This window comes from Podarcis vaucheri (genome assembly GCF_965113315.1).
Source record: "Podarcis vaucheri genome assembly, chromosome: 4".
Taxonomy (NCBI): Eukaryota; Metazoa; Chordata; class Lepidosauria; order Squamata; family Lacertidae; genus Podarcis; species Podarcis vaucheri.
This window is the reverse complement of record NC_138762.1, coordinates 87,483,023-87,771,380: the sequence shown is the minus strand read 5'-3', so window position 1 is coordinate 87,771,380 and position 288,358 is coordinate 87,483,023. Positions and strand designations below refer to the sequence as shown.

The 288,358-nt window shown below is 42.5% G+C and overlaps 4 protein-coding genes and 2 long non-coding RNA genes across 13 annotated transcripts in view; 3 read left to right on the top strand and 3 right to left on the bottom strand.

Annotated features, from left to right (window-relative positions):
* The window catches only part of LOC309530157 (single-stranded DNA cytosine deaminase-like), a 9,773-nt gene extending 953 nt beyond the window's left edge, over nt 1-8,820 (top strand). Inside the window, exons 2-5 of the mRNA XM_082218836.1 lie at nt 1-794; nt 3,960-4,538; nt 6,800-6,842; nt 7,352-8,820. The exon at nt 1-794 is cut by the window's left edge and continues 141 nt beyond it. Coding sequence (XP_082074962.1) covers nt 735-794; nt 3,960-4,538; nt 6,800-6,842; nt 7,352-7,542 — 873 coding nt within the window. The 5' untranslated portion in view covers nt 1-734 and the 3' untranslated portion in view covers nt 7,543-8,820. The remainder of the gene's footprint in view (nt 795-3,959; nt 4,539-6,799; nt 6,843-7,351) is intronic.
* Nucleotides 8,821-13,601: 4,781 nt separating this feature from the next.
* On the top strand, nt 13,602-47,880 carry IPO5 (importin 5). 2 transcript variants are annotated; one of them, XM_082218572.1, is made up of 26 exons: nt 13,602-13,843; nt 17,469-17,549; nt 19,298-19,490; nt 20,049-20,151; nt 20,534-20,630; nt 22,081-22,185; nt 22,852-22,974; nt 23,067-23,187; nt 24,028-24,115; nt 29,462-29,568; nt 30,566-30,690; nt 30,771-30,860; nt 30,941-31,114; nt 31,221-31,439; nt 33,501-33,584; nt 34,892-35,024; nt 35,105-35,226; nt 35,739-35,835; nt 37,452-37,624; nt 38,729-38,840; nt 39,421-39,476; nt 42,617-42,739; nt 43,326-43,545; nt 43,724-43,952; nt 45,285-45,426; nt 47,151-47,880. In XM_082218572.1, exons 1-26 carry the CDS (start codon nt 13,748-13,750, stop codon nt 47,235-47,237), a joined length of 3,300 nt encoding a protein of 1,099 aa, XP_082074698.1. In that variant the 5' UTR covers nt 13,602-13,747; the 3' UTR covers nt 47,238-47,880. The 2 variants fall into 2 exon arrangements, with proteins under 2 accessions (XP_082074698.1, XP_082074699.1); XM_082218573.1 differs by lacking the exon at nt 13,602-13,843 and adding an exon at nt 14,680-14,900.
* A 9,353-nt stretch (nt 47,881-57,233) lies between these two features.
* FARP1 (FERM, ARH/RhoGEF and pleckstrin domain protein 1) lies at nt 57,234-242,107 on the top strand. 7 transcript variants are annotated; one of them, XM_082218578.1, is made up of 27 exons: nt 57,234-57,331; nt 94,388-94,582; nt 165,158-165,262; nt 168,704-168,746; nt 171,355-171,433; nt 175,389-175,486; nt 176,814-176,928; nt 177,666-177,813; nt 178,319-178,414; nt 180,431-180,594; nt 186,243-186,311; nt 187,259-187,334; nt 189,818-190,061; nt 203,432-203,622; nt 206,741-206,830; nt 207,870-208,003; nt 222,782-222,863; nt 225,260-225,497; nt 228,455-228,585; nt 229,925-229,993; nt 231,123-231,212; nt 232,191-232,273; nt 232,668-232,780; nt 234,018-234,181; nt 236,960-237,067; nt 238,758-238,909; nt 240,281-242,107. In XM_082218578.1, exons 2-27 carry the CDS (start codon nt 94,412-94,414, stop codon nt 240,360-240,362), a joined length of 3,135 nt encoding a protein of 1,044 aa, XP_082074704.1. In that variant the 5' UTR covers nt 57,234-57,331; nt 94,388-94,411; the 3' UTR covers nt 240,363-242,107. The 7 variants fall into 7 exon arrangements, with proteins under 7 accessions (XP_082074704.1, XP_082074707.1, XP_082074706.1 ...); XM_082218581.1 differs by lacking the exon at nt 57,234-57,331 and adding an exon at nt 57,439-57,843 and having other exon boundaries at nt 187,259-187,322; nt 203,435-203,622; XM_082218580.1 differs by lacking the exon at nt 57,234-57,331 and adding an exon at nt 57,440-57,843 and having other exon boundaries at nt 187,259-187,322.
* LOC309530199 lies at nt 165,461-170,003 on the bottom strand. The gene is made up of 3 exons (XR_014218663.1): nt 169,184-170,003; nt 168,483-168,725; nt 165,461-166,236 (listed from the first exon to the last, which is right to left on the bottom strand). It is a non-coding gene; the product is annotated as an uncharacterized lncRNA (long non-coding RNA).
* On the bottom strand, nt 228,628-229,917 carry LOC309530252. The gene is made up of 2 exons (XR_014218729.1): nt 228,946-229,917; nt 228,628-228,910 (listed from the first exon to the last, which is right to left on the bottom strand). It is a non-coding gene; the product is annotated as an uncharacterized lncRNA (long non-coding RNA).
* On the bottom strand, nt 242,108-286,529 carry STK24 (serine/threonine kinase 24). The gene is made up of 11 exons (XM_082218757.1): nt 286,234-286,529; nt 279,277-279,507; nt 259,934-259,990; nt 258,257-258,365; nt 257,912-258,069; nt 256,255-256,440; nt 254,807-254,952; nt 252,903-253,026; nt 251,144-251,212; nt 248,804-248,940; nt 242,108-247,921 (listed from the first exon to the last, which is right to left on the bottom strand). The coding sequence occupies exons 1-11, from the start codon at nt 286,276-286,278 to the stop codon at nt 247,882-247,884; spliced, it is 1,302 nt and encodes a 433-aa protein (XP_082074883.1). The 5' UTR covers nt 286,279-286,529; the 3' UTR covers nt 242,108-247,881.
* Nucleotides 286,530-288,358: the final 1,829 nt, after the last annotated feature.

Sequence of the window (288,358 nt, the reverse complement as noted above, 5' to 3'; positions counted from 1 at the left end):
GTTTCCCAGTTGTTGGTGTTTATACTACTTTTAGATTTGTCTTGAGAGAGTCTTTAAACCTCTTTCCATTTTTAAGTTCAGAATAGAGCAGTTGCTTTGGAAGACACTAATCAGGCATCCGCACAACATGACCGGTCCAACAAAGTTGATGTTGAAGAATCATTGCTTTGACGCTGGTGATCTTTGCTTCTTCCAGTACACTGGCATTAGTTTGCATGTCTTCCCAAGTGATGTGTAAAAATTTCCAGAAATATCCTTGACAGAATATTTTGAGGAGTTGGAGGTGGTTTTTATAAGTGGTATCCACAGTGCACACACTGAACTGAATACACATTAATAGCAAGCAGTTACTCTACCGTGATCATTCTCTCCTCTCTCCATTTATTCTCTCTTCCCAAACACTATATATTGTGAGAATACATGTATATTCATGACATGTCCCTGGCAGCTGCTTAAGATCCTCCCTCTGTGAGAAGGTATCCAGATAGGGAGAGACCAACAGCCTTCATGAGAAAGCAGCAAGATCTTGACTTGAAATCTCTAGAAGGGGAAAGAGTTAGTTGCTTAACATTACCAGGGCACATGAAGCCCAAGGCTTAGCTAAGTCTGCCCTTGTAGCAAATAATCTACCAAGCCAGTGAAAAAAACCTTTAACAATTTTTAAAAATGCCACCAGGTGGCATTGTGGATAAAGTTCTACTTCTTTATCTCCTGGAAAACCGAAACTGAAAAACATGGCTATTTCTCAAGAGCTGCTTCTAAAAATGTCATCAAAACCTGGCTTAAATAATAACGTAAGTGCACATATTTTCGTAAGTTTACATGTGGTGGAATATGTAACGTGTAAATAGTATGGCTGGGGATTCGAGTCTGGAATGTGATTTGACTGTCTTCTCAACTTGTTTGCTTGTTTTCTTTTCAGAAGAGCTGACAGAACTTTTATTGTATCTGCTGTCCTCACTCCCGACCAAGCTATTTATAACGTATTTGTGCATTGTTGTTCTGGAAACACAGCTGATGTATTCTAAAATCCATATGAGGGCAATTATTTTATTAAGTCAACAAAAATGTCACAGAATAGATGGCAGGCTTTAGAGTTCTCCAGAACTCTTAATCAGGCTAGACAGTAATAAACTTGAGTCAAAAAATGGAACGTGGGAGAGAGGAGAGGCAGCCATCATTCAAAACAGATTTCAGTAGGGGGTGTGTGCAGGTTTCAGATTGCACATAAGACTGATGGACTGAAGAAATATAATAATAATAATAATAATAATAGTAATAGTAGTAGTAGTAGTTCATTTATACCTTGCCCACTCTGGGCGGCTTCCAACAAAGAATCAGTCATTAAAAACTTCCCTATACAGGGCTGCCTTCAGATGTCTTCTAAACGTCAGATAGAAATACACAATGGTCCATCCCTCCTTTAAAAAAAGGTAAAATCCACATTTGTCTCCAGCCTTAGGCAAAATAAGCAGGTTCCAAAATAGCACAAATAGCATGGAAGCATTTTGGAAGTGATTGTGTGGCTCTGGTGGGAGTGAGCGCTCAATTAACAACAACAACAAAACAACAACAACATGGTCTGCACAGACTAAACTAGCCCCACAGATGGCCATAAAAAAGGGTTGTCCTCTCTGCCAGCCAAGCCAATCACATTGCTGCCATTTATATCCCCCCAACTCCCACTTTCTAATGAGCAAGACACAATTTATATGAATATATTGAAGTTAACACATCTAGCATGTCGCGTGGCAGTGTTTCTTCTGGTACTCTATAAATTCATTTTGGCTTAATTAAACATTAAGAATTGTGGTTCGAGCAGTACCATTTGAGTCACAAAGAGATACTTTTTAGGGTGGGGCTGCCTCTGTGCTGCTCTCACTTCCCCAAAAGTCTTCTTCTGTTTGGAAAGATAGCCAACAGAGAGGATAGAAGCAATAGCCGGGACAGCTGGATAACCAAAACCGGCTAGGAAAGGATGTGGTTAGTTGAGATCAATTTTACATATACATTTTAATTTTATTTATTATTTAACAAGATGCATATGCAGCTTAATCAACAAAACCTCCAAGCTGTTTACAGAAAACAATATAGAATCTTCATTTTAAAATGCCCATCAAATCAAACATTAAAAACAAGTACAGTGGTATCTTGGTTCTCAAACGCCTTGGTACTCAAATGACTTGGAACCCATACACTGCAAACCTGGAAGTAAGTGTTCCGGTTTGTGAACCTTTTTTGGAAGCCGAACATGCTCCGTTTTAAGTGTTATGCTTTCCATTTGAGTTTTACGCTGAGGTCTGTCTGTTTTTGCTATTTATTTTGCATTTTTGTTTTTGCAGCTCTTTTTGTTTTGTTTTTGTGACTGTGTGGAACCCAGTTCAGCTACTGATTGTTTGTGTGAATGCAGTACATTGTTTATTGCTATCATTTTATGGATCAATGGTCTCGTTAGTAAAATTCATGTTAAATTGCTGTTTAAGGCATTGTTTTTAAAAGTCTGGAATGGATTAATCCATTTTGCATTTCTTTCTATGGGAAAGTGCGCCTTGGTTTTGGAATGCTTTGGTTTTGGAATGGACTTCTGGAACGGACTAAGTTTGAGAACCAAGGTACCACTGTAGACATAAAGGTTAGGTAAAGGTAAAGGGACCTCTGACCATTAGGTCCAGTTATGGACAACTCTGGGATTGCGGCGCTCATCTCGCTTTATTGGCTGAGGGAACTGGCGTACAGCTTCCGGGTCATGTGGCCAGCATGACTAAGCCACTTCTGTTGAAGCAGAGCAGTGCACAGAAACGCCGTTTACCTTCCCACCGAAGTGGTACCTATTTATCTACTTGCACTTTGACATGCTTTCGAACTGCTAGGTTGGCAGCAGCAGGGACTGAGCAACGGGAGCTCACCCCGTCACGGGGATTCGAACCGCCGACCTTCTGATTAGCAAGCCCTAGGCTCTGTGGTTTAACCCACAACGCCACCCACCCACGTCCCAGACATAAAGGTTATCAAGATATAAATAAAATTGATCTTTAAGACAAATACACAAAACAAAATTACATGTCCGAGCAGGCTTGCCTAACAAAACATTTTTAGCTGGCATCCAAAACGATACAGTGAAGGCACCTGTCCAGCACTTTATTAGAAAGTACCTCTTACAATGCAGCCGTAATCATGTTTACTCAGTAGTAAGTCACTCTTAGTTCAATGGGACTCTCAGGTTAGAATGGACACTTTGAGTGCAGTCCCAACTTCTGCCACCTACCAGGGGGGATTTGTGGAGCAACAGAAACACAGTCGCATTGACAGCTCTGCCACTCATTGCAGTTATGGTGGAAGGCGGTTGGGTGGGCCAAGTGGACCTCAATTGGAGTCTAATGCAGTCATGCCACAGCTGTGAGACTGGCTCAGCCCTGCCCCTTCCCTGACTTTTGGGGTCCTCCCCTGGCCCCTGTAAATGGGGGTACTGTCAGTTGGCCTCTCAACTACCCATACATTTTGAAGGTCAGTAAGGGATGCGGGTGGCGCTCTAGGTTAAACCACAGAGCATAGGACTTGCCGATCAGAAGGTTGGCGGTTTGAATCCCCGTGACAGGGTGAGCTCCTGTTGTTTGGTCCCAGCTCCTGCCAATCTAGCAGTTCGAAAGCACGTCAAAGTGCAAGTAAATAAATAGGTACCACTCCGGCAGGAAGGTAAACAGTGTTTTCGTGCGCTGCTCTGGTTCGCCAGAAGCGGCTTAGTCATGCTGTACGCCGGCTCCCTAGGCCAATAAAGAGAGATGAGCGCCACAACCCCAGAGTCGGCCACGACTGGACCTAATGGTCAGGGGTCCCTTTACCTTTACCAATGAAGAACTAATCCCCCCCTACCTAGCCATGTGTTGAGGGTGGTGCTTGTAGTTCTGATGGACAAAAGCAGTGATACATTTCAATTTTAAATGCCCTTTTTATCTTTACAGTCTTTGAAAGTTTCTGGCTTAGGACTGTCAGAGGAAATGGACTTCTTCCTCAAAGAACTATTGCCCAAAAAAGACTTCCAAGAAAATTTTGACAACACAAAAAGACTCAAAAAAACATTACTATTATTTAGTTTTAAAAGGGAAGAAAACCTGATTTGGGAAATATGGGGCTATGCGTACAATGATCCTGGCGGCAAGCATGCTGAAGTTTTAGTTTTAGATTATATTGACGACCAAATCGCAGAAAACATAACCAAAGAAAATTATGAACTGAACCTTTATATGTCATACACCCCTTGCCATGAATGCAGTGTCAGGATAAAGTCTTTTATGGAAAAAAACAGTGGAATATGCATGGAAATAAAAGCTTCGAGGCCATATTATTTTAACAGAGAAGGAGAACAAAAAGGTCTACACCTTCTGAAGAGCTCTGGGGTTTCGATTAAAATGATGAACAAATCTGATTATGAAGAATGCTTTGCTCTATTTGTACACCCATCAGAAAACTTTACGCCATGGTCAGATCTGGATGAACAAAGCAAGAAGAATGCAGATGATCTGGACACACTTTTGAAACAGGTAAAAGGGAGGTGGAGGCATTGCAAAACTTTGACCCAGATCATAAATGATAAAATGATACACAAATTTTGCTGGGTTGTAGAAGGACAGAGGGCCTTCCAAATGCTTCTTCTAAGGGAAATCCACCAAGTGGACTTCCAGTCAGTTCTAAGAATGATAAAAAAAACCCTTCTCCATCTTTTGATTCTGCATTGTCCCAATACAGTCCAGTCGTACCTTGGTTTTCGAACAGCTTAATTCTTGAACGTTTTGGCTCCTGAACGCCACAAACCCGGAAGTGACTGTTCCAGTTTGCCAACTATTTTTGGAAGCTGGACGTCCGACAGGGCTTCCACGGCTTCCGATTCGCTGCAGGAGCTTCCTGCAACCAATCAGAAGCCGCATTTTGTTTTCCGAACGTTCCGGAAGTCGAAAAGACTTCCGGAACAGATTCTGTTCGACTTCCAAGGTACGACTGTACAATATTTCCTATAGGTGCAGATCTACCATTTGCTTTGCAACACAACTGGAAGCTTACTAAGTTTATTATTAGTTTGCCTTAAATTTCAACCAGGTTTATATGAAACACACACAAACAGAAAATCTATTTCACTTTGAATGTAAATTATTATGTTATCAGTGTTAAATACTGATAAAGTACCATATTTTTCGCCCTATAGGACGCACCGGCCCATAGGACACACCTAGTTTTTTGGGGGGGAAATAAAGGGGGGAATTATTTTCCCCCCAGCCGCGGGGCTGGGGAAGCCCAAGCTTTTAAAAACGCACCTACCATAGTTTTTAGAGGAGATGCTTCAGCGCGCCCTGCGCTCCGGGCATCAGGCTGCTATCCGCAGCCTAGGGAGCCCTGTGGGAACTCCCGCGGGCTCCCCAGGCTTGCTGATAGCTTCCTGAAGCCTGGAGAGTGAGAGGGGTCAGTGCGCACCGACCCCTCTCGCTCTCCAAGCTTCAGCGAAAGCCTGCATTCGCCCCATAGGACGCACACAGATTTCCCCTTCATTTTTGGAGGGGGGAAAGTGTGTCCTATAGGGCGAAAAATACGGTACCTAAAGTTTTCTAAGCACTGGAGAGTGCCATTTATTTATAAATTAAATTCAAGCAGTTCATATAAAGTACAGCAAACCTTTTGAGAGTGGCACTTTTCCTTGTATACAGTGTTGCTAAAATGATGCCAAATAGGGTTCCTGGGATTAGACTGGAAAGGAAGGGTTCAAATCTGCTAGTTTTACTTTTTCATTTTTCTAAATCTTCTCTCAGTTCACCCCATATGTAAATCAGCTTGCTTTTAAAGAATTAAAGTCCACACAACATCCATACATTTCCATGTGTGTTTGTTCTATTTTGCTTAATATAAGCATTTTTGCAAGCCATTTCCCCTAATATAATGCATTTTTGTACTTTATTTCTACTAATATACTCATTTGTGTGTATTCCCCCCCCCCCAAAATGTATGCATTTTTTTGTTGGAGAATTGCACTGCAGATTTCAATATGTGGGAATGTTGAAGGAAGGAAATCTACATTTAGGTTTGTGTATCAGTTTGGGATGAGCAAAGTGAACCAGATTAATTTCTCCCCCACAATCTGTTTTTCATATGCATGAACAAAACCGGCCAACCCTAAACTGCATGCATGTTCAGAATTGCATGGACAAATGTTAACATGAACCAGGTCCTACAACATGGATTTTGCCACAGCAAATTTAATGACAGCTGGAAACAGAGCTACCACAATTACAGAAATAGCTGCTGTCTATTATCATGTTTCAGGAAGTGAGAATTTGATAGATTGGCCTTTAAATGCAAACTGAATAGAATTTCTCTCCCATCCCTAGTCAAGGATGATGGGATTTGTAGTTCAAAACATCTGGAGGGCTTCATGTCAGCTAGCCCTGTGCTACAGTCTTGGCTTATTTATGCTTTTATGTGTATACTGTATCAATCTGTTTAATGTTCAGCAACAAGTCAATTTTATACTGTAAAATTCAGTTGTGTGTATGGTAACATACAGAGGAGATTATGGACTCAAAATACAGCATTATAAATGTGTTATAACGCAGTGACACCAGATGAAATTGCAACTCAGTGATATTTTGAATTGTAAGCTTTACAATGGTTTTTTGCAGAGCATTTAAAGAGTGTTTTTTATAGCTGTGTAGATCTAGCCTATGCTAGCCATATATCTTCACGAATGCTTCAACTTAACCAGTGATCTCTTATATAGTCCTCTGCCCCAACTTGTGTTATTGTTTTTTTACCCCAGGAGGAAGAAAATGACAAAATGATTGATTCAGACAGCATTTCAGGTAATGTCAATAGTATATTAAATTTAATAGAAACTCAGTGTGGTGTATCCAGTGGTGTCCGACAACAGTTCTTAGATCCAGTGATGGCTTTGCTCGGAACAATGGAGAGGGTGAGAATTTTTGCCAGTTTCCCCTCTCTCCCAGACAGCTCCCCCTGACCCTCTTGAGCTCATGTTAGGGGAACATTGGGTGTTGCAGGGAGTTACACTGAGAGAACACTCTACTACAGGCATGGCCAAACTTGGCCCTCCAGTTGTTTTGGGACTACAACTCCCATCATTCCTAGCTCACAGGGCCAGTGGTCAGGGATGATGGGAATTGTAGTCCCAAAACATCTGGAGGGCCATGTTTGGCCATTCCTGCTCTACTGGATCAAAGAGCTGTTGGCATGGAGGACACCACTGGACACTGGGGTCTGATGAAACTTAAAGAAGCAAACATACAAAGTTCAAAAAATTTCCCAAAGTTCAAAATGTGATTGTAACATGTTGTTTTAAAAATAATTTTAGCTCGTACAATACAACTTGGTGCCCAAGAAAATTCCAAACCAGATCTTCCTTTGGATGGTCACTGTCAATCACCAGCAATGAAAAGAAATCAGCTATCAGAACCAGAGACTCCTCAGAAATTGAACCGTTCTCCTGGAACAAGAGAAGCGGTCTCAGGAATTAAAAGAAAACTTGATTTCCCAGAAGACTAGAGACGTGGATGTAAGATTTCCCTTTCGATATTAGAACCTTTGCGCCTTGTTCTAAGAAAAAAAAGGTATAGGAATCTATGTTGGGCATTGCCATCATTTTCCCGAATGTACCAATAATGGATGCATGACAAAGGGGTTTAGATTTTCTAGTATTACTGGGCTGAGTGTTGTTTGAATGTTGCCACTGGCAATTGCTATCAATGTTTTTTGTTGTTATTTACCATAGTTTTCCGTATATAGGATGCCCCCATGTATAAGATGCCTCCTATTTTTGGGGACTCCGATTTAAGAAAATGGCGGTAGATAGCACAGAGTAGTTGTTGAGCTTTTTTTGCGGACGGTTGCCCAGAGTTATTGAGCTTTTGGGGGGTGGAATTGCCAAAAATCACTCACCCACCGCTGACAATCAAACCCGCTATTGACACAGAGGCAGCCAATCGCTAGCAGCCCTTCACACTGCCACCAATCACCTGCCCTGTCGCCGCAGAAAATCTCCTGCTCGCGGCTGCTACCATTTGCCCAACCGCCCTCTGCACTACCCATGTATAAGACGAGGGCAAATTTTAAAGCTCTTTTTTAAAAAAGAAAAAAACACGAGTCTTATAGATGGAAAAATACGGTATGTTGTCCGGTTTTAAATTATTATTCTTTATGCACTTATAAGAACAGAAGAGATCTGCTGGATCAGATCAAAGGCCCATCCAAGCCCAGCCTTCTGTTCTCACAGTAGCCAACAAAATGCCTATGGGAAGACCACAAGCAAGACCTAAACGCAACAGCACTTGTGATTCCCAGCAATCGGTAAGGTATTTAGAGGTACATGGCATCTATCACTGCAGACAATACATAGCCATTCTTGTGTACTATGTAGGGAAGAACCTCCTTTTGTCTGCTGAATCTTCCAGAGTCAGCATCATTGGATATCCCCAGGTACTAGTGTTACTGCAGGGGGGACTTCTATCATCTTTCTGGACACTATGCACAATTCTATATGCCTCTAACACGCCCGTCCTCTCCAAATATTATAACCTATTCTCATAGGGGAGGTGCTTCAGCCCTTTAATAATAACTTTGGTTACCCTCTTCTGAACCTTTTCCAGCTCTACAATCCATATATCAAATTTTAAATACATGAATAGAAAGTGATGGTTATACTTTATATTTGGCTTTGATGTAGAAAAAATAGGGGTGGTTGGCTTTTGCTGCCCAACTCCCCAAGTCCCCTAAGGTGTCCAAACTTTTTTCAAAGTGGGCCAGATTTGATGAAGTGAGGGCCAACCAAAGGTAAAGGGACCCATGACCGACTCTGAGGTTGCAGCGCCCATCTCACTTTATTGGCCAAGGGAGCCAGCGTACAGCTTCCAGGTCATGTGGCCAGCATGACAAAGCCGCTTCTGGCAAACCTTCCCGCCGGAGCGGTACCTATTTATCTACTTGCACTTTGATGTGCTTTCGAACTGCTAGGTGGGCGGAAGCAGGGACCGAGCAACAGAAGCTCACCCCGTCACGGGGATTCGAACCGCCGACCTTCTGATCAGCAAGCCCTAGGCTCTGTGGTTTAACCCACCCCAGGACATATACTGCATACTGCCACAGGGGCTGGATTAAATCGACTGGCAGGTCGGATTAGGCCCCCAAAACGGACTTTGGACATGCCTGCCCTAAGTCCATGATCAGTCAGAAATGAATGGATGGAGGCAGGATGCAGTGAAAGCAAGGCAGATCTTTATTTTCCTGTTGCAACAGAGTTCCCTCCCCTCCTTGCAAGGAGGCAAGAGAGACCCCGAACCAAGAAGAAACATCTCTTTTTAAGGATTTGCATTTTGGCTTGCAGAAGGACACCCCCCCCCCAAACAGCAAGAAATTACATCACACATAAGGTGGGGTTACTGTGCCTCAGGCAGGCCAAGGATTGATTCTCCTGAGGATTTAGCAAGTTTTACATAGTTCCAGACACAGTTTACAAAAAACATTAACATTTGATAAGATAACCAGGACGCCCATCAGGCATCCCTCAATGCAGAGCATCTGGGCAGGCAATGACAATTAATACAAAGAAGGTTCATAGATATAGGAAAGGAATCCCTTCAGGAACTTCCCCTGATTGTTATCTGCCTACCTGGTCTCAGGCAAGGGTGATTAAGGAGGCAGAGGAAATATTTAGAATCTTTAGGAGAGCCTTTTGGATTGCTTTTGGATTGCTCCCCTGTACGGCATGTGGTTTATATACTTAGGTGTGTGTGTGTACCTTGTGCAATTATCAACATTTGTTCTATATTTAAGACCTTAGAATTCCTATAACAGCTTTATAATAACCTCATATTTTTCTTTGTATGCCTGTATTTTGATATATATTGTAATTTTTTAAAACTTGGGTTTGGGGGAATAAAGCAATTCTGATGGATTTCTTTGTTTTGTAGCAAGACCCAGCTCCTCACCATGTTATCAGTGCTTGTGCATTCATCATAGATTTCTCTGAATTATTTTTTATAAAATATTTATCATGAGCTTGATATTTGAAATTAACAAATGAGACCTGCAACTAATTGGTACTGTCTGGAGTGATGCCGCTCAGGAATAATGCCAACCAGCCATGCACTTTTCCATGGCTGGTGGGCATTATTCCCCTGCCCTGTTTTTTTCCAGCACTCCATCAGCATTCTATATCCACTCAGTCCTCAATTTGGTTTTTTTTTGGGGGGGGGGAGTCCCTCCTTAGGACTTTCCCCCTAAATATATATTTGAACTTCTGCAAACCTTGGGGTTCTCTCAAGCTTGCTAACCCAAATAATATTGAAGGTGCCAAAACATTCTTCCACTACTTCTTCTTGCCAATTTTCATGAAATTATGAAGCCGGTATCATTCCATTTCGAACAAGTGTGCAGGTTTTATCTTTGACTTCCCCCCCTTTAACCTGATACCTGAGTAGCAGCTATCATGGTAGAAAAAACTTTTTTAAAAAATAATACAAAGAAGCCAAAGGTAGAGTTGGAGCAGAATATCGCTTGGGCTAGTTACAAATCTCCTCACAAGGCTTTTTTTCAGCGAGAACTTGGGCAGCATTGCCATTATAATAGAACAAGGGAGGCGTTCATGGCAAGTTCCGGCACCTCTTTTTCTAGAATAATAGCACTGGAGGTCTTTCAGATACGTCACTCTCACTAGCAACAGCAACATGATCAAACTTTACTGCATTTCCAATCATAGGGGTTAACAGGACTGAAAAACTTGTCACCATTGTGACAAGGTGGTGATGCAATAATTATGATGTTGCACCTCGTGTTTAACCCTTAATAAGACAGCCATGGAATAACCTTGATTTTTGAAAACAAAATTTGAATGGAGTTTAGAATAGCTGGGAGGGGATAGGGAATTACATGGAGACAGCAACTCTAGATTCAGTGTAACTGACTAAAGGCTGCAAGCCTACACACACACATACATCCCTGTGAGTAGGTTCCATATAATTCTATGGCTCTTGTAGACAAGCAAAGGACAGTAATGAAAGGCTTGCTATCTTACACATGGGAACAAGTTGTTTTGATGGCTCAAAAGAAAGTAAAAACTACTTTTGCCATGGAAGTGCTCTAAGATTACTTGCACTAGGCTAGGACACAACCATACCGTCATCATATGGAATCATGTACTGTGATTTAATTGACCATGAAATACTAAGACTGGATCACATAATTTCCATAAGTCTCAGAACTCTATATTCAATAATGGTCTGGGACTCTACAAAGTTTTGTGGGATACCAATCTTTCTGTGTTCACCACAATTATAAAAATACGGATATTTGTGCAATCATACCAAGTATGTTCTCTTATTGTGGTGTATAATTTTCATCCTACACACACAAATACTCAATTGCAGGTTTTCTTCAACCATTATATGCAGCATTCATTAGCCCTATCTTTCATGGGTGAGATGTGTTAACAAAGCTGACTGCAATGACTTCCTTGGAGCAAAAACCTTAAACATGCTTAACCTCACAAGAGGACTACTTAACACACATTCGGCCACATTCACTATCTGGCAAGATGGTTATGGGCAATAAGGAATACAGTTTTGACAGCTATGTGATCATTTAGAGCGAGAGCACAAGATGACATGCAACAACCTAAAATCAAAAAAATCACAGTGCAGTCCTACAGATGTCTACTCAGAAGTCCCATTATGTTCAATGGGAGTTACTCTCAGGCACAAAGAGGTGCCAACCAGAATAAAATATTGGAGGGCCCAGGTAAGCCCCGCCCTACATAATCAATCACAAGACACGGCACACACACATCTTGTGAATGGCAATGCCCATCAACAGGGGGGAGGGCTGGCCCCCTCACATATTTTATTGGGGGGTCCAAGGGGACATTGGTGCCTAGGAGCTGGCTCCTATGCAAGCAAGTATGATATGTCAAAAAGTCAAAATGTGGAATTTGCCACCTTCCAGACATCCCCCATTATTCCTGACTACCGGCTATTCTAGCTGGCACTGACAGGAGTCCCACAAAATCACAGGGTCCACAAATCAAGATGGTGGGGAAACATATCCATTAATCTTAATAACATTAATGCCATTTATATATACAGTATATGATGGCCTATAAATAGGCAAAACGGGCGCTTTACCAGCGCAGGGTACCCCAAAATGGGGCAAGTTGGAGTGTGTCCAGTAGTATCTCCCCACATTTCAATTCTCTTTCTCACCCCCAGTCAGGGGCTGCTTCCATACCCTGCAACATTTCTCTGATAAAAATAGGTAAAGGTAAAGGAACCCCTGGTCATTAGGTCCAGTCGTGTCCGACTCTGGGGTTGTGGCACTCATCTCGCTTTACTAGCCTAGGGAGCCAGCGTTTGTCCGCAGACAGCTTCCGGGTCATGTGGCCAGCATGACTAAGCTGCTTCTGGCGAACCAGAGCAGCGCATGGAAACACCGTTTACCTTCCCGCCAGAGCGGTACCTGTTTATCTACTAGCACTTTGACGTGCTTTCAAACTGCTAGGTTGGCAGCAGGGACCAAGCGACGGGAGCTCACCCTGTTGCGGGGATTCAAACCGCCGACCCTCTGATTGGCAAGTCCTAGGCTCTGTGGTTTAACCCACAGCGCCACCCGTGTCCCTACAGTGGTTCTGGGCAGTGGCATGCTATTATTAATACTAGGAAATATTTAAAGCACTTCTTTTTAAAAACAATAAACACCTTATCCACATGTCAATGTGTAAGCCATACCTACACAATCAATCACTTCAACAGACGTTGATAGGACTGATAATAATTTTTACTATTTATACCCCACCCATCTGACTGGGTGGTCCCAGACATTCTTCGCGGCTTCCAACGTATATAAAACCGTAATATTAGTAAACTACAGGTGTCTTCTAAAGGCTGTACGGTTACTCGTCTTCTTGGCTAGGGGAGGCCGCATAACTCGCATACATTTCTCCGATGAAAATAGGGAAAATAGGGACGTCCTACCATAACCTCCAGCATCTCTCCGATGAAAACAGGGACGCCCTAAGGAAAAGCGGGACAAATCAGAAAGCGGGGCGGTTTCTGGAAAAATAGGGGCAATTGGAGAGTCTGTGCTTATAGGACACAGTATTTCCTACTCGGGGCGGTAAGGTCACAACACAAAGCCGACGCGCTCGCTTCGCACAACGAAGATGAGGAGTAACGCGCCGGCCTTTTCCCCTCACACTCTCCCGCCTTTTTCCTACTCTGTCCCCCGCCCCCCACTCCCTCCTTATTGACCGCCCGACTGTTTTCCCGCCCAGTCAGAGAACCTCTGTCAGGGCCTCCCGCCAATGGGCGCCCAGCTCGATGAAGCAAACCGCTTTCCCTCCTCCCGCCCCCTGCAAGGGAGGGGGGAGAGAGAGGGAGGCGGACTAAGGGAGGCGAGAGGGAAGTGACTTCACAATGGCGCTCTCCCGCCCAATCACAAAGGCGGCTGGGCCGCGGGCCAATGGGAGCAAGGCCGCGTTTCGCCCTGCACCCAATGGGAGCGCCGCAGCAGCAGCCCGGCGCCGGCAGGAGGCGGGCGGTAGGGAGGGGGCGTCTGTGTTGCCGGCAGGGGCGGGGAGAAGTTCACCAGAAGCGCGGCGGCGGCGGCGGCTCCGCCTCCCTGTGGTCGGTGCGCGGCCTGGAGACCCCGCCTCCTGCCTCCCTCCTCCCTGCCCGGCTGGCCTCTCTCTCTCTCTCAGGCAGCCATGGCGGCGGCGGCGGCGGAGCAGGAGCAGCAGCAGTTCTACCTTCTCCTAGGCAACCTGCTCAGCCCGGACAATGTCGTCCGGAAACAGGCCGAGGTGACTGGCGGCTTCGCGTTGTTTCGCGCACCCCCCCCCGTTCCCCGCTCTCCCTTTCCCGCCGGCTCCAGCCTCGGCCGACCGCGCTCTCCGGACCCGGCCTTGCCCTGTCAGCCTCTCAGCGCCGTGTGTGTGTGTCTCGGCGTGCGCGCGCGCGGGGCGGCCCTGGCGGGGCCCACGTGCTCCGGCCGGAATCTCCACAGACGGGGCCGGCGGCCGTTAGAGCCGTTGGCCGGGGGGCGTTTCGGCCACCAACCGCCTTCCCCCCCCCCACACACACAAAGCCCCCCCCCGGGCGGCACCTCCGCCTCGCACCTGCTCTTACCTCTTTTCTCCTCTTTCAGCTTGGGAAATCCGGCCCCCGTGTTCCCTCTCTCTAAACGTGGGCCTTTCAGAGGATCCTCCCCACCCTGACCTTTTCCCCTTCCACGTCCCCTGATTTTTATTTCCTTTTTAATGCGAGATCCTACGTTTCTAGTGCTGGCCCCGATTTCTCAGTATTCTCTTTCTCTCTCTCTCTCTCTCTCCCCCCCCCCCAAATTCTGTCTTCTATTTCCTTTTCCTCGTTCTCCACCTCAAAGCTGACCCTGGTCGTGGAGATAAGCGCCCAAGGCTGGAGCCACCATGGCCTCCTCGATCAAGCCCGTAGATTAATAGGATGGAACTGTTGGGAAGGGACCACGAGGATCATCCATTCCGACCCCCTGCAACGCAGGAGTCTTTTCACACACCGAGGGGGGGGGAGGGTTCGAACCCACAACCCTGAGATGAAGAGTCTCATGCTTTCCTGGCTGAACTACCCCCGGGACAAATGTAGAATGGAATAGAGCTGTAGCATTGTAGGGTTGGAAAGGGATTCCCAAGGGCCATCTAGTTCCACCCCCTGCAGTGCACGAATCCTGCCCACAGTCGTCCCTGGGTGGAAAAGGGGTGGGGGTCGCAGTTCCCTTTTCTATAGAGATGGGCTCAGGGGTGCAACCCTCCCATTAGATTTACGGGGGAGGGTCAGATGAGGGATAGAGGGGTACTGTAGTTTGCTGTACCTGAGTAGTTTGTGGTAAGTTGGGCAACATTATATAGCAAACTTATTGGTAGACACAGTAGCTGCAAATACTGTTTATGCTGGCAGCGAAAATGACCTCAGCTGCAATGCTCCTGTGTTGATCTAAGTTTTATCATTCGTTTGTTTGTTTACATAGGCATGCGCCATTCTGGGCTGTGCTGGAGCACCTAGGGGAGATGGGTCTGTTCTGATTGCCATCCCTTTCCAAGACACTGGGCAGGGATGGGGCCACCCTTGAAGAATGAGTCTTATGTCCACAGTTCAGCTGATTTGCTGTGTGGTAATCAGGGAGGGATTCTTAAAATAAGTGCCATGCGTGCTTTCCCTTCCCCCAATTTACTGTGGCCGGAGGGATGTAGATCTCTTGAAAACTTAGCAGAGCTTGTTGCACGAACCGTGAGATAATGAATCTGTCTCTTAAGCTTTGTGTTTTCTAATCTGTGAAGTGGCTTCAGTGTTCAATAGGGTACTGAATGAAGCTTTCCCCCCTTTTCTGTTGTATGTGTCTTATTATTAGAGAAAACTCTGAACTACAGGATTTCTCTGTAATTAGTAAATCAGGATAGTGCTTTATTTCCACCCACAGGAGTGCTTTACATCCTTTATTGTAAAGCCTAGTGGGGAATCTCTGTTCCATTGAAATAAATACCAGCGTCTGGCTTAGCATTTTCTCATTGGATGGCTGTGCTGGGGCTTTTATCATTTACATCACTGGAGTGGTCAGTAGAGTTCAGCACATTCTTTCATTGGGAACAATGGGGTAAAAAAAAATCTGTTCTTAGTACCCTAATGTACAACAGATCAGTCTGATTATTTTTCAACATTGTACATACTAACACAAGCAATTTAAATATTATGAAGCCGCTTGGCATACATGTATATTTTCTGAAACATAGATGAAAGAAGAGGCAAATGGTGTATTTGAGCAAAAATAAATTCTCTTGTGCTGCTCATAATGTGACCAGGTTGTAAGGACCATGTGAGAGGGAAACCTTTTGCCTCTGGACATAGACAGTGGTGGTGTGTGGTCCCTGGAAGGTTACCCAGGATGAAATGCTGAAAAAAGTTAACCCAACCCCTGCTGGAGAGCCAACCAGTTGAGGAGAACTCTTTAAGTGGAAGTCCACATGGGTTAGGGTCCTAAAAGTAGTCTGAATAGCAACAGCCAGTGTGTCAGGTGGGTGAAGCTGCTGGTAGACAGTGTATGGGAGCCGAAAAGGGAACTCCTGCTCTTCTTGGCACTGGGAGATGGGAGTAGGGTGCCACATTCATCACCAGGTATTTGCATATTGAAGGATGTGTCACTGTCTACCAGCACAAAAAGTGTAAGGAAAGGAAATCACTCTCGGCCCTCTGTCAGAGTGCAGTGGCAATTTTTCATGGCGAGTCATCTTACCAGCCATTGCTGAGTATGAATGAGAATGATGTCACTAAATTAGAAGAGAGCATTGAGATCACTAATTTTTGGAGTAGGTTTGCATATGGAAATAGGCAGTCCTTGGTCTTGATTTCTTTTGACTTCTCCACTTAGATTACTTTGGAGAGTTAGCGGGATCTAGGCTGAAGAGTTCAGTTTTTCTTTGAAAATGTGCACAACGCTACATTGAACCTTTTTTGTGTTTGTTTTCTGGAATCTATGCAAGAGGGATGTCATGTCAACTTGAAGCTCTTTGCACTTTGAATATGCAGTGTGAATACACACAATTGGTGGAGCAGTCGCAGGGGGGGTTGTGCCTAAAGTTGAAAGCATGCATAGTCAGAACAGCCCTGGAACCACCCCTGCATGACCATCGCTATCTTTTTGAAGCCAGTGTGAGAAGTGGGCTTTGTCCGCTTTCTTTACTTGGCTCTGGGAGGGTCTTGCATAGGCTCTGGGAAGTTCCAGCGAGATCCAGAGCCCATCTGAGACCTTCCCTGAGGCCGGTAAACAAGCCTGAGAGCTTAAAAGCTCTTTCCACACCAAAAGAACTTTTAAGCTTTCCACTTTGTGTGCATTTAATTAATGCTATGTCGGTTGACCTGCCATCAAGTTTGTAAAACTGCAATAATGCAGATTGGAAGTCAACTGTATACTTAAATACCTGAAGCAAAGAATATTGGGAATTGTTCATTCCAGCCAATTCCACAAAATCCTATTTCTCAGTCATTCTAATGTTAAGAACGGAAAGCACTGACTGTCTCACAGGGCAAATCAAAGTAAAAAGTAAAGAGCTAGATAGAATAATAAGCAGTACTTCATAGGCTAAAGTAACTAGCGCTATTTGGCAGAACAGAGTTAAGAACACAGCAAGCACTAATCTCTTTAGAGATGTTGATAGATATGTTAGTCTTGCTTTCTAAAGGAAATGATAAAGTTAATTTTCAAGGTTTTAGTTGAAAATTATACTTTTGTTCAATAGAACTGGTGGATCAAACTTATTCAAATTGAAAGTTAATCTCAACATAGGTGCTTCTGTGATGTGCTTTCTAGTAAATTTAAAAATTGAACTTATTGGAGCATATTTGAGGGTTAAACTAATGCCTCATGGTTTTTGTTTTTAATTATTCTCTTTTCTTTCATAGGAAACATATGAGAACATACCAGGCCAATCTAAAATTACATTCCTTCTACAAGCTGTCAGAAATACTACGGTTGCTGAAGAGGTATTTTCTAAGAAGTAGTCCCTACAAAACATTTATAATAGCATAATTGAATCATTGTTTCATGTTGTGGTAAAATGAAGTAGCATTGTATTGAATGTTACCAGCTGTAATAGGCACCTGAAAAGAAGTACATTGCTAGCAATGTCAGTAAGTTGAAGAATTATTGGAAATTTGTCTGAGTAGCAAACACTACTGCAGTAATGCTAAACCACAGTTCGGTTTTATGGGAAGAAGCAAGCATGATCATACAGTTCCTTCCTGTCTTTGCACCATAGATTGGAAGCTTCAGTTCCCATTTTAGTGGCAAACCATTGGTTTTTTCAATGGTTTGATAGACCCATTGGTTTGGATCCTAAATTCTCTTCTGTACATGAGTTAAGGCGTTCTCCCTTTCCCTTTGACTCCTGGTGCCGTCTGAAATTCTGTTTTCTGAAAGCAGCCTATCTAATATACACCTCTGGGCTCATAATGTCTTGGAATCTACTCCTTATTGCATTGCTCCTTAACATATTTGCTGCCCAAACCTATTATTGCTTGTGCATTAGATTTTAATTTCACTTATTGACTTAACAACTGTTGTAGCAGAAGCATTTGCAATCAGTAAGCAATGGCAGCTGAAAATGCTATGTATATAAGATGCACGTGCGTTGCTATACTATGCAAAATTAAGACCAAATATATCAATATTGCAATAAATCACAGTGAGTATTCTGGCATGTACGCTGGTGGAACCATCGCATCTGACATACATCAAGAAATCTGTACAGTGCCTGTGTTGCCTGACACTGCCATAGATGGTCCCACACAACAGAAATGGAAGTGGTTCAGTCTTTCACACATTCTATTTCTGTTGTCCTTAGCATACTTGTCCACTACAATGTGGCTCCTCATTTGGTAGGACTGCATGTTCGCTGTCTCCCTATTCCCTACAGAAAGGCTGTAGCTCAATAGTAGAACATCAGCTTTGCATGTAGAAGTTCCCATGTTCAATCCCCAACATTTCCAGGTTGGGCTGTGAATATCCTGCCTGAAACCTGGGAGGGGAGCTGCTAACTAGATGAAGCAGTGGTCTGTCTTTATATAAGGCAAATTGCTGTGGTCCTTTGTCATCACAGTATTTCAAGTAGAACATGCCACCAGTGTTGATTCAAATGCCTTGTACTAATTAACTGTCAATATCTGAGCTGAAATAACAGATAATTCATATTACTGTGGTTAGTGTATACCCATTGAGGAATTCATTCTGCATTTTTTCTGATTTGGAGTTTGCAGTTATGACTTGCTTGAAAGAATGAATACTTAAGTATTCAAAGTAACATTTGAATTAATATGTTTCAACAGAGTCTTTAATATATGCCTAATCTGTACACAATTCACTTTATTTGTTCGTGTTAACACAAAGTTAACTGTTCACACATGATGTTTCCGTATAAATGTTTATATATGGTAGAAAACATTTGATTTAATTTGCTGAAACTATTTGCTAAATGCCTCTTAAGTTCAAAGTTCTTCTAACATAGAGTCAGTCACCTAGTTTAGTTCTTATACCAACTGTGACATGAAATAGTTGAGTAAAAAATAGCTATGTGACTAAAGATGCCAAAAATAGGTGTGGCAGAGTCAGCACTTTGGCTGAACTTCTAGGTGTTTTGTTTATGCTTTGTAGGAAAACAACAGCAAAGAACAGAAGTGGAATATATTGTGTTGAAATTAATTCTCCATCATATAATATATATCTGTCTTAATAGGCTAGACAAATGGCTGCTGTGCTTCTCCGAAGACTTTTGTCAGCTTCTTTTGAGGAAGTTTATCCAACGTTACCCCCTGAAGTTCAAACTGCTATCAAAAGTGAATTGCTGTTGATTATTCAGCTGGAAACACAATCCAGTATGAGGAGAAAAATTTGTGATATCGTAGCTGAGCTGGCCAGGAATCTAATAGGTATATTATATTATTATTATTATTTATTTGTATTTCTGTGATGCTGGCTGTGTCTGAAAACATTTAAAGGCAATGTAAACTTAAATGAAAAATACACAAATCAAACAGGCACTTATAATAATTTCAAAGGGTGAACAGCTAGCAGAATCATCATAGGCTAGAAACGTGACCATGTTTGACCAGACAGCATCATCCTTTCATAAACGTTTTCCTAAATAGAAATGTTGTCACTTTCTAGAAAAAATCAAGTGAAGGAAGTAGGCAAGTGCGTTATTCTAGATTGTGGGTGCAATTACAGTGTCAGCCTGTTTAGCATCTTCTCTAATCTTCCACTGTGCCTGAGCTTTCCCATCTCTCCTCCAAGTGCTGTGGGGCTTTAGAAAATACTCCTGGCAACCATGCAAGAATATAATGTCCTCACAGTTCACAGCCTATAAGGAAATGCTATGCAATATTGACAGTTTTTCCATTTAAGAGAATGAAACAAATTATTATTTCTGGTTGGCTATTGTGGTTTCAAAAATTCCTGTCTTTATGTTTGTATTCTATCTCTTTTAGATGAAGATGGCAACAACCAATGGCCTGAAGGGCTGAAGTTTTTGTTTGACTCTGTCAGCTCTCAAAATGTGGGACTGCGTGAAGCTGCACTTCACATCTTCTGGTATACTATTATTTGCAGACAAGTGCATGGTCATGCAAGATTGTCAGGTTGTTTAACATTTCTGTTAGGAACCACATCTTCAAACATGACTTTCTGACTGGGTTGCAAGGTTCCTAGAAGCAATTGGATAATGGTGGGTGATCATCCGCAGGGAAGTTATTGAGTGTGTTCTGGTGCATGTTCCAATTCACATGGGGCAACAGTGAGACTTAACTGGCCTTACCATTGCTCTGTGTGAGCTGAGTATGAACTTTAGATCTTGCATCAGAGCTCTGACTTAACTCAGAAGAACTTTGTGGCAGACAGTTTGATGTGTGGTGCTCTGCATAAAGTTTTTAAGGCCTGTGGGATGCTTAAATGCACCTTTGTATTGTCCCTTTAGGAACTTTCCTGGTATTTTTGGAAATCAACAGCAGCATTATTTGGATGTCATCAAACGGATGTTGGTGCAGTGTATGCAAGATCAGGAGAATCCCACGGTAATTCAAAACTCATTTCCTCTTTTGTCTGAAAAACGTTGTTAATCTTGGAATGTTTTCTACTCTGAAAAAGCAAACGCCCGAAATGAAAACATGCCGGCTTTGTTGAACAGTTGAAATCATTGCAGAAGGATAGACTACCTGGTTGGGATAAACTTGGAAGCATTGTTTTACAGTAGTTTTTGTTCTCCTTGGGATTGTGGTTCTGGCATTTTCTTGTAGTTGTCTTGGTTGTTGGCCTGTGGAGCCCTTTGGGGTCCCATCTTATGTATCATGCTCACATGAAACCATTGGATTTGGACACCTGAGTTTTTGGGGAGTCACAATGTGCTGATGATGCCCAGCTGTGTCTCTTCTTTGCATCTAAATTCAAGGATTGTGTTCAAAGTCTGAATTAGTGTCCAACACTGGTAATGGGTGAGATGAGAGAGAACAAATGGAAGCTTAATTTCAGCAAAACAGAAGTGTTCCTGATCAAATTAGAGAGATTTTGCCTGCTTTTGATAGAGATGCACTTAGCTTTAAAAGTTGGATTTGTGACTTGGATATTTTCCCCAACTCAGCCCTGAACCTGAATGCTCAGGTTTTTGCAATGGCCAAGAATTATTTTGCACAGCTAATGCTTGTGTGCCAACCTCAGCAAAGTATCAGATCTGGCCAAGGTGATACATGCTTAGGTTTCATCTTAATTATATCTTCTAGTACTGCAACATTATTTTTATGTGGCTGCCTTTGGAGAGCATTAGGAAACTGGTTCAGAATGCTGTAGCCAGACTGACTTGGGACACTTATAAGGAGCATGTGACTCCTATCTTCATAACACCTTCATTGGTTACCATTGTTTCTGCACACAATTCAGAGTACTGGTTGTGACCTACAAACCCTTACACAACTAGAGACCAAACTACCTTAATCACCATATTTTCCTATATGAGATGTTTCTGAGAGACCCTTCTTTTTATCCTGCCAACATCTGAAGCCTGTTTGGCAAGAACTAAAGAGAGAACCTTTCTAACTAGCTACTCAGTCTCTGAGGGATCTGTTCAGCCCCTTCGCCTTTCACCACAGGCAAGTACATTTTTATTCAGGCAGGCCTTTGACCTAAAAAGCTGGTGTATTATAACCACTAAATAAGTTGTGTTTGTCCAACATAATTGGACTTAACTGCATCATCTCAACCTGATATAAGAAGAAGGAAGCTCAGGATGAGCATATCCTTTCTTCTGAGGATGTTTTCTAGTTTACTGCTTTAGGAGGACACGGTGTCTTGCTTTTTGAGCATAAAGTTTTAGTACTGATACTATGTATTGGATCTCTGTACATAAATATCTGGTGAGGAGGGAGTGGGTGTGAGTGCAAAAGTTATGAGTACCTTTGACATACAAGTATGAATTTAAAAGTTTGAGGAACACTGTATGTTACTGATGTTGCTATTTTATATTCCTTCTAGATCAGGACACTGTCGGCTAGGGCTGCGGCTGCATTTGTTCTTGCTAATGAGCAAAATCTTCCTCTTCTAAAACATTTTGCAGACTTACTTCCAGGAATCCTGCAGGTAAAAACTCATCCATCAAGTTGACCGAAGTGTGTTACCTCCTATAGGCTCTGGCTTGTATTTTAAGAGTGTTGCTGTTTCCATGTCAATAATACATGAATTCTAGTGTGAGCATCAAGTACACTAGGTGTCAGTAGCAAAAGTTTAAATACAAGGCATAGCCTAATAAATAATACACTGTAAATGCCTAAAATACAGATTACGTGCTTCCTGAATTTGAGCTTTACCGTAATGTGTGCAAGGGCAGCTACTGTATCCACTGTGAAGACTACTTCACAGCATAGAGCCATTGACGTGGTGTACTCAATAAAAACATTATTCACAGGAGGTGGGAGGTGAGAGAGCTAAAGAGCACCCTGTAGGCTTTTAGTCTCCTAATCATAGTTAAGAGGTCAGGTGGTGTTGCATCTTCACCAGGCAGGAGATTGAGAGGGAAAAGAGCAATGTGAGCAAATAAAATATGTCTTAGTAGATGAAATTATTTGAAATAACTCGATGAGACAAGATACATTTCCCACTTTTTGAGTTCTCCAGTATGTCCTCTAGTCTTTGGTTCTGTGTTTTGGTTGCAGTGTCTTGAAGCACTGAATAGTGTTTTCCTAACACAGTGCTTGGATTTGAATGTGAATTACAGGTGAAAAGGGTATTAACTGAATTCTCTTTTAGGCGGTAAATGACTCCTGTTACCAAAATGATGATTCGGTACTGAAGTCCCTTGTAGAGATTGCAGATACGGTTCCAAAGTATCTACGGCCACACTTAGAACCTACATTGCAACTAAGTTTGAAGGTAAGTTGACTGTCCCATCCCAATTCATGTTTTGGTTGATTAGATAGGTGGCCTGATTTTTAGTACTATACTTAAATATCTTTCTTTTTCAGTTGTGTGCAGATACTAATCTCAGCAACATGCAACGCCAACTGGCTCTTGAAGTAATAGTTACACTATCTGAGACCGCAGCTGCTATGCTTAGAAGGCATATCAATATTGTTGCACAAGCTAGTAAGTAAATTTAATGTCTTTTATTATATTTTTTCTCAGTTAGAATTAAAACAGTTAATGTGACATAGGTTTGTAGATTAGGTAAAAGATACATGCGCTGGTCTTATACAGTAGTCACAGAGCTGTTTTTTAGAAGCCAAAATCCTACTGATCTACTCTAGTCTGCTCCCCAAACAACCAGAAGGACGGTGTTTTGCCTTTTTTATAAGACTCTGTCAAGTATGCAGCCCTGGCTGTTGAATCTAAAATGGGGCCAGCATGAAGCAAAAATAAAACACTCATTAACTTTATTAATATGGGCACCACATGCTTATTAAGAAGCTATTCTCAGTGCTGCCTGTGAGCTGATTTTTTGTGACCCAAGAGCGGCTTAATAGGCTGTTCTTGATTTTGTTTTTATTATGTGTTTTGTATTTTTGTATTGTGGTTTTATGTTGTGAATTTCCCTGAGATCTGCTGGTATAGGGTGGTATACAAATTTAAATAATAATAATAATATATTAAGCTAGTTTATATTGAGTCAGTTCAACGGTACATCTAGCCCACTTCCTACCTTGCAACCATTTTTAGGTAGAAATGCCAGGGATTTGGCTTGTCGCCTTCTGCACGCAAAGCATGTGCTATAATAATCCTTCCCTGTGGGGCAATTGCACAGATATAATTCGGAACTGGTGCCTCACAATCCAAAATTACTCTGTTGGTACGTATTGTGGCAGAGTGAAATATGGACAAGTGCCACATTGCTTCATGAATTCTACTGGGATGTGAGGTGGCTGTTCATGAGCAGTCAGATCTCTGTTAGACCTTTTTCTGTAGATTGAGCAATGTTAATTTCCTTAGTTCCTCAGATGTTAACAATGATGGTTGACCTAGAAGAAGATGAAGACTGGGCAAATTCTGATGAGTTAGAAGACGATGACTTTGACAGGTAAACAAGTTGTTTTTAAAAAAGAAAAATATCATATGGTTTGCCATTCTCAAGGGCTTCCTTTCATTGTAAGCTTTTCTTTGGTACCTACTGTGACGTTAACATATGAGAGTGCTGGAGGTGAAATAGTTAAACAAGTTACCCAATCAGAACCCGGGGGGTGGAGTCAGAGGGACTATAAGACCAGCTCTGGGAGGGGCGAAGGGGGAGTTTGTTGGGACTTGGGTGGTTGGTTGGAGTGGGAGTGAATTGGGATAGAGTCTGGGGGTAGGTTGAGTTAGTGTAGCGAAATCAGCTGAGTCAGGAACAGGAGCTAGGAAGACAAATATCTGAGAGGTGGTTTAGTGAGTGAGAGCAGGTAGCGGAAGTTATAGGTCTGGATAGGCACCCTATGATTGTAATTGACTGATACTGTTTATGAAACCACACGCTTGTTAAACTGCAATAAATAAACAGAAGTTTATGTTTCAATTTAAACCTGACTGGACTCAGTATTGTACCAGGTAGGGCCTGGGTGGTGGCAGAGAGAAATAAAGTGGTAGCACAGGGATCAATAGACGGTGAAACGTCCAGGGACCCTGTGTGATCGCCACACCTCCTGCCGGCTTGCATACCATTACCTGTGTATGCAACATCCCCGCGTTGAGCTGCCAGGTTTTAAATGTCACCTTCATGCAAAGGTGTTCAAATGGGAGCTAAAGTGATGCATAATTAGTCCTTAGGTTGATGCTGGTAAGAAAATAATGGTGCTTAACTTTTCTCACCTTAAAAACCCCAGATTTTTGCACAGAATTTAGTTGTAAAGGGATAACTCAGAATACAATAAGGTAGATTGGTGTGTTGATGCATATCAGTAATTTGTTTCATGTTTCCGATTTGTACATCAGCTTTTTATTTAAGTGATTTATTCGCATTTATTGATATAGCCATTAAAGTATAGTTTACAATGTGCCAGGAGCACACTGCTATATTTAGAACATATCTTTTGCTTTCTTGGCAACTACTTAGTAAATTATGTGTATGCCAGAAACCAAAAATAAATGGCATATTTACTAGAGCAGTTTGTTCACATGCTGGAGTGTACTCAAGCTTACTTAAAGACTGTAACTGTAAATTTATGTTGAGATTTCAACCATTTAGAATTTGTATAGGAGCAGGAAACTAAATAAACTAAATAAAAGATACTTCGTAGGACTGGCCACTTCATGACTACAACAGTCTTTGCGAACAGTAAGACATGGACTGTGTTTGATCTCCTATTACCTTTAATAGGAGCTCAGCGTTTGTTTAAGTATCATGTGTAACAAAGAAAAATATTTTTTGAAGGGCAGAAAAATAATGCAGTAACAATATACTGTCAGTATTCAAAGGCCATTAGTATTTCCCTCTAAAATGAAACATAACTCAATATAAACCCTCCAGATGTTCAAATAGCTATCTGCATGAAATTGGCATTGATGTAAAATACGTTCAAATGTAGCAAGGGCCTTGTAAGTTCTCAGACCGTTGCACAATGGACAGTGAGCATTTATCCTTCCAGGACCAAGCTGTATGTCTCTTGACAACCATAAGTGCTCACAATATCCACTTATTGTCTTGCTATTAACGTGCATACCATAGGAATACAGTTTAAAAATACAGCACCTGCAGTAAAAAATAGTAAAAAAAACCACCTGCAGATTGATTTTGCCAGTACAAAATTTATATGAAATTTAGCTTTAGACTAAAAAGAACATATCACTGAGGTCTATCAGCATTGCACCTCCAGCATCTAGCTGTATTAGACAGTGCCTTCCTCTACAAATGTTGTGGAATCTAATATTCCTGAAACAACATTTTTGCTGCATCCACCTCGGTTATAAATCTAAAGAAACATTCTGTATAGATTCTGAAGCAATTTCCATTGTTTGGAATCTATTTATATCATTACATTTTATATCCCACTTTTCCTCCAAGGAGGTTAAAATGGCACATATCCTCTCCCCCTCCCCATATTATCCCAGCAACGACCCTGTGGTGTAGGTTAGACTGAGACTCCAAAGTATCTGAGCATCTACTTTACAAAGGTCCAATAAGCAACTATAAATAGTAGTTGTGGATTTAACTTTCTGGGAAGATCCAGTAATTCCTTCCAACAATTCAGGAGGTGCCAAAGCACTCAAAGCAGTTGGTTTATAAATAGACACCAACAGGTGTTGTAATTGAAGATATTGTTGTTCAGCACTCTCCAATAAATGATATATAAACCAAAGTATTGAAAATGACAAAAATTCTCCCATTTGAACCTTTCAGCTGTATAAATTTCTCAGTCAACCTATTTCTTCCACACAAAAACTGCCACTATCTTAAAATTAGAATTTCCCCATAATTTGTCACGTGCATATGGGTCAAATTGTAACTGACAAGACAATGTATGTTATGTCTCTTTAGTTGCTAAATTTTTAGGTGCTATAGGTCTTTTTCTTCTTTAATCATTAGATCCCAAAATTAGCCACATCCTGAGAATTCTTAAAATGGCCACTAGCACACAGTCCCCTAAACCACAAGATAAGCTTTAAGTTTTTTGAGTTTAGAGGGCACCTGTTCTCTTTTTTTAGGATATGCTTCACATTCTATGTGCAAAATTTAAAGTCATATGATGGTTACATTACTAGTATTATATTTGTCACCAATATGTTTGGAACACTTATTACTCTTTCCCACCACAACATGTATAAAATCTCCTAACGCTCAGGCATGGAACACTATTAAAAATCCATATAAATCACAAAGACAGTGTATTTGTTGATAATCTAGGAGGACACTTTCCAGGCATCTATATTACAGTGTAGAAACCACAATATCCTTATAACGTAAATATCTATAGTATGTATCCATGCTGAGCAAACAGATTAAACAGGCAATTTGTGTAAACGTTGACATAACACCATCTGTAAAAACTGGGAAGGCCAATCAAAAAAAGAGAGGGCAGGGGGAGTAGAAAAATGCATATCCAAAAACCAAGAAAAGGGAGGACAACCCCCCCTCCCAACTTTCATATTTGATAACAGCATACCTCATTCACCAATCCCATTGTCTCCTTAGATTTTTCACACACAAAAATAGAACACACTGGAATCCAATACTGCAATAAAAGTATGGGTTGACTACAGACGTAATATGCAAACCACTTACAATTTTTCTATTAGTCAGTGCTTGTTTGACCATATCGCAGGGCTGCTGATGGAAGGAGTCCTTAGGTTTTTCTTTAAATATTGGTTCAATAAAGTAATGTTCTCATTTTTGAGAAACTGACTCCTAAATTAAGGGTATCTCGGGGTGCAGCTATACATTTGCTGCTCATATGACAGGCCAATCAGAATGATGGAAGCCCTGAGGAGACATGGCTTTATTTGGTATTCATAACATCTGTATTTTTTCTGTATCAGGTCGGTTTTTGTTGTAGCATCTAATTCATTCTGTAGTCCCTTGAGAATATACTTTGTTTTGAGATAATGGCAGTGAACCTTTTCTTTGTTTACCCAATTTTTTCTCTTATTTATTTTATTTCATAATAAAGTATCATTTTTTAAAAAGGAATACAAACATTAATAATATGTAACAATCTGTAAGAGCATAATAAAAAGGCCACAGTTATAAGTTGGAGGAACGTCCTCAGTCACATCACGATTTAATGCCACGTACGCCTTCGCAATGAAGATAAGCCTTAATCACTTCAAATTAGTATCTCCAGTCCAGCAGCGATAGCAGAAGAGAAGGCCTTAAAGCACTGGAACATTTCACTCTGCATCCAGTGTTGGCTTTATTCCAATGATGTGTTGTTCCTCTGCTTTGTACTGGGATGAAAAATGAATGTTACAAAAGCAAAAAGTATCAGGGAAACTTACCAAGTAAATAATTTCCTGTTGCCATGCTTCATTAAAAATCTCTGTTGATTAGAGTCTCTTTTGTGCAATGTGCAAATAGCATAATATTATGCTGTTTCATTCCTCACCGAAGTTCCCCCTTTCTGGCACATTGCAGCAGAAACTCTCTAACTTAAAATGTAAAAAAAATTAATAATTAAAAAAATCAATAAATTGGCAAAGTTTATCAGTAACCTGTAAAGAGAGGGCTGATATCTGGTGAGCCAAGTTGATAATAATATCTCTACCAAGTTGATGATAGTCAGTTAGTGACAATATCTTTCATAAAACATTTTCAATGAACTTAACGGGCTGATCTTACTTTTGGCCAGATTGTGAAGAATCCATATTGCATTTTTGTGTGCCGCTTTCAAGTTGAAGCATTCTAGCCATCATCACATAAGTAGATTTTTGTAGTGTCGCCATTGATGTGTCATATGCAGCTGCACTGTCGTCCAATTTAGACATTCTGGATTCTGCTTGATCAAGCTTAGCTGCAGTGCTCTGTACAGAATCATGAAGCTGAGCAACAGATTCTTTAATAGGCGTTTATAGCTTTTATTGTCCAGCCATCTTTTTGAGAATTGACATTACTGGAATAGGTCAGTCATTAGATCATGAGATGCTTGAACTCAGGGTTGTGGGTCCAAGCCCCATGTTGGGCAAAAGATTCCTGCATTGCAGGGGGTTGAACTAGATGACCCTTGTGGTCCCCTCCAGCTCTACAATTCTATGATTCTAGAATCTTCAATTCCCACTGTCATTGCAGCCTGGTGAGAGGCTGATGGGGCCTTCAGGTTCGTGGCAGATGCACTTGAGTTTTAGATGCCATCATCTCACAGAAAATCACTCTTTGAAAAATAATCACCTGCTTTCAGCCCACTGGTTCAGTTTGTGTAATTATCAGGCTATGTTTAAGCCCACAATTGCAGGAGTAACTGAAGAGTATGTGACTATGCCATCATCTGAAACCAGAAGCCAATTTTTATTATTTATATGCTGACTTTGGGGGCGTAGCCCATCTCCCAGTATGAAATATAAAATTCAGCATATTAAATGTCTTGATGAATTTATATTAAAAACAAAAGTGGGTTTAATGCAAAATCAATTTGAATTTTAAAATGTGTCATGAAAGCTGTGCCTCTTAATTACTTTGCATCTAATGGATAAAGTACACATTGTTTTCCTGAGAAACCAAAAATACTAGGAAGCATGTCTGAAGGAATTCAACTGAGTACTTAATTTATTGGGTTGGAACCAGTTAAGTCATTCTTGGAGGAGATTGCATTGAAATTGGCAGATTAAAGTCAGTCAAGGCTAAATTGCAAGCCCATTGATTTCATAGGTTCTGCTTTGAGTATGACTTAGTTGGATGCAATGCATTGGCTATTATCCTAAATTTTGACTTACAGGTTTTTATTTTTTTACAAACTTACTTTAGCAATGCTGTTGCTGGTGAGAGTGCGTTGGACAGAATGGCTTGTGGCCTTGGTGGAAAACTTGTCCTGCCTATGATAAAAGAACATATTATGCAAATGCTTCAGAATCGTAAGTAATTTAGTTTTGGACTCAAGGCAGATGTTACAACATGCTAATCAGTGGTAATGCTTCTGGTGCTGAGCTGTTAAAACAAGTGAAAAATGCTATCAAAGACAGGCTTAAGTAACTTTGAAGCCAGTGGCAAGGTGCAATTTGTTCTTTCAGCAACAGTTCTGAGTGATCTTTAGTAGGAGCTTCTTGTGCAGTTATTGCTTGTAGGAGGAGAGAGTTATTAATTTTTCCTAATATTTAAAGGTTCTGGGAACAGATTCATCAGGATTGATTCTGTTCTGCAATCCAGGATTGTTCTTCATTGTGACTGTAAACCCTTCCTCCAATTCAAGGAGTGTCCCAAGTGTGTGAACAGGAGTATCAATGTGTCATTCTCCTTATTTGTCCAAACAAATAAATGGGTAGTAGGATTTCATCTGCCTGCCTTGCTTTCTAACCTTTGCTGTAATGCAGGTGTGGAGAAGTAGACCGAGTCAAATCCGTACTTTTCCCGGCTCCTGTGAGCTAACTTTCAGCTTGTGGGCAAGACCACCAATCTGTTACCTGATGTCATAATTATGACATGTGATTGACAGCTTTCAAAGTCCATCGGAAGTTGCTATAACAGCTGATCTTCATTTACAAGAATATACTTTGAAATCTGTGGAGGGGGAAATACTGCTAAAAGCAGAGCACCTGACCTCTGGAAAGGAAAAAAAAAATCTGTTTTTAAACCACTGGAAGAAGCATGTGCTCCCCTTTCCCAATTCACATTGCTTGTGGCTTTTGATATGGCAGACCTTGGTTCCTTAATATCAGCTTACGAACCAGGATCTCAAACCACAATGTGCAGCTTGAGAGAGAAAGGATGAAGGTTGTATTCACAGCTTAGAATAAGAGAGAGAGCCACTGAAATTGGCTTGAAGAGACTCGTGTTATGTGTAAAAATCTATTCCTAGTTTCTGTATGCTTTTTACTAAACAATATTGCTTCTATTCAATATCTTTCAATGCAGCTGACTGGAAGTGTAGACATGCTGGCTTGATGGCTCTCTCAGCTATTGGCGAAGGCTGTCACCAACAGATGGAGGGGATTCTGAATGAAATAGTTAACCTGGTTTTGCTTTTTCTTCAGGACCCTGTAAGTTGAAAGCACTTGCCTTCTTCAAAGTTTGCATTTGATTCTTTTATGAATTTATTAATCAAAGCTAAATATTTCAGCACCCAAGAGTAAGATATGCAGCTTGCAATGCAATTGGCCAGATGGCTACAGACTTTGCACCAGGCTTCCAGAAAAAATTCCATGAGAAGGCAAGTAGAAAGCTATGTAATTCAGTATCAGCCAAATTCATTCTGAGACAGTTCACTCACAGTAGCAATCTGTGTTGTAGGTAATTGCAGCTCTTCTGCAGACCATGGAAGACCAAGGCAATCAGCGAGTTCAGGCTCATGCAGCCGCTGCTCTGATCAACTTCACTGAAGACTGTCCCAAATCACTGCTTATTCCTTACTTAGATAACTTAGTGAAGCATCTTCATTCCACTATGGTATTAAAATTGCAGGAGGTAAGACAATCAACTGGAGGATGGTTTGAAAGCAGAATTGGTTTGACTAAAATCCTGCTTTGAGATTTCATGACCTTTTTTAAAAAAATGTTTTTTCTCCCAACAGCTGATTGAAAAAGGCACTAAGTTGGTTCTGGAACAGGTCGTTACATCCATTGCATCAGTTGCTGATACAGCAGAAGAAAAGTTTGTTCCATACTATGATTTATTTATGCCTTCTCTTAAACACATTGTTGAGAATGCTGTGCAGAAGGAACTTAGACTCTTGAGAGGGAAAACCATAGAATGCATCAGCTTAATTGGCCTTGCAGTAGGTAAAGAAAAGGTAAGTTGATAAGAATTAAATAAGCACCTGTGTTTTCATGGGAAATGGCTTTGTGTGCTCAAATATCCCAGAATACCAGCAGCTGGGAATCACAAGGGGGTAGAGTGCTGTTGCGGTCAGATACTGCTTTTGGGCTTCCCATAGGCATCGGGTTTGTTATTATGAGAGCAGGATACTGTACTCTATGGGCCATTGACCTGATGTAGCAAGCGCTTGTGTTATTAATGTATGCTGACTATTAATACTACTGCTAGTGGTTACAGGGAGCCAGGCAGAGAGCGTTCTCAATAGTGGCGCCCTCCCAGTTTTTCAGTTGTGTATTGTGACCTCCAGCCCTCAAAAAGTTTTGTACCCCTGTCTTAGTGCAACATGATCAGCCCGAAGATCACATGCTCCCCTCTTTTCCTCCCACATAGCTAGGAGAAGGTTCGTGAAGCTTTTGATCTATTTTTTATGTAACCACAGTTTCCTATGTACTGTAAACCACTGCATGCGCTTAAAACAATGTTATTTCAGAAAGCCAGCTTCAGAAACTATGGTTTGAAGTTGTCTTGTTTCAAACTGCGCATAGTTGGTGTTAGCAGCTGATAGCTGATGGAACAAACCATGGTTAACTGAAAAGATGTAAAAGCTCCCAAATTCGTCCTCAGTCACACAGCAGGAGTGGGGAGGGAGTGATTCCATGAGCCCAAGTCATCCTCTGGCTCTTTCATTGTGTAGTGAACAGTATTGTATTCAAGCCAGGAGCAGCTGGCATGGTGAGGCGGTGCTGTGAAGCCACACTCCCGAAACTGGCATCGCTGTCACGCATCAGAGTAAGGGTTGTGTGGAGGCACTGACAGCTCTCTCTGTGTGCCTTTTCAGCCCAAAATCTCACCCCTGTCCTAGCGAGCAGCAGCAACACTGGTGTCAGGAGGCAGCCCTGCCCAAGACATCTGAATGACCAGTTCTAATTCTTTATTTAGCTATAGGTCTGTAACTTTCTTATCAGCCTGCCAGTTCTCCTAGCCTTTGCAGACATGGGATGGAGTCCACAGCTAGGAGATGACTTGTCTGCACCTAAGCAAAAGTGCCCACATTCTTTATAAACAAAAGAACATGCATCATGCTGCCCAGGATCTCCCATTGCTCCCCCTTCCCAGATGAGGGCATAGGTGGCAAATACCCAACTATTACAGATAGTTCCCCTTTCTGGGCTTAGAGCCCAGGATCCAAAGCCCACCGATAAGGATAACATCAAAGCAAGCCAATTAGTTTATATCAAAGCAAGTGAATATAGCATCTATGAGCTCATTGCTACAACAACTACCAATTAATTGTAGAGTTATCTTGACTACCAAGATGGCATTAGCAGAGCTTCTGTAACAGTTCATCTTTGGTTCAACACACAAACTGAAAATAAATTTGGTTGTTTTATGTGTTTGACTATTGTTCTCTGCTGTATTTCAGTATGTAGTAGACTCTCTCTGTAATAACTCATGAACTCACATTTTCTCCTGGGATTTCCAGGGTTTTTAAGATAGCCTAAATGACTAATCTAAAGCTAGCATTCTAAATGAAGTAGGTTCTTAGAGGCCAAATAGATAGATCCTGTTTCTTCCCTGTGGTGTCAGATTTCTGTAGCTGATCTGGACTCTCCAGTTTAATATGGATGGTGAACCCATGTTTATTTGCAACACTACTGTGGTGCTCTCATATCCTTTCTGGTCTCTTATAAGAAACTATTGTCTTGAAGTGTAATCCATTCAAGCTGCTTTGGTGTGGCGACTGTTGCATTTGTGCAGGTGTTTGGATTACATAACTGTTTCCATCTGGCGCTACAATTCTTTTCTGAAATTTTGAATGAATATACAAGTTAGCAGCAAGCAGCATCTGAATGCACTTGGTTTCACTGCTTTCGATGTCACTTCAAATGTTCATAACTTCATTGCAGTGTTCTTACGTTCTTTGATTGAAACCAGTTTAAAACCACGAGTATCTTTTCAAAAGTATTAAGCTTTTTACTTAGAAAATAACTATTTAGCCGCCCTGACATGATTTCTTGGTTCTTCCTATTTATAGTTCATGCAGGATGCATCAGATGTGATGCAGCTCTTGCTGAAAACACAGACTGACTTCAATGACCTGGAAGATGACGACCCTCAGGTATGTCAAAGCATTACTTTTACCTTTGAAAGCACCTTATTACAGTGGTGCCCCGCAAGACGAATGCCTCGCAAGACGAAAAACTCGCTAGATGAAAGGGTTTTTTGGTTTTGCGTTGCTTCGCTAGACGAATTTCCCTATGGGCTTGCTTCGCAAGACGAAAACGTCTTGCGCTTTTTTCTTAAAGCCGCTTGAAGAGGCGCAGTTGTGACGGACCGTGCTTCGCAAGACGAAAAACATCGCAAGACGAAAAGACTCGCGGAACGAATTATTTTCGTCTTGCGAGGCACCACTGTACTAGAGTATCTCATGCCTGTGGTCAGGGCGGTGGCTGTTTAGAAAGCTGATCCATACTTTGGCCAAGATTTCCGTTGCCACATGCATTTTTAGTAGGATCTGTAGATTAAAAGGTTTCTGTGGCAATGTGACTTGGTTTTAGTTTTAGCTTGGTTCGAGATTTCACTGTACGTAAGTGGCCCAAATCTGCCTTTTTCCAGTTGGTTGTATTTGGAGAAGGGAAAAGCTGCGGAACTAATGCTAGCTTTATACCAAACTAGCTAAAGGGTCATTGTGTGATAGAGCGGAGATGAGATGGAAAAAAATCTGAGACCTTTCTCCAACCCCATTCATCATTTTACTGGGTGATTTGTGAGTTCCAATCTGCAGTAGCTTCTGCATTCTGCACTTGTCCCACTGCTCTCTGGAGTCACTTTTTCCTATAGTCACATTCCTTGCCTATAGGGACAGTTCGTATACAGAAAATAGGATTCACTGGGGAAGCCAGATAAGGAATGTGCTTTGTTTATAACACTGGTGTGGTGCAGTTCTGTGGTACTTTTCTACATCTTTATCAATGCAGTATTCAGAAACCACTTTTGACTGGAGTCAAAAGTTTTGACTTTTTAATTTCCTGCTGAGTGTTGTGGCTCCAGCTGATTGCAGTTTTTGTTATGTAATGGGAGAGTGGCTTTTGGCTACCGAGATGAAATGTTCCCTTCTCATCGTACCTCTGCCCATGAGCTTACTAGATGGCCTTGGGCAAGCTATTCTTTTTCAGCCTCACCCCTATCTGCAGTATGGGGACTTAGAAAGCTCCCCCTAGAAATCTTCAAAACTACAGTTTTGAAATGCTAAGGATTACTGCTCAGCTGTTGCCTGTAGAAAATAATTCCTAACGTCAATGTGATGCATCTGAACGACTTAATTTTTAAGATGGGTTTGATTTTTGCTCAGCACAGGCAGTAATGCAACCTTTAAGAAAGTATTCTTGCAGAAAAGAGAAGTAAACTAAGGCTATTAATTTTCAGATATCGTATATGATTTCTGCATGGGCTAGAATGTGCAAGATCCTTGGAAAGGAATTCCAGCAGTACCTCCCTGTTGTGATGGGTCCTTTAATGAAAACTGCATCAATTAAGCCCGAAGTGGCTCTCCTTGACAGTAAGTTCTGAGACTTATTCCATTCTTAAATTAGCTGTAAGGAAGGGCACAGCTCTCCTAATCGTTTTCTCTCTTGATAGCACAAGATATGGAGAACATGAGTGACGATGATGGCTGGGAATTTGTAAATCTGGGTGACCAGCAGAGTTTTGGTATCAAGACTGCAGGCCTTGAAGAAAAAGCAACTGCATGCCAGATGTTGGTGGGTACTATTTTGACCACACGGTTTGAACTGAAATCAGTATTCAGCAGTATGGAGGCCCAGAAGCTGGAGTAGACTGCAGCTCAGGAGCTGAATTTGGCTCATGGGCAATTAAAATTTAGGAGGGTGTAGCAAGAAGGGTGGAATAGCCTGGTGACTCAGTGGGCTCTTTCACGCTATTAATAATAGGGAGCATTTGCCCTTGGGAATAGAGAAGAGAAAGTGGGACCAACTTTAGTGAAGGAAGGGTATGGACAGACTAGATAACACTTGTGGAATGTTATTGTTGTTAAAAGATTTAATTGTTCTGTAAAGTCAAAGACGTGTAGGAATGCATTAATCAGACAAAGTGCACCAACTTATCACAAGCGACACAAGAGCGTCCCATTTTCCTTTATCTTTGTAGGTGTAATTTTCCTGTTTGCGTAATTGTTTCGCAATATACCTGATGGTCATTTAATAATTGCACAGCAGTATTCCTTTTCTAAATTGCTTACATTTTTTTGTTTTAGGTTTGCTATGCCAAAGAGCTGAAAGAAGGATTTGTGGAGTACACAGAGCAAGTTGTAAAACTGATGGTTCCTTTGTTAAAATTCTATTTCCATGATGATATCCTTTTACAAGAATGTGTCTGTAAATGCCTTGTGAAGTTTTAATATTATAACCTGCAAAATGTTCACAAGTACTTTGATGTCATCCCGTAAGCCAGAGGTTCCCAGTTTGCTAAGTACTAGAACCCCCTGCTTTTCAAAAGCCATGTCATAGACCCCCCATTTTCAAAAAATTGATATCTCTGTGGTAGGTTTTGTAGCGTGAATGGTGCTATGGACCACCACCACCTCCAGCATTCATGGACCACCAGTTGGGAACCACTGCTGTAAGCTATTTGGAAGAGCTGCAAGATCTTGTCATTGAGGCAGGATAGAACTCCTACAGAATCAGCATATTAAGACTCTTAAAAGGGCTGATAGAATGGTACCCCTCTTCTTTAAGGCTTTTCCGTGGCAAATGTGCATAATTCTGCCTTGCTTTCCATATTTAGGGATGGGGAATCTCCAGCTTACAAGCTGAATGTGACCTATGATCTCCCCACCCAGCCTACAGCCTCCAAAATAACTACTTCCATTAATGCCACCAGTGGGAACTTTTGTAAGCCTGATTGCCACATGGGAATGATTTTAAGGAGGAGCATCACAGCTGAGAAAGGAAGAGTTAAATCTCCTTTCTCCCTGCACTGTAACATACATGCGTGCGCGCACACACACACACACACAAAATTCCTCTCCACATATACTAGTTGGGCTCAATAACAGCTTGTGCTGGTGGAAACTAATTTTTAATCCTAATTGTTTAGGCTGGGAAGAGGGGGTTGTATGTAAGAGGGAGGGAGTTTCTGAGTGAGTGGTTCTGAGTCTCGCCCAGTGTTGACATGCAGCCTAAACAAATTTCACCAAAGGGGTTGTGGTCCTCAAGGGGGGGGGGGTATCCACACCCTGGTGTATAGGATTCTGATTTAGCTTCAGTGATGCAAAGGCCTATATTCAGTTAAGGCAACACTGAAGGATCACACCACCAGTTTTGAACATTATGTGGAGGTGTATTACTAATTTACCTTCATTTTGAAAGGATAGGCAATATTTAAACACCTTTTCAAATGTAAAATTGCTAAGCACTATACCATTTATCCTTCCATGTGGTCCAAAATGTAATCCAGGAATCAATATTGTTTACCCAGATTTTTAAAAATGTGCTATACTTCGTTTGTTTTTTACTTTGTTGAGTGGAATCAAATTGTAACAGATATATAATGTTTTATGCTTAATTGTAATTTAAAATCACGTCCTAGGATTTTGAACTGGGGAAAGTGGGATTCGATCATAGCCTCAAGAAGGAAACTACCGTATTTTTTGCTCTATAAGACTCACTTTTCCCCCCTAAAAAGTAAGGGAAATGTGTGTGCGTCTTATGGAGCGTATACAGGCTGCGCAGCTATCCCAGAAGCCAGAACAGCAAGAGGGATCACTGCTTTCACTGCGCAGCGATCCCTCTTGCTGTTCTGGCTTCTGGGATTCAGAATATTTTTTTTCTTGTTTTCCTCCTCCAAAAACTAAGTGCATCTTGTGGTCTGGTGTGTCTTATAGAGCGAAAAATATGATATATGGTTGGTGGTTGTCTGACACTGGTAAAAAAAATGTTTGGCAGTCATTTACCTTAATGAATTCAACGTGTTCGTGTGGCAGCTGCAGAATCTATGCCTTTGCTCCTGGAATGCGCAAGAGTTCGTGGCCCAGAATACCTCACCCAGATGTGGCATTTTATGTGTGATGCCCTTATCAAGGCCATAGGGACAGAACCTGACTCAGATGTACTGTCAGAAATCATGCATTCTTTTGCCAAGGTAATATTTTAATTTGCATGAGCTACCTTTCCTGTCTCTGAATAGAAAATGTTATATTTTCAGTAAGGAGAAATAAAAGAGAATTTAAATTAATAATTTTCATATTGTCCTAGTGCTCAGGTTTTATCTGAATTTGGACAAGCAGGTGCAAGTAACTATAAGCCTTAGGCCCACACTCCCCCTCCTTGCAAAAAGCAATTAGAAATATTCACCTTTTGTAGCAAAGCACTAAGCACTAACTAAAAGTAAAAAGTTCTATTTGTCTCTAACGGAGACGAAGGGAAGAGGGAAGGATGAACCTGGAGATCCTTATATATTCCCAATCTTTCAAACCAAGAATACAGTTATTGTCTGAGAATTTTTGTGCAAAGGCAGAGCAGTATTAGCATTGTGAAGCAGAGTATATTTAGCAATCGACTTTAGGTGCCTTGCGATTGAGATTATTTTGTTTGTGAATTTCTTTTGAAAGACATCAAATTGTCAAACAAACTTGCTAGTTTTCTTACAAAACTGATGCTACAGCGAAAGGTTGTTAAAGTTTAAATGGTTAGTGAACAAAAACCGTATGTTTTCTTACTGTACAAGAATATACCGGTAAACCTATCTAGCCTTGCATTAAAAACTGGTAATCCAAATTAGGTAGATTTAGATATTTATTTAGTTTGCAATTTAAGTGATTAGATTAGCGCATGGAAAGTCCCTGTTGGGGATTGATTGATTGATTTAAAATTTATTTTTATGCAAGTACTTTAAAAAGACCACAATCATAGCGGGTAATCTTTGAGAAGACAATTCTTTCACAAGAAGGAATGACTTTTCTAAGATTGTGCCTGTGGCAATGTTTGTTCATAATCTAAAAGCAATAAAAGGGAAATTTAATTTATTTAAAGCTCATACTATTAATATTTTACACAAAGTTTGTAATATAGCCAATAAAATGAAGTAGGCAGAAGCAAGTACACTAGCTTGAGTTCTTTGGAGGAAAGGTGGGATGTAAAGAATATGATTAGTTATTTATATTATTATATAGAGAGTGTTTTGGAAAGTGTTACTTGAAATTGTTTGAACATCATTTTTCAAGCTGATGAACTTTTATTTCATTAGTGTATTGAAGTAATGGGAGATGGCTGCCTTAACAATGAACACTTTGAAGAACTTGGGGGAATATTGAAAGGAAAGCTAGAAGAGCACTTTAAAAATCAAGAATTAAGGCAAGGTAAGCTTAATTAAGGTGCTTAATGTCATCCAAATATTTCTCAAGGCACAGCTTCTAAATTTAACTAACTGGTTCACAAAAAAGAGGTAAATAAGTAATATTTATGGTGAACCACCCCCTGTACTATTGATAAACACTGTTGTCAAGTGCCAGCCCACGAAAGCACTAAATTCCTTAAACAATATGATAATTCTATATCTATCTCAGTAGCTACAGCAATATTTTTTAGTAAAGCTTGATACAGCTTTTTTCTTATTTTAGTATGATTATATACTTCATATATAAACATATATTTAATATGCTGCTGAATATTCAGAATTTCCAAGCTGAATAAGAACAATTAAAATTAATTCTAGAAACATGAAACTACCTTAACTTGTCTCGGGATAGGTTGCCATTTATTCCTGCACGTCATCATCCAAGGGTCCTTCTATCCCTTTTAGAGCAAATCTCCTGCCCCTTGGGTTGATCTACCAAATAATTGCCCTCTGCTCCTTTTCTACAGCTTTCTTCTTGCAGCAAGCCTGAACATTTCTGAAAGCAGCCATGCTAATACATTAACAATTTGCTTTTTAATTAGTGAAAAGGCAAGATGAAGATTACGATGAGCAAGTTGAAGAGTCACTGCAAGATGAAGTAAGTCTTCTCTTGGTTGTCTTCACAAACAGAATATTCTTAGAAGCCATTTCATATTATGTAACAGTGTGAAATGGTGCTATCGCCTTTCCTCATGCCCGATTTGCAGATAATTTTCATGTTCTTTGGGAAGCTTCTATCAAGTAAATACCTAATAGTCTTGGGTAGGCAGTGCAAAGGAGACAAACTTTCTAGATTCTCTCAGGTGCCACTCCACAACATGCTGGAAGAAAGTAGATTGTGGAGTAACTATTGATGGGAGACTGTTTTGGGGAACATACCGTCCTTCTGGCCTGCTTCCAAACATCTTCTATAGCAGTAGATCACAGGCTGTTTCTTTCAGTAGGACTCTAGACCTAGCAATGACCTTGAATCTACAGAAACATCCAGATCATGTTGGGAACAGTGTAGGACTGGCCCGGACTTGATGGAGCCAGTGCTTACTGATCTTAGGACAGGAAATTGACGGTACACAACCACACACATGAACATGGCCACCTCTTCCTGATACTGTTCCATGGGGCCCTGTCCTGGAGAACTGGTGCCCAGGGTTCCACAATCCCACTTGTCATGGCAAGTATTGTACTGTCATCTGGCAAGGGTGATAGGCACCAGGCTTCCTCCCAGTTTCAAGAGCTGGAGAATAGGGATGGGGAATCATCCCCACTGTTGGCGCCGCACCCTGGAAGCACTCAGAGCACCTCCAAAGTGCTGCACAATTCCAGTGACTTCAAGGTTGGAAGAAGCATAGCTTGTTTTTGCCTCAGAGACTCAGAAGCAAATTAATGAAGCCCAGCCTTCCTGCGGAGTCGCTGTGTTTCTGATGCACTTTGGAACGCCTCTGCACCAAAGCACAGCCCAAGACTCCTCTCTAGCTTTGAACAGATGAATGTCCCTGTAATTGGGTTAGGCTATCAGGGTGCGTTGCCTCTCCATCTTGAAATGTAACCCTGAAGGAGAGGGGTAATATCCCTTGCCTTGGGATGTATGTTAAGGATGAGATTCTGGATCTGGCAACCACAAATTTGCTTGAAATCTGCCAGCGGTCGCAGCATCCCCATCTTTGTGGCAACTATCTGGTATCCATTAAAATATTACATTTAGTTTTTATTATACATTGCTGTAAGCAGTCTTAGGAACCAAGTTTCAGACAAATACTGCCCCTGCAGCCCTGCCAACAGCAACTATTTTAGGGGACTTCTTAGTAGGATGTAGGGTTTACTTCTGAGTAAGCATGCATAAGGAAGTCCATGACAAGTTGTTTCAGATCAGATATTGAATTACTTTCTGGTTGTGGATTAATATGACAGAAACGTTGATATCTTCATCATGGTGGAGTAAGGCATGCCTAGGACCATGATACTTATTTCCAAGTTTAATTCTGTGCACAATATCTGCAGGGCTCTCCTTCATAGTGCTTGCCTTGGTTTTGTCAAGGTACATTTATTCCCTTCCAAAAAGCACTTGTTGGGTCTTTGTTTTCCGTGGCCCAGGGAGTTGTCGTGAAAGGGTACAGTAATGGCACTGCTTTTGGGTGACGGGGCAGCTTGGGCTGTTCTGCCTCAATCGGTGGTTCTGCAGATTTCTTAGCTGAACTGGGATTGGGGTTATGTAATGGGGGGGGCAGAGTTAACCCAGTGTTTTCCAGGTGAGTTCTTCCAAAGCAGGTGTTAGATGCAGTCTTGATCAGTTTTTTAGTATTTCAAAATGTTAGCACACTAGTGTGTAAATGCAAAATAATAAACAACTTTGATAGGAGTATAACCCATCTTGCAGAGTGGTCTCTGAAAGAAATTCCCAAGTGAATATTCATTTGGCTGTTTTCTTTTTCTTCATTTCATTGGTTTCCAATGTAAAGCTGCTGGTAGGAGCTGTCCTGGCCTTTTCTTTCTAAGGGCTGTTCCCTTTCCCCCCATTTTCTTCTGATGGATGAGGGACTGTCTGTGCTGGAAGGGCTAGGGTTCGAGTCACAAACCTTAAAAAACCAGGACAAGTACCATCAGCCTTCCTTTACATTGGTCAAGCCTTCGCTGAGGTCCGGAAGGTTCATTGGATAGACATTCAGCTAATTTCAAAGAAGGATACTTAGTCACATTTTGGGCAAGCATTCTGCAAGATTAATATTCAGCTGTAGTTTAAATTCTTCTCATGTTTGGACAAACTGATGCAGATACTTTTATTTGCTCATGGAAAGCCTAACTGGTTTTATTAAGCAGTAGGTATCGAAATCAAGGCAGTCAGTTCTAAAGTATTAGTATTACTATATAAGCAGTCACTGAATTTCAGGTCCTGGCTGGTTCATGAGTATGCATATTGTTTGTTACAGTAGATGCATTCTTCGCCTCCCAGCCGTGCCCTGGGATTGAAAAGAATTGGTGAGATCACCTAGGAAATGGCAGTTATTTTAATGTGAGGGGAGGATGTGAGGGTGAATACAGATGACACTTTTTCACAATTGCACCTGATGTGTAGCAAGATCTTCCTTCCCATTTGGCAAGATTATACCAATTACCATTCTTCTTTGGAGGGCAGCTTACTATATTGCAGTTTAAGCATTTGTAGAAGCTCAGCGACCCCTTGTGGAAGCAAGGAAATCAAACATCTTGGGCTTGGGCTTCAGTGTAGGAAAATGCAGATGGCTGGCTATAGGAAGTAGCTGTGTGAGTGGGGAAAAGGGCTATAGCAAACAGTGTTAACTGTGAGAAACAGGGTCTGTTGAGGGTGGGAGAGAAGAAGAAAAAACTAATGCTGACCTAGATAAAATGAGTGATATAATACCTTTCAGCCTAGAATATTCTCTTCTCCCTGCCATTTCCATAAGATGGCACTGCTAGGAAAATGCCAAGTTAGTTCTAGTCTGATGGTGAGAGCCCAACATAGCATGAGCAGGCATGTGGCCATGCAACAGGGCTGCTTCCTCACCTCCCCCTACAGCCCCCTAATCTGCTCCATCAAGTAGATAAACCTTCAAGCAGATATTTGGGGGAAGGGGTACCCTGTGGAGCTGCAGAAGTCCCATTGTGTAAGTGGGCAGACAGCATTGCATACCACCCTGAAATTGTAAAAAATGTTAAGATCCATCATTCAACATCATCCAAATGGTAGGTACTGATTCCCTTGCTTTTTCCCCCCTTTATCAGCACGACAGCGATGTCTACATTCTGACTAAAGTGTCAGATATTTTGCACTCAATATTCAGCAGTTACAAGTCAAAGGTGTTACCATGGTTTGAACAGCTACTACCACAAATTGTCAACTTAATTGTAAGTATCCTGGAGCTCCTCAAGGCTTATTTAGAATGGTGCAGAGGACCCTCAAATTAATATTGTCAGCTATGGGAGGATGGGTCAGGGAAGTCTCCTTGTACAATGATGCTTAGGTACAAGAAATTATTTGCTTATTGGATATAATTCTGTGCAGCTGTTCCCTTGACGCTAAATGCAATGCTGGTATATGCATTTGCACAGAGACATAAACACTGCAACAAGAGGAATATTGGAGGAATAGCAAAATATTAAGGGTAAAGAGTAACTTGGAGCAGTGAAGATAGGTTTTTGTTTTGTAAATAGTGCTGGCATATTTACAGTGAGATTGTACTTTAGTTTTTCTCAAGAAGCAATTAATTATCTAACTGATGTAGGGTGATGGACCCCGTAATATGGATATGTAATATGGATATGAAACCTCTTCAAGTCTTTAGGGCTGGGCATACCATATTGGTAGATTAGGAATCTAGGGCAATCTGGGTTTCTAAAGAAGTTCTAGATGTATTGAGGTGGGAAGACAAGGGACAACCTTCAAATAGGTGGAAGGAACGCTGATTATGTTTTTTTTTTTCCCCCTTTACAGTGCCCACATAGGCCATGGCCAGACAGGCAGTGGGGTTTATGCATTTTTGATGATGTTATAGAACACTGCAGCCCATCATCATTCAAATATGCGGAATACTTCTTGAGACCAATGCTACAGTCAATATGTGACAACAGCCCAGAGGTTAGACAAGCAGCTGCATATGGTATTGGCGTCATGGCACAATTTGGCGGGGACAATTATCGGCCTTTCTGCACAGGTATCTTACATGCTATTTATCTGGCACATATTTTATCTTTTGCATATGTAACCTTCTGTTCAGGCCTGCAGGCTGCCAATTTGACAGCTCTACTTGAAAGTGTAATTTTGCCAAAAAAATTCAAGTATTATAATGCAGTGTGTTTTTTTTCCTCCACCAAAAATATTGGCATTACCAGAGGCCCTTCCATTGCTGGTGAGAGTTATTCAATCAGCAGATGCCAAAACCAAAGAAAATATCAACGCAACAGAAAACTGCATTTCAGCAGTTGGGAAGATCATGAAGTTTAAGCCTGACTGTATAAATGTTGAAGAAGTGCTGCCTCATTGGTTATCATGGCTGCCACTGCATGAAGACAAAGAAGAAGCTGTTCATACTTTCAATTATTTGTGTGACCTAATAGAGAGGTAAGAAGAAAATTTCTACATTTGCTATCGCTCTGGGAGCTTGCCAGGCTGGGGGGATAGCTTCCTGAAGCCTGGAGAGCGAGAGGGGTCAGTGCGCACCGACCCCTCTTGCTCTCCAAGCTTCAGCAAAAGCCTGCATTCGCCCCATAGGACGCACACACATTTCCCCTTCATTTTTGGAGGGGGAAAAGTGCGTCCTATAGGGCGAAAAATACGGCACTTCCAGGTTTGTGGCATTCGGGAGCCGATTTGTTCGGCAACTAAGCCGTTTGAGAACCAAGGTACGACTGTCCTCCTCAAATGTGAAAATGAAACAACCCTTGATATAGTGTCTGCAGTTTTAACCCTCATGTATTATCTCAAACTTTTTTTTAAAAAAAGTGAACACACTTTTAATCAAACAAGTCGAGGCAATGGAGATTAATAATTATACTGCCCACCTCTCTTTCTATTTGGCAAATAGCTGCCATGGTGTACCAATAAGGAAAAGGATTAACTTCCTCAGTGCCACAGTTGCAAAATAAAGAGATGAGAGTTCCACTCATGTCTTTGGCCCATGATAACACAATAATTGTATGTTAACGTTGACACCTTTTTAAAGTTTAAAAATGTACAGCAGAAAAGAGTTTCCTAGAGGGGCTTCACATAAAGTTACTATTAAAAAAATAAGCTGCCAATTAACATATTTGACCCTGTTACCAGGTTAATAATTCCACACACAGCATATTACATATATTTGTTATCTTGAGTTTATGTTGTATGCGTATGTAGCATAATAAATATTAGTACAACATGGTAGATCCTTATGGAACATCTGTAAAGAGTGATAGTTTAATGTGTTGCTGGGTATCAACGGGAACAAACCTGCCTCAAATGTTTATTGCACATTTATTACACTGTTTTGGTAGTCCTAATAAGGTAGATGAAATTTAGAGTAGTTAACCCAGTTTAGATTAGTTCGTTTCCTTCATCCAGAGATCAAAATCCTGAATATGTTTAGAAAATAACACCCACTTTCACTTACTGTGTTGCAGCATCTGCAGAAAATAACTCCTAGGGAGTACCTGATCTCAGATGAGCCCACCACAGAAAAGATGCTTTCTGGTTGCTAGGAAAAAAGGAAGGGCAAACTAGGGAGATTCCAGGGTGTGCTAGAAAATAAGACAGAATCAGAAAAAGGAGGGGGGAAGAACAGAAAATGTTTAGGACACCAATCATGGCAACCTGGAATTTTAATATAATACTCTCCATTAAAGCTGTTGTGTTGTGTACCTAGAAACCTTTATAGTGTTGATGCTAGCTAATTTTAATTTTCTTTTGCCTTCCCAACAGTAATCATCCCATTGTTTTGGGCCCCAACAATTCTAATCTGCCCAAAATATTCAGTATAATTGCGGATGGTGAAATGAACGAAGCTATGAAGCGTGGAGATCCATGCACCAAACGACTGGCTAACGTAGTTCGGCAAGTGCAGGTAAATGCAAATTTATATTTTCATGTCTGCATTTTCACATCTCGCCCATCCAAACCCTGGCTTAGCACAAATGTGTGAGCTCTCAAGGAGATCACAGGTGCTTTCCAGTACAGCAGGTATGTCAGGGTTTCTCCTGTGGTTATAGGTCATGGTTTAAGAGAAGAGATCTTAGCAAAGAGCTCTTATGTTTCCAAGCACAATTCAAAGTGTTGGTGCTGACCTTTAAAGCCCTAAACAGCCTTGGCCCAGTATACCTAAAGGAGTGTCTCCACCCCCATCGTCCAGCCCGGACACTGAGGTCCAGCTCCAAGGGCCTTCTGGCGGTTTTCTCACTGCGAGAAGCGAAGTTACAGGGAACCAGACAGAGGGCCTTCTTGGTAGTGGCACCCTCCCTGTCAAAGAAATAAACAACTATCTGACTTTTAGAAGACATCTGAAGGCAGCCCTGTTTAGGGAAGTTTTTAATGTTTGATCTTTTATCGTGTTTTAATATTCTGTTGGGAGCTGCCCAGAGTGGCTGGGGAAACCCAATCAGATGGGCGGGGTATATTATTATTATTATTATTATTATTATTATTATTATTATTATTATTATTTATTGACACACTTCTTTACCTTGGCATTCGACACTTGGGGTGAAATTTTAAAACCCACCTTATTTTTGTGACTAAGTTGTTTTAAACTCTTTTGAATATTGTGTTTTAATGTTGTGACTTTGCCAAGGGACCCTAAGAGTGAAAGGTGGATAATTAATAATAATAATAACCACAATTGTAAACTGGGATGATATGCTGAGCCAAACCTTGACTTAGCTGCTGTTCTGCACTAACCTAAAAAGTTCAGAGAGGAGCAAAGCAGATGGCAAGCTGTCACGGTAAGCCATATGCTGGCTTACCATGACATGCAAACCAGGCTGATGTGTGACGTTATTTTGTCACTTGTCAGAATTGTAACATTTCCCTCAAAGTGGCAGTATCTCTGACTGGAAGACATTTCATTTTGAATGATAGCCACCGTCCAGTGGCCCAGAGCTTGCTCAGATTTGTGTGGCATATAAACACAATTTACAGGCAGCAAATAGTAGAAGGAATGCACACGTCTTAGTAGAGTTATAAAGCATAATCTACTCTCCTGGGAGAAGATAAGACGAATAAAATTTCAGATCTTGCGATTCAGCAAAAACCAAAGGAAAGAGAGGTTCTGGAAAGCAGCTTGCCACATTTTTGCTGTGGTTTTGTCCTTCTTACTCTGGTTAATTTATTCCTTGTCTTCCCAGTCTTGTGTCTAAGAATCACCATATACTTTCTCTAGAACAGAGATGGGGAATCTGTGGCCCTCCAGATGTTGTTGAATTCCAACTCACAGGCTCCTTAATTACTGGGCATGCTGGCTGGGATTAATGGAATCTGAAATCCAGTAACATCTTCTAGAGAGCCTCTGATTCTGTTCCTGTTCCAGAAGAAAGTGAATCTCTAAAAGAATGTTAGCAATGCTTATTATTTTAGCTGTATTGAGTACTTTTTACCTGTTGTGTTCCAGTCCACTCATTTTAAACTTTTTAATGTTGTCTTACCTCCACACACCTGAGCACACTTAGCAAAATGAAGTTGAAGGTTTTTAAGAGTGGGAAAGATTTTGTGTGCAGGGGTGTCTTCTAAAGCTCCTACTGGGTACCTATTAATATACATGTTTAACTTACCCACTATTTTTCCTTCATTCTGTAGACTTCTGGAGGTTTGTGGACAGAATGCATATCTCAGCTCAATGCAGAACAGCAGGCAGCCATACAGGAGCTCCTGAACTCTGCGTAAAGGGCCTTAATTATCATCCACAAGAAAACTCCAAATAAACATTTACCCTTCGGTTTAGGTTTCTTTGTTTTGTTTTTAAGAGAGAAAACTGTAGTGCATGTAGGCCATTCTGCAACCTACAAGCAGTGGCAGCAGGAAGAAACGGTTTCAAATGGTGTTGCAATGAATTTCTACCCATCAGCACTGAAGGAGCTCCCTGTAAAACCTGCAGTAGCACTGAAGAGTATTTTTCTAATGGTATGAACCAACCACATGATGGTGAAAGGGAAACAAGTTGAATTTCCATTAAGCATAAACTTAATTAAGACAGCTTTTAAGACCAGGTATTCAGTAGACACCCATTATAACAGATTACAGGCATTTTTACCCTCTAGTGTTAACATGTATTGGAGTGTGAGTATTTTTGTAGGGTAGGAAACACCCTTCTGCCCACCAAACCAAGTAGATTAAAAGACTATAAACTGACGGCAACATCGAGCATGAAGACTTCATCGATATCGCATTCAGTTCTCTGAAACAGGCTTGTGTAGCGACTCAATGAAGAAAGCCATTGAGCTCTCAGCCCTTGAATGTGAAGTGTCTTTGGCATGTCTGACAGTATCTCATCCACTCCTTCAATAAATGACATTGAAATACAATCAAAGCTTGTGTAAAAGTCCAATGCTGTGTGGTCTCTTGTTTGCCTTCAGTGGAAATAATTGTTTACTTTTCCAAGTACAACATGTCGCGCTCAGAATGCTTGGTCTGTAATCATGTTTTTTCAGTCTTCGTATTTCCGTGTGTAGAGATTTAAGAATCCACTTCTTAGGGTACTTTCATGTTCTCCATATGTCTTTGTTTGCTTGTTTTGACCTGATTCCATATTTTCTGAGATGTGCATTTTAGCAACAGAATGATCGCTGAATAGAATTTCCCGGTCTTTGTAAATCAGCACACATACAAAGCTTCATTTCAAAATGGAATTGGTGACATGTTTTGATAGGGGGGATGTGACTTAAGCACTGTTCTGCAAAGTGCTTCATTATGGGCCTTTTTAATATAAGATCTTCAGTGTTTAAGTATTTGATTTTGTTCTATGGTGTCCCAAGGAACAGGAAAGAGCTATGCTTGACTCAAAACCACTGGGACTTACATCTAAGTAAGCACACATATGATTGCACTGTAAATGAATTCAATCTGACTTTGACAACTGAAACTGAAAAGTTGAAACACTACATAAAGGGACTACAGTAACATAGAATCTAGAAGGTGTGTCTAACCTACAAAAACTCATGCCACAATATATTTTAAGTTAAAAATTCACAGTACTTGTTTTTGTCAAGGCCTGAAGAATGGACTTTTCTAGTTCATGGTTAATCATCTGGTACCATGATGAAAGAGAAATGTTTCTATTTAATCCCTGTGCTTTTGAGGAAGGAAAAGGCTTATTTCTAACAAAAGAAACATGTTCCACCTCCATCTTCTGTTTTGGACTATATTTTAAAATAATTGTTCATTTTGAGCATCTCTCCTGCATAGTTTCTTCAGGCTGTTGCCACTTGGTATATATATATGCAATAGCTACTTTTTGCCTTCATGCCAACTCCTTCATGGAGCCATGCAGATTGCATTGTAATGTCACTAAAAGTTCCAGAATTGAGCTACTTCCCATCTGTGTAAACACTGAGCTTTGGGTGGTTCAGCCCACCTCTTATTCATTCCTCTCTGGAATAGACAGTGCTGCTAGGCTTTGGCTACAACAGTGGATTTTTTGTTTTAACTGTCTGTATTTTACACCATACAGAAATCTTTATATCCATACTTCTGCTCAAATGCTGCTGCAGATTAAGATTAAGTTATGGAGAGGAAAATGGATTGATTCTTTATGGCACAAAGTACCAACGTGATCAGCACTGCCTGTCATCTTAAATGTTGGGACTACACAGGAAGCAAGAATATCATAGCTATGGCTTGCTTCAGCATTATGATTTTCACTAAAAATGAATTCCCAAACTTATATGGGGAAAGGTTGCAGAAATTGCCATATTATATTTGAACCCTGTTCTTTAATATTGCACTTAAATCTCACTGCAAAAATATTGGTGCACAACAAAGCATTTAAATATTCTATGCTGTCTACTTGGAGCATAATCTGGAGTCTTGAAAATCTGTCTGCTATAGGTTCATAAGGAAGTGTCATGGTGCTGTCCTCCTGCTTTTTGTGTGTTTTATAACTTATAGTTTCTTCAAAAATTCTCAAAGTGGTCCTCAAGTTCCTGTACTTTCATGCAACTCCCATGTTCTGGTACATGCATCTGGCTTACAATACAAATTCACGGTGAAGCACCTTTCCCCAATTTTGACTTGTATGGAACACTTGAGTGAAACACCTTGAATTGCTCAAAACATGACACAAATAAGCCTGACCCAGTATATACAGGGATTGAATAATGTGAGGAGACTATTTCAATGGAGCATTCTCTGATCCAAATATCCGTTCATAATGCTGTATGTTCCATATAATGGTAATCATTTCTGATTTTGAAGCTCTTTTTTTTTCTTCCAAAGGCTATTCTGATCAATAAAAAAGGCCATCCTAGCACATGTTTTCAAAACAGTCTGTGTGATAAATGGATGGTTAATGAGCAATACCTGAAAAATATCCAGCTGTGAAATTGCTTGTGAAATTGTACTAGTCTTAAAAACTGTTGAAATTAAAAGACGTTTCCGTTGTATCTTTTCTTGCCACTAGAGGGAGGCAATTTTAGAAAGGTACACCTTAAATAGGAGCATGCATATGCAATACTGTGATCAGATAGGGAAAACAGGAATTTTGTAAAGGAATAATTATCTTGTTTGAGAATATTTCTTCCACAGAGGATTTCCACCGACATGTATTCACCCTGTAGCAATAGGGGAGTGAAAATGGGGCACGGCTATATCAATATTTGCAGTCAGCAGGAATGGGAACTGGCCTAGTTGATTCCAGTTTTGTCAGCAAGTATACCTTGTTTCTATACCTTTGCCTATAAGCACGAATAACAGACACTGCATTTTGGGGTTGAAGTACAGCAGCTGGGCCCTGTCTTGTTGGAAAAACACATGTCCATCATCCCTGAGAATAGAAAGCCCATTCGCTACACTCTGTTGGGAGGAGGAAGAAAGCACTTATCACCTTACCAGTGCTATTTTTCTAGAAAAAGGGGTGCCAGAACTCACCCTGAACGCCTCCTTTGTTCTCTTATAATGGCAGTGGTGCCCACCTGAGAGGGGCCGGAACTGAGTTACAATGAGTTCTGGCTGGGGGGAAAGTTCTGCACTTTACCATTTCGAAAGCAACTTTCTCTGGCTCTGAAAGGGGAAACTTTTTTCAGAAAGTGGAAGCTAAAGTTTATTTCACTTATTTACTATATTTATATACCGCCATTCATCAGAAGATCTCAGGGCGGTTCACAGAATAAAATAGAAGATAAAAACATCCAAATAAGTACAGCAAAACAGCATGGTTCAGCCAACGTTCAGACTCCAGAATTCCAAAGCTCTGCAAAACAGGGATTTCTGGACCTTACTTTGAGTGTGTGTGGGGGGGGGGTGTCTGTTTGGCTTCAGAGAAATGCTGCCTCTCATTCCTTAAGCATTAATATGTTTTCACCCTAATCCATTGACAGATTAGCTGATTAGCGCTATTAGTGGCTTTTAGCGGCTTATCTGCTGATTGGATCAGCTGTACGGTGGTGCCCCGCAAGACTAATGCCTCGCAAGACTGAAAACTCACTAGATGAAAGAGTTTTCCGTTTTGGAGGTGCTTCACAAAACGAATTTCCTATGGGCTTGCTTTGCAAGACGACAATGTCTTGCGAGTTCCTGCTGGGGTTTTTTCCTCCCCCCCCCCTTTTCCTAAGCCGCTTATCAGCTGATCCGATCAGATAAGCTGCTAATAGTGCTAATCCGCTAATCTGTCAATGGGCTTGCTTTGCAAGACAAAAAAACCACTAGACAAAGAGAATCACAGAACGGATTCTTTTCGTCTTGCAAGGCACCACTGGACTGTGTGGGATGCAATCCTGAAACACTATTAATGAAGGAGTAAGCCCCATTGAAGGGGGACTTACTCATGAGTAAACATACTTATGATTCCATTCTTGTGTGAGTGGGTGGGTTAACCCTCTGTCTCCTTAAGTGGGAAAGTTAAAAGATTAGTCTTTCTACAGTTATGTCTGTCTTTGGAGGAGTATACTGGGTTCTTCTTTCCTCATGGGACACAAGCCCCAGTTGAAGGCTGGAGCTTTTAAAATTAGAGAGAAGGAAAACAGATTAAATTATATGGGTGCATCAGAGGGACACATACCATTCATTTGTTTCAGTGAAGTTGAAGAAACAGCAAAGATTGCACACCTTATAACAATCTGATCCAACACAAAAATGTCATCATAAAAACGTAACTTTATAATAAACTTATATCAAATAAATAAATATTCAATAATCCATTTGAATATAATGGTACACAATAAAATTTAATGTCAGCAAATAATTGCACAGAAATTGGCTCTTAACAATTACAATAAATGGTTTCTAAACTATAAAACAAAAAACAAGTCGCAGTGCATAAAATAATGCAAATAATGGGAGGCAGGAGACAGCATACCAATGTTGTTTACCTAATTTGGCTTTTACAGGCATACTATTCTCTCTGCTAGGCAAGCAACTGATCTCTGAGGCACAACTGCTCTTCCACAGCCACTTTTATGAAACTTGGGCCTCCTGAATTCCTTAAAGTAGGGGCGAAACCAGGCTTTATTTCACTTGGCTCAAAAACCCAGTTTGGCAACCCCCTCCAAACACATTTGCATACACACACATAGGCTGGGAGTCTCAATGGGGCCCCTCTGGAAGTTTCACCCAGGGCCAAAAAACCCTGGCTAGTCCCACCGTAGCTACAGGTCTGCCTAACAGCTACCCACTTTAAGAATTGCCTAGTACTTTTCTCTTTTTTTGCATCAGTCCTCCTTGTTTACAGACTGAAATCCACTGCATTTTCTTCTAACAGCACTCATGACTATGGGCCATGGTTCCTTTCAGTTACTGGGTGTGTATAACATGTACATTTTAACTTGCAAGAGGCACATTCTTTAAATCGTTGATGTCATTGCAAGGATGCTGTGGCCATGCAGCTTTTGGATTCCCTTCCTAACCATCCTTGCAATGTGCATTACAGCTATTTTGATACACTTCCCCACTCTGTGGGTTGTAGTAGGGAGAACATAATGAGGGGCAGAAATAGGTTACCAGCCAACAGCAGAAATAATGAGACCATTAACCTCCCCATCCATCCTTTTCCGCTCCTTTGGAACCTCTGTAATTCAGACAGATGCTTAAGGGATGATTGAGTGGACATACACCCCTCCTGGCAAATCTAGTCATCTGCTCATGCTCAAAGCAGTGCATGACCATGTTCTGCTGTTCAGCAGTCAAGCTTATGAAGAAAAGCATAGACTACTAGAGGAGCAAAATATATTGTAAGGAGAGGAAGGGGGTTGCAGCCCTGTTACCTATCTCTATATAAGGTGGTTTTGCTAAAGCATTTGATGGTGGGGGTGGTGACACTAGCACTGATTGGATGAGCTGCTCTGATGTCACAGAAGAGCCTTTAGCTTTCATACTCTGGACTACGGTGGTATAATTAGAGGGACTGAGTAGAAAGATGGACAAATGCAGGAAGTTGAAAGAATTTAGGAAGAGGCATGTGTTTTAGAGGTCCGCAGGGTAGAATGAGAAAACTCAAGAGCAGAACCAAAGAGAATGAGCAGAGGAGACGCTCACAATTTCTAACCACCTTTTAAACATAAAATGTGCATTTTTAATGTCATGCAATTTTTTTTAATGTGTCTTAATACAGAATGCAGATAATAAGATCACAATAGTCAGTATTACTTTATTCACATTTGTTGAAATTGTTATCCTGTATCATCATCCATCTTTGCTGACATGAAACGGCAGTTTCTTTATCTGCATACACGGGTCTGGATTGAGTTGCATTCATTTCCCATTTAAGTCAATGGGACTAGTAAATGATAACTTAAATGTATTTCAGTTCAGATTAAGTTCTACTAACAGGCTGAGCAGCCCTGTGCTCATATACCAGGTCTGGAGATTTGCTGATGAATCTGATACATGCTTAACCAAGAGGGGAGGAGAATGCAAAGGAAGAAAACACAAAAGTAGGGTGGGTTTGGGAAGAGGCACACAACCACAGTGAACACTACCACAGCCCACCAGCTGGGATTACATATCAAAGGTTAATTTATTGCAACTGGGCGTCAGACTCCAGAAAACAAATTTGTTGGCAGTTTTCTACTAAGTGACAGACTTACATGGAGGAATAGTTCATTTTCTGGATTTTGTACTGGGGAAATCCATATTTTAGTCATCCATGAATTTGCAGAAACTACTCAGCGATGATGCCAACACAAAAGTCTGGAGGGTATGAGACGATACCTGCAGGCAAATTTGGTGGTGGTATCATAATTGTGCAAATATCATAACAACAACAACCATCATCAGGTTAATCATTTATGGTCTATATTTTGTAATACAACATCTTTCCACCGAAAATTTGCTGGTCTCTACATCGAAACATTGTTATAGGTTCTGAACTTCAAGGTGAAGCAGACTAGACATCAAAACACCTTTATTTAATTTTTAAAGCATCCCACTTGTCTCCTGATTAGAAATGGAGTCAGGAGCATCAGCCTCTAGCTTAGAAGAATAATGGTGTAATGGCTAATTAAATAACTACAGTAGCTCTATTCAGCAGTTTTGAAGCTTTTAATTAAAATAGAAAAAGGTGCGGGGTTAGTAGCAAAAACAAAACAAAAACCACCATGAAGCATTTTTCTTTTTCTACTTACAGTGTATAGGGACGCGGGTGGCGCTGTGGGTAAAAGCCTCAGCGCCTAGGGCTTGCCGATCGAAAGGTCGGCGTTTCGAATCCCCGCGGCGGGGTGCGCTCCCGCTGCTCGGTCCCAGCGCCTGCCAACCTAGCAGTTCGAAAGCACCCCCGGGTGCAAGTAGATAAATAGGTACCGCTTACCAGCGGGAAGGTAAACGGCGTTCCGTGTGCTGCGCTGGCTCGCCAGATGCAGCTTTGTCACGCTGGCCACGTGACCCGGAAGTGTCTCCGGACAGCGCTGGCCCCCGGCCTCTTGAGTGAGATGGGCGCACAAACCCCAGAGTCTGTCAAGACTGGCCCGTTCGGGCAGGGGTACCTTTACCTTTACCTTTACTTACAGTGTAATCCAGGTTTTTTTCCCCCTTTTTATTGTCTTTGTTTCATACAAGCTTCTGATCCATTTGTTTTCCCTTGGGGAAAATCCAGGGGCCCTCGGATTTTGTTGATCTTCCTCTCTGAGGCATTCCTGCAGCTACAGAAATGCCCACATCTCTCTCTCCTTCCCACCAGTGCTCTGATGGAGGAGATTGCCTCCCGGCAAATTAAGATGGCAGGTGACCATGGTCTCCATGGTACAGTGCTCTGGGAGGAGGTGTGTGATTCCTCAGCTGGAGTAGGCTTGGAACAGGTGAGGGTCGCCTGGCTCATCAAGCCCAGATGCTGCAATCAGCAGGCCAAGTACAAAGAGGAAGCAGAGCTGAGATGCTGTTTTTGCCCAACTGCCCATGTTGATGGACCCTGGCTTGGCTAGGTAGGTCTGGGGTCCAGGACACCATGTAAGCAAAGTGTGGGGGGAGGGTAAAAGAAAAATGGGGAGGTGATTGAGGTTTCCAGACCTCCTGGGACCACACCCTGCCTAACTTACCAATAATATTATTTCTCCTTGGCTCTTGAGACACACATTTGACCATAGAGAAAATATAAATCAAAAGTGAAAGAAACAGGCCGTTTCCTCCCATCCAACAGGAAGAAAAACATGGGGACAGTGGTACTTTGGGTTAAGAACTTCATTTGTTCTGGAGGTCCGTTCTTAACCTGAAACTGTTCTTAACCTGAAGCACCACTTTAGCTAATGGGGCCTCCCGCTGCTGCCGTGCCGCCAGAGTACGATTTCTGTTCTCATCCTGAAGCAAAGTTCTTAACCCGAGGTACTATTTCTGGGTTAGTGGAGTCTGCAACCTGAAGCGTACGTAACCCGAAGTACCACTGTACAAAATTTTACATCCATTTCCGGAAAATATGAATGCTCCCATGAAGCTGGCCATTCACTTCAGCCATATAAAGACTGCAACCCTGTGCACGCTTACCTGGGAGTAAGCCCCATCAAACACAGTGGGACATATATATGGGGAGAGGGGGAGATGTCTAGGATTGCCCCACACATAAAGTACAAGCACAGGCTTGCAATCTTACACGGTCCCATTGTGTAAATTCAATAACCAGCCTAGGCAAACATAATGTAAAACCAAGGAAAAATGCTTGTGCACCAGGTCAAAAAGTTGGTTCCCAACAGTGGCTGGTGAGATGAATTCAGGAAGACCACAAACAAGGCATGGAGGCAATAGACCACCCCTGCTGTTGGTTGGCGTATCTAGATATGGAGATTCTGTTTAGTTCACATGGGTCTTAGCTACTGATAGAACTATCCTCCATGGTTTGTTTTTTTGTCTATCCTCTCTTAAAGGTATCCTAGTGGCCATCCATATACCTTTCTAGGGTTTTGGGTTGCACATCTCTTTGCTGATTTCTCTACAAAGGAGGAGTACGTTGTTATAGATTTCTTATCAGATTTCTGTTAATGGGACTGCCAACCAGCATGGGACTGACCCAGTCAACATCTCAGACAACAGAATGTTGGTAACTGGTGATATTCAAGTAGCATTCCTCCTGGTTGGCTCAAGGAAACATCGGGCTTTAGTCAACAAAGTGGACCAATTGAAATTAAAGACCACATCTGTATTAGCTCAATGGGTCTAATCTGAGTAAAGCTTAGTTGAATGAATACCATCACAGTCTGAATAATCATGCTCAACCTGCATATTTGTAAATAAATTACAAAATCCAGCAGCCTCCTTCCCATAGATACCGGCCCCAAGTAACACTATCATCAGCTTGCATTAGCAGTAGTACATATTGAACATGTATTAAGTAGTACATAGTGAAGAAAAAGACAAAGCCATAGGTGACATGCCAGCTGTTGCAAGTACTGTAGCATCATTTTTGTGAGTCATTAGAGCCGGGGAAATGGCAAACACAACGACCATGTGCAAAGTACAAATCCAGGTCTACCAGGAATTTTTTTATGACACTAAGAGGTGTTTGACTGTGGAACTGTCTCCCTCAGGAGGTTGTGGGCTCTCCTTCTTGGGAGGTTTTTGGATGGTCATCTGTCATGGATGCTTTAACGGAGATTCCTACATTACAGGGGTGGACTAGATGACTATGGAGTCCCTTCCAATTCTATGATTCTATGCTGCACACATTCTATGCGTTGCCATCGTTAGATGTAAGTAACCGAGAACTGTGGGGAAGGGACGATAGTTCAGGTCTCCGGATAGTGGTGAATCTGATTTCCCTGGAGTAGGAGTGCCAACTTAGCCCTGTGACTGTGGGTGCCATAGTGTGCATGGCCCTGGCACCAAAATTTGTGGGAAGTGGGCCCCTTCATGGGGAATTTTGTGGGTGCTGGGGCCCCCAGGGAGTTGGCACCTATGACCTGGAGACAAGAATAATTTGAAAGGAACCTGGATTTTTTTTATTTTTTGCAAGGCAGGTACTATAGGAGCCAACTCCTAGGGGCTGACGTCCTTTCTGGCTCCCCTCACCCCCCCAAAAATCAAATATTTATGGGACCCCCCCCAAAAAAAGTTGATGGGCGTTTCCATTCGAATAGCGTGTTTGTATGCCACGTCATGTGATCGACTGTGTGGGGCGGGGCTTACCTGGCCGCCCCCCACCCAATATTTTATTGCAGTTGGCGGTACCCCTCGCAGGTACTGAGCCGTTGCCTGGTGACTCGGCTTGAACCCGGCGCCGCCGCCGCCTCGAGACCTTCGGACGCTTGTGGCCTCCGCCGCGCCTCGTCCGAAACGAGAGACTTGCATGAGTTGACCCTTGGCGAGAAGGCGGGAAAAAGGCTCCTCCCGCCCCGCGTTCTGTGCGGAGGGTGAGTCTTGGGTGGGGGGCGCTTTGCGCGCGCGGGTTGCGCTTATTCCGCGTGAGGAGGAGAAGAAGAAAGGCGGCCGGGGCGGGGGCCGCCGGTGCAGCAGGACTGGCGCGCGGACGCTGGAGGGGGCTCTTCGCCGCCGCGCCTTTCCCCGAGGCGGAGGCCGGAGTGGGAGTGGGAGGGGAAACAGAAGGCGGCGGCGGCGGTAGGAGCAGCAGCAGCAGCAGCCGCGCTCGCTTCCCGCTCCTGGGTCGGCGGGGCTCCGGTCCCCTGACCCTCTGGCCTCCCTTTCCCCGCGCGCAAAAAGGCGAGCGAAGCTGGAGAGCCATGGCGCCCTCGTTCCCGTCGCCCGCTCGCCGCCGCTGCTGCTCCCCTTGCCTTCCCCCTCCTCCTCCTCGCCACCACACCGCCTCCCGGAGCCTTTAATGGCTCGGACCCTTCGGCGGCCCCAAGCCGACTCGTCCTGCGCCACCACAGCGAGAGAGCGAGCCCCAGGAGGAGCGCCGCGCACGGTGAGCAGGGGCGGCGCGCGGACCTCGGAGCGAACAATGGGGGGAGAGGGGTTGGAGGGGGCGGGCGCGTGGGCGCTTGCGGGGCTGAGGGGGCGGCGGCTCCCGAGTCCGGGCTGGGCGCGGGTTGGGGGGCCGCTCCGGCGAGGCAGCCAGGAGGAGAAGCAGCCCTTTTTATGTTCGTCCGCCGCCGGAGACGCTTCTTGCGGGGGTGAGGCGCCAGCCCTGGAAATCCGCTTGCACCAGGCTGAGAGGTGTGTGTATGTTTGTGTGTGTGCTGTGTTGTGCGGTCTCTTTCTCTCTCTCTCCCCCCCCCCGCCTTTATGGCACACGCCCCCGCTCCGGTTTTGCACGCCGCTACTTCCAGAAGTTGCCTTTTGTCTCCTCGATCCGATTTGGAAGTTGCTGGGGCGAAGGGCTCCGCTTCTGACTTCTCTCTCTCTCCCCGCCCCCTTCTCGCTTTGCAGTATCTCTCGTGGGCCCGCGCCCCCACCCCCAGTCCCTCCCCAGGCTTCAAATGCGATCTTTCGTCTTGGGGGGGGGGGCTTTGAAGTGTGTGTGTGTGTGTGTTTCAGATCGCCTTACCCTACCCCTTTGTATATAAGAATGAGAACCATCCGGCTCGCCTTTCTCTATTGACGGCCGGGCGGTGCATCTCGGCAGAGCTGGCTGCGCACAAAGGAAGCCGAGGGGGCGCCTGGGATGGACGGACGGGACGGGCAGACGTGGGGAGGAGCAGCCAGCCTTGCTTCTCATCTGGAACCGTTTAACTCCGCGAAAGGTCGGGTCTCGACCCAGGGGCGGGGGGCGGGTAGGGAATCGCGGAGCATGTATTAGGGTTCCTTAATATGGGTAGGGGAGGGGTGCGCAGCTAAGGTAGGGGGTGCCATTCAAATGAGGCCTTGGTGACCAAGGTGTGGTATTTGCCTCAGTTGGAAGATACCTGGTGTTTTTAAGCAGGGTGGGAGGTGGGGAATCAAAGCTGAGCTATTGGGCACAATACTGTACAGTGTGTCCCGTTGAAGTGAGAGGATGGGTTCGCAAGAGCCTGGCGGTTCATTTCGGAGGAGGGGTGGTTGTCCCCCCCCCCGGTAGATTGTGCCCCATGTTGGAAGGGGTGCCATTTGGCTTTCCAGCCTCTTGACAGGTACCCAGGTGTTTTAGGTTTTGAACTGACTGAAACACACCCTTTTCTGGCGCCCATGGTCAGACCTTGCAGCTGAACAATGCACAGTGTCTTTACAGCTCCAGAGTGCAACTGCTGCCTTCCTACCATGGAAGCTCATAAAGGTATGCACACTATCTACCGTATTTGCTCAAACGCAATGTGCACTTTTTTGGCCAAATTAACGTCGCGAAAATCAGGGAGTGCATTATTAGATTTGATTGTGCCAGCAAACCAAACCCTTTTGGTTTCAAGGTTTGAGGTGCACATTAGATTCGTGTAAATATGGTAGTACAAGCTAAGTGAATTGTTTTTGAAAACGGATGAGACGAGGGGAAAGTTATGGAAGGGAACTAAAGAATCCAGCTACCAAGAAGGTCCTCTGGACTTAAGCTCACTCTGTGTGTGTGTGTGTGTGTGTGTGTGTACACAACGGGCTGTATATATACACACACACCTGGCTGAAAACCTGGATCTAAGTTGCAGCTGATACCCCAGATCTCAACTGAGTCAACAAAGGAGAAAATGCCAAAGAATATGTGACATGCCACCCCACTCTCCATGACCCAATCATTCTAAATTAATAAGAAGTGAAGCTCCAAGATCAGGAGTTACATGACCTATTTGGTCCCATGGCAGTGGCCCTCTTTTTTCTTTTGCCTTGATCACATAGTTTCAGGTGCAACCAAAATAAGACATGGTATGGTCTATTTGGGCCAATTGCTCAACACCTGATGACTCACAGCTGAATGTGCGAATTGACTCAGCATTGAAAAGAACCGTGCTTGAGGCTATGGGAGGCAGTACAAAATTTGTTTGGGGACTTTTTCACACTGTGGCCAAAGGTTGAGATGCTGGTCCTTGGTCAAATATTCCATGAAGTCAAGAAAGCCCTTGTGGGCTCCTAAATCATGATGTGTTCTGGCAGCAGTGGCAAGGGATAAAAGGCACTTGCTTCCCATGCCTGAAGGTCAGGAGACACCCTGCTTCACCTCATCTTGGAGCAGGCAACCCCTGCCCTATAGGTCATTTGGAAGAGTTTCCCCCTCCTAGCTAAACTACATAGTCTTAACTCTACTGGGCTTTTGATAAACTACATGCATCTCACTGCAGAGGAATTTGAAGTATAGGAAAGAGAATGAAACAGACAACAGAATTTTGGAAGCTTTTGGCTGCTTTTTTACATGCATGAACGGTGAATGCAAATACATGTGCAGCCTCTTAGTAAACGGAGCATGCAATGGCTGGTAGTAATTTGCAGCTAAAGTCCATAAGGAGCATGCAATGGCTGATAGTAATTTGCAGCTACAGTCCATAAGGAGCATGCAATGGCTGATAGTAATTTGCAGCTACATTCCATAAGGCTACATGGTATGTGGGAGACCATGCATATCGATAGCCAGCACAGAGCAGAGCTGCAGATTTTCTCTTCCTTCAGTTGAATGGGTCGCCTGCCATGTCTAGATCACTTCTAATGCAATGAACCATCTGTTGGGCCACAACCACCCTGAGGGTGAGATGCAGGATCAATATTAGACAGGCGCAGATGTAATCTCTTCCCAAATAAAACATGCCCAGGAGCACTGTGCTATCAGCCTTTGACGGGGGGGGGGGGGGAGGCATTGTTCTCCATTGCAAAGGAACTGTGCGCTTGCTGAGAGGCACCCTACACAAGCCACAGGTCACATTGAGTCTACTGCATTTGTTGTAGCGGGGGGGACGGGATGGGGGAGGACTTCTGTGCCATTTGGAATAGTACTGTATAAAGCTCTTGGGAGCTTTTAGTTGTGAACCTTCTAGAGAAGTGGTAGAAGCAGAGCTATCATTTAAATTAACTGATCAGTGCATTTATATCTCATCTTACTTCCAGAGCCCTTATGTGGCTCTAGCTCAGATCCCTATAGGTTGCCTTCCGGCAAATGTGCATTATGCAGTTCTGGAAATCTGATAGTCCTCAGCCTACTTGCTTGCTTCCAGATGACCCAGTGGCCAAGGAATCCCCTTCTTTTCAATCTTCCCACTCCTGTTTGCACACGGGCTGACTGGGTTCTGCTTTTGCAGCCTCATAGCTGACTTCATGCCAGCATGTGAACTACTTTAGATGGAACCACATGGGAGGTGCTAAGGAAACATCACTGCCCTTGGGTACTCTCTGTACCCACTCCCTAGGTACCTTTCTGTTAATTAAGATCTTCATTGTGAAATGACTCCTGCAGGTGTCTCTGCCACCTAAGCTGAGTCAGGGGCTGATGAGAGAAAGGGCCTTCTTTGTGTTGGCACCCCAATTGTGGAACACTTCCCAGAGAGGCCCACCTGGTGCCTAATTGCACTTTCAGCACCAGGCAGATACCTTTTTTTATCTTCCATGCTTGTAAGACAATATCAATCCCACTGTCTTTAACACTGCTTTTACCATTTGTTGCTTACAGTTTAATTCTTTTCTTCTTTTTGTAAACTGCCCTGGGAAATTAATTGAGGAGTAGTATAAAAATACTTGTAATATATTATTTCTGGATGAGACTGGAAGAGGGAATGTGTGCTTTGTTACTAAGCAACCACATTTGTGGTTCCTTCAGTCAGTCTTCCCCTTTCCAGATAATCTTATTGCTGTCATAGAGGAATTATATACAGATACACAGTTTAATTTATTTCCATCCGAACTGGCCTTTGCTTGTTTTGGTTCTTGTTGACTGTCCACAGAGGGGACAGAGAGAAGACTTGAGATAATGATGGTTGACAAGACCTGCATCTCTGGGATGCTAAGGAATCACAGCATTGACAAGGGTTTTGCCTTTGTGGTTTGATGGTGTTTAGCAGTAGTATCCGAGGAGCACTTTGTGCAGCTGCCTTGCTTATACCTTGTGTGTTGTCAGAGTGGCATCATCTCTCGCTCTTGCCTTTGCAACCATAATGCTGTTCCACAGTGATGCATTCTCGTGATGCTTAAACGGAGGTTTCCTTATGCATTGACTTTATACACCTGGGCACAGTGAAATTCATTTCACAGCACTGAAGTCCAAAAGGGTTGTGAAGGACCGTTTCACACTTTACATGTTTTGATGTATACCTAAAAATAGAAGGCATTTAATGACATAGATAGGTCCTCAGAAATGCATGTGCACCAACATGTATGTCATACAGGTACATGTCTCAAGGTGGACTGCAACTGCTGGTATATTCCGTGGGAGACCCGAATTTGCCTCTGCATCTTGTGTGACTTGATCTTTGCATGACCTTGGAGGCTACCTCTTCCCTTATGTCTCATTATGCTCCCTTGTATCAGCTGTGAACATCCCAGTTCAGGCAACAAGGATACGCAAGAACAATGGCTTCCCCATGTTTATGCCCTTCTGTTTTTCTGGAATCCTGATGACATGCAGAATCTTTTTTAAAATCAATTTAGGTTCTTTTAATTTGGGATTGCATTTGATGGTCACAGAGAAACTTAATCATGGAAAGAGCTTTTGGCATATGTTTTGTGTGGAGTCTTAGTTCTAGGTTGTTGTTTTTTAATTCCTTTTTAAAATTGAAAGCTGTACTGTAAAATATTTACAGCAAAACTGAACAAACACAAAATACTTTGCATGAAGCTTGGTTTATTCTGTAATGTTAAAAAGTTCTAAATTCCTCTCCCCAGCCATCATCAGACCAATCCACAGTAAGAAAGATTGATATAAAAATAGAGAGAGTGATTATTGGCTAACCCAAAAATGAGGTGAGGATCTGAAGGCACCTGAAAAAGGTTTTTATGGAGACTAGAAGCAAACCAATACCTTGGATTTTCGAATGGCTTCGTTCTCGAACGTTTTGGCTCCTGAACGCTGCAAACCCGGAAGTGACAGTTCCAATTTGCAAACTAGTTTTGTAAGCCAAATGTCAGACGGGGCTTCCGCGGCTTCTCATTGGCTGCAGGAGCTTTCTGCAGCCAATCAGAAGCAGCTTTGGTTTCTGAACGTTTTGGACGTCAAACGGACTTCCAGAATGGATTCCGTTCAACTTCCAAGGTACGACACTATTGTCCTCACTGATTGCTAGTGACTCTTTGGCCTATCAGTCAAAGGTCTTTTACAGACCTACCAGGTACCTGAGTTACTTGAAACTGAAGATGCTGAGGATTGAACCTGGGCTTTCTGTGTGCAAAACAGGAATTCTACAACTAAACTACAGCTTAAAGCAGAGGGATCTGTGGCAGAGGACAGTGTGTACATGGGGATTTTTTCCCTGACCTATTTCTTTTCCTTGTCATCTGCCCTAGTTTGCACTGCCAGCCAGTGTACTTGACCATTTGTATACAGTTGTCCATGTCCCTTACCAGGCAGAAACATGAATCTGATGTTCTTCTTCTTTTTAAGGGTGCACATACTCTCCAAGGTTATTTCACATCGGGATTGGAAGTACCCATAGTGGGTTATGTGTAATTAGGACTGCAAGCTTTAATCGATTTTAATGAGTGTGATTATTCAATTTGAGTTTCAGTGGCTGATTAAAATTTGCCCCTCAACTAACCCGTGATGTTGACAGCAAAAGTCAGATGGGGCACTTGAAGGGCATATCAATGGCTGGGCTATATAGATGCGCCATTTTCCTTTTCAATGAGCCGAAACTGATAGAACTCCTTGAAGGATAACTTTTCCCATAAGATTTATCGATAGTTAGCAAAGTTTTCATGGAACACTTTCTCTCCTTCTAAAAATAAGAACCAAAAGCAGTTGATAGGCATGAGGGTGAACTCTGTGCCAATATACAGTAGTACCTCGGGTTACAGACGCTTCAGGTTACAGACTCCGCTAACCCAGAAATAGTGCCTCGGGTTAAGAACTTTGCTTCAGGATGAGAACAGAAATTGTGCTCCGGCAGTGCAGCGGCAGCAGGAGGCCCCATTAGCTAAAGTGGTGCTTCAGGTTAAGAACATTTTCAGGTTAAGAACGGACCTCCGGAACAAATTAAGTACTTAACCCAAGGTACCACTGTATCTTGATCTTTGATTGGAATAGATGAATCTTGAAGATGTTCATTTCAGAAGCTGTTTGGCATCCTACTACATCTGGGGCATATTACGGATGCTGTCATTTTAATGTGGCATAGTATCTTTTATTTATTGCAATTTATGCTGCCTTGTCCTTAAGGAAAATGAACTCTTCAAAGAACTTCAGAGTCCTTTCTGTACATTACAAAATGTCAGTGATTGACTTAGATTTAATTGGCTGAAAAGCTTGACAGCAAATCGATTTGAGAGTCTTTAATCAGTTGGCATTCCTTGCTAGTAATAAGTAGAAGTAGAAGTTTTAAAAATCTGGAGTTCCCTAGTCTATAAATTGAAAGCAAGACAGAGCAAGTTTTCAATTTTTCTTTCCTTTTGTTAAGAAATGTTGTTGTTGTTGTTCACTGCAAATTGTATAAGTGTAGCATGATATGTTGAAAGTAACATTCTATTAAACCATGATATCTTCCTAGGCCTTCTTTTAAGTAGATTCCTCTCCTGAGGATGAGGAAATAACTGTTAAAACACGGGGGCTAGTTGGTTGTTTTAGTGTGTGTGTTTTTCTTCTAAGTGCATAGACATTTTTGCCTTGTAACATATCCAATATAAATCTTTGGATAACCTGTTGATATTGGAGTAAATCCATTTTAAGTAATGTTATGCTGTGTTATAACTCTTCCACCATCAAATACGTGGCCAGTCGTAGTGTGTTTGTATCCAAAATATAAGTTTGCCACCAGACAACAGAGAACATACTTGGTTTACAGATACAGTGGACCCTCGGGTTGCGAATGTGATCCGTGCGGGATGCATGTTTGCAACCCGCAGCGGCGCGTCTGTAACCCAAACAAACGCAATCTGAAGCGTCTGTAACCCGAGGTATGACTGTAGTCATATTAACTCCATTCAGATGTCATGCCCAATGATGGATATCAAGGAAGTTTCGCTGTAGTGTTAGATGCAAAGCTTTCTTGGAGCTATGCCTGTATAGATAAAATAGAGTTGGAAACCATGATTTGAAATGGATTTTCAAACTATGTTTTGTAATACCTGTGCTTTGCAGTAATTTATTAAATCTGTACGCCATAGTTACATCTCAGGAGGTTGCTGCATCAGAGAAATGGGAGTGCCAAGTAAATGTAAACAAACACTAAACAATAGTTTGCCTGATTTTTAAAACTGAAACCGTGGTTTGAGCTTCCTAACTATTTTAGCACAAACCATTGTGTAATGTTATGTCTTGAGTTGAGCTGAGACAACTGAAATGGCCAAGAGCAGCTTGGCGCATTGGGACTGCGGTTGGCAATCTACCGGCATATGAAGCTGTACTTTATTGCAGTTGCTGTTTCAAAAATGAGGAATTGCATGCTGAGAACTGTAGTTCTTGAGCTAAATATTTTCTTTCAAATGAGTTTTCTGCAGCCACTCAGTTGACAGTGCAAAAATTCCAGCGGTAGTACTTGACACTTGGGATTCCCCCCTATCTTTAAGGAATATGTTATTCATTGAAAAAGCTGACTTTGCATCTATTAGAATGGGTTTTGAATGTTCCTTTGTAAAGTAACTTTCTGTGGAACTGGATAGAATTAGAGCCATTCAGATACCTTAAGAACCAGTTAATGTGTGTTAAATGCAAGTCTGTGAGTTTAAGCTTTAAACATGCAAACACCTGAATATACATTTTATTTATGGATTGCAAACTTACTCCTGAGTACACTTGGGGTTGCAGCCTACTGCTGTTGGCAACTGTATATGTATTTTATCTTATTAATAACTGATTTCAGTACAAAGTCCGATTACACGTCAGGTGAGAAAGTATTGCATTAATACAAGTTAAGATACCAGGATGGCTTATGTTACAATATTCGCTATGCCTCTTCTTTTGGTATTGATACACTTTGTAGTGAGTGCATTGAGCTTGTTGTAAAAGGGGGTGGGTGGGGGGAATCCTGATTTATGACAGAAAAGAAGCCAAATGATTGTGTTGAGATTACTTCTCGCCCTCGCCCTCTCCCATTGTCCTGCTAACACAGGCATAGTAAGCCTTTTTCGGTCTGAGAGTCACATTTCATTCTGGGCCAAATATCAGTGGTGGGTGGGGCCAATGTCAAAATGGGTGGAGCTAGCTTCTGCACATACGCAAACTCTTCACGGTTCAACATCCAGGGGGAAAAAAAAGCATTACAGGAGTTCAAAATTCTAGCCAGGCAAAAGCACTCAAGGAGGGGGGTGCAGAGTGGGGGCTGGAAGGGCTGTGGTCTGGAGAAGATTATAGTCCGGAGAGAGACCCTAGGACCAGATAGAGAGACCAAAGGCCACATTCTGTTCCTGGCTTTGAGGTTCCCCAACCCTGCTAGGTTATCCTAACTTGTGGGTATGCAAACTAAGGCCCAGGGGCCAGAGACGGTCCAGGAATCAGTTTGTTTTTACATGAGTAGAATGTGTCCTATTTAAAATGCATTTCTGGGTTATTTGTGGGGAATAGGAATTCGTTCATCCCCCCCTCCCCAAAAAAAAGTCCAGCCCCCCACAAGGTCTGAGGGACAGTGGACTGGCCCCCTGCTGAAAAAGTTTGCTAACCCCTGTCCTGAATTTTGTGGTGCAGAGGTCCGCCCGGTTGTTGCTTTTCCCCTGGGTTTAATTTTCTGCATATTTTACAACATGCCTAGTAGGTGTAACGGATGAAATCAGTATTTGGGGTTGGAAAGAAAAAAACTAAGGTGTATAAGAAAAGAATCTGCATAGGCCAATTACATCATCATCATCATCATCATCATTATTATTATTATTATATAAAAATCAACAAAACAAAACTATTGACACATTATTTCCATCAAAGGATAGGGCAGCACCTTTTGGTTCAGAGAGATACTGTTTTGGCATGGCAATTTGAAATATTTCTTGCCCGTTCCATTAAAAAACCTTGATAATTCTCCAGACAGTTTTAGAAGGACGTAGACAGAGAGATTGAAAATTAAATTTGCAAAATGTGCTAGGCAGTTCTGCTGTGCTTTATACTTTTATCTTAATCCTCAGAAATAATAGATTTGGTTGGCAATAATTAATCTTGAAAAATGATTGCAGTTTATAAGTGGCGTATACTTTATGGATCGAGGGATTGTTCTCATATTCAGTGTTCACTTGACATGTAAAATGTGAATATGACTTAGGTGTGTCCAACTTGTGTATAATATTGATGAACTTATCCGGGAAGTTGGCCGCAATTGAGTACAGTTCCATATTAAGTGTCTACTTGGCAAGAGAACTGGGTTTGCTGCCATGCAGTGTGTGAAATGTTCCTGAACAATGGAAGGACAGGAAAGCGAAGGAGAAACATTGACTAGGATCCAAAGAGCTGCTTGGGCCTTCCCCAACGGATTGTTCTCACCCAGCAGATTTTCTTCTTCTTGCTTTCCTTTGAGCAGTAGATCACCATGTGATACCACAACTCCTTTAACAGTTCCTTTCTTAAAAGCCTTTTGTGTCATGGTGGGGTTACTGCTGTACAAGAAATCTGTCCAGAGCACCTTCAGATACACCAAACTGGTTGGACAAGTTATTTGGATTCAGGCCATGGTGTGCATTGTATTAATTTAACTCTTTTTTTTCAGTTGAATATGTGTGAGCATAGGTTTCTATAGGTTATTCTCTGGCAGTAGATTTTTAATCATCAGAGGGAAAGAGCATGCTATAATTAACATGGCAGAGGTAGTTTGACAAGGCAATGGTATAAACCACACCACCATTTCTTACTGCTTGCATATGCGTCACCTGTTTCTGAGCTGAAGCTAATGAACTTTTTAAAAGGAGTGAGTAGAGGGGACTCGGGTGGCACTGTGGTCTAAACCACTGAGCCTCTTGGGCTTGCCGATCGGAAGGTTGGTGGTTCGAATCCCTGCGATGGGGTGAGCTCCTGTTGCTCTGTCCCAGCTCCTGCCAACCTAGCAGTTCGAAAGCATGCCAGTGCAAGTAGATAAATAGGTACCGCTATGGCGGAAAGGTAAATGGTGTTTCCGTGCGCTCTGAATTCCGTCGTGGTATTATATAGAGTACAGTGGTACCTTGGAACGGCTTAGTTGATGAAGAACTTTGATTAAGAACGCTGCAAACCTGGAAGTAGGTGTTTTGGTTTGTTAACTTTGCCTTGGAAGCAGAACATGTTCCACTTCCTGTTGAGTGTGTTCCATTTGTAAATTGAGTCCCCCACTGCTATGGGAAAGCACGTCTTGGTTTAAGAACGCTTTGGTTTAAGAACGTACTTCCGGAACGGATTAAGTTCGTAAACCAAGGTACCACTCTAAAGAGCATCAATGTAATACATCATTATTCGAAGGTTATTCCTGGCAACTAAATCAATTGAATAATAATAACCCAGGCTTGTAAATCTTAGCATTCTTTCATTTTTGTAATATAGGTGACTAATGTATTTCAAAAAACAAGCAAGAGTACACTACTTCATTAAAACATGTTCCTGTTTAAGATGCCACAAGACTCCTGGTTGTTTTGGCTACAACAACACTAATGTGGCTACCCTTCTGAACGAAGTATTTCAGAGGAGTCTTAAGGTACTTACAGGTGCTAAGAACAGAATGACTGAAAAAGTATAAGTAAGGAATGCACAGAATATACATTAGACTTCAAAGGATTATCTTACTTAGAATTGTAGGGTTGGAAGGGGCCACAAGGATCATCTAGCCCAACCCCCCTTGAAATGCAGGAATCTTTCAACCAACATGGGATTTGAACCCAAGACCCTGAGATTAAGAGACTCATGCTCTACCCGACTGAGCTATCTCGGTTGGAAAGGTTTGTTTTCTAAGGTAGAAATTGTCTTGGGCTCTAGATTATAGGGCAGGGGTGGGGAACCTGAGGCCTGGGGGCCAAATCCAGCCCTCCAGGCCTTTCTATCTGGCCCTTGGGATTTTCCCCAGGCCACGCCCCTTAATAGCCCTGGGTTTTTTGCCAGCCTGGGATGGGTCCTTGCTTCTTGCTTGGATGAAGAATGGAAACCAGCCTACAGGGAAAGGCAAAATTATCATTTGTTGCACCACTCACTTTTGTTCTGGCTCCACCCAGCATTTACCATTTGGCCCCCAGAAGGCTACCCTGAAGTAAATGCGGCCCTCATGCTGAAAAAGGATCTCCGTCCCTTTAAGAGGAAAATAGCAAGTTTTCTAGGTAGAGGTAAAAGAGTGGGACCCTACACAATCTCTCAGCTGTAGTATATTATGAGTACAGTGGTACCTCGCAAGACGAATGCCTCGCAAGACAAAAAACTCGCTAGACGAAAGGGTTTTTTGTTTTTTGAGCTGCTTCGCAAGACGATTTTCCCTATGGGCTTGCTTCGCAAGACGGAAACGTCTTGCAAGTTTGTTTCCTTTTTCTTAACACCATTAATACAGTTGCGACTTGACTTCGAGGAGCAACTCATAGAACGTGGGGTGGTAGCCTTTTTTGAGGTTTTTACAGACTTTGGAGATTTTTGAAGCTTTTCCAAAACTTTCCCGACACTGTGCTTCGCAAGACGAAAAAATTGCAAGACAACAAAACTCGCAGAACGAATTAATTTCGTCTTGCGAGGCACCACTGTACATCTTCCATAGAAATCTGTAAAACTTTATGAAATCAACTTTGGGCACTTCTGGATTAAAGGAAGCCCTCTGCTTCTCAGCTCTTCCAGCGACTTTGCAAACCTTGAGCCCTTGAAATGTTCTTGCAAATCACCACAATTAGATAGCCAACCCCTTTTAAGGCACTGTAGCATCACTCATGTCCTCATTTATTTATATCCCTCTTTATATCGGTGCCTTTCTGACCACCCAGATCCTGAGAGCTAAAGGACCATCGGTGGGGCGGGGCTTACAATAAGCTACCTACTAGGACTACTAAATGCCTTTTTTGTGACTGGTCTGTACTTGTGAGAGGGCTCGTTCAAGATAAAAGAGTAAAGAATCCACCCCAGGTGTAAAACCTCGAAAAGCATAAACTGTCAGGTGTGCTGCATATCAACGCTTCCTGTTATCTGGAGGCAGTGGCGTAGCGTGGGTTGTCAGCACCCGGGGCAAGGCAAGTAATTTGTGCCCCCTAACCCTAACCCCCAGATGTTGTGCCCGGTGCAGCCGGGGCCCCGTGCACCCCCCACGCTACGCCACTGTCTGGAGGTAACTATACCTGATTCATTACTGCTTTTGTCTGTTTCTGTATTCTGGACATACCTTGTGCCTCCAGTTGCTGCATTTTCCACAGAATAGGTGTTCCAGACAGGTTTCCCAGCCTCCCAAGGTGTCCTAGGCTGATGAGGTGTTGGCTTCAAAAGCCACTGTGTTTTCTTGGATCAACACAGCTGCTGCTGTTGTTCTTATATTAAATCCAGCTGTGGGTCCCTAAAGTATACAAATAAAATTGCTTTGGTTGTCTCATCTTAGAGTAGTCATTATTTGTACTAGGCAGCCAGATTAAAGAATCCACTGCGTTTGGGAGAAGCTTTTATATCCTCCCCACTAAACCCCGACTTCGGTTTTTAGTCTATGAAGTCTGCAGCGCTGCCATCTTCAGAGGCAAGGCAATCAGGCAAAAGTTTGATGGATGCAAATAGATAGATATTTCCCCCTCCCCTTTTATTTATTTTTAAATTTATTTAACATAATACAAAATATAAGCAAAATATTGCAAATACAGTGGTGCCTCGCAAGACGAAATTAATCTGTTCCGCGAGTCTCTTCATCTAGCGGTTTTTTCGTCTTGCGAAGCAACCCTATTAGCGGATTAGCACTATTAGCGGTTTAGCAGCTATTAAAGGCTTAGTGGCTATTAAAGGATTAGCGGATTAGCGGCTAAAAGGCTATTAGCGGCTTAGAAAAAAGGGGGGGAAGCGGAAAAAAATGGGAACACTTGCAAGACGTTTTCGTCTTGCAAAGCAAGCCCATAGGGAAAATTGTCTTGCGAAGCAGCTCAAAAACGGAAAACCCTTTCGTCTAGCGGGTTTTCCGTCTTGCGAGGCATTCGTCTTGCAGGGCACCACTGTACATACATACATATATATTTCAAATAAGCACATATATATGAAAAAAGGAACGGGGGAGAGAGGAGAAGAAAAGTTGGAAGGAATTCTTCCAAGTTTATTCTACAAATATATCAATATGAAAATAATAAAATTTCATTGATTGACTTCCATCGCTTACACTGCACTTCCTATATACATTTTAAGCAAGATTGTATCTGTTGTCCCGTATTTTTCCCATACAATCTCACACAAATAATCTAATAAATAAGTTTTCTAAATCTTTCATAAATCTATTCTAAACACAGCCAATACCTTACACTTAATCTTTGTCCACATAAATAATCATTTAAACATTTCCATTGTTTCTGGATTATATTTTTTGGTTTTTCTCTTATCAAATCAGTCAACTTTGCTAATTCCAAGTATTCGCATAATTTATTCAACCATTCTTCTTTGGTTGGAACATAATTTCCTTTCCACTTATTGGCTATCAACATTCTCGCTGCTGTTGTTGCGTACAGTAAAATATTATGATGGAGAATGATGGCAAATAGATATAGATAGATATACTTCTGTGGTAGTAGACCACAGTAGTAGTGAGCAGAGGAAGGAAAGAAAACCAGTTGAGACCAGTTCTCAAAGTGCACCCTGCCTTTGAACCCTTGCATCTTTTTCTCTTCACCGCACGCAGTATGTGTGAATAATCAGTGTCTTTCTGTGCCTTCCATAATGTATCGGTCAATGTGGCTAAGGTATGCTTGAAGAAAAGGAATGTATCCGCTTCTAGGTTGCATTATGAGTGGAATGAAGATTGCAAATGGGTGTTTATGTTAGCGGAAATGAAATCACGTAGGGATAGCTGTTACAGAATGCATGCCTGTTCCTTTTCACAAGTTCCTAGCTTGGCAAAAATAAATAAATAAAATGAAAGAACTACCAATTAACTGGCTAATATTGATGTGCTTGGAAAATATGTTTGTACATTGATCCTGGCAGTGTTGGAAACTCGGATCTGTAAGCTAGGCGCCAAATGGCTCCTTAAACCAAAGTTGCTGGGCGCCAAAATGGAATGTCAAGTTGCCCTTTTTGAGTAAGATGGCTCTATGAAGTCTTATTTTTAAATGATGGACTGGACTGTGACTGATTCTCAGTTAAACATCTGGCTAGTTCAGATGACAACTTTGAGCCTAGGATTAAGAACCTTGATAACTTGAAAAGTCATTTTATCCAGGGACAGTCCACATATATATTGGCCTATTCTGATCTCTTTCTTAATGGTGACTGCTCCTGCTCAGGCTGCCCAGAAAAAGCATTTTGGTTCCTGAAATTCATTCCAATTGTGCAGGTAAAATGTAACTCATAGAATTCAACAGGATGTGGCATTAGTGTGTGAAAACAGCCAAGATCCAATGATCCCCAGGCATGTGGAGTTGTCAGGCGCCATCCTGACGTCCAGACATCTTCACTTGGTCACAAGTGGTTGATAGCAAAATGCGCCTGGCTAATTTTGAACGCTGGCTCTTTGCTATCAGCCCCTAGGACAGGGGTCCATAAAAATCTGGAACCATCTCTGGTTTGAAACTTGAGGGATGGTTGGCTATTTAAATATCAAGAGTTTCAATGGCAGCTAAACAGTCAGACTAGGCACAGGATTGCGGCCAAGACTCCAGTCAGTTGGAAATAATTGTAGCAAGATCATCAGCCTAGTTTTGTGTTAACATACGGTGTTTGCTTTTCTTCTGTCGAAGCAGCTTATTCATATCTCTCCTGCTCTTTGGGCATGCTGTTCTATATTGTTCTTCATGTACATATGGCATAAATACTGTATATAGTTTGCATTATGTATGCATGGTTTGTAATTCAGCACTAAACACTAAAGGAAGGTTTATACATTGTGTTTATGTGCAGTGGTCTGATGTTTTAATTTTGTACTCAGTGATTTTGTAAATTTTATCAAACTCGCCCTAGATCATCTGATGAAAGGTGGGGTTTTATACATCTAATAATAATAATAATAATAATAAAATAGTAGTAGTGTTTGTGTGTGATGTATGATTATTTCACACATATTCCATGTCTTTTCGAGACACGGATTAGAACAGGGAAGCGTAGCATGTGAACTGGGTATTTGCCAGACGTTTCTGTGATTGCTCTTGTAGTTTGAAAAACGTTGAGCCGCTGTGATCTTGAAAATTGATGCTGACCACCAAAATGTTCACTTGGCTGACACATTTCCTGGTATGCACATGAATGTGCAAACATGAACATTGGATTTGTAGAGAAGTGTGGTCTTTGCATCAGCTCCCAGTGAGACTCTTAGAAGTACCGTATTTTTCGCACCATAAGACGCACTTTTTCCCCTCCAAAAATGAAGGGGAAATCGGGGTGCGTCTTATGGGGCGAATGCCTGCAAGCCTCGCGCGCCCGGCAGGAGGTCCCACCGGGTGCGCGAGGCTTGGGGCGGCAGCCTGTCGCCCGAAACACGGGGAGCCCTCGGGAGGGCTCCCCCTGCTTCGGGCGAGTGTCTGCAAGCCTCGCGCACCCGGCAGGAGGTCCCACCGGGTGCGCGAGGCTTGGGGCGGCAGCGGACTGCTTGCGCGCACCTAGAAGCTTGGGGCGCGCTCAGCTCAGCACCCCCAAGCTTCTAGGTGCGCGCGAGCAGTCCGCTGCCGCCCCAAGCCTCGCGGACCCGGTGGGACCTCCTGCCGGGTCCGCGAGGCTTGGGGCGGCAGCGGACTGCTTGCGCGCACGCAGAAGCTTGGGGCGGGCTGAGCTCAGCACGCCCCAAGCTCCTGGTGTAGCGCAGCGATCCGCTAACCCTCGGAGAGCTCCGCGGCTTTCCCAAGGCTAGCGGACTGCTTGCCGGCAAGCAGAAGCTTGGGGCGCGCTGACCTCAGCTCGCCCCAAGCTTCTGGATTAGTGCAGGGGTCCGCTAGCCCTGGGAGAGGCGCCCGGCTCTCCCACGCTAGCGGAGACCTTGCCGGCACGCAGAAGCTTGGGGCGCGCTGAGCTCCGCACGCCCCAAGCTCCTGGTGTAGCGCAGCGCACCTGGGGGGGAAATAAAATTTTTTTCCTTTATTTCCCCCCAAAAAATCTAGGTGCGTCTTATGGGCCGGTGAGTCTTATGGAGCGAAAAATACGGTATTTTATTTGTCTAGTGTATGCTGAATTCATCATGTTTTGAATGCTTTAGTTTTCAGCATAGAGGAAAATGGTGATATATATATATATATAGAGAGAGAGAGAGAGAATCATAGAGTTGGAAGAGACCACAAGGGCCATCGAGTCCAACCCCCTGCCAAGCATATATATATCCCCCATCTTTCCTCCTAGGATTTGAGGTGGCATACACACTTCCTTTTTTTAGTACCACAACAGCCTTGTGAGGTAGGTTAGGCTTAGAGAATGTGACTGGCTCACAGTCACCCATTGAAGTTCATGGAGGATGAGAGAGGATTTGAACCATAGTCACCCTGGTCCTAGTTCAGCACTCTAACCAAAATCCCACCCTTTGTAATATACTAATCCCTTTACTAATGCATGAGTAAATAAGTTCTGCTTAAAGTGGCATCACAGAGTGCTTCATTGCTTACTCTGTAGTTTGAAAGGATACTTAGCCAAACAGGTGGAACCTGCAACAGAATGTTCCTATTCTAAATGCCAACCCATCAGCCATTCCCTTTTCTAGCATATTTCATCCCTTGGCCCCCCCTCACTCCCCACTGGCCATAAGTATTCTGCGGCTACTAGGCATGTTCAGCGGGGTGTGTGTGTTTTACTCCCTTAAGGTTGTGTGTGTGTTTCCCCCTGCCCCCACTTCTGCAAACCTTGCAGTTTCCCTGATCCCGTTGACACCTCTCTTGTACATACAGTAGATTGTGTTTTGGCTACATAAAGATGAGCCATAAAACGTTTTATGGCATAGAATTATTCTAGTGGATTTTTTTTTGTTCATAACATCACTTGTTTTAATAAATAGGCCACAGTTGTTGTCAGCGAGTTGTCTTTTTAAAACTTGGATTGTCTTTTAAGCTCTTGCCTTTCGCTTTAAGATGTATTGAATATATTGCATAACTCATTCTGGAAAACTGGATTAATAATTCTTGATGCAGTCTTGGCGTGTCAATGTGTGCGCTCACAAATCAAGGTATGAAAACATTTGTGCTTTGTGGGAGCTCCATTACTTTCTTCAGAGAATGACAATTCACAGTCATGACTGAAAAGCAGAAATAAAAGTCTCGACCTCTGAATATTTGAAATTGTTTAGGGATTATCTGCTTCTAAATTAGCTCACATTTATGGGAACAGGAATGGCAGTGATGTGATGCTTAAACAAATATTTTTGCATTGATGGGTGTGTGTGTAACATATGAATAAATTTGTGGATATGATAAAATTATGCTTACTATGACACTTAAATATGTTGTCCAATATTGTGGTTTCAATAGTTTAATTTTACTGTGTGGATTAATCAACAGTGCCTTTTTAAGAAGTGTGTTGTTTTTTTCATTCTTGAATATTATGAACTCTGAGTAGTGTACTTTGCGTTAACCCAAATTCAGTGACTTGTGTAAAATTATACTGACTTAGGCAAATCTGTATGTAGTTATTTTGCATGATTTATTTTGTTTCTGCTGATAATGAGGAACAGCAGAGAGTTAATCAGGGCATTGAAGCCATGTATTTGACCAACAGGAATCCTACTGAGTCTTGTTTACAAATGCCAATTACAGGCCAGAAACGTGCCTCTGGACTCTGTACCAGAGATTGTCTGGTGTATGATCAGCTAATTCAGCTGTGAAAACATTAGGCCACAAACATGAAAGAAAAGCTGGTTTCAGGAAGTAAATCCCTGGCTACTTCTAGCAACTCCATAGTGGGGATTTATAACGAGCTAAGATTTTACAAGGCATCCTATGTAAAATGCTGTTTGTTGCTCCAACACAAAACATTGTCTATCAAAATGTTTGGTGGGCAGGAAACATGAGACTGGAGGCAATTGTTGAAATCATTATAAATAGCCTTACAGTGCAACCCAAACCCAAGATTCACTGGGATGAGTGAGTTCAGAACCAGTGTTGGAAACTCAGAAATGGTGACTGTAACCTTGGTTTAAGGAGCCAAAATGGAATGTTGAATTCCATTAAAGTTTGAAAATACATATGCTGTACATGCGCCAGTGGTTCGGAATACACAGTGGATGTTGATAGATAAGTCACCTAAATGTATCGTTTGAGTTTTTGACCATTCATTGAGTTACCAACATTGGTATACAGTGGTACCTCAGGTTAAGTACTTAATTCGTTCTGGAGGTCCGTACTTAACCTGAAGCATCACTTTAGCTAATGGGGCCTGCTGCTGCTGCCGCGCCACCAGAGCAAAATTTCTGTTCTCATCCTGAAGCAAAGTTCTTAACCTGAAGCACTATTTCTGGGTTAGCGGAGTCTGTAACCTGAAGTGTATGTAACCTGAAGCGTATGTAACCCGAGGTACCACCGTATAAATGGCAACATTTACACTTTATAAACTCTTCCCCCACCCCCGGCATTTAATCTTCTAAAAAGAAAAAAGGCATTTTGTTTTGAGGAACCTCTTCTGTATGTAAGTTCTCACTGTCATGAAACCATTCCTCTTTTCAGCCATTCCACTTCCTTGTTTAATCTTTTATCCTGAGAGTTTACATCCTCCAAATACTTGTGGTGTCTGTTAACATGTATCACTTCCCATTCCCTCATAAATGCTTGCAGGAAACCTTCTGTTCTTGACATCATTCTAAGTGCTTTGTCATGCAATATGTAGTATCTGAGTTAGTTTATCCACAGATAGGTTCAGTTTATGGGGCTCTTGAAAGCGACTTCTACGGCCATCCATTTTTAATTGAATGATTTCTCTCTTTCAGTTTGTGAGCTACACATTATCTCTTCCCTTAAATCTTTTAGGAAGTCTCTCTACTCCCCCCCCCCATCACTTTATTGGTTTGCTTTGTTCTTTTTTCCTCATTCTTCTCCTTTTGATAGGAATTTGAAGAGTGAGGCTATTTTCCCTCTGGAATCTATAAATTTTATAGCAATGATTTACCTTTATAAATGAGCTCCTTTATTATTATTATTTTTCCAGCGGAGATTAAAAGTGCAGGTCAATTAAACTGTGGAATATGGAGGAGAGAAAGTACATGCTGGAGCACGTTTTACTCTCATAAAATGTCAGATGCCATTAAGGTTTGCACTTTTGTGTTTTATGAGCGGCTTGCAAACAGATCTGTCGCTTTTATGATGTGGTTGTATTTTGTTGCCGAAGAGATCATTTGACGCCTTTTCGGATAAGCCTAGCTGTTCAAAAAGGGATGTCAAAAACTTTATCTTGGTATTTCCTCACCTGGAAAGGGCATGCTGGCTTGGAGCCCAACTCTCCTCCTGTGAATGGAGCAGGGCTTTCCAACCTCCCTCTTGCCTCTTCCCAAAATCAAATCCTGGGGATTGTTGTCTTGTTGGGGGTAGGGGGCAGTCAGGAGGATGGCAAATGGAAGGGGAGTTTGAAGAAATAATACCTATTCTTAGGGGATGGCCCAAGACATTTTGGCACCTGAGGCAAACCACAAAATGGTGCCTCCCTCCCCACTGGGGAGGAAGGGGTTGGGCCTTTACATAAGGTGTATACATAACATACACAAGCAGTGTTAGAAAGTCAGATTTATAAACTAGGCATCAAGATCCAATGATCCCCAAGCATGGTGGAGATGTCAGGCACTGTCCTGGAGCCCAGGCATCTTCACTTGGTCGCAAGTGGACAATAGCCAAGTGCAGAATGTGCCTGGCACTTGGTTAATTTCGAACATTGGGAACAAGGGGAAGGGATAAATATCTAAATTGGGACCTGCTGCCCCTTTGGATTCTGCTGCCTGAGGCGGTTGCCTCACCTTGCCTTGCGCCTGGGCCGGCCCCGCCTATCTTTTGCTTGAACGGAGGAGAAACTTCGGGTCCAAGCCTCTTGTTTTTCCAAATCTAAATGAACGGACTGACTTAACTGCTTTGGCTTCTTGCAATTTTATGCTATTTCCAAGCTGTTTTAACAAGGCTCCTTAGTGAGCAGGCCTTTGACAAATACTCCTGAATTGAAATACTGTTTTGGCAGACTATGAAACTGCAACAAGTTATAGGCAGCTTTGTGTGCTACCATTTCTTTCCCACGGCATTACTGTGGTATCTGAGAACTGAATAGGAATATTGTGTGTGCTTCTTTTTTCCTTAAAGTAGCATTTTTGCGCCATCAGAGCATGAAGTTTGGATTTCCTCCACTTGTCAGTTTTTTACTGGAATATGTTAATGCTGACTTCATTGTCCCTGCCTCCTCTGCAGACTGGATTCTAAAAAATATATACCACCATGGCATTGGCTATTGAATGAGGAAAGATTGTTTATAAAGGGGGATGAGGCTTAGCTTTAAAAAATGTGTTTTCCAAAGTGTGTACCACCTAGGGTTGAAGGGAAGAATTGTAGAAGTCAGAGGTGTAGGACCCATTGTAGTTAGTCAAAACATCACTGAAATCCCATTGATTTTGATGGACAGTTAGTTCAACTAACTTAGTCTGGATCCACTCCAAGTTTTTCAGTTCTTCAAACTCCTTCCTCCTTCAGCACCCTCTCTTTACTTTCTTACTTAATTGTCTCCACAACTATTCTTTTTTCAGTTCACTTTTTCTCTTGTTCTTGACAGGATGAATATGCCGTATTTTTCGCTCTGTAAGACGCACCTGACCATAAGTTGCACCTAGTTTTAGAGGAGGAGAAGAAGAAAAAGAATATTCTCTCGTTCTCTGCGCAGTGCCTCTCTAGCAAAGCGGGAGGAGAAATGGAAGGGGCTCTGTTTCTCCTCCCGCTTTGCTGAAGGGGCACTGTTCAGCTTTCCCTCTCTGCGCAGCGCCTCTTTAGCACTGAAGAGGCGCTGCGCAGAGAGGGAAAGATGCGCAGCGCCTCTCCAGCGAAGCGAAGTCGGAATAGATCCCTATTGCTGTTCTGGCTTCTGGGATAGTCATGCCAAGCCTTTTCAGGGCAGGGGGAGCGTTCCTCCCGTTGCCCTGAAGAGGCTTCAGCAATAGCTGCGCAGCCTGCATTTGCTCCATAAGACGCACACACATTTTATCTTATTCTTTAGGAGGGGAAAAGTGTGTCTTATAGAGTGAAAAATACGGTATGTGTTGGTTTACTCGCATTTCCCCCGTACCCAGATCAGCATTTGAAACTCCCATTGTTCTAGGCGTATTTTGTGACAGTGAATTTCATTAGTGTGAGCAGTTTCTTAGTTCTGGCAGCAGTACTGAGCCTAAGATTTCAGATTAAAACTGCCACTGCTGGAATGAAAGGAGGACCTTTTTCCGCCTCCCCACTCTCTGAGGACTAGAGAAAGGACCCTTAAAAGAATATTACGGGGTTGGGCAGGGGAAGTATGGCTTTGTTTTTTGCAGTCTTCAGATGAGGACTAGACCATGTGAAAAATGAATATAAGATTTTAGCTGCAGTTCGTTCATTTTCAGCTTTGTATTCTTGCTATAAAAAAAGCATGCCTAGACATTCCGTTGCGGTGCCCATAACCCAGGTTTAAGATGCCATTTAGCTCCTGTCTTTCCTACGTGTTTCTAACACTGACCCAGATCCTGCCTCCTGTCTTTTAATGACTTCATTCATAGCTACTGTACCCTGAAACTATAAAAGTAAGAACCATGTTGAGCATCTATATATATATCTATATTTCTCTATATCTCCATCTCTCTATTTCTATCTCTGTCTATATCTCACTTGCACAATACATGCACTGTTAATGTGCAGCAGTCAAAAGCTTCTGCCATCGTGTACAAACTTGAAAATGCTTTTCTTAAAATGCTTCTATAGGATGGATTGATATTTCCTTAGAGCTGAAAAAGGTGGCTTGAAAGGAGGATTGTTACTCATGATATGCATGCTGGTCCAACTTTACCCCTCTAGTGTCAAGAGTGAGCCAACAGTACATCACACTAAGTTAACTCTTTATTAGAAAAACAGGGTCTGCTCAGGAATGCCAGGCCTAATGAGCACAGCAACTCTTCTTTGTTAGTCTTGCCCCTATGAGGCAGCTGTGGAGAATGAAGGTCCCCACCTTAAGTATCCTCCTCTCCTGCATCTTTCCCAAGCGATCTGAGACTGCTCCTGCATGTCTGCCTTTGCTCCTCTTGCTTTATGCCTCTTCTGGTTCTGGAGACCAAGGGGGAGGGGAACTTGTTGCAGCAGGAGGGGGAGACACACATGCCTCTTCACCAGCCTGACTCATCTCTGCCTCTCGGTCCTTCTCATCTCCTCCTTCTGATTCTGGGCTTTCCTCTGCCACGAACTCTCCCTGCTCAGCAAGCCCTGTTACCTCTTCAGCTTCCGACACCTCCTCCAAATCTTCTCCCTCCTCTTCCTCTGACCACTTCCCTTTGGGAGTTCCCCAGCTGGTTCCTCCCACCATTCCTCTTCGTCCAACCAGTCCATGACACCTAGTAAATATGTTTTGTAGGTTTTATATTTTGGAAACTTGGTTGAACAGGGATCTATAGCAAGCTCTTTCTCAAACCGCATTCACTTTTCTGAAAACTATTATATGTATACAGCCTTGCATTCTTGGCCTGTGAGTTTATAAATCTTGATTTTTCTTTTGGCTTTGTCTCTAATGTTCAGAGAACTGCGCTGTCTAATTTTGTTCTTTTGTGCTTGGTTGGGAGGTGGGTACAGATCAGAAGGTGGAGAACTGCTTTGATACTAGAGTACTGAGAAAAATAATTGTCTATTTAGTCTGTAGTGTGACAGCTGTGTTTATCCAAAGGATGCTGGCATATTTTGAGGTCAAATATTGCTGGTAAAATGTGTGCTATTTTCCTGAAATCCAAAGGGAAGGCTAGATGCCTCTGCCAGATTAGACATTTGAAAACAAATTGTTTTACACAGTATGTGGGACGGAATATCAGACTACATGGGAGATTTAAATTAAGGACCAGGAGCGTATCTCATTGTTTGAAGTGCTTCCTTGTCCTTAACCTATGCAGCAAAGGGGAAGAATTTGGAAGCTTTCACATTTGCTTCTAGTTAACCCTGGTTAAAACAAGCCAACCATGGTTTCTGAAGCTAGCTTATTTAAATTAACCATAAGTAATGTTAACAATAGTTCCATGGGTTCAATAATATCTGAAGCCACAGTTATCTAAAAGCAGAAATGAAAGCTTCTAAGCTTCTCCTCTTGGCCGTATGAGAAGGGAAGAGCATAAGTCTAGGAGGAGGCTAGTTTCGTTCATGTCTTGCTATACCACAGTTTAGCATGAGGTCCAAATGGAGCGAATGAGATCCAGTAGGGATCTCCATGTTACTTTTGAATGCTATTTCTAAACCCTTTTAGGGGATGAGACTCACTAACCATAGTTAATGAGGCCACTGTGTGTCGTAGAATCCTGTGAAAGACCCTAGATTATGCTGGAGTACCCAACTTATATGCAGAATTCATCATGCGAAAGGCTGGGCTGGATGAATCCCCAGCCGGAATTAAGATTGCCGGAAGAAATATCAACAACCTCAGATATGCAGATGATACAACCTTGATGGCAGAAAGTGAGGAGGAATTAAAGAACCTTTTAATGAGGGTGAAAGAGGAGAGCGCAAAATATGGTTTGAAGCTCAGCATCAAAAAAACGAAGATCATGACCGCTGGTTCCATCACCTCCTGGCAAATAGAAGGGGAAGAAATAGAGGCAGTGAGAGATTTTACTTTCTTGGGCTCCATGATCACTGCAGATGGTGACAGCAGCCACGAAATTAAGAGACGCCTGCTTCTGTGGAGAAAAGCAATGACAAACCTAGACAGCATCTTAAAAAGCAGAGACATCACCTTGCCAACAAATGTCCGTATAGTTAAAGCTATGGTTTTCCCAGTAGTGATGTACGGAAGTGAGAGCTGGACCATAAAGAAGGCTGATCGCCGAAGAATTGATGCTTTTGAATTACGGTGCTGGAGGAGACTCTTGAGAGTCCCATGGACTGCAAGAAGATCAAATCTATCCATTCTTAAGGCAATCAGCCCTGAGTGCTCACTGGAAGGAGAGATCCTGAAGCTGAGACTCCAATACTTTGGCCACCTCATGAGAAGAGAAGACTCCCTGGAAAAGACCCTGATGTTGGGAAAGATGGAGGGCACAAGGAGAAGGGGACGACAGAGGACAAGATGGTTGGACAGTGTTGTCGAGGCTACCAGCATGAGTTTGACCAAACTGTGGAGGCGGTGGACGACAGGAGTGCCTGGCATGCTCTGGTCCATGGGGTCACGAAGAGTCGGACACGACTAAACAGCAGCAACAACAAAGTTGAACTAAAACCAGTTCACTCCTGGACTAAATTGATCATCTACCCTTGTATGTGTTGCAGCATTTATGTGTGCAGAGTGGCACAGTAGTAGAGCATGTAAAAAAACATACCCTTTTGTGTGTGTTTTACAGTGCTTCACATGTATAAAAAACAACATCCCCTCTATCATCTTAGGAAATATTTCTCACTGAAGCTGTTTGTGTAGGTTTCCTACAAATTCAACGTAAAGTATAGCACATTTCCATTTTGATTAGCTTTATTCCTCTTAAATGCGGTGTTAAAATGGTCCATTAGTAGTATCTCTTGCTCTCCACTTCAGGAATTCTTTCACACCATTAGCAATGAAAATGGACTACTGTTTGACTTACACGTTGTGTGGCTGTCCTGAACATCTAATATATCAAATTAACCCTTTGAAATGTGCTGTGATTTGGCATCACTTTTCTAGCAGCAGTGATTTGCATTCCTGGCTTTACAGCCTTGTTGAACCAGCAGAGCCTCGTACACTCCAAAACTTACCAAAAAAATCCCACTTAGCATGCATACTACTATTGCAGTATTGTAATATAGTGAGAATAACTGAAAGCTGTTTATTTTCCGTCTCAATGAGCTAGCAGCTAATTTTGGTACTTAAGATCCTGGTTTTCATTTCTGTTCCCTGAAACAACTGTAAACTTAGATCTGCGGCAATGCCAAGTTAAAACAAAGCACCTTGGGTGTATGCCGTTGTGAATTTGGTGCAACCTGTGCCATCTGGCAAGAAATGAAAGTATCTTCCCTGAATATTGAATTCATTTGTCCGCTTGTATAGTACTGTACTAGAATACACATGTTGTTGTTGTTTGTTTGTTTTGTCTTTTGGCCATATGTTAAAATAGATGGGGGGGTTGGGGGGAACCCTGTATGAGCATTTTTATCTATACATCTGATGACTTTCCATATTGTATCTGATAAAATGGGCTCTATTCCATGCAAACGATAAAAGCCTGCTGAACCACGCCAATCGCCCATCAAGTTCAGTATCCTGTTCTCAAAGAGCCCTATGTGAATGGCATTTTCTCCTTTCTCTCTCTCATTGCACTGGTGTCTACATTCTCCTTGGGGACTGGGCACACATGTCTGGATTCTTCCACAGTGATGCCTGGAAAGAAATCTGATTACTCGTTACGCACATCTTGCTTGGCTTTCACATGAAAGAGTGTGTGTGTGAGTACAAAATCTTCCAGCTGATACAACAGTTTTATTTATGGTATATATATAAAAAATGCCAGCGTTAAAAGACATTCTTGTAAATCAGTGTTGGCCAAAGTTGGGTCTCCAGCTGTTTTTGGACTACAACTCCCATCATCCCTGACCCCTGGTCCTACAAGCAAGAGATGATGGGAGTAGTCCAAAAACAGCTGGAGACCCAACTTTGGCCAACACTGGTAAGTGCTGACTTGGGGGGGAAAAGCTTGCCTAAAATTTTACAGAAGGCACACCTTGGTTTTCACAAACCAATGGTGAATCAGTAAAATCTTCGCAATGATAGCACATGGGTAATATTGGTTACTCAGCTGATTGAGAGCGGAACTGTAAGATTCAGATGAAATCCTAAATACATTTTCTTGTAGGTCCATTGAACTTGTAGAGATTCAGTGTTGTTGTAAATTGGATTTTACACTGCGAAGCAGAATGGTATGTAGAATTTCTAAGCTGTATCTGATGTGATGGAACTGAAACCTATCTGTGCCTTTACTCTTAAGTCATTTGCTGCTTTTCATGTTACTGGAAGAACACGCCCCCCCCCCCCGGACTTTACATTTACATTGTGGTGAACACAATGTGTATTTCTGTTGCTTGTTACTTTTTAAATGTCCCTACTTTGTAACTGAATACAAAGGAAAGCGGAAGATTGACAACTTAGTAAAACGCTCCTTAAATGTGCTTTTCAGACCGACACTAAATACAAGCTTAGACATACTTTGACTAAGTGCCAGAAATCATTTGGATTTGAAGCAGGCAGTGAGCGCAGTGTTTCTGGAGAGATGGGAAACTAAAAATACTTCCTCTTTTGAGCTGCTAAATATTGATCCTAGGTGCCAATACGTTTTAAAATAGCTTTTATTTTTATTTTTGTGGATTCGTTTCGGCGTTAACCAGAGTCTAGCTTTGGATGAATGCCCTTTTTCTAATTAGATGATGAAAAATGTTCTATGCTGTGCACAGTAGGAAAGTAGGGCTGTGTTCTTGAAACATCCAAACAAGCAAATGTGGAAGTTAAAATCATACTGCCGATCAAAACTCAGTGGGGATTCTTTTTGCAGCCTCTTCTAAAGCATCTATTTTTCCTTTTCATAAAGGCAAATCTGTCAAGCCTTTCATATTTGCTCCTACATGATGAGAGATGACACTGGCTCAGCTGATAAATTTTGGTTCTTTATCTCTCCTCTCGCTGTCTTTTGCGCAGATAATCAATCCCTTCTCTTAACATTGCTTGGCTTTTTGCCACTCATAAGGTTTTGCATGCTTTGCCTTCAGCACTGTAGAGTACTGAAATGCCTGTCACCACCCTGTGTTAGAAATTCAGGTGTATAAGCTAATGGCACCCCAACCCCAGGTTACGGTTGTTGCAACAGAATGTCAAGGCACCATTCCCCCCCCCCCATCACGTTTATTATTGTTGTTGTTGTTGTTCATTTCATTTCTATACTTCTTTATATTTTAAAGAAAAGATTTCAAAAGCGCATTGCATTTAAAAAAACCCAGAATAAAACAAATTCAAGCTTCAAGGAGAATATTTCAGATCCTTCTCTAAGTTACACTTTGCTTTCCCCATATTTTTTTTGTCTACTTATATAAGGTAAAGGGACCCCTGACCATTAGGTCCAGTCGTGACCGACTCTGGGGTTGCTGCGCTCATCTCGCTTTATTGGCCAAGGGAGCCGGCGTACAGCGTCCGGGTCATGTGGCCAGCATAACTAAGCCGCTTCTGGCGAACCAGAGCAGCGCACGGAAACACCGTTTACCTTCCCGCCGGAGCGGTACCTATTTATCTACTTGCACTTTGACGTGCTTTCAAACTGCTAGGTTGGCAGGAGCAGGGACCGAGCAACGGGAGCTCACCCCATCAAGGGGATTCGAACCACCGACCTTCTGATCGGCAAGTCCTAGGCTTTGTGGTTTAACCCACAGCGCCACCCGTGTCCCTCATAGCTGCCCCAAATAGAAGTATTCTAGGAAACCAATGTGATGTAGTGTTCAGAGTGTCAGACCTGGGAGATCAGAGTGCAATTCCCCACTCAGTCTTGAAACTCACCGGGTGATCTTGGCCAGTCATGGCCTCTTAACCTAGCTCTCAGGGTTGTTGTAGGAAGGGGGTGAACCATGTATTTTTTGGAGAAAAAGGTGGGATACAAGTGCGGTAGATAAGCTCTTCTGCTTACCTGCCTAAGAAAACTGGAGGGGCCAGCCAGATGGAGGCGTTCGTCGCCTACCCAGCCTCCAGAGATCTCCATGTGGTCACAATTGCATCCATGCCACTCGCAAAGTGGCACCTGGCTAATTTCTATCACAGAATTCCTGACATGAAGGGAAGGCAAATGTTTTTTAGGAGAGAAACTTCCTCCCCCCCCATTAAGTTCCCAGTTAGCAGAGGATAGGGTGACTAAGGCCTGAGGTTTAGGGAAGGAGCCTGAGTCGTGTTTTGCTTTTGTATTTCATTCCAGAGGACTTGCAGGTTGCCTTGGCAGCACCAGTCTACTATGTGACCCTTGCCCCAATCTTCTAAAAATTCTATGAAGCTCAGAATATATTGGCAGCTACATGTTTCTTCATCCGTGTTGTACGGTGAACCAGTAGTTGCATTTCCAGTTTGGGTCAATATAGAATGCATAGCTGTGTGGCAGTGTTAGAGATTAGCTGGGCTCCAGGCACGTTTTGCTACTGGCGTGGGTCCAGTTGCGACTACGTGGAGATTTCCCGGCACCAGGTTGGCAACCACCTTTTCAAAATCTCTGCCTTAGTCCATAGTACCATTTCCACTGTGTGTGTTTCTCCTTTTTGCATACTGGGACAAGTGAATTATTGCAAGAGCAAGCTACAGTCAAGCGATGCCGTTGAGATCATAGAATTGTAATGTTGGAAGGGACGCCAAGGGTCACCTAGTCCCAGCCCCCTGGCGAACAGGCATTCCGTTGTGGCGACTGTAACTTAGATTTAAGATGCCATTTGGCACTTAACTTATATATCTCAGTTTCTAACACTGGTGTGCCGCTAGCAAAAAGAAGCAGATTGTTCACTTTGCTGCAGAAGACTTTCAAGCCAACACTGACTGAGGTCAACTGAATTGACAGAATTGGCCGCCCTACATTCATATGTGCTCCTTTCTCTCATCATAATGGGGATGTAATATGCCATGTACTTGGGTAGTTTGAGTATTACATATATACTAGAAAGGTGGGACATACAGTGGTACCTCGGGTTACATGTGCTTCAGGTTACATACGCTTCAGGTTACAGACTCCGCTAACCCAGAAATAGTGTTTCAGGTTAAGAACTTTGCTTCAGGATGAGAACAGAAATCGTGCAGCGGCGGCGCAGCAGCAGCAGCAAGGAGGCCCCATTAGCTAAAGTGGTGCTTCAGGTTAAGAACAGTTTCAGGTTAAGTACGGACCTCCGGAACGAATTAAGTACTTAACCCGAGGTACCACTGTACATATTTGCAATAAATAAGCAAGCAAAATCTTTCTGGGTATTGAAGCTAATTATATCACTTTTTGGAAGTGACTAGCAAGGGCTCCTTATCTTTCCTGTTCCTTTTGATATTTGTGTCTCATTATTCTCATTTGTAACCTTGAGGCTCAAGTACTGTAATGCATTCGTCGAAGGGCTTCTTGTTATTGCCTGGAAGCTTCAGCTGCTGGGAACATGTTGACCTGCCTCTTGGCAAGGTGAGCTCCACTGCGAGTATTTTCTAGCAGAGCTGTGGTTCTCTGGTGAATTGCGTGTTTCATGCACAATACAAGGAGCTGGTTTTTTTGTTTTTGTTTTAACTTGTAAAGCCTCTTGCCCTTTTGCCTCATCCCGATCTCTAAAGAATGAAGCAGCAAAGGTTTATGCATGACAGACTCACACTTGGGCTTCTGAGGTGAAATTGGAAAGAACGCTGTATGTATCTCAACTGTAAAGTCTGTTCACAAGCTGTGCCCACGGTAAAGTTTTGTGGGCACCTATAGGTATGGGTTCGGGACGCAGGTGGCGCTGTGGGTTAAACCACAAAGCCTAGGACTTGCCGATCAGAAGATCGGTGGTTCGAATCCCCGTGACGGGGTGAGCACCCGTTGCTCGGTCCCTGCTCCTGCCAACCTAGCAGTTCGAAAGTACGTCAAAGTGAAAGTAGATAAATAGGTACCGCTCCGGCGGGAAGGTAAACGGCATTTCCGTGCGCTGCTCTGGTTCGCCAGAAGTGGCTTAGTCATGCTGGCCACATGACCCGGAAGCTGTACGCTGGCTCCGTCGGCCAATAAAGCGAGATGAGCGTCGCAACCCCAGAGTCGGTCACGACTGGACCTAATGGTCAGTGGTCCCTTTACCTATAGATATGGGTTAACCATGATTTAATCATTTATGGTTTGTTTGGACAGAAACAAACCACAAGCCCAAGGTTCAAATGTTGCAACAAGCTGTACCCTGGCTTGTTTCCTAGCAGCAACAGATGTGGAGTGAGAATTTTTAAGCAGTGTGTATTGGCACACTATGTGTCCACATTAAATCATTTTAAGCATATGCTCAGTGTGTTGTGCAAATCTGACCAGTGACGGGTCCAGTGGTTGAAAAAAAATCTAATCCTGCCTTCGCTCCCTGCTTTTAAGCTAGATTTAAATGAATTAATTAAATTTAATTTTAAATAATTTAACAGGCAACTATTAGAAATGTTCCTGCACATGGTTCTTAACTGCAACACTTCAAATCTCATTACATTTTAATACAATATTCGGATTAGTTTTAAAATTCTTAAGAAGCACAGTCATTGTCTTTGCTTACTTAAATTTTATTCCACTTGCTCTTGCACAACTGCTTATTTCGTTTTCCCTGTTGTTTCTAGTGACCTTTAAACCTTGGACAATAATTAATTAGGGCCTCAGGTGTCTTATATTTCTCCTGTATGCAGGGTTTGAAATTAGCAGGGCGCCAGGGGTACTTCGCACTTAAAGATTCTCGATTTGCAAGCACCTCAAAAAGTCTGGTGCCATTCTTTTGCACCTGCCTGACACTCAATGATTACTGAAATGTATGGTATGTGCTTTGAAGCCTCAAAATTTATTTTAGCGACAGACTATATGTTAAGGAGTTGAACAATAACAAGTAAAGTGTTTTGCAAACTGAAGTATGGTAGCAATATTTTATTGTAAACACCAAATTAAACATGTATTAACAATTTCTGTTAAAAATGTAATATTAACAAAGTGTCACTTATGTGAATTGCGTATTAGTTCATGGTTATAAAATTAATAAAAAGTGTTATACACACCCACACACCCACACACCCACACCCATACACACCAATGGCAACTAGACATTCTGTTTTGGTGCCCACAACCCAGATCGCAGGAGCCATTTGGCTCCTAGCTTTTCTATCCCAGTTTCTAACACTTCCTGCATGTCTGTCTGTCCTCAAATTTCTTTTCGGCTTGAATCCAGGACCCCACAAATATGGTTGCCACAGTTGCCATGGTGACCAGGAATGTAATTCTGGCGGCCAGAGCTTGGGATGGAGTACTGAGAAAAGAGAAGTCAGTATTTTGCCCTTCTGTATTTTGTAACTGCTAGCAGTTTTCCCCATTAAGCTCCGCTAAACTGTGCTGCAAGGCTTTAATTCTGCCACTCCCCTGCTGTACTCCCAATTGATTGACTGAGTAGGAGTCGCTAGCATCAAATTTAAACTCCTTTTCTACTTCCCATTTCTCTGCAAGTGTTTGTTTGCTACTCTCTGCTGCAATCTCCTAACTTCTCCACTTCAGGAAAGTTGTTTTGCCTTGTCCAACCTCCCCCACCCCCTCCGTTTCCTTGGGACTTGTCTGCTGCAGAGACCGCTTCCAGCTGGCTTCCATCACTGGATGAAATCTCTCCCCACCACTTACTTTGAGAAAACACCAAACTTGCTCCAGTTGCTTGAGATCCAGTTACAAAAAAACAACAACCCCAAAGCAAAAGCCAGTTCATGTAGAACAAAGTTTTTGTGCAGACTTCTTGTTCTTCTTCTTTGCTTTGTTCTTGAGGGGGGTGCGTTTGTTTTTTGTGAAAAGCAGCTGGATAGGAGTTGGAGGGTATAAACCAGGACTGAAATCTTTGGGCAGAAAGGCTGTGTTTGTAGTTGTTTGCAGTATATTTTCAAGGGAATTGGGGGTGGGGGAGTGTAATTTCTAAAAAGAGAAGGACAGGGACTTAGGCCTATGGAAAACCAATCCATTGGCTATTAAGCAGTTCTCTGTAATTCTGTGGGTGGTGAACTGATCTTGCTCAGTGGAAAGGGAAGGGAATTCTGCATGTGCTCAGAAGCACTTTTAGTATATTTCCTCTGGGCAATATTAAAAAATTCTAGCTGCTAAGCTACAGACCTTTGTTGCTCTTTCTATCCCTGTGTTTTTCCTATGTGTTTAACATCATACTGAGCTGAATAACTATTCCAGTACATCAACTCCTGAAGAAACCTTTCTTTGTTTAGTTGGACAAAATGAACGCCTCTGGGGAGCGCAGCCCTTGCATAATGGATCTTTATAATGTAAACTTGCTCTGATGGAAACTTATTAGTATCCAACCATTGTTTGCCTTGAGGTTGAAACCTCAAATGAAGAGAGAGAAATTAGGAGACTTCTGAAGGCTGTGTAACTACACCAAACACCCCTTAAGCATCGTAAGCTGCGGGGAAAACCTCAACCAGAGCACCCCCTTCGTTTGATTTGATCCGTAGCATTGGATGAATTGCTCAGACACTAACACAGATGACAGAGCTAGCTTGGCAGAAACGAAGTCTGTGCAGAAACTGGCCCTCATTTTGTATGCTGTAGCAACTTCTCAACTTGACTACCCTAAAGTACTCTCTGTGCGGCTGCACTTGAAGATGAGAAGGAAACCTCAGCTAGTCCAGAATGTTTCGTTGTTGTCTGGGCCCTAGACATGGAGCGTATTACACCAGTTTTGTGAGAGCTGTGTTGGATTCTTGTTCATTTCAATGCCAGATTCAAGGTGCTGATCTTGACCCTTTAAAGCCGTAAATGGCCTGCATCAGGAATATTTGAGGCGACTACCCTATGAACAGGGACGCGGGTGGCGCTGTGGGTTAAACCACAGAGCCTAGGACTTGCCAATCAGAAGGTTGGCGGTTCGAATCCCCGTGACGGGGTGAGCTCCCGTTGCTCAGTCCATGCTCCTGCCAACCTAGCACGTCAAAGTGCAAGTAGATAAATAGGTACTGCTTTGGCGGGAAAGTAAACGGCGTTTCCGTGCACTGCTCTGGTTTGCCAGAAGCGGTTTAGTCATGCTGGCGACATGACCTGGAAGCTGTATGCTGGCTCCCTCGGCCAATAAAGCGAGATGAGTGCCGCAACCCCAGAGTCGGTCACGACTGGACCTAATGGTCAGGGGTCCCTTTACCTTTACTCTATGAACTACCCAAAGAATTCAGATACCCCTATTGCAGGTGAGATAGTAATCTGCTAGAAGGAGCATTTGCTGTAGTTGCCTTCTGCTTGAAGGAAATGTTCTGTCTTTACCCAGCCTTGGACTCTTATAGAAGACCAGATGAACCCTTTTTATTTTACGTGGCCTATTACATAATTGTCTACTTGACTGCTTTGCTTATTTTTAATTTGGAGGCAGAGAAACTCGGAACAGCAATTGCAGGAAGTAGTTGCAGGCAAAATTGTCCCCCTCCAACAGTGAGGCCACTCTCTCTCATGTTTTGTTCCCGCTTTTCCACACACACATCCCCCAAGCTGACTGGTACTGTACAATGCTGCTCTTTAATCTCATGTTACCGCACCGCCACCATCAGCAGACCCAAGACCTGGGGCCTTGCTTCCCTTCAGGCCCACTCCCAACAGTAGCCCCTGGGAGGGCATGTATTTTCTCTCCCAACCCTCTCTATTATAGGAAGAAGAAGATCAACAGAAGTCTCTGATTCCATGGTTCTTTGTACATGGTGGTTGATGTTGCCTGGCCCAGACCTGAAAAGAGGGTTAAATCTGCTAGGATCAAGGAATATAAATAAATGTCAATTGTTCACATTTCTCTGCATGAGTTTGTAGCCTTCGCCTGATACTTCCCTAGGGACAATATGGGGGAAAAAAACTCTTATCCCATTAAGTGCCTGTTTTTGGAGCTTTCTGAAGCAGGGAGGTTTTGGGGATTATATAGTGCAGCTTTTTTCATCCTGTTCCCCTCCAGACATTTTGAGGCCCAACTCTCAGCATCCCTGATCATTAGCCATGCCATCTGGGGCATGGCTTGTAGGGTTGTAGTCCGAAACAGCTGGAGGGTACCAAATTGGCCCTTGATAGGCATGCTATTGTTTCAGTGATATCCTTATTCACTGCCCCAGTGAAACAAGCAAATATTTATTCTTTTGCTTTGTGTGTCATCAGCTTTAATAGCAAGGCAGAAGTTCATTCTAGCTTGCTACCAAATTGACCAGGAGTCTCTTCTGTTTGTGTTAATTAAGCAGAAGAGAAGAAAATAACCCCTAGAAAGCAGTCCTTAGTTTTCCAAATTAATAATTGATTTGTTTACAACAATGCAAAACTTGAAAGTATTTCTAAAGAGATTTTGTAATATGATTATTATTATTTTTAATTGTCCTACATATCTTGGTATACTAAGGCAGAATTATTGAATTTGAATGGAACGTGCATTCTACAGAACTAATTTGCATGTGCTGAATTACACTAAATAAGCAGCTGTTGCCACATCTAATTTCTAGGACTGTACAAAGGATGGACAGTAGCAAGGTCCACAAAATTTGGCTGTACCTGGTAGCTAGCTGGAACCTTTGGCTTTCTACCAACTCACAGGTCCTGCTCTGAACAGGAGAGTTAAGGTTCACTGGAAAACAGTTTGTAAAAACAAGAAACAAAACCACTGGTCTGCTGGTGCCCAGGGATTCACATATCAGCATAGGTGCTTTAGTGGTAGAATTTGTATTTTAGGTCAGTGTTGCATTATTTAGGCTGTTAAATTCACATGCTAATATGAAATAATGAATAACAATGAATTAAAAAACAGCAACAGCAGTCATTTCCTTTTTTGCCGTTCTGCCCTGCTTCTGATCCCTGGCGCTATGACTGTGTTTAAAACGACGGGAATGGCTGGGTCTATTATTACTGTATGTTTGTTCAGCCAGAAAGTTAAATTCCTGTTCCTCCTGTTTGTTACATGCTTGTTAATGATCATCGATCAGGGCATACAAGTCCAGGAGAGATGGAAAGGCAATTACCCAGCTAGATAAATACTGTGGATGGTAGCAGCAGGTTCAGTCTCAGACTCAGGTTGTTTTGAAAAACAAAAGAAAAGAGTGGGATAAAAATAATCGAGGTTATATATATATATATATATATATATATATATATATATATGCTTTCGTAGATTTTCACGGGTATAGGAATGCAGGTTTTGGTGTCTTCGGGTGTCTTCCCGTGTAAGAGTCGGGGTGTCTGTGCGACGTTTCGACGAGGTCTCACTCGTCATCTTCAGGCTGGTGCTTTCGGCTTCTTGTTACTGGAACAGGCTCTGTTCCAGTAACAAGAAGCCGAAAGCACCAGCCTGAAGATGACGAGTGAGACCTCGTCGAAACGTCGCACAGACACCCCGACTCTTACACGGGAAGACACCCGAAGACACCAAAACCTGCATATATATATATATATATATATATATATATGGTTTGACAGATCAGATCAAGGGCCCTTGCATTATGTATCAAACGATAAAGCAACAGAAGTAATAAAAAAGGCAAGATCAGTTGCATCAACAATTGGCTTTTCCATGGAAGATAGAAAAATGTGAGATTGCAGAAGAATTAGAAGTTCGTTTAAAGTTATGTCTTTGAAATAGTTTGCTATCCTTGAGTTTGCTTTCAAGTATGCAGTAATAAAAGGTGGGGCATTTTCTTCCAAAGTGATGCAGCGATCTCCCCTATTTGGTTATGTTCTTTTATGTGAGGGGAGGGAGGGCATGAAAAAGACAAGTTTGTTTATTTCCATTACTGCTTAAGTTTTTCTGAGCTAATTCTAAGTCTGGTGCAGTTTGATTCTAGTTGTATCCCATCTACCTTTCCGTTGGACCTGCTTGGCATATATATCATTTAATTGTTTCAGGTTCTGATTGGTAAAGACATGGAACTTTTCATAGTTAAATGGCATTTTGAACAAGTAGTAGTTGTTGTTCATTTAGTTTTTTTGCACATGTTGCATTTAGAATTATGAGTGAGCTTGGCCACACAGAATTGCAAACATTGCAACTGGTGAAAGTGAAGATATTTCCTCCCTCCAATTACTGCTTAGCTTGTCTTTATAATGCTTGTGGCATTGCAGATCTTCGCACTAATCTCTTGGTATCTTGAGGGTTGATACGATATATTTCTTGATTCTTCCTCCTTCTGGAGTGCAAGGAGATCAGCGAAACAATTTGAGGTGTGTGGTACCTGCTCCTCTTCATTTCACAATCCGAAATGATGTAAGAAGATGTAGTGCCTGGCTGATACTACTTATAAAATTAATAAACCAAGACTGCAGCCATTACACATTTCCTAAGTCCCACTGAAAATAGCGGGACTTACTTCTGAGAAGACCTACAACGGATTGTACAACACCAGCAAGATACTAAGGGGGTTCAAGCAAAAAGATGACAAGGACAGATACTGTGTGCATCTTTTGCTCAAAAGTAAAACAATTCACAACTACAAAATGGTGTGAAGTAGTACATTCCTGTGTGCATTATTGTCTTTGAACAGTTTTTAAGTAATGTGGCTTCATGTTTTCTTTCTCTTTCTCTCCCATTAACAGATATAGAAACTAGCTCCTCCAAACATGGGTGAAGTGGAGCAGAGGACAACAGCAGGATCCCGGTTAGGAGTTCAGGAAAATGCCGGGATCAGTACTTTGGAACATGGACAAAAAATGCCCACAACCCCTACAGGAAAACTTATTTCTATCAAAGTCCAGATGCTGGATGATGCACAGGAAGCTTTTGAAGTTCCGGTAAGATTTATTGGTTTATTGCTGGCTGGTTACAATTTTATTGTGCACAATATTACTTTTGTATTTTGTGTTTAATGTACACATGGTTTGAAATTGCAATGAGGATCTAGTTACCCATTGTATTTCTCATAGAAAAGTGTACGTTTTAAAGGCTGGTATTATGTTGCATTCTCTTCCATTTTAGGAACCAACGCTTTAATCATAGACAGTCGCACCAAAATACTAGGATGCAAATGAATTAAATTATCTTAAATGAAAAGGTTCTTTTTTAAAAAAAACTAACAAACCAATTAGCTCCTTTGACAATCTTGGAGTGGAATCCCTGTTCTTTTTAATATAATACATTGTGTTCATAAATGGCTCACTAATGAGTTTGTTTCCATTGCCTCGACAAAGGTGGTTACATAACTTCGGTTATCTGAGGACCACTTCTTACAATACTCTTAGTCATTTGGGCACTGATACAAAGTGCACACACATTACGAATTAGTTGTGAATGAAACATGCGCTGAGCTGGAAAGGACTGACCTGCTTCCTTGCCATTCATGAAAACAAGTGGTGATTGCAAGTCATGTGTGGTCCTTATATATAAAGGGGCTAAATATGCTTCTATTACATTATTTATACAGAGAATTCTACAGAATCGTTCTAAGCGCAGTTCAGATTAACAGGTGGGGAACCCTGCAAAATTCATTGGATGTGGTGCAAATTTATGATGGAGCAGAGGACTTGGTTTTTTTGTGGGTTTTTTTTGTCTCTTTATCTGTCTCTCCCCAATCATGTCATAGTGAAAAAGTGAAGAAAAAGGAGAAATGTACCCCCCCATTCCCTCGTACTGCAACTGTTGGCAGGGTTGGGGAGGAGCTTCAGTTTCTTGTGCTGTCTCAGCTGAGCTCAACCACTCAAATCAACTCGCTTGTCCCTCATATTGCCCTTTGTGTGGAAATGCTCTTGACTTGAACTGGTTCAGGAGAGTTTGGGTTAATCCCAACATGTTCTGCAAAGGTAGTTTGACACACACACCCTCCATATTTTCCAGCACTTCACATCTAGACTTCCTGTGTTAACTAGATAGGGTAAATGATATAAAAGCATGGCTGCAAGTTTGGTCTCCTTAATAATGTCTAAATGGTGACTGCATCCCAGTAACAGATTGATAAATGCCTTCCTTAAATGTTTCGGTTCGAAGAACCAATGGAGTGTATGGTTTTCAGATTGGTTAGCATGGTTCTGAATGTCTGGAATGCTAAGAAGAGAACTCTTTCACTCTCTCTCTAGCTGGCTTACGATGTGACCTTAGGGCAGTTGATTAGCCTTACAGGATTGACTTCCCATCTGTTTCAAAGAAGGATTTGCCCTGTATCAGTGCTGTCGTTTTAAGGCATTCCTCCTCATTTTTGACATGAGCAGCCATGAGGTCTTGTTACACAGTTGGCTGATAACACCCAGTCTCAACCAGCAATGGAACCAAGAGCACAAGAACTGTAGAAATGAAAGCTAATATAGCAGTGACAACAGGACTTGCAGGATATGGCTTCACCTGGCCTATGAAGTTCCTCACTCTACTCAGACTGAAAAGCAAGTCCAATCTGTTGTTCAGTAACAGATGGAGCTGCTCTCTCACTGTACATTTCGGCTTGCTTGCTTGCAGTGTTAGAAACTTGGATAGAAAAGCTAGGAGCCAAATGGCTTCTGGGACCTGGGTTGTGGGCGCCAAAACAGACTGTCGAGTCGCCATTTGCGGGGGGTCGGCAACAATTTTTATTTATTCATTTGATAAGTATGAAGTAATACACAATTCACATAAGAGACACATGGTCAATATCACATTTTTATCAAAAATTGTTAATACATGTTTAATTTGGTGTTTACAATAAGAATATTGGTCCCATACTTCAGTTTTCAAAACACTCTACTCTTTATTGTTAAACTCCTTAATGTATTGTCTATCCTTAACATATATTTCAAGGCTTCAAATCATATACATTTCAGTAATCCTTGAGTGTCAGCCAGGCGCAAAAAAAAAAAATGACACCCAGACCTTCTGAGGTGCTTGCAAATGGAGAATCTTTAGGTGCAAAATGCGCCTGGCGCCCTGCTAATTTCGAACCCTGCTTGCTTGCCTCCAGGCTGCTAGTTCTGACTATCACGCAGGGATTCGGTGCTTGAAGCCGGTGCTTCTCACTGAGGGCTTCCTCACCGACTGTATTACACACCATGGACTTGCTGACACTGATTTGATTGGAACTAGGATGGCGATGCATTACCCGAGGTCAACGCTTTCTCCTTTCATTAAGGCTTTGGGAGATGTTAAATTGTATTAAAAGAAATAGCAGAAGTGGTAGTTTCCTAGTTTTCCTGTCGGATACCAGTGGTTTTTAATTATTATTTTGTTCCAGGGGTTTGCAGCAGAGTATGAGAGAAAGTTAATTACATTTTCTTGATTCTGCTTATGGGTAAAATAAAGGGATTCACGGAGCTCGTATATTATTAAATACATTGGCTGGTTGATCTTCGTTACTCTCCTCCACATCCCTGCTCTTTTTAAAAAATAAGTTTAAGATTCAAGAAAGTCACAGATTTCTCTCTTTTTCCCTGTACAATTTTTATTAAGTTTCCTATTTTACAATTTAAAATATTCATTAAACAACCTTAAAATGTTAATGACTTCCCTTCTTCTCTTTCCATGGTTCAATTTGCATACTGTAAATCCATGCATATTTTACATAAACTAAACCCTTCAGTATTCCATTAATACATCCATCAAAACTTGTTTACACTGTTGAATTTATCTTAATGCTGCCACCGTTTTCAAGTGTACAGTTTCCCCCCATATATTCAATAAACAATTTACAATCTTCTTTGAATGTATGTTCTTGCTCTCTTACGTTAGGTCCGCAAGCTGTGCATATTCCATCAGTTTAAGTTGCCATTCTTCTTTAGTTGGGACCTAGCTCGTTTTCCATTTTTGGGCTAACCAAACACAAGCTGCAGTAGTAACATAGATAAATAGCCTTTTTTGACACCTGGGAATTTCCATCTTAATTATCCCCAACAAAAAGGACTCTGTTTTTTTTTTGTTGTTTTTTTTTGAAATGTACTTTTATACATTTTTTCAATTAAATAGAAATTATTTCCCAATAAAAAGTCACAGCTTTCTCCACCCTTTTGCACAGCTTCTCCCTTCTTTGCAGACCTCATGTTGGAGACATTTGTATTCTTCATCCTCCAATATAGGCATTGGACTGTCCAATTTGGACCCAAGATACAGTATACAGTTTCTCCCAATTTCATCTGGGGTTTGTGTTGGCTGAAATACACTTAATGAGGATATTGCACCATGCAAACCTCCTGGGATCTCTTGAGGAAGGGCAGTATACAAATTTAATAATAATAATTAATAACCATGTTCCTAGCATCCCCTCCTGCCTGCTCCTTCGGTCTTCTAAGGCTTCAGCGAAGTTTATTTTCTGTGTGCCTCTATTCACAACCTGTGCCAGAGCTTGGCATTATCCGGATGTTGCAGCTGTGTGTTCATCCATCAGCTGAGGTAAAGAACAGGCGAGGGTGGGGCAGTGAAGGTGGATGCATGCAGAATAGTTACGGTAGGCAATAAAACAAAGGGGTTTCTGCTCCCCCTGCTCGCAGCCGAGGTGCTGTGGTGCTAAATGGAATAGAGGAAAGGATTGGTGTGGCTGATAGTTATGGCTCTATCGTCATTTAAAAAGGCATTGTGGGGGCGGCACCAGGACTGAAAACACACTGTAGTTCTATGAAGCACCCATAGCCCCTGTGTTTCAAAAAATAAAATCCCCAATTCACTCATCTGAACACAAATAATTCCCCACCCAACCTTTTAAACGTGTTTTTATAGCTTGGGTTTTCGCAGTTCTTGCTGTTGCTGCAGCTTCTTCGACACTCTGCTTTTGTGTTTCTTTGATTTTACAGTGTCTGGGGTTGTTGTTTTTTTAATGGTGCATCACGCTGATGAGTCCTCTAAACTCTATTCCCGGGCAGCTTGTAAATGGGCAAAGTAACACTGCAAAGAGCTTATTTTGTTCTATCATACAGTTCTGTTCTCCACCCTCTTGCAAGATTTGTAGCTCTAGGGTTTTTTTTTTGGGGGGGGGGTTAAGCATCAGTTGAGGGAGTTGTGCAGAAACCACAAAGCAATCTTTCAGGCGAGTTGCCCTTCCTTCCAACTTCAGAAATGAACAGCAAGTCAAGTGTCATCTATTCATCATTCTGAGGCTTTATTCTCCGTGCCTGAAATTCTCCATGCCTGAAATTATGTGGCCGTCACTGTCAAAACTATTCCCAATGGAAAGTAGGGCATTTAAATATTCACCGAGTAGTTAGTCCCAACAGCCAAGCCGAGTCTTGTGAATTAAGAAGAGGGAAGTGACATTTCTCTTCAGTAACTTGGAACTGCAGTAGTTTTAATTCCTGGCAGAACACATTTGGCACAGACTCCTAAAAGGACGGAAGACTTTTAGCCAAAGTGTAATTACATTGTGTGTGTTGAAATGCAAGGGGTCATGTGCCTCATCTTTTAAAATATTCATGTTTTCTTCAGAATGATAAAACATGGATTTAGTGTTTTTTTGAATAAATTTTATTCGTGCTTATAGAGGAAAAATACAAAACTTAATATTAAATATCTTTTCCTCTCTTTTTTTGGTCCAAACTAAAACTGTGATATAAATGCAATAAAAACATAAAGGGGGGGGGAATGGAATAAAGAAAGAGAGGGAGTAAGAAAAAAAGAAAGAAAGAGGTTAAGAGAGAGAGAAATAAAATTGAGAGGGTAAGGGACTTATGAGTCTTTGTCCGCTATATATAAACCATATTCACTTCATCTACTCCCGATATAACACCCAACAAAGCCACTCCCATTTCATACTCACAATAACCCTATAAATTGGGTTAGGCGAAGAGATGGGGACTGGCCCAAGGTCCCGGGCCTCAAGGAGGTTAAACTGGCCTCAACCAGGGCCAAGGCCTTTTCGGCTTTGGCCCCGGCCTGGTGGAACGCTCTGTCACAAGAAACCAGGGCCCTGCGGGACTTGACATCTTTCTGCCGGGTCTGCAAGATGTAGTTGTTCCGCCTGGCCTTCGGTCCAGACCCAGTTTGACCCCCCTCTATGGAACCCTGTAAAGTTACCTCTTTGGCCCTTTTATTGGCTCATGTGGGACCAACATGGATAGCCGGCCCTGGTGAATACTTGAGGTTCCCGACCTCTATGGTTGTAATTTCATGGGCAGTCATTTGATTTTATCCTGATTCTAATTTTTAAGCTGTATTTTAATCAATTGTTTGATTGTGTTTTAATGTATTTGATATTAGCCGCTCTGAGTCTGGTCTTGGCCAGGGAGGGTAGGGTATAAATAAAAAATTACTGGTACCTACCTACTTACTACTATCCAGTGAACTTCATGGCTGAGTGGGGATTCGAACCCTGCCCTCCTAGGTCCTAGTCCAACACTCTAACCATTATGCCACACTGGGTCACGTTGGTTCTCAATATCAAAACACTCTTGTTGGCTGCAACTCTTGTCATCTGGAAGCCAAATGTGCAAAGCTACCCCACCTTTGCTGCCCCACCAACCGTACTGGATCCATGACACACACAGAATTTTGGGGGGGCTTTTTCGCCAGTATTGCTCCCCCCAAATCCCTCCAGAAGATGTCACTCGCTGCAATGTTGGGGGCAATGGCACAATATTTGATGTAAAAGCAAGGTGATGCAAGCTCTGACTAAAGAAACGAGAAAGCAGCCTTGTGTGTTACAAGCAAACTGGTGTAGGAGGGAGTGTAAACGAGTTTCCGGGCTTCCGTGTTGCACATGTGGGGAAGTGGCACATCTTTAGAGTGAGATATATGAGTTCTAGGTAAATATAGAACTGTGATGGTCCACAATTGCAATCAGGTAATGCCAGGAGCGTTTCGAAACAGCAGTAATTTCTGAAATTTAGATCCCACCTTTCTATATCGGGCATACAAGCTTCAAATCTGATTTAATGCAATCAACATACTCCAAGCAATGTAAACCAGCACTGAAACAACTCTGCATGGTTAAAAGCAGCATTATGACGGAATGTTCAAAGCATATTCATTTATTTGCAGTTTCTTCAACCTAAAAAAAAAGGTTTATTTCTCTCTCTCCACCCCCACCACTGATTTTCTAGTTCATGTTGTCTTTGGCCATCCCTTTTGGCAAGTAGTTGTTGCTACTGATATGGGCATTATACAAGGAGGAGCCTGCAAAAATCACGCAGCTACTTTGCAAAATCAAGTCCTGTAGAACAGAAGACTCGTTTTTAAGGGTGGGATAGAGAGAGGCTGCTCTAATATCTGGAAACGTGTGTATATGGGAGAATGTGGAGAGATAAGGTGGTCAAATAAGTAATGCTTAACAGAAGCTGAAGCACTGATTTGTCACAATTTGCAAAAACAATGTCGCTGTTCTAAAACAAATAGCAAATGTTCAGTTGGTAGTTGTGTGCCAGTTTGCTTTTCAGTAGCCTAGTGCCAAGTAATTATTAATTTTTTGCATATTTCGATATGAGAAAGCAGTAGCTACAATTTTCCATTTTCTTTCCATTGTAACCTTTCCTCTCAAGTGACCTGTATGTCAGCCAGACATTTCCGTGTCTTTTCACCAGTGGATTTTCCTGCTTGGTTTTGTGTTTCCTGATCCATGTGGTTCTCATTAAATGCATTTTTTATGAACTTAGAAAGGGAATTGCCTATGTGAATGCTAGACACTATTTAGTGAAAACCATCCATTACTGCATTTCAATTTAATTTATGTAACTCTCCCACCCACCCTGCTAACACAACTGTACTTGAGTTGAGTCCAGTCTTTGAGTCCAGTTATTAATCTGTCTTGTCCCTTCAGTCTCCTTAAATCTTAATGGCTTGATCTCTTTAATAAATTTGTGCATGTTTTGCATACATTCTCTCAACTTTAAATCTTGCGCACCTTTTTGTTAATTTGTGACGGTTCTTTATCTCTCTGTCACTTCTCAGCTCATGGCTGTATTTTAAAATATCTACAACAGGGTTGGGGGAAAATAGTTCAAATTCCTAGATGCCGGCATCATATTTTTAGACACCAAGCCTGTGCAGGGCTAAATAAATATTTCACATTCCTAGATGTTAGCAAACACGTGTATGTGCCTGTCTTCCTGGACCCTCAACTCTACTAAGCAATTCAATAATTGCTTAGTAGCCAGCTTAGGAGCCAGTGTGGTGTAGTGGTTAAGAGCGATAGTCTCGTAATCTGGGGAACCAGGTTTGCATCTCCGCTCCTCCACATGCAGCTGCTGGTTGACCTTGGGCTAGTCACACTTCTCTGAAGTCTCTCAGCCCCACTCACCTCACAGAGTGTTTGTTGTGGGGGAAGAAGGGAAAGGAGAATGTTAGCCGCTTTGAGACTCCTTCGGGTAGTGATAAAGTGGGATATCAAATCCAAATCCAATAAACCAAAAAAGTTGCACCAGAAATTTATGAGGCTACAGTTCTTTACCCATTTATCTGGGAGTAAGACACAGTGGGGCTTGATTTCTAGGTAAACATACATAAGATTGTGCTGCAAAGCCCATGCTAGACCAAGAGGCTTCTGCTTAGAGGTACAGTGGTACCTCGAGTTACATATGCTTCAGGTTACATACTCCGCTAACCCAGAAATAGTGCTTCAGGTTAAGAACTTTGCTTCAGGATGAGAACAGAAATCGGGCTCCGGCGGCGGGGCGGCAGCAGGAGGCCCCATTAGCTAAAGTGGTGCTTCAGGTTAAGAACAGTTTCAGGTTAAGAACGGACCTCCGGAACAAATTAAGTACTTAACCCGAGGTACTACTGTATATAGAACTGAGCTGTTGAGCAAAGTGAACAGAAATAATTTAGCCTCTTTCATCAGCTCTTTAAAGCATGCATCTATTTTTGTTAACTAGCATACTTTAATTTGATCTCTGCTGAGGTAAGAAAGTCAGCATTGCCTGATGGTCCAAGTGAGAGGTGCCTGCAATTTTAATGTTATATTCTGACCTTGCTGTGTGGCAGTCGGTTGGAAACTCTTAGGATCTGGCCGAAGGGTCTTAATACTGGTACAATGCCTGTGCACAAATGATGCTTTCTTCCGTTAAGATCAAAGGAAATCCCGTGCAATCCTGTGCGTGGCTTTCCCAGCAGTAAATGCTTGGGTGGTTTCCCTGGCAGGGATCAAAGACACTTGGCTCCATCCCAGTTGCCAATAATAGTATTTAAATTTAGCTGCTGCCGGTCAATCCATTGTTTGGGCTGCCATAGATAAGGCAGGTTGTAATGGCCTGTCACGTAACATTAGAATTTAATGAAAGAAGTCAAGAGATGGTTTGCATTCGTCTGGACCAAGGCATACATCTGAAATATATGCCTACCAAATTGAGTCACAATTTCTCACATTTCCACTATTCAGCTTAAACTGCAACTAACTATATATAACATATCATTTGGTGTGCTTGGTGGTTTTATTTCACACAGACAAACTCAAGGACCGAATTAGGTGCTGGAAAGTTGGCAGAGGGTAAGCTGTTCCCACTGAAACAACAACCCAGTTTAGGAGTGTGTAGCACAAGGAAGGATGTGAAAAGCAATTGTTGTCAGATTGGATGACAAGGCCTTTTTTTTGAAGTGTTCCTCCCCTCTCTCTCTCTCTGCTTGTGTCTTTGTCAGATTTAGTTCAAATTAAAGAATGTCTAGGTGGCGCTGTGGGTAAAACCTCAGTGCCTAGGACTTGCCGATCGTATGGTCGGCGGTTCGAATCCCCGCGGCGGGGTGAGCTCCCGTCTTTCGGTCCCAGCTCCTGCCCACCTAGCAGTTCGAAAGCACACTTAAGTGCAAGTAGATAAATAGGTACCGCTTTATAGTGGGAAGGTAAACGGCGTTTCCGTGTGCTGCGCTGGTGCTGGCTCGCCAGAGCAGCTTCGTCACGCTGGTCACGTGACCCAGAAGTGTCTCCGGACAGCACTGGCCCCCGGCCTCTTAAGTGAGATGGGCGCACAACCCTAGAGTCGGACACGACTGGCCCGTACAGGCAGGGGTACCTTTACCTAGGTTAGAATGACCTATTGTTTCCTATTTCAAAACTGGTGATTTAGAAGTACAAAAGCTTCAGGTTGCAGTTAATTGGTGTGCCTGTCCTTAATACATGCAATTCAACCTATGCTCAGCGTTGTCTTAACTTTGCATTGGGCATAGCATAAAGGCATTTGATATTATGACCAGAACCCTATTATATGTAGCTTGTACGAAGTGCATCATTATATCTGGGGGGAGGGGGCAATGACTGGCATGGTTGCCATTGTTCTCATCCACAAACGTGCCTCTTCCTACAAGCAGGTAGCCACGCGGAGAGGAGCTCATGCAGTTTGTGCTCACAGCAGCAGCAACCACAGTGCCTGTGCAGTGTAAATTAATATCTTCCTGGTTGTACCATGGTATGTTGCTGCTGCTTTGTCAATTTCAAGAATAATGAGGAAAGATTTGGGTTTCACGACCCAGCCTCTGTAATACGATATACATGGATCAATGCCAGATGCCAAGCAATTTAGCATTTATAGCTTTTGTAACCAAAGCAGACTTAATGGTGGCCTTTAAGACGTGGGGGTGGGGAGGGTTCAAGAGTAATCAAATGATTTGATTTTGTTGTTGTTGTTGTTCTGTCACCGCATCAAAAATTGCATTTTATTTTTTATTTTTATGTAGAGAATGAGTGGGAAGAGAATTGAGTACAAACGGAGCATGTGAGTAAGAATGTATGATAGCATACTTGCTTTAGATCAGTGGTGTCCAAACTCTAGGGTATGGTGTAGTTGTTTGTGTGTCAGGCTAGGAGCTAGGATAAGGGAGGCACAGGCTCCAATTGCCACTCATTTATGAGGCTCACTGGGGAACCCCGGGTCAACCTGCCATCTCTCAGCCTAAACTGCATCACATGAGGATACAGTGGAAGAGGGAGACTTGTGGATACTGTGTTGAGCATATAAATGAAATGAAATCTTCTGTTGTTTCCCCATTTCTTCCAGTAACGTCCCTCCCTAGCTCATCTCACATAGGAGGGGAGAGGTGGTTATCACTTGCAGATGAAAATTAAAGGGTATCAGATCATTTTTTCATTGGTGGAACTCCTGGAGCCACCAGTAGGATTTTTCAGGAGCAAGTTGAGAACCCTCCTCTAAAACAGGGTTTCCCAAAACTTGCCCCCCCCAGCTGTTTTTGGTCTACAATTCCCACTATCCCTGACCCCAGTGGTCCTGCTAGCTTAGGCATGATGGTAGTTGTAGTCCAAAAATGACTGGAGACCCAAATTCTAAAATTCCAGTGCTCCTGCTCCCCTCAAGGGTTTCACCAGAGTATGTTCAGTCTCTGTGCTCAGTGTTCCTGAACATACAGTGGTACCTTGGTTTAGAACCATAATCCATTCCGGAGGTCCGTTTGTAAACCAAAACAGGTTGTAACCCAAGGCACGCTTTCACCAATGGGGCCTCTAAAAAAAATTTATTTGTAATCCGAAAAAAGGGGGGGGTTGTAATCCCCAAAAAGGTTGCAAACCAGGACACGCACTTCTGGGTTTGCCATGTTTGTAATCCAAAACGTATGCAAACCAAGGTACCACTGTAATCCATTGGCAGGAAATTCATTGCAGGGTCTTACTCATTGGTTTTGCTTCCTCCTGTTGCTGAGGAATGTTTAAGGATATATTATATAACACTTTCCTGGAAGTGGACCCAACCTTTTCACTGGCACAAGCGTTATTGTTTCTCCCTTTAGAAAGGGCTCTCTCTAGTTCTGCTGCCATGCCATGTTTGGGGACCCGCTAAAGAGAATTGAATTTGAAGGAGAAAACATGTCCTGCCAAAACGCTGTCCCTGGTCCAAGCGCTGCAGCTGAACACTTTTTGAAAGTGCATTAAGCCCAAGTGTCTGAGAGGCTAGAAGGCAGCCAGCTGGCTGATAACTGCAGGATATACTTCCTTTTCTCTCTTGACTAGGAAGGAGGGACTGGGAACAAGCCAGCATTCACTTGAGAAAAGGAGAGAACAAACTCCTACCGCATTCTTTTTAGCTTGAAATAGTCTGACATATGAAGTGAGCTCAGGAACTCTGTGCAAAAATCTTGCCAAAACTCTTGTTTTCAAAGGGATGTATGCATATACTACTGTATGGGGAAAACATGTGCCCATCAGCTTGATTTGCATAGTTAATGTGAATGTTCAAAGTGGGATTTTAGTTACTTGGGTTTTTTGCGGACTTTTGAATTTTCTACCCAGAAATGACAAAATGATGGAAAGGAAGGTTGAAAAGGGGATGCACACATACACAGTAGATGCATCAAGAAGAGAAGCTGGAGAATGCTGGAGTGGTCGGCAGCAGGCAAGACACACACATGTGTGATTTTGAACACCAGTCTGCAAAAAAATTCTCCTTGGAGCATCTTGCCATATTCCAGTTCCTATTTGGGCAGCAGCCCTACAATTCAATTATTGTATAAAAAATTACAGCATGGAAAGGATGCAGTTGGTATCTTGTAGCAGAGATAAGTGTGTCTAAAATTCTGGAGAGTGATTTGACCTATCTTTAGTCTCACTGCATAAGCAAAATGGGTAGGTAGATTTCCGTGCAAAATACTTTGTGTTTTGTTTTGAATGAGTGCTATATTAAGTTTTTCTCTATAGAGAATATGCAGGATGTTATATTCCAGATCAGCCTTGGTATGAGAAATTAGAGAACTATTCCTGCTGCTCCTTGTGTTTTCCACAGATCTATTTGATCCCTATATTAGTACACTATCCCCATCTTAACAGGATTTGAGCACAATAATTGCCCGCAGGATTTAAACCTTATATTCACAGGCGTGAACATATTCTGAAGATGCTGGATTCTGCAGTCAGTATCAAGTTCTGCATGAACACAGGAAAATTATGGAACAGCAGAACCCATGAACCATGACCATAGCAGCAGTGTGTGTGTGTGTGTGTGTGTGTGTGTGTGTGTGTGTGTGTTATAAAACCAACCTTTTAGGAGCCTGAAGCCCAGCTCTGTGTTATGAAAGTGATGGGAGTTTTATAAGTGCTGTAATTCCAAAACATCTGCCACTTGGGGTTCTCTTTTACCGCAAAGATACAAATTTGTACATGTGGGATCTAACAGGATGTGTTAATCTCTTTTAATAGTTTGTGTCAAGTCATAGATCAAGATGTTGCTAAATATTTCATTACTCAGTGGGAACAGGGAGGGGAAAACCCTTCCACAAAATAACACGCGTTTTCCAAGAGAGCTCTCTCGACAGCAGCTGTGCTTTCATTTTTTTGTGTGCAATAAAGTAGACTATAAATTCTGCAAAAATAAAAGACAAATTTGAGATGGGAAAGGGGCATATTATGTGAAGGAGAATACACTTTCCATGGGTGCTAGTTTGGGTGGGATCCAAGTTGCTTTCAAAGCTTTGGAGAAAGAGAGAATCAAACATCAGACTATTCCATTACTTTACTTCTAAAGCAGAGAAAAGCCAAAATATATATGCAAATTTATCTTATTAAAATCAGCTTTTTCTCTTCTCAGTTCTTAAAATATAGAACAAGAGTCAGGTGTCTGAGGTGCTATAACATTTATGCTCCTTCCTTGAAGCCAAAGATCAGCCAAAATTAAACAGAAGCTTAGAAACCACTTATTTTACTCTTGAGAATTCTTAGGGATTATTTGAGCTTACCTAACAGTATAGTTCCTCTTTATCTCAAGTTGCTTCTTTCTTGCAGAAAATATATATCCCCAAGAGAACCATAGCCTTTGGTATTCTGCTTTAATTCCCTTTTTCATTTGGGAGTCTAAAAATATTCACAGCAAGAGCGGGGGGGGGGGGGGAGGCAAAATGCCCCACTGTTCTCATAATTTGAATCTGCTTTGTTTAGAAAGGGGGAAATATCTCCCTTTTTTAAAAAAAAGTCCTTTTACTGCCATGGATTCCAAAAGCAAGCAATATTCCAGGAAGTAAAATGATAATGAAACCCAGTTGTTATTATTATTATTTTGATAGATCTTCTGCTCCTGTAATGTAAGCCCCCCCCCCCCGTGTACCCATCCATATGTTCCATCAACAAGTGGACAGGAGCAAGTCTGCACCTTTTGGAACAATCCCCAACCCCACATGTTAAGACAGACTGTGAAAAGAGTCTGAACATAAACGTAGGTTCTGTAAACTTCAGTAACCTGGTAGATTAAGGGTTCCCCAATTGTGCATGTACATGTATACAGTATTTTTCCCCCTCATTCCACTCACACTATGAGGAGGTCCTCTGTGTCTGTTCTTGCTTGTAGTTCTTTCCTTTAACCCTGGAAAGATATGTAAATATATACAAAGTATGCAGTTAGCCGAATAGTTTACAAGGGTCTATCAAAGACTGAAGGATTGTGGTCTCTTTCGCAGCCATATGTACTTGTGTTTTTAATTACTCTTCTTGGTTCAAAGAGGCTGTACTCAAAATCCAGGTCAGCAATATATAGCATGCCATTTCCTGTAGCTTTTGTGTTGCATGAGCTTATATTCATTTCCAAGGGAATTCTTTGCATGCTATGTCACAGCCTGACTCCCTCCCTCGGCAATCTTCGCGGAGCTCTGGCCCAATGGTTGCCAGTGGCTTGAATTAATTAATTTTATAATGAATGTTTTTAGAGTGTTGTTTATGCTGTACTTTTGTACTGTTTTAATGTTGTTAGCCGCCCTGAGCCCGGCTTCGGCTGGGGAGGGCGGGATATAAATTTATTATTATTATTATTATTATTATTATTATTATTATTATTATTATTTGGATGCATGGAAGCGAAAAATGTCACAATCTCATCTACTGGGGAGATAAATGAATTTTCTAAGTGTTGACTTAGAACCGCACTCTCTGAAGCAGCTGAATACAGTTTTAACATGTAAACGCTTGACAGCTACATTAGAGCAAAACAATTTCTAACACAACAGAACATGACAGTGAAATGCCAAACATGTCGGACATTGTTCTTGTCCAGTTTGGGAAAAGTTCACTTCATTGATTAGCCCTAGAAAAACAGTCAATGGTTGTTTCTGTTTTTTGTTTTTGTTTCTTTGTTTTTTTTAATTCCGAATAGCAACACTGTGGGAATTGAGAAATCAGCTTGCATTTCAGTCTTTGAGAGTGATCACCTTTTACCCAATTTTAGTGAAGTGCCTGCCTCTCATTGCTTTGATAAGTAAGGATTTATATAGAACACATTTGAGTAAACCTTTAAAAGTGTGCTCCAAAAGCATGGCGCCGTTCCAAACATCTAATGAATTTTTATGGAGCACACGATCTGGTAAAAATGAAGCACTGTTTAAGTTTGATTGATCTCAATGTGAAAGATTTCAACTCCCAGAAAGTTAGACATATCACTTAAAGTGCTTCACTTGGACTGCATCATGGCCTTAAGAGTTATGAGTTTGGGGTGGAGGGAAGAGGGCTGTATGCAGAGACCCTCTCATCCCTGCATCCGGCAAGTGTTAAAAGCTAATCAAGCCTTCTAATTCCGAGAAATAGCCAAATTAGCTTCCTGGTGAAGTGATGGGAATAAAGGGGCTTGGTGCGAGGTGGCAAATGGGTGGGGCCCCCTCCCTCAAGAGAACAAACCAGAGTTGGGAGCAAAGGTGATGGTGATATGAGTAATAATAATAATAATAATAATAATAATAATTTATACCCCACCCATCTGGCTGGGTTTCCCCAGCCACTCTGGGCAGTTTCCAACAACGTATTAAAATACAGTAGTCTGATAGACATTAAAAGCTTACTTAAACAGGGCTGCCTTCAGATGTCTTCTAAAAGTTTGGTAGTTGTTCTTCTCTTTGACATCTGGTGGGAGGGCGTTCCACAGGGCGAGTGCCACTACCAAGAAGGCCCTCTGCCTGGTTCCCTGTAACTTGGCTTCTCGCAGTGAGGGAACCGCCAGAAGGCCCTCGGCGCTGTACCTCAGTATCTGGGCAGCAAGAAAGAAGGCAGCAAGCTGGAGACAGAGTCAGAGCAATGTTTGGTTTCTGTTTGCATCCATGGCTGTGCCTGTGGAGGAGGCAGGATCCTCTTGAGCTGTTAATGCTGCGAGCCCCTCCATCACAGGCTCAGGTTGTATATATGTGTAAATAAACCATATACCATAGTATCCGCTGTGCCACATTCCCAAAAGGAAACACAAACCCTGGGTAAGGGCCTAGAGCCCCTGGAATCTCACGCCGCGGGGAGATTGGGGTGGTATGCACCAATAGTTTATAAAGTACACTTCCAAATGTCAAAAGGAGTGCTTCTTGCACACCATATTCATAAACCTTGCAACAAATCAATAAAATACAGTGGTGCCTCGCAAGACGAAAATAATCCGTTCTGCGAGTCTCTTCGTCTAGCGGTTTTTTCGTCTTGCGAAGCAACCCGCTTAGCGGATTAGCGCTATTAGCGGTTTAGCGGCTATTAAAGGCTTAGTGGCTTAGCAGCTAAAAGGCTATTAGCGGCTTAGCGGCTTAGAAAAAGGGGGGGGAGCAGGAAAAAAACGGAACACTCGCAAGACGTTTCCGTCTTGCGAAGCAAGCCCATAGGGAAATTCGTCTTGCGAAGCAGCTCAAAAACGGAAAACCCTTTCGTCTAGCGGGTTTTCCGTCTTGCGAGGCATTCGTCTTGCGGGGCACCACTGTATCGTAATGATAATAAATAAAGACTTGCACAGAGCAACGACTTTGCATTGTTTTGTTGTGGCTGCTGCAGGGATGCCAACAAAAGTGGTCCCTCATGGTTCGGTTGCATAGCTAATATGCAGCAGAACCTATGTATTCAGTATTGTGGGCCCATCTAGTCTACAAAAAGACAGCGGATTTGTTTTTTGGTCCCTGGAGTACAAATACAGATCAATTGTGTGATGGGGATTGTTTTTAAACCTGTCAGATACCTGGGGGCTCAGATTCCAAGAAATCTCTAATAAACAGTATGCCTTTAAGCCTATGCACAGAGTTAGGAATGAAATGAAAATCTGAATAAGTTTAAAGTTGTTACTTTAAGGCAAAATAGTTGCAGTTTTTGTTTCAGGTGTTTCCCATTTTAATTTTGGAAAAAGGTTATTGGAAAATGGCAAACATCCATTAATTACTTTATTTTTAGAATAAAAAGGGTCAGATTTACTGCAAAAAGGGCACTCTGGGTGGTGCTGAGGAATTTCCACATGAAAAGAATTACAAAGCTTTTCGTTGCACCAATTAATTTATCTGATACTGGGCAATAAAGACAAGCCCTGTGAGGATTCGCTCTATGGGCACAACCCTTCCTTCCAACAAATTTCCATACAATTGCAAAAGGTATTCATGACGCACATTTATTTAACAGAAATCATGACAATCTAAATTAATCCTAGCTACCTCTGTCCACTCCCACCCCCACCACAAATACCACCCTCTCTTCTACAGTGTAGACACATACACACAGTTTTGGGACTAAGGAGAGGGTTTGTACTAGTTTTAGGACTTCTGTGTCAACGTCTGTGATTTCCATTCTTGGGAAAAACAAATGAGAGCTCAGTTAGACAAGTTGAATGTCTTAATATCCATTAGATGAATTGTTTTATTTCCAGCAGGCAGGTTCAGGAGAAAGCTACCAGAGGTCTTGTGCCTTTTGAAGCCTTAGTTTTAGGTGTTGCAGATGAGTTGAGCGGCCTAGTTTCAAAGATCCGGTCTACATTATTGGAAGATAACACAGAAAAGAGGGTTGTCCTTAGGGCAATTTGGGAGACAGACAGAAAGGGGGGGGGGATTCCATCTAGACAATGAGGTAGCACCTAGAAGGTGAACCTACTGCAATCTGTTTCTGTGTATATTGGAGAGAAGCCACCGTTGATGTGCCCCAGTAAGATGTTGGGCACAGTGCCCCTTGCCCACTCTACCAATGGGGCACTTATATTCATCTTCAGGTGGTAAAATGCAGGAATGAAGTATTCAAGGAGATTCACACTTGGCAAGGCAAATCATTGTTAAAAGACCAAAATTAATGCATTGTTCACTGTTTGATTCAGCGTGTGAGTGTGTGGTATTTAAGGACTTGATTAGGCTCACGTTAATTGCTACCAAACTTGTGATAACACAACTGTGGCAGAGCAATACAATAGTTTAGGGTTGCTGTTTTTTGGGAAATTCGCCAAAAAATCAACACCATACACCCGGATTTTCCCGGTCATTTTAACCAGTTTCCTAAAATTCCACCAGGACGCCATTTTTGACAGACGAATCCCGGCTATGTCCAGGACTTTCCAGGCGTATGGCAGCCCTGGATTGTTACTATAAACCTCTCAAACAGTTAAACTTAGGGAAATTGTGATTGTGAAGAAATGTATCCCTCAGTCACATGTTATCAAGGAACAAGCAAAACAGGATACTCCCCTTACCCCCACCCCCGAAGCCTTAAACTGGAGGAAGATTTGAACTCCTGGCGTATAATCTTATTTACTATGCTGCTTCAGTTCACACTCATTGATTTCACACTCAACACCTGCTTTTTTCTCAGTTCTCTTAATTAATTCATTGTTTTGCAATAAGAAAAGTGTTATAAGCCTACTGTTCTGGGACTCAGGGTTGGTAAAAATAAGTCTCCCCATTATTTAGTTGTTTATATTCAAAAAGGATTTTCTATTTAGGAAGGATAACCATTACTCCTCTGTCTCTCTCTGGAAAATAAGCAAGTATGTTTGAGTTCCAGAACGAACAGACAAGAACAGCAGCAAGCAGGAAAACTTCCACTATATGGCCTTGTTAGGTTTCCTAACAGCTGCCAAACCACCAATTTCCTCTGTATGGAGCTGTCCCTTGAATCCCCATCAGTTAGAGTGCATCTACTCCCACTGTTGGCTGTAACACATCCATATGTTTTCATTTACAGAATCATGGGAATTCTCCAGACAGCCAGTCTGTTGGAAAGAAATTAATCCCAGCAGTGAAGCAAGATTCTGAATTCTCAGCAGTTTAGGAATTCATGTTTTCATGTTGAGTCTATTTATATCAGGACTGAATCTCACCAGCTGCTTGTGGTTACATGTTTTTTTACATGTGTTGGTGAAACTTCATTTTTTTTAAGGCTTTTTGCAAGCTGAAAATGTATAGTGGTTACATTCCAAAAGCTTGATGCACAGCATTTTATAAATACTGTACATGATTTGCAAGTAATTATACCTGAAAATAAGGGACGCGGGTGGCGCTGTGGGTAAAAGCCTCAGCGCCTAGGGCTTGCCGATCGAAAGGTCGGTGGTTTGAATCCCCGCGGCGGGGTGCGCTCCCGTTGCTCGGTCCCAGCGCCTGCCAACCTAGCAGTTCGAAAGCACCCCCGGGTGCAGGTAGATAAATAGGGACCGCTTACTGGTGGGAAGGTAAACGGCGTTTCCGTGTGCTGCGCTGGCTCGCCAGATGCAGCTTCGTCATGCTGGCCACGTGACCAGGAAGTGTCTCCGGACAGCGCTGGCCCCCGACCTCTTTTAAGTGAGATGGGCGCACAACCCTAGAGTCTGTCAAGACTGGCCCGTAACGGGCAGGGGTACCTTTACCTTTTTATACCTGAAAATGGTGAAGTGTTTTATGCATTAGTAAGATACAGTATATATAAACACACACACACACATATATAAGAAGCTACCTTATACTGAGTCGTGCTATTGTTCTAACTAGTATTAGCTCTACTCTGATCTGGCAGTGACTCTCCAAGGTGTGCTGCAGAGGGTTTCGGCAGACTGATAGCAGATATCCTTTTAACTGGAGATTTAGGGACTGTACTTGAGATCATCTTCATACAAATTGCCACTGAGCTAGGATATCAGTTGCCCATATTTTTGGTGAGGAAAAAGTGTGTTGCTTTCAGATCACCATAAGCACTGCAAACAGGTCAACCCCACCTGATTTACTGTGCCCAAACTACATGGGCTGATCAAAGGTCTGTCAGGTTACAAATACTTTTGCCATAAGTGTTTCATATTTATGGATAGCCTAGCTGAGTAAGAAGCTTGGTAGAAGCCTTAGGTTTTAAGCTGCGTTTCAGTTGTAAAATAGAATGCACGGAAACAATTTGATTAAGAGCTAGAAGTACAATATTTAAACGTCTAAAACATAGCATTTTGCATTGTACTTGTTCTATGTAAGTGCAGAGTCAAAAGAGGGGAATTTTTGTATGTTTCCGAGCACGATTCAAAGTGTTGGTGCTGACCTTTAAAGCCCTAAACGGCCTCGGTCCTGTATACCTGAAGAAGCGTCTCCACCCCCATCGTTCAGCCCGGACACTGAGATCCAGCACCGAGGGCCTTCTGGCGGTTCCCTCATTGCGAGAAGTGAGGCTATAGGGAACCAGACAGAGGGCCTTCTTGGTAGTGGCGCCCACCCTGTGGAACGCCCTCCCATCAGATGTCAAAGAGATAAATAATTACCTGACATTCAGAAGACATCTTAAGGCAGCCCTGTTCAGGGAAGTTTTTAATATGTAAAAACTTCCCTGTTTTTAACACTGATTGGGAGCCGCCCAGAGTGGCTGGGGAAACTCAGCCAGATGGGCGGGGTATAAATAATAAATTATTATTATTATATATTATGTGGGAAGTGATGACAATATGAACCAAATTATCTGAGTGGCACAGGGCTGCTGTGGCTCATGGTGTTCACTGTTGACCTCTTCCCATGAACACTGGGAAGCTGCCAGCTGACCTCAGTGCTGGCAAGTACTTGGAGAGCTAAATTGAAACCAGTTTCATGGAAAACGTTGTGCTGCCCATTTGCCCCCATCCAGGGGCTGCTTGTGTATATGCAAAACCTTATGCTCTTACATGGCTCTACCTTTGCACATTCTACTGTGCTGCCCCATACCTTGGAGTGAACTTGATAAATCTGCTCCTATGAGATTTTTGTGCACGTTCACACACATCCACGAGCTCTCAAAACTCTGGAGTAGAGGCTAAGCCAGCCTCCTCAATAGACCAAAAAAACCTCACATTTTTATTTTTTTTGCCAGTATCTCTGATCACTTGTTGGTAATCTGTTGTACTAAAAACCCACCTCGTTGTAAATCAGGATTAGCCAATTAGGTACCCCCCAGAATATGTTGCGCTAAAGCTGCCATTGTCCCTGACTGGAGAGCCAGTGTGGTGTAGTGGTTAAGAGCAGTAGACTCGTAATCTGTTGAACCAGGTTTGATTCCCTGCTCCTCCACATGCAGCTGCTGGGTGACCTTGGGCTAGTCACACTTCTGTGCAGTCTCAACTCACAGAGTGTTTGTTGTGGGGGAGGAAGGGAAAGGAGATTGTTAACCGCTTTGAGACTCCTTCGGGTAGTGATAAAGCGGGATATCAAATCCAAACTCTTCTTCTTCTTCTGACTGTTGGCCATACTGGTTGGGGCTGATGATAGAGTTCTAGTCCACAACACCATGTTGTTTACTCCTGTTGTGAAGCATCCTTGCCTTGCCATATGGCATTGATTCTTGAATATACAGAGCCATGCTGTTGACAGCACCTCAGCACAGTCTCAGGGGTTGTCATTCTCAGTCCTGCTTCCTGAGAACATTTTAAGTTAAGATACCAATGGCAGAACCTGGACCCATCTGCCACTGATGGAAGCAATCGATCACTGAGCTTCAAGCTTTTCCCAGTGCCAACCAGTGAAGCTCCTGTTCACAAGATTTCATCTCAGTAAATCCACTGCTACAAAATTAATGTTCTTAATTGAATTTAAAGGTCTGCAAATAGAACGTTTAGTGCTTTTATGAATGGATGGAAATTATCAAATTGAAAGTTAACTATCACTCCCCCAACCTGTCCTGTCCCTTCCTTGTGACCTACTTACTGTGGCCGATGAAAATACTGGAAGAGAAAGATCTTATGCTCATGAAAATGATTAATGACTCTTGAGCAGTTCTGGGATACAACATGCTAATTGCAAATCAATTCAGTAGTAAACTACTAACTTTGTATTAATTAAGGATTTGTCTGCTAATTAGCAATTAAGTAGCTGAGTAAAATATTTATAAATGAAAAGAGAAACATCTTAGTATATAGTTTCTTGGGAGAAAGTAATGAATGAACACATGCTGGCTCTGGTTTTTGGCTTGCAGCGCCATGAGCTTCCTCGTTGTGTGTTGGTTTTGGGGCGGAGATCTTGGCTTGCATGAAACTGTGGTTTCCCACTGCATCCAAACTGGAGAAATCGGGCTTAATTTTGGTTGACATACCAGGATCATAAGCCAGGATGTCTTATTACCCTGGTTTTTTAACCGATATTAAGCCAGAGTTTTGAAAAATGCAAAATGTGGCTTTCTGAATACTGAAAGGAACAGCTGTCAGGAATCACGCAGCACCAGTCCCGAAATATTACTTGTCCACTTCTGGGCCACATTCTAAGTCGTGGGTAGGCAAACTAAGGCCTGGGGGCAGGATCCAGCCCAATCGCTTTCTAAATCTGGCCCGCGGACGGTCCGGGAATCAGCATATCCTTTTATTTAAAATGCATCTCTGGGTTATTTGTGGGGCATAGGAATTCGTTCATTTTTATTTTATTTTTTTCAAAATATAGTCCGGCCCTCCACAAGGTCTGAGGGACAGTGGACCGGCCCCCTGCTGAAAAAGTTCTAAGTGTTGTTCTAAGTGTTGTTCTAAGTGTTGATACTGACCTTCAAAGCACTAAACAACTTGGGGACCAGGTATCTGAGGGTAGTGCTGCTTCATGTAATTTTATTGTTGGTGTTTTAATGTTGTTGATTCCTGCTATGGGGTTTATTTGAAGGGCAGAACGGAAATGGAAATGAACGAATACTATTTTTTGAAATGTTTAAACCAATTCTATTCTTCTTCACACCCGATGCGACACCTCACATCCTAACTGTCTCGAATAAATCAAGCTAATTTATATGGAGTTGTCATATCCCATAACTTAAAATAAAACAAACCAGAATAAAACCATAGATAACAACATAGCAGAATGGCAAGATTATGTGATCATGGGCTTATTTTGTGTTTTGGGACAACACTCTGACTGTTCCATCCTAATAACTAAGTTGTCTCAGGATTGGGCCATTACGATTATAAACTCAGATGGTTCTTTCAAATTATGTGACACTAAAAATCCAGCTACTGTGTTACTCTAGCATGTTGAAAGCATGGCTTACCTTCACTATTGTGAATTTCTTTGAAAAGAATGCATATAAACCTATCAAGTGCAATTTTAAAGAAGTGGTTCATTTTACACTACAATTCTTTTATGTCATGCATTAAAATGTTGCATTTCTGTAAAACCTACTCCCTCACATACACAAGCCATTCATTTTCATCAAAGTTTATATTGAACTGAAATGAAACTATTGCATAGAGCTGTAGGCCACCACCATTCAGTACATATAGAAAAACAAAATACGTATGAAAATACAGATCAGTTTAACACATTACATCAAATATATTTCAAGTAACACACATAAGAAAAGGAACAGCAACAAAAGACTTCCTTGTGGAACAAAAGGAATCCTGGTCTCTCTATGAATTAGTGCATAGGTATTGCAGATATGAAGGAGCAAAACCACATCTCTCTCACCCTACTAGGGCATTATTTTGTTATCTCTTGCTCTTCATTTTCTAGCAGCCAGAGCAAATTTTGCAGCCTGGATAGTAATATGTCATTGCCTGCTAGCAGTTTACAAACCTGTTCAGAGGGAACGGAGAGTCTTGTTTGTCAAGGAGCGGAGGATACAGATGAGAAATTTATACCTTGTGGGACTCGTACGAGGGACAGCTTAATAAAAGTAGTGTGATATATTCTCAGCTTCTCCAGACTCACAGATACAAAGCCTTTGGTGAGCAGGAATGTTGTTAAACCTTCCGTCCAAATAGGCAGAGAGCATGCACTGAAGCCCTAAAACTGTGAATTGTTTTCTTAACACAGTTGCAGTAAGGAAAAGTATTGCTCCAATCCAGATGTCATTTTATAGAAATAGTACCAAATAGAATTTGTTCTCTGTTGCATTTTCCTAAAATGATACTACAAGCACAAATGCATATAACACATCCGTGGATTTTAAGTTGAAACACTAAAGCAGAACCAATGCACTAAACAGTGACGTAAACAGATTTTGATGGTTTTTAAAAATAATAATAGTATAACCAATGAATACAATCTTCCAGTTAAATTTTACTTCCCCCCTCCCACCCCCAATTCTCTTGAAGCCAATGTTAACATAATTAATAGCCTGCAGGAATAATGAGGATCAGCAAATTCTCCACTGGGTCATGGCACCCTATAGAAAATATCAATGAATACTCAATACCTCTCATTCACACTCTAATAAGCAGCAGGGAGCTGATTTCTCTCTAGCATTGAGGACAAGGAGAGGACAGAAACGGAGCAAATACTTCTTTCTAGTATTTTTTACCGCACACATAGGCAAACTCGGCCCTCCAGATGTTTTGGGACTACAATTCCCATCATCCCTGACCACTGGTCCTGTTAGCTAGGGATGATGGGAGTTGTAGTCCCAAAACATCTGGAGGGCCGAGTTTGCCTATGCCTGGCTTACAGCCCTGATCAGCACCTTTTTTGTAGAGGCAGAAAAAGCCCCTTTACCAGGGTCTCTGCTCAAGAAAAAGCAACAGAATTCATGCTCGTGGGTGTCATAGTTTGGATCAGGGCTTCCAGTTGCCAACCGCTCCTTTACATGATTCTGCACAAAGCAATTCTCCAGCCTCTCAGCAAACACCATGTTGCTAATGTCAGCTACAATGAATATCTCTCTTGGCTGAACATACCGTATTTTTTGCTCCATAAGACGCACTTTTTCCCTCCTAAAAAGTAAGGGGAAATGTGTGTGCGTCTTACGGAGCGAATGCAGGGGGGAGGCAGGCAGGAAAAGACCCCAAGAGCGACACACACGCTCCCCGTGGCTCTTGCAGGCTTCTCCCCAGGAGGGAGAAGGGCCTGACGCTGGCAGTCAGTCCCTTCTCCCTCCTCGTAGAAAAGCCCACAGGAGCCGCGCGCTCCTTAAAGGGTGCGCGGCTCCTGTGGGCTTTTGCAGGAGGTGGGGGAATTGCCATAGCTGCGTGCAGCCTCTCCCGGAGAAGCCACTAAAGAAGCCAAGACAGCGAGCAGGATCCATAATATTTTTTTCTTGATTCCCCCCTCTAAAAACTAGGTGCACCTTATGGTCAGGTGCGCCTTATGGAGCGAAAAATACAGTACTTGACCACAGCTGATGCCTTGAAAACATTGCTTAGCCAGGAGAGAAAATGCAGACATGTATGGTCCGTTACAGGAACCCCTAAAGCGGTGGTGATTATTTCAAATAAACCGAGACTGCTGAAAACCATGGACTGCAACTCCAAACACAGTGTTTAGCTTGCTGTTTGCATTCACCAGCACCAATTATCTCCTCTCATAACTGCAGTACACTTGCCTTAATTAGTGGTTTGCTGCTGGCAATATAGGCCTGTCTCTGCTCACAAGTTCTGCACTCCAGTGCCCCCCTGTTCCCTTTCCCAGGGGAGGACTAGCAAAGCCAGCTTGATTCTGAAAACAAATCTCTTTTTCAGTCTGTACTTGCTCAAGGCATGTTTGAAAGGAGAAATGAGGAAATGACCATCTTTATAATGTTTTGACACCAAAAGAAGCACTGTGGTCCATGAAATCAAAGTGTTTTTATAAACAACGACAGTCTTTAACCACTGGAGAAAATGAGAGGTCTATACTAAGGGTGCAATCTTACCTGGGGGGTAAGTCCCACTCGGTCAGCTCCAGTAAGTTGTCTATCATTCTCCTTTAAATCGAGCTGCTTTTAACCCAAGATCTAGTTCCATTATTTTCTCCCCATCTCCTATTTTTCCACTTACAGTTAAAGGTCTGCAGCAAACTGTATGCTTACATCAGAGTTCACAGTGTGCAGATATTAAAAGCAAGATAACTAGCACTAGAAGGGACGCGGGTGGCGCTGTGGGTTAAACCACAGAGCCTAGGGCTTGCCAATCAGAAGGTCGGCGGTTCAAATCCCCGAGACGGGGTGAGCTCCCGTCGCTCGGTCCCTGCTCCTGTCAACCTAGCAGTTCAAAAGCACATCAAAGTGCAAGTAGATAAATAAGTACCGCTCAGGTGGGAAGGTAAATGCTGTTTCCGTGCACTGCTCTGGTTCGCCAGAAGCGGCTTTGTCATGCTGGCTCCCTCAGCCAATAAAGTGAGATGAGCGCCGCAACCCCAGAGTTGGCCACAACTGGAGCTAATTGTCAGGGGTCCCTCTACCTTTTTAACTAGTACTAGGAATAAATTTTGGAGTCAGGCAGGAATTCTGGATTTTAGCAGGGTGTTTAAAAATGGAGGAAGAGTTATTTCCCTTCCTCACTGCAGTTTTGTATATTTACATGTGCTTATATGTTATCTGTTTTAAACACATCCAGACCATTTAGCAAGCACTACTAAGAAGAGTGGTAGCCAAATTATGTAGCTCATGGGCGCACTTTTGTTTGGATCTTTTATGCCAGAAATTCAGTGAGCAAATAAAATTTGTTCTGCATTTTGGAGCTCAGATATTTTTGGAAACTCGATAAGCCTTCAGTCCTCAGAATACCTTAGAATTTATAACTTGTGTAGGCTTATTTTGTCTCTTCCTCCTGATTCTAATTAGAAGAATGTAGCTGAGATTGTGTCGAGGCTCACCTGCTATGGAGAAATCTAAAGATTTTACTTGAATGCTGCTTTTTGCTGCATTCCCAAGGAGGAACCCAAGAAAGTGTTTCTTTATTAAAGATATTATTATTATTATTATTATTATTATTATTATTATTATTATTATTATTAACCCACCTTTCATCCTAGGGTCCCAATTTTAAAAACTGTTTAAAACAACCTAGAATGGAAAATTTAATAAATATTATTATAAAAAAACAACAACCTAGAATCACAAAAATAAAATCTCTCCTAAAAATATACAGGCTAAGTGTCATGACTCAGGATGGATAAGAGTTGCATCTTGAGCATTTTCTGGAAGCTGTGGAATGAAGGTGCTCCTCTGTGGGGAGGGAGTTCCACAGCTCAGAGGCCGCCACCCTCCAAGACGCTGAGGGTGGAGGAACAAGGGGACAATCTCTGGTGACCTCAGCACCCAAGAAGGTCTGTAGGGAAGGAGGCGGTTTTTCACAGGTTTGGGACTTGAGTTGTTTAGGGCTTCAAACATCACCATGAGTATTTAAACGAACTGGCAACCAGTGCCCCTGCTGTCTTATAACAGGGGTTATATGAGGTCTAAATAAAAGGCCAGCCTGAAGCCAAACTGCATGGATCCATCTGTTGGCAGGGTTGATTTGTGATTGATCTTGCGTTTCCTTTTTAAAGCAGTGAAACACATTTTCATAATCAACTCCTAAACCTAAACTACTTTCCTCTGAAGCAAGATCGTTTTATTATTATTATTATTTTGAAAATAAACTAATAATTAATGCAGCAAGGTGTTGCTGTCTGCTAATTGCCTTTCAAATGTTTCTGTGTGGCATATGGCTCTGTGAAGACAAAATCTTGAACTAAGGGGAAATCCCATTAAAATGTTATTTTCCCCCTGAACCCACTGAGCTGCTAGATTTGTATGAAAAGTATTTTCAGCTGTATGAATTGTGGGGTGGGGGCTTTTATTATATTCAATTAAAAATGGAGGTGGGGCAACTTTGCCCTGCCAGCCTCTCTCTGGGCTATTCCAAAGGTAGAATTCTGGCCATAATTAATTGGAAGCTGGCACAGTAACTGAAGATTTTCTATACACTTGTACTGGCATAGAAAAAAAACAATATATTTCCCATTTCCAACCTACTGGAATCTCCTTATAAATTACACATACAGAAATAATTCCCCACATAAATATCCCAAAGCTAATTTAAAAGTCTTACATGATTGATTTGTAATTAAGCAATCTATTTTTGTTATGTTTCGTTTTTAACCTACTTGTTTTTAAAAGCCTAACCAGCCTTTACTCACTTTACACCTTGGGGCTTCCATGTTAAGTATATTTAATGTTGCTTATTAAATTCAACTGAGTTTGACTGTTGCCCTTCAATCACATGTGCCGGCAAGGGGGGTGGGAAATGCTTTGATATCCCACCTCTCTGTTGCTCAGGGGAAACAGCTTAACAGCAGGGAAGACGGGCTGTGATTGAGTCAACACCGCAAAGCTGTGTTTCTGTGCTGTACTCTGAGAAAGGTTCACATTTGAATTTAGAAGGAATTAAAGGAAGCTTAGGAGAAGGCTGGGGTCCTCCCCGACACCCTTTATTGCAAGGATTCAAGTGGCGCTGTGGTCTAAACCACCGAGCCTCTTGGGCTTGCTGATCGTAAGGTCAGCGGTTCAATTCCGTGCGCCGGGGTGAGCTCCCGTTGCTCTGTCCCAGCTTCTGCCAGCCTAGCAGTTCGAAAGCATGCCAGTGCGAGTAGATAAATAGGTACCTCTGTGGCGGGAAGGTAAATGGTGTTTCTGTGTGCTCTGGTTTCCGTCCCACGGTGTTCTGTTGAGCCAGAAGCAGTTTAGTCATGCTGGCCACATGACCCGGAAAGCTGTCTGTGGACAAACGCCAGCTTCCTCAGCCTGAAGCGAGATGAGCGCCACAACCCCATAGTCTCCTTGACTGGACTTAACTGTCCAGGGTCCTTTACCTATTTTTACCTATGCAGCAGGCAAGGTTATCTTAACAGGGATTATGGTTCTCAGAAGCCTGACTGCTTGAACACAGATTTATTTTATTAACTTATGAACTTTTATTATAACAAACGAAACTCTGCTTTTACAAAACTACGAAAAGGGAAGAAAACCAAGAGTGGGAAATCCTAGTTTCTTTCACTTTTCATACTGTTCAGTGGAAATTTAGATAAAAGGATCTCCCCATAGAGTTCTCCCTGTGTACTTCCCAAATTGTTCCCCTTAAAGAAGCAACCCACAATTTCAACACCCCTTCCTTTTTGTGCACCTTCTCTTTACTTAGTGATAGAGGTTCTTAAAAATAAAAAGGCTACTGCAGTGGTGAACTGCAGTATAAGAAAGCCAATACATCAAAACAATTTCAAAATCATTTTATAAAACTAAAATGAAGTTTTAAGGAGCAATCCAAACCAAGGATCCACTGGGAGGAGCAGAATTTGGAACAGGTGGGTCTCCCTCTGAGCTGGCTGAAGCCCCTCATCAGATGTGCCCACCTAAACCCTCCAACATGTCTCAGCTGGGACTCAGCTGACCCATGGCTAGCAGAAGCCTCCCCCCAAAGCTGTGTTCCTGGGATGGATGAGTCAGGGGGAGAATTTTCCCTATTCCGGACGCCTTTCAGCTTGGTCACATGACCTAGGAACCCAGCAGAAGTGACACTGGTAAGAACAGTGCTGCAAGTCCAACCCAGTTTCAAAGGATTGCTGCCTCAGTAGCGACTCTATTGAATGGAGTTTGGAATAGGGGTAAGTTACACCGGCATAAATCACCCTGGTAGAAATTACACTGATTTCCTATACATTGTTCTCTTGAGATTTGTTTTCCCCCCCTATTAGTAATCATCTTGAGCAGCAAGAATTCAAGAGAGACAAGGAGACTTGTGTCTAAATGAAAAACATTCTCATCTGATGCTGAAAAACCAGCTTAGTTTTGAAAATGTGGCTTAGTTGTAGTGGCAAAGGGTGGTTTAGTTGTGTGATTAAAAACCTGAGGGAAGATTTTGATTATATGAGCGGCCTAATGAACCACTATGTGCTGATAAAGAATTGCTTACTTAGCTTTTTTCCTTTTTTTGGAACAGCTAAGTGTTGTGCTAACAGAGTAGAGATGGTGTAAATATCTATGTTTAACAGAACAATGAGTAATGAGAAAATGGGCTGGGAATTATAGGAGAGAAAGCTTAACTGTCTAGACAACTTTTCCACTCTCTAATAATTTTGTTATGAGCGTATCGAAATTGCATAGTGAACTAAAAAAATCTGCTTTGCATTTTGAGTAACACTTGCAGGGCACTGAATTTCAGCTTTTTCTAAACTACTCTCTCAAGGTTGTAGCTAATTCCAATTAAATATGGCAAAAAGAAAGGACAATTCACAGCCCCTCATGCTGTTAATTTCTCCTGCCATCCTGTTCGCTTCCGATTGTGCTCTCTGCGTGTATGTTATAGGTCCACTTAAGATATTAGGTGATATGTGCAAGTCGGTGTGAAGCTATCAATAGCTGCTGCTTAGATCTAATGCCATTATTCAAATCTGTCGCTACTCAAGACATGAACACAAATAACCAAGTTGAAAAGGCATCACCTACAAAGCTGGGAAGCTCAGGAGAATAACTCAGAGCTGTGCTTTTGTGCTTGCTTGCTATTTCTGCAGAGAGCCCAGGAATCTAATATTAATGCCAGCTGCACAATTAAGAGTTTGGGTTAGCAAATACAGCACAATGTGTAGATCCTTTAAGAAAAACAAAACAAAACTTGGTGTGTCAGTCCTTAAGTTACCGTACTTTAGAAAATGTAGCATAGAAAGCTTGGGGCAGGGCAAGAAGAGAGGAGAGGAGAGGAGGAGGAAATTGTGTCTTCATGTCAGAGGCAAAATTTGAACCGGGGAATTTATGATTCATTGTCTTATGCAGGTACTTATAGCCTGAAGGATTGGTATCTAATCAAGTGACGTCAATTTTCTGGGCCATCACAAAGTTTGAGGGGCTCTGGGCACTAGGGCCCCCAGTACCACACCCTGGTATCTACCCCTCTCCCTGGCCCAGGTTACCAGAGAATCCAGCATCGCCCGAGCTCTGCAAGAGAAGCTTTCTCCTGATTGAAGTACAGAGTGTTTGAGGACTGGGACATTCACAGGGAAACCAGAATGCTTGTTTACAAAGTTATTGTACTACCAACCTTACTGTATGCGTGTGAAACACGGACCACTTACAGACACTATCTCCCAATTCCTCAAATGGTTCTATCAATGGTGTCTGAAATTTTTTACACATCACTTGGAAAGACAGGCAAACCAAATGCCAGTGTACTGGAAGAAGCAAAGATCACCAGTGTCGAAGCAATGATTCTTCAACTTCGTTGGACTGGTCATATTGTGCGGATGCCTGTTTATTGTCTTCCAAAGCATCAACACTATTCTGAACTTAAAAATGGAGAGTGTAATGCTGGTGGTCAACAAAACAGCTTTAAAGACTCTATCAAGGCAAATCTTTTAAAATGTAGTATAAACACTAGCAGCTAGGAAACACTGGCCTGCGAGCGCTCCAGTTGGAGAATAGCCTTTACCAAAGGTGTCATGGGCTTTGAAGACGCTCGAACTCGGGACGAAAGGGAGAAACGTGCTAAGAGGAAGGCACGCTTGGCAAACCCTCACCGTGATCAACTCCCGCCTGGAAACCTATGTCCCACTGTGGATCCAGAATTGGCCTCCACAGTCCCTTACAGACTCACTGTTAAGACCATGTTCATGGAAGACAGTTTTACTCGGGTACGAGTGATCGCCAAAGAAGAAGTATAGCAGGGCAGCATTTGGGATAGGTGATGCCTCTGAAAGCCATGCTTCCGTGTTGTGAAGAGAACAGCTAGGTGAGGCAGTGGCTCTCTGGGTCAGCCCAGGGCAGGGCCCAGAGGCACTTGGGGCTAAGGTAGATGGCAGCCCCTACCTAGCATTTCACAGCACCAAGTCATTTTAAAAATGGTATTTTAAATGGCTTTAAGAGGCCTGCGTCAGTAGCGATGGGCCTATCAGGGACCTTGGCTACCAACACTTGCCCATCTATACTGAGTACTTAACCCCTTTTTAAAGCTTTTTTTTTATTTATTTTTTTGTACACAAGATACTTCACTCCAGTGAAACACTGGGCTGAAGCCAGTGTTCTTCATATGGTGCTGAACAAAAATCCCTGCAGAAAAATTAGGCAGGTCACAGACTGACTCAAAGCAGACCTCTTAAGAGTAATCAAATGAAAATTGTAACACATGGCTTGATAAAAGCTTGTAATTTTATCAGGACATATTATTTGTTCTTTACTGCTGTAACAATTGTTTCCTCGACATTGATCTTCTGTACCATGAAAATAAGGTTCGCGGCTGGCGCTGTGGGTTAAACCACAGAGCCTAGGACTTGCCGATCAGAAGGTCGGCGGTTCGAATCCCTGCGACGGGGTGAGCTCCCGTTGCTTGGTCCCTGCTCCTGCCAACCTAGCAGTTCGAAAGCACAGCAAAGTGCAAGTAGATAAATAGGTACTGCTCTGGCAGAAAGGTAAACGGCATTTCTGTGTGCTGCTCTGGTTCGCCAGAAGCGGCTTAGTCATGCTGGCCACATGACCCAGAAGCTGTACGCCGGCTCCCTCGGCCAATAAAGCAAGATGAGCGCTGCAACCCCAGAGTCGGTCACGACTGGACCTAATGGTCAGGGGTCCCTTTACCTTTACCATGAAAATAAATAAAAACAGTTTTGTTTTGTTTTTGTTTTTTTAAAAAGGCAGACCAGGGTTTTGATAAACAGAGCAAGTCCTCAATCTGGGCAAATGGAAATCCTTGTCTATAAAGAATCGGTCAAAGATCAGCAGCAAAGGGAAAGCAGAAAACAAGCAGTTATGGGAACTGCTGGTCTTTCTGCCAGCGGCATCCTGCTCCTTCCTCTGAAATAGTGCTGCTGTGAAGTTGAAAACCAAGCTAACTAGGCGGCTGCTGCTGCTGCTGCTAGATCTAGTTGCCATGACAGCAAAAAAATGTGACAAGAGAAGGGCTGGAAGTGAATCCCGATGCCACCCAACTCACTATCTGCCCTCCTCAGCTGAGGGAATATTGCCTATTTATATGCCGTTCGTGTTAATTGTGCTAATACAGAGTGTGCCAGCTGCACAGAAGCTCGGCGTTTTATGTTGGACTATACACAAAAGATGCCTTATCAGCTCGCTAAATTAATAAATAATCTTGATTTAATGGGAGGTTGTCAGCAGGGCTTAGAAGGCGGCGGGGGGAGAAAGCTCCTCATCGCAGCTCCAAATTTCTTCTCAGGACTTCAGGCCGTGTTTGATGCTGTTTGGGTGCGTGCAAGAACTATATTCCTCAGCGGTGACAAAGTCCATGACCTCTAGCACTGATTGGGAAAAAGAGGCAAAGAATGTATGTATTCTGATTGGAAGGATGATGCTGTGATGAGCATTAAAGAGCTTTTTATTCAATATGACATACTCCCCACTCCCATTCTGAACCTCTCTCTTATACAGCGGTACCTCAGAAGTTGAATGGAATCCGTTTCGGAAGTTTGTTTGACTTCCAAAATGTTTGGAAACCCAAGACACATCTTCCGATTGGCTGCAAGAAGATTGGTTGCAGCCAATCAGAAGCCCCATTGGACATTCAGGTTCCAAACTGAATACAGTGGTACCTCGGGTTAAGTACTTAATTCGTTCCGCAGGTCCGTACTTAACCTGAAACTGTTCTTAACCTGAAGCACCACTTTAGCTAATGGGGCCTCCTGCTGCTGCCGTGCTGCTGGAGCACGATTTCTGTTCTCATCCTGAAGTAAAGTTCTTAACCTGAAGCACTATTTCTGGGTTAGCGGAGTCTGTAACCTGAAACGTATATAACATGAAGCATATGTAACCTGAGGTACCACTGTACTCATTTCTGGGTTTGCGGCGTTCGGGAGCCAAAACATTCGATTTGCAAGGTGTTTGGGAGCCAGGGTATGACTAGTTCCTTATTATCTTGTTACTTTCCTATGTTACCTTTTCCAGAATTTCCCTTGGGGTTTTTTCCCCCTTGTGGATATTATTCTCATAATTATTCTCATAATTCCTTTGCTCTACTTGTGCCTCTCCTGAGAGTCACTTCTATGATAATTCGTTTAATTGCATAGATCCGGTAACCCGTTGTGACTCCTCATACCTATACGTTTGTGCATTGAACATTTCAGTACTTACCAGCTGTTCAGAACAAGTACTTTTTCCTTTATGGTACTTTAAACACTACTTCTCTTCTTGTGAACAAAACACTCTTTATTCAAGCATAAAGCAAGTGTTTTAAAATAGTATTTTCTTTGAAAAGAGCTTCATACAAAAATGACAATGCGCGGAATAGTTTAACTTGTTGCTGTACAAATTCTAGCCAGGAACTGGAAATCTAGAACTTCCGTAAATCCCAACTGTATTGACAAAATGACTTTTGCCCAAAATGGAATTGTTTCATTACCCACAAGGGTCAGAATCAGAGAAAGTGTAACCCATTTGCAATACAGTGGTACCTCTGGATACGAACAGGATCCATTCTGGAGCCCTGTTCACATCCTGAAGTGAATGCAACGTTCGCGATTCGCAACTTCTACGCATGCGCGTGACGTCATTTTGACCATCTGCGCATGCGTGAGTAGCGAAACCCGGAAGTAACGCGTTCCGTTACTTCCAGGTTGCCGCGGAGCACAACCCGAAAACGCTCAACCTGAAGCAACTTCAACCCGAGGTATGACTGTACATGAAATGTTGCGGACAGACTTATTTATTTACGTCATATAAATTTACATAACTATTTGATTGGAAAGGAAAACCTCAAAGCTGTTTATAAAAATAATAAAACAATAACTTTATCAACAAAACAGCTACAGTATTTAAAACATTCAGATAATTAAAATGATCAATAAGCTTAATGATTGAGCAGGTAAACATTGTCCATATCTTGTTTAGTTAATCATAGTTAAGACTTGTTCTTGTATATCCAGTAAGGGAGCAATCCTATATACACAAGAAGCTGGAATGACACAAGCCAGTGTAAATTAAGCCAGCATAAAGTTACACCAGATCCAAACTCGGTTCAGACATGGGACTACTGCTGGCTGAGTCAGCCTAACTAAGCCTGGCAGAGGGAAAACGAGCCTTTAAAATAGTGTTTGAGGAACTACACCATCTTTGCTGGGTCCTGGCTGAGTTGGGATGGGGAAGATACGCCAGTGTATATTCTGCTGAGCTGAGAACCTCTCAGGAAGAGATCCACAGGATTCTAACCCACTCCTCCTGCTGCAGGGCAAATAAAATGTAACTAAATGAATCCTGGCTAACGACAACTTGTATGCTTCTTTGAATGAGGTTAGGAGAATGCATATGATTGGAGGAAATTGTAATGCTTTGTGTAAGAAACCTATCGTATTTTTCGCCCTATAGGACGCACTTTTTCCCCTCCAAAAATGAAGGGGAAATCTGGGTGCGTCCTATGGGGCGAATGCAGGCTTTTGCTGAAGCTTGGAGAGCGAGAGGGGTCGGTGCGCACCGACCCCTCTCGCTCTCCAGGCTTCAGGAACACATCCGCAGCCTAGGCAGCCCTACGGGAGGTCCGGCAGGGATGTCTAGGCTGCGGATAGCAGCCTGCCGCCCAGCGCGAGGTGTGCCCTGAAGCAGAGCGCCCCCTGCGCCAGGCAGACATCCGCAGCATGGGAAGCCTTGCAGGAGTTCCCCGCAAGGCTCCCCACGCTGCAGATAGCAGCCTGCTGCCCGGCGCGAGCAGCGACCTGAAGCAGAGCGCCCCCCACACCAGGCAGACATCCGCAGCGTGGGGAGCCTTGCAGGAGTTCCCAGCAAGGCTCCCCACGCTGCGGATAGCAGCCTGCCGGCCCCGCAGGGGGGGGGGGCCTGATGCAGAGCGCCCCTCGCACGGGGCAGACACCGGCCAGCCCCACAAGCTCGGGGGACAGCAGGGAGGCGCAGCGCTGCCATCCCGCTGTTCCTCGACCTGGTTCTGTTTCCACGACCTGCTTTGGGGGGGGGGAATAAAGGGAATCCCCCCCCTTAATTCCCCCCTCAAAAAACTAGGTGCGTCCTATGGGACGGAGCGTCCTATGGGGTGAAAAATACGGTATAAGTAACCCCCCCCAAGCACTTGGGGGGGGTTTCCAGCCTTTGTGGAGTGACCCCACTGAAACACTTTACTGCAGTAAATAAACTTTCTGGACTCTTCCTTCAGCCTGACTCATGAGTAGTTAATGGTACAAGTGAGACAGCAGATTTGCCCTGCAACACTCCCAGCGGATTTTGCTATACACTTGCCCCCCTAGTGAGTTTCAAGGAGTAAAACTATGTAAAAGGAGGGAAATGTTCTGGAGGAATTGCCTGAGTAAGGGACATGATGTAATCTTTTGTATAAAAGCTGTACCATAGGTTCAAATTTGCTTGTTTGTGATATGTCTTCTGTGGGGAAAAATTCAATGATTTTTAAAAAGTTGTCAGACAAACTTTTCTGATGTGAATATTTAAACTCTGCCATTTGGGAGTAAGATTGCTGAAAGAAGAAATTATAAGCAGTTCATAGGTTAATGTGTGTAAATGAATGAACAATCTTTTCGGAGTAAGAATTTAAGCAACCAAAGTGACCATATTTTTCTACTTGGAGCAACCTTTTGCTATTTTCTAGTTATAGCAAGCCTTATTGGTTTCCAATACAAAATAAGAACTAAAGCACTGAGGGTGGATTATAGTTCCTTCCCAGTGATTATTTATTGCCTCTGAGTTTACTGCAATTGATTTTTTTCCAAAGAGCTCTCAGGCGAAATTTGGGTTGAAAACCTTGGTGGATTTACTGTTCATGGTTGAGGCTAGTAAATTATAATTGCCTTATCAATTTAGTAAATGCCAAAGAATGAAAGGAAAAGGGCCAAATCATACGTGATGTGAGAGATTTGTGATCAGGGCATTCGGGTGTGTATGTGTGTGCTGGGTTTTGACTTTTTGCATCAAGTGAGTTTTGAATTTTATCAGGATTGCATTGCTTGGAGAGCCATGTGGAGAAGACATTAAAAAGCCTCTCTGCCATTGCTGCTGCTCTGATCAAATTGAATGTCTTCTGTGCCTTTTTTAAAGGTAAACAAACAAAACAAGTACTTCTGTATCCTTACTAGTTTGGCCCCTAGACAAAGCAAAATCCGGCAGTTTGTTTGGGCTGCAAATCTATTGATATCTTAGGATTTTTAGACTGGGACAAAAAAAATTCAGGCTTGTCACAACTGCAACAAACTACCCTACTAGTCTGAATAAAAATTTGCTCAGAAACTACTTGGGGTTTTTGAAAGAGAACTTCCCAGTCTGGAATTTCCTGTTGGTTAATGACTGGCTAGGGGAGATTTTGATTTTTAAAAAAAGAAAAAAGGTTGCAGAAGACTCAGCTGTTCATTAACCGCTGTGACAGAAAACCTGACCTTAGGATCTGTTTCATTGTGATGAACGGCAAAAGTCTGGGAAACGTGTAACTGTATTTTGAACTGCTGAGTTTTCACATGGAATGAATGTGTGTGTATGTATGAGAGAAATACTTAGGAGGACAATTTTTATCACTGTACCTAATCCTATTCCAGGGAAAAAGCAGAGCAGTTGTCCAGCATTTATAATCCCCATTGAACAATACGTTCCAATACTTTACATTTTAATATGATAAACCATGTCTCATCACAAATACTTCTTAAACTGTAAACTGGGATAATTTTTCATTGCAAGACCATCCCCAAGAAAGACTGCCAAACTGATAACAGCAATTTTGTGCAAAAAAGTCGTCATGGAATTTGGTGGGAAGTCTGTAATTTACGAGACTGCAACATTAATTTCTGCGCCGTTCTAAAAAGTTTGCACATTTCTCTTTTAAAACTCAAGGGTTCCCCCACTCAAATTATTGGTTACATGCATGCATACGTCATTTTATTTGTATGCCGGCTTGCATAGTTCAAGCCATGTTTAAGGTGCCTTACAGCATGGGGGGGAAACCATAATTACGAACGAGACAAATGTAACCATGAACAATAAATAAAACATCAAAAAGTGCACAACCAAATTAAACAATTTCCACATAAATAACAACAAGGTCTAAAATAAAGATACAAAAGTTAATAATGATATTGGCAACAACACCCCTTCCCAACAACCGCATGTAAAGCTTTTGTAGCTGGTTGAAAAGATAAACGTCAGAGGATTGTTTTCCATAACTATACAATAAGATGTTTACCGTATTTTTCCGTCTATAGGATGCCCCCTTGTATTTTTGGGGACTCAGTTTTAGGAAAATGAGGGGAGATGGCCCAAAGTTGTTGAGCCTCTTCTCCCCCACCCCCACACAGCTGCGGGCAGGAAACACTGGACGACCCCAGCTTTTTGATGTGATTTTTGAGTTAGAAAAACCTCGTCCAATACACGAAAAAATGCAGTATTTTCTTGCATCATATCTGCACTTGTGCTTTTGAAGCACCAATTGCTTTTACAAGCACCTATTTATTTATTTTTGTAATTTCTTGCCAACAGATTGTGACTTTAGTGTGGGCAGCATGAGAACAGAAAAAGCACACACACAAAATTGACATTTTTGGCTTGTTAATGAGGCAAGGGGTGGCGTATGTCAGCTCACTACCCTGTCTTTATGCATAAATATGTTACGGAAGGGAAAGAAAATGTGGTGTTACATTTGCGCCATGAATTGGGGCGTGTGTGCCTGGAATCTGGATTTAATTTTATAAGGAGAATGCAATAAAATACCTGCCACAGCACTGCAGAAAGTGACGAGTTAATAATTGTTGGTGTGGCCATCCGCCTTCCAGTTTGAGAAGAACCACCCCTGGTGGTTATTTATGATACTGATAAGATAACTTACCTTGTTAGAAGCTCTAGGCCTCAGTTGTGTTTTATATTAAACTGAACAGTTAAGTTTCACTGGTAAATAGCAGTGTCTGTTCTGACTAGAAGCCCGAGGGCATCTCTGACTCTCTACTGCAGTAGTGAACTTGTGGATTGTAAACACATCTTAATTATGTAGGCCTACCTGCACCACATCCTTAGCTTTTCAAATTATTCTCTTGTCTCTGGGATTTCGGACCTCCTGCCACCTGTAAAGAACTGCTGTGTGTGTCTTTAAGTATTAGAAACCTTCCTTGGTTTAGTCTGCAGGCCTAGCACCCCTGAATTCAGTAGGACTTGCTTCTGAGTAAACATTGTCAGGACTGCACTGTTAACGCCTGCGCTGCACGATACGTCTTTCACTGAATAGTGATCTCCCAGGCTGCCAGGGTGATAACTTTCTTGGAATCCTGATTTGTGAAGGTTTCGGTCTGTTTTTATGGTTCCTGTGTGGTTAGCCACTTAGAAGCTTTTGGAGGTTTTGGAAATGCAATTTATAAATAGAAAACAAATGGGAGACTGGTCAGCTTCTGTTGCAAACCTGTCGATTTATTATGCAAAGTTTTTCCTGTAATTATTTTCTTTGTGAGGTATGTAGAGGAAATGCCATGCATTGTTTGTGTATAGAAAGACGTCCATTTATGCATGACAGGAAATAATTGGACAGAAAGCCTTTAGTCTGGCAGTAAGTTCTGTTTCAGCTCAGTTCTTTGTAGGTGTAGTTGCAAGTGTAGTTCCTAAAAATTAGGATGATCCTGGAAAACTCTTCTCTCACTTTGCCGCATACATGACTTTTTCTCAAGACTGGAGAAGGCATTTTAAATGAAGGTTAAGAAACTAGAAAGTAATGTTTCATCCCTTGGGGAGTCTTAATCAGTATAAGTAGGGTTGCCATGTTTCAAATAGTCTGGTCACAAAAGTTGTTGAGCTTTTGTTTAAAAAAATATTTTTTGCCATAGGTCTGGATTTTCCCGGACATTAAAGCACTTTTCACATAAACACAGTTTCTGGATGTAAGGCAGGAGAACACACTTAAGGGGGATGTGAAACAGTGCCAGTGGGAAGAAACTAAGATACAGAGCTTTATTAAATCAATGCTATATAGAATGGTTACGGAACAGTGATTTCTGATGCAACTGGACAAGTTTGCAAACAGTCAACAGCAGCGACCTGAGCAAATGGATTGGATTCATTCACCATTGCTGTGAAGAAAGGGAAAAGTCAAGAGTGTCCTTTATGGCCCCTGTTCTCAGCTCTCTTGAACTGCCTGAAATTTAATTAAGAAATAATAGAAAAATTGCTGGTTTCCCTATCAGTAGTCAAGAGCACAAAATATATCAGTTTGCAGTTAGACATGAACATTATCACTAATTGTCCTGAAATGTGACTTCAATAAATTTAAAGAGAAAGAAGTTAGTACAGTAAAGCTTCACGCTCTGAAATTAATTATGGAAGAATAAGAAATCTTGGCTACAAATTTGGATGTCCAAAGAGGAAACCGTCTTAGCAAGATTATCTCAATTTGCATGCATAACTAGGTCATGGGAATGGTTAAGCATCAGCATCACAAAAAAAATTATAAAGCCCTGGTTAAAAATAACAATTTCCCAGTTACGAAGCAATATGAAATAACATTTTTCTAGGATTTGAGAAGATCACCGCCATTGAAATGACATTGCTTCCAAAGCTTAATTTCCTATTTCAGAGCATTCCAATCTATATTCCAGATATAATTTAAACAAATAAAGAGAAAGGCGGTTCAGGAAATGCATACATCGCAAAATGAGAAGCTTGTTTTTAAATCAGTTTTTTCTTCTTCTTTTGTGATTTAAATTTTCTCTTTTTAAAAACCAGTGCATCCTCTCAAAAGGCACAGGTTGACTTTTAGATCTGCTCTTCCTTGCAGCAGTTAATAGCTAGAAAAGTGACAATCATAGCTTGATCATGCAGGAATAATATTTAAGCAGCTTCTGGGCATGGAACGCTGCCGTTGGTGTTCTGCATTGGGGATTGCCCACTCGGGTGAAGGAAGAATTCCACTTCCAGCCAAGTATACATTTGTTATTTCCCCAATCTCAAATGTTGGAAGTGGGTGACCTTGGGCCAGTAAATATATCCACCCAACATACCACACAGAGTTCCTATGAGAGTAAAATGAGGAGGAGAGGAACCATGTACACCATTGAGCTCCTTGGAGGAAAAGCAGGATATAAATGTGATAATAATCACAGTGGAGAGACAGACTATAGAAAAGGAAATGGCTAAGACACAGCCTAGAAAATGACTGAACAACCTATACCAGGGGTTCCCAGACAGTGGTCCATGGATTACCAGTGACCTGCAAGCTTCATTCAGGGAGTGTGCAGTAAAGGTAAAGGGACCCCGGCCCTTAAGTCCAGTCGCGGACGACTCTGGGGTTCAGCGCTCATCTCACTTTACTGGCCGAGGGAGCCGGCATTTGTCCACAGACAGTTTCCGGGTTATGTGGCCAGCATGACTAAGCCGCTTCTGGCGAACCAGAGCAGCGCACGGAAACGCCGTTTACCTTCCCGCTGGAGTGGTACATATTTATCTACTTGCACTTTGATGTGCTTTCGAACTGCTAGGTTGGCAGAAGCAGGGACCGAGCAACGGGAGCTCACCCCATCGCGGGGATTCGAACCGCCGACCTTCTGATCGGCAAGCCCTATGGTCTGTGGATTTGCAGTTGAAGATATATGATACTCATATTTATTTTTAATCGGATTTTATTGCTTTATTATTTCTTATTGCATTGCACTTTGAATTCTTTGTGATTCAAATGTTAATACCATACAATAATTGTATTGTTAATACAATAAATGATAAGAGAAGCAGTAAAAACAAGTAAAAATCCTTCAGCATCTAGCATAGCCAGGAGCATTGTGTCCCATTTTGCCACCCCGCCACTCCTGAAGTCTTCCTTACCTGGTCTGCAGTGTGGCGGCCGTGAAGCAGCGGCAAATTCCTGCAAGAGTGCACAAGATCTCACCAGAAACTGCTGCCATTGCTGCTTCTCCACTGGTGGAAGAAAATTGTTATAATAGACAGGAAAACCATTAAGTCATCTGCAGACCTGCAGCAATTTTTCAAGCATCCTAGGGAGTTTGGGAAGCAGTGGTTGTTCATCTATAACCCTACAGAAATAACAATGGGATCATCTTTATCTGAAGAAATTGAGCAGCTTTTCCATCAAGTTTATTATTATTATTATTATTATTATTATTATTATTATTATTATTATTATTATTAAATACCGTATTTTTCGCTCTATAACATGCACCCGACCATAACATGCACATAGTTTTTAGAGGAGGAAAATCCGTAGGCATGCCACCCGTAGGCATTCCCTCCATAACACGCACAGACATTTCCCCTTACTTTTTAGGAGGAAAAAAGTGAGTGTTATGGTGCAAAAAATACGGTAAACCTGAGCTTTGAAGATGCACACACCAGAAGTTGAATGTGGGGGGAAACAAGAGGAGACTGTTTGTTCCCAGTGTTGCATGGTTGCCCCGTAAAAACAATGTGTAACTATTCCACAGAAGTACCTAGTGCGAAAGCAGTCTGAATATATTTGTAGTACTCTTGTACTCTTGTAATCAAAGTACTTCAGTTATAGTAACCTATGTTTGAAAGGTAATTCTTATGACAGCTTGACAAGGTTGGCATTATCATCTCCATGCTGGAGACTGGGACTAAGGCTGAGAGGGAGAAGGTGACCTCTCTTGTCTAGTGAGTTCAGGGCAGAGGTGAGAGCTAAACCAAGGACTTTCTGATTTTCAACTCATTTTTTAAGCATTAGGCTACAGCAGCTGTCATAGATGTGAATATCTTCAAAGATGGAATGGGGGCCCTGTACAGTGCTCCCATTTTCATATAAATACACATTTTTGTTACAAAGCCGTAAGAGTTGTCTCCTTTAAATCCTTCTTGAATATAATGTTTAGCTGGATTACATGAACAATGGATCAACTAGGGGTGCTTTGGGAGCTGTTAGATAAGGTATCAATGAGTTTAATTAATTTTAATTAACCATTGAGGAACAAGGGGGCCTGTTTTGTATCCACTTACATGTCTGTGGCATAGGAAATTAATTCTGAATTGCTTATTCATTCAGAGACAAAGGATTAAAAAAACAACAACCTAAGAAAAAATTAATTACATTGCAAAAAATGTGCAATGGTGCTATATACAGGTCAAACGGTGAACTCTTCATTATATTTCTTTTTTCCTAGGGCAACTTGATCAATTATGGGGAATAAAGGAGCATTTTTGAATATGTATACTTAGAGTAGTGTGCCTCAGCAAGTTCTTGGCTGCCAGGCATATGTTCTTGTGTCTTGTCCAACACATGTCTCCCTTGAACTTTATGGTTTTATCCTACACATTCTAAAACAGTGCCAGGCAAAAGTTCCCCTTGATTCACCCAAGTACAGTGGTACCTCGGGTTACATACGCTTCAGGTTACAGACTCCGCTAACCCAGAAATAGTGCCTCAGGTTAAGAACTGTGCTTCAGGATGAGAACAGAAATCGTGCCTCGGCGGTGCGGCGGCAGCATGAGGCCCCATTAGCTAAAGTGGTGCTTCAGGTTAAGAACAGTTTCAGGTTAAGAATGGACCTCTGGAACGAATTAAGTACTTAACCCGAAGTACCACTGTAATGTGTATTCATCTCCATCTTAAGTTGCATGAGAAACAAGATGAGTCCAAGTTGTCTGCTGCTGTGCGTTGGTCTGAGACTACAAAGGACTTTTTAACGTGCATCGCAATCCTTTTGCTTCGACCATTTTTTATGATAAGATGTAATGCAGCAATGAGGGTTTGAGAAACAGTGTGGGAAGAGGGGTGGGCTGGTGAACTCTCGCCCGCCCCCCACCAAGCTTGGAGTAGAGTTGGGGGGGGGCAGGAGCTGAACCTATGCCTGAAATTTCTTGATCTCACTACAATTTGGGTGTCTATCTTTTTCTATATGATTAGCATACTTACGGCAGTCTGTGGTCTGTAGGCGAGATGGATTTACTATACTGAAGGCTAAGTAGTTTAACTTAATCCTCAATAGGCAAACAGATGCTCTCACCAAGGGCCTGGCATCTGTGGCTGTCAACAGTTATTAAAGAGAAGTTCAGATGAGATAAAATTATCACTAGCCCTCAAAGCAAGACCAGCGAGTAGAGAAGAGCGTGCTTGTGAGCACACAGGAGTTTTAAGAAAGCCGCTGCTATTTCAGTATGTGTTCAACTTGTTTGTATTCAAAGCAGAGTGCTGTTGTTGCTTAGCTACTATTGACACAAAATAATGTGTAGAATCTAAATAATGCAACCTGATCTCATTTGGAAGTTTACTGTTCATAGCTACAGTGATTTACATAAAGTAGTACAGTGGTACCTCGGGTTACATAACGCTTCAGGTTACATATGCTTCAGGTTACAGACTCCGCTAACCCAGAAATAGTGCTTCAGGTTAAGAACTTTGCTTCAGGATGAGAACAGAAATTGTGCTCCGGTGGCACGGCTGCAGCAGGAGGCCCCATTAGCAAAAGCGGTGCATCAGGTTAAGAACAGTTTCAGGTTAAGTACGGACCTCCAGAACGAATTAAGTACTTAATCCGAGGTACCACTGTACTTGCATCAATTTCCTGCAGGTTTGTATACACGTTTAGTGGTGTAAGCTAGGATGATAGGCAAAACCATTTTTTTTAGCCTATATTTGGACTACCCCAAACTTAAGTGTGCTCAGAAGTTCTTCCGAGTCCAAAGAGACGTGCTTCCTGGCAAATATGCTTACAGTTGCAGTCTTATAGGGACTAAGAATGCATTAATTTCTAAATGAAGTTCACAATTTACAACCCCCACCCAAATCTTGGGACAAAAACTGGGATGCTAAACTTTTAATTATACAGAACTAATCACAGATTTTATTTATTTGTTTTTTTAAGTATGTCTTTATAATCTGCACTTTTATTTTATTTTTTAAATCAAGGCAGTATGCAACATAAAATCACCAAAAATATCTATCTATATATAAAAATAATAATAAAACAAGTTAAAAGCAAAGTAATTAAAAACAAACATCAATAGAACATTGTGGGGGATGTACTCTTAATTGCCTGCATAGGCCTGGAGGAATATGGAAAAAAATCAACAGGCGTTTAAAAGTGTGCCTGTTGCACCTTACTGATGCTGTAATCCCATACATTGGTGGCGGGGGATGCTTTGTAAAAGGGCCCTTTAATTGAATCTCTCTGTTTCCACCCATTTCCTTTTCTTGGGTTCGTGCACACACACACACATGCACACACACACACACACACACACACTGCAGGCCCAGTGGAATGATATCAACCCTAGTGATATCACTAAGGTTCATAGTTAACATAGTTTATAAGACTAATGAATCCAACTTGGATGTATTGCAAATCAAGTACCATTCCTCTTAGAAATGCTTTCTTCTCCAGCTCCAAGGGCAAAATGTGTGTGGTCCAACTTAAATAGACCAGGCACCCAAAGCCTGCTGCTGCTTGTAAATAATTTTGTAATTGCAATAGACTTTTAATTCTAACTCTCATTGACACTCATCCACCTAACCAAGCAGTATTTTATTTGTCGAGTATATTTGACTTGGTTAATCTCAATTTGTTTCTTGCAAGCAGTTGACTATGGCTTTCTCTATCCAGATGCAAACCCAGTTTACTTGTTTTGTTAGGAGTGGTGGTGATGGGGGAAACTGCAAAAATCTCAGAGGCAATACAGTAAGGGCATGCTCACATGCATAAACTGTTATTCAGAAAGAACTCCCAAGGGGGAGAGGGGGGAAATTACCTTTTCCATTTAGCTGAGAGAGCTGATAAATGTAGAGCCAATTCCAAATGAAGCTGAGGGGTATTGGCATTCACCAGTGCACATGCAGGTATTTTCACTACACTGTGCAAAAGTGGCTCTGTTTTTGCGTAATTGTTTCCATCAAGAATTTGAACAAAAAGCATTGTTATTATACTAAAGGGGTAGTATGATCTGCTCTTTACTTGGCAGGCAAGAGAGAGAGAGAGAGAGTTCTAGGTGCTAGAAATGCAATTTATTGCAGGTACAATACAGTTCTGGAAATTTATTTCTTCAAGATCACTGTAAATATACAAACAGCATAAATATAAATTGAAACAACAACAACAATAGATAGAGGATAAGGTACAAAATGTAAAGAAATAGAATATGTCCTCTTAAACTGATATTAAACTAATGTATATTATCATTGTGTCCCATTGGTAAAATTTAAAATGTAATGATATAAAACTTCAATAAGAATATTTCAAAACAGACTCCTCAGAAGGAGAGAAACAATCCCCTCTCAATACATATTTTGATGGTCTTTCAAACCAACAAAAAGCCTGATAGTTACACACAAAATTTAACCAGACAAAAAATACAACCAGTATCTCGAGAGGTGGCTGAACCTCTGCCAAAAAATTGGGCAACATCATGCTGAAGTGACATTTTAGTCCGCCATCTTGATTCAAAATGGCATCCAGCATCCTAGTGTCAACAAAACCTCTGCCTGCACTTAGAGAACCCTTCCGCCAAGTTTGAAATTGGTGCAATTTGAACTTACCACATCAAAAATTGAGCAAAGTCACATCCCAGTCACATTTGGGTTGACCATCTTGATTAGCCAGTATGAAAAAAACCTGCCACCCCCACCTCATAAGCCCTCATGCCAAATTTGGCATCAGTATCACAAGAGGTGGGTAATCCTTTTGAGAACAAACAGACCATTTCCCAAAAAAGACAGCAGATAAAACTCTTTTTAGATATAATTTTCATATCCAAGGTATTCTGTGGTACAAAATGAAAGTTTTGGTATTGTAGCCAACTAAGTTTAGCTCATAGTAGACCTATTGAAATTAGTGTACCTATTTGAGCTAACTAAATTTAGCTCAGAGTAGACCTATTGAAATTAATGCCCATTAATTCATTTCAGTTGGTCTATTCTGACTAAAATGTAATTGGATACAACACTTTATATCCTTTTGAACCAATTGTCTGCTCAGCCAGATGCTACCACTAAGCAGAATTCTAAAGAGAAAACTTCCACCAGATGCAATGCTTAAAACTAATCAAATGGAATGGGGGGGGGATTAACATCTTTCTGGCATTAAGATTCCTGAACCTAAATAAACAGGTGAAACCTGAAAACTAGTGGGGAAACCCAAAACAGGAACAATGAAACAAAGATCTCTTCTATTTGTATTGAAAGCTAAGGGAGGAAATACAGTGGTACCTCGGGTTAAGTACTTAATTCGTTCCAGAGGTCCACACTTAACCTGAAACTGTTGTTAACCTGAAGCACCACTTTAGCTAATGGGGCCTCCCGCTGTTGCTGCGCTGCCGGAGCACAATTTCTGTTCTCATCCTGAAGCAAAGTTTTTAACCTGAAGCACTATTTCTGGGTTAGCGGAGTCTGTAACCTGAAGAAGAAGAAGAAGAAGAAGAAGAAGAAGAAGAAGAAGAGGAGGAGTTTGGATTTGATATCCCGCCTTTCACTCCCCTTCAGGAGTCTCAAAGCGGCTAACATTCTCCTTTTCCCTTCCTCCCCCACAACAAACACTCTGTGAGGTGAGTGGGGCTGAGAGACTTCAGAGAAGTGTGACTGGCCCAAGGTCACCCAGCAGCTGCATGTGGAGGAGCGGGGAAGCGAACCCGGTTCACCAGATTACGAGACTACCGCTCTTAACCACTACACCACATTGGCTCTCTGAAGCGTATGTAACCCGAGGTACCACTGTACTGCACTGGGTTTTTTCTGCACACAGTCTAAGACATGAGCCAAAATTCACTACCTCTAAGGGTTTGATACAGACTCTTCTCATTTGATAGAAATGGAAGAAAAAAAGGTCCCCATTCAAAGCTTCTGCCACCAGCTTTTAGCCTTGAAAAGCAACTCCTTATTTTTGGGCTGAAGCACAAAGCAAATTCAGCAATGCAGACTAATTGCCGTGACTTAAGTCCCTGGGGGGTTGAAACATATCTCCTTTCTGTCCTTACTAATATTGTTGACTTTCTGTAGGGTAGTGCTTCTACAGCAGCAGTGACGGTCTCATAGTACTCAATGTGCGGAAACCTTTGCAAAATTGTTTTGCTGGTGCATTTGTGTTTGTGTGTACCCACCAACTAGATCATATAATAGTCATTTCACGAAGTAGTTTCTCTTATTGAGAGAGAACTGTTTGAGGGGGAAATTACATTCAGGGTGGATATAGGCTGTTACCTCAGAAAGCCTGCAGTGATGCCTTCATAAAGTAAACTATTTGCATACTAAATTGCTCCGCTTCTTTTCTTATTGCCCTTACCACAGCCTCATGCTGTGGGATTTCGCTGTAGCAGCAGCACACCATAAAGCTGAAATGTGCAGGCCTGAGATGACTGTCCTTTAATCCGGCAGAGTCATCTGTGGCCTTGTTTCCTCATTTACTCTCCCTGCTCTTGTCAATTAAGGGCACCACATGTGGGGCTTCGCAAGCTGTGGGGCTGGCATGAGATTCCAACACAAGAGCAGTATTTTTAATTTTTTTCTTGATGAGGATCATCAACCAGCATTAGATTGCATGGGAAGTTGTGTTTCATCTCCTAAACTTGCTTCCTGACCCTGCAAACTGGCCATAATTTAAACCTGAAATCGACAACCAGTGGCTTCATAATTTGTTACGTTGAATTTGCAATTTGTTCGTTTAATACTTTTCCAAGTTAAGTGTTAACAACGTGTGTTTGTGCTTAGTGACTGCTAATCATTAAAAGCTACCTGCACTGAAAAGAGTTGGGAGCCTATAAATGATTTATACTTTTTTTAAAAGGAGTTCAACCATGTGACTGGTTATTAATTTTTACACGTGGATGTTCTTATTTTTCTTTGTTTCGTTTTATTAATAATGTATATGTGTTTTTAGATGTTGGATTATAATAAAAAATTTTAATGACTAAAAAAAAAAAAATTTTACACGTGGATGTTAGTGCTGGACTTTCCATATTATTACCAATCAGACATTTTTATCATACTGTTTTGTTTTCATCTCGCCTTCTCTTTCTTTCCGTCTTATCGCTGCAAGCATTCACATATGTCTCCATTACTTTATGGTTAGCTCTTCAAAAACTGCACATGATGAAAAGGAGTCTGTCTGATACATGCACTGCAGACAGTAATGTTTAAAAATCAAGCATCAGGTGAAATAATGAGGTCCAGAATTGCGTGGCGGAACTTACTGGGCTTCACATGAGGCTTTACGTAGGGACTCGGTGGTGCAGCTAGGTCCATTGTCTAAGACTTAGTGGTCCTACAGGGGCCACACTTTAGACAGCTATGTGCATTGCTTCAGCTGTGAAGCACATGGTTGACATTTATCTTCTCACCCACAGCACCACCCCATTTCTCACAGCTGCTTCTACATCCATGATATATCAGAGAGAAAAACCCCACCAACAAAAAAGTGTGCCACTCTGATAAAAAGTAAATACTCTTCTTGCTTTTTAAAACTCACTTATCATGACTACTCACACCACCATGATTACAGCGCTAAAATGGAGCTTGCTTCTGCTGTCGTGGTGCTAAACACATTTATTTGGACATATGCACTATTGCTTTTGTAGAAAAGGATAATTGGCCTAGAGCAGAGAAGACTGATGGCATTCTTCAGATATCAGATGGGCTATTACATTGAAGAGGGTGAATGCATACACGGTCTGGTGCCTCAGAGGGGCAAGGCTAAGTCTTAATAAGCTTAAATTGCAGTTTAGTAGACTTTGCAAGAAAGTTTGGAGGAACTTTCTGACACAAAGAATTTTGACAATGGAAACAGTTGGCATTCAGTGGTAGTCTTCAAGCAAAAGGCTGAACAGCAATTGCTCAGGAATATGTTGGGTGTATATGCTGCAGAAGCTCAGTCAAGTGGTTAAGCTCACCATAGAAGCCAGCCATTTAGCAGAGTTGTCTTTTCTAGGCCAACACCAACACACACACACTGTTTACAGATATTACAATTAGTTTTCTCTCTCTCTCTGAACCCAGAGAGGGTTCTTTGCTTCACCATCCACAGCCAAGACCCAAGTTCAGTTGCTCAAAGTCCTGCAACTGAGTTTTCTGACTTCCAAAGTCTGAATAATTTCCCCAAGTTCTTCCTCAGACGATCTCATCACAAAGTCTTCACTCAAATTTACAGTTCCAACAGATAGCCTTCAGCAACTGTAGCCTTCAGCAACACTGTAACCTGAGCCCTTTTATACACAGTTCCTTTTATACATACAGTGGTACCTCAGGTTACATACGCTTCAGGTTACAGACTCTGCTAACCCAGAATTGGTACTTCGGGTTAAGAACTGTACTTCAGGATGAGAACAGAAATCGCGGTGCGGCAGCAGTGGGAGGCCCCATTAGCTAAAGTGGTGCTTCAGGATAAGAACAGTTTCAGGTTAAGAATGGACCTCCAGAACGAATTAAATACGTAACCAGAGGTACCACTGTAGTTACTTGCCAAATCTGCCCAGTAACACAGATAAAGAGTCACAAGATGCCTCCAAGTGCATTGTGGGGAATGAGTCATCTCTTCTGACTCATGGAGAATCAACCCTTTAACTGCATTCCTTAACAGGATCCTCTAGTTTTGAATTTCCTGCACTGAGCTGGGGGCTGGACTGCATGGCTTACAGGACCACCGCATCCAACTTTGTGATTCTGTGACATTTCACACAGTTCAGTTTTCCAAAACCACATTCTTTCTGTGACTATTAGAAGAGAATTTTGAAATTTTATTATATAAGCTAGGGAGGGGGAGGAGGAAGGGTAGATGTTACACGTGTTGTTTATCTATAGGTAACCTTAAACAAGAGAGACAGGGTTGTGCTATGCATGTTTAAAATGCCCCTAGCAGCTTGGAAGTGATAGGTGAGCTGAAGCTACAAGGCCACCTTTTCATACCCTGGAAATGTACTATTCACTACCAGTGAAGAGAGTTATTCAGCTGGCTGCATGAGTGAATTGAGCTGGCAGGATGTATCTTTTGTGGCAGTTTGTATTTCAAGCTGAGGCTACCTGCAAAGGGTACTGAAGGCATATTCTGGGTGGTAGTTGTAAAATGGAAAATGAGGAAGAGCACAGTTATAGAAGCCCTGGCGACGTGACTAGGATAATGTGCAGAATATAAGCTCCTTTTATACTTGCCTTAATGATTGAACAAAAGAGGGGGAAAGTATTGCCAAAAGATTATTATATAAAAAGGGCATGTTGGGAATTTGTCCTGAACCCTGGCATACCTGGATGTAAGTCCAATGGTCAAATACAGGTTCGATGTCGGAAATCAAGCCTTTATCAGGAGAAACTGACAACTCTCCCAGGCACCCGACTTGGTCTCCTGTTGACCTCCCTGTCTGCTTTCCCGGCAAGATCCAGGCAGAGGTCGCAATAGGCGATCCTTCTCAGCGTGAGAAGAACACACCACTCTTTCCTGCCCCCCCAGGCAGGGGAAAGAGATAGACAGAAACGTATTTACATGCCTTTATTTCTGTCTTTGCAGCGTTACAGAAAACACGACTGCTCTCTTCAAACTCCAACAGCCGAGAGACAAACTCCTCCTGTACTTCCTGTACAGCTCATATTACAAAATAAAAAAATTCCTTCCTGTAGCACCTTAAAGACCAACTAAGTTAGTTCTTGGTATAAGCTTTCGTGTGCATGCACACTTCTTCAGATACACAGATACACAGCTCATATTACACTCTGAGCTAATTCCGGTGCCCTCTGCACTGTGAATTGACTGTCCCTCTGTTTCCCACGGAACAGTCCTAACATTCCCATTATGTTTTGCTTTCAAGCTAGCAGTAGCTCGCGGCTGCATTGCTTCAATATCGTAACATTCCTCTCCTCTGGTCCTATCCCACGTTCCTGGCTCTTGTACATTTTTTTAGCCATGTTTGCAACCTGGCCAACGGCTCACTACAATCTCTTTTTGCTCTCCATTGGTTTTCCAATCTCCCTTCAATTTTGAGGCAAGCTTGGATGAAATCCAGCAAGGACTGGATAGTGGGAACGTGTACCCGTTCATCCATAACATCGTAGTTCAAACTATCCTGGTATAAATCCTGGAGTGCTCTTTCGTTCCACCCCACATCCCCAGCAATCTGAAAGTAGATGTGAAATTGGATTCAGACCAATGTCCTTGCCTTTAAGTTCAGCAGGCTTTTGAGGTCATTATCTCTTTTTCAGGGATCCCGAAAAGCATTGATAAGCTCATTCCTGAAAGCTGCCTAAGTTTCCCCAGGCTACAGGATCTAGTAACTGTGGAGTAGCCCATTTGCTTCCAGTGGGCTCAGTACCAATGCCACACTCACTGAGTCAGCCAAAAACTCTGTGCCCCAAGCCTTTATGTACAGTTCACACTGACCCAAGGAGGTTTAAAATTTATCACAGGATCAATCAAATTTCTCAGGCTTAGCAATGGATAACCATGGATTCTCTTGGGGTTGTATGTTTTGTAGCACTTTCATCAACACCTGCTCAGTTTCTAGGAGGGGCAGAGTTGAAGATCAATCACTATTTGACCCAAGACACCTCATCGCCAAAATGATATAAGAAGGAACCATGTTGTAGTCGTCGTTGATACCTAAATGACCAAGCAGGGACCAGAAGGGCAGTCAAAAACATCATGTTTAGTTATGGGGCAGCTGTGTGGACACAACCTAAATCGAATGTAAAGGTAAAGGGACCCCTGACCATTAGGTCCAGTCGTGACCGACTCCGGGGTTGTGGCGCTCATCTCACTTTACTGGCCAAGAGAGCCAGCGCACAGCTTCCGGGTCATGTGGCCAGCATGACTAAGCCGCTTCTGGCAAACCAGAGCAGCGCACGGAAATGCCGTTTACCTTCCCGCTGGAGTGGTACCTATTTATCTACTTGCACTTTGACGCGCTTTCGAACTGCTAGGTTGGCAGGAGCAGGGACCGAGCAACGGGAGCTCACCCCATCGCGGGGATTCGAACCGCCGACCTTCTGATCGGCAAGTCCTAGGCTCTGTGGTTTAACCCACAGCACCACCCACGTCCCTAGAGCATGATAATATGTTAACACTTCATAGTTTCAGTGAAAGGTACACATCAAAGTCTTGAGTGTCTCCCTTGCCCTTTCCACAGATACTCAATTAATAGTGGAAGCATCACTGTTTTCAGGTAAATATTTTGGCAGAAAGGAAGGTTGTAAAACTCAGGAGACCATGGGATCCTGAAACTTCGCATGATCTCTCTCCATATGCATCATACAGCTTTTGGTTTCTTTTCATCTTTTGGGAACTGCTTTGCAAGTTCTGAAATTCAGCTCACAGCTTAGAAGCGACATAGCTGCAGATCTATATTTAGCTGGGGAATTGTTATTCAGCTGCAATCTCAAAAGTGGGGGATTTAGTTGAGCAGCAGCGTGTGTGCAGTGTTCTCTCAATGTTTTGCCTGCCAGTATTGTTCCTAGATACATTTTATCAGTTTCAGAAGATTTATAATTCTTGTTAGGAAAACAATAGAAGAACCATTTAGATGACATTTAGAATTCAGCGATGTGTGCTACACATCCATTTCCTTTCCAACCTTCGAGTATAAAGTTATCTCTATATTACTGCTTAATCTGGCTCAGTCTATGAGCTCTCCTGCTGCAGACTTGCGTTAAACTTTTAAGTGAATAGTAGACTCCCTTCTGTCCATTCTTGCCGTATGAAAATATAAAACAAAATTTCTGTAAAGGGGAATAATTGCAGTTGCATTAGAGCCGGACTCCTGGGAAATCCAAACAGTTGAGCGGGGGAGGGCATGGGAAGAAATGAGTTTTTTTAATAAATAAAAAAAGCTTAAGGATTCAGTGACGTTTCCTCATTACAACCCCAGCTACCCATTTAGCATTATGGGTGGGTTTCCATTTTGCTTGCCTTAGATTATAGACGCAGTGGTCCCAGAGCTTCAAGAACAGTACATTGCATGGCTGTATACTGTATTTTTCGCTCTATAACACGTACCCGACCATAACACGGACATAGTTTTTAGAAGAGGAAAATCCGTAGGCATGCCACCCGTAGGCATTCCCTCCATAACACGCACAGACATTTCCCCTTACTTTTTAGGAGGAAAAAGGTGAGTGTTATGGTGCAAAAAATACGGTAATTCTTGGCCAAGACCTGGGCTCTTCTGGAAGGAAGCACCCACACCTGCCTCCTCCTCCTGAGGATTAATAATTATTATATCATGAGGAAAGGACTTGTTTAGTTTTCCCAACGAAAAAGAGAGTAAAGAATGCCTGGAATCCTGGTTACCACAGGATGTGGTTTGGCAGGAGGACAAATGTCATGACTAGGGCAAGGAACAGTCAGAAAAATCTATGGCTGCCTTCTCCCACTTAACTGGAGATTTAAAGGAATATGTCTACCACCATACAAAAATAGATGAAGAAATGGGTCGCTAAAGTATGTTTGGGTTAAAAGTGGGTTCTGGGTCTGAAAAGGTTGAAAATACCTTCTCTAAAGTAACTGCAGACCAGGGCCAGAAGAAATGTCTTAATTGGGGTGGGGGGGATATTTTGTTTTTTATTGCAGTTGGATGGTTGCAATTCCAAGCTAGGGTTCCTATCATAAAACAGACAAACTGCTGTATAATGACAAAAGATGACTGTAACTCTAATCCCCAAGAAAGCAGTGCTTTGAAGTTTGGAACGGAAGTCTGTATTTTTTGACAGGATTACAACATGTTTGCCCTGCGAATGCAGTTCCTCATTGTATGTTAGAATTTGGCAGCACATGAGATATTGGGACAGCAAGCCAGCTACAAACCAGAACACTGGGGATCTGGCAGTGACTCTAAAATACAGACATGTCCTGTTTCGTTTAACTCCATTGGCCTTTCATTGACTTCTGTATGTATTGCTGGTGTCCTGTATATTTTGCATGTGTTCTGGTAGTAGCAAAACAACGTGACTTAGGTAATTATTTGGTGAATACATACATACATACATACATACATACATACATACAGCGTCCATCTGGCTTGGTTTCCCCAGCCAGATGGACGGTGAAGCAGAGTGTGTTTTGGGGAAACCCAATGGTTTTCCAATTTCCAAACCACTTGAAAACTGCTGAGGGTCTCAGTGGACCATTTAATGATTTTTCTGCATGTTAAAGCAATTGTAATGCACTGTGCTAGTTGTTTTTTATTTTATTTCTGGTATTTTTACAGACACTCCACAGACCACCAGAATGAAGCTCAAAGACCACTTGTCGTCCATTGACCATAGTTGGGAAACACCTGTGCTAGCTTGTTTTGTGTGATCTATGTGAATTTTTTTTTTTACCCTAGTCATAATCGGGTATTTGTCTGAACACACAATGTTTGAAAGCAGGTGCTGGGTTGCCTGCACAAGCCTTGCCCCCATACAAGCATGTGTATCATTTTAAAAAACGACGAATAGTTCATGATGATGTTGAAGTTGTACTAAGTCATGTGTAACAATTTAGGCATAATCTTGTTGGATGTAAGCCCATTGCACTCATTGGGGCTTGCCTTTGAGTCGACATGTGTAGGATTGTGATGCTAATTATCTCATTTACTTAAAGATTCAGTTTTCATAAAACAACAGACAATCTGTTCTCTTGTGACACCACTTGCCATTGAAAATATCATGCTGCCTCTTGCACTTATCTTGGAATAATGGTTGAAGCCAAGGGTAAAAAAGGGATGTCTTGCTGCAGGCTTATGCATCCTTCTGGGACTTTTCCCTCCCGTGCTTCTGTTAGTACCTATTGTTTGTTTATGCAGCAAGTTGTGCAAAATTTACTGGTTAAACTGAAAGACTTATCCAGCTTAATCTGCTGAAGTGTCACTAAGAGCTGCTACACATGATAGACTCTAGGCAGAGCAAAGGTGGCATAATACTTTGTTCAGGTGCTCAAAAGAGAGATCCCAGGTAACTGCCTCCTCCCAAAATGTGTGCCTGTGTCATTCCATTGATAGACTGAAGTGAACTATTAAGTTTGCACAATCAAGTGGTGTGTGTGTGTGTGTTGCACAGTATGAACTTGCTTATGGGTTTCTTAGTCCAGATTTGGTTCACTCGGGTTGTTCCGATATAACAAACCCTTACATTATACAAATAAGAGATTGCAAGATATTACAGTTAACTTCTGTCCGTTGACTGATTTGGGGGTAATTTAGAGGTTACCAAGTTTCTCTGTGGAACTGTGAACTTGTCTTGCCAATGGTGACTTTGCTATCACTTCCATGATCAGTATTATCATAGGGTGAAAAAGAGGTTAATTCATAATCCTAATCTTGCCAGTGCTTATTGATTCGCTTTCTGCTCTGTTCAACTTCTAATTTTCTCCTTGAACATGTAATCAAATCTAAGACTGGAGTGAATTCAAGTGTTGGAACCCTAAAGGAAACTGATTTTGTAAATAGAGCACAGGCTGGCTAAGAGGTGCTGCCTAACTTAGTTAGGATACAATTGTAGAATGCACTTTAGGAAGGAACTGCTTGCTTCTCTGCAGACTGAATGCATTGACTTCCAGATCTACAACAACTTCTAAATCAACAGATTTGGATTACAAAGAATTTCGGATTACCAAGATTTGGGTAACAGGCTCCTCGCTAAGCTGCATGATCTCAGGATAGCTTGCTTACAGGATCTAAACTAAAGGTGTGATTTAATAGTACAATTGCACACACCTTTAGGGCTCTGAGGAACAAAAGCATCCACTGGATTACATTATAGCTCTGCATTTTCTTCAAGAATTAGCCAGGCAAACATCAAAGGTAAACTGCAATCCATTTACATCAACTAAATCCAAGCAGTGTTCTAAGATTCTGCCAATTTTGTGGCATTTCATTAGTTGACTGAAAGCTTAACTGGGCTCTGTTTGTATAGCTCACAAGTTCAGTTTCCCTGAAGAGAGGCTTAATGTGAAATGCCTTCCAAAGAAAAGGTCTGAGGTAAGGAAGGAATGTTGTTTGGTTCTGGGAAGAAGAGAACCAAGAAACTGCCACTCTTCTGTGGTAGTTTTGTGGCACAATGTTCTTAAAGTCAAGTTTGTGAACCTGGCAAAACTTCAGCTGGCAGTCCAGATAGGCAAAGAAAAATATTCTTCAGGATTCTAGATGTAAGGCATAATTTATACCATTCTAACACATCCTGCCTGTCAGTTTTATTAGCCTCTTATCTCCAACACCTCCCTTCAGCAGGAAAGAAAAGCAATATGTGTATTATAGAGATGCTGAAAAGTGCTGGTTATGAAAATATGACCACTGTGGGCCACCAAGTAAGCTGGCTGTGGATATAGTGGTTCTATTGTTCTGCCTTGGGAGACTGTAATAAGAGCTTTGTATAAATATTTTGTATGTAGGTGTGTGTTTTCTAAGCAAGTTGTTTTCCCCCTTCCTGGTTTTATTTTTTAAAGAAAACATCCTGGCAGCAGCACTCACTCTAAATAGGCATCTGTTTGCTTTTTGAAATACTACTGACGTGTTTTGAGCCATCCTTCGTTTGTATTTAATGTGTGGCCAGCGTCTTAGTTACCCTGTTTCTTCCTCTTAAGAACGAACCTCCCCTCCTCTCCGACATAGTACTATATTCTGTTAACAACTCCATTCTCCGCAAAGAGAATTGCCAAATGGTGATGTCGTAAGGAAGGACTCCGTAGAACTTTGAAATAGTTAGGAGCCACTAGACATAGTCCAAGGACGTCTCACCATTCCATGCGTTACTATTTTGTTGATGCTTTATTGTGGTTTTGGCTCTATTGATTTTTGTGTGATTTACATGGACACAAACCCTGCTGTATCAAACGAAAAGCCTATCTAGGCCAGAACCCTCTTCTCACAGTGGCCAACCAGGTGTCTCTTGGGAAGGCCATCAGCAGGACCTGAGCTCAAAGCACTCTGCCCACTTGCGATGCTCAACACCTGGCAAAACTGGAGGATAGTATACGTAGCCATCATGCCTAATATCCCTTGCTAATCCTCTTTTAAAGCCATCCAAATAGCCAGATCAATGGGATATACGACTCTACTCCTTATACCTTTCTATTTATTACTGCTGTACATTTCCTGTTATGTAATCAGTTGCCGATCCATAAGAGGACCCATTCTTTATCATAATATTTCCCAAACTTGTGTCTCCTGCAGTTTTTGGACTACAACTTCCATCATCCCTAGCTACCAGGGCCAGTGGTCAGGGATGCTGGGAATTATAGCCCAAAAACAGCTGGAGACCCAAATTTGGGAAACAATATCACATGATTGCCAAGTTTTCTCAGGAGGAGTCTTTGCCAAAAGATTTAAGGAAGTCCAGATACAGTGTTGACTGGCTCACCCAACCACATGCTTGTTGATACAGCTCAGAATAATATGGTAAGGCTAGTTAAGACAGGACTTGTCTTTGCAGCTGCCATATTGGTTCTTTCTCAGCAAGACTTGCTCTTCTGTTTGGGGGGGGTGGGAAACACAACAGCTCTAATAATTCCTGACCATTGGCTATGCTAGCTGAGGTTGATGGGAATTGGAGTCCAGCAACATCTGCAGGGCCAAAGTTTCTACATCCTAGTTCTGTATCACAAGCTTTCCAGTAACAGATGTTAAACTAACTGATCTATAATTTACTGGATCCACCAGATTCCTTTTTTAAATTTGATATTATACTGGACCCCTTTCAGTCCTGAGGCTTGGACAAGTTATTTTTGTTGGACGATCAGCACTTTAAAAAACATTCAGGTGGATACCATCTGGACTTGGTGTTTTGTTCACTTTTATTTTTGGCAATGCCAGGAATACCTTCCCCATTCTGGTGCCTTCCAGATGTTTTTCCATCAGCCCCAGCTGGGATGCAGCTTCATTTCTTGTCACCATTATTTGCCACGGTTCTTCAGACGCACTCCCTGAAAATGTCGGTCCAAGACACAGTTAATCTGCCCTTTCGTGTTCTGCTGTGGACAACTCTTCTGCAATCTGCTGATCTCTCTTTAGCACACTTTTGACATCCTTGTTGTCCAATGGTCCCGTCACTCTTAACCCATTTCCTGCTTTTAAAGTATTTATTTCATTGGTGATGGTATGTTTAGCAAACACTTGTTAGTGTTGTTAACAATACACTCTTCAAAGTCTTTCCCCACCCCTCCCATTATTGTTTGCTTGCAGTGTTCCTTTTTGTTCCCCTCATTTTGGCAATACTTCCATTTTCTGAAAGAAGACTTCTTGCCTCTGATAACTTTATTGACTCTGCTCATTAACTGCCCCTGACGTCCTCTTGGACTTAGCGGTTCATATCCTGTTCTGCGGTATGCATTTTATTTGAGCATCTTTTGTGGTGTTAAAGAATCCCTGAGCGTTTTGGACAGATTTCAGGCCACTTTACCATACAGACATTATGGGGATTCTGCTTTCTGTGGACAGCATTTACGAGTATTTTACAAGCATTGCTGACTGCCTAATCACTCAGCCAGTTGTATCTTCAACATTCCACTCAGATTGGAACTGGACCCATTTAGGGTGAGTAAGAAGTGAATGGTAGTTAAAAAAAACCAATCAACTGTAATTTCCTAGTATTTCCAGAGGAATTTTTAAAATCGTCACTTTACACAGAAGTGGCATTATGGAGAAAGATCTAGGCATGCCTAGTTTAGTGTTGGTTTCTGACCTGCGGGAGACTACCAGCTACTGAGGAGAAGTGGTAGAAGAGTTGCTTTGTGGCTGTTCCCACCATTTCTCCTTTAAGAGGTATCATCTTCAGTGATGAAACTTTTCAGCTTACCTTCATGATAGCTGAGAAATAGTAATTATATCAAGGAGGGATCAAGGAGGGATCAAGGAGAGCAACAGAGGATGGCTTCCATAGTATCCTAGCAACCACATAAGCACCTCTTCTTATTTTTTCCTCTCTCTCCTATCTGGTGTTGACTATTTCTCAGTGCTGAAAAGTTGAATCCGTCCTTGGGCTGTGCACCAGATTTTGTGTGTGGGCTGCTATTTGCTAGTTCCTCACAGGAGTATTTGTGTGTGCCCTATGCCATTTCTTCATGTGGATACATGGCTTTCGCTTTGCCAGAGATGTGCATATGTTTTATTACTTCCCTATAAATTATGCTGCAGATTTCCTTGGGGGTTTGTTTCCTTAATATTTTTGCAATCTACAATTTAAGTCTAAATAGACCGTTGGTACCTTAGAAAGCACTTCATTCTTTGCTTTCGCTTCTTAACCAACCTCTGTGCAAAGTTCATACAGTAAGGGCTTGTGAATGATGCTTGTTGTGATCACCCCTGAACTATGGCAATCTTTTTCCTGCCAAAGCCTGAGCGTCTTTTTGAAGTGTTGGAAGAAATGTCTGGGCTGCCTTCCCAGCGATCATGGGTAATCCGTTAACTGGAAATAAGTTTCTAGTGATTTTGGTTGTTCTTTAACTAGGTATTCTATCCAGTGGTTTTATATTACAAGCTGCATTGAGCCACAGAGACTGGGCTGCATTAACTAACTAACTAACTAAATAAATAAATAAATAAATAATTTTGAACGCATGAAATGCAATGTATGGGAATTTTCAAATGTAGTAGGAAAGAGCAAAACACAACCACCAATTTACCTTTCATTTTGGTAGGACTTGAAAGTTTGATCCCCTTGCACTGAGGCTGCTGTGGCAGGGAGTAATGTTTGATATAAAGGAAGCTATTAAGATTGTTCATCCCATAGAATACCCTGTAATGCTATAATGCCTTGAAATTGTGTAAGCTGGAGGGAAGATGAAACAATTGGTAAAAGCCAGGAAAACAAGAAACTTCACAGATGTTCTTCCAACATATATTGGGTATTCTGTATTGGCCCTATATTGTGGAGCAATCTTGAACTTTACAGAAAATATAGAGACATGACAACTTTCTGCTGGATAACTCGCAGCATTGCCAGTTACCGTACTTTTGTTTTCTGTTTTTGTGGGTTTGTTGTTGTTGTTTACAAAATAAACCCCTGTTTTCAATTTCCAGAGAGGCAGCTATGTTAGTCTGTTGCATCAAAACTAGCAAAGAGTCTTGTGGGGCACCTTAAAGACTTAAAACAATGTACACTGGCATAAATGTTTGTGGACTAAAGTCTGATAAATGGGGACTCTGGTCTGTTAGCCTTTAAGGTGCCACAAAACACACTGCTGTTTTTGTCTGGTTATCAAGTCTGTCTTGCATAGCTTCAGTTTTATATAAGTAGGTGGATAACAGAGACTCCTCGGGTATTGACTTGACTATTTATATCTTGTGTGAAATGAGATGTTAGCAATCAGTTGCAAAACTATCTTGATATAACTGACAGAAGATTGTAGGCAAGATAGGAGTAAAGACATGGTCCTTTATCATGTAATCAGATCCTTTCTTGATGAAGAAGAATGGGGAAACATACACTGCTATTTAGTGACAGCTGGGTAGATGTGATGCCAAATCTACAGTTAATTTACTTGTTCTGAACTTCGGTTTCCACTGTTGTCAATGCACTTTCATGTGAAGAATTCAAAGGGAATCCTAGGAATATTCTGTATAGATAATTGTGAGTGCCCTCTGCTAAAATGCATAACTCTTAGCAGAGTATTTTTGCTATTTTGATATTATTACCCATGGGTGTTCTTTCTACTTCTAAGCGCTCTTCATTTCAAATCATTAAAAGGTCCACAGTAGCAAAACAAAAGGAAATGGATGAAATATTTTAATCAATGGAATACTTGGGCAGCCTCACATTTTCTTCCTTTCCATTGTTCAGACTGCGAATGCAATTGCTATTTAGCCAAAACAAACACTGGGGAGGTTTCAGCAGACCCTGGGGAAAGTTTGGAGTAAAGGAGGATCCAAAAACAAAACAACCAGTCTAGTATGGACTGAGCAGGCTCAGTGGCCACAGACTGCTGACTGAATTGAGGGAAATGGAGGGGTGGGGGGATCCTGACAGCAGCACTCCGCAGTGCAACATCTGGATGCAGTCACCACTTCTCCTCTCTAGTAAGAATGCCAAAGGCAACTCCCTCTCCACAATGCACTGTGATTTGTATCACGAGTTAGATCCTACTTCATCCAACACAACAAAGAGCAATTGCCAGGTCTGTGCAAGGGGCATAAGATAACTCTGTTCCTGAAATAGTTTATAAGCTTTCAAGCTGCCCACATTTCTGTGCCAGGCCGATGGACAGGTAGCTATTTTGAGGATTCTATAGAGCTGGTGAAGAGGTTGCGATTGAGTACCTAGGCTCAGGGACCGGGATCTAAGCTAGCATCCACAGGGGGACATTTTAACTTCCCTTTCGTAGCAGCCACCACTGCCCCACTCCCCCATGTTCCATAACAGCTGGGAAACCCTGCAGGAACGTGCTCCATGAGACTGTTAACTATCATTCATTATTGTTTCATAGGCCCTAGGGTAGAGATGGAGAAATAATGTCCCCACAGCTGTTGTTAGACGCAGGGGTCAGCAAACTTTTTCAGCAGGGGGCCGGTCCACTGTCCCACAGACCTTGTGGGGGGCCGGACTAGGAAATAAATATATGAATCAATTCCTATGCCCCACAAATAACCCAGAGATGCATTTCAAATAAAAGCACACATTCTACTCAAGTAAAAACACACTGATTCCCGGACCATCCACGGGCCAGATTTAGAAGGCAATTGGGCCAGATCTGGCCCCCGGGCCTTAGTTTGCCTACCCAAGGACTACAGATTCCATCAGCCCTGACCACAAGATCCTTTCATTCACAGAAAAGACTAAAATTCAGTGTAAGCTCCCACTGAAGAAAGGAGGAAGTAGGCAACTTTTGCTGACTCTCTCTCTTCCCCTTGTAGCCCCCCTCCTGCCACTTTCTACACTGCTCCAGTGTCCCCCAGCCTCAAGAACAGAATTTCAGTAGATCCAGGAGCTTGCAAGGTGATGTGAAAGTTGTCTGTCCCGCAGAGGGTCTCATGAGTGGGACCCCCCAGTATTTTATTATCAGACCTCAGTACCCAGTGTTGGGTTTATTCCCAAAATATGTGAAAAATCCACAACAGTAACCACAGGAGATATGGCCGCTGGGAGGTGTGTGTCTCTTCCATTGTGCCTCGAGACAAATAATGTGTCTCGAGATGCCAACAAGATGTGAAGCACTGGGCGGGTGGCAGTCCTCCCTTCTGATTCCTTGGTTTTTATATGGCAGTGTGTTGTGAAAACTATTTCGGCAACTCATCCTTTCGGTATGAAATATCTTTCGTGCCTCAGTGTTTTAGTATGCATAGAAGGAACCTGCTAGGCCTTATAGGGGAAAGAGATTTCTCTGCTTTGAATTGTAGGAGCATTAGCAGCAATAGTAGTTGTTAAGCCTGGCAAGCAAACAGCATCATGCCTCTTGTCTCTGTTTAGAGCCAAGGGCCAAACTAGGCAGCAAGCATTTGCAAAGCTGCAGGGAAAAGGAAAGGAGCAAAAATTGCACTGGAGATCTTTTCCTCTGCCCAGTTTTTCCCTCTTAAACTCCTCACCCCAACTGCTTTGCTCTGAGGAAAGCCTCGTCCACAATTCCAGCTGGGGGAAGGGGTTGCATTGGGTAAAGCATTAGGTGGAGAATGATAAAGGTTCCCCCTTCTTTTCTGGCACTCTTTCATTCCAAACTGTGTCCTCCTCACACTGCTTTGCTGCTGTCAAATGGCAGGCTAGGTTTCTAGACTTGGGTCTGCCATTAAAACACACAGTTTAACCTTGTTGTTGTTTAGTCGTTTAGTCGTGTACGACTCTTCGTGACTGCATGGACCAGAGCACGCCAGGCACTCCTGTCTTCCACTGCCTCCCGCAGTTTGGTCGAACTCATGCTGGTAGCTTCGAGAACACCATCCAACCATCTCGTCCTCTGTCGTCCCCTTCTCCTTGTGCCCTCCATCTTTCCCAACATCAGGGTCTTAGTTTAACCTTAGTAGCCTGCAAATAAATCGATCAACTGCTTAATTCTCTGTCATCTGAAATTATTTGGATTATTACATCCTTAGTACCACCCAGTTTGTTTGTTTTTAATTGCCAGTTGTGAGCTTCCATGAGGAAAACATTTTTTTAGCCAACCCTTCATTTTTTTCTTTTTAAATCCAGATTCTAAGTTTGCGTTCTTGTTCTGCAGCCTGCAGTCTGTAAAAGGTCATTTCTCAAAGTTTAATTCCAGGCATATGAAACTCATGTGTGTGGGGAAAGGTCAGAAATAATTTGATTAATTCGCAGTGTGTGTTCTGCTGTCAGATCCTTTTACCCCTTAATTTCATCTGAACGAAGAAAAGAGTTTGTAAAACAGGTAATATAATTTAACAATCATTTTAAAAATAACACCGTGAAACAAAAGCAGTTATTTTAATCACAAAGGAATGCATTTTTTGTGCACAGAGACATGTTTTTTCTAAGGGAACACTGCTCTGTTTTATTAATATAAACAACTGCATAGACCTTGCTGTGTTAAAAGTTCATCAAGAGATGCCTGAAAGTTAGTAGTGAAGATGCCTGGTGAATTTCTGCTGGAAGAGTACTCTGTAGTTTGGGATCAGCAACACTAAGCAGCTCACTTCTCCTTGAAGCCAAGTTGGCTTCTGTAGCACGGGCTCCAATGAACAGTACTTCTCCTGATTGCAGTGGCTGAGTTGGGATATAATAGTGCAGCCAGTCTTTTAAGGCAGGGGTCCTCAAACTTTTTCAGCACGGGGCCGGTCCACTGTCCCCTCAGACCTTGTGGCGGGGCCAGACTATATTTTGGGGGGGGGAATATGAATGAGGGACGATGAGCGGCGCGTGAAGGGCTCCGGAGAGGGGCTGCTTTAAATGGCTGCTGCTTGAGAGGGGCTCTCAGCCAACCGTGGCTCCTGTGTCTTGCAAGTGGCAGGGGCTGGCGATGGGACGATGAGTGATGTGCGAAAGGGCTCTGGAGAGGGGCTGGCACCAACAAAGCCCAGCCCCCTTCCTCCTCTAGGCAGGGCAGGGAGAAACCAGGAGGATGGAGGGAGGAGGAGGAGGAGGCGGTGTTGTGTGAGGGAGAGGGAAAGAATGGCGTGCTGGCGATCCATGCAGCGATTCCCGGACCATCCACGGACCAGATTTAGAAGGCAATTGGGCCTAATCTGGCCCGCGGGCCTTAGTTTGCCAACCCATGCTTTAAGGTATCCTGGACCCAAATTGTTCAGGGCCTTTTATATTAATATAAAAACCTTGAGCCTGACCCAGTAGTATATGAGCAGCAAGTGCAGACATGTCACATACCACCAGCTGTTTGAGCCCATCGGTAGTCTAGCTGCTGCATTCTGCACCAACTGGAGCTTCCAGGCTGGGCCTAAGGGCAGCCCCATGTAAAGCACATTGCAGTAGTCCAGCGTCGAGATTACCAATGCATACGCTTGCTGATTCAAATAAGGAGTAACAGGTGAAGCTGATTAAAAGCACACAAACTCATACAAGCTTTCTAAATATCTGGGTAAAGGTAAAGGGACCCCTGACCATTAGGTCCAGTCGTGGCCGACTCTGGGGTTGCGGCGCTCATCTTGTTTTATTGGCCGAGGGAACTGACGTACAGCTTCCGGGTCATGTGGCCAGCATGACTAAGCTGCTTCTGGCGAACCAGAGCGGCGCACGGAAACGTCGTTTACCTTCCCACCGGAGCAGTACCTATTTATGTACTTGCACTTTAACGTGCTTTCGAACTGCTAGGTTGGCAGGAGCTGGGACCGAGCAACGGGAGCTCACCCCGTCGCGGGGATTCGAACCGCCGACCTTCTGATCGGCAAGTCCTAGGCTCCACAGCACTACCCGCGTCCCTAAATATCTGGGTAGGCTTGCCTAAATAAGAATGTCTTTAGCAGGCATCAAAACGAAACAGTAAGAGGTGCTTGCCTGATATCAACAGACAGGGACATCGCATCATGGTACTTATTTACTTACTGGTTGTTAACACGGGAGGGGAGAGAGAGGAGCAGGAGTCACATGGCGGCAGCTTCTTTCAGTGGCTGTCAGGTTATCTGCAATGTCTGTCTGTACCTATATTACTGCAAATGCCCTTCTACTTCCATTGATAATTTGATTAGTGTTATGTATTGATGAATTCAGTAAAGGGTAGTTTGATAATAAAATTGAATAAAGGAAAAACTCAGGCATTAGAGGAAAGAAAGGTTAACACCAAAACCTGCAGAGATTATTTGTGAGCATGCTGTCAAGTTACAAACTGTCTATAAAATGAATGCATGGTGGTAAAACTGGACCTTTTCTCCCTTCCAACTTTGGAGGCACATCTTGGGGGCAGGAGTGGGGAGGGGTGGAGTTTGCCAATACCTCATTACGCAGTGTTTGCTGCATAGCTAAACTAATCTGAATGGTACTATTATGCTGCTCCGCAGAAATTGTGGACTATGAAATTCAATCTGAAGTACTTTTAATGAGCATTCTGAACCTCTTTTCAACCCCTGCGAAGAAACAAGGGACACAGTGTGCTTTTGAATAGCTTGGAGGCTTGGGGTGGGGGGGGAGATGCACTTCATTCAGTACTTGCAAAAGGGGGTGGGGAAGAAATAATGCCAGTTCTTTGTTTAACTTTATACACCCGTTATGAAATTAGCCATTTGAAATATATATACCGGTACATATCATTTAAAAATTAGACTGGGTGAAATTATGCAGGTGGCCTCCTAGAGCTTAACAAATTTCACTGCTGTTGGGATACACAAGTACCACTTTATGTGTTGCTGCATAACCTCATTGTACTTGTTTTAGTACCATCTAGCAGTTAGGCATCCTGCCTCAGGTGCTAATTTTGGAGGTACCATTAAAGACAAAAAATTGTCAGTAGTTTAGCTTATGATGATACCTTTACTTCTGTAAGGTACATCAAAATGACCTCTGCCAAGCTTTGTTCCTTACTTCCATGTAATGTATAAGCCATTAGTGATAACAAACTCCCCTTCTACACACACACACACACACACACACACACGAGAGAGGGAGGGAGGGAGGGAGAGAAAGAGAGAGAGAGAGAGAGAGAGAGAGAGAGAGATTGCTTTGTAAGTAGCTCAGGTGTTTCGGAGTATACACACACAGTGCTTAAAAATATAAATAAATGAGGTGCCAGTACTCATACATTGATAGAAGTGCTGTGGGTACCAACACAAAATGGCTGCCATGGATAGCAAAAGAAAGGGTGATGGTACTCCACATCAGTGAGTTCATACCCTCCAACATTTCTCCAATGAAAATAAGGATGCGCTGTTCCAAAATAATAGTGATATTATAACCCACTCAACTGACTGAGTCGCCTCAGCCACTCTGGGCGGCTTTCAACATATATGAAAACATAATAAAAAATTAACCATTAAAAAACTTCCCTAAGCAGGGCTGCCTTCAGATGTCTTCTAAAGGTTGTATAGCTAGTTATCTCCTTGGCTCGTGAGTCGCATAACTCCATTCCCTCCGACATTTCTCTGACGAAAGTAGGGACGTCCTAAGGAAAAGCGAGACATTCCAGGATCACATCAGAAACCGGGAAGGCTTCTGTAAATCCAGGACAGTCCCTGGAAAATAGGGACACTTCAGGGGTCTGTGAGTTCTATTACATACAAAAAGTCCTCTGGATCACCTCCAGCTGGTTGCATTCAGAGAGTTGCTTGTTCATTTGAATTGCATGTTACTTCAAAATAATGGCAAGATGTTTTCAAGATTTACTCTTTGAACATGAGATCCATTCCCACAATATGTTATAAAGGCCACTAACTTAGCTGGCTTTAAAAAACATATGTACAGTGGTACCTCGGGTTACATACGCTTCAGGTTACAGACTCCGCTAACCCAGAAATAGTACCTCGGGTTAAGAACTTTGCTTCAGGATGAGAACAGAAATCATGCTCTGGCAGCACAGCAGCAGCAGGAGGCCCCATTAGCTAAAGTGGTGCTTCAGGTTAAGAACAGTTTCAGGTTAAGAATGGACGTTCGGAACGAATTAAGTACGTAACCAGAGGTACCACTGTAGTAGCTTTTATTAATGATAGCTAAATGGGACCTTCATTTCCAGAGTCAAAATTACTTCCCTGGACCAGTTTCATGAGAAAAAAACAGTTACTGAATTCATGTTTGTGGACTTCTAAATGCTGACTACTGGATTGATTTATCATCAACCTGAAAATTAATTCCTAAGGTTCAGGAGAAGAGAGGAAAATCTCCCTTCTCATTATGTACAACTTTCATTTCCAAGCACTATTGTTAAAAACTCCTTGGGACTTTTTTTAAAATATGTAATGCACTCATGGGCAGATAAGCAAACAGAACTTGTTTCCTTTCAAATGATTTTCATTCTCAAGTTACTAATAACAAGAGACATTTGGTGTTTTATATTTAAAAATGATTCTACAGACAAGATAATTCCTGAAAAAGGTGATTGAACGATATTTACAATAATCAAAACTGCCTCAAAACTAGATTCTGTACAAAGTCAAAGAGAAGCAAATGTAGGAAGTGCAATAAAATGATCAATGTGATCAAAATGAGATTCAGAAAAAGCCAACCGAGTAGTAGAATTAAGAATGGAGTTTGGGTTTGATTCTCCCAGCCCTCTCTTCACTTGGATTAATAAAAACCCGTTGCTGAACTGTGTGTTGGGAGCGCCATTAATGAACCTTTTACATTGGTAGCATCTGAACAGTAATGAAGCAGAGAAAGGACCAAACTAGGGCAGGGGAGAATTGCAATAATCAAATGCTGAGGAAAGAAAGAAAGAACTTGTAATGCTTAAAAAGTAGGTATGGAAAGTCTGAAGAAAAGTAGAAAAAGAAAGAGGTGTTGAAGACGACTCAAGGCTCTGTGCTTGGGGTAAAGAAAGAAAAGAAACATTACAGTGAGAGAAAAGGAGGACACAGTGAGAAAAAAGTCACAGTAATTAATGATAAAAGTAGCAGATAATGTGGAAAGAACAAGTAATGAAATATTTGGAGCCAATCAATGTTAATGCCTGCATCCCATTTTGTTATTAAATAAAATTAGATTTTATCTCCATTTAGAAAAATGGCTGACTAGGATAGTTTAAAACCCTACGAAACCTCTATTTTGTTACTACAGCTTTATTGGAGTGCAAGGGATTTAGTAGCCTATGAGGAACTTCGCTTACAAAATCATAATCCAAAATCACTTGAGGTGGATTAAAAACTGTGTGTTGATAGCAGTGTCTAACTGGGCTGATGAAGAATCTCTTTAAATTAGAAGGATCAATTTGCTCAAAGAAGCAGTGGATTAAAAAGAAAAAGCTTCCAGGACATGGGTTCTGTAAACATTGCTGAACATTTTTCTCCTTCAACCACTTCCTGATTGAAAGGTCATCTCAAAGAATGAGGTACACACAGTTCTTGACCATAGAAGAAGATAATCTGTTTATTGATTGAGAACTTCTTTAGGGTCAAGCAAATGTTAAAGCTATTGGAGACCCTAATGAAAGAAGAATAAATACCCTTGTTCCAGGCTTGGCAGGGTGGGGGGGAGAGACTGAGACTGAGCAGAGTGGAAGTGACTAGCAGACATGAAGAATGCTGAACACATAACTTAGGTGGTAACACTAAAAACACATAGGAAAAAAAACTAAGCCCAACTGAGCGCAGTGGGACTTTCTTCTGAGTGAACATGCATAGGATTTTACTGTGAACTCCCCTCATTTGAATGGAATATATATATATCTGAAGCCAGAAAGGTCAACAGTTTCTCGAGCCTGAAATGGCCCTGGAGTGGGGCTCTGTGGGTTAGGGATGGGGTGCGTCACAGAGAGATACGGGTGAGTCAGATCCCAGGGTAGTCCCCCAGCACTCTGCTCTTCTCACCCACTTCACCCCAGCTCCTGTTTCTCTCTTCACCTCTTCTCCCATCTCAGTACCGCTCCTCAGCATTGCCAGGGCACACCTCAGCCCATCCTCTCAGGAGAAGTCAGGTGCTCAGTCCAGTTCGGAGGTGCTGCTGTCACCTTCGTTGCCTAGGTCACAGAGACACCAGCACAGGGACTAACAGACAACTCAGGTCCAGCCTGAGTTACCATTTGCTTGCCTGTTTCTGCACAGAAATCGGCTCCTCCCTTAAAGAGGGCACGTATTGCGGTGAGACCTGGAAAACCGACACCCTGTGTTGTGGGTGGGTATGATTGGACAGCCACAACACCCGGTTGGTAGGTCCCTCGAAGCTGGGTACAATCTGGCCAATGGGACAAAGTCCAAGGTGTTATGTACTGAAGTTCTCACCCTGGGCCAGCAGGGGGATACTGTAGATAGTTCAGGTCCACATATGCAAATAAGGGACAGAAAGTGGCGTTCAGTGATTGGCTAGTTACAGAAAATGGTTACTGTTGCGTTCTAGTGGAGCTCTATATAAGCAGGCTGGCTGAACCCTTCAGTTCAGTTCTGTGCCGGCCTGTGAATAAACAAGAGCTATTTGAAGAATCACTGTGTCGTCTGATATGTTCACCCACAACTTAACACAAACGGTTCAAGGGACCTATTTATGCCCATGCACGTGACCCAGAGCTTCCTCTTTCGGCGCGTGCATTCGGAACATCCACCCACCTCTCCCTACTTTTAGGGCATTTTGCGATTGACCTTGCTATGCCGTCGTCTGTTGTTGGGACAGGGACACGCAGGAATTTCCCCCACTTGGCTGATTGGCTGTTGCCATTTGGGTTTCGCCTGCCGCGTAGCAAATTGTCACAACTTGTAAGGTTGCGGATAGGCTCTGGTTCAGGTGATAGGGATGGGAGAACGCTCTCGCCATCCCTATGTGAAGGGTATTCTGTTAAAGGAATCCAGGGACTCGATGGTTTGGTCTACCCCTGAGAGGGGGTTGTGCCCATGCCTGAGTCCAGGGGGACATTTGGTTGGCGGAGTTAGCCCATTCCTGGCTTTCCGCTTATCCAGGTGTTCACCCTTGGCTGACCTATGCTGGAACCCTGGGTCAGCGCTACTTGCATGGCAGGGAACTAGTCGGACCAGAGCCTATGCAACCAATCACTTTCTGTAATCAATAAAGTTGTGGCCTAAATTCTGCCATAAACCAAACCAAAATTTGAGTCTAGTGTGAATTTATTTAGGGGGGAGGTTTCTGGGTCTGAACACACAGGTTGTGCTTTGCCAGGAGCTGGGTGTGGTGGTGGGCCTTATTTTTCATTATTTTTAAGGCTGCATGCATAACCAGATCAAAAATGATTCCTAAATTCACTGGAAGATAACACTTGGATTTTGCATCCTGGTTTGTTTAAGCATCTTTGCATTTCTTCTTTCCCACAGTGTAGTAGTTACTCTGCTGTTTTTACTGTTTTGCATAATTTATTCTGATTCTGGTACTCGAGGGAAGGCAGAACAGGAAGCTGACGCTTCCGTTTCGGTCCAGTGTGTGTATCTTATTCAGCTCGACTGGTGTGGCTTCTGAAACTATTAAGATACGGATTTGTAAAGAAAAATGGCGATGCAGTTTTGTGGAAATGGTTACAAGCTGAACTTTGAGAACGGCCATACAAATCTTTTAACAGTAATCATCTACCTTACTTAATCAGAAGAAGTGCAGAAATGAATATTGAGCACAGAGTGGCTTGTTACAAAGAAGTTGTGCACAGAATGAGCATTCTGGGCCAGTTCTTGCCCATCTCAGTTCCAACAATCCTTTCAACAATACAAATGAGAAAAAGATCCACAACTGAGTCGGTACTCCCAACACTTTGGCATCCAAATAAAAATAGCTACTGCTTTTCCTTCAATTGAACACCTAGCTATATTTTAATTGCGTTTTGTGCTCACCAAGGAAACTGGATTTATAACTTATTTTTCTTTTCATGTGGATGTACAGCATGTAACCTTTTGTTGTTTTTAATTACAGCAAAGAGCACCAGGGAAGGTTTTGCTGGATGCAGTCTGCACTCACCTGAACCTTGTTGAAGGTGACTATTTTGGCCTTGAGTATCTGGATCATAAAAAGATCATGGTATGTGAAGAAGCATTTTATATGCATATTTTGTCAGCGTAAAAATAAACATGGGAGTGGGCTTGCAAGCAGTTGCATTTAAAATGCTTCCCAGTTTTCTTATTCTGGTACTGGAAGAAGAAAAACAAAATTGGGCATATGCAGCTAGGTGTAGTTTTTAAATTTTATTTATTTAAAGTATTTCTAAACTGTCTTCCGAAGGCAGTAGGGTAGTGTACAATAGACATAAAATTATTCAGAGTACCTAAACAATCAAATAACAGCCATCAGAGTAAATTGCATACTGAGATGCAACAGAACAATATAGAAAGTAAAAGCAGACAGACTGCACAACCTTTTTAATGGTTAGAAAAATAACCTGGTGCTTAAACATATTGTGAAATTGGCACTAACTTTACCTCTTTAGGGAGGGTATTCCAGAGTTGGGGTACCACTGCAGAAAAGCCCCTCTCTTTAGTTCAAACTTCCACATGTTTCAGAACTACATGTGAACATGTAATTTGTGTACAGACTTGTTATTAGCATAATAGAATCATAAGCTCTATCAGAAGGGTTTTTTTTTTTTAAAAAAAGGTTGGTTAAAACAAGAAAGCTGCTGTCCTTATACATAGATAATAAATGTCGAATAGTCTCCATATAATTTGCAATATCTTTGTCCAAACTGCGTTCCAGTAAATAGCATTTGTTTTGTCCATTCATTGGTTTATCTCTGCTAGAAAAATTGGACCACCTATCGTAGCTTGGCAATGGCTTCCTATACTACCCTTTTGACTGGGATAAACTCACATATTGCTGGCAAGGAGATTCTGACCTGAGTTGCTTCTTACCCATTTCCAGTTGTAATCTCTGTGCGAAAAATAACAAGGCACAGTTACCTCCTCCTGTGCAGGATGCCCAGTCATTTGTAGCTTAGTTACTCATTTTCTTTAGGAAATTGGCAGTGCACAACATTCTTCACTGTGCCAAATGTGAAGCTAAAAAAACAAGATGTAGAGTTAATGGAATGCCGTCAAACATTAAGATGTTGCTAACGAATAAATGACCAGCGCTTTAAAGGTTTTTATTGGCTAGCAAAAATATGGTTTTTAAAAAAGCTTGCTTTTCAAATTGCATCTCAAAGGAATTATTTATACAATTTCATGTGCTTAAGAAAAGAACCTTGAAATGAAAAATGCCTTTGTTAAATTGCTATTTTAGCTCTTTAATAATATAAAAATGGGGGGGGGACTGAATAATTTAAATATTTCTCAGGTTTTTTGGGTTTTCTTCAAATGTGGCTCCTGGGGCTATGCTTCTATAACAAGGACACTGGAAATGAGTTTTGCCTTCGCATAATTTAAAGCTGCTCAAGGTCACACCTAACAAATACAGTGGTACCTCGCAAGACGAATGCCTCGCAAGACGAAAAACGCGCAAGACGAAAGAGTTTTCCGTTTTTGGAGTCGTTCCGCAAGACGAATTTCCCTATGGGCTTGCTTTGCAAGACGAAACGTCTTGCGAGTTCTTGCGAGTTTGTTTCCTTTTTCTTAAAGCCGCTAAGCCATTAATAGCCGCTAATCCGCTCATAGCTGCTAAGCCGCTAATAGCCGTGCTTCGCAAGACGGAAAAACCGCAAGGCGAAGAGACTCGCGAAACGGATTAATTTCGTCTTGCGAGGCACCACTGTATGCGTACAGGTAACTCGCAGCTTATGCGCATTTAAGTTCGGTGCATTCAGCTTTACTACATACTTTGCAAAGTTTGAAAAAAATAAAATGGAAAGGGGGCGGAACCCCATGTATTTTTACTGTATGTGATTTTTAGCTTTACGTACTATCCCCAAAGAGCCACCTGTATTCCTTTCTAAAGCCTATTTTTTAAATAGTTCATTTCCAGGAGAAAGGTGAATTTTCTTTTTGTAAGAAACATATGTTATAGATTTATTTATTTTTAAATAAATGCATGCTCATTTAATGCTGCAGCCCTATACCTATTTATCTGGGAGTAAGCTACAGTGACTTACTTCTGAGTAGACATGTATTGGTTTGTGATATAAATGTTGCATCTAAACCCAACCAAGCTTGTACAGTGGTACCTCGGGTTAAGTACTTAATTCATTCCAGAGGTCCGTACTTAACCTGAAACTGTTCTTAACCTGAAGCACCACTTTAGCTAATGGGGCCTCCTGCTGCTGCCGTGCCGCCGGAGCATGATTTCTGTTCTCATCCTGAAGCAAAGTTCTTAACCTGAAGCACTATTTCTGGGTTAGCGGAGTCTGTAATCTGAAGTGTATATAACCCGAGGTACCACTGTATATTCTATTAATATTAATATGACATGTTACTGATATCACAGTCCTGTGCATGTCTGCTCAGAAGATTGTCCCATTAAATTCAGTGGGGTTTACTCCCTGGTAACTGTGCGTAGTATTGAAGTCTGAACCTGTTATCTCTGTCTTGTAAAGATGGTCAGCTTCACCTGTATCTTAACTTTCCAGGTGTGTTCAGCTTTCTCCCCCACTTTCATTCATGCACCAGGAATTTGTGGAAGCATCATCAAATGTTGCTCAGACCAAATAGGCTTTATATTATGGAAGCTGCATGTTTACTACTCTCCCTATGGAATTTTGGGATGCTACTTTGATAGCAGAGGAATTCATGTAAGAGCCCTGCTCTATCAAGCCAAAGGTCCCGTGCTGTTTTCCTCAGTGACGAACCAGATGCAGTAGCCCTCTCTGATAGTCAGCCCCCAGGACTGGTGTTCAAAGGCATACTTCCACTTAGTCATATAGCTATCATGACTAATAGTCCTATTTCCCCACGAGTATTTTAATGGCGCAGCTCTCTACTTGCCTCCTGCAACAGGGAAGGTTAGAACCAGCTTGTGTAAGTGATGCATCTAATTGACTGGCCAACCAGCAAGCCAACCAGCCCAGGGACTGATCAGAGTGGCAGAAGCCACAAGGGAGGGATAAGATCATTTAGCTTTTCTCTTTGGTCACTACTCTGGGTGTAACACTGCCATGATCTCCACCCTTTGTGTGTGCTTTCTATATTCCCAAATTCCCTAAGAGGCATGGAATAGAGCTACAGGAGAGTAGCAGCTGTACCGCCCTCACAGCATTAAGCAATTTAACAGCCTTGTCCCATTTTTCAATGGGAGGTTTTTGTGACTGTTCATTCCGCTACTAGTTGAGGTTTTGCCATGGTCTTTAAATTTTTGAATGCTTCTTGTTACATACACTTCAAGGCCCTTTGGTTGAGGTTTAATGGCGGTTTAGGCTTTTAGTTTCCCTTGGCAGAGAAAGAGGAATCTGAAAGCAGGAAAATGTGTGCTGGGTGACTGGCTGGCTGTTAAAATGTGGTGAAGACTGCTGCATGCTGTATCAAATAATTTAGTTGTCTACACCGCGTTGCTATATTTGTAGAGATGATCGTGTGCGTTTCTCCCTCCTTCCCCTAGGTATGGTTGGATCTTTTGAAACCTATCGTGAAACAGATCAGAAGTACGTAAGAATGGGTACCATTTATATTATATTTGCAGAAACAAAGAAAGTCAGTAGACTTGATGGCAGGATTTAAATAAACATTCACATTATTAGTATTAGAAAATGTTTAGAAAATAGTGAAATATTACAGTGTATCTACTTTTATTTTTAGGTTTTTAGGGTTGATGTTATGTTATTAATAACTTTTTCTGTTAGGAGATAGCAAAGTGGGTGAAAAGAGAAACAAACCAGAAGCGGAAGTTGGGGGAAGCCCTGGAGGGGAGGGAGGGAGGGATATATAATATATGTTAAGAAATTGAAATGTACGTAATGAATGAAAAAGAAAAATGAATAAAATTTTTAAAAAGAAGAAAAGACAAGCGTGAATCCATAAACACCTCAGCTCTTTCCAATATTTAGTGGAGAGCAAGAGCATGACATCTCTTTTTACTCACCTTCTTCCATGGATGCTCAGGTGGTAGTATTCTGATAGGTCCTATGTATGTAAAATTCAACATGTGTAGGCCCTGATTGCATGGTCAGTGCCAAGATTTTATCCGGGCTGCTGAGCATGCAAAGTGGGTATACAGTAATTGGACTTTATATATGTAGGTCCTGTTCAGATATTGCACCCCTATGTGGAAGTCCAAGAATGTTGGAGGCAGGACAAGCTAAGCAAGGTGCACTCTCACCTCTCACAACACATACAGGATAGATCCAGTCCATGGTGTGTTTGTGTGTGTGTGTATACACACAGATCACACTAACACACACTGTCCTCAGCAGTATCCTGAGAAGTCTCTCTCAGCAGCCATTCTCCTATCACACACAGAGAAGAAAACAGTCAAACGACAGCTACAGGAATAACAGTCACAACAGAATAGAATGCCTCTCTCATGTGACTCACTGTCAACCAGTTGCATGAGAGCTACTGTCAAAGGAAAAACACCAAGCTAAAAATACATGGCAATTCAACATAAGTAAACATTCCCATTTCAGGAAATCAAACCATTTTCCTTAACAGTACAGACCATAGTTTACTTGAACTGGATCAGGGGACTACTAGTTCCTTTCGAATGCCGTGTATTGTTTTGACTTTGTGATGGTGAAGTGTTTTATATGCTACCTTTCTAGCAGAACTTTACGAAATTGTTCAGCAGACTGCTTATCCAAATTAGGTTCTGACAATAGCCACTGGCAGCTTTATTTGCCAGTTGCACAACAGGCTAGATGCATGGACGTGAATGCTGACTTACACCTTGAATTAATTTACGTTGCATTGGTTTCTCCTGGTTCAAAGCCTGTCAGTGTGGCTTTGAAAAAGAATATGCTATAATGATTGAAACCATTTGCTTACTCCCGTGCGTCTGTGCTTGCTCACTTCTCTCTTTCTTCAGAACATTGCAGCAAGTCACAAGGGGTCGTTTCAGAAAGAAGGTTAGAAGCTAGGCAAGTTTTGCAATTTATGTCTGCAGTCCTTAAGAACTTAGCTTTGCGGATGAGGTGGCTGAATACACTTCAGTTGTCGGGTGTTGCATTTTGTTAATGTTCCCACACATACACCCAGCATTCCCCACATTTATTCCTTTAAGGAAGAGTATTTTTAAAAAATCACGTCTTCATTGAGGCCTTTCTTTTTCCCCAGTATAACAATATAATTGCATACAAATAAACAGCATCAGCAATACAACATAAAGTACAAAAACATGAATAAGATAGTATGGTGGGATAAACCTGGCCTTGCAATTTTCAAAACACAAACCAGTATTGTGTTCTTAACATACATAAAGCATAACAGTCGCACAACAGTGCAGTAATCATGAGTTGTATGTTACTGGTAGCAAGAATATGATCTTCCAGGCTGCTCAAGAAGCCTATGCACAATCACCACATTTTGCAACTGCCTGCATATTTCAAATAAATTGGTTTCATGAAGCACGTAGTTTCTATAGCTTTCTGCAGTGTCAGCTACAGAGATGACATCGTCCCATTTGGAATCCAGGTTTGAACAACCCCACACATAGTTCTAAAGAAATTATTTTGGGATACTCACACCATCATGGGTCGGTCAGCTTCTGCATTTAATCAGGCAATGGCAACCATAATTGAAGAAGTGTGGGGAAGGGGGACACTATTAGCCATTGTTTTATTATGTGGTTGGAAGCGGACACAGAGATCATCTGAGCACAAATGTCCACACTGCCTTTAGTTTTATTAAAAATAAAAGGGCTTTCAGGCTTGGAGTTCTGGTCTGAGATTGCTGCATTGTCATGCTGTGAAGAAAGGAGAATCGTTGTTCTGGCTGGGACTAATGAGAGTGTAATCAAAAGCGTTCTGGAAGGGCACCAGGTTTAGGAACAAGATGGGCCAACAGAATGGCAGTATAAGGCAACTTTCTATGTTCTTAACACACCATTCTGATCCGCAAGGATCAGAAAAACGTTGAAAGCTGTCTTTGTGCTATTATTTTGGCAAAATGAGTCTTGGCTCAAAGTGAATGGGTGTCCAATGGGTGGTTGATGGGTACTAGTCACACCTGAGTTCAAACAAAGGTGTGAGCAGAAGGAAACTACTTAATTCAGAATTTTAGGTTTCTTCTTACCCACCCCCCTTTTCTTCCCCCTAGGGCCTAAGCACGTGATTCTAAAATTCGTGGTGAAATTCTTCCCACCTGATCATGCTCAACTGCAAGAGGAGTTAACAAGGTCAGTACTGCCATCCATTTTCATTTGTGCCTCATTAAAGGAGGGGATTGACAGCTGCTTGAAGCATGCATGTAGATATACTGCTGAATGAAGAAAAGAAAAAATAAACCAGATTATGACAGGGGGCTAGGAGTTCATTTTGAATTGGATTCTAGTGCCTGGTCTGACATTAATCTGGATGGGGCCATTGGCTGGTATAGCAAGGAAAGGGCCTAGAGACCTCAACAGATTGGCCCTCTTCTTTCCTGGTTTGGCAGCAAGATGCCATTTGTGGCTTCAGCTTTCAGTGACATTTTAGAAGCCTCTGTAAATGTGTGGGCTGTCCATTGTAACTGCAGTTTCCATGACACCCACATGCTGTAGACATATAATTCATGTGCAAGGCTGTTCTTATAGGGTTTTTATGAAAACCTACGAGATGGCAGTGAAGGCCGCTAAGAAGTCCTACTTCTCGGCCTCCATTGCCTCCGCTAGCTCTCGCCCGGCGCAATTATTTAGTATAATTAGGTCTTTAACGTCCCTCGAAGGACAGCCAAATTTAAATAACAATTCGGCACACAGCTGCGAGGCATTTGCGAGCTCTTTTGCGGAGAAGGTCTTGTTGCTCCGCCATGACCTCCCTGCCAATTTGGATACAATGAAGGAACTGGAGGCCCCTCGACTGTCCTCGGGTCCAGTATTGGACCACTTTGACCGGATATCCCCAGCTGATGTGGACAGACTCCTCCAAGCTGGAAAGCCCACCACTTGTCCTCTTGACCCGTGCCCGTCCTGGCTGATTAGAGCGTGTCCAGACGAGGTGCGGGCCCCCCTGGGTGATATCATCAATTTGTCCCTTGGCACTGGGATATTCCCAGGGGAACTGAAGGAGGCAGTGGTGCGTCCGCTCTTAAAGAAAACATCATTAGATCCTTTAGATCTATCCAATTACCGCCCGGTTTCGAATCTTCCATTCCTGGGTAAGGTGATTGAGAGAGCGGTTGCTGAACAGCTTGGTAGGTTTCTGGATGAAACATCTGCTCTTGACCCATTCCAGTCCGGCTTCCGCGCTGGTCATGGGACCGAGACGGCTCTGGTCGCCCTAACAGATGATCTCCGCAGGCAGCTGGATCGAGGCGGGTCGGGGCTGCTGATTCTTCTAGACCTGTCAGCAGCCTTTGACATGGTCGATCACGAACTCCTGGACCACCGCCTTGCCGACGTGGGGATCCAGGGCACAGTCCTTCAATGGCTGCGCTCGTTTCTCTCCGGTCGGGGACAGAGGGTGGCGCTTGGGGGGGAATTGTCATCGCGCCACTCCTTGGTGTGTGGAGTGCCTCAGGGTGCGATTCTCTCCCCGATGCTTTTTAACATCTTTATGCGCCCCCTCGCCCAGCTTGTCCGGAGTTTTGGGCTGGGTTGCCATCAGTATGCCGATGACACCCAACTCTATCTGTTGATGGATGGCCATCCTGACTCGGCCCCAGATACACTGACCAGATGTCTGGAAGCTGTGGCTGGATGGTTACGTGGGAGCCGGTTGAAGTTAAATCCTTCGAAGACAGAGGTCCTCTGGCTGGGACGGAGCGATATGGGATTGAGGGGGCAACTCCCATCTCTTGCGGGGGTGCAATTAGTGCCAGCATCATCCGTGAAGAGCTTGGGTGTAATCTTCGATACCTCCCTCTCTATGGAGGCGCAGATTACAGCTATAACAAAGGCGGCATTTTTTCATCTCCGCCAGGCTAAGCAGTTGGCTCCTTATCTCTCTCGCCCTGACCTAGCCACTGTGATCCATGCGACGGTCACCTCCAGACTGGATTATTGTAACTCGCTCTACGTGGGGCTGCCCTTGAGACTGACCCAGAAACTCCAGCGGGTGCAGAATGCCGCAGCGAGACTCCTTACGGGGTCTTCGCTGCGAGATCATATCCATCCGGTGCTGTACCAGCTGCACTGGCTCCCGGTGGAGTACAGGATCAGGTTTAAGGTGCTGGTTTTAACCTTTAAAGCCCTATACGGCCTAGGACCCTCGTACCTACGGGACCGCCTCTCCTGGTATGTCCCACAGAGAAATTTACGGTCTGCAAATAAAAACACCCTAAAGATCCCAGGCCTCAGAGAGGTTAGGCTGGCCTCAACTAGAGCCAGGGCCTTCTCGGCCGCGGCTCCAATCTGGTGGAACGCTCTGTCACAAGAGACTAGAGCCCTGCAGGACCTGGCATCCTTCCGCAGGGCCTGCAAGACAGAGCTGTTCCACCAGGCCTTTTGTCAGGGCGCAGCCTGACCCCCTCCTCTGGCAATCTGCACAAAAATTTGCTTGATGGTTGCCATTAATTTGATTTTAATTTGATTTAATTAATGTTATAATGAATGTTTTAGAATGTTGAACTATTTTTATTGTTGTTAGCCGCCCTGAGCCCGGCTTCGGCTGGGGAGGGCGGGATATAAATAAAATTTATTATTATTATTATTATTATTGTTCAAGGGCTATAGGGCACCTGTGGTCTTCACACTATATTTTGGTGCCTATTTGTCCTCTCCAGTTCTGAGAAACCATGGAATCAGTATCTGGCCCAAGTTGTAGGTATAAACATCTCCCTCCTCCTACAAGTTTAGTTGCGTTACCAGTTCTGTAACGAGTTTTCTATTGCAAAATTGGGGGGGGGGTTGTGTACAGGATTATAACTCTGTAATCTTCAGGGTGTGCACCTCTAGTGAATATGTAAATGACATACTTTAGCGGGAGGGTTTTACTGTTTCAAATTCTCCTAGCATTATAGCGAGCTGCTACTACTGCGAGATGCTGAGTTTCAGTACTATAGACCTTTGAACCATCATTGCATATTAGTAATTTTAATTGCTCTTACTTATCTGCACCTCTTTGAAGTTTTAGCATCACTTTTTCTGTTTCATCTGATTCCCCCCCCCCCTCCATGATTTCCCGCTTCTTAAACTAACATGTACTAAGAAGGGTTGGTGGTGGTAGGATTATGGGTGGAGAATAGTGTTTATATTCCTGAAAGACAATAAAGGCAGGTAACAGTAGTCCTGGAAGCTTATCTTCAGTAGCAGGCAAGGCCCTGGAGCAAATATTAAAAGGAAGAACAGTGAATGGAAAATACTCGTTATTCATTTATTCATTTGCTTTTTTAATATGCTGGTTTTCAGGTGTAGGCAACCCCTGGAAGCAGTGGCGTAGCATGGGGGGTGCAGGGGGGGCCAGCCGCACCGGGCGCAACATCTGGGGGTTAGGGTTAGGGGGCGCAAATCCACGGGTTAGGGGGCGCAAATTACTTGCCTTGTCCCGGGTGCTGACAACCCACGCTACGCCACTGCCTGGAAGTTATGGAAGAAACTAGCAGATGGAACATAGGGCAGCACAGGTTCTTAAAAAAATCAAAATCAAAGACCAGACTAATCTGATACCCTCTTCTGAGAAGATAACTCTCACTTGCTCTCTGAATAAGAAAAATGTGGTGGATCTTAAAATGGAAATTTCAGAGAGAGTGGCCACGTTCTTATGCAATGCTAAACTTTTTTTTTTTAAGATTAGTTTAACAAGGCAGCCAAACTGCAATCTCACAGTGTCTTAATCACTAGGTAGAGTTTTTGTTCCTTTTTTTTAAAAAAGCCCTATATCCAGCATAAATAGGATATAATGTTTTCTGATGCAATTGTTAGCCTGCATAGCTTATGAGTTTGTTTTTAAGGGGGGCGGGTATTGTTTTACTAGTTGCAAGTTCAGGAAATCCAGAGAGTGCTTATATTTCAGACACCCATAATTCCAAAGGTGAGAATTAATTCCATGAAGACCGTACAACCACTACATTATTTTGCAGTTATCTCTTGTTTGCGAAGTGGAAGGGATCGTTACTAAATCTCCCCTTGTTAACATTTCGATTTCACAGATGTCCTTGCCACTCCATGGAAGCCTTGTTCATTCCTCCACTGCTTTTTCTTTTTGTGTTTTCAGGTACTTATTTGCACTGCAGGTAAAGCAGGATTTAGCACAAGGAAGACTAACCTGCAACGACACCAGTGCTGCTCTCTTGATCTCACACATTGTACAGTGTAAGTAAAACTTGCTCATCTCCAAACCCTTCCTGCATTTTGAAGAATAAGGTGTTTGTTTCCCAGGTAGAATACTGACTTATGAATACATTTTGAATAGATTAAGGTCAGTTGCCGTATCATAAATGTATGTTCACAAAGATGCATTGAGCTAGTATCTGAGTGGCATCTATTTTCTTCAGCTTGTTTCAAAACACTGTGGCGAAAATGGAAGCAGGAAGGAATTGCTATTTACTTGTTTCTTTCAATATTCTTTGCCGCTGGAATGTGTATAATCGAAATGGGATTAATAAATAACACACACACACACACACACACACACCTGGTGGGATTTAGAGTATTCACTTTCAGTTAGCGCAGGTAGAATTTGCCCTTCACAATTTGTCTGCCAGATTAGCAGCTAATTCATGGTGGTATCTGTTGTGAGGCATTTTCTATTGTGTTTGCCTTCATATGGTTTTGATGGGCCTGCGTGTGATTTTCTGTGCTCTCCTATGTGTGACTAGAACCTTATACACGTCTTTCCTCATTAGTGTAAATGTGACATGTGCCAGCAAAAATGCCTGAAAGAGAACTACAGTGAGAGCCACATGCCACTATTTTTCTTCGTCAAAGTTTCTGCATTTCTCAGTGCATTTTCTCTCCAGAGTATCTCTAACTAGTTATCTACTGTGCCAAATCTTCCCTGTCCTGTCTCATATGTGTCATCCGAGTAAGATGGAACTGGTAGAGATAGAAATGCAGACCAGCAGACAGGGTGAGGCTGTTGTCACAAGGCACCCAATTATCAATTCTTTCATTTATTATCATAGTTTAACCACTGTTTGGGGTGTCACGCTCTGGATTTTCTACTCTGGGCATCACATTGCCATCTACTATTCCCACAGAAGTCCTGTAACAGAAGAAAAACAGGCCTTTTGAGAAAAGCAGCTGTAAAGAACAGCATGCTTTGTGATACGTTGGAAAATGCTGCCTGTTTTCAAGAGGAGCTTGTGTAATTTGCTGAACCCTCAGAAATCTCACTGCTGTGGTTTGATCCCAATGGATCCTTGCTAATTGACAGCAGACCCTACAGCTCAGTATTCCTTCCTCCCTGTTTTCAGTCCTTTGCATGAAATGTTCAGGACCACAAGTACAGTGCTCTGTTATTCACCGCTCACTGCATCTTTCAGGATTTTCTGTTCGTTCCACCTCGAAAATAAGCATCCATACAACTTAAGAGTGCATCCTATTGAACTCAGTAGAGCTTACTGATAAATAAACATGCATTGGGATAGACTGCCTCATACATTTCACCTATTTGAGTGCACTTTCTTCCCCCCTCTAGCTGAGATTGGGGATTTTGACGAAACCATTGATCGTGAACACTTAGCAAAGAACAAGTATATACCTCAGCAAGAAGCATTAGAAGACAAAATCATGGAATTTCATCGTAATCACATGTAAGTATTACTATTTAATGCTTAAGTAATGGCATTCTTAGTGCTGTTGTCTTATTAAGCAGGACTTTTGTCCTTAGGATTTATAATCTAAGAAAACCGGCAGAAAGGTTTGAGGAGAAGACAGGGCTTCATACCAGAGTAGAGAAAGAGGGCAGAGGTGATAACAAACAGCAGAAAGAATGGAAGTTTTGCCTTCCAAAAAGGCATTGCAGAAGTGGTTTTGGGGATGGATGAAAAATTAAAGGGAGAAAGACAATGTTTTACCTGTGTAGTAGAAAGCACAAAAACTGGACTCTGGAGTAGGACACAAAAGAAAGAAGGCGAGTCTCTGTTTTTCCTCAGCTTACTCGTTTCTTCTTTTGTTTTATTTTCTACATTTATTTATCCAGTTTGTGAATAGAGCCTCCTAAAACCTTTTGTGCTGTTCTTCATTTTCATGTCTTCATTTTGCTTCACTGGTACACCTGAAACTACTCTTTGAGTGTTTAAAATATTAGTGGTCACAGTCTAGTGTGCCAGTTGTTGCTCCAGCAGATAGTCACAAAGCATGCAAGGACATGCAATAGATATGAAACTTATTTGTACTAGGTCTTTCAAGCCGTCAAATTGGTGCTAGGGTCTGTTTCACAGTGACTTTGTATGCAAGTCTGAGCAGGAAACAACATCTGCTGTGAAAAGCTCTAACGGTTCTTTTAAACCTTCTTTGTCCTGTGTAAAATCAATTATCATTCCTTCAGTGGACAGACACCAGCAGAATCAGATTTCCAGCTGCTTGAGATTGCCCGTCGTTTGGAAATGTACGGAATCCGATTGCATCCAGCCAAGGACAGGGAAGGAACTAAGATAAACCTGGCCGTTGCCCATACAGGCATTCTGGTGTTTCAGGTGAGAAGCTCTAATCATAGTTCAGTCTAGACTGCAAATGAGTAGGAGTCTGCTCATAGCTGCTATCTTGTGAGATCCAGTCTGCTAGTACCCTATAGTAACTGTTTGCCAGTGTAGAGATGGCCTCTTCGATGAGGAAGCCCTAGGGCAGTTACCCCATTGCAGATAGTTCTCTTGCAGATAGTTATTGGATGTTAAAGCCTTAAGGTAGCTAAGGCTTTAAGGTACCTAACTCTATGGTAGTTAGACTGGCACTGATAATTGCCTAGTTGAGCAGAAAGTGGAAATAGGTCATTATATTCAGTTTCCTTCACTGTGCCACTGAAAGTGGAATTACCTTATTTGTTTTAGGCAGCTAAGCAGGCAGACTAAATTAAAATAGTTTGAGTGTAGTGAACTGCACCTTTTGTTAGTTTTGAAAATTAATTTTGCAGATGAATGAATGCCTGTTTTGGGGGAAGAAACGTATTCATACCTTTTCTTTTCCGTTCTTCTTCATATTCAGGGTCACACCAAAATCAATGCCTTCAACTGGGCTAAAGTTCGAAAACTGAGCTTTAAGAGGAAGCGTTTTCTTATTAAGTTGAGGCCAGATGCAAACGTAAGTCTCTAGAGCCAGTGTGGTGTAGTGGTTAAGAGCGGTAGTCACGTAATCTGGGAAACCGGGTTCGTGTCTCCACTCCTCCACATGCAGCTGCTGGGTGACCTTGGGCCAGTCACACTTCTGTGAAGTCTCTCAGCCCCACTCACCTCACAGAGTGTTTGTTGTGGGGGAGGAAGGGAAAGGAGAATGTTAGCCGCTTTGAGACTCCTTAAAGGGAGTGAAAGGCGGGATATCAAATCCAAACTCTTCTTCTTCTGGAATGCGCAAGGCAATTTGAAGTGGCAGGTGCCTGACGAAAACATAAAATGTATTATTTCCATTCAGCTTATTCATACTGGATTCTTTAAACCACCTTTATCTCTGCATAAAGTTGTGAGCTTATACCTTGCCCAATTCAGTGGGCTCTGAACTGTGACATAGGAAATGAACATTTGTTTTTCCCGCCCTGACAGCTGCTGACTTCATTTGGGACACCCCTTTTCTGTGCTAGTCCAATCATAGCTGCTGAGCTTGCCTCCATCTCAAACTGATCTTGGGTGTTCCTCTTCCCTCAAATTGCCCCATTAAACCAGTTGCCAGTAGTACCTCTTACAAAATGTACCCTGGTTTGGAAATAGGCCGCCAATGCTAAATTCAGAAGAGGATTGATGGGAGAGGTCGTAAAATATGAAAGGAATGGGTCAGTGAAGATGGTAAAATGGATTGGGGGAAGGGTGAGCAGAGATAGGAAGTGAGATGAGAGAATATTGCCGCTCCAGCGTAGAAGGAGCATCATTAAGACAAAAGGACACATTAATAAATTATTATTGTTATTTCTATATTGTAGGGATTCTACTTGCTTTTCATGACATCCAGGTTTAAATCTCAGCTTGGCTATGAAAGTCAAGCCCTGGAAAGTCACTATATATCAGCCTCCGATTCTGCCTATCAGATTCCTGTGTATGTTATCCTTTCCCGTTTTGGAGATCTCCCTAGGGAATAACGTAACAATTGACTACCTCCAAATACTCTGTTCTGTTCACTAGGCTTAGTCCTAGTTCTCACTGAACTGGTAAACCTGCATTTTGGGCTGTGCCACTTCAGACTACAGGTGAGGACTTAAATAAGCCTTAATTGGAAATCTATCTGCATGGAAAAACTGGATGTCAGGAGGATTCTTGGCTAGAACCCTGAAAACTAGTTTTCTGTGTGGGAGGAATTGTTTAGTCATGGGAGTCCCCCACCCCCAAACCTGGGGTCCAAAATGGTACAGTCCTACCAGTTGAGTGGAATCTAGTGTCTTATCTCTTAGATTTGAATATCAGGAACTGACAGTTCAGCAGATTCTTGTTTCCAGTCAGCTGTGATTACTTAGGAAGCTCTCACCATTCTAAAATATTGCCTGTCACTTCTCCTGTAGCATTCACAAAATGAATGTTTTGAGGCTGGCATTAAATGGTTTGAGGCAGATGAAGTGGGTCAGCAAGAGAAATGATTACTTTAGGGAAACAGATAGTCATGCTGATATAGGTGGAGGGCTTCATAATATTCCATTATAATGACTTTTCAGGAAAGTTACGTTCTATTATCATACAATCATAGGGTTGGAAGAAACCTTGAGCGTCGTCTAGTTTAACCCTCCGCAATGCAGGAATAGGCAGCTGGCCCTTACAGGGATCAAACCTGCGTCCTTGGCATTATTTGCACCACGCTCTAACCAATTGAGCTAACCACCTGCCTTGTTTTACATTCTACATAACAAAATTATAGTTCAACCTCTCAGTAGGGTCCTTTTCTGTCTAGGTACTGTATGGTATAGAAAAGCATAGTAGATGCTGAGTAGATTCAAAAGCCATATCATTTGTAAAATAAATAATTCTAAAAATAAATGAATCAGCGTTAATTGCTTGCTTTAATTTTATTCAATATAGATGTCCTTTTTTACAAGTTGATAGTGGAGGGAAATTTCCACATTTGCACTTGGGCGATGTTCACCCTCCTTCCAGTGTTAAATCTCCCACCATTATCTTTCAGAGTTCCTTCCAGGACACCCTAGAATTCCTGATGGCCAGTCGGGATTTTTGCAAAGCCTTTTGGAAGATCTGTGTAGAGCACCATGCCTTCTTCAGATTATTTGAGGAGCCTAAACCAAAGCCTAAACCTGTTCTCTTTACCAGAGGTTCATCCTTTAGGTTCAGGTAAAATATACTTTTCTTTGCTACAGTAATCCATGAGAAAGGTGTTCTCACCCACCCTGAGGTACTGGCTCAGATGGGACTTCATGTTCTCCAGCACACCATAGTTTGTTGCAATGGAAACAAGCAATAAACTTGAGCACACCCTCTTCCCTCCTTCTCTGACATCCAACCCCAGAAACTCTAGTTTTAAGGCTCCATACAAAACTCCCTCCAATGTTGGTAGACAGGAAATAAACCAGGAAATATTTGCTGAAGCCATAAAGGAAAGAGGGAGTGCTTGAGTTTGTTGTGAGTTCCCATTGCCACAACCCATGGTTTGTTGGAGCAGGAGCATTATGTATTGACAGAATTACTGAAAGAGAGGTGAATGTACAGTGGTACCTCTGGTTACGAACTTAATTTGTTCCGGAGGTCTGTGCTTAACCTGAAACCATTCTTTACCTGAGGTACCACTTTAGCTAATGGGGCCTCCCGCTGTGCCACCGCCGCACAATTTCTCTTCTCATCCTGAGGTAAAGTTCTTAACCCGAGGTACTACTTCCAGGTTAGCAGAGTCTGTAACCCGAAATGTTTGTAACCCGAGGTGTTTGTAACCCAAGGTACCAATGTGTTTATTTTCCATGGTTCAGCTTGCACTTAAGATTTCTATACTGAACAGTTTCGGACTGAGGACTGTAGACTTCATTAAGGCATCATGTATTCTGTCTTCCTGAGTACTAATGCGTATGTGCATGAACACAGAGAGAGCCACATCAAAAATGGCAGCACCTATAGTTTAATGTTCAGTTTAACAGTGCACATCAGGCCCAGTTTTTGTCATTCTTGGCTTGATGAAAGGTTTATTGAATGCTAGGGGAGGGGAAATGTTGAGAAATATGCAGGTGGGGTTAAAAGTGACATTGAGATGCACCTGGTGATTTCTCTGCCTCTTCTTTGTGGAATCAAGTAGACATTGTTTTTGACAGTGAGGCATCATAGCCCTTCAGTTGTCTCTGAGTGTGGATTAAGGCTGAGAATACTTGCAAAGGGTTGCCCATACTGAGGAATGATTTCTTAAATTTAAAAAGCCCATTGTGGAGTATTAGGGTGGCATACATAATGTTCTTAGGTGGCTTCCCCTACAGCCAGCTTCAGCTAAGCAGGTAGCCCCGTACCCTGGAACCAGCATAGTAATTAACAAAATATCTGAGGCCTGTTAGGAAATCATGTTCATTTCATGGAGTCCCAGTCATAAGGAGGCACTGACCCAGGGGAACACCCAAGCTAGCACCTCAAATATATGATACCAGAGATACTTTTGGAGAGGAATTGGAACACAGTTTTGGCAGCGGAGGATAGGAAAATTCTGATGCTGAGCAAAGTGAAAGGCACAGGAGATAATGCTATGATGTGATTAAAAAGGTAGGCCACCACCTACACACATGGACATTATTGGCTGTAAAAGGCAACCAGGTGACTGCTGCTCACTTGACAAAATTAGAAAGTATAATACCTCCTAATAGCTGTCAGTATTGTAATTGCCCGGTTGTAGGAAAAGGAGAAATTCCACCGGAGCGAATTTGGCAATAAATTTTTGGTCCTCAATAAAGTGCCTGAAACATAACCCATCTGTTTTGAACCAGAGAAGGCAGAACGGTGAACATATGAAAATAATAGGAAAGTGATTTTGAGTTGGCAGAAAGATACAATCATTTTTTAAAAATAGCCGGGTTAAGAAACCCAATAAATAAATAAATGATAAAATTAATCAAACGTGACAAGAATGTAATGCTTTGTGAAGGGTTCTACGATGTCTGAGTGAAATCTTACTGTCTTGCAGTCTTCAACAGTGTGTGTCATAAAACAGCCTTCACAGGCCTGTTTTTGGATGTTTTTGACTACAGTTCCCATCAGCCCCAGCCAGCACGACCACTTGTCAAGGATGGTGGGAGTTGTAGTCTAAAACATCTACAGGGCACCCAGTTGGCAGAATATTGTTGAGCACATTATCAAAGATTATATGACAATATGATTTCATCAGTGTTTGATTGTTACTGTATAATATTGAATTGCTTTGCGGGGGAGCGGGGAGTATTTAGGGTGCTGCAATATTTTAGTGGTTTTACTCCAACAGATTAACATAAGCATCTCTGTGGAAGTTTATTTATCAACTACATTACATAAAAAGCCATTTCCTTCTCATATATATGTTTAGGCTTCCTTTTTAGGGTTGAGCTTCAATCGGGTGATGGAATTTGGGGATTAAAATTTATTATATTTATCAAGGAGAGTATACATGCCATATGTCATGGGTAGGCAAACTAAGGCCCGGGGGCTGGATCTGGCCCAATCGCCTCCTAAATCCGGGCTGCAGACTGTCCTGGAATCAGTGTGTTTTTACATGAGTAGAATGTGTCCTTTTATTTAAAATGCATCTCCGGGTTATTTGTGGGGCATAGGAATTCATTCATTTCCCCCCCCCTCTTCAAAATATAGTCCGGCCCCCCACAAGGTCTGAGGGACAGTGGACTGGCCCCCTGCTGAAAAAGCTTGCTGACCCCTGCCATATGTGGCTATTTCAAGATTCACTCTTTATACTCCAGTTGCTTTTTTAATTTCATTATGACCTAGATAAATTAAGTTAAATTGAGAAAAATGCACCAGAATTGGGATTTGCTCTGTTTCTTTTGCTGTCTCAGCTCTGTGGCTCATCACATATGTTGCCTTCCCATTTATCTCGACCGCTTGAGTTCTGTGTGATGTTTCCTCTGCATACCAAGCTTTTCATGCTTATTTTCAGGATAGCTGAGGGATGCAGTTTCCCAAGCATGTAATTTGCGGTGGCCATTTATGCTGATCTACACACTACGCGCTGAATGTCCTAGAAATTATTCAGACTCGTAGTAAAAGTCTGCCTGAAGCATCTTTAATAATTAGGGGCTATTTCATTTCATGCTAGATATCTCTCCTCACCCCCAACTTCCAAAGTCTTCAGATAAACATTTCTGAGAGTAAAAATATGTGTTGCTTTTCTTTGGTGTGTTGCACTCAGTAGGCCAATGCCACCACACCCAAAGATGTTCTAGGAGGCCTTGGAGAGTTAGATGCTGGCCAGGTGTCACCAGTGTGATGCCCTCCAGATGTTGTGAAGTACAACTTCCAGTCATCTCTGCCATGATAGCTGGAGCTGATAGGACTTGTGTTCCACAACATCTGGAGAGGACCACATTGGCTAACTCTGGGCTAAAAGGGCCAACCAATAGTCTGACTTTTGGGGGTTCATATTTGATCATATGTTTGTCTTTCCTCTTGTCTTAAGTAGCAGCTTTAGGCTAATTGTCTATATGTTTGAATTGTATTTAAGAAAGGGGTGGGAAACTTGTGGTCCTCCAAGGCCCATCAGCCCAACTGGAAGGGCCAGTAGTCAGGGATTATGGAAGTTGTAGTTCCAACAACATCTGGAGGGCCACACATTAATTAAGAGTCTTAATTAAAGCAAAACCATGGTATCCTCAAGTATTCTAAAGAGCTTAGTAAGAGATTGACAGTAGCAATGCCCCAGGTACTTTTTTATTTTAATGGAAATAGAAAATTGACATCTTTCTGTCCAAAGGCATGCACTATTTGTTAATCTTTTTTTAAAAAAAGAATCATACAGAGACCGAACCATCTTCATTTGTATCTTTAGTACACTTTCATTTAGTATCTATAGGGACTGCTTCCTAGCAGAAAATTAAAATAGCATGTTAAATCATAGCTTATCAGCTGATTGCCTAGTTCGCAAGGAAAATATATTGTTCGGATAATAATACACACTCTTGATAGCACACAGTGTGTTTTGCTTTATTTATCCACATAACTAACGTTTTGAGACGTTTCACGCGTGGCAGATTTCTTGCACAAATACTGCCTCTGTGCAAGCGGTTGCATGTATGCATCATGTATGATTGACACATACATGTCTCTTGTGACATGTGCACACAGGGCAGGAGACCCTGATTACTAGCTGGCTACTACAAGTTTGTAGATGTGGTGAAGCAGTCGATAGTGTGACTAGCATATTATGTATTTCTAATGTTAAAATAGCATTAAATTAAATTATTCGTGTTTGCGTCCATTTTGAATAGCTGAGCATAGTTTTAAGCCAGATATGAGTTTCCTTAGATGCTTAATAGGACAGAGTTTCATAGCTCCAGCTTCAATACCTCTGTATGCAGCCTAATGCATAATTCAGTGTTCCCTCTCTGGGGAAAGAGGTGTGGGAATCAAATAAATATGACATTTAATAGCAGCGACCAGCAGCTTTCCCCACCAAATTTTCTGAACTGGAGCCACCTGGGCAATTAAAATTTGGAATTTCAACAACAGTATTCTTAAAAATTCATAACTCATTGTGGTGGTGGTTCCTTAGAAGTGATATAAGAGTGTAGAACTGCCTGAGGCAGGTACATAAGTTACTGAGGTCCTTGAAAAGGTTCCCACAAGAGAATTCACCAGTCTTTGCGATAGGTTAGAAATGTACCCAACAAGGGAGTTGAATGGCATGGAACACGAGTTTTCTCAATGTTTGACCAATCTTTCTTAAGAGTGGCTGGGCAGTGCTGCAAGTTGCTAAGTTTCACACTCACTGTTTCAGAGTAGGCAGATCATATCTCTGTAAAGGTTTGGATAGAGTTGACTGCACCCCGTCTTGGCTTGTAGTAACAAACCATTTGATCTCTTGGAGAACCTTACAGCTTATGGAACTCATAGGGGTGTGGGTGGGTGTGCAGGCGTCCCCCCACTTAACATGCGATTCACTTGCATGCAACTATATATGTGCACAGTGCCCGGAAAGAATGAAATGAATTCAATTAAAACCCAGAAATGGCAGAAGAGAACTTGAGAGTCCTTGTGGCTGATGAGGGGACCCTCCTTGGAGCCCCAAAAGGACAGTGAGGGTGGAGGACGTCCTGAAGAGACCCAAGGCACAGCGGGGCTTTCTTTAAGCTGCTCCGCTTCCCCGCCTATCAGCTGATGTGTGGTGTAGCGCAGCATTTTTGCATTCTCAGACAGGCAGCAAAAGCCAGAGGCTTACTGGGGGTCTCATGGCCCACCATACATGACTAGGGGACTGCATTCAGTTTAATGGGTTCCAGTTGTGAATGCCTGCAATCATGTCGTGAGCAGCTGAACATAAAATCACTCCTATATGTAAAGGAACATTTTTATGCTAAAGAAGTAGAAAGTAACACAATGGTTCTGTTAACCTTTGGAAGTCCGGTTCCTCTTTGCAAGAAATGAATGGTTTTAGCAGTAGCCTGAGAGCAGGGGCTTTTGTGGTGCCAAAACATGCTGAGCGATAAATCAGTGCCACCACATTGCGATGCTCCTTGCCTCTCCGCGACACTTCCAAGAATCTGCAGCCGGTGGGGACACAGTCTTTGACAGAGTGATGGTGCTGATTCATAGTAATGAATACTCCCAGGCATTGTGGATGAGTTGACATCATAGGCATTCTCATAGTAGCAGATTCTCCAGCTTTTATTTACTGTCCCTGGTAACTAATAACTATGCCTGGCATTAAAAGCAGTCCACAGTTAAGGATGCACTAATACTAGAAGAATGTACTTCCACAGCCTTTTATTTTCGTGGTTTTAACTCTTGGTTTTGTTTTGTTTCCTTCCCAGTGGCCGAACTCAGAAGCAGGTTCTGGACTATGTCAAAGAAGGAGGACACAAAAAAGTCCAGTTTGAAAGGTTAGAAAGAGTCTTTGCAACAACAATAAAAATAATTTGCTCTGTTTACTTTTTGAGCGGTTTCTTGGGCCTCATGCATGCTCATTCAGCCCAGTTAGCCAAATGACACAGCTGCAGGAAAATAGGGAGAGTGTGCTTGGCTTGAATAGTCTTCCCAGAAGAAAATGGCAATATACACAAGAAAAAAACAGTGTGACATAGATTTTTCTTCCTGGCTTCTGCTTCCTGCTTTCCCAGTTTTGTGCTTAGGTGTTTTGGAGTTTGGGAACTTATTGTTCATTTGTTTTTGCCTTCTAATTAGCTATCTATTGCTTTTTGTTCCCTGTGTTTGGGTTACGACTTTAACAAATGGCCTGCAAAATAGTTCCTGCTTGTTAACAGTGAGGTATTACAGGGCTTGCTGCATCTTGACCCCAGGTCCATGAAACCTGCTCAGATTACTGGTGTTGTGATCATAGGAATTCAGGCGATCTGTAAATAGGTAGACAGTTACTTCTTAATTAAATAAACAAAGCAGAATGAGGAGAGCAAATTGGTGCAACCGGCTACAGGCAGTGAAATGTTGAGACAATAGAAGGTTGGATTGTTGCATGCTGTTGCCAAATGTGTTTCTAAGCCAGTCTGATGAGTTCAGTGTTTTTGCTAAACTGTAGAATGATCCTAGTGACAGGTTTGTGTTCTGAGTCATCTTTTGGAGTTGGAGGATTTATTTTTTAGTGACTTGTCCTTTCCTTTTATGCCATTTATGTAGCCCATAGCTTCACTGAAATACCGCATACATATACGACGACAGAGAGGAAATCTTTTTGGGGAAAAGAAGTCTGTTTGAAGCTGGGCTTAGAGACATGATTGTCTGCCATTGATTTATTCACAGGGGTGGGAAATGACATGCATTTTAACTTGTTTCATAATATGTTTGCTTTTTGCTTTTTTTTTCCCCTTTCCAGGAAACACAGCAAGATTCACTCTATTAGGAGCTTGACAGCAAAGCCTTCAGAACAGCATTCAGAGGTGCCAAAACAAGTCAGTTATATTTCATGCTTTTTTAAGCAAAAATGTCCAATAGTTCTGTTTGTCTTGCCTAGGCCATGTTTAGTATTGCGCACTGTACCATAATTCACAGTCAGGAGAGGCCAAATGAATGGCAACACTGCAGCTTTAAGCAACTTTGTCCTTTTCTCTGGTTTGGAATGTTTCCAAGCCAAGTAGAAAGCAGTAGCAGTATTTTTATTTGTGTTTATTAGTTGTACTTCTTAGGCAAGCCTTACACACATTAAAATATTTAAACTGCTTGCCTAGCAAGTTCATATGTCACTCGTTGGTTGATTAAATAAATAAATTATGCAGATATGCATTGCTGTACAGTGGTACCTCAGGTTAAGTACTTTATTCGTTCCGGAGGTCCATTCTTAACCTGAAACTGTTCTTAACCTGAAGCACCACTTTAGCTAATGGGACCTCCTGCCGCCGCCACGCCGCCAGAGCACGATTTCTGTTCTCATCCTGAAGCAAAGTTCTTAACTTGAAGCACTATTTCTGGGTTAGCAGAGTCTGTAACCTGAAGCGTATGTAACCTGAAGCATCTGTAACCTGAGGTACCACTGTATATAATCTGCATGTGCACTTACGGATAATTTTTACACAGGGTAGGCTTCTTTTTTCCAAGGTTTAGAGGAAGAGGACATGACAGATTTGGAGAACTTGCCATCCTAATTAGGTCCCCCAGGGCTTGCCATTTGAGCCGAGGCATGCCCACTTCCCCTACCCCTGCCAACATAGATGAAATTCTTCCTGACATTGTGACATGTAGTGGTTGGCAGGTGGGTGACACTGCCCACTTGCCAGACTTGGCCCATGAGGCTTGGAGTAAATAACAGGCTGGCCCTCGGGGAGACTCCTGGATTGAATGTGTTATTTTATGATCCATGTAAACAGTTCCATTCTACTTTCTGAGAATGTTGAAGAAATTGACCCCACATTTAACCCGGTTTCACTCAGTGAGCGCAGGGAATAAAACAATACTCCCCCCGCCCCCCATCACAATCCTGATTTTCAGAATTCTGAAGGGTAAAAATGAAGCCAAGCCAAGGCAACCTGTTCCTAATTTGTGGTCAAGGCTGCCTTCTGAGAGAAGCTTGATCTGTTGCCTAGAAGCAGCTCAAAAGAAGAGAATGTGTGTTGGTGAAATTCCAGTTAAAGCTAGGTGAAAAAATTAATAACCTTGCTGAGAAAAGAAACAGTAATGGTCTTTATAAGCATGTTGGCTAAAAGTTCTCAATTCATAAAGAATTTTCCCCTTAAGCTGGGTTGGCTGATATGACTTCCTGCGGCATGTAATGATTTTTAAAAAATGTTTGAATCCCTCTGGTATAGCTCAACTAAAATATTGCCTTGTTGTAGTATTTGCCAATAGTTTTGACACACACACACACACAGAGAGATTATTGTAATATTTATTTATACCCTTCCTTTTTCCCTGGTGGGTCTCAAGGCGGTTTACAGATAAAACAAGAATTGCTAAAAACATAGGAAAAATATTTTTTTAAAATAAACATCAATAGAATTAAAACTGCATACATATATAAAATCTGTTTAAAAACATACAAATAATTACAATAAAAACAACACAGCACCAGCCTTTTCATTAAAAGCAGTCAGTTCCCCAAAGCCTGTTGAAACAAAAAAAGTCTTTGCCTGCTAGCAGAAGGACAGCAAGGAGGGAGCTAGTTGTAACTTCTCCAGGGAGGGACTTCCACAGTTTCAGAGCAGCCACCACCGAGAAGGCCCTCTCCCGTGTCCCAACAAGCACGTCCTCCTGTATTATCTTCATTCTAGTGCATGACTTAGAGATCCATATTAGACTATAGATGGGGAATTGGTGGCCCTCCAGAGATGTTGCTAGACTACAACTCCCATCACCCCTCACAATTGGCCATGCTTGTTGCAGCTAATGGGAGTTCAACCACATTTGAAGGGCCACAGGTTCTCCAACCACATAATAGGAACAACAAGATGGCATTTCACAACCTTTTAATCTCCTTTGATAATGTACCATAAGCTAGAGACAATCCACAAACCTGTTGTGGGACATTAGATTTTGTTCTCATAGGCAGCCTGCCATCTACCAGGTTAGACTGTTTTGTCTATTTAGCCTAATATTGTCCGTGGTGAATGGCAGTGCCTCTCTAGGCTAGGGTTTCAGGTGGAGGTCTTCCACATCACCTGTTTACCTCTCCTAAGGCGGCAGGGACTGAATCTGGTACTTTTCACGCATGCAGTTGCAAAGCTTCTGCCACAGAGGTGTGGTTTTCTCTATCAGGGGTCCTATGTGCCGCAGAAGTTGACCAAAGGGATGAGCTCTCCTCTCTTCTATTCTCTAGGCTTGAAGGCATATTTAAATTTGTCGCACTGTGTTGTATGATGCATTTGTAAAGCACTTGATGTTGAGATTGGTGCTGATTTGTCGTCTTCCTGTCCCCTCTCATCTCTTTCCTTTCTCTCTCCAGAGCTGTAGTTTTACATATGGAGACGGTGCTGATTCCCCAGCAGTCCAAAGCTGCCGGCAGGGGAAGGAACTAAAAGTTTCAGTGGAAGATGGCGGACACCACACGAGCCCTTCCCTGAAAAAGAGCCCCGAAAAAGAAGGCAGGAGGCTGGACGGTGCTGTGATGGAAGCCATGGAGGAAGAAGAGGAGGTCGCAAAGGACAGATCACAGCACAGTAGATCTCAGACACAGCAACCGAGCACAGGTCCTGCATCCCGAGCTGCCCGAGGCAGTAGCACATCAATTCCTTTCATTGACTGCAGTGATGTAGATAGTGAATATGACCTCCTCAGAGGGCAGATAACCCGTTCACAGTCCCAAACAAATGACAATTATGAGGGTGATTCGACCAGTGGTGCCTACATTGATTATAGAGGTGAAAGTCGTAATAGAATTAGATACAGGGATTCTTCCATCTCCTCTATAAAGGCATCTTACCATCTCACTGAAGACTGCAATGATGGCAGCCCTTCTAGTATGTCCTTCTATGTTGGTGGGAGTCCCAGAATCCCACGGCACAGCACTCTAGTTGATGAAATGTTTAGAGGTCCAGATACCCGTAGTCCATTGGCTACTCCTTTGCCTTCCAGTAGCAGAGGATCAAGTCCTCACATGAGTTTCAGTAGAGCAGGCTCCCAGAGTTACATCTCCGAAAACGGGCATGACTGTAGGGTTAGGAGTAAAGATGATGACACTCGTTCGTATAGCTGCCACGGTTACAGCAAGCGCTCCCCAGTCTCGCAAAGGCCGCACATGGAAGTGGTTTCAAATGTGCGCAACAGATCTGAAACCGACCCATTTATCTTGAGCCAGGTATCTTCCACTCCGAACCAAGACTATAGAGCAGATAGGTATTATAAAGGAGGGACGGTTAGAATGGTCCCTTCACAAGGCAAAAACATGGCAAATGGTGTGCCAGCTGCTAGTCAGTCGAAGCAAAGCCCAGTTATACAGTCCTTGTATGCTAGGGGCATGATGGACCATATGTCTACCATCCAGATATTGGAAGGTTCTACCAGCAGTGGAACGGAGTCTAGTGACTCAGATTCAGAAATGGTTAATCCTTTCACCCACCCTCTTGTGTTTGGAAACCCCATAGTGCTCAATTCATCCCCTATGCCAAGGAACAAGTATTCATTTGGCAGCCTCCAACTTGAGGAAGAGGTAGAAGATGTGTCTTTGGCCCTCAGTGATGAAGATGGTGTTCATGTCTTCAGTTGCTGACAAAACCAAGCAGCACTTCCAGGAATAGACCAGCCTAACAGGAAAGTGATTTGTTGGAAGGTTGTTCATAAAGCAGCATGTCAACCTCTTAACCTTCTCCTTTGGAGAAGTTAGAAGGAGCTACTGCTATACAGAGAGGTGGTGAAATCTACTAGCGGCATGTGGATTTGAAGGGGGCGGTTAGATGAGACCTGATTCCTCATCTAACAACCCTGTTAGTGGATTTGTTCATTAAGAAGAAATCTGTACTCTAGTTGTGTGTCATATTTAATGAAGTATAGGTCAGATAGAGATGACTTGTAGCCCCAACCTATTAATTTTTACTTATAAGCATCTCCCACTGTTTTCAGTGGAACTTAATCACAAGTAAATGTACATAGGATTTCAGTGTTCGTTATTCGAGAAGCAACGTGATTTGAGTTCATGGTACACACATGTGCTTTTCTCTCCTTCTAAAGGAGAGCTTGCTATCCAGTGCCTCAGTTTAGAGTTTAAAGTTTTACATTGCAATCAAAATGCAAAAAAAGGATATTATCAAATCTAGGCATTTTTAAAAATAAGAATAAAAGAGCTTAATGACACGTTTTTGAAGGAAGCAATACTATAACCACAAATCATTCTTATGCTGAAAGTATGAAAAGTTGCATTTGTGAGCTGAACAAGTTTTTTTCCTATTTGAACATGTTGAAGAATATGGAACATGCAAACTTTAAATAGGGGGGGGGGAATGTAAGCAGTCTTTTGAAAGAAGCTCAGTGGTATGTTCCTGTAGTTATTAATGGGCTCGTTTAAACATCAGAAATCATAATTTCTATACATTGGTTGTAAGATTGCTTTCAGCATAGTAGATCCTACTTGCAAACGTTCTTCTTGGGTATTTTGTCATCATTAATCACGGGGCCAATTCGAAACAGGAACCCCAATGTATCTAGATCAGATGCTGTGTTAAAGCAGGCTTTACACATGCATCCCTAGCTGGTTGAGAAACCAAGTGTACATACATTTTCAGACATGGTTCATATCCTGATCAAGCCGTTTCTGAAAACTAAGCAATCAGCTAATTGTGAGGGCAGTAGGATAGTAGTCTCCCACACACACCACCCAACTGCTGGTCAGCGAGAGCCTATGTGATGTAGTGGTTAAGAGCGGTAGTCTCGTAATCTGGGGAACCGGGTTCGCGTCTCCGCTCCTCCACATGCAGCTGCTGGGTGACCTTGGGCCAGTCACACTTCTTTGAAGTCTCTCAGCCCCACTCACCTCACAGAGTGTTTGTTGTGGGGGAGGAAGGGAAAGGAGAATCTTAGCCGCTTTGAGACTCCTTAAAGGGAGTGAAAGGCAGGATATCAAATCCAAACTCTTCTTGTAATTATCTGAAATGGTTTTGCACAAGCAGACCCTGCCAGCTGCTGCGTTCTTGGACACGGGGGTCAGGTAGATTCTGAATATTGCATATCTAGCAAGGCATGGGATGCTCCAGTCTTTTTTTCTTTTTCATTTAACAATGTAATAAGATAAAGAACATTGGAATCAGGAAATCTGTAAGGAGTAAGACAAATAATTTACCCTGTGTTTCAGGAAACTTTCTTTAGTAAAGAAAAGCAGCAAATCATACCCATTGACCTTACCACCATTGCTAAATGTGTTTAAGTGGGTCAGAGGGGAAGTATGGGGGAAAGTATTCTCAAACGAATGTGTCAGAATTAAATAACAGAGGACAGCTTTAGCAGAGTACAGTTGATTCCAACTATTCATTCATTCTCATGATAGCAAATGAGCCAGTTACAGGACATCTTTTAATCCTGAGCAGTTCTATATTTTGATGGTTTTAGATTTTTATAGAACAAAATTGATATGTTTTATAACCTTTTTCTGATGCCTTGAACCAAGACAGGTTAAGTGGTACATCTGAGTGTAAGAATATTTTAACAGAACTCAATCTATAGTTCCCTAGTCGTCTTCAGTATTTTACATATTCCTAGAACAGGGTAAATGGCAAGGATGGGCAACGTGTTTGCACTATAGACTGCATTGGAAATACTTGCCATTGCATGAGCAAACTTATTTCTGTGATTGTGAGGGCTGTTTTTTATTTAATGGGAACTGGGATTTACAGGATTATATAACAATCCAAAGGGTTAGGGTTTGTTTTTTAAAGGCCTTTGGGATGCTGGCATATGCATAGGAATATTTAACCTCCTCTCTCGCGCGTTTTTATTATACTAATGTGAAGCTCAGTGCAGATGTAAATGCAGTTCAGATGTTTTGTTTAGTTAGTAGACAAGAGAACAAGTAATCAAATCTGTGACTTTGTGGTTAGCATGGGCTAATAAGGGAAGGTTTTATTTAATGTTGTGCTGAGAAGGTGGTCTGTGTTTTGGGTTTAGAATAGTTTGTCAAATCATTGCCTTTAACTACTGAATGTTTAATTTAAAGCATAACTAAACAAAAACCCACTTTGGAAAGTGTAGATAGAATGTACACAGTGTGTCCTTTATTGGCATGTTTGCTGACTTCTGGCGATTATGGCATAGAAATAACATATTGTGGAGTAAAGCGCTGGCTTGTTAGGTGCTTTACAAAAGCACTAGTTGTTTCAATGATTTCTCCCCCCCCCCCCGGCATTCTAGAGCAGATTGCACAATAGTTCATTTCCTCCTTAAGCTAAAGCATCTTAATGTTATGCTTAGAAGTGGCCATTGGTCTACAAAATGTCTATGTTGTGGTGATGATGTGGATTCAGTGGAGAATGTACATCTACCGTTGTGTGCGCATTCACTAAGCATTGTAGAGAACGTGCAGAAACGAAACAGCATAAATAGGATTTTGTATTACCCAATCCAAGTGCATAGCCTCTGCATGATGTGTTTGGGGTCCAGAAAATGAGTGCAATATAGCCCTCTCCAGGTTGTGATCCTTAGTAAGTGCTATTCAGAGGCATACTGGGCCTCATTCTCATGCAATGCTAAGCCTAATCAAGAGTGAGCAAGCATACAGGTACCCAGAGAGAAAATCACAGCCATTTTGCTCCCCTCCCAGTTGTGCTGCTGCCGTGCTACCCATAAAACATGGTTTGAATTGCCATTATGTGCAAACCTGGGCTAGCGCTTTGTCTTCCCCAAAACAAACTACAAGCAGGAAACGGAAAGTAACCTTGGTGGTTGTTGGTGGTTTGCTGGAAGTGAGACAAACAATTGAGTTCATGTGTGATGCTAGGCCACATGAATGGCTTTGTGCCAGGCCGTACATCATCAGTAGGAGCAGGAGAGAAGCAAAGCAATTTCTCTCTGGGTACAAGCACACATGCTGATTCTCACTAAGCCATGATATCGCTTAGAGCTGCATGCAAACTGGACCATTGTTTCTGATGCTGGAGGCAATATATAGTTGTAAGGGCTTGCACCCATTGATAGCCTTGTCATCCACGGATTTGTCCAACCCCCCTTTTAAAGCCATATTAAAGTCTCTGCATCCTGTGACAGGAAATTCTAAAGTTTAAATATGCCACTGTTTGAAAAAGCATTTCCTTCTGTCTAAAATCTCGCATCATTCAACTTCATTGGACGGCCCTGGGTTCTAATATTACTAGAGACCACCATCATGCTTCTCCTTGTACTTGCCTTTTCAAAAATACCTAAATGTTGTAGCCTTTTCTCATAGGGAAGTTGCTTTAGCTGGCTGATCATTTTGGTTGCCCTTTTTGGCACCCATTCTAGCACTGCAATGCTCTATTTGAGGAGCGGGAACCAAAACTGCACGCTGTATTTTGAGTACAGTTGCGCCATCGATTTGTAGAGAGATATTACTAATCACTTTCATGAAATTTGCCCCTCTCACACTAGATTTGCATTAAAGGCATCGTGTTATAGGCAGCTCTATTTTTTATTATGATTTCTTTTCTAATGATTCCTGATTATTGTCCTTGTTTCAGTAACAGAGATGTTACCTTGATCAATACTTAATTATATAATGGTGTTTTCCATCACTGAAATATCCTCAAAGGAAATGGCACAATTTAGCTTTACCACTAACCATAGGGCTGGTATTGCCGTTTCAGCCACGTAAAATCATGCTCTTGTTTGTTTTTAAATTTACAGTCCTATTAAACTGTGCAGCTGAGATAAAAAATATGAATTGTGTAGCTTAAGCACATCAGATTCCTAATTGTAACTTGTAAATATGAAAACGACAAGCCTGTTGCCAATTAGAATTCTCATTGTTGGTATTCACTACTTTCTTTATGTCTGCTCTCTGTGTTGTGCATAGAGTTAAGAGTAAATTGGAAATTTGCTACTAAAGCAAAGTAAAATGGGCATTTTTGATGGTGGGGAGAATCCCAAACTGAGGCCCACTTTAACCATTCCATGAAAGTAGCAAAAGAGGAACCATTATGGGAGTGGCACTTCCTGTCTTCCTGTCTACTTTTCTGGCTCTTATGGGGTGACAGTTGATGCACATTTACCCTAGAGAGAGTGGTGCACATTCTGTCTTCTTCATTTAGAGATTGAATAGCTTGCACGTTCACATGAGTCATAAGTGTTGGGAGAGGACACACAACCAACAGTTCTTTTCTTGTCACTTCTGTGGGGCATACAAAGTAAACCCAAGTCAAAAATAATTTCCCAAGTATGGCATGGTTTCCCCTTTAAGTCTCTCACATGCTCTGTGGTACCTAGACATTCCCTGCAGATTTGTTTTCTTATCAGTCCTAAGAATCTACAGAATCTTTGTAGCTGTCCATACATTGATCTTCACTTTAGATTATTACTTTTTAAATAAAAAAGTTGCACTTCCTTTTAAGGCTCCTCTTAAAAAATTAATGTAGTATTAGTAGTGTGTGGCAATCCATATTTTTTGTGTCTCCATTTTTTGGAAGGTTCACTTTCTAAGTACGGCAGTATTATTATTATTTTTTATGAACCCACCCACCCCCACTCTCAATCATCTGTTCTATAGATGTGGGTCCCCCACCCCTCTATAAGATTCTTGCAAAGGTTAGGAATAGCTCTGTTTCTCTGGTTCTTGCAAAGCAGTCTAGTATACCTACCCTTTTGATGGGTTTTCATCTCACTGATGAGGAGGAGCTTTTTGATTACTTGTCTGTTGTGCTTTATAGAAACATCGGTTTTATCTAATTATCTGTTAAAGCAGCTCTTGCATTTTACTTTTTCCAACAAGGGGAATAAAGCTCACGCCAGGAATCTGTGCAAAAGAGCATTTGTGAATGAAAAGCAAACGCTCTGTTTTATATTTGCATGGAGAGCATGCTACTCAGCATAGGGTCGCCATATTTCAAACAGTGCAAATCGAGATAGAAAAGTTGTTGGGCTTTTTTGCCAGAGCTGTTGGGCTTTTTCTGGCTGCAGTATTCTTGATATGTCCAGGAAATTCTGGACGTATAGCAACCGTAACACAGCAGCTGCAGCAAAACGCTCATGACGTCATTCAAACATTACTTTTTATGCAGAATTTACAACATAATTATCAATCTTGGGCTTGGAAAGAGTTACCTATTTCAGATATCACTTTTCAGGAAGGGCACAAAATATTCACTCCCAGTTTCTTATCTCCACCCCACCCCTTATTGCTGTTCTGATAGATCTAATATACAAACTTTGGCTATGTTTCTTACGATTGGCACTTCCCTGATATATTTCACACATTGAATTATAGGTTTGAAAATTCAAAATGTAGAAAATACCAATTCAAAAAATTGCTGGGGTCTTCATTCTCATTCTTGTCATTTGTTTAACAATGGTTTGTTGGTTTGTTTGTTTTTTTAAAAGAAATATACCACTGTATGTTTTTTCAGCATGTACCTCTATGGGAGGAAAAAGCCTTTTTCCATTGTTCTGTCTTTATACTCAAAGCATGGTGTATCTTCTGTTCCTTGCATTGTTTGCCACGCTACCCCAATGACCTTTTGCTAGAGGGGGAAATGGTCCATTTGGAAATGCAAATATCCTCCTAGCACAGTGATCCTGCATTCATCTATAAAATTCATTATTTCATGGTCACCCACTGCAAGGATCCTATTTTGCAATAAATAAATAAAAAATGGAGAAACTGATGAATAAACGAATGTGACCTTCTACACAAATATTTGGACCGTGGTGATGATATGGAGCCACCATGCCCTTCGCTTTCCAGTGAAGGCAGCACTCAAAATGATTGGATCCATTACAAAATTGCTTTTTAGCAGGATCACTGCTTTCTTAGGGAGATGTGAAGCCAAAATGGACAGTAGCTGCAGCACATGCTTGCTTGCACATGTGGATTGGACCAGTGTCCTAGACTGTTCAAGCAAACATATTCTGTAATGTTTAATATGCATCTTATTTAGAATTAAGCAACTATTTCTACATGCATGTGTGCTTTAAGGTACTATATTCAGACCACTATTTTTTTTTTCTGTTCCTTTTTGTTTTGCTTAGTTCAGCGATGGAAAGAACAAAGATAGACAAGTGACATGCTTCACGCCTCTAAAAGTCCCCCCACCCATATTGCTATTAGACTTATCATGATGTACATTATTTTCCATCAAAGGGTAATCCGTTATCGGCTAACTGCTGCTGTTACTGTCCAGTTTTGTACCTGCCACTGTCTAATACTATTATATATCACTTCAGCATGGATTTTTGTACCCAAGAGGAAGGGGTTCCTGGCTACTAAACCTAATGCTGAATTTGGTGACTGTCTGTAAGCATGTCAGGCCGAAGTTATCCTATGTATGCATGACATTAATTTCGTTTTGCTTTTTTATTACCTGTACTGAAGGCTTTACCCTTTCTAACTGGTGTCTTGCTGTAAAACTTTTCCTTGCTTAATTGTTGCTCAAATTGTTGACCCAAGTGCAGGGGGACATGTTCATTGGTACGATGCGCCATACTCTCAAATCATGCCCTATCACCACTGTCACGGGTATCCATTTCAAGCCTTAAGAACCCCAAAAAACCCTTTGTGTCCTTCCTCTCTCGTTTATCTCAACAAGGCAGCTTCTGTCCCATATCTTTGCTGAAATTGCATTATTTTTATTTTATGTTACTTTTGAAACCTCTTGCTGCATCTCCCCTTTGAAAACCTCTTGTCCAATAAATTAGCTCAAGAGGAAGCTGTGGCATTGCACGTTCCATAGAAATTGTAAGAGGGGATGCATGACTTCCTTGGGCCCTCTGCACTACACATTTAAAGCAATATCATCCCTCTCTGAACCATCAAAGAATCCTAGGAACTGTAGCAGGAACTCTGGGAATTGTAGCTCTGTGCAGGAACCAGGGGAGATCTTCCTGATTCAGAAATGGAATACTCATCTGCCCCCAAAGACATGGGCCTCTCTCTCCCCTTCCCCCCACCTTTGCCAAAGGCTCAGAAAGGGATGGAGGGGGCCACACAAATCAGCCATTTCTCTGTTCCTTCTTATAATCTTCGCAGGCTCCTCTTCTTTAAATTGGGAAAGGGGAATCTGTGAAACAAAAGAACACTCAGAATTAATTCTGTTTTAACTGTCTTGACACCGGTGAGGAGTGTATGAACTCAAGTACCTTAGCTATAGCTGTCAATAGTATCTTTATTCGTTATTATTGAGTGCTGGTTATAAATCTACATTTCTTTAGCACGTTCTTACTGAATGTGTCTGCTTTCCATTAGTCTTTTGAGAATGTTGTCTTTTCATTTTCTTTTTTAAAGAAAAGGTTGTTAGATTTTTTTGGTGGTGGTTCTTAAATTAAAAAAAAGCTATACAAAAGCCAATATAAGCAACCTGTCCCTACCCCATGCCAGCACTTCCACCTCAAATTTTGCTTGAGGCAATCCTTACTTTGTTGTTGACGATCTGAGGAATGACAAGAACACCGCTTGATTTTCAGGTTCTAAAGTCAATCTGGATGCTTTGACATGAAGCTAAAATTACCATTCACCCTCCATTTTATAGTATGAGGAATGCATCAGTTTGATTTAGAGGCATTTGCATTTCTGACTCTAGTGTGTACCGAGGAAAAAAATTAAATAACCAGCATTTAAATATTTTTGAGGTCCAAAATAGCAATCTTACAAGTATCCCAGTTCAGTGATGCAAATTTTTTAGTTATAGAAGTCTAAAGAAAATTTTAATCTTATTTGAAAGCCTTTTTTATAGACTTGCTATGAATCCTTCTAGGGATTAGTTCACATTACACATCATCTACATTATTCAGCTGGGCATCAAACAGATTGGGGTGGGGAGTTATGCAGACATAGATCTAAGACAGTACAATCCTATGTGTAATTACATATGGATTAGTAATCCAAATGCTTGCTTGGGGTTAAATATTTATATAAAGACACCCTTCGAGGCATCAGCTGACTCTTTGCTTATGTGGAGAAATGAGTTTTGAGAGAGAAGAGTTCCAGGGAATCTTAACTTTTTTTGGCCAATGAATAAGCTTTTCTACCAGGAAAATACTGCATTCATTACTTCAAGGCTAGAGTTACGTCTTTATAGCTACCTTACAGCCCCCTGAAATATCACTTGTTTTCTACAGGGCAATTATATATGTGTTCATAGGAAGCATTTCTCAAAGGTGCCCCATTTTACAGAAAGGCACCATGTGAGCCATTCTCCCAAAGCTAATATGACTGAAGTGAACTTCAAATCGTACAATATGTTTGTAACGTGTTGTGATTTCCTGCAACTCCTTGTAGGAAACAGCAGGCTTTGAAGACTGACAGATGGTTATTAAGGAGAGAAGCCTTCCACCTTTGTTCTCGCATGAGCTCTTGGAAGTTACATAGCATTTCTAGGATGTAGCTTATCACATGTCTTGGTATGCATTGTGATAAGTTCAAAGCAGTGCATCTGCTTGACAGACAAGGAGCAAAAGAGTTCTGCTTAAAAGGCGAGGCTGATTTTAATCTAGATCATGACGTACAGCATGGAGGAAAATGCTGTGAAGCCTTCTGTCCATTTTAGTTCCTAGCCTTTGGCCTTCAGTAGATAGAAAGATAGATAATTTGTCAATATTGGTACAGATATGACATCCAATAACTCTCACAACTGAGGCAGAATTTGCAATGTAGCATAAGATAAAGCAGGCGTAGGTTATGCTGTTATCAATCAAGCGGCCATGAATGCTTAGGAATTGTGTCTGACCACAATGGGGTCTTTGTGAAATTAGAAGGAGCAATTTATCATCTTCTTTGTCCTTAAAAGCAAGGAATGGGTACCAGGTAACAGAGAAATATTTCTGCATTTTGACTCCTATGGCCTGTCCCTTGCTAATCCCCAGATTCCAGTCCACCAACCCTGTAGCATAAAATGTGTGTGGCATCTTCCACACATGCAGCTGCAAGTAAGAAAATGATTAGATCTCAATTCTATACAGTATTCGTTTAGTCTCTTCTTCCCGCATATTTTGACAGGGGAAAAACACTGTATTAATTAAGCCTTTGGAAACGCAACTATCTTACATTTGGTGGTCACTGGGTGATATTAAATTAAGAACGCTCAAAGGAATCCTGACTTTATTTGCTGTGAACTGTCCCCAACCAAACCTTGGTGGAGTTTGGATTCAGAGAACTGCGAAACGCCAGTTCTGAATTGCAGTAGGCTGCACAAAGAGACTCTTTGCTGAGGTGCTGATTAATGCCTTTGGAGCTTCCATGCAATCTAGCTGAGCCACGAGTCAGACAGGAACCCTCAACACTACAGCAAGTGTTTTCATGGGGCAGCCCAAGCATTTGCATCAGGCTGCCATACGGATGCCCTCCTGTATAATGGCAAATACACCAGTTGTTGAAGATCTAGAAAAATAAAAACAAGGTTGTTGGTCATGTATAGCTGCTACTTCCTATGATTAGCTGTGGCCAGTCCATAAACTTAGATTTCAGATGCTTAATTTCCGAGAAGCAGAAAATTTCACATATGGATGCTAATGTTTCTTTTCTTCTGTCATGTGGGCAGGCACGGTGCCAGAATTTCTGTGTTTTTAATACATATTTGAGGTGATACTATGATTCTTGTAGGTCTTTTGTACATGTTGTTTGAAAACATACCAGTTGTAAACTTAGAAAATACGATTTCCTGACCTTAGGGCCCCTCCCTTCTTTTTCTTATAACTGCATTAATTTTATTATGAAATTATTGTATACAGTTGTGTACTAGTGTCAATAAAATTGACATTTGTGTAACAAGCTCTGGCTTTCTCTCAGATTTTCCTGAGCATCTGCATAGCCTGGAATTGTGGGTAAATTTATTTCATTGAGGTATATATATATATATATATATATATATATATATATATATATATATCTACAGGCAAGTATCCCATTTGCTCTGCATAATTTGCTTTGGTGCTGATAAAGATGATGAGATAAATATGAAACTTGCTAGTGCAGCTCAAAAATCTATACACCATTTAGGTCCTGCTGAAAAACGAATTGATCATAATCTCTCTGAATTTTTGATGCTGTGCTATATTTTACTGGGGCTTCCAAGATAAATTTCAGATGGAACTTCTTGATATGTTTGTAATAAAGAGCCTATCATTTGTGCGTGAACATGATGGGTATTGTTAGCTGTACTAGCTGACAGCTTATTTGTTTCCCTAAATTAAGATGCTTTTGTAAAGCATGAAGGAAGATTAATGGGTTGCAGAAATATGTGGCTGGAAATATATAGTGAATGTGAGCTTGATGACTACTTTATGTCAAAAAGAAATGGTAGGCTTTATCCAAGAAAGGACAGCATTTAAAGCCCTTTCGGGCCATTGTCTTTCACGTAGCCACCAAAGTGTGCAATTGTCCATTTTCACGCTTTTTTGTACACTTTTCTTAGGCTTAACAACAGCAAACATTTTGAAGTGGTCCTTCCACATGCTTTTAAAAAAATAACATCTGTTGTATCAATGTAATGCTAGCATTTCAACCCCAAAACAGTCAGAGGAGCGTGGAATAACTTGACAAGGTACACTGTACATATTTATGTTGTACGTAGCAAGAGGGCTTGAGTAGTTTGCTCCCTTTGTTCTAGATGTGACATTGACATAGAAAATCACTTTCCTCCTCTAGATTCTGCTTTTTCTAATGCTTATTCTGTTAGCACCCTGTGAAATAATTTTAATCAGTTGCATTTCTGGAGATTAAGTTTGTAGGAGGGTGAATAAAACGCCAGTTAACTATAGGGTAACTCTCTCTGTTTCTACATTTATTATGTACTAAAACTAATAGTAGAGCACAGAGAAAATTTACAGCTTTGACGATGTCCTCTTTGGACAGTATTACTCTCTCCCACACAACTTGACTGCTTCTTAAACATCTCATATTTTTTTCTGTTTACAGGATTTCCCCAACCATCTGAACTGAATCCCACCCCTATCCCCATTCATTTCTATTTAGATTAAGTGATGAGGAAGACAATGAATTTTCAAATAAAAATGTGGGGCGAGGATAGAAAAGGACACTTTGCTTGTATCTTTGTGGGGGTTGGAGTTCAGTGAGAAAAATGTCTCTGTTTCTTTGGGTGCTGCTAATTGGGTATTAGTACTAATGGATGATAAAAACCATACATTTTGAATTTGTAGTGCAAGCTGCAAGCTTTACCTTTTTTTTGAGCTGGCTGCAGATCGGACAGTTTTATTGCCTACTGGAGCTAAGACCAAGGTCCTTTGACCTTATGGCCCAATTCAAAGTTATGAAGATGAACAGGTCTTAGCCTCCGATTCATGTGCTCCCCCGTTTGTGTGCAAGAGGAGGAGGTTTAAAACTTCCCGTCATGGCTTTGAACAAAATGCAGTTTCCTCTTGTGCCTGGATGCAGGAAACGGTGACTGGTTTTACCCATGGTTAATTGGTTAATCTGGGATCTGAAACCACGATTTGATCCCGGTTTGCTTCAACTAACTTGAAAAAGCCAGTTCCTATAGTCAGATATAGTGGGAAGCTGGTTTGCTTAAAACTAAAAACAGAAGTGTGAAAACTTCTTCCTTTTGTTCATGAAGGGGGAGATGGCGCAACAATAGTTTATTGTGGCATCTGAAATGTGTGAGTGGAATAAGATCTAACAACAGAAGCTCATACATCCCACAAAGCTGCCTCTCTAAAGCTGTTCTAACTTGATTCACCACATGCTAGGAAAGAAGCAGATGCTCAAGCAAGGCTACATTCTTCTTTCTTCACTGCTGTAATACAATGCGAATCTTACTCAAGTCCGTTCTCCATACGCATTAAATAGGCAGATTAGCTCTTCAGATAAAACTAGTAGCTCGATTTAACTAGCTGGAACCATCTCATTTACATAGGCTGAGGTTCTTGGCTAGAATTCTCATATGCTAGAAAGTCATATTTCTAAATTATTCTGAATTTTACTCTGTTGTTCCTTCAGCAGGCTCTCTCACTGGCAGCCCCCACCTTTCAGAACTGTCCATCAATTCCCAAGGCGGACCGGCTATGACAAATGCAACGTTGTCTCCTAATTTGAGTCCTGATAACAGGCAAGCTTCTCCATTAGTCAGTCCTCTGATGAATGACCAAACTGGTGTCCGCACTGATGATGAAGAGGAAGTCAGGAGGAAGGTACTTGATGCTCTTACCATTTTGGTTACGATATCTGGCATGTCTAAAACACATAGGATCATAACTGCATTTATTATTCTATCAGATTCAGTCCAACCAACCTCCATTTTTTATACAAGGAACTAGCATATGTTTAAAAGAACATAAGTGTCTGCTACTGATTTTTTTAAACACTTAACAGATCTCAAGGGCTCAAGCAGTGATCTTTCAAAGTCACTGGGCTGCTGGGAAGCGAGCCTTTGATTTGCGGCATGTGCTTTACCATGGAGAGACGGCATTTCCTTTCCACAAATGACATCTCTTTCTTTTTTAACTTAAAAAACAACAACCTGAAAAATAAATTCCTGTTGCCACAAGGTAGGTGATGCAATTAATATGTGTGCTCAAATTGATACAGTGATTCACAAGCATAGGAGGCCACATATATTGTCCACCTACCTCTGATGTTGAACTACACCGTCATCAGATTCATGTGGTTGAGCTCTTGTGCACTGTATTAGTCAGACCAAGGGTGTCTGCTCGTACCTGAATGCTTCCCCATGGATGTAAAGAAAAGCTTTCTGTACGTGTTAGGGAACAGGGTTCCTATCTTCTCCCACACACCCCAAATCCTTTGGATTCAATGCCTTTTTCTTCCTATTAATGAAGGAATGGGTTTCTGTGCAGTCAGTTTGAAACGGGATCCAAAAACCCCCTTTTCCTCTTTCTCCTTTGGAGCATTTCTAAAATGCATTAACTTGAGCTGTTGAGCAAATGCATAACAAGAACAGAGCTGTATAAACAAAGCTCTCTCCTTTATCAGTCACCCCAAAGGATGACCTTGGCTGTTCCAGTGGAGTAGGGATGACACATCTAGGTCTTATCTTACATTCTGAACACACTCTGACGCACAGACCTAGTCCGGGAACAGTGCCAGAGTGTGTTCTTGGAGTTGGTGACCTCTTGCTCCAAGATAACAGTATAGGAACAGGAATACCCTTTTATGGTCAGAAGTACAGGAGGGAAAACCCTTTTATGGTTAAGAGTACCGGAGCAGGAACATCTGTGATGTCAACCTGCGTGTACAAGCTGACATGACTGGATTTCTGGGGAAGGGGGGAGAGGGTGTCTGGAGGATATATATACTGCATGAAATTGCTCATTTCTTTGCTCTCAGTCGCAAGGCACGATTAGGCAGCTCTTAGCCTTGATTGTTCTAATGGAGCACACAGCAGGGTTCAGCTGCCTTCCTTGACAAGGCAGGCAAAGTGCATGAAGAATGAAGTCAAAAGCCTGGAAGCTGATTTTCCATTCCACGTGTTGGGTGGTTGGTTGGCTGATTGTACAGCTGATTTGAGCTTTTTCCTTGCTCTTTGTTGACGGCCAAATCACAATACATCCACGTTTGACAAGGCCCCTTTGACAACCATCACAATGAAGAAAACCTGGGCTGCAATCCTGCTTTGTGCTTACTAGAGAGCAAGTGCCAGTGAACTCTTGATTACTTCTGCGTAAGCTTGCTTAGAAATGCTCCAATGTTGGCTGCAGGGTGTGCTTAGCACATCACTGATCGTTGGATGGAGGCAGGGCAATAAAAGTTGTTGCGCTGCCTGGAAGAGTTTATGTCTTTAGGATAAGGAGGCAGGACACCACACCATTAGTTGAATGCAATTTCTTTATATGTAAACCTCAGAGCTTTCCTTTGCCATTTGTGAATCACGAAATTCATTAGGTTTCTCGGAGGTATGACGTGTACTTCTTGCCTTGTTTGGAATACGGATATGAAGTCATTCTTGGTCAATTACTGCATGGAGTGCTAACTGTCCTGCATGCAAACAGTTCTTGCCCATATTTACATATATGGAGGAAGCAGTATATGCCCCTTATTGTATCCTAATACTGAAAATACTAGGTACATATAATCCCCCCAAAAATCTTGATCAATTCCTGGTTGCTTCTCTCCTCCCCTCCCCGGGGTCACTCCTTCGTACAGAAAGAGAAAGCACATAGAGATATATTTTTTGCTTTTCTACAGGGTTCAGACAAATGCAACATCCAGGAGAATTGAAATGAATCTTCTGACATTTGCATGATTTTACATGGTACCCCCCCCCCAAGAAAATCCCCAAAATTCTATTAGAAAACTCTATCAGAACAAAGCTTGCAGTGGCAGACTGCACAGTAAAAACCACAGCTCCAGTGCTTTTCAGCACCACAAAAATGACTCAGGCCACAGATCCTCATGGATCTTTGGATCTTCTTGATTCTTTTTTTTTTACATAGGATGACAACAGATCCAGGAAATTACAGGAGGCATCCATGGGCATGGGAGTTTCTTACTATTTCGTGGTGGCTTTGAGAGGGTCCTTTGAAAAATCATGTTCTCACAAATCCTGCGTTGGAAGCCCCATGACCATAAAAAGTTATCCTCAAATCTTTAGTTAAAATTTCATATTTCTGGAACATTTCTCCAGTGAAAATAGGGACATCCTAGGGAAAAGTGGGACATTCAGAGGTCAAATAAGAAACCGGGATGGCTTCTCTAAATCAGGGATGTCCTTGGAAAATAGGGACACTTGGGGGTTCTGCAACCGCTGTGTCCAGTTGTTTAAACTTGTTAACGTTTTTGTGGTGTACTATGATTTACTGTATGTTTTGTTGTACAGCAACTTGATTTTTTGTATGAGAGAGCAGTCTAAAACCATTTTTAATAAATACATAGCAGCTAAAAAAATTTCATATTTCTGAAAATATACAGTGATACCTCAGGTTAAGAACTTAATTTGTTCTGGAGGTCTGTTCTTAACCTGAAACTGTTCTTAACCTGAAGCACCACTTTTCCTAATGGGGCCTCCTGCTGCCGCTGCACTGCTGCTGCACGATTTCTGTTCTCATCCTGAAGCAAAGTTCTTAACCAGAGGTAATATTTCTGGGTTAGCGGAGTCTGTAACCTGAAGCGTATGTAACCTGAAGCGTATGCAACCCGAGGTACCACTGTATCACGTTGGGCAAGATTTTCCAAAATTCTCTGAATTATAATAGGCCCACTCTTTCTTCCTTATTATTTTTCTTCAATTTGTGAACTTACTCTTTGGGTAAAGACCAAAACCTATGTTTGTTTGTTTCTTGCTGTTTTCAGAGATTTCCAACTGACAAAGCATACTTCATTGCTAAAGAAGTTTCCACCACGGAACGAACTTACCTGAAAGACCTTGAAGTTATCACGTCGGTATGTTTGCTTTTGCATTACACACACAGCCATGAGCTTTTCTGGACAAAACTTAAGGGATTCTAGGTGGTTGTGCCTTCCCTCCCTCGCAACCCTCTTCTTGTGGTAGGGGGGGGGGGGAATACAAAAAATTAATTGATATATTTTGCTCAATACCCTCTCCCTACCGGATAGGGAATATGTGAGGCAATGGCCGGCTCCTGATCTCCCCCACTTTGAGTGGCCTCTCCTCATCAAGTCACTTTTCTCATCCAATGAGTGACAAGAATTTCTATGCAGCAAGCCAATCAGAAGTGAAATTTTACAATCCTTTAACACAGTAAAAAGAACCCAGCTTTTCTTGGCCACCAACATATACATGCCATTTTAAACTTAACCCCTTCATATAACGCCGCCACCCCCAAATCAGTAAACTCTTAAACATTTTATACATTCTTAATAAACACATTCTAGAAGCTAATTTGGGATGCGAGTGGCGATGTGGGTTAAACCACAGAGCCTAGGACTTGCCAATTAGAAGGTTGGCGGTTCGAATCCCCGCGACGGGGTGAGCTCCCGTTGCTCGGTCCCTGCTCCTGCCAACCTAGCAGTTCGAAAACACGTCAAAGTGCAAGTAGATACATAGGTACCACTCTGGCGGGAAGTTAAACGGTGTTTCCGTGCGCTGCTGTGGTTCGCCAGAAGCGGCTTAATCATGCTGGCCACACGACCCGGAAGCTGTACGCCGGCTCCCTCGGCCAATAAAGCGAGATGAGCGCCGCAACCCCAGAGTCGGTCACGACTGGACCAAATGGTCAGGGGTCCCTTTACCTTTACTAGAAGCTAATTTACTTTGTTTATAAGGCATGCTGTGTCTTTTTCTCCCTTATATATAGCACCCTTTGGCTGAGCTAAGATGCAGATTTGTGATGTGATATTGCTGAGGAGAGTCATTCACCAAGCAGAACCTATTCTCTCTTAGCCCCATGGAAAGGCTGTGCTACTCAGCAGACCTGGTCCCAAAGGTGACCTGCCTTATTGCTTTTCTTGGTCTTTCTAGTGGTTCCAGAGCACAGTTAGCAAGGAAGACTGCATGCCAGAAGCACTGAAGAATCTCATCTTTTCCAACTTTGAACCTTTGCACAAATTTCACACCAACTTTTTAAAGGAAATAGAGCAGCGGCTTGCCCTGTGGTAAGCAGTTTTGTTTGTTTTTTAATTAACGTTCCTTTTCCGTGCTAAATAGGTTCATGTTCTGTTATGCCTCTCTTCACGTCAGAATGGGTTGGCTGTCAGCTCCAGCAAGAAGAGCGTTACAAATCTTCGGGTGCACCTAGAAGTGATGCAGGAGATCCTTGATTGCATAAAAAGATTAATAAGGGGGGAGGGGCACTGACTGGATTTATACCAGTCCTTTTCTTTTTTCCAGTTCCAAATCCTCTCACACTGTAAATGTACAAATAAATGAATAAAATCGGAAGGTTTTCTTCCACATGGCAAAAAGCAAACCAGATCATAGGGTGGAGAATCAATCTTTAAGTGAGAATACAGCATGTGGAAGAAAGGATTAAGCCCTGCACTGCCAGGATCATTGTCCCAAGCTGCTATTAATTTTCTTATTCCCTGTAGGGGATCTTTATCAGATATCCTGCACTGCTTCTCTTTGTGCCTTTAGATGTTGCATTCTAACCTGTTCAGTTGAAAGAACTTATCCACTTGTTTGCCTAAATATACCCTTTTCTCATTCATCTTTTGTAAGTTTGCTTTGCCTGTGGAGTGGAATAGGGGCATAAAAGGTTATGATCTGCTTCTGCTGAGTCGGGTCTCCTTCCCCAAACTATTTTCTATCAGAGGAATCATAGAGTTGGAAGAGACCACAAGGGCCATCGAGTCCAACCCCCTGCCAAGCAGGAAAAACCATCAGAGCACTCCTGACATATGGTTGTCAAGCCTCTGCTTAAAGACCTCCAAAGTAGGAGACTCCACCACACTCCTTGGCAGCAAATTCCACTGTCGAACAGCTCTTACTGTCAGGAAGTTCTTCCTAATGTTTAGGTGGAATCTTCTTTCTTGTAGTTTGGATCCATTGCTCCGTGTCCGCTTCTCTGGAGCAGCAGAAAACAACCTTTCTCCCTCCTCTATGTGACATCCTTTTATATATTTGAACATGGCTATCATATCACCCCTTAACCTCCTCTTCTCCAGGCTAAACATGCCCAGCTCCCTTAGCCGTTCCTCATAAGGCATCGTTTCCAGGCCTTTGACCATTTTGGTTGCCCTCCTCTGGACACGTTCCAGTTTGTCAGTGTCCTTCTTGAACTGTGGTGCCCAGAACTGGACACAGTACTCCAGGTGTGGTCTGACCAGAGCAGAATACAGTGGCACTATTACTTCCCTTGATCTAGATGCTATACTCCTATTGATGCAGCCCAGAATTGCATTGGCTTTTTTAGCTGCCGCGTCACACTGTTGGCTCATGTCAAGTTTGTGGTCAACCAAGACTCCTAGATCCTTTTCACATGTACTGCTCTCAATCCAGGTGTCACCCATCTTGTATTTGTGCCACCTCAATGCCGTGCTCAACTTCTCGAATATTTTGCTGTAACTGACCCCCCATTATATTTTCAGTTCACCTGATGCTTCCACCTCTGTCCATCTCTTACTTTCCCCCCCCCCCCGGCCTGATCTACCAGTTCATCAGAATGAAATGTAGATTCCTGGGAGGCCATATTTTTAGTGCTCCCCATTCTTAAAATACTCTGGGGTTCCAAGCCCTTTGAAAATCCGGATTGGAGGAGAATATCAGGGATATGTGAGTTAATGTCACGTGAATGGTTTGGTGTAGGACAGCTGTAGAAAAGCCTTTGTTTCCCCTCCATCTTTTAACACACCCACCCCAAATGTGATACAGGTATATTACAAAGCTGGATTGCCTTGATTTGTTCAAGATTTGTCTCTCTACCTAGTACAGATGAATGGTAGCAAAACTTAATGTTATGTTTTATTTTCTCTCTTTTGTGTGATGTTTACCAGGAGTAAAATAATGAGATCCAAGCATTAGAAGATTGTAGTGCTAAGACTTTTGTCTCACTGAAATTAGTGGAACCACCTAGAACAAGCTGCAAAGCTTTATAAAATAATAAAATAGAACCTCAATCATGGCTGAAAACATTCATTCGTTTGATAAATCAGTAAAATTGGTTCATCTAGATCATAAGATGTGGGCTGCTGAGTTCAAAGCCCCTTAAATGACTTCCAGAACTGATTTTGTTGAACCTGTACATCTCTTAATTCAGACAAATTTATTTTACAAATATATAATAGTGGCCTGCATGCCCAAACTGTTACCTACATTGCATAGTAGCCTTTAAAAGGTACGGTTATTTTAATTACTTGTTTATTGTATTGGATGAAAGCAAGACAGTTAATCAGCCAGTGGGGCAGAGGGACACACCTGTTAGCTTTGGGAGAAATAAAATAGCACTTTGTCAGAGAGACATGCCACTTGAAAGAAATGTTCATCAAAGGAGACGTTTCTTTGCTGGCAGAAATCTAATCAATGATCTGAGCATGTTCAGAATTCTGTCATTCTTCGTAACCTTTATTCTTTTGCCTCTGGTATCGCTGTGCAATAGGAGAAGCTGGCTGACCTCATTTCGGAAGTGAATTGTAATAGGAGGGAACTGTAATCGTGCAATCAGACCTGACGAGCGCTAATCAATTTAATTTTGCTTTAATCAGTCACTCGAAACAAAAGCAAAACAAAGGATTGGAGAAGTCTAGTATTTATGGAAGCAAAACATTAGGATGCCAAACACAAGTGTTTAAGTCTGTAGATGCTCTCCTTGGGGAATATTTCTTCTAAACATTCCTCCTCCAGAACAATGCTGTAAAGGATACTTCCCCTTGTTTCTGAATTAATGCTTTTGCAGCACCACTGAAAGCTAAGCACCAAACAGAGGATTTGCTCTCTCCTCTATCATGAATGCTGTTGAGAATATGTCTCAGTTCCTATCCCCATTGTACCCAAGGAAAGATCAGAAGTGACCCTGCCTTCCTTAGTCCCCTCACAGCAAGTAGGTGAGCAACCAAATCAGTTGTTTGCTTATTGGATGCCGTGACAGAAAGGGAATTGTATTCAGAACAAGGTCTGCAGCTAAAGAATTGTATGTGTGGTGTTCATAGGATCTCCCAGGATCATTTATTTCAACTTGCAGCATTGCAGTAGGATTCAAGCTTTCCAGATTTAAAATGCATGCCCTCTTTGCTGATCTCCTAAATTTGCCTGCAATCTTGTCTGTACCCCGTCAGATGGGTGGGGTAATCATCATCATGTCCAAAGTGACATAAGCAAGTAAAGCTCTTTTTTTTTTTTTTTTTTGTATGTCATAGTCTACTTTGTCAGTAGACAAAAAATGCTGTCAACTTTACTCAGACAAGCCTCTTTGCAAGTTAGACAGCTTTTTGTAAATTTGCAGTGACATAAAGTGGCAGGTAAGACGATGAATTTTACTTCAACAACCTTGGCAAAATATTTATTCAGTATATTACTGAAAGAAAGTTATTTCACAGAGAAGACACCTAATGCCTCACACGCCATTTCTATAGCAAAGGTGTCCATTTTCTGCAAAAAAAAAAAAAAAATGATTTCATAACAGGAGTAGGCTAAACTTAATAAAATTTATGAATGTGTGCCTGATTGTGTTGGTTGTACTAATGTGTAATTTCATTTAGAAGTGGCATTGTTTATCAGTGAGTTAGCTCTCATAATCCACAAAGGATTTCCCAAGTATTAGGAAAGGAGAGCTGCTGATAGATAAGGGTTTGCGATTTAGATTAACCGTAGCCATATGTCTTACGCTACAGCGATATAAAGGAGGACCCTGTAGTTATCATACTTCTCTGAGGCTGATTCCGCTGAGACCTGGTTGGATTCCATTGCAAGAATGTGGAGTACAGTTTGGTCTATTTAGCAGTCCCAGACAGCAAGCCTCGATAGATCCCACCAACTTCTGCAGTCTTTAGTACGGTGTAATAAATACCTATCCAGAAATGATATTTTGCTGTTACATAGTCTCAAGTGAAAATTCAAAACTAGGGCAACGGCGGGTAGATAAATATTGTCTCCGAAGCAAGGTTTTTTGACGTGTTCGTTTGACAGATGTGATCCATTTGCCAGGCATCTATTTGTAAACCTTCCAAAAGCACAACGTACAGCATGGTGTCACAGCTTTGGCTGAAAGGCCCACAAAGTAACAAAAGCTATATTTAAACCTCCCACCATAGCTGTCAAGTACCCCCAAGCATACAGTGGTGCCCTGCAAGACGAATGCCTCGCAAGACGAAAAACTCGCTAGACGAAAGGGTTTTTCGGTTTTGCGTTGCTTCGCTAGACAAATTTCCCTATGGGCTTGCTTTGCAAGACGAAAACATCTTGCGCTTTTTTTAAAAAGCCGCTTGAAGAGGCGCAGTTGTGACGGACCGTGCTTCGCAAGATGAAAAAAATCGCAAGGCGAAAAGACTCGCGGAATGAATTATTTTCGTCTTGCGAGGCACCACTGTAGTTTGAAATTGTGTCCCATTAAAACGTGGTCTTGGAGATTGTCAGGGTCTGACAGTGAAAAGCAAGGCAAGCTGCTTAGCAGACCACTTTTCCATAATTTCCCATTTCCCCTCTAGAATATGTAGCCAGGTGACTTCTTACCTGTCAGTACCACCTTGTATGAAAAGAGTGCAGCCTAGAACGTTGTCATTTACAGTATGCAGGGATAGGATTATGTAGAAGGTGCCCCACTAGGTTAGGCACATGAGCTTGTGTGGAAAGAGTATTCTGGAGGTAGAATTTCAGAAAACCATGGCCCTAACTATCCACTGCTTTATGACCAGACCCTGAACCCAATGAAGCACAGAAAGCACTTGCATTAATTTTTTTCCTTCTAAAACCATTACTCTGTCTTCTATCCCAGTATTGGCAGCAGCTACCTAAGGTCTCAGGCAAAGATGATGATGATGATGATGATGATGATGATGATGATGATGATGATTTATTTATATCCCGCCCATCTGGCAGGGTTTCCCCAGCCACTCTGGGCAGCCTCCAACAGAATATTAAAATACAATTATCTATTAAACATTAAAAGCTTCCCTAAACAGGGCTGCCTTCAGATGTCTTCTAAAAGTCTGGTAGTTGTTTTCCTCTTTGACATCTGGTGGGAGGGCGTTCCACAGGGCGGGTGCCACCACCAAGAAGGCCCTCTGCCTGGTTCCCTGCAACTTGGCTTCTCGCAGCGAGGGAACCGCCAGAAGGCCCTCTGAGCTGGACCTCAGTGAACGATGGGGGTGGAGATGCTCCTTCAGGTATACTGGGCCGAGGCCGTTTAGGGCTTTAAAGGTCAGCACCAATACTTTGAATTGTGCTCGGAAACGTACTATTACCCATGAGATTCTTTCAACATCGCGGGTTGTAGCCAACACTGCACAAGCAGAAGGTAGCTTATGCAACCAGTAGTCCAACGCTTCTGCAACTCTCAATACCCTCTCCTAGAAAACCTATTCGGATGACCAAGGCAGCAGCAGATGGGTAGAGCCTACTGAACATTCTGAACTATCTTTTTGGGGGCAGAAATCACCTGAAATAAGGAATCATGTGATAATAGTACAAGATTCCTCTGCCTGATTTTAGGCACACAGACCCCCAAATTTCCACACCATATGCCACATCCCAGAATGTTCTGTAGCCCCCTCCCAGATGGTCCGATGTTCAGAGGGTTGGAGGATATCAGTAGTATGGGAAAGGAAAGAGAGCCTGCTCAAATTGTTTCCTGCATGTGCAACACTGGCTGGAACCCAGAGATTGAGTTATGCACACTTTTTCTGTGGCGGCACCTACAGGTTTGCAGCTCCAGGTTTACAGATTCCTCCTCTTCTTCTACTGTTGGTCTTAAGCCTCACCAATCTGATAGCCAAATCATCTCATCAACTTCTTAAATCCCTCTAGATCTTTAATGTAGACAATATATTTAAACTTCTGAGCAGGAGATCGATTACGAGAAGGGATTCAGCTCTAAGGTCAAAGAAGCCCTTTTTAAAAAGGGAGGTGGAATGGTGCCAGAAGGAGCTAATGGTTTTTATAAGATTATTCCCCACTGTGTGATTCTAGCTAATCCTGATTTATTAAAAACAGAGGCAATAAGAGGCAGATCTGGTGACTTATCAGAATCGACTAACCATTTAAGGAACCTTTTCCCTACCTATTGTGAGTAATTTGGAAATGTTTTTCTTTTGATAAATATCTCAGATGGTAGCCTTACTCTCCCAATTGATCACTGATCTTTAATGAATTATTCCCTTTATTGGCATCTGTAATTTTCTTCATCAATAGTCAAAGAAGAAAAAACTGAAAGGAAATTTACTCTAATGTACTCCTTAATCATTGGCATAGTACATATCTAGAAAGCCTGGAGTTTAGTAGCGTTACTCAGGAGAGTAAATTCTATTTGGTGGCGATCAAACAGAAACGAAATCAGTTTTCCTTTACAATGCCTTTACACATTGCTTGCTGGGCATGAGCCAAATGTGATAAGTAGTATTGAGCTGAATAGCAGAAATAATAAGAGTTTGCACCCCTTTTTATATTTTGTAAAAGGGGATAAAAATGAAATGCTTTCTACTAAGCTTTTTTGAAACAAAAACAAAAAAAAATAGCTGAGACCAAGAGGCTTGTTTTCTTTATTTAATGCCCCTTTTTTCTGCCACAAAATAGATAAGTTGTAAAGATTTGAACTGCTATGTTTTCTTTGTCTAATGCTTCAGTTTACAAATAGTCTTGCAGAAATATAAGTGTATTATACTGAGCATACTCAGCTGTATGGCATATTAACCTAAGATTTCACCAATCGTCTGCCTGACAACTCAAGTGAATATGCCTTGGAAATAATGTAGTTGGCAGAGCTGAAGCTTGTAGTAGGACTTGTCTGGGAGTTTCCTGACCCTCTTGCGCGGATTTTAGGGAGTAGACCAGTGGAAGCGCTGGTACTGCTCCCTAGCACACTGGGTTAGTTGAATCCGGGCCTTAGTCACTCTCATTTTCACAATGATAACCCATTCATTTGCTTCCACTTTTAGAGGTTTATTCTCTACCTGTAATGGCAACAGTGGTTGTCTGTGTTGAGCAGGTATTCCGTGTAGTGTTGTGTCTGTGGTGGGGAAAATTAACCTATTGCACCAGACATATTTTTTCCTCCAGCCCTATATTTGTGCAAAGTGAGTTAAGCCCTTCCTTAGAATGAGTTGATTTGTAGGGTTGCCTGTGCCCAAAAGGGATAGGGGTAGTCACCCTATGAATATATTTTCCAAATCAGTGGAGCCAAATCGATACTAAGGCTTTCTTCTGTTAGGAATATTTCTTCTTTCTTTCAGATTTAATTAGCCAGAAGCACAAGTTAGGAATTGTTTCTGCAGCAGGGCACCCCGCCCGTTCTATAGTAGTGGGGATGCAGAAAACATAATTTGCTAAGACTTCCTCTCTTGGCATTTTTAAGGAATGTTCAAAGGAAGCCTCAGACAGGCATTTCGGCTCATGGACATAGAATTGTTTGAGATGGTGAATGATTTCAATATGGGCTTAAAGCTGTTTTTAAGAAAGAACAATATGATCTAGTCCTGGAAGCCGTAGTCTTGTTTCATATTTCTGTTTTTTTATCTAACGTTGCACTTTTTTTGTTGTGCATTCAAATATCCGTTACTTTCGTTGTGCATTCATAGGTAATAGAAACTCTTTAGTCGTTCTATAATACCAAGTACGGTAAGTAGGCCACTGGGAAACCTCTCTGGAGACAGCGCTTGCAAACTGTTGTTTATTGTGTTCTGGCAAGCTGTACTAGTCCAGGGGAATGTGTTAACCCCAAACTCATAACAATTTATAGGTCTGTCTTGGGAGGTTTTGACTGAAAGCAAGGTCAGTAACAAACTGCAGTTTTGTTTCTCTGGCCTGTGATTTAAATTTTATGTTTCGCATGAGGAAATCCTCTGAGTTAAGATTTATCCTAGATTATTTTTTATTTTTTTGCACAGCGAGTTCTTTATTCTAATGTAATAGTTTTCCCAGGCAGGCTAAAACACCGCAGGGGGGTTTGCTAGTTTTTATCCATTGCGCTGAACAATAAGCTGACTGAAAATAATGAGGCAAGTAAAATATGTAGAGTGATTTTTATCTCCTTGCAGTTTCTGCAAATAAGCCTTGCTAGTTGCTTTCAGCATATACAGTATAACCTGTATGTCAGATTAGTCCCACCAGCTGTAGAAAGCCAGATTGTTCCTCCCATTTTTACTGTGCATGTCTACCTAGGGTTTATTTCCAAGCAAGTGTGTGTATATAGGGATAGGACATACTTCTGAGTAGTCATACATAGAACAGAACTAGTAGAATTGAATTTGCACATAAGAAATCCCACTTTTGGCATGAATGAATTTTTTTAAAAGGAGGTCATGAATACATTTCGTCCTCGCATTCTCTCCCACTTTTTGTGATTGATTTCTAAGGCCATGGCTCTTTACTTAACCTAGGCTGGATGTGGTCTGTTTCGTCTTCATTAGAGTCTGAAATAAGAAGACAAAGCTTGACCTCAAGGGGCTTCTTGTCTTAACACTTTAATATACAAGGACTCAGCTGTGTTCCCCTTAATTCAAAGGCTGCATTAAGGAAGTTCACAGTGGGGGCGGGGAATTCCCCTGTCCCATTGTCCTCTCAGCAGTCACCAGTGCCCCTTTCCACATTGTTCAGGGATCATAGAATTGTAGAGTTGGAAGGGATCCTGAGGGTCATCTAGTCCAACCCCCTGCAAGGCAGGAATCTCAACCAAAGCATCCATGGCAGATGGCCATCCAACCTCTGCTTAAAAATGTCCAATGGACCACCACCTTCAAAGAGAGCCTGTTCCACTCTCTCCCTGATGCTTAGTTGGAACCTCCTGTCTTGTAACTTGAATCCATTGGGTCACATCCTAGCCCTCCGAAGTAGGAGACAAGGAGCTTGCTCCATCTTCCGTGAGACATCCCTTTAGATATTTGAAAATATCTATCTTATCTCCTCTCAGCTTCCTCTTGTCCAGGCTAAACTCCCTCATAAGGCGGTTTCCAGACTCTTGATCATTTTGTTCACCCTTCTCTGCACACATTCCAGCTTGTCAATAACCTTTTTAAATTGTGGTGCCCAGAACTGGACGCTGGATTCCAGGTGTGGTCTGACCAAGGCAGAATAGAGCAGTACTATTACTTCCCTTGATTGGGGCACTATGCTTCTGTTGATACAGCCTAGAAGAACATTAACTCTTCTTTGCTGCTGCATCACACTGATGACTCATGTTAAGCCTGTGGTCTACTAAGACCCCTAGGTCCTTTTCACATGTACTACTTGCAGGCCAGGTGTCCCCCATCTTATATCTGTGCAGCCGATTCTTCCTGCCACAGTGTTACATGCCAATGTGTTGTTGTTCATCTGAGGTTGTATTCACCTAATTTTAAAGACCTGCTAAGGAACAGATTGTTGTTGTTATGTCCTCATACGTTAAACCATAGAAATCAAAGAAAATGTACTTCCTTTCCCCCCATGACTGTATATAGTAAGCAAATAAATAATAAACTCAGTTGGACTTGTGTATGAGTAGACATGTGCAAGACTGTGATGCAAGTTAACTTCTTTTGGAGTTAACTATACTCACCAAAAGCATCAGTAACCTGGAATAAGCATTTCTCACTTTAACTACCAGGTACACTTTGTACTCTCGCTTCAGAGCATGTTAAAGTCATAATACGGGGGTACTTAGAGCGCTTTTACCTGGGTGCTGGATACCACGTTATCTCAGTAATCCTTAGTAAAGGTAAAGGGACCCCTGACCATTAGGTCCAGTCGTGGCTGACTCTGAGGTTGCGGCGCTCATCTCGCTTTATTGGCCGAGGGAGCCGGCGTACAGGACTTGGCCTAGCTGTACGCCGGCTCCCTCGGCCAATAAAGCGAGATGAGCGCCGCAACCTCAGAGTCAGCCACGACTGGACCTAATGGTCATGTGGCCAGCATGACTAAGCCGCTTCTGGTGAACCAGAATAGCGCACGGAAACACCGTTTACCTTCCCGCTGGAGCGGTACCTATTTATCTACTTGCACTTTGACGTGCTTTCGAACTGCTAGGTTGGCAGGAGCAGGGACAGAGCAACGGGAGCCCACCCCGTGGCGGAGATTCGAACCACCGGCCTTCCGATCGCCAAGTCCTAGGCTCTGTGGTTTAGCCCACAGTGCCACCCGTGTCCCCCCCCCTCAAATCCTGTAAAATAAACTCGGAAGAGTGGTCTTGAAGGCATCAAAGCTAAAATGTCTGGCTCTTGGTGCCAGTTGAATGAACGTCCAGCTGGGCACCATGTGTGCAAGTAATTCTGAGCGCCTTAGAGGAACAGCTGGGTGTCAGCACAAGAAATAGTAACAGTAAGCTATTATTCTTTCTGCAGATGCCCAGCCGCTATATTTCATCTTGCTTATTTTATCTCAGAGGCCCATTTGATGAAGATTGGTTTCTGAGATCTGAGTTGATTAAAGAAGGTAGTTAAAAGAATCCCTAGGTTGTAAAAACAATTATTGGGTTTTTATCATCTTTGATCCCCTCTGTTTCATCTGTCTTCTTCCTGTGTTTGGAGATCAGTTTTCTTGTAAAGACACTGCAGATTCCTTATGGCTTCCTATATAGCAACAAGTGGTGATCAGATGTTTTGCCTTGGGCTTTATCCTTTTCTGTTCTGGTCTCCATTTTCATGTCAGGACAAGAGCGATATTCCCTTACCAGGAAAAATGCCATAATTCAGTCATTCTGCATGTTATTTCAGGATTGCCTTCTGTTTTGAAGGGGCTGTGTGTAAATTAGATTTTGTTTTTCCTTATTGTAGTTTGGAACGTGTGACCCTTTTGAGCCATTGTTTGAACTAATGCAACCTTTGGGTATAGTCCTTCAGTCAAGGAGACCAAGGGGCAGAATTACTTCAGCATGTCAGCATCCAACAATTTCTCCTTCCCTCTGACCTCAGCAGGCGGCCTACTTGCACTCAGAGTAAAACTAGGAAATCGATTCAGTCGCAGCAAAGGTGTGTAGTGTTAAAATGACCTTTGCTGCATCTGAATGGTCACATCATCATTCTTATATGTACAGCTGCTCAGAGCTTTTCCCAAAATCTGAATGCTCCTTATATTCAAAGCTTAATTTCTGGCTAAGCTTTATGTTGATTTCTATAGGACCAGCTTAAGATTTTATTTCCTTAGCAAAAAAAAAAGAAGAAGTCAATACAGGTATTTATTCTTTACTGCTCTCCCAGTGTAATAAAATTAGCATTGAATATCGAGATGCCGATAAGTGGAGAGTGGAATTATTGCTGTAAAGCATAGCTTCTAGTGCTCACAGGCAAATTACAATATGTTGCTATATTTCTTATAGCATCATAATTTTTTGTTGGTTTTGGGTCCCACTTTGGGGCCTTTTATACTACTTTTTGATAAAAATTAAATTTTACCTTCTTTTTTGGCAGTAGTAGCACCATTTTATGCTTCTATTTGAGTAGAATATCCTTTGGCAGAGTCAGGGATAATGTCCGTGGCAATAATGTTGGTAGAGAAAATAAGGGTGTATTCAACTAAGTATTGCTCATAGTAGACCCACCGGAATTGACAGACATAATTTATTAATTTCAATGGGTCTGCTCTGTATAAAACTTAGCTGAATTCCACACATCATTTTAAACATTTTTTCTCACAAAATTTGCATTTCTAAATATATTTTCTGTCAGAACTGCATTTCATCTAAGAAATACATGCATTTTAATGAATCATAACACTTTCTTGAGCTGAAAACCTACCTCACAGAATTTGGGGAGGTGCTAATTCTGAAGGATAACCGTTTTGTTCAGATCTGCACATTAGTCTGGAAGGTGTGAACCGGATCATTCTTAAAATCCCACTTATGCTGAAACAGGGTGTGACAGACTTATGAATGAACATATTCCAAAGTGACATGGATTAGAAAGAGACAGATCCACTCACCCTGAGGTCAGGCTAGCCTCTCCTCATATGTTTATAAGTGGAGCTGAAGCAACTGCCAAGCTTGTGACATTCATTACATTTTTAAAAAGAAAATCATGCAATATTAATGTCTTTATTGTAGCGCAAACTGGTCTTTCAGGGAGAAAATGTTTTTTTTAGCTTTGTTCTGTTCTGCAGACAGTGGTACCTCAGGTTAAGTCCTCAATTCATTCCGGAGGTCCGTTCTTAACCTGAAACTGTTCTTAACCTGAAGCACCACTTTAGCTAATGGGGCCTCCTGCTGCTGCCGCACCACTGGAGCACAATTTCTGTTCTCATCCTGAAGCAAAGTTCTTAACCCGAGGTAATATTTCTGGGTTAGCGGCGTATGTAACCTGAAGCTTATGTAACCCGAGGTACCACTGTATTGAGGTCTGAGAGCATTTGACGATAAAGCTGGAAGATGCAGCAGTCTGGGGTATAATATAATGATAAAATGTAAGATACAGCAATCTGGCTTCACTGGTCCACTAATATGAAATAGTTTAGCATCTTCTTTTGGAAACTCTTTTTTAAAATTCTTGTTGGGCAGAGATAATTCAGTGGTTGATTCCCTCTGCGATATTTGTTTTTCCTCTTACGCTTCTCGAGCTAGAAAATAATACACAAGAGGCCTGTGTAATAAGGATGCTGAATGCAAATGCATGCTCACCCAGAAGAATTGTCTCAATAGCATTATTCTTTTTATCTTAAAACATTGTGGATTCAGGAGGCTTTGTCTGCTCCACCATCATAAGAACGTTTATTTGGAAAGTGGCCCTGTTGAAATGAGCAGGAACTAAATCGGGCTGGATCCAGAGAAGTACACAGTTCTTTGCGCCCAAGGGAGCTTAGCGCCCACTGTTTATTGAACAGCAACCTCTCCCCACCCCCCACGCCAATGCCACACGACAAACAACTTTGCTTCAGCTTTTTCAAATACTGAGTGAATGGAGAGTCTAAATATCTCCAGTGGAGAAGGACCAAATTTATTTATTTTTTTAAGTGCCTGAAAGTAAAGGCTTGCACAATATACAGTGGTACCTCAAGTTGCATACGCTTCAGGTTACATATGCTTCAGGTTACAGACTCCGCTAACCCAGAAATAGTGCTTTAGGTTAAGAACTTTGCTTCAGGATGAGAACAGAAATCGTGCAACGGCAGCACAGCAGCAGCAGGAGGCCCCATTAGCTAAAGTGGTGCTTCAGGTTAAGAACGGACCTCCGGAACAAATTAAGTACTTAACCTGAGGTACCACTGTACTGTGATACACAAACTAAAGTCTGCACACTGATCTAGAGCTGTCTTGGTGCATTCCCATCAGTTTCATCTATAGAAGTTCAGACTAACTTCCAATGTTTGTAGCAGTGCACCTCAAAGTAGAGTCGGGCTTTTAGAAATCCCTGGTGAGGCAGAATCCATAACTTTTTCTGGCTTAGATCCAGGCAGGTGATAGGTGCTTTCCTGCCTTACCACTTGCAGCCAACCACCAAGCCCCATCCCTTGCTTTACTTATCGGCATGTGAGAACAGCAATTCCCCCTCTTTTCCTCTCCCTCCATTTTCCTAACATGATCCATAGCACACCAGAGGTGATAGAACAGCAGCCTTTGGAAAGAGACCCAAGGGTCAGTGCTGTTTCGCTGCAAAGGAACATATCAGGGTAGTGGAGAAGGAAGGGTATTCTAGACCCTCCAAGAGTCTATCCTAGACCCTCTGAGTCTCCCTATTTTCCAGGGACAGTCCCGGATTTACAGAAGCCATCCCGGTTTCTGATTTGATCCCAGAATGTCCCACTTCTCCTTAGGACGTCCCTATTTTCATTAGAGAAATCTTGGAGAGTATGCAGTTATTTGGCTCCCAAACCAAGAAGACAAGTAACTATATAACATTTAGAAGACATCTGAAGGCATCCTTGTATAGTGGTATCTCAGGTTAAGAGCTTAATTCGTTCCGGAGGTCTGTTCTTAACCTGAAACTGTTCTTAACCTGAAGCACCACTTTAGCTAATGGGGCCTGCTGCTGCTGTGCGTTTTCTGTTCTCATCCTGAAGCAAAGTTCTTAACCTGAGGTACTGTTTCTGGGTTAGCGGAGTCTGTAACCTGAAGCGTATGTAACCCGAAGTACCACTGTATAGGGAAGTTTTTAAATGTTTTGTTATGTTTGTATGTATGTTGTAAGCCACAGAGTAGCTGAGGAACCCAGTCAGATAGGTGGGGTATAAATAAGAAAAATTATTATTATGGAAGAGAACATCCTTATTTTCATAGGAGAAATGTTGGAGGGTATGCTATCCCATTCATGCAAGAAGTAAAATGAATGGTTGCACTAGTCACTTGGATTGCCTTGGGGAGATTTATTAATTTGTTTTCTAGTTTGGCAGGGGTATCAAATTGATTCATTTCCAGCTCAGTCCAAGGAGACAAGGGTTTCAATTAGCATCCTTTAAGTCTATCCCAGGATACTATGGGCTGGAACTTTTGAATCGAACATTACATGTATTTGGCAAATGTGTGTGTGTTTTCCCACTGTGTGGTAAATTTCCTTTCTGTTACTATCCCAGCATTTCTTTTTCCACCCCCTCCAGTTGTCAGCCCTTGTAGCTTTCAAAACGATGCATTTGCCCTTTTGTCTTCAAAACTTTGTAGGTTTGCAAAGTTCATGGCCTCGGCACTGTCAGAAACGCAAGCTGTTGCGAAGGAAGAATGTACCTCGTGTGGGAATTAACAGCACATTAATAAGACTCCCAAATAGCAGCACAGAGCAATGTTGGGGTTTTTGTTTTTTGTTTTTTTTTTTAATGTAGAAAATCCTTTTTCTCTTTGAGTGATGATACGGTTATAATGCTTGACTGACATGGGATAATTCTGTTGTTGGCAGGGAAGGCCGCTCTAATGCCCACTTGAAAGGAGATTACCAAAGAATTGGGGACGTTATGCTGAAGAACATCCAGAATATGAAGGTATGAATTATGCACAGCCTTCAAACCCTAGTGTGGGTCATATGGGACCAGTTTATGCATGCATGTACACACAGGCGTTCATGCAGCCTTGCTTGCTCGCTCTCTTTTTTAACAACAACATCACACGGTCCCTGCTGTATTTCTTGGAAAAACTTAATAGGTTCCCTTCTTCAGTTATGTCTAGTTGGCTCAAGTAGACACGGCTAGTGTCGGTGTGAACAACCAGCCGTGGAAGAGCTGGAACATACAGTGGATGCAGTACGGTCAATATACCGTATTTTTTGCTCTATAAGATTCACTTTTCCCCTCCTAAAAAGTAAGGGGAAATGTGTGTGCGTCTTGTGGAGCAAATGCAGGCTGCGCAGCTATCCCAGAAGCCAGAACAGCAAGAGGGATTGCTGCTTTCACCGCGCAGCGATCCCTCTTGCTGTTCTGGCTTCTGAGATTCAGAATTTTTTCCCCCTTGTTTTCCTCCTCCAAAAACTAGGTGCGTCTTGTGGTCTGGTGCGTCTTATAGAGCGAAAAATACGGTGATTATCTTAGACATAAACGCATAGCAAAGTGATTGGAAGGCAAAAAGGGTTGAGTAGGAGAGGACATTTTGGTCTTCTTGGTGACAAATCAGACCCCTAAGACCATATTAGACTTAGCTAGCTTCCTAGTTCTGGACCAAATCCCCTATGATGGATCACCAGCATGATTTAGAATAATGAAGGTGGATGAAGAAGGTGAAATAGTAGGGGACTGTGAGCCTCCTACATTGTAAAAGGATATGATCATTTTTTGTAGTAAGTGTTTATAGTTTTTATCATCATGATAATTGCAAAAGATATTGGATCTTTCAGTGGATTGTGCCTTTCATCGTATTTTTTTTATTACACCTTTGTATGATTGGCTAAGCAATAAAAATTTGTGATTTGTGCTGCAATTGTTCACTGAAACAAAAACAAGTCAATGAATTTCTGAGCAATTAGAGTGGAGCTTCTGCAGCTGAAAACTATGGGTTGTCTAAAGCCCAAGTCATTATAGAAACGATAGTTATTAAAATTTGTAGGTCACCTCTTTGCCATAAGGTTTTCAAACACACAGAGGTAAGTTTTTAATGTATTTCTTTTTCCTGTAAGTAGAAGCATAGGATCACCAATTCAAAGCTGGTTTGGAAATGGTATCATAAGGGTCAGTTTTTTGAGATGCAGAACCCAAGATCTTTATATGAAAGCACCATTTGTTTGTGCTTCTGGTCCACACATGCATGGAGGTAAATAAGTTTGGAGGATACTTGAGCAGCATCCAACTCCAACCACAAGGAAGTTAACTGGGTGGGAAAAGCTACTGAGGCAATATTCAAGTCTGGGCTTGCTCCATCAGTTTGTGGAGTGCTCTTTTATCCATGATACTCCAAGCTCTCCTTAGCCTTTGCTGATGGATAGCACACAGGGCATACAAAACTGTTGTTTTTCCAAGGCTGACCATAACATTTAATTTGAACATTACAACCCCATGTGTTTGCTGCTGGTAAGTGTATTATTCAAAAGCTTCCCATCTCAGAGGTTGGGGGAAATTCCACAAAGCATCTCCAAACCAGTGTCCAAGATGGTCAGAGATGTTTGGGCCCAAGTTCCTCACAGCCTTTCCGAAAGTGAGTGTTGTTGGGACACTGAGCATTCCATAGGGAGGATGTCACAACAGAGAAGTGACCAGACAGATCTTTGAAGGCACTCAGAGCAGAAACTCATTGGATTTGTACCAAGCAGAGGAAGACTGATGTAGAGCTAGGAGTTCCCTAAGATATCCGTGGTGTCAATCAGAGGTAATGAACTTGTGGTCCCTCGTCTGCTGCTGGACCACAGCTCCCATTAACCCTGCCCATTGCCTGCACGGTCTGGGGCTGATAGGTGTTGCAAATCCAATACCACTTGAAGAGCTACAAGTTCCCTATCCCTGGTCTAAACCCTTTACATTGCCGGCATGAAAACAGGAAAGAAGTAGTAGTGGTATTCAGTATGGCAACAACATGGCGCTACTCCTTTTCAATGCAGTTTACTGCCAGTCTACCTAGTTCCTGAGATCACTATCAGAGATGTTCCTCCAGATACTTTCACCTTTTGAGCTAAAGCACATGGTTTTTGTGGCACCCCAACTCAAGCAACTCTGACCTTGTTTCAAGCAAAGATCTTTCTATTCTCCTAGCCTTGTAAACCTCTTTAAACCACTACGGAAGCGGTGTTGTTATTATATGTGTTTGTATCTACTGTGCATTCTCTTCTTGTGACGTTGCATTGTGTTGCCCTTGATTTTATAGTTATGCCGCCGTAGTAGCTTTTTACTATATGCCTTTGCACTGAAGATGTAGTAAATAATGACTACGTCTCTCCCCCACCCCTTTCTCTCTCTAGCAACTGACGGTTCATTTGCGGAAGCACACCGAGGTCCTGGTTGAGCTGGAGAATGGGATCAAGAATTCTCGAAAGCTGGAAACCCTATGCAGAGACTTTGAGTTGCAGAAAGTCTGTTATCTGCCCCTCAACACCTTCCTTCTCAGGCCTCTGCACAGACTTATGCACTACAAGCAGATAATGGAAAGGCTCTGTAAACATTATCCACCGAATCATGTGGACTTCAGGGACTCCAGAGGTGAGTTGAGTATTGGAGGAAATCTCCCTCGATTAGCAGATCCATAACTCTACGTCCTAAGGACATATTGCATGCAGATGTGTGTGACTGAACCCCGACAGCCCTTTATTTTATTTTTTATTCTGTGGCTTTAGGAGGAGGTGAGCTAGAGTAGAAAGAGGGGGTGGGATTAAGCAGTAACCTGCTGTGCTGTGTCACCAATCTAAGGTATGTTTAGCCTGGAAAAGAGGAGACTCGGAGGAGATATGATGGCAACCTTCAGATATCTCAAGGGCTGTCATATGAAAGAGGGAACAAGCTTGTTTTCTCCTGCTCTGGAAGGTAGGACTCGAACCAGTGGCATTGAGGTTCTGACTAAACATCAGAAAAAACCTAAGATCTGTTGGACGGTGGAATGGTCTCCCTTGGGAGGTTGTGGACTCTCATTTCTTGGAGGTTTTTAAGCAGATGTTGGATGGCCATCTGTCATGGATGCCTTCGCTGAGATTCTTGTATTGCAGGGGGTTGGACCAGAACTCTTATGATTCTATAAAATTGGCTTCTGCAGAAGCTGCTTCTTGAGAAAAGGAACTTCTATACAATTCCCAAAGGCCCCATCTAGCAAACTATCTCAAAGTTCTAGACAACGCTAAACACCGATGGGCATTTTCCAGGGCCCGCTTTAACGCTCTCCCTTCAGCTCTTCTAGAGGGAAGATACAATAAAATACCGATCGAACAAAGATTATGTCCCTGTAACAGCAATAAAATCGAAACCATTGGGCATGTCATCTTATACTGCCAATTATATCGAGACTCAAGAAAAGAGCTGATCAAACCGATTCTGAGGAAAATACCTCGTAGTACAGACGACACCTATATCAGACACCTCTTAGCTGACAAAGAGCCCGAAATTAACAGGTCCGTGGCAAAGTACTGTTACATTGCAACAAGAATAAGACGAGCAATGATGTCTACAAAGGAGCTCAAACTGTAAACATCGAAGGAACGATAATAAACAGTAGCGACTTCTGAATTGAATTTTAAAAACTTAAAACTCGAAACCTGATCATAAATATAAGTACCAGTTCTGAGAATTGGCCATATTTTTACTGCTACTTATAGCACAATACTACTCTTAATGTCATATTTTATAAATTGCTTTCTGGTCACTGACCGTATTAAAGATTTGATTTTTTGAAAAGGAGAGGTGGAGTTATATGTATTTTTGTGTAATGCATAGTTGGGTCCTTAACAGAGTGATCCAGGCATATCTCTCTGAAACGCTCGTAAGTTCAGTGGGGCTTGGATCTTGGATAAATAGGTATAGGATTTCAGCCCAACTCTCCCATACGAGTCCATTTCACAAACAACTGAACAATTGTGCAGAATGCTGAAACGAGGCTGGAAATGCTAAATAATTTATATTTCACTACAACAGGGTTATCCCTTGGGCTTCGTTGAAAGTAACGATGCAGTGGAAGTCATGGCACTCCAATAGGTTCCTTAGGTAGAGCCTCTAGAGAGAGATTTAAAAATACAGACAAACACAACACAATCATTGTTTATGGGCATTAGCATTTCAATCTTTCAAGCTTCTTATGACATTTCTGGGCAGCCATCCAGAATAATGTGATGACCAGTGGGTGTAAAAGGTAGCTGAAATGTGTGGTTTTAAATACAGAATAGAGAAGCAAAAATGCCTGATATTGAAACATGCCCAAAATACTGCATGAAAGGTGCTTTAAAACAAGGAAATGTGTGCACTAAAGTTATGTGAACTGCAGACCCACAAGCTAAAAAAATCAGTTGGTGGACGACTAAGATAATTTAATTATCTTGAAACCCAGAGGAACCATTTTTTTAAATCAGAAATAATATTCCTTGAAAGAATCCCAGTGTAGTAAAAGGAGACAAGATAATCTTATAACAAAATGTTGCACTTGTTGTTAGTCTATATAATACTTAAATGTGTTTATACAGACCAATGGGGCAAGTACAGCTAAGGTAGAACCTGAAATTATTTACATTAGCAGTTGTGGGTTGCTAAGTTTTTGCCCTGAGATGGAGACTGCTGGAACTCATGCCGTGCTCCCTACACTATTAGCAGGACTGGCGGGTGGTGCTGTGGTCTAAACCACTGAGCCTCTTGGGCTTGCCGATCAGGTTCATGGTTCAAATCCCTGAGACAGAGCGAGCTGTCCCAGCTCCTGCCGACCTAGCAGTTCGAAAGCATGCCAGTGCAAGTAGATAAATAGGTACCACTGTGGCAGGAAAGTAAATGGCGTTTCTGTGCACTCTGGTTTCCGTCACAGTGTCCCGTTGTGCCAGAAGCGGTTTAGTCATGCTGGCCACATGACCCGGAAAGCTGTCTGTGGACAAACTGGCTCCCTCGGCCTGGAAAGTGAGATGAGTGCCGCAGCCCCATAGTCACCTTTGACTTGAACCATCCAGGGGTCCTTTACCTTTGCCACCTCCTGGCTCACCTATTAAGCGGGGGTGGGGGGAATCAGTCACCAAGAGAAATGGGTGGGCAAAGGGAATGGTGGATGAGAATTAGGAGGCCCCACCATTGCCTACTGTTTCCTTGCTTTGGCGCTTGCTTTGACACAAAAGTGCACCATCCCTGAGTGAAGACCTGGCAAGACTAAATCTGCCCCCGGAGCGGTAACATCAGATCTTGCGTGCAGTCATGGTCGGTGGAGTGACGACACTTGTATGACCTCCTTTCCCTGCTGCGGCTTCCCAGGAAGGAGAGGGGCAAGGCATTAGCGAGGTTGCAAATGCACCTGCAAGAACAACAATTTGGTTCCTCGGGTGCATTATTGCATTGCACGAACCTTACTTCTCTCCTTCCTGGTATAAGTCGCAGTGCCTATTATATGTGGTTCTTGAGGCATTTGGCAGAGGGAGACCCATGGAATTCAGCTCCAGCCCAGGTAGTTCATCTGCTATCTTCTTCTGTGTTTCATTTCGCAGCTGCTCTGGCAGAGATTTCAGAAGCGGTCGCTCAGCTTCACAGCAGTATGCTGAAGATGGAAAACTTCCAGAAGTTGCATGAGTTGAAGAAAGATTTGATAGGTATTGACAATCTGGTGATCCCAGGAAGGGTAAGTGGCAGAACAACATTTGGGAGCATATCCCTGTTGGGGGGGGGGGTGTTTTAAAAATACTGTAATTGGGGTGAAGAAGAAATATCTTGAAAGTTGTTACACTCCTTATATGAGCTTGGAATGTCTTGTTTGACTATGGCTCTGCCAAAAAAGGAGGATGTTAAACCAAAGGGGTGAGAAGCAAGGGGGGCAGGCCTCCTTACCCGTACCCTTTTCCTCTGAAAAAGCAGGCAAAGGCTTACCTCTTTATCTTAACACACTGGTACCACAGCATTAAGGAATAAGATAAATCCTGTCTGCTCTTGGACAGTAAAAGGCACTTCTCTTACCTTAGCACTACAGGACTCCTTTGAACACATCACCCCCTTTGAACACATCACCCCCTTCATTTGATTAATGCATAAAAGGATCCTGTTTCTCAACCGCTTGCTCCACGCACTGCTTCAAAACACTACTTCCCAGAAACAAACAAAATACAAAGATTGCATATGTTGGAGGCAGGTGACTTGACAGTCAGAATTGGAGCCCCAGTTACCTGCACTGGTAAGGGAGGGTGGGTTGTGCATCCATTGGACTCGGAAAATAAATGCACCTACCAAGAGCTGTGATTCTCGGTAGACCATCAGTGTATGCCATCACCCTAGGAGATCTAAGCCCTTGCATTGCAAAATATATTTTTCATGCGATGATTCCTGTTCCACATCCTGTCTTTGTGCCGTCGCTGCTGAGAGCGACAAGCGGAAGCAGCCTGCTATAAATGGACACTTTGAGGATGAGCCAGTCGTACTTCTTTCCACATTGAGCTGGCATTTGCTCAACAAGGCTCTCTGTGTAGCCTTCCTGGCTAATGTATTGCCAGCCCCTCATGGAGGTGCAGAAGGAATTAAGGGATGTTTGGTTCCCCTCTGACTTAGTTAGTTAAATGACGTTATGCGGTAATAACTCTGTTCCTGGGTTCTGTTTATTGCTCATTACCATGGCTCTTATTTTTTAATTGCATCCTGTCCTCTAATTCCCCCCTTCCCCTTTTGCTCAGTGCCCACCATGATAGACAAATACCACTTACCACCTCATTGCTCTGCAACCAGTTCCAACTATTTCCTAAGTGTCACCCAACTTCCATTTCATAACTTCTGACGCAATGGCAGAGCAAGGCCTTATGGGCAGAACAGCAGAAGTGGCCTAGAGGATATCTGCTGCGTGTAGCTGAATTACAACAGGGTGGGCAGGCATAACATAATAAATCGAGTGATGCGACATTAATTAGGCCCAGACTTTTAGCCAGATGTTTGGATACTGCTCTGACATGGCATGTTTTGTTTCCATTCCTGCACAGGAGTTTATTAGACTGGGTAGCCTTAGTAAGTTGTCTGGAAAAGGCTTACAGCAGCGGATGTTCTTCCTGGTAAGTGGAATGTTTGTGTGTAATCAAACACAACTGTGCAATAAATGCCAAGTGATGGAAAAGGTAGGGGGAGGGAGAAGCTCAAAGAAGGAGTTTGATGCAAATTGTAAAATAATCTAAGAAAACAACACTACACTAACACACAGGGGAAACAAATCACAGCCCCTGGCATAGAGTTGTATCCAAATTAGGATGGTGATTTCACTCCCAGCAAACCATGATCACTAAGCCAAGAACAAACCTTGGCTGCAGATATTGTTTTGTTGGGAGTGAAACAAGCCATGATCCCTGGTTCAGACATGATGGTAAACCAAGGATCATGTTTTCTTTCCTCCGTATGGGTAGCTCTTCTTTGGCGATCACTCATAGCCAAGTAAGATCGTCTTTCATGAATGTGGTCTTAACAGCATGGGTAGCACACAAATGGGCAAGAAAGAATCATGGCAAACCATTAACTATGGCTTACTGTGGTTTGTAAACAAGATCTATGTCTGAACTGGGCTGCTATCCTGTCCTTTCGTCTTCCTGTTTTATTTGCATAAATGTGTACTAGTGACCTAGTACATATTACAATAAATCAACTGGTACTTTCAACCTTTGGTGCATCATCTTTGAGTCCCAAAGGCCACAGATGCATGACTTGAAGGGTCTGCACCCGGTTCAAGAATGGAACAAAGCCAGCTCCTAAAATACCAGAATCTACCTTGCCAATACGCAGCTTAAAAAGCAAAGCAAGCTATCTTTAGGGATGGCAAAAGAATCTTCCCTTTGCGTCCTGTGTCTCTCAAGATTTATTTACTTATTTTTGTGATCTTAAGACATCATGAAACACTGAGATATATTTGGGCTATTGAATGCCAGGGATGGGGACAGCAGTCTAAGTGTTTCCCACACTGTTGGATCATGTGATTAGACCCCTGAAATAGTGTGTTCTCTGGAATGTGGGCCCACTGGGCATAAATAGTGGGATGGTTGCAGGTATACTGATGATCCAATATACATTTCACACAGAGTGATGGGCACATTTGTAGGCTCTGTGCTTCCTCCAGATGGCTAGACCTATAAACCAAACCTGTTTAAATCTCCTGTTTTCAACCAAGTTACGTTCCTTCTTGTGTTTGCCTTTTAGTTCAACGATGTCTTGCTGTACACAAGCAGAGGGCTAACAGCATCAAATCAATTCAAAGTCCACGGGCAGCTTCCGCTATATGGTATGATGGTAAGTATGAGCTGTGGCTTGATCAGTTAGCTGCTGGACATCTCAAATCACATTACCTTGTGATTGATACTTTTTTGTCTTTATATGAAATGAAAGCCATTTCTGGAATTTTTGAGACAAATTAGAAATGAGAATGCATGTGTGCTGTTCTAGGGGACTGGGATAAATGGTCCGGCGTTAAATCATAGCCATTTTTTTATTTGTAGACTCTGTGTTGGTACACAGTGGCTCTGTTGGCTGAGAACCATGTGAAATCAGTTGCTAACCAAAGCCTAAACAAGAGGATTCCCTAGGAACATGGAAAACAATAGTTTTCAAAACAGAAACTTTGCATTTGACATCCACCACTGAAACATAACCGCTGCTGCCAGGGGTGTGCTAATACTATTTGATGCACACAAACATCCATCAAGTTACCTTTTTTGAATTGTTTTTAGTTGTGATTGTGAATCCATGCAGGCTTGCTCAAAATCCAAATGCAATTACTTCCTGTGGTCGTGACGAGGTAGGCCAGGCATAGGCAAACTCGACCCTCCAGATGTTTTGGGGCTAAACTCCCATCACCCCTAGCTAACAGGACCAGTGGTCAGGGATGATGGGAGTTGTAGTCCCAAAACATCTGGAGGTCCGAGTTTGCTATGCCAGAGGTAGGCCATGCCCAAGTTGTTGTGCATTTCCTCCCATTTGCTGACATTGAAGCGAGTGTGTACAGTCGGAATTGTGAAGCTAACATGAATGGCTAATAGCCTCAGAAGGGCATAGATCCAGACAGTGCTTACTCCAATTCTCCTGCATTTTTTGCCAGATTATCCTGAGCATTGCAATGGGAATTCAACCTTAGTTTTTTCCCAGAAACAAAACCGTCCACGTATTTATTCATATAGTACAGAACTGTGCTGCATTCTGCAGCTTAACATTTCTACAGATCGTTGTCTCCGTTCCTGTCTTGTGAGGGTGTCTGTATGTCCATATCCTCAGATTGAAGAGAGCGAAGAAGAATGGGGGGTTCCTCACTGCTTCACACTGAGAGGTCAACACCAGTCCATTGTTGTGGCTGCAAGGTAAGTAATTTCCACTTTGCGCTCTCTTTTTTTGCAACTTGTCAAAAGAAGATTAACAACAGTTCACTGTAAATACATTTGTAATCGGTTGCTTTCAACATAAGAGAACACACTAAAACTAGGCTGTTCTTAGAGTGTACCTCAGGCATAGGCAAACTCGGCCCTCCAGCTGTTTTGGGACTACAACTCCCATCATCACTAGCTAACAGGACCAGTGGTCAGGGATGATGGGAGTTGTAGTCCCAAAACAGCAGGAGGGCCGAGTTTGCCTATGCCTGGTGTAGCTTAAGGAAACATGCCGAAAACTTGCATTCAGCTAAAAAAAAATTGACCAGTTTGTGAAGCTCATAGCCGCTTGCAGTAAAATGAACAAGATCTCCCTTTGTGTTCCTAGCAGCCGCACGGAAATGGACAAGTGGACTGAGGACATACAGATGGCTATTGACTTGGCAGAGAATTGTAATGGCCCAACTCCTGAATTCCTAGGGGGCAGCCCACCAGACACAAGTAAGTACAGACTTAAGGCTTGCCGAAAACACAGCCACGTAGTATGAAGTCTGCTGCATCACAATTTAGCTATAAATAATTCTTTGGACTGCACATTTAAAGATCAGCATTACCTTTATTCCCTAGTTGATTTTAGAATGCATGGAAATACTTATTTTTTTTACAGTGCCTTGAATCGCTATTTTTATTCAGCTATAGCAACCCTAGCAAGGGTGCATTTTAAGAAAGTTAAGGAACTAGGAAAGTTAGGTTGCAATCCCATACCTACTTAACATTGCGAGCCAGCTCCACTGAACTCAACAGGACTTATTTCTAAGTGAGATGTACAGGATTGCATTTGGGTGAGCTTATCTAAAAAGCCAGATCCTATGGCTTTTCCACTTGCAAATACATCCCGCTGTGTTCCCGCAAGTGTGCATAGCAATGCACCTTTGAACACATTCAACTAAGTTGTTGGCCAGTGGAATGCGACCTGCTGCACAATGTGACCTTTCCCCCTCTCCTCCTCCAAGGCTCTGCTCTAGAGCGTCAGGAGAACAAAATGCACGCAAAGTTGTTTTACTTACAGAGGTCACAGTGCAACAGTGAATTAAAAGTGTGCTCAAGCTTAAGGAAAGCAATAGACGAAGCGTACAAATTCCATGTTGGATTGTGGCATAATCTACCGTATTTTTCACTCTATTTTTCACACACCAGACCATAAGACGCTTTTGGAGGAGGAAAATAAGAAAAAAAATTCACTGCGCAGCAATCCCTCTTGCTGTTCTGGCTTCTGGGATAGCTGCGCAGCCTGCATTTGCTCCATAAGACGCACACACATTTCCCCTTACTTTTTAGGAGGGAAAGGGTGCAACTTATAGAGTGAAAAATACGGTATTTTTTTAAAACCCACTTCTTTCCCCAATACAGTGGTACCTCTGGTTACGAAATTAATTTGTTCCGGAGGACCGTTTGTCAGCTGAAACCATTCTTATCCTGAGGCGCGCTTTCGCTAAAGGGGTCTCACACTGCACACAATTTCCATTCACATCCTGGGGCAAAGTTCACAGCCAGGAGCAGCTACTTCCGGGTTAGCGGAGTCCATAACCAGAAGCGTTCATAACCAGAGGTACCACTGTACTTCACAGGTTTGGAAAGTTTTAAGCTTTACCAGAAGTAGCCTTTTGCTTAATGCTTTCATAGTTTGTATCTTCTGCAAGGGGGAAAAAAAGAGATGGTTTCTCCCTGCGTTTCATAGAATCCCCTGAGGAATCCACTGTAGACCAGGAATCGGAAGACGATCTCAATGCTTCCCGCACCTCCCTCGAACGTCAGGCCCCTCACCGTGGCAACACGACGGTGCACGTCTGCTGGCACAGAAATACCAGCGTCTCCATGGTCGACTTTAGTATTGCTGTGGAGGTATCTCCCTCAAAACAACCTGGTCTGCAGCCCCTGTTCTTCAGGGACAATTTCCTTTCCGTCTCCTCAGAGGAAGCAACAACCAATCATCGCCTCCCTCTTGTTTCTGGGGAGTTGGCATTCAATTATATATTAAACCTCATTTTAACAAATTCCTTTTTTAGCAAATTATGAATCGTTTTGGTAAACTCTCTGAATTTTTTCACAGTTCTAATTTAATTCCCAAATATTGAGATAGTATTTCCTCTGAGCGTTTTGTTTTTAATCTCGGAAAGGATGTTGTTCCTGACTCTGGCTGCTGCATTTTAATGCAACTTTAATTTTAGGCTGTTTTTCTCCCCCTCTTTGGATCCTTGAAGTGTTCTCTTCTCAGTCTCTCATCTGCCTCCCTCCACTTGTGTCCTCTCTATCACAGGAAGCCTCTGTTTTTTGATGATGTATTTGACTACAGCTAAACCAATTTTACACAGACCAGTTGGCTATTGAATCAGAATGCTTCAGCTCATTGAAATGCAGAATACACACAACAGTATTGCATTTTAATGACAGCTAATTTCAGCTTTCTTGTGGAACTTCCACAATTAATTCCAACTCTTTAGAAGAGACTATTTGAAGAGATCATGAGCCTTTTGAAAGTCAGTTCCTTGAAGATAATACTGCCTCAGTGTTCCTGGAAAATAGCAGAATGAGCAAACAGTTCTTGTAAAGCAAATAAATCTTCAGTAAAATTGGTTCCAGACGAAAGGATAACACGGAACTTGAAGTAAACTATAAATTGGTTTAGCTTCTTCAAGGTACCTGCAGACACCCATTCTCAGAAAGAATGCCTCTAGGTTGCTTTTAAGTTGTATTGTGTAATGGGGCGGCTAACAACCATTTGGAGATTTACCGATTAGCTGTAGTGCACCTGCACTGATTCACCAGAGCTATCAACTAAATCGTGCAGGTACAAAATTCTCCTCCTGGGCTGCAATTCTATACAAACCTAGTTAGCAGTGCATCCCCTTGGAACTCAGTTAAATGAGTACTTCAGTGGACATGTTAAGAGGACTGCATTGCTAAGGCTCCCCCCTACGCATTAACATCGTTTATTTTGAGTTTAAATGATCAGCATGAACTATTGAGCAACCTAGAAGCAGATTCCACTCTTTATACATCTGACTTCCGTTCTGCAACTGCCCCTTGGCAGGCAGAGTCGCAGTCATACTGTCTCTTAAGTCTGTGGGTAACGTCACATCAGTATCGCAGTTTATGCTTTCTTTCTGTGTCTCCCTCCTTCCTTTCTTTCTTTCTTTCTGTCTATCTCTCTCTCTTGTGGTGGAAGATCCTCTCACAGTCAGTGACTGTCCTTCCCTACCTGCTGGACTGATCAGTGATCAGCGGCCTGTTACCATTTCATATGTCTGCTGGTACCGAATGCAAAGCCTGTCCATTTATGATACCCTCCAAAGTGCTGAGGTAACAGAAACAGAAATTAGGAACAGTAAAAGCATACTCAAAATCCTGTCAGGTTTTCAGAATTCAGCTGGTTTCTAAAATGAAATAAAAACAACCTTACCAGTTCACTGCTATAATTGCTGATACATTCTGTTTGTCTGTCCCTTTGGCAAATTCTAGTGGAGACAGCTTATTATGTTATTAAACCAGAAGCAGAATAAAATATATCAGCAATGGTTAGTACATTCCACTCGGGGAGCAGAGGCAGTGAATATTTTCAAGTTAAAACGTGTGTTTATCACTCCTTTGTCAGGCCGGGATCCAGCGGGTGATCTCTGCATGACTTACAGCAGATTGGCAAAGCTCTCTGGACTCCCAAATCGCTAACCATTGCAACAATTAAAAGCCCCTCCCAGATTAGGCTATGAAACAAAGAAGGCTTTGGGGCAAGGATGGAGGGAACTAGACCCAAGTTTTTGTCCAGGACTGAACATGTTCACAGTGGCAACCTGTCTTTAATTCACTGCGCAAGTCCACACAGCCCTGAACATGTTACACACAGCACTGCTTGGTGAACCTTAGGATTCTGGATAAAAACTTCAGTATATCCTACTCACCAAAACAAATTGAATTTTTGCATCCAGCAGAATGCCATCCCTCAAATTAGCTGTCAATTTTTTCTTTTCTTCCCAGGGAGGAAGTTTACAGGAGCTTCTGTTTGAAGACTGCCAACTTAACTTGCTCATTTATTACATTCAAACCTGAGCCAAAACCCTTATAATCGATGACACCACAGTCCAGGCTCCAGGTTTTTCCTCAAGAGTAAAACTGTTCCAGACCTGCAAGGTTGGGGGGGGGAGCCTATTTCCTAGAGTTATTTCTGTTCATGCATTATATCTGGTGCTTTCAGTTAATTAAAGGATGTGCTTTCATTTTTCCTAGTAATTTTAAACATCTGCGCTTGTGCGCAGGACTTAAATCATTTGTGTAGAGATGCCTGTTCCCGTAACAAGGTTGCTAAATTGGTATAATATTAAAGCTAACACCCTCCCACCCCAATATAGAAATATAGATATAGAACTTCTTCCTGGAATGAGGTAACAGCAGATGATTTCTTTCCTTAGAAAATCAATTTACAAGCAAGCCTCATTTAAAGAATGATAGGGAATTCTGAATCTGGAACTCTTAATCATGGTAAATGACCAATGGAGAAAAAAGTCAGCCAGTTTCAATTAGAAAAGTATGATTTTACATGAGGCTTGCCTGTTTTTCCATCAGCCTGTTTTTCCACCTGCATATGACTTAACTCAAGTTTGCTGCACTCTCTCTCTTCATTTCCAGAACCAACTCTCTGGAAACCTTTTGAGAAAGTTCAAAAACAGCAATGGCTGGCAGAAGCTCTGGGTGGTATTCACCAATTTCTGCATGTTTTTCTACAAATCCCACCAGGTAGGTAACTGATGCTTGGAAGTCAGAGATGAATATAACTGTTAACTGTTCACACATTACAAAAAAAGTTCCTTGCTATGCATTGTTGATTGCCCCAAAGGATGCATTTGCAGAGATAATTGAAGCTTTTGTGAACTTCATGGATGCAGACAAAGTTCTTCCGTGCATGGAGAGAAAAGTTGAAAATGCTTAACTAGGATCAGGCTCAACCCTAATATTAATGAGGCAACTGCTTTAGGCAGAAGATGTTCAGGAGCAGTCTCTGGTCTCCTAATCTGGCCTGCTGCCTCAGGTGTGGTGGTGGATATCATCCTATCACCAATGTCAAAAGAAAGTTTCACTGCCAGTCCAGTCAGGAATGGGGAACTGTCATCTTGTCAGCCTCCGGTGCAAAATGTATTGGGCTAGACCCTGACTGTGATCAGCTTGGAAGCCGCTACCATATCAGTAGAGGCTTTGACTCATACACTTTCCCTAGAAATGTGAGGTCAGGGGCACATGGGGGCAAAATAAGACAGAACTATTCTGTAACAGATGGCCCAGCCACTGTCCTCTGCAAAAAGGTCGATTCAACATTTGTTCACTAGGATGGGGCGGAGGGGGATAAAAAAGAACACCAAGTTAATTTGAGGCCACTTCCCCATTACTTTGAGCACTTGGGAAAGAAAACATTAGCGTTCAGCATCACTGCTTATTCCAAAGGCACTTGAAAGGTGCTGCAGTTATTTAAAAACCACTTCAGTGTTTATCTTGGGAATGTGTGCTTATTATTCCATGGTGTAGTTACTGCTTTAAGAGGTCAAAGTCCTGCAATACAAACATTGCTTATTTGCATGAAACAACCACACAAAACCCCCCCTTTTTTTGTATATTTTTGCTGAGAAGAAAAATGACTTGAAATTGGTGCAGACAGATGTATATAGAAAATCAAGGGAATGAGCACACTCATAGTGGACTAGCCACTGTGGGTGGAGATTGGCAAGGCTTTTGTGTCCATTTGCCCCATTCAGCAAGAGCACCGACAGATTCCCACCTGGGCATGTGCTCTATTTTTTAACACTGACTTTTAAATTGCTGTCATACGCACACACTGTGCCTTGGGTGAAGGGTGAGGTAAGAAATTGACTTGGAGTAGGGGGAGAGGGATGCAGCCTTCTTGTGAATAGTTCCCACACCCCATGAGACACGTTTCCACGTGGTCTCACTTCACAGCATCCATCTAGGGCAGTGATGGCCAAACTTGGCCCTCCAGCAGTTTTGGGACTACAGTTCCCATCATTCCCTGACCACTGGTCCTGTTAGCTAGGGATGGTGGGAGTTGTAGTCCCAAAACAGCTGGAGGGCCAAGTTTGGCCATCACTGATCTAGGGATCAGAGGAGCCAGAAGAAAGGGACAGTCTCACACACACACACACACCCAAAAAACCCCACCTGCTGGCCGGAGCTTTGAAGGGCCTTTGAGTGACTCCAAATAGTGCCAATCTGATGAGGAAGACTATAGCTTTTGGATTTGCACCCAGGTGCCTCATGTCCCTCCCAGCTGTGAGCCTACCAGGGCCATATATGAGAGGCATTTTCTGTTTAGGTCACAAGAGTCAGTGAAAACTGTGGGGACACAGTATTCTGGATAAAGGGAAGTGACTTCTGGGGGGATGGTCCGTTTGGTGAACGATTTCTCTTTTGTTTTTAGGACAATCATCCTTTAGCTAGCCTCCCTCTGCTGGGTTACTCTCTTACCATTCCTTCCGAATCTGAGAACATTCATAAAGACTATGTCTTTAAGCTACACTTCAAATCCCATGTGTACTATTTCAGGGCGGAGAGCGAATACACGTTTGAAAGGTATGTCAGTTTTCCGTGAGCTGAAATGTCATTGCTTTTTAATTCTTTACTGCAAGGCAGAATTATTCATTCAGCTGCCTTGTTTTACACCTTATGGATGTCCCATGAGCTGTAACATAAACACACAACTACTATTATAAAGTAGTAGTTGTCTTGTGTTATAAATCAGGCACTGCTTGCAGTCGTTTCTTTGTGTTTCCCCTTCAATGAAAAACACAGAGTGGCTTGATCAGTGTGGGCCAGAGGAAAAAAGTTAAGAGAACCAGTGGTCTATGGTATTAAATGTATGTAAGTCCCCACTCCGTGCTATAAATAGAGGCATCTATGAATGAGCACACCAATACAGTGGACGCTAGGGTTGCGAACGTGATCTGTGCGGGATACACGTTCGCAACTCGCAGAGTTCACAACCTGCGTCTGCGCACGTTGCGATTCGGCGCTTCTGCACATGCGCGACCGACAAAACCTGGAAGTAACCCATTCCGGTACTTCCGGGTTTCGGCGGTCCTTAAATGCAACCTGAAGCGTCTGTAACCCGAGGTATGACTGTATCCCACTGGATTAATATACTTGAGGTGTGTGCGTGTTGTACAATACAGTGGTACCTCGGGATACATACGGTTCAGGTTATAGACTCTGCTAAACCAGAAATAGTACCTCGGGTTAAGAACTTTTCTTCAGGATGAGAACAGAAATTGCGCAGCGGCAGCAGGAGGCCCCATTACCTAAAGTGGTGCTTCAGGTTAATAACAGTTTCAGGTTAAGAACGGACCTCTGGAACAAATTGCCGTATTTTTCGCCCCATAGGACGCACCAAGTTTTTTCGGGGGGAAATAAAGGGGGAAAATTATTTTCCCCCCAGGCGCTTGTGGGGCCGGCAGCGGGGAGAAGCGCTCTTCTCCCCGCCGCCCGCCTTGAGATCAGGTCCGGGGACAGCGGGGAGACGTGCTGCGCCTCCCTGCTGTCCCCGGAGCTTGCGAGGCCGGCAGCGGGGAGAAGCGCTCTTCTCCCCGCCATTAGCCTCCAAACCACTTCGGGAGACAGCGGGATGGCGGCGTTCCGCCTCCCTCTGTCCCCCGACCTTGTGGGGCTGGCGCTGGGGCTCTCCTGAAGCCTGGAGAGTGAGAGGGGTCGGTGCGCACGGACCCTCTCGCTCTCCAGGCTTCAGCAAAAGCCTGCATTCACCCCATAGGACGCACACACATTTCCCCTTCATTTTTGGAGGGGAAAAAGTGCGTCCTATAGGGCGAAAAATACGGTAAGTACTTAACCCGAGGTACCACTGTATTTCATGTGTTAAAAGGCACACAACCAAATCTTAAGGAGAAATGCACTGTATTAAGTATTCGTTTTTGTTTTTGTATCGCTTAGATGGATGGAGGTGATCCGAAGTGCCACTAGTCCAGCCTCGCGCATCCACGTTTTAAGTCACGAGGAATCCCATGCTTATTGATGACTGAACTCCAAATTGTTCATTCCAACAATTGCTGCTTTTCTAGAGGACATTTGAATTCTTTCTCCTTTTAAAGTTCAGTAAAAACATAAATTCGTTTTTTAAAAAACTTGTTTTGGAGCAGCTTTTTGTAATATTGCCTCAAGCAGGGTTGTTTACTCTTATCGGCCAAGTGACTGTCTCGTATTTGTCCTTTGGTGTGGTTTTTTTTTTTGTTTTTTTTTTAGCTTGTGCCAGTATTAAAATATTGTCCTTGGAGTGCCAAAAGACGATTTCCTTGCCTCAAAGATTTGCACCAGAAATAATAGAATTTTTGGAAAGCAAAATGCCTTTTCTTTCAGACAAACCCCTCAAAGTGATTAGTAAACTGCCATTTTTTTATTTAAAAAAATGTATTTCCTATGTATGCATTAACAGCCTTCAAATGTTCATAAGGGGCAATCTCAAAGCAAGGAGGGGTAATTTTAATTACATTATTCAGTGTTTCTACACATTTTACTTCTAAAAATTAAAGTTACCAAGCAAGGCTGTAGACTGCTCATTTCATCTTACCAGAAGCCGAGAGCATTTGCTTCAAATCTGGTCGGGAGGTTCTCTCTACTCTTCCTTGGCACAAATTATGTTCCAGTACATAAAATTCTGCAAGGTGAACAGTTTACATTATTAACCTGTGCAATATTTAGAACACTGATGTCCTGTGAAGGTTGAGAAGGGGAATTTGAAAGCTGGTCTAACATGTCAACAGCTGTCTGGTACAAGAATTGTGGCACTAATTTGTTGTTCAGTAAAGACAGTAACAGCATCGTGAGTTTTGGAATAATCCTTTTCTCTCTCTCGTGTGGTATGTTTCCACACCTTTATTTAGAAATGCTACTAGAAACCAATCCACATTTTGTGTATATATACATCTGAAAGCAATTAGACACCATCCTTAAATGTTTTTGCATTTGCTATGTTTGAATCAAATGTAGCCCAGCTGGAAAGCACAACATTTGCCCTTTTCACAATGTGCAAAAACGGTTCAGAATGTGGCTTACTGGAAAAGGGAATGAAGTATATCAATGTCTTTAAAAACCCAATAATTTTAAGGTAATAATCTGTCATATTTCTCTACCCCTACTTTAAAAAAAAGTATGACGCTGAAATCTTGAAGACAGAAAAATCTCATTTTTAAGAAATGCCAAAATACATGACTTGCCAGTGGTATTCCTTTAGGAATAACAAAGCCAACCAAGGTTGATCATGCTATTTACTACTTTCAATCTATACATGCTAATTTAGCATAACTAATAGAGTGACTGTCTTGTAAACATGCCTGCAAGCTACTCAGTCCAGATTTAACTAGGCACAATCTTTCAGTATAACAAAAACAACCAACATACACACCAGGAGTGCAAAGCAAGGGACATCTAGTTGCAATTTGTAATTGTGCTATGTGTGAACCCCTCACCTTCCCCTTGTGTAGGGTTTACCACTCCCACCTAATTTAGACAAGTATTGTTTCTTACCTTCTCATATGACAGCAACCTACAGGAACAAACAACCACAAATTAATGTATATTTACCTGTATATAAGTAAAATTCCTGCGCATCACGGCTATAAAGTTCCAAAATTCTCAGATGCACATATAAATGAGCTGCTTTGAATCCCCACTATGCTGTCCCTTCTCTCCCCGTGTTCCTTAAAATACTGGAAACTGTTTTCCTAGATAATGTTGCCCATAAACACACTCACACACCCAAAATTGTTGCGTTTCTTTATTTCTGTGTCATGTAACATACAAGGAGTTGAAGAACAGCTTGATGTGTGACCATAAGCAATTTTTATACAGGCTTATAAATAGAGAACATCATTACAGAAGAAAATAGAATTTGATAAAAGGATAAGGGGGGCTATTCATTGGGTATTTCCTCACAATAGCTAAAAATGAGACCTCCATGTACAGAGACAATAGATACCCAATTACCAGACACTCGGGGGTATGAGGAGAACGGCTAGTTATCAACAGATTGCTGTGCTTGTGTATTTCCTAAAGGCAGATGGCTTTGGACTAGGTTTTGATCTGATCCAGCCAGGAAATTCTTTTAATTACCTGTAAAAAGAATCCAACACATGCTGAGGGCGGCAGTAACCACCTGGGCAAATTCCTTAGCCAAGTGATCGCTCATTATATTGCAACATATCCTTAGCATGTACTTGGTTAATAGACACCCTGGCCTGATATGTTATGGTCTGCCTTCCTCACCCAAACTGGTTTTATACTGAAAGATGTCCGGTGTCTGTTTACTGTACCTTTTGCTTATGAACTAAAGATAAACTACTGTAACGGCTTCAAACGGGGTAGCTGCCTTAAGCCTGCTGCAGCAAACACAGTACTGTCACATCTCACATTGATTTATTGTGGCGTAAGCTCTCCTGGACCACATAGGGCACAGCACACGTTTTTGCATGCCCAAAGGTCACGGGTTCAATCCCTGGCTTTAACAGGTAGGGCAGGGGGAAAAACAACCTCTGGAACAATGCAATCTGGGGGAGGGAATCTTAGGCCCTCCTGAAGTTGTTGGAAGTGCATAAGCCCCAGCCAGCAGAGCCATTGGTCAGGGGTGATATGAGTTGTTGTTCCAAAAACACCTGGAGGACTGCAGACTCCCCATCCCTGATATAGACAATACTGAGCTAGACAGACTTAATGATCCAAGTCAGTATAAGGCAATGTCCTATGTTCTTAGTGAAGTATGTTTACTGGAAGACTTTCAATTAGATTTTCCAGGGCGGGGGGTGGGGAATTTCCAGAGAACTTTCTGATGCCCTAAATTGATGGAGATCTGCTTTAGCATGTTTAATTTACATTTTGAGTAAAAGGAGATGATTTTATGTGCTGTATAAATATCACAATTTTCCCCCCAACAGCCCAAAGTATTAAGTGAAATATTGGGTGGGGGTGGGTGGGGAGTCAATAAAGCAAATGTGTTTAAATGTCATAGTCGGAACAAATTCAAAGGTTTACATAAAATATTCCAATAAAAATTATTTGTGACTTAATAGCATATATCACCTCACATGGTTTAAGTTTTAGGGGAAGGCACTGAAACCTGTCAACGCTAATTTTCTGCACACCCAAAAACTATGTGTTTATATTATATATGCATGCATTCTCCCAAGGGATCGTACCTAAAATAATAATAATTAATAATAATTTCAACTCTTGATACTGCATAAGTTAACTAGTTCTGTATCTGTTTATTATGTTACTAATTTTAAGGAACAACTTGTTTTTAGAAGTGGAAAATTCTCCGTTTCAAAATATTTCTGGATTTCTTATTTACAAAAGTTTAAATCCTACGCTGCTGCTTTAAATTGATGACGGCAGTGTTTACTTTATCAGATGCATAAAGGGTCATCTAAAGGCACACAAGTACCGAAGAAAAGTTGTAATCAGTGGCGCCAAAGGGTCACGAAACATGAGAGGCAGATGAAAGTCTGCTGAATCCAAACAGATACAAGACCCACCACCAGGGCTTTTGTAGACCTGATATCTCTTACATTTGGGCACACTGGTTACACGTATGTGCATCTGCTAACTGATAATCCTATGTGCATCTGATCAAGAGGACTCTAGCCAATGAAACCAGGACAACAAATCTTTCAGGTGTCATGGGGCAATCCTTTTTCCAATCTTTTTTCCACTGTGCATTTGCAACTTCAATTCAGTAGCAAATGTCTAACAAGAAAATATGGGGCCAATTCAGATACTTCTGCAACGGCTACAGCAAGGTGAGGTGTAGGAATAGGTCTCAGGATTTACAGACCTGCAGCTGCCGTGATCCTTCCTCTTCAAAACGGGTGACGGAAGTGGTAATCATGTTAATCATCATTATGTAGAAAAGCCAAGACACACATTACCCGCCCCAATCAGTAAGCAGAGGTGGGTGTGCTGCGTGGAGGGGACAGCTAGAAGAATAAACCTCCGAACTTCCCCTAAAGATGTTAACAAAAACGCCCGTGCTGCAAGGTACCAAAAATACAAAACGCTACATGACGATTAAGAACAAAACAAGACCAGATGCAACTCCCAACACGACCAACTATTAGGGGAACCAAAGAGCCCATGGCACCTAATCAGAAAACAGGAGACTTTCACTATTTCACCAGAAGTTCTGTGCACCAACACAACAGCCACCTAACCTCCTACACCCAACTACAAGAGTGCAACGGCAAGAGAAGCAGATTTCTAACAAAACATGTGAAAAGTGACCCGACCCACACAAACAGGAAGCCTTTCTTGTTTGAAAGACTTGGGTTTGTTTTTACAGTTCACTTAGCGCCCTAATTATACTAAATCTTGAAAAAGTGGGAAATTTCTAGAGTAACTGTGGAAGTGTTTGGTGCTCACTAGCAAGAATATTTTAAGACCGAAACCTCCCCTGGCCAAGGGACGAAAAGCTGTATTAGCTACTCCAGCCTTTCCCATAATGGTGCTCTCTAGAGGTTTTGAAGTGCAATTCCCAGCAGCACTAGGAAGCATAAGCCAATGGCCTTGCTGACACCATGCACATTGAAAATGCAGAAAGCATACACTGCATTTCCCTAGAAGAGCACAATTCTAATACATTGTTTAAAACATGACACCCATTAACTTAAAAGGCCAAAGTAAAAAACATATACCAAAGTTTGAGAGGGGATTTGGAACTACAATCCGAATTTGATCATAACCAGAAGAGAATTGCAATTTTACTTTATCTTCTAACAGAATGATAGTGAATGTCATGACATCAAACGCAACAGGAGTTTCCCTCCTGCATTCTCCCACCTGCAAGCAAATTTTGGAGGTTCACAGGAGGGGGAGGAACCCCGCTGAAGTACAGTCCATTGTATAAGCAGGACACCACAACTGGACATCCTCACCCACAAAAATTATTGTTCTGTAATCCCATGCATGTTTACTTGGGAGCAAATCCAACTGAATTCAGTGTGGGACTTGGGTAAGCAGGCAGACAATTGGGTGCAAATCCCTAAATCTTTCAGCAAGTCTTCAACTAAACACCTCTGTTAAAAGCCATCTTTGTATAAGAGCTGCCCAATTATGCAAATATAGTACCGCAAAAAAAAACCTACCAATTAAAAGAAGAAGGCCACGGTCAAGATGTCTCTTGAAGTCCAATGCCCAAATCTTCAAAAGAGTTTTCTGCCTCAGTCTCAAACTGTGAATACTCTTAACAAAGTGAATTGCAATTATTTTTCTTACAGTAACAGATTGTTCACAAATAAATTCTAGAAGCTCCATTTGGAAAATGCTGTTAGGTCTTAGGCTCCATGTAGACTGGAAACTGGATCACGTGTGTGTGAGGAGTTTTCCCACAGGGTACTCCCTTCAGACTAAAAGTTGCCTCTTTTTCACCAGTACTCTGCTCATATGATTCAGGCAGTCTGGTCTCACTTCCAGAAGTTACCTCCTCTCTGTTTTACAAGATTCCTCCCTTCCCTCTGTGCCTCGTGTCACAGCCCACCGCAATCATTAGAGCGCTCCAACCCTCAGGGAAGTCTATTCAGGGAGCCTTAGGAGCAACCCTATAAAGAAGGAGGAGGTGGCAAAATCAGTTTACATCAGACCATTTTAGCAGGCAGAATATGGTATAAGTGTTGGAAGTGAATTTTCACACCTGGCTCATCTTTAGTCCATATGGCATAGGAAGTTCTCACTCAAGGTGTGATCAGGCATGGTTGGACTCAAAAGGGTACGTTCCGAGTTCAAGTTCATGGGTTTAATATTATTGAAGACTAAAACAAAGATTTCACTTTCACTCGGAACTGTGAAATATTAAAAATGTTGACTAAGGCTGCAAGCCTACCCTCCTTTACTTAGGAGCAAGTCCCACTGAAATCAATAGGACTTACTCCTGACTAGACATGGTTGGATTGTGATGCAAGTCATTGTCAGCAACCTATTTTCTTTTGTTAGCCCCTTTTAATAATTCTTGAGAACTACATCTTCACACGGATGTATTCCATTCACCTCAAGGAATTTCTTGAAAAGAAATAGAGTCGATGGAATATCTTATCAGATATTTATACAGCATTTACAAAAAAATATTCCCAATAGGCAAAATGTTGACATTCTACTGATTTCTGCCCATTGTAAAAGAGGCCGAGTTCAGAAGATGAACCACAAAAGATGTAACAAGCAAATATACAGATATTTAACTAAAGTACAGCAGTGAGAATATCTATTTTAAGTTTTGATGAAATTTCAAGTATTCTCCCCCTTAACAATGGATCTTGGATACCAAGTTAAATCAAATGTATCTCTCAATGACCATGATTAAAAGTTTTCATATACATAAGTTTCATATATTTTATATTGTTTTTAAGATCACCATCTTACAAATTGCCATTATCCAGCCTCTTAAGTGGTGTTTCAAGAGGGAAAAAATATTTAATTTGGTTGTATGAGATGTTCTGATTTTACAAGGAAGTTCAAAAAAACAAAAACCCTAATAAAACTGAATTCAGACTTTGGATTGGCACAATTTAGACTGATAAAAAAAAACCCACTAAAGCAAACATGTATTAGAGAACCTCAAACCAAGTGATTCAAGAAACTGAAATAATCAATGTCGTACCATGATTAGAAACCCAACTCTAGATTAATAAAAAGAATAACACCGTGTAACAAAACTAGAGCCAACTTTGCATCTGAGGTACAAACCAGATTTTTTATAGCACAGCTTTTTGACCTACAAATACAAGGTCAAATCAAACCTCTTGTCATACGGTTCAAAAATGTCATATAACAAAAGGCAAGCCAATAATCAGTTGTGACCTGCCAAAATATTTACCTCACTAGCATCATCTACAGTGAACTTGGCCATTTGTACAGAGGGATTCTATATGCACATTGAGCAAGTTTTGAGTAAAAAAGGTGACTATATACAAATCTGTACACAGAGCCAATGGTATGTTTTCCAATTCACAGATTCATCGACTTAAAGCAGTTGTCTTCAACTTGTTCAGGTCCGAGATCCATCTTAAATCCCAACCTAAAATATGATACCCACTTCGTCCCCACCCAACCCCTTTATTTCATCTCCCAATCTTATGCATTTTGTTAAAATAAGACCCTGAAAGAAAACAGTGGCCGTACCATTGGGGCGCCCACTTTTAGATTGAGACATAAATCGCTTCTGAATCTGGATCGTTGAGTTGAAGACCAATGACTTAAAGCAAGATACCTGAGATTTCACAATAGCTTTAGTTTCCTAACTGCAATCCTAAATATACATCTCAGAAATTTAAAAAGATACCTCCTTTGAATATGTGCATTATTGTTTTTTCTTTAAAAAAAAACCTATACAGAGCTGAAAAACAATGCCCTTGCTATGTTGTCCGTTTGTGTTGCTGCACCTTCAGGAATGTCCACATACTGGAGAGCTCACCACTGAAAGCAACAGCGGCAGACCAGCATTTGAGGAGGTGCCTATAGGAGCCACATCGAACAAGCAAACGCCATGAAACAATACTTTAGTGGGATGATGTGCTTCCTCCTCCAGTTACTGAATACCTGGGGGGGGGGGGGAGAAATGGTGTCATGAAAGCAAAACCGGTGATCAAGCTATTTTGTGATGGCAGTTAAGATAATGCTTCTTTTCAAGCCTATGGCTCTAGAGATGGAGGCAATCTCAGAAGATTCCAAAATCAATCCAAAGCACACCCAAGTTTGGGAAACGCTGTTCTAAAAAGTGCCCAGTTGGCCCTCCCCCTGCCCCTCATATGCTCTGGTAATTTTACTCTCTTTGCAATTTGCTATGCTCTCATAAGACATTTGCTCAAATCCAGAGTTTGTGGATGTCTTAAAACCTGCCACTACAGTGGAATCTCGGTTGTCAAAAGTAATTCGTTCCAGAAGACTGTTCGACTTCCGAAACGTTTTGACAACCAAGGCGCAATTGCAGGTCGGCAAAATCCATTGGGGGGAAATGGAGCAACCCGCCTCGGAAGCCGTTCGACTTCCAAGGCACGTTCGAAAATGGAAGCATTTACTTCCAGGTTGTCGGCATTCGAAAGCCGTAACGTTCTACTTCCAAAGCATTCGGCAACCGAGGTTCCACTGTATGTCCAATCTGATAGCAAACAGTAAATTGGTGAATAACACAAGACTATTCCTTAGATTAAAGAGTCAATAGTTCTGCTAATAACTTATGCCCTGTGACATCCTTGATTGTAGAAATGTTACTCCACTTACTAAATCATACAATATTACCTAATATGCATGAGATCAAACAAGCAGGGATTTCTGCTAGGAGAATTCACATCTCCTTCTGGCAGAGAATTCAGGTTTCATACGCTTTGGCCATGTGGGTTAGGATACCACTGATACATTTACGTTGAAGGAATCACACTAAATTGGATAATACTGTTTCCTGCTAGGTGGCTTTACTATTACCTCTGAAGCCTCTCCACAAGCTCTGTCACCATGGTATCTGAAATGCCTGGACATGCTTCTTCAGCCAAATAGATTGCCTCTCTCAGTTCTTCTATGGATCCCATGTTCCCCCCGCAAGCTTGACTCCTCTCTTTCAGCTGAATCAAAATTAAAAAGGGTGTTAGCCATGTAACCATTTGAAATGCGTATACAATCTAAATGAGCAGAAGGGTTTTTTTAAAAAATCAAGTACCACCACACTTTAGGTGTACAGACTGCATGGAGATCTACAACGTAAATTGAAACTATTTTATGTTATCAAGCAAATCTCAGCTAAGGAAGATCGGAATCTCTAAAAGCATGAGCAGGGCTTTAACTTGACAACTGCTTATAAATGCATGGTTTAATGCAGGGCAACATTCTACACAGATACATGTATAGCAGGGTCATGTCCCTTATTTTCAGCACAATAGCCTTTCCCATCCTGATCTCCCTCCCTGAACGATATGTTCCCTTTAAAAGCACCAGGAACTCACAGAAGTAACGAGGAGGCTGCTGTGCCAAAAAAGGAAAGTAATTTCACCGCACAAATAAATTGCCTCTAATGGCAACGAACACATTTAGTGAGTCACTAGGCTACCTTTTCGTTGGGAAAGAGTCCTTTTTCGTCTCCTAATATGAATTTGCCACTTCATGCCCAAGACTCAGAGTGGTTAACAGTTTTAACCCAGCAAAATAAAAACTGCAGAATCGAACACACAGCTAATATATAAAAAGCAGCTGTGTGTGTGTGTTATGGGGAATGGTTGGCGCCTCTCACACCACAAGGTGCTTCTCCGGCGCTGTGGGGTACGCAGGTGGCTCTGTGGGTTTGGGAAACTCTGCTCTAACTCTTGAAGACCAGAAGATGGACAGATACCCACTTTATGAAGTACTCTGCAGGCAGTAATGTGTACTCCCAACTCTGGTGCATATTATATTCAAGTTTCGACAGTCTATCTCCTGCTGCTACCATGATGTAACCTTTCCCCAACATGGAGCTCCCCAGATATTGCTGGACTACAGCCCCCATCATCGCTAGGCGAGGTGGAAAGGATGCCCTAGTGCCTTTCAGCATCAAGTCCTGGTTCAAACATATATCTCTCCCAAAATCCCCCTAGGCCTTAAGCTAGGAAGCTGCTCTATCTCAGCTCCAGCCTCCCATCTGCTGCGCAGCAAGAATGCTGTTGAACTTCTTTGCAGAGTTATTGCAAAGACAGGATAGTCTTTGAGCTTCTGAACAGGGCTACATAGGTATTTAATTGTTACTACTACTATTTCTAATATGAAGGGATCAAAATATCACTGCAACTCAGGGTTTCCCAAACTGGAGTCTCCAGCTGTTTTTATACTACAATTCCCATCATCCCCAACCACTAGGGATGATGGGAGTTGTAGTCCAAAATCTGCTGGAGACCCATGTTTGGGAAACCCTGCTGTAATTCTCATTTTTTTAAAAATGAAATCTTGCATTTATCCTATATGTACTTAAAGAAGCAAAACTAATTACATTTGTTTTCCTGTATTTTCTCCCATCATTTCTAAAGCGGGGGTGGGGAACACCGGGCTCAGGGACCAAATAGGTAAAGGTAAAGGTACCCCTGCCCGTACGGGCCCGTCGTGACCGACTCTGGGATTGCGTGCTCATCTCGCTTAAGAGGCCGGGGGCCAGCGCTGTCCAAAGACACTTCCGGGTCACGTGGCCAGCGTGACGAAGCTGCTCTGGCGAGCCAGCACCAGCGCAGCGCACGGAAACGCCGTTTACCTTCCCACTATAAAGCGGTACCTATTTATCTACTTGCACTAAAGAGTGCTTTCGAACTGCTAGGTGGGCAGGAGCTGGGACCGAAAGACAGGAGCTCACCCCGCCGCGGGGATTTGAACCACCGACCTTACGATCGGCAAGTCCTAGGCACTGAGGTTTTACCCACAGCGCCACCCGCGTCCCTCAGGGACCAAATACACAGACTCTATTTGTTGCTTGGGACGCTTCCCCAAGCCCTGCCTCTCCTACCCAGACGACAACCCTCACCATGCCAGGCTCCACAGTCTCTCTGAGAGCATCTGCCTGGCTGGAATGGTTCCTTAAATGGCGAAAGCATGTCTAGCTTGCCAAGAGGGAGGAATGTACGTATATAGAGAGACTTTTGCATGTCAGGAATGTAGCCTACTATACAAAAGGGAGGATCATATATTTTGCTCCGCCCATTTTGTACCTGGCCCCACCCACCACCGGCACGAGTCCCCCAACCAGGAAGGCTGACCACAAGGCAATGTGGTCCTCACGTTGACTGGAAAACGGTGAACCTGATGGAAATTTACCTCTGTGAATAATGGCGATATGATTGTTGATAAGCACCGAGATAAAGGACGCCTTTGAATGGTATTTTCCTTTGGGAGAAAAAACAAAGAATTCCATAATACATCAAGCGAGATACATCTACTGAACATTTTCTCATTCTTTTCCTATAGTCTACATTTTATACAACACACACTTCCAAGTACAAATACATCCAGAATTCATTAATGCATTATTGCAAGCTGAAATTCAATTTTGAACAAGTGGAAATCCTTCTGTATATCACATAACAAAAGTTCTATTACAAATAACAAGGAAATGTAGTTAAACAGACAATTAACTATGTAGCAAAGCGTACTTTAGGATTATGAAATATTTCAGATGTGCAATACCAAATAAGTTAAATTTGAGGTGGGTGGGAAGTATGTATCTGATGAAACTTCAGGAAGGAGTTGGTTTACTATTTGCAAAAATATAAAATAAAACCAAGGGAAGACATTACAGGAACACATGTGCACATGCTTAATGCGTAAACCGGCACACTGAGGATGGGAAACAACTGCTGCATCACTGCCACATGCCAACCCAGGAATATCTTTCAGCGGCACTAATACAGTGGCTGCTGCTAGCATCATCAGATGCAGCATTGCACAAAGCAATCACAGGTTTGGGTAGACAGACTCTGTGATACGGATAGCATTAAAAATATCCCATCTGCCAGCTACTTGTCCCAGAGATCTGGCAAAGCCCCCTTTTCACTGTTGTTCCCAAATGCCCAACACCCGGTTGACTGTCAGGCACAGGGGAACCACAGCAAAAGGGGCTTTGCCAGCCCTATGCTTGGCACTTGGGAAGCACCGCACACAGGAAACTGCTGCTTTGAAAGCCCTTTTTCTGTACTTCCAAAGGGCTGGCAAAGCTGCTTTCTGCAAGGATCGGCTGTGCGATCAGGTTCCAGCTGTGTCTATCTGCCCCACATCTGACACCACATAGAAGGCCAGGTCTGGGGTAGGTGGGCATGGTTTGGGGGAAATTGCCTCTCAGGCCAAACTGGGACCCTTGCCGGGTCAAAATTGGCCCATGGGCCAGAGGTTCCCCAAACCCATTTCGTTTCACAGGAATTTCGATGGAACCTATACTTAGGAGTCTGCACACCGAGTTCTGAATGTGCAGAGTTACAAAGGGTTGCACCCAACGTTGCTGTTCCGCTTGCACAACCGACACCTGTTTGTGCAATGGAACGTGCCCTTCTTCTCCTGCAGCCCTCTGCACACCACCTCGACTGCTCCACAAAGTTTAGGGCAGGGGTCGGCAAGGTTTACCTCGCCAGGCCGGTTCACTCCAGTGGAGATCCCTCCGTGGACCGGATTGCGCGTGTGTGTGAGCACACGGCCACGATTTCTGGTGTTTACGTAGACACAATTTCCGGCGTCTGCGCAGATGCGATTTTCAGCGCCGCAGAAGCGAGTTCCTTTGCTGCGCCTGTTTAGCGCAGCACACGGAGACTCGCCAAGCGGGCAGCTCGGGGGCCGGTTTAACAACCCCCGTGGGCCGCTTGTGACCCATGGGGCTTAGGTTGCCGACCCCTGGTTTAGGGCACCTCCTGGAGCTAATTTTGTGGCTGCACAGAGAGGAAGAGGAAGTCCTGTTAAGCAAGAGAAACTCTGCATGCAGGATACAGCCTGAAACCTCACATGTAAGCTGTGATAATGAAAGTTGAAAAGCATGCATTTCTTCTTAAAATACTTTCAGTTTCTTGTTTCCTCCAGTGTCTATAAATACCTTGTTCCTTTCCCACTCGTGTAGCTGAGTAGCTCCATTCTCGAGGTTCTTGGGATCTTTCTCTCGGATTGTAAATATCCAGTCACCTGAATCACTGCCACCCGAGGCTTGGCCATCTGTTTCCCTTTAGCACAAATATTTTTTCATGGGTTATGGCAAAGAAAATAATCACATTGTTCATATGATCGTCATCGGCTGTTAATAAAACTAAACTGGCAAACTCGAACATGATTGCTTTAAGCCAACGCTATCACCAAAATTCAAAGTTTTTATAGACAGAAAAAGCGATCTGAAATAGGTTTTTAATAATTAGGTGCCAGAATTATTACATCCAGCATAAATTACAAATCTGCTCCATGATCCATTTCTGGATTTATACAATCTTAATAGGTAAAGGACCCATGACAGTTAAGTCCAGTCGCAGACGATTCTGGGTTTGTGTGCTCATCTCGCTTTATAGGCCGAGGGAGCTGGCGTTTGTCTGCAGACAGTTTTCCCAGGTCATGTGGCCAGCATGACTAAGCCGCTTCTGGCGCAACCAGAGCAGCACACAGAAACGGCGTTTACCTTCCCGCCAGAGCGGTACCTATTTATCTACTTGCACTTTGGGCGTGCTTTTGAACTGCTAGGTTGACAGGAGCTGGGACTGAGCAACGGGAGCTCATCCCATCACGGGGATTCAAACCGCCGACCTTCTGATTGGCAAGCCCAAGAGGCTCAGTGGTTTAGACCACAGCACCACCCGCATCCCACAACATTCTACATCTTAGCAGCATGCAACAAGCCAAACTAAAGCATGAGTGTTTTGGTAATTTGGTAATAGCACTCCATCACCATTCTTAGGGATTTTTTTTGTCTATTCAAGCTGAAATCAAGACAAATGTAAAAAGTGTGCATGTGTATCACATCTGTCCCTGTGAGTTAATCAGAAAAGCTCCTTAACACAATCTCAGCAACGTAGACTTTAAAAACAGCACTTTTTAAATACTGTCCTACAGCTCTCTTATGCACAAGGGTGCCATGCTTGGGACATGCTTGCTTCAGAGTATTCCTCCTATACTTCATTGGGGGGGGTGTGTGTTAATGTTTAAGGTTATTTTTTATAAAAACAACAACAACCAGATTAACAAATTTAACAAATTTTAAGATTAACAGTTTAAAAAATAAAAATTAATTTCCAACTGAATAAATCCTTAGAGGTTGACTTCCCACTCTTATCTTCATGGTGGTTTTTTTGCCGGACCTTTCCTGCTGCATTATACAAAAAAAATCTTATCTATTACAAAACTTTGATTAAATTATTTTCATAATTCTTTCTCAAATCCCACTCATTTATCTATGATGCTACCCCAAATAGTCCAAAAAAAAAAAACCAAAGAACTGCACTCTTTTAAAAAAAAATCCTTGTCTTTCTTGATCTCTTACTTGTTGTCCTCATGTTCTTTTACTTCTAAAATCCAACTTTAATTAAAACTTTCCCTCCCACACTTCAGATCACAGGTGACTGCTCCAGAGTTATTTCTGGTTACCCAAAGCATTGAAAAAGGAAGGATTATGTACATACAGGGGTACTTCGGAAGTTGAACGAAATCCATTCCCGAAGTCTGTTAGACTTCCAAAACGTTTGGAAACCAAGGCGTGGCTTCTGATTGGCTGCAGGAAGCCGCGTCGGACGTTCGGGTTCCAAAGAACGTTTGCAAACCAGAACACTCACTTCTGGGTTCGTGGCATTCGGAAGCCAAAATGTTAGACTCGCAAGGCGTTTGGAATCCAAGGTACAACTATACTCTTAAAGTTACGTTACTTTTTAGCAGTTTAATTTTGAGTATGCCCAAGATATATTGTTGTTGTTTTTTTAAGCTTGCCCCACCACATCTGCAGTATTCTCCCGCTTTCCCGCTTACCCATCTGAATCTTCAGAGCTGGAGTTATCATGGTTCTGCTCAGACTTCCATCTTTTATGCCTGTCGATGAGATCTGTCAAGTAAGAGGTTTTCTTTGCATTCCGTATTATAAACTTGTGCTTCAGCAGTTCTTTTGCCGTTGGTCTCTTAAAAATAAAAGCAAGTTGCTTTGCTTAATACACTTCAGTTGATTTGCAAGGAGATAGCTGAGAAAAAGAAACTGAAGTCCACCAAAATGCTAAACATACAGTCACTGAAGACAGACACCAGGCATTGGTTTATTTTAAGAAATGTGTATTTGTGGCTAATGAATGCTTAATTCTCCTGTATTACTTTTATTCCTTTCTCAGCATATAGCAGGGGTAGGCAACCTAAGGCCTGGGGGCTGGATCCAGCCCAATCAACTTCTAATTCTGGCCCACGGACGGTCCAGGAATCAGCGTGTTTTTACATTAGTAGAATGTGTATTTTTATTTAAAATGCATCTCTGGGTTATTTGTGGGGCATAGGAATTTGTTTGTGGTTTTTTTTTCAAAATATAGTCCAGCCCACCACATGGTCTGAGGGACGGTGGCCCAGCCCATGGCTGAAAAAGGTTGCTGACCCCTGGCATATAGATTTCACTAATAATATACATAGGTGGAAAGATGAGCCATAGTAGACTTTAGGCATGGATTCACTGATACTTTTAGACGGATTCGTCAATGCAATACATGCACAGCTACCTAAATCCCTAGCTGCCAATCAAGCGTTTCCCTATTCCACATTCCAGAAACAACCATTGCACACAACAGGAAGGTGGTCAATGCATTGGCTGAAACCCTTCGCCCCGTCCAAGTGCTTCCACGACAAAAGTAGTTGCTAATCAGCAGTATAGATTGATCATAAAAAGTTAGAAACAGCTTAAAATGTAGGTAGCTTGTAAACCTCCATCAAAATATTTTGATCCTAGAGAATATAAGAAAGCTCAACGATTTTGTGGAAGTGACACCTGTTTGTCATCAGCCTGAACAAAATGTGGACTGAATACACAAAGTGAAACCCACATGCACATGGTTTTGGCGAAGATTTTTGAATTTGAAAGAAACCCTCTCAATTCTCCTTTATCTTAACTGAAAGAGGCTGTTTTGAATGAAATGCTGCGGCAACCCAGTTGGATAGGTGAGGTACAAATAACATTATTATTATTATTATTATTATTAAATTAATGTGTGATCAATTTTTTTTAAAGTAACATAGGAAGGATAAAGGCAGACATTTTCACGATAAAGCTCCACAAAAAACAGGGATGTATCAGAATAAAATTATTTTGTTGTTAAAAAAAAAAAGTATATCCAATACACAGAACGTTCAAACGTTATCGAAAGTTCAGTCTTCCATTTTCCCACATGTGCGTTAAGCAATATGACCAAAGGTATATGGGGTGTGGAAAAACCAAAACAACTTACAAAACTTGGGTCCTTGTTCAAGCAGGCTTCAACGAACTCCTTCAGAGGTTTGCTGTAGTTTCCTTCTAATGTTGGTGGGTTGTTCTTTGGGATCAGGAAGAGAACTTTCATGGGATGCAGCTCTGAATGAGGAGGCTCACCTTTCGCAAGCTCTATGGCTGTTATGCCCAGTGACCAGATATCTGCCTGCAACACAGAAGCCATCTTACTTACAGCAGGAGGGAGGCAAAAAGGGAGCCCTTTCGTTGAAACCAACTGCAACATTTCATTCATTTCACTGACTGATCATTCATGAAACAAGCACACCCTTCCCTCTGCATCTTAATTTTAGGTATTCGAAATAAGCACTCAAAATAAACATGTCTGTTTTTCAAACCCGTTTACGTAACAATTCTGGAAATATTATAATCCTAAACACCTGCGTGAGCAGTAAGGGCTATACAAAAGGGATCCAGGTAAATCCTCCTAAGAAAATTTCAGCGTGATGTACAGTCTGAAGGTCCTTGTGTGAGAGACAGGGAAGCAGAAATCTCTCAGGATGAGAGGCTGGGAGAAGAGAGGAACGCCCCCAGGTGAGAGCTGGGAGGACACGCCCTTTTCAGTATGGGACAAAAGTTAAGATATATTGGGGAGAGAGGATCCTGTACTTTTTATCTCTTCTATCTTTTCTTTCTTCTTTTAATCTCTGATTGTGTGTGTGTGTGTGTGTGTGTGTGCGCGCGCTTAGAACTAGCTTGTCTTTTATTGTACTCTGAAAAGCGTTAATAAGACATACAGTATATATACAAACCTATATATAGAAAATATACAGTATACAGTGATACCTCTGGTTACGTACTTAATTCGTTCCGGAGGTCCGTTCTTAACCTGAAACTGTTCTTAACCTGAAGCACCACTTTAGCTAATGAGGCCTCCCACTGCTGCAGCGCGATTTCTGTTCTCATTCTGAAGCAAAGTTCTTAACCCGAGGTACTACACAGTGGTACCTCGGGTTACATATGCTTAAGGTTACATACGCTTCAGATTACACATTCCGCTAACCCAGAAATAGTGCTTCAGGTTAAGAACTTTGCTTCAGGATGAGAACGGAAATCGTGCTCCGGCGGCGCGGCAGCAGCAGGAGGCCCCATTAGCTAAAGTGGTGCTTCAGGTTAAGAACAGTTTCAGGTTAAGAACGGACCTCCGGAATGAATTAAGTACTTAACCCGAGGTACCACTGTATTTCTGGGTTAGTGGAGTCTGTAACCTGAAGCGTATGTAACCCGAGGTTGGTTCTCGAATTTAATCTGTTCCAGGAGTCCATTCAACTCCAGAAACTGTTCAAAAACCAAGATGCAGCTTCCGATTGGCTGCAGGAGTTTCCTGCACTCAATCGGAAGCTGCAGAAGCTGCGTCGGACATTAGGCTTCCGAAAAATGTTCGCAAACTGGAACACTGACTTCCGGGTTTACGGCATTCGGGAGCTGATTTGTCCAGCAGCCAAGCCGTTCGAGTACCAAGGTAACACTGTGTGTGTGTGTGTGTGTGTGTGTGTGTGTGTGTGTGTGTGTCTCAATATCAGCATGGCAGATTAATATTACTTCACCTAACAAAGACAAAAGAAGAAAAGATTTTCAGGCCCAACTCTGAACCCTAAGCAGTCCTCCTTTACTCTTACCTTTGAATCATACGCTGACTGCTTTATTACTTCTGGTGCCATCCAAAACGGTGTACCCACAAAGGTATTTCTCTTTATTTGTGTATCAGTTAGTTGTCCGGCTACACCAAAATCTGCTAGTTTGACTTCTCCTTGTTCAGACAGCAGCACATTAGCAGCTAGAAAATATTTTTTTTGAAAAAGAATGTTGAGTTCGAATGTTTAAGCTAAACAGGTTGGCTTAGCCAAGGACCCACAGAAATAAGGACTAGCTTATGTGATTAGATTTCAGTGGGTCTACTCTAACCATGACTAAGACTAGATCCAACCCAAAGCGTTTGAAACACAAACCTTACAAAGTTTTACCTTTAATATCTCTGTGGATTTTCTTTTCTGAATGCAAATAATCAAGGCCTTTCAGAATCTCTCTCAATATCGTAGCAATCTGGATTTCATCAAGAGACCCTGGTTCTAACTAGGAGAAAACACAACAGATTATTTTTCCAAGATAAATGTCGCACAAATACAGCTGATAAACCTTTGTGGGTGAGGAAATTGAAAGTCAAGAATTTTAGACACTTCATACACAATAGAGGAGAAAACGTGAGAAATCAGCAACGACACAAAACTACAGAAGTATTTGACCATTTCTGCACATTCATGTTCTCAGACAGTGGCATTACAAAAAGCCAACTCGGGGTGTAAGCTTTTCCACTTGGGAACTGGGATAGGCTGGGAGGAAGGCTGCGAGGAATCGGAGGGAGGGTGCCGAAGAATCAGGCATTCAGCTGGAAGGGAATCTGCGCCCCTATAATCAGTTCAATACTGAATCACTTGTGGAGTTTTCCGTGTTTGACTGGGCTGCTCAAGGAGGACAGAGCCATTTGAGGCAAACAGCCTCTGCACACTCATCATTATTCCAATTTTATTGCAGCGGATCAAGGCTCACAGTTTTCCTATTCAATATCCAAGGAAGATGATTAAGAATGGGGCATTTATTCCAATAAAAATCAAATGAAACAATCAAAGTACTTTTTCCTGTATTATTAAGCCAAGAACTAATGGTTCAGGTACATAAATTTACCCTTTTACTAAAGTTAGTTAGCACAAATTTATGAGGCTTACATGAAGCTGGCTTGGAACCATCAAAGGGAGGGTGGGAAATAAATGCACGAAAGAAATAAATTCCTATTGGGGAGATCCAGTGTAGCAAAAACTTTTCTTCTTCCCAACCGCAGAATGCCGCGGCGAGACTCCTTACGGGGTCCTCGCTGCGAGATCACATTCACCCGGTGCTATACCAGCTGCACTGGCTCCCGGTGGAGTACAGGATCAGGTTTAAGGTGCTGGTTTTAACCTTTAAAGCCCTATACAGCCTAGGAGCCTCGTACCTACGGGACCGCCTCTCCTGGTATGTCCCACAGAGGAACTTACAGTCTTCAAACAAAAACATCCTGAAAGTCCCAGGCCACAGAGAGGTTAGGCTGGCCTCAACCAGAGCCAGGGCTTTTTCAGCTATGGCTCCAATCTGGTGGAACACTCTGTCCCAAGAGACCAGGGCCCTGCGGGACTTGACATCTTTCCGCAGGGCCTGCAAGACAGAGCTGTTCCACCAGGCCTTTGGTCAGGGCACAGCCTGACCCCCTCCCTTGGCAATCTTCACAGAACTTTAGCCTAATGGTTGCCATCAATTTCAGCTGAATTAATTTTATAATGAAATGATTTTAGAATGTTGTACTATTTTATTGTTGTTAGCCGCCCTGAGCCCGGCTTCGGCTGGGGAGGGCGGGATATAAATAAATTAATTATTATTATTATTATTATTATTATTATTATATTCCCGCTTGCACCTCCTATGCACTCTCAAGATATGACCTGGAGGGTTGGGGCACACCAGTGCAGGAGTGCTGGAGAAGTTGAATGTCTTTCTGTTTAAGCAGTCGGACCTCACTGGACGTCACTCTGAATTTATAATGCACATAGAAACAACTGCAAATTCAGATAAATACCCTTTAGTTCCATTACTATACGCTGATTACTTACAAGATCAAGAGCAGAACCTCCGCCAAGATATTCCATTATTATCCATAATTTTGTATCCTGTAAAGGTAGAAAAATATTTATCTAAATATCAGCCAAAAAATATTTAGAATTTTTTTTTTTACATAGTTTCCATTAATGCTTTATATATAAGTAAAAAATAGTGCCCAGTCCCTTTTCCTTTTGTGCCCTGCCTTTTAAAATGTAAGCCTGGGGAGCAAGCATTGCCTTACCACAAATATTCATAAGCTACTCTAGGAACTGGTTTTGACTGAAGGGAAATATATAAACACACACACACAGCTCTCTCCTGCAATTTTGCTTCTGCAAAACTAAGGAACATATACTTTTGAGGCCCTTATCCTGGAAATAAGTTCTGCTACTAAACAGAGTGAGTCTTCAGAGGAAACACCCATTTCGTAAACATATCAAACAGTTTCACTTTGTATGTCAACTTAAAAATGATGTGTTTCAAGTTAAAGCAGTGAAATAAGTTTAGGTTTCATAAAAAAGCAATTAACGGATATATTTCAATTTCTCCAAAAGTTTCAGTTTTCTTCCAAAAGGGGCAAATTGTCTTGAAAATTCCAGAAATTTTACACCCATAATTATATATATACTTGAGTAGAGTAGATACATCCGTAACTATATATATACTTGAGTAGAGTAGCTTACAAGCTATGTTCCAAGGATCCCCTAGGGTTGCCCAAAAACTCTTCAGGGGTCCCTCAAACCAAAGATCAATAATGGTTGGCAGGTGTTCCTCAAAGGACAGCTTGCCCATTATTCCAATCTTTGTCTACAGTGGCTTAGGACCACAATACCTCAAGGATCGCCTCTTTCCATGTGAACCTACCCAGACCCTGAGATCATCTTCTGAGGCCCTTCTTCGTGTACCCTCTCCTTGAGAGGTCCGGAGGGTGGAAACACGAATGGTCCTTCTCTGCAGTGGCTCCCCATTTGTGGAATGCGCTTCCCAGTGAGGTTCGCCTGGCGCCTTCAATATATATTTTTAGGCACCAGGAGAAAACTTTCCTCAACATAAGAAGGTTATTATGAAGACGTCATTTCCTCTTTCAGCAAGTCTGCTAAGTGGTGGTTTTTATCCTAATCAGTATCTGTGTTAGATCTGAATATTTTTAATATGCTGTTCTCTTTATTGTATTGTGAAATTGCTTCAACATGCTTCAACAGAAACAATTCATAAATGAAGCAAACAACAACAGCACCATTAACATTATTTTGCATTTCTACCATACGTGGATCTGAGGCTTAGGATATTTTTCCAGCACAGTCAAGGGTGCACAACCTCAGCAACCCTACACTTAAATACCATCCAAGCACAATTCACTGCCAGTAATCAGTTTGTTTAATATTAGCAGTTCCGTGGACTCATGACTCATTCCCTCCAAATACAGAAGCAAACAGTTTCTTAAAGAGTCAATGGATGCAATCCAAAAAAGTCTGCAGCTCACTCAACATGCGCATAAGAGATTTTAACTTTTCTTTTTAAGGCAACTACAGTCTGGCCTCCTCAGCCATCAAAGCTGCTTCCTAAATTCCCAGAAGTTGCAAAAGCAGTTTGCAGAGAGGGGCAAGGCTGTAAATTTTAAAAAGAAATAGAAAGCTCTGATTGCTACATGCACTCTTTTGTGTATTCAAATGCGCTTTCAAGGCCAAAAAGCCAAACTTGCCTTGCTTGCAATACTGCTGGCTCAATTAAGTGAAACTATTTACTGAGGAAAATATCCCTTTATACTCTGCTTCTCTGACAGTTGAATGAACAAATATTTTGGCCAACATACAATATCATATTTATCATGCACTTGAAACATATACAGTGGTACCTCAGGTTAAGTACTTAATTTGTTCTGGAGGTCCGTTCTTAACCTGAAACTGTTCTTAACCTGAAGCACCATTTTAGCTAATGGGGCCTCCCACTGCCGCCGTGCCGCCGTAGCACGATTTCTGTTCTCATCCTGAAGCAAAGTTCTTAACTTGAAGCACTATTTCTGGGTTAGCGGAGTCTGTAACCTGAAGTGTATGTAACCTGAAGCGTATGTAACCCGAGGTACCACTGTATAATGAAAGGGATACTATCACAAGGTAACCCTGGGGACAGGGTCTTCTTATTCTGCAAACACAATATTAGTCGATATAGCAAGTGTTATTTGCAACTGCTTTTCACCAACTCTCCCCCTCAATTTACCAATAACCCCCCCCCTTAACCTCACAGAATCATCGAACTGTAGAGTTGGAAGGGGCCCCCAACATCATATAGCTCAACCTATTGCAATGCTGGAATCCTGTCCAGAACTGTGCCTTGGTGGGATCAAACCACCAACCTTCTGGTTCAAAGCCAGATGGATTGATCCAGTGCACCACCTAAGATCTCAATCCAAATGTATTGCCCATGAATGTCTTATCATCATTTCAATGACTGTAAGGGGGAGGGGATTTATTACATTCTTGAGTATTTGGCCTATTTTCAGAGCAACGGTGCCTCTTTGCCCCTAGTCTAGAAATAGTTTTCTCTATAGTTTGTTCCCGAACATGGAAGATGATATTTATGGAGGAAGAGCTCAGGGAACTGCCCTGTGTCCCGCAAATGGCACAAGGAGGAACTACAACATTAAAATATGTGGGCATGAACATAAGTTTTAGAGCCAAAGAAACAGTTTGGGGGAAGCCAATATCACATGTGCTGCATTATTACAAAAAAGAAAGGACAGGTGATTCATGCTAATTCTCCCATTATATTCAAATGGATTATGTCTGTGTCATATTCAACTCTGGTCACATCCATTTGGGACAAAAACCTGGAAGTATCCATAGAAACAAAATAAAGATTATTAGAGGCCTAAAACTGATGGCCCATAAATAGCAGGAGGAAAAACCAATATGTTCAGTTTGGAGGAGAGAAATGGGAAATAAGACTTCTCAAAAACAAGGCTTTTCTCCAATATGAGATGACAACATCCTGCACCCACAAAGGGCTAAGACTCACATTAGGAAGAATTTTTGAACTCCAGGAGTGAAGAAGCATGGCAATCAATTGCCTGAACTTACATGAAATCTCTAGTCCAATAGAATATGTCAAAAAATACTGATTAAATGACTTGAAGCAGACTTGATCCCCAAGGCAGAAGGAATTAGTGAGTTAGCTTCTGAAGATCAAAGTCCGGCAAAGAAGGGAATCTGTCACTGAAGTTGAAAGTGGACCGTTCTTTGCAACAGAGATGCTTTAGACCAGATCCTTGACCTATGGATGGGGAACTAAACAATGGCAGGCAAAGTCCTTCGTTTCCATTTCTGTATTAGTTCTAATAAAAGGTGTAGCCTACAATGTTCTAAAGGCCTTTACAAGTAAAATGCTTGGAAGTCGTCCACTAAAAAATGAGAATTAAGTACTTTAAGTCGCCCAAATGTTTTACTCCTACATTCACAGACTGACCTCTGCAACCCTTTTATCTATGTTTCCTTTGATCACTATCTTCCAGTTGCTAAATCTCACTTCTCCAGGTAACACTATAAGCATTAAAAAACAAAAACACCTTTACAAATCAAGTATGTAGCATCTTCAGCAAATACTAGGGTTGGAAGATGCTTCTTTTAAAAATTGCAGCATTAGTCTCTTGCAGCAAGAAATGCAGACAACTGGTTTACTGAAGCCTAGATTTTTATGGGCAGGAGCAGATTTCACTAGATGAGTAAGCTGTATTTCTTCCATTCTTGCTGAGTTCCACTTAAGCAACTTGTCCAATGTTGCGAAAAGGGACTGGTAAAGATAAGAGGGAGCATAAAGCAGAAATACTCATTTGTGGTATGTCAAATCAACGTGGTATCCACTTAAGAGATGAGCCCAGACACCGAAGCTCTAGTCTTGCTTCAGATCCAAGGACCAATAATGCATTTTAATGATTTCCTTGTGTTGACTAGATTGACTTTGCCAATTGTAGTGTACCACCTTTAACACGAAAAGGCCTGGAATCAAAAGGTGCAATCTCAGGGATTATAGGGTTTCTATAATCCTGCAAGGAAACCTTTGAGAGATGAAAATGTTGGGCTGAAGATCATTCTCAAGACAGGTTGCAGAACTGATTAGAAGCCATTGGCTGGTGAGCATTTCTAAGATGCTTACCTCTTTTGAAGTCCCTCGTATCATGATGGATGCTATCTGCCCTTGAACTACATCCCTTTGATGGGAGAAATACTCAGCTCTGAAGAAGTGTGCATGCACACGAAAGCTCATACCAAGAACTAACTTAGTTGGTCTTTAAGGTGCTACTGGAAGGAATTTTTTTATTTTGACTATGGCAGACCAACACGGTTACCTATCTGTAATCAGCTCCAAATGTTATCTTCTAAACCAGTATTTCCCAACCTTTTTTGGGCAAAGGCACACTTGTTTCATGAAAAAAATCTCGAGGCACACCACCATTACAGCCCCGTGACGTCAGCGCGCAGCGTCACGCCGGGAGGGACATGAATTGCTAGCAAATTACATAATCACCTCCTTGAGGGCTGGCTCATCTTCTCTGAAGGCAGATCCCATTAATTAACAGCACAGACTCACACCACAGCCAAGACGAGGGGGGGAAACCTCAGTCATGCACAGTCATGCACATGTGGGGGCTAAATGAGGACGAAGACCGGGCAGAGAGCAGGGTTCAAATCACCCCACCTGGCCAGGACAATCCCTGGGTGCTCCCTTGGGCCACTCGCCTGACCCACCTCGCAGGGCTGTTGTTGCGAGGATAACACGGGGAGAACCACGCGCCCCCTGGGAGCTCCTTGGAGGAGAAAGCGGGCGATGAATGCAATGCACGAAATATATGAGAGGCGACCAGGTTTTGCAGGTGAGGGGGCCCCGCCAGCCTCCGCTTCCAACACCCGGCGCAACGACGCCGAAGTTTCCCCCCGGGCTTGGCTCGGGGAGCAGCGCTGCTCCCCCCCGGCTCCCCTTCGCCCTCCCGGCTCTCTCTGCCGCCCACTGGGGACCCCCCTCACCTGCCAAGTCCGGAGCGCCGGTGGAAGTTGCATGCATGCATGCAGGGCGCCGCGTTGCCATTGCATTGCACTGCACTCCATGCAACGCCTGCACGCATGCATTGCCTTGCACACCCGCCAAGGGGTCTCCCTGCGGTCCGATGCGTCCCCTCCGGCGCGGATGCAGCATTGCAAAAATACCCCCCCGATGCAGCCCTACCTGGGGGGCAGCCTCCGACTCCGCCGCTCCGCCTCCGCGGGGATCCCTGGGCTCCATCCTGCTGCCCGATCTCCGCGGGGGCGCAGGCAGGCTGCGCGGGGTCTGCGCGGAAGAGCCCCTGCCCGCCCGGCCGCCGCCGCCGCGCTCATTCCATGGCCGGGAGAAGAGCGCTTCAAACAAAACGCCCGGCCCGCCAGGCCACGCTGGGAAAAGTAGTTTGCGCACCCCGCGCGGGCGCGGAGCCCAAGGGCGAGGGGACTACGGATCCCGGCAGCCCCCGCGCCGGGGACGGAGGGGGAGAGGCCGGGTGCAGGGATGGAGGGACGGGTGGGCGAGCGAGCGAGTGAGTGGCAGCCGCCAAGCCTTGGCCGAGAGCCAGGAAGGGCCTCCCCAGAGGAGGAGGAGGGAGGCGCAGAGCGGGAGGGAGGGAGGGAACCCCAGGGGTCATCTAGTGACGGCGCCCCAATCGAAAATTTGACTTAAAAAAAAAAAATCTTTCGAATTTTTTAATTTTTCCCGCGGCACACCAGGCAACATCTCGCGGCACACTAGTGTGCCGCGGAACAGTGGTTGGGAAACACTGTTCTAAACAACCAATTCTTACTGCAAGCTGCCCCAAAGATCCCTGCTGTCAGATAAGTTATTCTGGTTCTGCATATAGCACATTTGCCCTTTTCATTGAAAGATCCCCATCCATCCAAAATAGTAAACCACAAAGGGGGTCGGGGAGAGAGAATCCAAAGCAGAATGCAAAGAAAGCAGAAACAATTTCACACCTGAGGACTGATGCAACTCAAACATGGGCTAACAAAGCAGCTGAAATACAAATAGCTTTTCCCTGACATGAAACCCGATGTGAAGGTTTTTATTTATTTGTATCATTTCTCTATCGCTTAAGATTAGATAGATGATTGATAGATAAATGATAGGTGGATGATAGATAGATAGAAGATAGATAGATAGAGTGGTACTTTGGTTCCCGAACAAATCTGCTGCCGAATGCCGCAAACCCGGAAGTAAGTGTTCCGGTTTGCGAATGTTTTTCGGAAGTCAAACATCCGACATGGCTTCTGCGGCTTCTGATTGAGTGCAGGAAGCTCCTACAGCCACTTGGAAGCCATGCCTTGGTTTTTGAACGGTTTTGGGAGTCGAACAGACTCCCAGAACAGATTAAGTTCAAGAACTAAGGTCCCACTATAGGTAGAGATGAGATAGATATAGATAGATTGATAGACGATGGATAGATATCTTTTATGCGGTATACAGTGGTGCCCCGCAAGACGAATGCCTCGCAAGATGGAAAACTCGCAAGACGAAAGGGTTTTCCGTTTTTGAGCTGCTTCGCAAGACGAATTTCCCTATGGGCTTGCTTCGCAAGACGAAAACGTCTTGCAAGTTTGTTTCCTTTTTCTTAACACCGTTAATACAGTTGCGACTTGCCTTCGAGGAGCAACTCATAGAACGCAGTGTACATAGTAGCCTTTTTTAAGGTTTTTAAAGACTTTGGTGATTTTTGAAGCTTTTCCAAAACTTCTTTTGCAGCCATTTGGTAAGTTAAGCTTTTAAAACTTTTTTTTGGGGGGGTTGGATTTTGGGTTGGGGTGTTTGGAATTCAAGGACTTGGTGTTGGGAAGGGGTTTGCAAGAATCTGGAAGCTTGTGGTTTTTTTTTCTGCATTTTTATGATTTTCTGTGACCATAGGGCCACTCTGCTGTTTTTTTTAAAAAAATCTGGGTTTGAATTTTGAAATGCTCTTTACAGTATGTGTGACTTTAAGGAGCACTTAATAAACTCTTGTACCAAATTTGGCTTTGTTTGGACTTTTTTTGACCATAGGAACACATTAATTGATTTTCAATGCATTCCTATGGGAAACCGTGCTTCGCAAGACGAAAAATTCGCTAGACGAAAAAATTCGCGGAACGAATTAATTTCGTCTTGCGAGGCACCACTGTACAAAATACTAAAGCAACAACAGACAGCTTAAGCAACAAATACTACAAAAACACAGAGCTGACATATAAAAATATTTTGCATTAATACAACATTACTAATAAATATAAGACAATATCAGTTCTTTTGCTTCTGGACACACCCTCCCTATCAGCTTCCTGGCTCTCACCCAGGGCTCCACCCTGGGACTCACCCAGAGTCCAAACAAACTCTCAGCCCACCCACAAAAGTCTCACAAAGAGCAAGGTTGCTGCGGACATAACCCTAGTCTCTTGCTCTAGACTTGCTTTTTCATGGGCAAGGTGGGCAGAGCTTCCTCAGGCTGTCCAGCACAGCCATGTTCATTGAGCAGTTGGCTGCACTCTGTGTACCCAGTTGCAGGTTTGGCGAGTTTCCCAGAGGAAACTCCAAGAATGGGAAAAGGACAACACTCTTCTCTCCACTCACAGGTCTTTCTTCAGCTTCTGCCTCCCTTCTCTTCCATACTCTTCTAGTATGAACTGCCACTTGGATGATATTTGCATGGTATTTGTATTGTTACTGACACATTACAGTTGGTTATGAAACCGAGTATTTGCCTAAGTATATGAACACTTGCCCAAGATCTGGCTCATTTTCAGTTGTCAAAACTGTGTTACCATTCCACCTTGTCTCAGGCACATTATGTAAGCCTCTTGGACAGGTGTCCCATTTAATAATAATAAATAAATAAAATAATAATAATAATAATAATAATAATAATAATAATAATAATAATAATAATGCTTTAATATTTATACGCTGCCCATCTGACTGGGTTGCCCCAGCGACTCTGGGCGGCTTCCAACAAATTAAAACACAGTAAGACATCACACATTAAAAACTTCCCTAAACAGGGCTGCCTTCAGATGTCTTCTAAAAGTCAGACAGTTGTTTATCTCCTTGACATCTGATGGGAGGGGGTTCTGCCCAGCAAGAAGGCCCTCTTCCTGGTTCCCTGTAGCTTCACGTCTTGCAGTGAGGGAACTGCCAGAAGGCCCTCGGAGCTGGACCTGTGTTCAAGCTGAATGTTGGGGGTGAAGACGCTCCTTCAGGTATTCAAGGCCAAAGCCGTTTATGGCTTTAAAGGTCAACACCAACACTTTGAATTGTGCTTGGAAATGTACCCTCACATCTGCATGCCCCCTGTCCCCCAGAAACAGTACTTCTGTCTTGTCAGGATTCAATCTCAATCCATTAACCGCCATTTGGCTCCAAGTAGTCCGGGCTTTAGATCCTTTGATCTGGCAATATTTGTAAGTAGTCTTTTTATCACATCCATACGTTTAAAGTATTTTACTTACTCTGAACCCTAAAGGTTGGCAGAATGAGCAGTATATTTTCCCCTCTTCTCCATCTGAGTTTAAATAGACTTTTAAAAGAAAGCTGGCTAAGCCAATAAATTTGAGGGGGGGGGACCACAAACCTTCCTTGCACAAAATAGACTAATAATTCAGGGCCATCTAGTGGTGAAATAGTATTCCTATTCTGATACAGCAGAAGCAGGTTTATTAAGTACAGTTGTACTGTACCTTGGTTTTCAAACAGCTTAGTTCTTGAACGTTTTGGCTCCCGAACGCCACAAACCTGGAAGTGAGTGTACCAATTTGAGAAATATTTTTGGAAGCTGAACATCCGATGGGGCTTCCAATTGGCTGCAGGAGCTTCCTAGAGCCAATCTGAAGCCACGCTTGGGTTTTGCAAGTCAAAAGGACTTCCGGAACAGATTCTGTTTGACTTCCAGGGTACGACTGTATACAATTATAGAGTATTCTGTGGTAAAGTTAAATAAAGAATAAATAAATAAATAAATAAATAAAATATCGACTGGTTTTTTAAAATGCAGGCACCAAAACATATTATGATGTGTTAACAACTTGTTTTCCCCTTGGAAAGGTATGAAAAGTCAAACTAGTGAGCTGTTACTGAATAAGGTCAACACAGGAACAATGGAACAGCATTGATCCTGCGAACATCCCTCAATACCACACAACACTCCAACCAGAATGTACTTAGCAGTGTTCGAAATTATCCAGGCACCTTTTGCACCTTTTTTTTTTTTTTACCACTTGTGACCAAGTGAAGTGGCCTTGTCACCAGGATGGTGCCTGACATCTCCACCATCTGAGGATCATTGGATGTGGAAAAGCTTCCACACACTTACACCCCAGCCTGTAGAATTCTACCAGTTGTATTTTATCTGCACAATCAGAATGAATTTCTGGAACCTAAATGCTTTTTCTGTGCAGGCTGAGCAGGAGGAATCACCAAGAAAAAGAAAAAGTCGGAATAGGCCAATAAACATGTGGACTGTCCATAGATCGAGTGACTTTTCTCCTTTAGGTTCTCAAAGCTCTTAACCTAGCTCAAAGTTGTCATCTGAACTAGCCAGATGACATTCCGGTCATTTGAATTTTAGCACCTAGCTTATATATCTGAGTTTTTAACTAAGTGGGATAGTACCTGTACATGGGATTTGTGTGACTACACTGTGTGACCCATAGAGGATGTATAACCTGGGTTTCATAGTCTTGCTTTAAAAAGCCAAATGGTCCAGAGCTACCTACTGGGACATGATATACACTCAAATACAAAGATCGATGTTATAGAAGGAAGAGAGGATACATTCCCCGAATCAAACAGCAGCAAAGGGAACCTGTACATCGGCTCACCTACGTGGCAAAGGTGCTCTTCCTACTCATCAGGCAAGGCCTCCTGACTCAACTTCCCCCAATGATTCAACGAGTTCCTGAGAAGCAACTACCGTATTTTTTGCTCTATAAGACTCACTTTTTCCCTCCTAAAAAGTAAGGGGAAATGTGTGTGCGACTTATGGAGCGAATGCAGGCTGCACAGCTATCCCAGAAGCCAGAACAGCAAGAGGGATTGCTGCTTTCACTGCGCAGTGATCCCTCTTGGTGTTCTGGCTTCTGAGATTCAGAATATTTTTTTTCTTGTTTTCCTCCTCCAAAAACTAGGTGCGTCTTGTGGTCTGGTGCGTCTTATAGAGCGAAAAATACGGTACTACTTGCACCAAGGCTGAAAGATGGACACAGATTATATATATATATATATATATATATATATATATATATATATATATGCTTTCGTAGATTTTCACGGGTACAGGAATGCAGGTTTTGGTGTCTTCGGGTGTCTTCCCGTGTAAGAGTCGGGGTGTCTGTGCGACGTTTCGACGAGGTCTCACTCGTCATCTTCAGGCTGGTGCTTTCGGCTTCTTGTTACTGGAACAGAGCAGAATCTGGTGTTTGAGTTCCTATAAATACTGTTGAGGGGTGTGGTGTATAGCCTCCAACGTTCTGGGCAGAGAGGAAGTTCCTAGATTAGTGTGCCTTTTCTTCTTTTGTTCCTTAATTACTTGAGGGATATCTTGAGTGATTTCATGAGTGATATTCTGAATACCACTGGGTGGGTCATTAAGTGTAGATTAGTTGCTAAAGCTTTTGTGTCTTGACCTCTTGAGCTTGTGAAGAGTTTTTCTGAGAAGATGGCTGTGCTGCATTTAGTTGTGCTCTGGCTTGGCTTCGTGTATAGGGGCGAGCTGTGATTTTGTGCCTTGTGCCAGCCAGATCTGTGTAGGGATTGCAGGGGGGTGCAGCATCCGGAGGTGCCACTATAGTTTGGCTACTGGATGGAGTCTGTAATATGTCTGTGGAGAGGGTCTGGGTTTGGGTCTGGTGTGGTTGATTGGTGACGGCGTTCTGTGTGCCTCTGGTTCTGGTGTCGGTTTTTGTGGGGAGGGCTAATTTCCAGATGTCTGGCAGGCGGGACGTGTCGTCACGCTTGTTCATGTTGTGAGGGTGTTTCTCTATCTCGATGGCTTCCATGATTATTCTCTTGTGGTGATGTTCCATGTTAAAGAGCAATTTGGAATCTGCAAAATTAATTTCGTGTCCTGTTTCTTTCATGTGTTGGAAAAGAGAGGAAGTTTTTTCTTCTTTTTTGACGGCATTCTTGTGTTCTGCGATACGTGCATTTATTCGTCTGTTTGTTTGTCCAATGTACGTGGCTGGGCAGACTTTGCAGGGTATTTCATAGACCCCTTGGTTTTCCAGCTGGATTTTGTCTTTTGGGTTTCTGAGGATAATGGCTATTTTTTGGTTGGTGCAGAAGGCTGTTTTGATATTGTGTTTATGGAGGATTTTGCTGATTTTGTCTGTAGTGCCCTTGATATAAGGAAGGAGGGCCATGCCATTGTTTTCTTCTGTGTCTTGGTTTTTGGGGGGTGTTTCTTTTTGGATTAGCTTCGTAACCCTGTTTTTCTGGTATCCATTGGCGATTAACACATTTGAGAGATTCTGTAACTCAGTTGTCAAGTGGTCTTTGTCAGCCAGGCGTTTGGTTCTGGAGATGAGAGTCTTGGCTACGGAGTTTATTTGTGCAGGGTGGTGGTGTGATTGTGCATGTAAGTAGCGGTTGGTGTGTGTTTTTTTCCGGTAGATAGTGTGTCACAGACACAAGAGCCAAGACTCTCATCTCCAGAACCAAACGCCTGGCTGACAAAGACCACTTGACAACTGAGTTACAGAATCTCTCAAATGTGTTAATCGCCAATGGATACCAGAAAAACAGGGTTACGAAGCTAATCCAAAAAGAAACACCCCCCAAAAACCAAGACACAGAAGAAAACAATGGCATGGCCCTCCTTCCTTATATCAAGGGCACTACAGACAAAATCAGCAAAATCCTCCATAAACACAATATCAAAACAGCCTTCTGCACCAACCAAAAAATAGCCATTATCCTCAGAAACCCAAAAGACAAAATCCAGCTGGAAAACCAAGGGGTCTATGAAATACCCTGCAAAGTCTGCCCAGCCACGTACATTGGACAAACAAACAGACGAATAAATGCACGTATCGCAGAACACAAGAATGCCGTCAAAAAAGAAGAAAAAACTTCCTCTCTTTTCCAACACATGAAAGAAACAGGACACGAAATTAATTTTGCAGATTCCAAATTGCTCTTTAACATGGAACATCACCACAAGAGAATAATCATGGAAGCCATCGAGATAGAGAAACACCCTCACAACATGAACAAGCGTGACGACACGTCCCGCCTGCCAGACATCTGGAAATTAGCCCTCCCCACAAAAACCGACACCAGAACCAGAGGCACACAGAACGCCGTCACCAATCAACCACACCAGACCCAAACCCAGACCCTCTCCACAGACATATTACAGACTCCATCCAGTAGCCAAACTATAGTGGCACCTCCGGATGCTGCACCCCCCTGCAATCCCTACACAGATCTGGCTGGCACAAGGCACAAAATCACAGCTCGCCCCTATACACGAAGCCAAGCCAGAGCACAACTAAATGCAGCACAGCCATCTTCTCAGAAAAACTCTTCACAAGCTCAAGAGGTCAAGACACAAAAGCTTTAGCAACTAATCTACACTTAATGACCCACCCAGTGGTATTCAGAATATCACTCATGAAATCACTCAAGATATCCCTCAAGTAATTAAGGAACAAAAGAAGAAAAGGCACACTAATCTAGGAACTTCCTCTCTGCCCAGAACGTTGGAGGCTATACACCACACCCCTCAACAGTATTTATAGGAACTCAAACACCAGATTCTGCTCTGTTCCAGTAACAAGAAGCCGAAAGCACCAGCCTGAAGATGACGAGTGAGACCTCGTCGAAACGTCGCACAGACACCCCGACTCTTACACGGGAAGACACCCGAAGACACCAAAACCTGCATATATATATATATATATATATATATATATATATATATATATATGAAAGTCACTGTTCTGATTCCAGACCTATACCTATAGTATGATGTAAATATTGGCCATCTAGGTGGTTCTAAAGATTAGCAAGTACAGAGCAGGTACTGCAGTCTTTTTCATTGGACCAACTTGTCTCTCTCATCTACTAGGTAAAAAACCCTTCGGCAGCACAAAAAGCCTGAATGCTGAGCTGGCACTGATTCCATGTCGCAAACAGCCTAAAGCAATGATCTGAAGGCATGCAGTAAGGCAGAGCTTTTCTACCTTTTTGAGTCCACAGCACCCTTGACCAACTAAATTCTTTCTGCAGCACCCCATAGCAGCTCAGGCGCCCAGTTTTGTCACAACTTGCCTGCAGAGCTGGCAGCCTCTCACCCTTTTTTGAACACCCTCCCTTGTGGAGTGTTCCCTCAGCCTCCTCTCCCCTCTCCTTGGGAGTACTCTGGGCAGCCACTGCTGCTGTCCCAATCTCTGAACTGCCCTCCCCCTCCCTCAAAGAGAGGTGCCTCCTCACGCTGCCTGGGGCCTGGGACTTGTTTGTCCATTCCCAAGGACTGGCAGGCGGGCTGGCTGAGCTCCCTCACCCACTTGCTTGCTTATTCCAAGGCACCCAGCACCGCCTGGCCAGAACCAGAGACGCCATTTGCCTGGGGAGCTTGTAGCCAGGGCTGCTGCAACAAACAGCTGTGGAAGCCTTTGGGAGGCAGAGACACAAGAGGGAATCAGAGAAGAGAGGGAAGGAAGGAAGGAGGGACAGAGGCCAGTGTTGCCCACAGCACTCCTGACTATCATTCAACGCATTCCAGCACATCATTCAAAGCCACAGCACAACAGACATCATTCAATGCCACAGCACAACAGTTGAAAACCACTGCAATAAGGGACCGTGATTCTGCTTTTCTTCAAGAGGTTCTGCATACCAAGGCTAGACGCTTCTAAATAATGAAGCTCACCGAGTTTTCAAAATAGCATAACGCCCAAGAATGCTGCAGAACTGGCCTCAAAAGGCCTTTCATGAAGGCGTAGGAAAGAGCCAGGGAGGTGATCACAAAAAAACAGGTTTCCTTGCCAGAACAACTCTGGCTTCTACTCTACTGCTCAGAAGGTATGCAATGAGAGTAGAATTTTGACAGATTAAGGTTGCTTGTGCAACACCCAACTTCCCCTGTTCTAGCCATAACACTTCTGTGCCGATCCCTGGCTTAAATCGGAGAAAAGACCGTGGAGCATCCAGCATAATGCAAATTGAAATGCAAGCAATAAATGAAATGCACATGGCATTCACATGGTGCTATGAGACAGAGCTGGTGACATTCAAGCGCTATTACCTATTATTAAGGCTGAGAACATGTTAATAATAATAATAGTAATTTTATTATTTGTACCCCTCCCATCTGACTGGGTTACTCCAGCCACTCTGGGCAGCTTCCAGCATATACAAAAACATATACATTAAAAACTTCCCAACACTTCACATCTGATGGGAGGGCGTTCCACAGGGTGGGCGCCACTACCGAGAAAACCCTCTGCCTGGTTCCCTGTAGCTTCACTTCTTGCAGCAAGAGAATCACCAAAAGGACCTCAGAGCTTCCTAAACAAAGGAATCCTTACGGCTGCTGCATTTAACACTGGTAAGCCCTGACTACCCATGTGAAATGGAAAGGGGCACTACAAGGCAGAAGTGCATATGCTGATCTGGTACATTCTGGGTCAATGTCTGCTTTGCAGTCAACCAGCGCTTTCAGAGTCAAGCTGGGGGGGAAACGAAGAAACCATGCCTGTGTATATACAGCAAGCAGAACTATCAGCAAAAACAAATCTCTCTCTGCAGTTCCCTGAAAGAACTCCATCAAACCTATCAGCTGGCCTTGCGGGAAGCGCCCAACTTTTGTAACCCTGGCCTTGAGCAGCAACTAGGTCACCAAACCAAAAGAAAATACCAGACAGCTCTGAGGAGACTTGTGATTCCACATCCTAATAGCTGTCAACTTTTCCCATTTTTTAAGGGAAATTCCCTTATTCCGAATAGGACTCCTCGCAAGAAAAGGGAAAAGTTGACAGCTATACGTACGCTAATGCTGCAGAAGAGTCTGCCGCACAGCCCAGAATAGATACTGCCAGAACCACCACCAACCCAAACACTCCCCACCCAAAGCTTCGCAACCCAAGACACCAATGACTCCATAGGGAAAATAAACAAATAGTATAGAGGTCTGTAAGACAACACTGTGTGGATGGAGTCCTACTCAAGCAATGGGGCTGCCCCTTTCTCAAATCCTCCCTGCAGGCTCCCCGTACCTCCAATATCTGTTCTGGAGGGGGGGGCAACAGTTTGGAGCCGATTTCAACAATGCATGGGGGAAAGGAGAACGGTTTGTTCCATCACACAAGCAACGTTCCATTGGATACAGTTCATAGCATAACAACCCCACTTAAGACATTCAGTCTACAGAGAGGGAGTGGCACCTTTGACAGGTAGCAGGGCCCGCAGGGAAGATGTTATGAGTGTGGCTATGGAACCTGTTCGAGCCTATTGTCCACTGGCTGCAAATCATTTTGGAAACTGCAGAACTGGTCCTATATGCCTCATCTCATGTTGATCACCTCCATGACATTCCAATGGACTTATGTATTGGGGACTCCTAATCACTTATGGGAGGGTGGCCCAACGAGCAACCCCTGAGGCCTTTTGGGGAGCCCCTCGGCAATGTTCGATGCCTCCAGCCCTTGCTCTGCCTTCTCCAAGGTAGGTGAGTGAAGTGCTGGGCTTTAAGAAGGGGGCCCCCAGAGTTTTGCCTTCCCAAAGAAAATTAGTGCTTTCCCAGCTTTGGGAAGGAGATGAGAGGGCTAGCCATGAACATATGGGAAAATAATATCTGGGATATGGCAATGTCTGAGCATCACCAGACACAGGAGGGCAGACAAATTCGAGGCATAACAAACAGACAACTTTCAAGAAATGTGGACCCCTTTCTTTAACTATGTTAATGACCAAAAATCAAGACCTTTCCTATATCAACTGCTCAATATTCTCCATGCAGGGGTTACGTTAAGTACTATGTTTGAATGTTGAAAGTGTATGTAAAACAAACACCATTATATGTACTGCTGGAGAAGTGTTTAATGGTTATTGTATTTGTATTTTTTAAAAACCAATTAAAAATGTGTTTGGTTTTGTTTTTAAGGAGACAGGAGGGCTCTAGGACCCTACCAGAGCATGGCACCTTGCTTTGGGAAGGCACAATGAGGGCTGGGGGGGGGCTGTCAAATTTTGGCCTTGCCAAGGCACTGTGTGGCCCCTGGGTTCCGGGTCAAAGTACTCTTGCAGCCCACTTGATGTGAAAAATTGAGCCACCCTGATTTATGAAGGAATCTCAATTTAACACCTCCCTGCAGGTTCGGATCTGCTAAATCTGGATTAGCCGAGATTTATTAAGACCATAAACTACTACTAGAAGTTTGTGCTCTCACTCCTCCCACGAAGATCTATATCACAATTACTAATTGCTCTGCGGCCTCTTTCTGGAATGTTTTCAAAGAAGGGTTGTGTTTCTTTCTTTCATTTCCTTTCTAAAAATATAAAATTACACATATTTGTGTAAGCTTCCAGAAGCCATGGAATTAATGTGAAATGTAAACCTAAATGTTTAAATAAAATGCCCTTGGAGATGGGGGGGGGGGACAAAACGCAACCATGATATTGTAGTTTTTCTCTCTTTTTTTGGCCACCAAGAGTATCACTGACATTTACTCACTTGAGATATAGAAAACCGATCAAGATAATCATTTCTGATCTATAGCATATTATGCATTCTCACCAATACAGAACATACAGTGGCATGACAAATGATCATTCAGCAGATTAAAACGAAAAAAGAGGTATAAGCACAATCTATTATACTGAACTGGGAAGTGTTGTAGAAACCACTCAAACACTGCAGAGGAAGGAAAGACGATGCTAAGTCTACAGAAGTCTGTGGTTTTGTTAAATGTTTTATTTCATCCCTCCCTCCCCCCCCCCATATTGGATTTTCCATTGAGATTTTAAGCTCTGTGTATTATTTGTAAGCCTTCTTGGTTTTGGTTTAATGAAAGATAGAATAAGAATGCAGTAAATACGGGACAAGGAAACAATTTTATTGCATTCTTTCCAATACAATACTTTTTTCAGCAAGATTTCATTTTCCTGTTTTTGAACTTGCTCGGCTTTTTAGAAGAAACACGTATTTGAGTAAAGTCTATTGGTTTTAATCACTCTATGGAAAGCTAAGGCGAAGGGATTGATAAAAACGGCCAGTTTTCTGTTGAATGCAGCTCTAATCTTCCATCATCATGGCACCCAACACATCAAACCAACTCACTATTAGATGTTCCACCATCTAAGAGCCAGCAGTAGATTAGACAAAGTTCAAGAGCACGCCATCCAATCATATTTCCACTCTATTTTCACACTATCATTATGCTTTGAAAGACTTCGCAGGCATATTCTAGTTTCACATGCATGAAGGCCTGAGTAAATATGTCCCCAAGCTATATCATTCTGAGGCAATCATCATCAGTGACACAAAAAGAAAACCTTGCCAGAAACAGTTCCTCATTTTGGTTTGCTAGCATCAAAGAGAACCAACTTCTGTACATTCAAATGCAAGCACCTGTACGTAACTCATAAAATATTAAATTGGTCCCAAATGGGGTGGCCAGATTCCTAGCTCAGGTTCCATTCAGAACTCATATATGCAGCTCATGAAACAGCTGCGTTAGCTGCCAGTTTATTTCTGGGTCCAATGTGAGTAAGGTGCTCACACTAGTGTTCAAAACCCTAAATAACTTAGGACCCAAATATGTGAGAGATCACGGCCTTCTTTACAGACTCTTGAAGGAATGGGTTGTTAAGATCAGTTGTTAAGATCAGCAGCGGTAGGGAAGTGTCTTGGCAGTTCCACTGTCACTACCCAGGTGAGGGCGGTTTGGGTAAGGGAATTCTCTGTGGCAGCCCCTAAATTGTGGAATTCCCTCTCCACACAGGAAATGCTGAAGATGCACTTATTTTATCTGGGCCTTTGACACCTGAAATGTATATTTTTACAATCCACCTTACTTAAAGTAAGAGATTCTAACTTACTTTAAACTGTTTTTACAGTTGTGTTTTTGAATTGCTATAACCTGACCTGGGACCCTGGAATGAAGGGTGGGCAACAGATTTTAAATTATATTATTAATGGTGACAACTAGTATCTGCAATCTAGTTAAGACTTCCATGTTTACATATTTTCTAACTGAAATACATGAGTGGAAATCAGACTAGACTCCAGAGCCTAAAAGCTGCTTCCACGTGATTTTCTCCAATTCTCCTGTCATTACATCCCAGGCCTTCCTGGGAGTTCAAAAACCTGAAGCTTGGGGTGCCAAGGGGATACGGGGAGCTCCCCTGGAGAAGCCGCTAGGCACTCTCCACTGCGCAAATGGAATTTCACTGGCCCAGTTCCCAGTGCCATGCAGGCAACTCTGGATAACATAATTTTTTGAAAAATTATAACCCCCTTTTCACCCTCTAAGTCTCAAAGTGGCTTACAACAGCAACATAGGTAAAGGTAAAGGGACCCCTGACCATTAGGTCCAGTCGTGGCCGACTCTGGGGGTGCGGCACTCATCTTGCTTTATTGGCCGAGGGAGCCGGCATACAACTTCTGGGTCATGTGGCCAGCATGACTAAGCCGCTTCTGGCAAACCAGAGCAGCGCACGGAAACGCCGTTTACCGTCCCGCCAGAGCAGTACCTATTTATCTACTTGCACTCTGACATGCTTTCGAACTGCTAGGTTGGCAGGAGCAGGGACCGAGCAACGGGAGCTCACCCCGTCGCAGGGATTCGAACTGCCGACCTTCTGATGGGCAAGTCCTAGGCTTTGTGGTTTAAACCACAGCGCCACCCATGTCAGCAACATACAGAATACCTAATTTAAATATAAATTAAAAACTCAGAAATTCAAAACCTCAGAAATTTAAACAAAACACTAGAGTAGAGGCATCAAGGATATCAAGCAATCAGTGCCCTCTCTTTGGCGGGAGTTTAGCTTTGGTGTAAAAAAAGTGTTTCTGTATAACATCATACGTAACACACACACACAGCCTCCAGGATTGTTCCATTTTACCAAAAAAAAAAGGTTTACTTTTATCAATATTCAACACATAAATCAATAGCACTTCAATATCTAAATAAAGAGACACTATGTAACTCTTTCAAAAAAAAAACCTTATGGAAAAGATAAACAATCCATTTAGTCTAGTACTCAAAACATCCTTCTTCTGCTAATTGCTCTCCTGTAATTTCACAAATATATTGATTTGTAAAACGTGCATATTTTAAATATGACAATTCAACATAAATCCTCTTACCTTTAAATAAGATCCATAGTATTTGGTAACATATGGACTGTCGCACTGACTCAGCACTGTAATCTCTTGTTGAATGTCTTCTATTTCATCTTCGGCTTCTTCAAGATCAATAATTTTTATAGCAACAACTTTCTGACTTTGATTGTCAATTCCTTTAAAAACTTCACCAAATGAACCTTTGCCGATCTTCTCCAGCTTTGTAAAGAGCTCTTCTGGATCTGCTTTCAGATTCTGCAGAAATACAGAAAAGAAAAACAACACCTTTGATTTTATGATTCTGAGTTCTTGAAGGCATGTCCACTCAGAAGTGAGACTTGCTCCCCAGTAGCATACACAGGATTATGGCGTCAAATAATTTAATTTACACTGCAGATCTCAGTTCAGTACAAATATTCTAGGTTGACAGTTTCTACAGTTGATACAATCGTTTCTAACAAACATGGGAAGGCCTATTCTATGTTCAAACTATTTGCAAACAAGTTTTCGAACTTCAATTTTGTAATATTCTCCTTCCTAGATACTGAGTCCCATGTGATCTACCAGCAAAAGCAGGGTCGTCCCTAAATGAAATTCCAGAACCCCAATGTCTAAATGAACCCAAAATTCCCATCGTGAAAACCAAAGTTCTATGCTAACCACAAGGTAAAGAATATGACGATCTGCGCTTAAGAATTTGGATTTATAGAGCTGTTGCAGTTGAGGGGTTGAAAAATTAAGGTGATTTCGGCAAGTAAAATGTATGCTGGTTAAAAGTAATAGGGCAGAAAGGAGGGTGATCTTAGGAAGACAAGTGTGTTAGAAAGGCAGTAATTCCATTTTACTCATTATAATTCCATCCCCCAAGTTACTAGGGGCCGAATCTAGCTTACACTGCCAATGTATGCTGTCATACTACATAATATACATTACAGTGTATATAATGTATATACATATCCTCAATATAGTGTCCTCCAGATAATTTGCACCACAACTTCCATCAACCCCAGCTAACGTAACTTCCACCAACCCTGAATGTTGGCTATCAAGTTGAGGAAAGCTGAAACAGCCTCACATATAGGATTGTTGCTGCAGTTGTAATGCAGTGCATGTGTGCATCATGAGAACTTTGTTCCATGAATGCATGGCTGTGCAGCTTCAAACAATTCCACCTTTTAATAACAGAAAAGCATAGAAATGGCTGACATCGTTTACAAGGCACATTTAAGAAGCCCACATGTGCTTGGCCATAACGCATGCAGAGAAACAAAGCCCCAAGCGCAATCTAGATCCTTCCCCTTCAAATGACTGGCTTCCATGGTGCCCAAACTCACCTCAAGGCATCACAGTATGCGAGATGAGGGTTGATGCATTGAGATCAAGCAAAGGTATGTATAGCTTGTTTTTAGAGTTGACTAGTAGCAGACGCCACAACTACCCTGGGCAACTGTCAAATTAACTAATTAATTTATTAGAACTCTGCCACATTGTCAAAACTACTGTCTCTGAGAATAATTCAGTTCTTCCTAGAAGGTCAATGGAACATTGTGCTAAATTTCATGCAAACTACTACTCAGCAGTAACAGAAACTGTTGATGAAGCATCTCGGATTAGCTTTAAAACACAAATTACATGGCCAGAGAAAATAGAAACTGTTTTCTACCAATTTTCCAAAAGTGACAAATCTGAATATGACTAAAAGCATTATGATTATGATCCACCCATCTGACCGGGTTGCCCCACCCACTCTGGGCAGCTCTCAACAAAATATTAAAAACGCCAAAAAAATCAACCATTAAAAACTTCCCTGAACAAAAGTTATCTGTTTGATATGGAGGGTGTTCCACAGGGAAGGAGCCACTACCAAGAAGGCCCTCTACCTGGTTCCCTGTAATGTCGCTTCTCACAGTGAGGGAACCGCCAGAAGGCCCTCAGACATTTTAGGACATTTATATTCCACATCATGGGACTCAAGGTGGTGTACTAGGCACTAACGAAGCCTGCTTACTTTCAGTAAGGCCTACTTAGACCATACCCTGGGACCAATCTTTTAACCTGTTCAAAAATAACCAGGGTCCATCAAGTCCACAATATAAGCACTAACCACACAAAGAAGAGTCCCAAGGCCTGTTCCCTCTCCCCCAGCAATGTAAATGTACCACAAGACTGGGACTGCGAAGTTTCTATATACACCCCCCTCATATTCCCACTCATTTTTACAAGTGGCTTCCATAAGAGTATGTATATAAATGCCAAACTGAGCATTTCAGTTTAACTATAGAATAACTAGCTAAGAGCAAGAGAGCTGCACACAAACATGCTAATAAGAAGGGGGCATATGTGCTTTCTCTGGGGAGGCAAGTTTTCTATTACGAACAGCAATAAAGTTTTACATTTTCAGCTTTACAGCAGAGCTCTACAGAACCAGATTTGCAGAACTAACTGAAAGAGCTATTAAAATTGATGAGAATGTAATCCTTTACTGTGTGTGCTTTATTCAAGCTTATAATTAGCCTGCAGAGCATATGAATTACTCCCAGGCAACTAGGCCCAAAAACTTTCTAAAAGTTGGGGTTCTTTTTGGGTTTTTCCCCAACTACAAAAAAGAGCAGTCAAACCAAGATGGTGTTTGTGTGTGTGTAAAACTAGTTTTTGCTAACTTATTTCCAAGACTCATAGTTTCAATAACGTTACCAGCCCTAAAGGGATATGGATAATTGACAATACAAATTAGCGTTAAAACAAACAGGTAACCAACAAAAACTAGCAGTGAATTCAATACCTAAAATACATATAGAAAAGCAAAACACAAACAAGATCATTATTGTTATCTGATTTTAGCAGCAAGTGTAGAAAGAGGCATTTCTGAGGATTGGTTAGAAAAGAGATACATTATATTCGGTGAAATTTACAGTATTTGTGAGGTCAGTGAGAATGCTAAGATTAAGACTCGTTACAGTAAAAACTGTAATTGTATTGGAACAGATATGATCAAAAAGTTCCTATGGAAATATTGTTATCTTAAAAGAGGCATAATTTCCTTTTGCCATTCAAAACAGGATGATTAATTTAAGGGAAAATGTGCTTAGATTATATATTGTCTACAGTTATCACTATTTTCGGTTCCCTTTCCATGACAATGCGCCAGCACATGAACTATAAAATGTATGCTTTGCAGATCTAAATAGGGTTTCAGAAAGCACAAATCTAGAAAACAGAGCCTCCGAGTTTAACCAGGAAATTCTAGTGTTGCATCTTGGCCACTCTCTTGCACCTGGCCCCTGCAACTCTTGTCTAACCAGTTTTAGTCAAGAACTTCACCAGATTTCAAAAGGAGGAACCCTATCCTGCGTAATCCCCTGTGTCCTTTAACCCAGCTGATCACATGATGTCAGCACCCCTACAGGGCTTCAAATGACTTCTCTCCAGTGGTTCCCAGTAGCTGGTCACGAATAATCCCTTGTTACTCAACAACCTCCAAGACCCTTTCTGAAACAGATGTTGCCCTCCTTGCAACGCACCACTTATGAAGCAGCTCGTCAAAAGCAGTACAAGGCAGCACCCTAACATCATTTCTATAGGCCCAGTCCAACTTGTAAAAAATGCCTCCTCCCTTCCAAAATCTATTGTCCATTTTGAAAACACTTGAGGATTGACTGCTGTTCCTCAGCTTCTTTTAGTCCCCTGTTCTTTTAGACCACCTGACTTGCAATAATAATAATAATAATAATAATAATAATAATAATAATACCCGCCCATCTGGCTGGGCCTCCCCAGCCACTCTGGGCGGCCCCCAACAGAATATTAAAAACATGGTAATACATCAAACATTAAAAACTTCCCTAAACAGGGCTGCCTTCAAATGACTTCTAAAAGTCAGATAGTTGTTGATTTCCTTGACATCTGATGGGAGGGCGTTCCACAGGGCAGGCACCACTACCGAGAAGGGCTGCTGTCTGGTTCCCTGTAACCTCACTTCTCGCAATGAGGGAACCGCCACAAGGCCCTCGGCGCTGGATCTCAGTGAACGATGTGGGTGGAGACGCTCCTTCAGGTATACTGGGTCAAGCCGTTTAGGGCTTTAAAGGTCAGCACCAACACTTTGAATTGTGCTCGGACAGAGCTGCAAGGAATGCATGTATATAAACACAAATGCACTGGCAAATGCCATTTAGAGCTTATTCTATTTCTAGAATATGCAGTGGTACCTCTGGTTATGAACTTACTTCGTTCCGGAGGTCCGTTCTTAAGCTGAAACCATTCTTTACCTGAGGCACCACTTTAGCTAATGGGGCCTCCCGCTGACACCGCCTCGCCATTTCTGTTCTCATCCTGAGGTAAAGTTCTTAAACCGAGATACTACTTCCGGGTTAGCAGTCTGTAACCCGAAGCGTTTGTAACCTGAGGTACCACTGTAATCTCCATTCGTATACAGACGCTAGGGGACCAGCAGCCTAACACATACCTCAAGGAGTGCCTCTCTCCTCATGAACCAACCCAGAACCTGCACCTGAGGCCCTTCTTTAGGCTTACTCTCCACAGCAAGTGCGCAGGGTGGCAACATGAGAACAGTCATTTCCCACAATGGCTCCACTTGTGGAATGGCTCTCTCCAACGAAGCATGCCAGGAGTCATTGCTGTGCTTCTAGGTGCCAGGCAAAACCCTGGCACCTAGAAGACCCAGGCTCATGGTTTATAATTGCCAAGGCAGTTACTGTGGCCTTTGTGGGACTTATCCTTTAAGTGGTGTGGGTAGGACTTGTTCCTTTTAAATACAGTGCTGGAATGAGTGTTTAAGGTTTTGTTTATTGCTGTTTTTACATTATTTCAATCCCTTCCATTTTTATTTTTGCTGTGCAAGTTGCTTTGAGGGGCCTGAGTGCAAGCAGTAACAATCACAGCTACAACTCACATCTGTGCTGGAATCTATTTACTAAATGAGCACTATTGGTCTCACCTGTCCCTGAGATCTGACTGTCCACAATAGTTTTTCTTTGTTTTTCTCTTGCTATCAGTCACTTACTACACCCCTGTTAACTCCTAAGTGTCTGTGCCTAGGAAATGCCAAGCAGGAATTAAAAGAAATCTGGGCATGTCATTTTCGAGCATGTCGCTTAAAAAGGCTCACTTCTGCCACTCACGAGTACCAGTACTAGAGTTTCCTGTAGAAGCAGCCTCCCTCCATTCTAGAGGGCAGTAGCTCACTCTTCCTAACCCTGCTTGCTCTTTTCGGCTTCTGATTGGCTCCAAAGCCTCACAAGATCCAGAAACTCCAGTGTACTGGGAAATAAGTTTGCATAAAAACCCTCAAGCGTGATATGTAATGCAGCCTCAACACTTTACCTCATAATGATGGGCTTGTAGTCTCAGCTGTGCCCCAATAAAATATACCTGCTTGTTTCCAAGTAGAGAACAAGGAAGCACGCTTCTGCTTCCCATTTTTGGCATAGTTACAGAAGAAAAGGCAGCTCAACTCTCAGGCCCCCTTTCTAGCCAAGGCACAGCCAACCCATTCAGATCTACTGCGGCCTGCAAAGAACAGAAAGCTGCAGTCTGGGTTAGTTCTGCTACTCAGCTTGGCTGAGAAGAAAGTTCTCTCTTCTTGTGTATGTAGTCACTTATCCCTTGGTCTGGTGAAACACAGGCCTTCTTCCCTCACACCACTTCTCCTTGGTAGGCCATAGCAACACCAGGCCAGAATAAGGCAGCCTACATGTTTGCCACCACTTCCTGGGATCCTGCAGGCCATCAAAATGCAGCGCTCTTGAGTTTGGAAAACCGGACTCGCGTCTCAACATACAAAATAGGAATGCCCATCTGAATCCACAGCAGAGTTCTTCTTCCCTGTTTTGCCACGCACACTCAAAGAGATGTTATTTTATGCTACTTAATGCAAATACTACGACACTACAGATGCAAAACAAGTTTCAAAGAAGTTTTCCAGAGAGATGGAAAACTCACGGGTAACAATAAATGAGGCCAAAGACGGACTCCTTCCTTAAAGCATGAAAAGAATTCCTGAAACGGCTAGTATTTTAAATACTGTACAATTACGTTTCCCCCCCCAACAACAAATATTACTTCAAGGAGGCCGTATATGGATTTTGCTAACAAACAAAAAAATAAGGGAGAAAAACTTAAGGTAAAACTCGCTAAATCACACTCATTCACTCTCTGTCTCTCTCACACACACCCTAGCCAAAAAGTTACCTCTTTGTACCTTTTTATAAACCTCATACACTACCTGACCCTTACCCAGATGTGATGACCATGGTCATCTGTGTGCCTTAACTGTAGTGGATCAGAAGATGGGTTTCTTGTGAGGGGTGGTGTTGTTTCTAAAGGGAGCCCTTTAAAAGATCTTGGCCACAGGATACACACCTGCATTACTGCTAGCCGCTCCCAGGTGACAGCAGAACCCAAAACAAATTAAGGGTTGCCCCTTTATTTTAAACAGCAAACTATCCGGATTCTACCTTGAGCGAGGCACCAACCCCCTCCCTTTGCAAGGGGCGGCCTGAATAGTTGGCAGAGCAGATTCTTAAATATCAGGGTCTTGGGTTCGAGCCCCACGTTGGGCCAGGAGATTCCTGCCCAGCAGGGGGTCGGCCTAGCTGACCCTCGAGGTCCCTTTCAAGACTGCATTTCTAGCAGTCTGTCCCCTCAAACCCCCCCAACTGCTCATTTAGACGCTCCCTCCAGCTCCTTTACAAGTTAGCCAGGTTCACCCAGCCCCCACCCTCACCCAACCCAATGTTAGCACCCCCGGGGATGAAACAAACCCCTGCGTACCACTAAATTAGCCAGGGGGGGGGGAGGAGGAAGAGTGTGTGTAACAGGCCGGCCCCCCCTCAAAAAACCCCACCTCCCCCTCTGCGTTCCCATTTTGGAGGGGCCTCTCGGATGCAGTTTGAAGCCCATGCAGGGAGGTGGGTTAGGACGGGGGGGGGGAGAGCCCGGAGGCGGCGGCTGGTTTCTCACCTGCATGCCCGGCAGGCCAGGCTGCTGCACCGGGGAGTGAGCCATGATGACGGAAGCGGCAGAGGCAGCGCTGCTGCTACCGCCCCTCCTGCGCGCGGGCCCCTCTCCTTTCCTCCTCTCTTGCCTTCCTTCCCTCCTCCTCCTCTCTCTCGAAGCAGCTCCAGGAACGGAAGGATTCACCTCAGCCCCATCCCCAGCCAGCACCCGCTTCCTCCTTCCCCCTCGGGCACCCCCGATCCACCAGGGCTAGGCGAGCTACCAGCCGACTACGGAAGGGACGGGCGGGCGGAGGACTCCCGGGTCTCTGTGCGTCTGTGCGCGCGCGCGCAAGGCAGCGAAGAGGGCGGGCAGGCGCACAACACAGCCGGGTTGGGGAAAAGGGGTGAACCTGGAGGAGGAGCGAATCCTGACCCTCCTCCTCCCGCGCACGGGTCCGTAAAGGGAAAGGACGAGGCCACGAGGAGGAGCCACGCTTCTCGCGCAGCCGAGCCGGGCCTATTGGCGCGCGGCGGCGAGGCGGGCGCCCCTCCCTTCCTCCCCAAAAGAGTTCTGCGAAAACTCGGAAAGCGAACTCGCTTGTAGATGTTCAGATGCACTATATTCATATGCATGTATAGATATGTCTTGCCCGCATCAGCCTCTGCAACCACAGCGCTTGGCTTCGCCCCCGATGGCGCACTCTTCCAATCATAGGGCTGAAGTCCCTTCGGTCCCCCAAATAAAATATATGTCCCTAAAGTTGATGGGCATTGCCATTCAAATTGTGTGTGTGTGTCGTCTTGGGATCTATTTTGCGGGGTGGGGCTTACCCGCCCCCTCCCCATATTTTATTCAGATCGGCCCCCTTGTTTCCCAGATGGACGGACGCCAATATATAGGTCCCAGTCGAATCGAACTCTTGATGACAAACGTCTCCATTTGTGTCGTGTGTTTTCCCAACTCCACTTTCGCTCCTCCCTTTCGTGTGACCCTGGGCCATTCGGAAGTGGGCGGAGCCAGGCGCAGCTGACGGGGGGGATTGCCAGGATCCTGAGGAGGGCGGCGGGGGGAGAGGGCGCAGGGCGCGCGTACTCCTCTTCTTGTCCCCCCCCCCCAGCCTTCCCAGCACTTTTTTCCCGGATTGGGAAGCGAAATCGGTGCAGGAATTCGCACGCGCTGACCTTGAGATTCGATTCAGGCGGCATCTGCGGCGAGCAGGTGCATAGCTTCTTCAGCTCTGCTTTGTGGAAATGGACTGCCGCAGTTATGGCTGTTTTAGGTCCACTCTTCATCCAGCTAGCGGTTTAGAAGTCGTGCAGGTTTTCTAGTGCCACGGTCTCCATAGCTAAGTGTGTGTTTTCCTTCTCTCTCAGCCCAAGCCAGCTAAGCGAGAGGCTACTTGCAAGTCTGCCTTACAAAAAGCACACTTCAGTTAACTGTCCTGTGTGGTTCATGCTCAAAGGGATTTCTTAAGGCTCTGGTGCAAGGGCAAAAGAGGAAAAAAGAAAGGCACAAATTGAAAAGAAGATAATGGTAGTCATGCTAATCTCAGACGCTCCCCTATTTTCCAGGAACAGTCCCAGATTTACAGAAGCCATCCAGGTTTCTGATTTGACCCCAGAATGTCCCGCTCTCCTTAGGACGTCCCTATTTCATTGGAGAAATGTTGGAAGATATGGAGTTAAGTGAGCCAAGAAGATAAGTAACCTTTAGAAGACATCAGAAGGCAGCCCTGTACAGTGGTACCTCGGGTTACATACGCTTCAGGCTACATACGCTTCAGGTTACAGACTCTGCTAACCCAGAAATAGTGCTTCAGGTTAAGAACTTTGCTTCAGGATGAGAACAGAAATTGTGCTCTGGCGGTGCAGCAGCAGCAGGAGGCCCCATTAGCTAAAGTGGTACTTCAGGTTAAGAACAGTTTCAGTTTAAGTACGGACCTCCGGAACAAATTCAGTACTAATAATAATAATAAATTTCATTTATATCCTGCCCTCCCCAGCCGAAGCCGGGCTCAGGGCAGCTAACAACAATAAAATAGTGCAACATTCTAAAACCTTTCATTATAAAAATTAATTAAAATCCAATTGATGGCAACCAACTTAACTTAACCCAAGGTACCACTGTATAGGGAAGTGTTTAATGT

Bases quoted from the DNA above. Each gene is read 5' to 3' on its own strand.
- IPO5 (XM_082218572.1), top strand. From the start codon at position 13,748: ATGGCGGCGGCGGCGGCGGAGCAGGAGCAGCAGCAGTTCTACCTTCTC. The intron at 13,844-17,468 runs GTGACTGGCGGC...TTTCTTTCATAG, and splicing joins TCGTCCGGAAACAGGCCGAG to GAAACATATGAGAACATACC. The intron at 17,550-19,297 runs GTATTTTCTAAG...CTGTCTTAATAG, and splicing joins ATACTACGGTTGCTGAAGAG to GCTAGACAAATGGCTGCTGT.
- FARP1 (XM_082218578.1), top strand. From the start codon at position 94,412: ATGGGTGAAGTGGAGCAGAGGACAACAGCAGGATCCCGGTTAGGAGTT. The intron at 165,263-168,703 runs GTATGTGAAGAA...TCCTTCCCCTAG, and splicing joins TGGATCATAAAAAGATCATG to GTATGGTTGGATCTTTTGAA. The intron at 232,781-234,017 runs GTAAGTACAGAC...TGCGTTTCATAG, and splicing joins GGGCAGCCCACCAGACACAA to AATCCCCTGAGGAATCCACT.
- STK24 (XM_082218757.1), bottom strand. From the start codon at position 286,278: ATGGCTCACTCCCCGGTGCAGCAGCCTGGCCTGCCGGGCATGCAG. The intron at 259,991-279,276 runs GTAAGAGGATTT...CTACCTTTACAG, and splicing joins ACTATGGATCTTATTTAAAG to GATACAAAATTATGGATAAT. The intron at 254,953-256,254 runs GTAAGTTGTTTT...TTTATTTTTAAG, and splicing joins TGAACAAGGACCCAAGTTTT to AGACCAACGGCAAAAGAACT.